The sequence below is a fragment of the Xyrauchen texanus genome, chromosome 4 (assembly GCF_025860055.1).
Source record: "Xyrauchen texanus isolate HMW12.3.18 chromosome 4, RBS_HiC_50CHRs, whole genome shotgun sequence".
NCBI classification, from domain to species: domain Eukaryota; kingdom Metazoa; phylum Chordata; class Actinopteri; order Cypriniformes; family Catostomidae; genus Xyrauchen; species Xyrauchen texanus.
In genome coordinates this window covers 35,081,239-35,369,596 of record NC_068279.1, presented here as the reverse complement: position 1 = coordinate 35,369,596, position 288,358 = coordinate 35,081,239, and the positions used below count along the sequence as shown (strand labels likewise).

General features: G+C 39.3%; 4 protein-coding genes across 4 annotated transcripts in view; 3 read left to right on the top strand and 1 right to left on the bottom strand.

The window, feature by feature from the left end:
• Window positions 1–32,148: 32,148 nt before the first annotated feature.
• LOC127638453 (arrestin domain-containing protein 3-like) lies at window positions 32,149–42,605 on the top strand. The gene is made up of 8 exons (XM_052119994.1): window positions 32,149–32,639; window positions 34,454–34,535; window positions 34,621–34,768; window positions 35,116–35,218; window positions 36,252–36,508; window positions 37,099–37,261; window positions 37,766–37,908; window positions 40,174–42,605. Exons 1-8 carry the CDS (start codon window positions 32,360–32,362, stop codon window positions 40,240–40,242), a joined length of 1,245 nt encoding a protein of 414 aa, XP_051975954.1. The 5' UTR covers window positions 32,149–32,359; the 3' UTR covers window positions 40,243–42,605.
• Window positions 42,606–70,704: 28,099 nt separating this feature from the next.
• On the bottom strand, window positions 70,705–249,223 carry adgrv1 (adhesion G protein-coupled receptor V1). Its single transcript, XM_052125837.1, has 90 exons — window positions 249,038–249,223; window positions 246,770–246,919; window positions 237,834–237,929; window positions 237,289–237,393; window positions 237,035–237,148; window positions 235,993–236,555; window positions 235,365–235,635; window positions 231,904–232,233; window positions 229,924–230,100; window positions 229,594–229,817; window positions 227,924–228,050; window positions 227,261–227,446; window positions 226,831–227,011; window positions 226,559–226,722; window positions 226,340–226,463; window positions 224,727–224,987; window positions 223,724–223,850; window positions 223,377–223,594; window positions 222,310–223,053; window positions 218,897–219,270; window positions 217,283–217,459; window positions 212,010–212,190; window positions 211,661–211,854; window positions 211,422–211,551; window positions 211,001–211,084; window positions 209,809–209,948; window positions 207,283–207,892; window positions 206,970–207,185; window positions 205,655–205,870; window positions 205,263–205,507; window positions 205,008–205,189; window positions 203,862–204,670; window positions 201,819–202,028; window positions 201,165–201,295; window positions 200,905–201,004; window positions 199,876–200,055; window positions 199,630–199,793; window positions 199,459–199,546; window positions 199,214–199,234; window positions 198,920–198,998; window positions 198,682–198,820; window positions 198,454–198,595; window positions 197,806–198,071; window positions 197,374–197,549; window positions 196,874–197,001; window positions 196,630–196,799; window positions 195,376–195,522; window positions 195,193–195,273; window positions 194,842–195,106; window positions 194,455–194,577; window positions 194,004–194,226; window positions 193,563–193,767; window positions 193,196–193,342; window positions 192,166–192,421; window positions 191,593–191,795; window positions 188,005–188,181; window positions 186,813–186,995; window positions 186,407–186,586; window positions 185,942–186,103; window positions 185,734–185,854; window positions 183,540–183,663; window positions 183,295–183,433; window positions 182,785–182,970; window positions 182,023–182,258; window positions 181,764–181,912; window positions 181,235–181,445; window positions 179,662–179,881; window positions 178,074–178,313; window positions 177,802–177,951; window positions 175,684–176,160; window positions 175,108–175,251; window positions 172,819–172,990; window positions 172,440–172,575; window positions 170,493–171,331; window positions 169,930–170,047; window positions 169,646–169,817; window positions 168,372–168,614; window positions 166,857–167,264; window positions 164,386–164,570; window positions 164,046–164,298; window positions 163,426–163,565; window positions 160,124–160,284; window positions 159,878–159,978; window positions 108,124–108,240; window positions 104,554–104,732; window positions 100,960–101,117; window positions 87,114–87,235; window positions 75,955–76,143; window positions 71,691–71,856; window positions 70,705–71,417 (listed from the first exon to the last, which is right to left on the bottom strand). Exons 1-90 carry the CDS (start codon window positions 249,221–249,223, stop codon window positions 71,299–71,301), a joined length of 18,627 nt encoding a protein of 6,208 aa, XP_051981797.1. The 3' UTR covers window positions 70,705–71,298.
• Window positions 249,224–274,270: 25,047 nt separating this feature from the next.
• LOC127642917 (lysM and putative peptidoglycan-binding domain-containing protein 3-like) lies at window positions 274,271–278,210 on the top strand. Its single transcript, XM_052125363.1, has 3 exons — window positions 274,271–274,392; window positions 275,520–275,789; window positions 276,705–278,210. Exons 2-3 carry the CDS (start codon window positions 275,526–275,528, stop codon window positions 277,353–277,355), a joined length of 915 nt encoding a protein of 304 aa, XP_051981323.1. The 5' UTR covers window positions 274,271–274,392; window positions 275,520–275,525; the 3' UTR covers window positions 277,356–278,210.
• A 4,584-nt stretch (window positions 278,211–282,794) lies between these two features.
• Window positions 282,795–288,358, top strand: part of LOC127642941 (acyl-coenzyme A thioesterase MBLAC2-like) — a 6,450-nt gene continuing 886 nt past the window's right edge. Inside the window, exons 1-2 of the mRNA XM_052125406.1 lie at window positions 282,795–283,315; window positions 284,746–288,358. The exon at window positions 284,746–288,358 is cut by the window's right edge and continues 886 nt beyond it. Coding sequence (XP_051981366.1) covers window positions 282,874–283,315; window positions 284,746–285,131 — 828 coding nt within the window. The 5' untranslated portion in view covers window positions 282,795–282,873 and the 3' untranslated portion in view covers window positions 285,132–288,358. The remainder of the gene's footprint in view (window positions 283,316–284,745) is intronic.

Here is a 288,358-nt window from a genome sequence, read left to right as displayed (position 1 = left end):
AAGTTCTGAACAAAGAGAAATCAGGATACATTCTATGAAACAAACAGAATGACTTCGATGGAATAACCAATCAATAATGATTAACAGTCTCGCTTGATGTAAATATGTTTTCTTCACTTACTAGTGTTCGTTTTTAAAGAAAAACATCATTTTGAATTTCACTTTTCCACATAAACAAAATGGTGTGACTAACACAATATAGCACATTATACAGCTCAACCTGGAAAATCTATCAAGATTACACCGGAAATAGAGTTGTTGTTGAATAATTGCTTCAATTCTCTCACTTGCACATCACATTTTCTACGAGCATCGTGAATTTGGACTGTTTACTCAGCTGGAGATTGCATCGACGAAATCACAAATAAAATAATCATCTGACCACTTACAATCAGTAAAACTGCACAAACAGAGTCTAAAAGCATTTATGAACGTCTCAAGTATCACTAATGATCGATATTGATCCATACAATACATTTTACAAACCTGTAGAAAATGATGAGAAACACACATTAGTGTCTGCAGCGTTCTGGCGCTTTCTTTTAATGACTTTGCCCTTTGACCAGAACGTCATTTCTCATCACTCTAGTGCAATGCGCCATCTACAGGCCTATTTCAGAATAACCTTAAATCTATATAACATTAGAATAACTTTTTTTAGACTCTTGTAAATACTTAAACTGAAGACAGAGAGAAAAATAATAATTTTGGGGGTACCTATTATAATTCAATACTATTTTCTTTCCCTGTAATATTTTCAGTCCAGTCACACTCTCCCCTATTTTTTTTATATGACTCCTGACATCAATACTAAGTCAGTCTATTTCCTCTCAGTCATTCATCTAACAAGTCCAGATAGGTATTGGTTGCCACCAAGGAACTGCATTAACTACCTGGTAAGTCATTGGACTTCTCGGAATCATGTAAGGATGGACTGCATTTAAATGACTTTGTCTGTAAGTCGGTTGACCTAATATGTCATAAGTCAGCATTGCTTTTGGCTTTGCTTGTCTGTTTGATCTTCGCAAAGTCTCTTGATCCCCTTCATCAACACTCTCACATTGCTCATTTTGCCTTACAGGTGATCCTTGACTTGACGGAGGTAACTCTTCTGGGCTGCACCCGACAATATCCTCTTCTTCTAGAACCTGCTCCTCGCCTTCTGCTTGATCGTCCTGTATGGTAACGGGTTCTGACAATGGAGTTGCAGAAGGGTAAAACTCTCTCGCCAACGGTCTTAACTGAGATCTCTTTTCAGTCTGGGACCTTTGTAGTAGTTCAACGTGGTCATGATTCCCTGCAGTCATTGGTAAGTAAGGATAGTACCATTGTTCATCCTCCGAGCTATCCTCTTTCTGATCCACACTCGGCTCTGTTACTTTCCTCTTATTCAGTTGTCTTTTCTTTACAGGTACCTCATGAGTATGATCTTCAACAGGTAAATCATTCACTGGTAGTAAAAGGTTTCTGTGTAATACTCGAATTGTCTTTTTACCAATTTCAGGTTGGATCTTGTACACGGGCCCCTCTTTGATCCTTTCCACTACTTTGTGCACTTCCTTCTCCCAGTAGGGACGAAGCTTGCCTGGACCTCCTCTCTCAGAAAGGTTCCTTACTAAAACCCGATCACCTGGCTGGAGAGGTACTCCTTTCACCTTCCTGTCATAGTACTTCTTTCCTTTCGCAGATGACTTTTGGCTATTTTCGGATGCAATCTTGTAAGCTTCTTGCATTCTGGATGCCCACTTCTCAGCAAACGTCAGGTGGCTTTGAGTCTCTTTTTCCGGTTTTAGATTAAACATCAGGTCAATTGGCAACCTGGGGGACCTCCCATACAGTAAAAAGAACGGTGAGTATCCAGTAGCTTCGTGTCTGGTACAGTTATACACATGAACCAGATGTGGAAGGTGTTCTTTCCAATCAGCCTTTTTCTCCTCCTCCAGAGTGCGAAGCATTTGCAACAAGGTACGGTTTAGCCTTTCAACTGGGTTACCCTGTGGGTGGTAAGGAGTAGTCCTTGAATGAGAAATCCCTGCCAGTTGTTGCAGTGTCTGGAACAAATTATTTTCGAACTCCGTCCTTGATCATGGTGTAGTCTCTCTGGATATCCGAGCGTGGTATGAAATCCTGAAATATCTTCTCTGCTGCCGTTTTCCCTGATTTATTCTTTGTTGAATATGCCTGTGCAAAGCGCGTGAAATGATCCACAAGGACAAGTATGTATTCGTGCCCTCCTCTGCTTGGCTCCAAATGCAGATAATCAATGGAGACCAATTCGAAGGGTGAACTGGTGGTAATCGAACCCATGGGTGCTCTCTCAGGAACATTCGGACGCTTCTGTTTGATACAGTTGCACTTTTTGATCACATAATCATCAATTTCCTTCTGCATGAAAGGCCAGTAATATCTATCACGTGCTAAATGGGTTACCTTGTCAGCACCAATGTGACCCATGTTGTCGTGAAGGTTCTTCAAGACCAATGGCTTCAGTTTTTCAGGCAGGACTAGTTGTTTCCGATTACCAGAGTGTCGGTACAGAATTCCTTCCTCCACTACTAGCTTGTTCCACTCCTGAACCAAACGTCTGGTTCCTCTGGTCATGACCTTTTTTCCTTTGCTATTTGGGATCCAACTGCTTTCTTTAAGCTTGATCACTTCCTTGATACTTATGTCATCCTGTTGTGCAGCTCTGATATCCACCTGGGCTATTGGAGATACCCTCTGCCCTTTCAACATTTCCTCTTCCCCAACACTTGCTGAGTAAAGAGCCAGTGAAGCCACCCACGGTACCTCTTCTTCAACGACAGCTTCACTCCCTTGCCACATGGCTGCCACAACCTCAGATGGCACAGTCTCCGTGTAATCACTCAGGTGACCTGTGATGTCTACTGGAAATCGTGAGAGTGTATCTGCGTCTGCGTTCTGTTTACCTGGTCTGTACTTTATATCGAAATGGAAATCGGACAACTCACCGACCCAACGATGACCCACAGCATTTAATCTGGCGGTACTCACGACATAAGTCAATGGATTATTGTCTGTGTACACTGTAAATGTTGGCGCATAGTACAAATAATCCCTGAATTTGTCACAGATCGCCCACTTGAGAGCTAGAAACTCAAGTTTACCTGAATGTAAATGGTAACTACGCTCTGCTGGAGTCAACGTTCTTGAGCCAAATCCGATGACACGAAGTTTACCGGCTTGTCGCTGGTAAAGTACCGCTCCTAAACCCTCATTTGATGCATCAGTGTGCAACACGTAAAGGCAAGTCAAAATCAGGGTATGCCAGAATTGGTGGATTGGTAAGAATCCCTATGAATTTTGACACAATGGCCCGATGTTCCGATGTCCACTGAATAGGGGTTCTCGATGGCATTTGTGCTTTGGTCTCCTTCCTCACCTTCTGCTTACTTTGGCTGGTCTTTGCTACTTTCAACACAGTCTTTTCCTTAGGGTTCTGCAGGAGCTCATATAGTGGCTTCGCTATCCTTGAGAAATCCTGGATGAAGGATCTGTAGTAACTTAGAAACCCTAATAGAGTTCTAACTTCCCCACTGTTTTTGGTTCCTTCTTTTCAATTGCAATACAGCCTCAAGATCCTTCGGGTCAATCTCAATGCCTTCTCCTGACACCATCCGACCAAGGTATCTGACTTGCGTCTTGAAAAGTTCACATTTCTTTGGTCGGAGTTTGATGCCATACTCACGCATTCGGCAGAGCACTTGCCTAAGGTCTTCGACATGCTCGTGAAAGGTTTTTGAATAGCAAAGAACATCATCCAGGTAAGGAGAACAGCATTTGTCTCTTATGCCCTCTAGAACACTCTCCATACACCTCTGGAAGGCTGCTGGGGCATTAGTTAATCCAAAAGGTATACGCTTCCACTCATAGAGTCCCCAGGGAGTGCTAAATGCCGTCATCTGCCTTGACTCCTCATCTACAAATCCTTGATGATATGCACTACCCTGGTCAAGAATTGAGAACCATGTGAATCCTCCTAGACTGTCCAGCAAATCTTGTATCCTCGGTAGTGGGTGTCTATCTGGAACAGTCTTCCGGTTCAACTCTCGAAAGTCAACACATAGCCGTAAGCTACTGTCCTTCTTCCGGACACAGACCACTGGTGAGGAATATGCAGAGGACGATTTCTTAATCCAGCCACGCTCGAGGAGGTTTTGTACGTACTCTTTAACTTCCTTGTATAGGGGTTTTGGAATGGAATTGTAGCATTTCTGAACTGGAGTGTCATCTTTTAAATTTATCTTCAACTTCAGATTTGGAATGCATCCTATATCTCCATCATCGTGAGCAAAGACATCGGATTCTTCAGTAAAGCATTTGCCTAACTATCTCCTGCTCTGATTTAGACAGGTGTTCCAACTCGACAGGTGGGTGCCACTTAATTGTTTTGCTTATGGGTAACTGACTTCCCTTATCCACTTGGCTCAACTGATTTACATGAACCTCACTTTCCTCCTGGTTGTTTTCTGTTCTAACACCACCACTTAGAACGAGGGGTAGGACTTCAGATACCGGAGTGATAGTACCCAACACTGTCCTTGCAGGGAGGTAAATGTCATGTTGAGTGGAATTCAGGACAGGGATCTTCACTACTTTAGACACACCATTTGGCACATCAACCACAGTAGGGAATAGTTCAAGGCCATCTTGGACTGGCCATTCTGGAAGTGGTTCGAATGGCATGACTCCTCCTTCAGGCCCCCTCTAATTCTGCATTTGACTTCGCAAAGTTCAGCTTTTTTAACTGTGAGTCCTTTCTTCCCAACTTTTACCACACAACTGTCCAACATTTCCTCTGAATCTGCTAATTGAACGACATCATTGACAATATTGTTAGCTATACTCTGCCTTACGTTCATAGCTTTACTCAGCAGAATGGTTAGATTTTCCGTGCTGTTCGGCCGGTCACTGCTTTCTCTGATCAATTCTTCAATGACATTAAAACCCAGAAGTGGATTTTCGTTACAGCAGTCGCTTACTAGCATTGGTACATGAATGGAAAAGGTTCCAGATCCACTACTTTTGAGTTCAAAGAGTACTTCAATCCATCCAACAAATGGAATCACACAGCCATTGGCAGCAGTAATGTAAAGCTGCTGGTCGGAAAGTAAGTCTTCTATAGGCTTAATAGGCACATTTGGAAGGAACTTTTCTACCCATGTCTTTCCTACCATGCTTACTTGAGCCCCCGTGTCCAACAGCATTTCAGTCAGAACCCCATTTAACCAACATGACAGCATACATTTTTTGCCAATCAGTTGTGCTGCTTGTTCTTTTTTTGACTGACGATTTTTCCAAATTAAATTTTCAGGATGGTGTGGACGGTTTACCTTTACATGGGACGGACTGCTTGATGGGGTCACTGGTTGTCCCGTACCAGTGACCGTCTCCCGCTTCCCACCTTCGTTCCTTCTTTAGGCAGCCAACCGCTCTGTGTCCTTCCTGGCCGCAGCGGAAACAATGGCAGCAGTCCTGGTTTCCTCGCTGAATGCAGTCGTCACATCTACGCTTGCTTTCAGGTTTGTCTGAAACTTTAACATTCATTAATGGTGCGGCAGTTTGGCTTTCAATTGCAACAGAGGGTCTCATCATCTTTTCAAGGTTTTTAGTGAGAGCAGAAACCTGAGCTGTCAGTTCCATTAAGGCAGTGCGATTTGCTCGAGCTTCACCTTCCACTCTCTTTTGCAATGTGTCATAGATTTTCTCAGTATCCTCTTGGGACTGAGAGGAACAAACAGTCAGCAGTTTGTGTTTATGTACAGTGCTAAGACGCTTCTGTCTCTCTGCTTCCTCATTAGCTGATTTAGTAATCTGTTCTAAGATTAAGTCATCAGTCACTGTCAAGTCAGAGATGTAAAGCTTAATGTCCATTCTGATATTACTATTTTTCTCATTTAGCCCCTGATACAGTGTATGAAGAAATACTCCCTGCACCAGACTTTTGTCATAGTTAAACTCTGACCCACCATGTTGTGATGCCGAGATAATTTTCTGTTTCAACCCCATTAGTCTATAGACAAACTGCTGTGGAGTTTCTTTATCTTGCTGCTTAGCATTGCTAAGCTCCTGAAACAATTCAGTGCTACTTCGTTCTCTCATATGCGACTTTAAGAACCGTTTCAGTTCTGCAACAGTGAGATCATCTTTGTTGGTCAACATGTCTTTAAAGTTACCTGGTTTAATCATTCTTAACACTGTGCGGATGATTTCAGCTTCAGAGAATTTTTCTTTCAAACCCTCATCAATTTGTTTGCATACAATGTTGTAACTCATGTCTGAACTAGCATCTGAAATTACACCACCATGCATTTTGAAATCTCTGCGGGGCAACAAAGCAGCAACATCAGTCAGTCTAACCAACCCAGATGCCTGTTCTGTTAGTGATGACCCACCACTAACATCTTTACCATTGTTTGCAGTGTCCATGTCTGATTCACTCTTCTTGCTGGATTTTAGATCATCAATCTTGTCTTTGATGATCAGCAACGAAGACATACCTTCATCTTCAAGCGTTCTAAGCTGATCGCTTTTCATGTAGTCCACGATGAATTCAAAAGTTCAGGTTCATTGGTACCTGTCACTTCAGGAACCTCCAAGCCTCTCTCATCTTCCAGTGACGAAGCAAGACTATACAGCTGTTCTTCACTCAGGAGATGAAGCTGTTTTTGGATATCCCATAGCAACGCATCGAAGAGGAGCTGAAGACGCCATCTTGACTGGAACCCAGAAGACTTGCACTCACAGGTGAACACACTCACAGCATTCCTTGTAGCTCAATCCAGAGGGTCACACTGGTCTCCTACGTCATCAGTCTCGCAGCTGATACCAAGATCCTAAATCCGGACGAGCCCCCAAAATGTTACCGGTCTCAAACAGGGAAGGATGAGATGTAGTAACTGTAGAAAATGATGAGAAACACACATTAGTGTCTGCAGCGTTCTGGCGCTTTCTTTTAATGACTTTTTTTTAACCTTTTCAGGTAACAGGTTAGTATAACTCATTCAAAACAGGTCATGCATACATAATTCAACTCACAGCATTTAAATGTGTCAATGGAGTCAGCTAATGTAATATATTTGACCATTTCTATTCTATATTATACTTTTACGCAACTTCAATAACATCTGGATACAACTTTACATGTTTTTTTCGTCTTGTACCATCACACTGTGTTTCCACTCAACACTTTCAAGTTTTGCTTTATCTATTTTATAGATATATTGAAGTTCTGAACAAAGAGAAATCAGGATACATTCTATGAAACAAACAGAATGACTTCGATGGAATAACCAATCAATAATGATTAACAGTCTCAGCTTGATGTAAATATGTTTTCTTCACTTACTAGTGTTCGTTTTTAAAGAAAAACATCATTTTGAATTTCACTTTTCCACATAAACAAAATGGTGTGACTAACACAATATAGCACATTATACAGCTCAACCTGGAAAATCTATCAAGATTACACGGAAATAGAGTTGTTGTTGAATAATTGCTTCAATTCTCTCACTTGCACATCACATTTTCTACGAGCATCGTGAATTTGGACTGTTTACTCAGCTGGAGATTGCATCGACGAAATCACAAATAAAATAATCATCTGACCACTTACAATCAGTAAAACTGCACAAACAGAGTCTAAAAGCATTTATGAACGTCTCAAGTATCACTAATGATCGATATTGATCCATACAATACATTTTACAAACCTGTAGAAAATGATGAGAAACACACATTAGTGTCTGCAGCGTTCTGGCGCTTTCTTTTAATGACTTTGCCCTTTGACCAGAACGTCATTTCTCATCACTCTAGTGCAATGCGCCATCTACAGGCCTATTTCAGAATAACCTTAAATCTATATAACATTAGAATAACTTTTTTTTTTAGACTCTTGTAAATACTTAAACTGAAGACAGAGAGAAAAATAATAATTTTGGGGGTACCTATTATAATTCAATACTATTTTCTTTCCCTGTAATATTTTCAGTCCGTCACAAAAGCAGTGCTTATTAAGTAATCAAGTGTGTTTGCCATGAAGGACTACTGATAAGTTCCAGCAGGAGATATATATGACCGATGATATGCCTGTGAATCAGCCACACAGGTGAATTCCACCTAAACATTATCAAGGTAGAGAGCACATTGTTAAGTTGTTACGTTAAGTTATACAGGAGAGTGTCAGTGCTTTGGCCTCGTCTGTGATGCTAGTGCACAAAAACTGATGGTGTTTAAGTTTGTGTGTGGATTACAGACAGCTCAACACCAAAACGCGGTGTAACGCATTTCAATAACCCAGAATTGATGAGAGCTTTGATGCCCTTAGGGTAGATAAGTTCTTTTCGACTGTTGATTTAGCGTCCAGGTACAATCAGATTGCGGTGAGTGACTGGGATAGGGCAAAGACAATTTTTACTACACTTTTGTCCTATTTGAATATCAGAGAATGCCATTTGAGGTATGTAATGGACCGTCGACCAACCAGCGACTCATGCAGGCCACCATGAGTGATCTGATCTTTCAAGAATTGATAGTGTACTTAAATGACATTCTTCTGTTTTCATAGACATTTGAGGAACACTTGGAAATATTAGAGTTGGTGCTGAAATGGTTGGTTGAGACTGGTTTAGCTGGGGAAAATGTAATTTCCTCCAAGGTTCAGTGAAATTCACTGAAGGGCTTCTCGAAGATAGCTGGGCCCTTGCATGACCTTGTGAATGCTTGCTTGCATAAGGGAAAGAGTACTAAGGGTAGCCTTTACTTTAGCACATGGTGGTCTGAGGAATGTCATAGCTCATTCAACCAGTTGAAGGAGAAAATTACGACAGCACCAGTACTGGGTTTACATGTCCTTTCATCCTTGAGACGGATGCGAGTCAGCATGGTTTAGGGGCTATCTTGTATCAACAGCAAGGTAATGAAAAAAGGGTCATCGCTTATGCAAGTAGGTGGTTGCAAAATGCAGAGAAGAATAACCGTAACTACAGTAGTATGAAATTGGAGCTACTGGCCCTTAAGTGGGCTGCATTGGAGACATTTTGGGGCTACTTTCTTGGGTCCAGGTTTGAGATGATTACTGATAATAATCCTCTCTGTCACTTGCAAACCACCAAGCTAGGAGTCATCGAACAGAGATGGGGGGTGCAGCTGTCTGTTTTTAATTTCGATGTGAAGTACAGACTGGGGCGGAGTAATGCTGCTGCCAATGCTCTGTCTAAGCAGGAGTTTGCAGGGGAGCTTGAGCCTTATTCTGATGCTGACTGGCTCTAATTGACTTAATTTTGTAGTGTGTTGAGCAGAGGTACAGCTTTGGAACCGGAACTCGCTTTGAGGGGTGTTGAGGCAGATATGTGCGTTGGAGACCGGTGAGGAAGCTACTGCTAACACTCAAGCTAAATGTGGCAGGGCAGAGGGCGGGGCCGGGTCGTGATCCTACACACCCGGTCCCACATTAGGCTAATCAAGCCTCCGTGAGGGATAAAGAGCAACTGCAGAGGATCGTGTGGGAGAGAGAGATAGTTTATGGACATGTCCGCCGTCATGTGTGTTTTTGTGTCTTTTAAGTTTACCAATTAAACTATTATTTATATTATCAAGCCAGTTCTCGCCTCCTCCTTTCCATTGATCCCTTTACCCTGGTGCCGGAAACCCGGGAAGGAGGAGGGATATGCCGTAGTAGAGTTCTCGCCACTACCGTCCACCCAAACGGAGCAACCGCAAGGGGAGAAGAGGTTCCTAACCGACCGCCTCAGGACCGCTGCCAGGGGCGGAGGAGTTCCCTACCAGCCGCTGAAACGAGGCAGGGTTTGAGACCGGAGAGGGCTCGCTGCCGACTGCCTGGAGCGGGAGAACCGCTGCCAGAGGGGGAGACCCCTTCTGTTCCCCGAGAACGCGGCGGGGCGTTCCGTCCGCCAGGGGCTGGATGACTGCCTCTGATCCGCCCGGAGAGGCGCGGCTGTCGTCCGATAGAGCGTGGAGGAGTGGCCGAGGAATAAGCTACGGCGCATTGGAGAACTGGCGAGTAAGAGGTTTTTTTTTTCTGTTCAAATGTATGTTTGCTATTGACACACTAAAGCTGAAGATATAAATATCCATCGTAAGACAAATGTTTTTGTGAAACATCTTAAGTTTCTAAAACATTTGGACAGTACTGTAAATGAATTGTATATCCTCCCTTTAGTAACACCTTTTTTACATCAAGAATCAGTTATCTGTGGTGTGGATAGGTTGCAATGTAGACAACTTTTGTTTTGTTTTGTTGTATCGCTCGCTTGCAGTGTGGACACAGGGTAAGAGTTTAGGAGGACTGTATGGCTATTTCGAGTGTGTGTGTGTTGGAGTGTGTGGGTGGGATTATTTGTGCTGATTGTGTTGAGTGTGCACGATGCCCATGAGGAGGCTCATCTGTTACGGCATGTCTGCATGGCTTGTGCCACTGAGGGCGGATGACAGAGTACAGCAGCAGCAGACAATGATGGATGCACCACATTCAGTAGGCAACTCGGGCAACTGGACACATTAACAAGAGGCACCTGCTTTTCTCTCCGTACAAATCAATTAAAAGATAACAGCAATGACAGATCCCACTCAACTAGTAAATGATAACTCTGTCTGCACTGTGAGGAGAGGGATTCCTGTAGTAGACCCAGACCTAATGATGACATTGCTGGTCAAACAGTGCTATCTAGTGTTTCAAATTATAAACGCACCTTTCTTGAAAGACTGATGAAGACGATTATTGTTGGGTAGGCCTAATTCAATATGGACTAATATATTTGACTACTAAGATGATATTTGGCCATTCTGAGATTTTTGGCATTGGCCGATAACTGTGCAGTTTAACAGAAGTCTGTTTAAAACAGACCTGCCAATGTATAAAATAAATATACAATTTGTTTTCAAATGTTTTTTTTTGTGTATTTAGAGCAAATATTTTGTTTAAAATATTAATTTAATATCAGAATATGGTGTTCATCTATTTTTCTGTACAATTACATCGTGTCTGCATTATCACCCTCCTCTTTATTTATCTGTATCAGCATCTTCCATGGAAAACCAATGTTGGTTAAACACTATATGAAATACCTAGAAAGATTGGTCTGCCAGACAGCCGTAGATAATTTGACCATATTCTATATAGAGTCCAAGTTCAATGAGTCATAAATGTATAAATATAACATTTCATTGTTTTGTCTTCTTTACATGCATTGTGGCAGTGTGGTTTTGGTCAGTTTGAAGTTTTAATAAAAACAGGAATAAGTCAATCAAACTTTCTGATCATACAGATTCAGCTAAACAAGCGCATACCTTTGTGTATGATGCCTATGGAAGGGTTTGAGTGGGTAAACAATATGTGTCAAGCAAGACTCAACCTGTCTCAAGAGACAAGTGTGAGACTGATGTGACAAAAGCCCTCAGGCACATTTTAATGATGGATTGAGAATCATTATCTGCTGGATGGTAATGTGAGTGGCATTTTTGTGGACATGTGGTCTCCGGTTGATGATTGGGATGATTTTTTCCTCTATGAATCTGAAAAACTAGGCTAATGGGTTTCTGGAAGTGTATTCAATCCTTTGTGCTCCTCCTGTTAATGTGGTGATCTGCTTGCTAGACAATCAGACAGTTGTTGCTTGCACTAAATAAAATGTATGAATAAGAATGAAAGGATAATAAGAAAAGATGTGTTAATTAAAAGTTATATGGCGGTTTCATCTGTATATTAACAATACTACTAGTGAAACTAGTCCATTAATTGCAGCAGATGAATAAATACATGAAGCATGGGAATATATAGAATATTATATATTTTTATATATATAAGAATAGTAAAAAAAATAAAAAAATAAAAAATCATGCACACTGCTAGCTTGTATGAAATCCAGTATTTATTAAGAAGGCCTGACGAAGTTGCCATTGCCATGATGCCATTAACAATGATGACTTTCATTTGTTTTACAGCAAAAAAAAATATATTTATATTTATTTATTTTATATATATATATATATATATATATATATATATATATATATATATATATACAGTATATACACATTATATATAACACATTGCTAAATATAAAATACAATATTGCATTTTTTATAAATTTTGTGTTAAATTGGCTACATCTTTGGCTAAATATAACATAATGTAGTTATATTTATACTTACATATTAGGATTAATCACATTAACAATAATTACTACTCTTGAACCACTAAAAACTACGTTCGTAGTTACAAAAAATATATTTGCATGTAAAATGTAACAATGTAAACAAATGTAAAAGACACAATCTCAACATGCTATATATGCTGTCAAATTTGTGGTTTCTCTTTACATTTTTTGACATTAAACAAGCAAGATTCAGCTTCATGAACTATGGTATTTCAAGTTTTTTGGGTGCTCTTTCTTATCTTATTGTCCACTGCTGCATTGCCAACCTTGTAGATCATCAGTAAATCACTATTTATTTTGGTTGTGATATAAAGACATTGTATTCCATATTAACATATTACAGCAAAGCTACTACATCTTCAAACTGTGCAGAGCATAAACATTTAAGAGACGTTGGGCCAGAGCATAGTACACACTTTTACAACTAGCAGTTTGTCAAGACACTTAAGTGTCCCCTTAACAGGATTTACAGTCATTTGAAAAGTGACAATGCACAAAACAATGGCTACTTTTCACTCACTGCTCATTTGCAGCTGACTTAAACCCTGTTATAAATCTAGCTTCATATGCAGGCAGATGGATTGTGTTGTCAGATATCACACACAGCTTTTCACCATCATTGTCTTGACAGAAATATGATGTGGAAACTGAAGTGTCACATCACTTAGTGTGGTCGCTTGGCATCATATTAATCAATCAAATTTGTCACTTTTTTACTGTAATGATCTTTTGGTAGCAGCCCAGAATTAAGAGGATGTAGACAGATTTATCTTTAGCTTGATATATGACAGTCTCCACAGATTTTGAATTGGGGCTCAGTCTTCCAGCAGAATAGCATTTCTATCAAATGGACCAGTAAGTTATGTTGTAATTCCTTTTGGCCAAATGGGAATGCCAGTTCTCACCTCCAATACAGACTTACTTCTGTAATGAAAATCTAAAAGCCTGTGACACGTTCACACACAGATATAAAAATGGCATTGTTTGTGACAAAAGCCTGCTAAAAGATGTAGAAATCAACAACCACATGTTATGAGCAAAGATCTGTATTATTTTGAGTGAATTCCTCCTGGTAAATAAATGTCACAATGTGCATTTTTTTATTATTATTATGAAGCTTCATTAAAATGCACTTTTGCCTTCTACATCAAGAACATGGGAGTAAAAATGTTGATTAGGTTATCCACCAGCTAGGCTTTAAACGAGATAATCAAATGTAGATCACATTCATTGAAAAGCCAATACAGAATCAACAGAGCTCTTAATGAACTTTGCTTCTGATGTCAAATTCATCATTATTTTTTAAGCACCATGTTTATTTCTAATTTGACCTTTATACTTATTAGACTTTGACCCTGGGAAACCAACTCAATCTCTCAGTCATGGCTAGACAAAGTTATTATTCTTTATTCACAGTGAGAGGAATATTGGAATTTTCTAAAAGAGCAAACCCATAGGTAACCTATTACAAAACTATACACAATCAATAGCTAATTTATCTGCATTGATTACTGCTTGGGTGTTTAACATGCACCATCTGGCCAGTCTCAGTGCAAGTGTGTGTGAGTCTGTTCCCCATTGGCTGTGTATTACACTCATTGATTCCATGAAGAGGACCAAAAATGCCAATTAGTTCATTAATTTTAATAATGCCTGCTCAAGACCTGAGCTGTCTCTATTTGCTCTTGGCAAGGATACAATTCATGTAGAAGGACAAACACTCTAAACAACTGTTCCAGGAGCAAAACTACAAATTTGTCAATATTATTATATTAATATCATTAATATGACACAGTATACAATACAGTGTATACAGTATACATATTATAAATGTTATTTCTTACTCAAGGTGGTGCTGATGTTTCAGTGATTGATTTACATTTGACATTGCTAGCTGACGTAAAAACAACATTGAAGTAAACAATAGCAAATCATAAGGATTTGTACGACTTTTCTTAATTTGGCTGGTTCTGTAACACATAAAGAAAATGATATGGCTATTGTATTTTGGGTGTGCTACTGAAATTGTGTAGTTGTGCATCTATTTAGACTCAGTAAGTGTCTGTGTGTCTCAACGTATGTGTAATATATGCATAACTTATGTTTATCTTATGTGTAGATTATGTGTTATGGGCTTAATATGTGTATAGTGAGTCAGACTGCTGTCTTGTAGTATTTCCCTGGTTTTGTCATTTCTGTTATATTGTGTATAATATAATTGTGTTTAACTCTAATGCGATCTGCATTATACCATGTGGAGAAGACACAGTGCTTCTGTCTGTTCTCCCTTCTCCATGGGAATTAGGTGGGGTTTGGTAGCCGATCACTGTGCATTCATGGGCTATATTAGGAATATATGTTACAGTACAAGTGTGATCCTTGTCTCAGTATTTGTATATATTGAGCCAAAAAATCGTCTAAAGAGTTTGGAAACTTTGTTCAGAGTTTTGTTCTGTTTTTATTTTATATTTTATTATATTATTTTTTGTGTGAAGTGGATCTTAGCAGGGTGATTTGTCATCAGCTCTCTCCCTCTCCTCAGCTCCTAACATACAGTATTTTCTTTTGTGTGAGTTAAACCCCTTGTTTGAGTTTGTTAGCTCTATGTCCTCTTAATGGTGGCCAGAGTTTTTGTCTTTTTGTTTTGTTGGTTTATTATGACTATTTAATTGTTAAATTGTTCTCTTTTTCTCAGGAGCTAAGGGCCCAGTGTAGCCATAAGACATAAGGTCTAATATATTCAATTATTGGCCACTAGATGGTGCAAGTCAGTTTGTGCCTTCCTTTTTGGTCAGTATTTGCTGTTCTTTTAAGTTTAACAAAATTGCAAGAATGATGTGTTTCCGAGACTATACAAATATTTTATTCATGAATGGAGTATTTTAGGAAGCTGATAATCTACTTTCTATTTGCTAATGTATTATATGTAAAATACTGCTTACTTAACTTAAATGCATGGTAATTTTCCCAAACACTCTAACATATTCTGGTCTTTGGTGTCCCGGCACTTACTGTATATCTATCAAAAATGTATAGAAATTTTCAAATTTTCAGAAATAGAAAATTTCAAATTTTCAGAAATCAAATATAATACAACAAATCAGGACAAATCTAGAACAGGATTCATGACTTTAACACTGAAATGTCATTAGATTCAACTGGCTGTCAAACACATGTAGCGGAGTGGTGTAAGGGCTCCAGTGAGTTGTCAGTTTTTTCTGTATGTTTTGTATCTTCTCTCCCTCATGTCTCACAGGCGCTATGCATGATCAGTGTCTCTATGGGAACACTGATTGTAACCAGGGAAAAACTGATCATGCCACTATTAGCATGCTAGCAGCACCTGGTTCTCCACTTGTTCACTCCCTACTTAAGCCCTTTGTGTTCTCAGTGTCTTTGCTATAGGCTCACTGGGCACCATTTTTCACTCATTTTAATTTTGACCTCTTGAATTGCCCAGGCTCTAAGAATGTAAAGCCAGACTCTTTGTCTTAAAGTTCTTTATCTCCAATTTGGGCGTTGTTCTCTGCACCTCACTTTACTTCTACGGTGGATTCCTACGAATCTACTCCTGACTTCCACAATGCTCACACTCGCCTGCAAACACACTATTCACGAATTTGCCGTTGTGCAGCCACGGCACGCATACATCCTCAAACTCCTTCCCGCATCTGCAATGTAGTTAGAAAAATAGTTAGACTAACGCCACCCTGGGAATTTCACCCAGGGAAATACTAACCCAATCACTAATACACAGGGGCGAAAATTTCATCAAAATGTTGGGGGGGACAATAAACATAACAATTCTCAAGAGTAATTTTTGAAGGGGACACCAAGGGTTTTTTTGTTGTTGCCCCGTTTGCATTTGTATTATTTTATTTCTTAAACAATTATTTTAAGAATATATCATTATATTATTTACAATACACATATTTTAATGATATTTTAGGGGGGACCCCCCCAGACCCCCCAGCGATTTCCGCCTATGCTAATACAGTAGAAAGGGCACACAGGTTCATTGTTTCAAAACAAAAGGACAAGATACATGGATACCAATGTGCAAAATGTTTTTTTTATTTTAACAGAGTCTGAAGGACACTGGACACTCATTCAGTCATTTAAAGTGATTTAAAATTGATAATGAGCACAGCAATAACTGTGTGGTTTGCAATGAGACTTAACATACGCACACACTCAAAAGAACAGAAAAGCATACACTTGCTAAACACAGAGAGCTGAGGCTTACCAGGAGCAGGTAGCCTATAAAGATACAACAACACCAGTAAGCACTGCCCAACCTAGGCCTCTACGTGAAACTGGTCACACTCAGCTGTGTGCCAAGACTGAAAAGAGTTCATATCGCAAACCAAGCAAAGTCTTTTGCCATTACATTCTGGCGTGCAACAAGCTATTTACGTTTATTTTCAGTCCGATTGATATATATATATATTTCCGATATAATAGCCAACATCTCTTAGAGGACTTTTCAAATTTAGGGACATGGGCTGTGCAGAGTGTCAACTATGAAGTGAAAAGAAGAAAAAAAGAGTCTTCCACCACTTCTGAATTTTTTGTAGGACGTCGTAAGATTTTATAATTTGGTCTGACCTATCAACACTGCCCATGCTTTTGTTATAATCGCTGATGACAGTGGTCTGGAGGGCTACTTCTTTTGTCTAGTCTCCATCATTTTTTACAAACCTAGTAATTTCGGTTTAGCCATTCGCATTGTGGAAATTGGAGAAGCATGTATGTCCTTCCACTGAATTACAAGTATATTCCCCTCAATTCTACACCACCTCATATCCCCACGAGCTGTCTTGCGTTTTCCATCTTTTGATGTCTATAAAGTCTGCAGGAAACAGTTTACGATTCACCCTGCATGTCCTACAGGCATTAGTTACCATTTCTATCAACTTAACCATAAGAGCTGTAAAAGTTGTCAAACCAAACATTGTGGCTCTGGTCTTTGAATGCCTGCAGTAATGATTTAACTACTTTGGTGGACAAGTCAGTGACATGCCTATCACAACTACCTGTGTAAACATTAAAGTCGAGAGTATACTCCAAGTCAGATTTTGCATAAATTACCCATCATTTAAAACCCCACCGAGCAGGCTTGCCCTTCATGTATTGTTTAAATCCTGACTAAGCTTTAGACATGACCATACATTCATCTATTGCGAGATTTTGGTTAGGCTAAATGAGCAGCTGGCATTTATGTTTGAGGTGGTCCATAAGATAACGCAACTTCCTAAGGCAATCCTGATTATCCTCTGTGGTAGTATCTACAACACGTAGAGCTGCTAAAAGAGTCTTGTGGTGGTCACACAACATAAATCCCCTCGCCCACGAGCCCTCAATGATGATGGGAATCAGGGAAAATTGAAAACCCCATATAAATGAGCAACCCAAGAAAGTTTTGAATTCATCGTTGGTCACCTCCATCCAAGCTCCTTGGTAGCTAGAATATGACCGACAGTTAAGTACAAGCTCCCGCCCCTGATGGTTTGAAAAGCTGCATATCTCAGCAACTACATCCTGAGTAAAAAACAACATGAAAAAGTCAATTTCTCGCAGCATCATATTGGAGGTTGACCACATAGCCTGACGCATGCTACCTAAGTCAATACCGAATGGACAGCTAGGCTTAAATGGGAGAGGTTTTGGTGCCTGTGAATCAATGTCAGTCTACGAGGGATAAGAAACAGAGTCAGGGAAGCATTTCTGCTTTCTAGCTGACTTGGGACCAGTGCAAGAATGGCTAGCTATACCCAAAATAATAAGAGTAACAGTATTAGTGTTACTGTGAGTATCAGTCATATGAGAAATCAGAACCTTCTGTCATCGCCACCAGAACCGTTAGAGTCGTTTCCTGTCCTGGGACGAGTACGCACATAATTTCATACGTGAACACTCCACCAGTGGTTATAACAAATCATTTTTTATTATATATATATATATATAGATTTGTTAGAGCACATGGATAAGGTTGCTAGTGCTGCTTGAGCGCAATATACTCTGGCCTATATATTTGAGGGAGGGGAGTTGGTACTGTTTTAGTACATAAAACAGGTCTAGCTTTTAGACTGTTTTTTAAATGGAACCTTGGTTTTATATTCACTTTAAAACACTTATTTATTTGCATATTTTGCACCTCTGATGGATTAAACATCTTTTTGTAACACCGTTTCTTCTCTCACAATATGTCATAGGGACCATAGCAGTCACAAAGAGGAGGAATGGCATTCCAAAAAGAATGTTTATTGTGTCAGAGGTGCAAAATGTGCAAATAAAATGTGCTTAAAAGCACTCATAAAAACAAGGCTACATTAAAAAAGTCTAAAAGTTAGGCCTGTTTTTGGTACTAAGAACAGTACCTACTCTCCTCCCTAAACAATGAAGGCTGGAGTAAATAAATATATATAAGACCATTAATAATTAGTAAATTATTATAAGAGACCCTCTCACCCAGGTACCACTCACCTGGAAAAATATGTACAGTATCACCCTATTAATGAACACAACCTCTGGCAAACGTGTGTGTGTTGGGGTGAGAAGTGGGTGAGATCATTTATGAATGGTTCTGTGTGTGGAAAAGATCAGAATCAGAATGAGCTTTATTGCCAAGTATGGTTCAAAATGAATTTTTCTTGGTGACAGAAGCTTCCAGTGCACAAACAATACAACAATAAGACAGAGATAGTAGTAGTAGTAATAATAATAATAATAATAATAATAGAATAAAAATAAAAAGCTAATAGAAATATAAGTATATATAGAAATACACAATAAGACAAAAATATACATATAGTATGTACAAATACAAACCTGTTATATACAGTGCAAGGTAATATAATGCAGAAGAGGTAGGATATGTTAAATAATATAACTGACTAGGCTGTGTATTGCACTTAATTATTATTGCACTTGGATATCCTGAGGGATAAAAACATTCTTGTGCCTCACGGTTCTAGTGTTCAGTGCTCTGTAGTGTCGGCCAGAAGGCAACAGTTCAAAAAGGCAGTGGAATGGGTGAGTGGGGTCCAGAGTGATTTTACCAGGCCTATTCCTCAATCTGGAAGTGTACAGTTCTTGAAGCAAGGGAAAGGGGCAACCAATAATGTGCTCAGCAGTCCTTTGTAGTCTTCTGATGTCAGATTTCATAGCTGAACCAAATCAGACAGTTAATGAAGTGCAGAGGTAAATATCTCAAAAAGTAAATATGTTTCTCCAAAACACATTTGCCACAATTATTGGCACCCCTAGAAATTCTTAGGAGTAATATATATATGAAGTGTATTCCCATTCATATTTGACATTTTGTATTGCACCTGGGTGACAAGGAACATTACATTTTTCAGCAATGACTTCACATGGGTATAAATATGGGGTAACACACAGGCCAAATTCTCTCAAAGAATAAAGTTATGATGTGCAGCAAAGGGTTGTTGAGCTTTTGGGGAAATGGGAAGTGGATATAAGAACATAGCTAAATCATTGAAAATACCCATTGCCAACATCATGGCAATAATTAAGAGGTGCAAATCAACTGGAGATGTTACAAATCATCCTGAAAGAGGACGTTTGTCTATATTGTCTCCACGCACGGTGAGGAGGATGGTTCGACTTCGAGTGGCCAAATATTCAAGATCACATCTGGAGAATTGCAGGAATTAGTTTGGTCTTGGGGTCAGAAAGTCTCCAAACCTACAATCAGACATCACCTACATCAACAGCCAAAAAGTTGTTTGGGAGGGTTTCAAGAAACAGTCCTCTGCTCTCATCCAACAACAAACTCAAGTGTTTTCAGTTTGTCAGACACTTCTGGAGGGTGCCAATAATTGTGTCACACATATATTTGTTTTTTGTTCAAACTAGTGTTGTGTTTGGAATTGTTTGATATATATCTGAAGATTTATTTTTGTGAATATTTTGAATGAAATACCAAAAGGATAAACAATAAGGATATATTTCTCACAGTCTTCTTTTCTCATATTTACCAATGGTATCAATGTTTTTGGCCACAACTGTAAAAGTATTCTGGTGGTTAAATCCATGTCTTCTGAAACTGTTTTATAGGTGTGGGTGAGAAACAGATCAATATATATGTACTTTTTCCTTCACTTTCACTTTCACTTCCACTTTCTCCTACTTCTGTTTTTGGTGATTACAATGCTTTGTGCATATCACCCTCTACTGGGCAGGGAGGATAATTTACAATTAAAAATGTACTTAAATATTGATCTGTTTCTCACCAACACTTATCATTTGGTGTCTGAACACATGGATTTAACCACTTGAGTCCTATGGACATTTATGCTCCCTTTATGTGAATTTTGGAACTTCAAAATTTTGGTGCTAATTCACTTAGATCTACAGAGCTGAAATATTCTTCAAAAAATCTTAATTTGTGTTCTGCTGAAGAAAGAAATTCATACATATTTGGATGCCAGGAGGGTGAGTAAATCCTGAGAGAATTGTCATTTTTGGGTGAACTATACCTTTAATAAATTATTAGATTTTCTCTCTCTCTCTTTAGTGTTTTTCAAACAATTATCTCCTGTTTGACAGCTCAATTAAACTATTATTTACATTATTCTCTTTCAGATGTATCTGGATCTACCTTTTGCCACACATTCAGAAATCAAATGCCCTGTGGTTATCCTTCCAGCTGTCCAACAGTGTACTCCATTGCAAGGTCCACATGGAGGATTCCAGCCATATCCCCCACTTCATCCTAACATTGTCCCCTATCCACCTGCAACTGCTGGTGTACTTCCTCCTCCTCCTCCTCCTCCTCCACCAGCTAGAGGGCTTTATCCCCCTCTGTTCAACCCAGGGTTACTGCACCTGCTGTGGCAGAATTATATCCAAATCCTAATGCCATGTCACCTGGTTTCCATCTGACTCCATCTGTCCCAGCTTTTGATCCAAATCAAAGCACTCAGGAGTTTTATCCTAATGTGCCTCATTAGTCTCCTTTACCAGCCAAACTTCTAAGTATAGCTATGCTGTTTCAATGATGACTCAATGGTTTTATGGACTTTATGCATGAATTCAAGCTCAGTGCTTATTATGGTGCTCCTAACAACCACTTACATTTTTTTATATAGGAAATGGATAAGCTGCAGTTCTTTTCTCATTTTTTTGTATTTTTTTTTTTACCTTGTTTGATGTTGACAGTACGGTTGTGTGGTGATGGGGGCGTGGCCGAGTGATTTTTGCATAGAGCGAGGCTGGGAGAGAGACAGATCGGTAAGGGTAATTACCTGTGGGAAATCACCTCTTACAGCGGTTTTGTGTTTGCAGTGAGAGTGGAGAGGGATAAATGGGCAATCCAGACCACTGTAGGGGAGAGAGATGCATGCAGCAGTCGAGTGTGTGTGTGTGTGTGTGTGTGTGTTCATTGGTGTGCTGAAAATAAATCCTCTGTGTGTTAGAAAGAGAAAGTGTGTAAAATAAAGATTTACAAGGACCGATTACCTGGCCTCCACTTCCTCCTTCAAGACTAAGCAAGAGACCTTGTCACAGTGGTGCCAAAACCCGGAAACAAGGAGGAAGAAATACCATCATGAAGGTCTCGCTGTTGGCCTAAGTAATCAAGACCCTTGCTGGCAGCCACCAAACCCAACATCAGGCTCTACAGAGGACCAGCACATGCTATAGAGCTTTGTACACCAGTAGGGGTTTTCAGCCATGTCTCTGGACCCACCCATGGCCATGCCCGTCACACTGACAAAGATGGGATTGCAGTATGACCCGGAGGCTTTTATCGAGCTCTTTGAGTAAACAGCTAAACATGGAAGTGGCCGAGCAACCAGTGGGCGGTCCGCCTACTGCCGCTGTTGACTTGAGGAAGGCCATCTTGCATTGGTATTCCGCAGCCAGAATAACATTTGCAACACTTCCGCTCACAGATGCTTGGCGAGCACAGTCACTCATTCGCATTCACCCAACATCTCCATAACACCTGCCAAAGGTGGCTGCTGGCTTAAGAATTTGGCGCCATGGAAGTGCTCGATCTCATGGTACTGGAACAGTTCATTGTCCGGCTACCAGAAGGAACTGCGGAGTGGGTCCAGTGCCACTGCCCAGCGTCACTGGATGAGGCGGTCCAGCTGGCTGAGGACCATATGGTGGCGTAATCAGGGGGCAGCGAGCCTTCTCTCTCTCCTCCCTACAACTCTCCTTCCTGTCATCCTGTTCCTGTTCCCTGGAAATGGGGAATTCCTACACCAAAACCAGTACCCCGATCCCATGGGCCATTCAACCCTAACCCTTGCCATTCTCCCACAATGGCTGGTGAATCTGCTACTTCGGGTTTTGGCGTGAAATCTGGGTCGATCTTTTGGAGCTGCGGGGAACCTGGGCATTTCCAGGACCGATGCCCCACAATGGAGGTGGAGACATATGTCTGGGTCCCCCATGCACCACAGGCTGCCCCCGATTGAGCAGGAGCGTATTGGATACCTGTGAGTATTAAGATGGTACGCATAAAGCCGTGGTGGATTCAGGTTGTAATCAAATCTCCATTCACCAAAGCTTGGTTCAGTCAGAGGCTTTGGATACAAGCTGGTAGGTGAAGGTAAAGTATGTGCATGGGGATATACAAAATTACATTGTAGTGATGGTTACTATTCAATTTCAGGGACAAAAACATAGAAGGCTGCAGTTAATTCCCACCTCACCCATCCACTAATCTTGGGAGTGAATTGGCTGGCATTTACTACATTATTAAGGGGAATGTGTGTGGATGAGCTTTACTAATTTAAAGCACTAACCATACTAAACATAAATAACTATAATTGCATTATATTCATTCATTTTCTGTTATAGCTTAATTTCCTGTACAGCTGATTTGAAACGACATCTGTTGTGAAAGCACTATACAAATATTGTAAATTTCACTTGACTTGAATTTGTAATGTGCTAAGTAAGACATTATGCCTAACTTAAGTGAAATATACTAACACTTTTACTGTGTGATGGGTTTCAGACATTTATAATGCTTGCATATGTATAATTTCTAACACATCAGCAGGAAACATTATCTTGTTTTTTCCTAACTGTAGCGGCTGTAGACAACGCAAAAACAAAAGTTGCAGCCGCGAGGGACTAAACACTGAGAGACTGAAAACACTGCGACGCGCAAAAACTCATTTCCACTCAACTGTCTGACTTCCAGCATTTATTTCACTTCAACACTTAAAGGTACAACGTCATGAAGATTGCTGTGAAAGTGCTTGAGTCGCGGTCAACAGAAAGTGTTCAGCTCCCAGGCTCACTCCCTCTCTCTGTCAAAGCCCCATTGTCCTCAGGTGCACAGGTGAAGCAAACAAATAGACCACTATCACTTCCGCCCAAGCCCCGGTGGACACGCCCACCACCTACAATCCGAGTGCAGTGAATATTATGAATGAAACCATAAACATAGAACACATGGGAGACTTACAGGTGGCTCTTACATTCCGGCCCCTAATTATTTTAACACAATAATTATACAACTGCACATTATGTAGGAGATCAACAATATATCTTTTTTTTCTTTTCTTCAGGATAAGACAGTCTTTTTGAAAGTATCCTTTCTTCTTTAGACCAAACAAAAGAAAGAGACAGAGTCCTTTGTCTTTGTAAAGAGTGATCTTCACAATCACTTAGTCAGTCATGTAAAGAAAAAAGGTCCGTATAACAGTGTCAAGGTTAAAGTCAAAGTCTAAGAAGTTCAAAGGTCAGCTGGATATCCTCATGACTCCTCTGCTTCCTGTAGAAGGCAAATCTTGGTAATAGGCCTGTCCAAATAACTGGTCTTCGTCCTAATTCAGCACTTGATCGAACAAGTCCTCTTCTGTCAGAGATAGTTTGCACAATCCTTCCTGTAAGCCATGAGTTACGAGGTGCTGAGTCGTCAACTATGAGTACAATATCTCCAGTAAGGAAGTTGCGCTTGACACCAGACCACTTCTGACGCTCCTGAAGAAGAGGCAAGTATTCCTTAATCCAACGTTTCCAAAACAAGTCAGATATATACTGAACTTGTTTCCATCTGCGACGAGCGTAGATGTCCTCCTTTTGAACTGACCCGGTGGCAAAGATGGCATAATCTTAAGCAGCAACAGATGGTTAGGGGTTAGTGGTTCCAAGTCATTGGGATCAGTGGATGCCTTGGTAATAGGACGGCTGTTGATAATAGCTTCTGCTTCACAGAGAACTGTGTGAAGACTCTCCTCATCAAGGGTCTGCAACTTCAGGGTGGAATTCAAGACCTTCCTCACAGACCTTATCAACCTTTCCCAAACCCCTCCATGATGTGATCCTGTGGGGGGATTGAAAACCCACTTAATTCCTTTCTGAAGGAGGGTGCTGTTAATTAGAGCATGATTCCAACCTTCCATTGCCTCTCTCAATTCTCTCTCTGCACCGACAAAGTTGGTTCCATTGTCTGAGCGCAGTTCCAATACTTGTCCACGTCTTGCTGTAAAGCGTCGAAGAGCATTAATAAAAGAATCTGTGTCCAAGGACGATGCAACTCGATGTGGATCGCTCTTATGGAGAGGCATGTGAAGAGAACCCCATACCTCTTCAATGTACTCCTTCCTCGCTTAACTTCAAAAGGTCCAAGTAATCAACTCCAACCCGAGTGAATGGAGGTTCATCTGGAGAAACTCTGTCCTGAGGTAAATCTGCCATCTGCTGTTGGCCTGAAGCAGCATGCAGTCGTCGACAGACAATACATTTAGACAGGGTTTTCCTTATAGCCACACTAACCCCAGGGATCCAATATCTTTGGCGCAGGCTAGCTAGCATGTGGTTACGACCACTGTGCCCCACCTCTTGATGTATGTGCTGAAGAATTATGTCAGAAATGTGTAAATCTTTTGCCAATATGGCAGGATGCTTAGCTTCTTCCGGCATAGCTGCTCTGCTTAGTCGTCCTCCAACTCTCAGAATACCATCTTCAAGTATTGGGTTGAGTTTGTGAATGTGACTAGTCCTTTTCACACTTTCGCCCTTTCGCAAACTGCTGAATTCTCCAGGAAACCTCCTTCTCTGACAAAATTTAATAATCTCCATCTCAGCTTTTCTAAGTTCCTCAACTGAAAGAAGACCACTGCAAGTCTTAGCCTTGATACTCTGCATCTCCTTTTCTATTTCTTTTCCCTGTTGGTCCTTATCCAAGCCAGAATGAGCAAGAGTCACACTCAGTTGCTTCCTCTTCTGACTGAAGTACAGTAGTAGACTCTTCAGCTTAAGGATCCAACCAACCATCTTCTTCAGACGGATCCAAGAGGAGAAGTAGTTAATCAAGCAGTGACTGCATCGATCCTCTCTTCAGCCTGCACAGCATTCACAATCAAGCCCATCTTGACCTCAGGGTCATCTGGTGGAATTCTCACAGAGCCATCGGGGTTTTAGGCCACCCCTCTTCAGGCCCAACAAGGAACTGAGGTCCAGACACCCATATATTATCTCTCAGGAGTGATGTAACCTTTACTCCCCTGGAGGCTAAATCAGCAGGATTGCTTGTGGTGTTAACATACCTCCACTGAGATGGATTTGATACACTCAATATCTTTGAAACCCGATTGGCTACAAAGGTACGAAACCTTGAGGTCTCATTGCTGATGTACTTCAGAACGGAAGTACTATCAGTCCAAAAATTGAGTCCTGAAGTTGCATCTGCAGCTCCTTCCTCCACAGCTCATCCATTCGACCTGCAACCATGGCAGCCGTCAACTCCATCACGAGGGATGGTGATTGGTTTTAATGGAGCCACTCTGGCTTTACCCATTATGAAAGCACAGTGAACTTTTCTGTCTATGTTGTTTAATAAAAGGTAAGTCACTGTTCCATAACCGCTCTCACATGCATCCGCAAAATGATGTAACTGAGCAGAAATCACTTCCCCAAAATCCATTGGTTTTAGGCATCTGTCAACTTCAAACTTTTCAAGCTGCCAGAGCTCTTTCAGCCAACTTCTCCACTCCTGTGCGGACAAGTCTGGTATAATGTCATCCCAACCAAGGTCCTTTCTGCACAAGTCTTGAAGGATCTTTTTGGCAGATAAGACCACAGGTGCCAATATTCCTAAGGGGTCATAGATTGAACTGACCGTGGAGAGGATCCCTCTTCTGGTTAAGGGTCGATCTTTGATGAGGACTTTGAACTTAAAAGTGTCGGACTGAACACACCACTGTATGCCCAATGCTATTTCTACAGGAAGTGTGTCATTGTCCAAATCCAAATCCTTAACCTCTTTTGCTCTCTCTGTTGCAGGTATAGCTGCCAGCACTGCACGTCTGTTGCTGATCCACTTCATTAGTTGAAAGCCCCCTTTCGAACAAAGGGCACAAAGGTCTTGGTAGAGTGCTATCGCCTCCTCCTCTGAAGCCACTGATGTAAGGCAATCATCTACATAGAAATTGTGCAGGACTGTTTCGATTACTTTGGAGCTGAATTGTTCCCGATTATCTTCCGCACACTTTCTGAGAGCAAAGCTTGCACAACTTGGCGAAGATGTGGCTCCGAACAGATGCGCAACCATTCTGTGCTCCACTAGGCTCTGCTTATGGTCACCATCCGGCCACCAGAGAAACCTCAACAGATCTGAATCCTCAGCTGGTACTCTGACTTGGTGAAACATAGCCTCGATGTCTGCCATGAGTACAACAGGCTCCTTTCTGAATCTGGTCATGACTCCAATTAGCATGCTGGTAAGATCGGGTCCCTGTAGGAGCTGAACGTTCAAAGATGTTCCCTGGAATGTAGCTCTACAGTCAAATACGACCCTGATCTTTCCTTTCTTCGGGTGATATACACCATGGTGTGGTATATACCATACCCTGCCGTCGCTCCGATCCAGATTCTCGGTTGGTACCTTCTCTGCATAGCCCTTGGAGATCATGTCATTCATAAATGCCGTGTAATCAGCATGAAATGGAGCATCCTTTTCAAACCTCCTTGTGAGGCTCATAGCACGCTGTTCGGCAACTTTTCTATTGTTTGGCATGTTTACATCCTTTTTTCTTAAAGGTAAGCCAATACTATAATGGCCATCCACCAATTTAGCAGATTTTGTAACATACTCCATGAACTGACAGTCTTCTCTTGATAACCCCATCTGCTCATCCTGACTACATTCAGGAAAATCTACCTTCAGCTGCTGCTTCCACAGATCGTTGAGGTTTGCAATAGAGATCCTATTGACAGTGACATCTAACTGTCCACAAATAGTTTCTCTACTTTCATCGCCTATAAGAGGTCCATTTACAGTCCAGCCCAGCATCGTTTTGACTGCGTATGGGCCCCCCTCCTTGCTTCGAATAACTTGCCATGGCTCCAGTGCTCTGGGGACGTTGGTTCCTATCAGCAGGTCAATATCTGAATCAATCTCCCTTATCTGGACATGTTTCAGATGTGGCCATCGTTGGAGGTCTTTCTGACGAGGAATGTTGCCTCGATGAACTGGCATGTTTTTCTGCGTGTAAATATCAGGTAGTTCACAAAAACAATCACTGTCTAATTCAGCCACTTCCAAATCTGAAACAATATGGCTTCCAACGACCTTCTCCTGACCCATAGTCCGAAGGAGAATACCAGTTCTTTGTCCCCTGACATTCAGCTTGTTCATCAGCCGCTCTGTGCAGAATGACGCTGAGCTCCCAGGATCCAGGAAGGCATAGGTAATCAACACCTTATGCCCTTTCCTAGGTTTCACTTGAACTGGAACTATGGAGAGTGTACAGTCTGGGTCACCGGCCCCAGTGAGACCACTGGATTGAACAGAGATCAGAGCACTACCCACTGCGGTCTCAGATTCTCCTTTGGTTTGCATCAAATTAATTTCTTTCTCTTTTGGATAAATGTGGAGTACAGTAGGGTGCTTCAAACTGCATACTTTGCATGAGAGGCGCTTCCTACAGTCTCGGCTCATGTGCCCAATGCACAAACAGCCAAAACACACACCATGTTCCTTTAAGAAAGTAATCTTCTCATTATGCACCCTCTTGTCCAACTGGCGGCACAGATCCAATGTGTGCTCACCTCCACAAAACATACAAGCCTTCATACCAGCTGACCTTCCCTCTTTTAAATTTGTTCCATATTCAACTTTCCTTTCCACTGTTGCAATGGTGGTAGCAAAGCTACTCCCCTTGGCTCTAGAACGAGGCTCAAACCTAGACTTCCTTAGCGTCCTTGATTGCTGTTGTTGATGGTGTATCCTGTATATCCCCGAATAGCGGATCACTTGCAATCTTCACTTGTCTTTCAACGAAGCCGACAATATCTGTAAATGTGGCTCTCCGGCCTCTCCTTTCCTGCAACTCACAAGCCACAGTTCTCCATCTGTCCCTATATTTGTAGGGCAACTTTTTACTGATGGTCAGCATAGTGGTAGGCATGTTCAACTCTTCCATATATTCAACATCTTCCATGGCGTTACAACACCCTCGTAGAAAAAGACTGTATGCCTGTAAAGATTTCACATCTTCAGATTTTATTGGTGTCCATGAAAGAGCCTTATCCATGTAGGCTGAAGTAATTTTCTGTGCATTACCAAAATGCTCTTGTAGCAAAGCCTTAGCCTTGGCATATCCTCTATCATGTGCCATATGTTGACAGCTTCTGACAAGATCCCTTGGCTGCCCCTGGTGTACTGTTCAAGGAAGTACAAGCAGTCTTTAGGATTGTCAGCCTTCTCTTCGATGCTGTGTTCAAAAGCCCTCTTGAAGGTGTGATATTGCAAAGGATCACCATCAAAAACCTGAATGTCTCTTTTAGGCAGAAATGAAAGAGATTGTTGCTGAACCAATAAAGCAGTTATTTCATTTTGTTTTTCCAAAACCGTAATTATTTGACTTTGATCACTGCTGCTTGTCACCTGTGTTGCCAATTGATGACTCCTGTGCTGAAACAGTGGACGTGATTGTACTGTATCTTGATGTCCCGTGACTTCTGGACATCTAGACGATGTGGGTTGAGGTTGTGATGGTTGAATAACATTTTCCACTTGAGTTTTTGTACCCAAAAAATGTGGATTGGGCTGTCCAAGTATTGGAATATTCGTTTCAGGCACAAATGCTTTTGCCTCAGCATTAAGTGTTTTGGTTTTCTTTGTCCCCTTTCTAGATAAGAATTCATGCCATTAGACTTCACAGATGGATGACTTGAAGCACGAGACCCTCCTGAGCCTCTCAGCACATTCACTTTGGCCACTGATGCGGCTATTTCCACTTCAAGTTCAAACTCTTCCCGTTTTTTCCTTAGCTGCTCCTCTTGTTCTTCTAATGCATGTTTGTCCTTCAATAATCTTTGTCTTACAATGAGAGCAGCCATATCTGCCTCTGCTTTAATGCGTGCTGATGATGTTATTGAGACACTGGACCTTTTTCCAGCCGAGCTCTGCTTAATATTCGAACATTTACTTCCTATGTTTGACACACTATCACTTGGTTTAATTTCATCTTGTATAACAGAGGCTTGAACATTTTGCCCAGAGTGATTTGAAACATCAGACTCATTATCATTATGAGGTTCGTCCAACTTGTGCATTGATTCCTTTTGCGATACAAATATGGGAGCATCATTTGTGACAACATGAGCAACAGTACGGCTTGTTTGTCTCCCCATTTCAGAAAGCCATCCTTTTGCATCCTCCATAAATCCATTGTGGCATTTTAGTACATTCACAAACCATTCCTTTTGTTTTTCTTGTTCCTCTTCAGGAAGCATGGGAATCACAGACTCATGTAACATAGTAGTTTCGATCCACCATTTGACTCATTTTCTCAAGATGGGATCGCACTTGTGGGGCATTGTCATCTTTTGCATGAGATCCTTTATTGTCTGTATTAGACTTTTAATTTTATGAACATTTTTTCTACGTTCCTTTTGTAGTGTTTCAATTTTATTCACCAAGGCCTTGGCAGTGAGTTTGATTTCTCTCTTTTGTTCATCCATCTCTGAACCATTGACGTCTGAATTTTATTTTGATCCACTTGTTGATCAAATCATCCAAGAATCCACACCGTTCAGTACATCAATCCATCAATCAATCAACCGCTGCGTCATAAACCACATCCAAAGACCAACAATAAACACCAGCAAGCAACAATGCGTCCCCTATGGACGAGCGGCAGTAACCTATTTACACTGTGTTCAGACAAACAACTTGCACAGCTTAAATGGAAAAGTTACATACCGCTTCCGTTGCTGTATCAATCGCGGCCGGGTCTTTATCCGCGGTCCAAATCCGAGCGGTAATGAATAAACTGCCATCCAATACAGCGGTGCCACAAATATTTCCGTGTTTCCTCTGATATCCAAAGCGTCCCGTTGCGATCCGTGGAATCCTTGTTGAACAGCTCGTTTCCGTAGAACAACACTCTGGTTTAAAACCTTTCTGTTGACTAATTTTAGCGGCTGTAGACAACGCAAAAACAAAAGTTGCAGCTGCGAGGGACTAAACACTGAGAGACTGAAAACACTGCGACGCGCAAAAACTCATTTCCACTCAACTGTCTGACTTCCAGCATTTATTTCACTTCAACACTTAAAGGTACAACGTCATGAAGATTGCTGTGAAAGTGCGCGAGTGCGGTCAACAGAAAGTGTTCGCTCCCAGGCTCACACCCTCTCTCTGTCAAAACCCCATTGTCTTCAGGTGCACAGGTGAAGCAAACAAATAGACCACTATCACTTCCGCCCAAGCCCCGGTGGACACGCCCACCACCTACAATCCGAGTGCAGTGAATATTATGAATGAAACCATAAACATAGAACACATGGGAGACTTACAGGTGGCTCTTACACTAACCCTGATATGAGGCATTCTGTGGCAAGCAGACAAACCAAAATGCTCATTTACAATCACATTTTTGGACTAAATCTACTTTACAAAATAATTTACATTGCATAATTTTCTATGTATTATCTGTCTGTCTGTCTGTCTGTCCTAAATATTTTATGTCATTAATAAGTTTTCTGACTGAATAAAAGCTATAAAAAATACTCTAGAAGGAGCATTGGCAACCATGTTAATCATGCAATGGGTACAATTGGAACTGTGCATCTGTCCCTTGCTGATCATGTTTGCCTGATTTAATCTGTGACCTTACATCCTAGGATGTCCCATAATACATTAAAACTGATGTTCTCTAATAATATCTAATCAATGTGGACTATGTTCTTCAAGTTTTCCACACAGAGAGTGAGGATGCTATGAAGAAAAAAGATATAAAGCTTTTCATGGCAACAGATTTCTTATTGCCGTTATTCAACACCACTAGATGGTAGCAGAATACAACAATAACGCCTTCACGCGTTTGTAGCCGTGGAACCATCAAAACGTTCTCATAACCACTGGGTGGCGCACCAGTTCTCAAAATGACAACCAAATACTGTTGTAAGTAAAACTTTATTTTGAGGGGCTTTTAAAATGGTGTTTGAAAGTGCATTGCATAAAAAAATAAACATAAAATTCATACACAGAACGTTGGCCTACAGCAGATGAACCTACAATTGCTGTAATGTAAATCCAACCTCAATCTTCATAATGATCCTTTAGCTTCCCCCATTACCATGCTATATTACAACCTATGTCAAAAAACGGTCCAAAAATAATAAATGTATACTCCTTTAATTTCTGCAAAAATGCATTAAAAATGTGCTGTTGTGCATTCATCAGGAGTAGCTAGAGCCCGTGTTGCTCTGTAACCAAACTGTTAAAACGTTAGTGTGGAACTCTGCCTAAAAGTGTGAAAAATCTCTAGACTTCCACGTATTATTTTACTACATTGCTCAGCTGTTCAGTTTTATTTGTCTCCTGTGTCTCGGTGTCAAAGAACTGCACAAAAAGCGGAAGGGGGGGGGTGGCGTCGGATAGAAGTGCTGCGCATGCGCTGTACCTTGTTTTTCCCACAAGAACAGCGCTTAAAGAGAGTCGGCTGGCGGAATATCGCTGTCTTTCAATGCAGACCGTCAAGTCTTCGGCTGAGACACGTTAACAGCATAATTTGCTGTTATTCAGGTCTCTCACCTCAATGACACTATTCAGTGTTATGTCTTGCATTTTTCATGCGAGATTGTTTTCATAGACTTTGCGGAGTGTGTGTTGGGTTTTTTTTTCTACATAAATTTGTACATTTTATTTTCTTGCCACCATGGTGCTAGGAAAGGTAAAGAGCTTCATTGTAAGCTATGACTGTCTAAATGACAGCAATGTCCCTGTTTTCTCAAGCGGGGACTCCGTCTCAGGAAGAGTTATTATCGAAGTCACCGGCGAGATTCGCGTCAAGTCCCTTAAAATTCACGCCAAAGGATTTGCGAAAGTTCGTTGGACAGAATCGCGAAATGCTGGATCCAACACTGCCTACACGCAAAATTATACAGAAGAAGTGGAATATCTGAATCATAGAGACATCCTTATTGGCCATGAACGAGGTAAGCATGCAGAATAACTGCTTTCAGTGTAGATTTTGAAGAACAGGATTGAATAGGATGCTCAGTGGTCCAGGATGAAATGACTTTGGATACTTTGGAGGCTGCACTTGGATACTTGTTGACCAGTGGACCTGTAGACGCTATTATGTGTGTGCAGATAGCTTTCTTTTCTTTTTCATTGTATTTATGTATTCATTTGTTGGATTGAATGAGCTTAGTGGTAAAATCATATAATGCACCACCATACGTATGGCAGCCTAAATATGGCATTGAAAATAAAGGATTTCGGCAATAAATAAAGATCATCCCTTTAGATCACCATATTCACATTCAGCACATTTGTTTTTATTTTATTTTCCGAGCTACGCATAAGCATTCTTTCAGGTGTCAGTGAAGTAGCTTGAAAGAATTGTGGTGGCAATACTTTGGTCATCTTATACTATAGCCATGTTACAATACTAGCTTCTTCTGTGCTCTTTAACACAGTTCGAATAAGTAAAATAAATGGAGACTTCTGTACATTTTATTTGATAACATGCGTTTAAAAAATAGAAGTGATGACAAGAATTTCGGCATAATATCTTAAGTTTTCACCTATTGTTAGAAGCGGTTCCATCCTGTTTTGATGCAGTGGCTAGCTGTTCTTGTCTCTGATTGGTGGACGCGTCAACGTGTCTCCTGTGACATCAAGCTTTTGCGGAAAGTGAGAAAAACAGCAGCAACTTTTGCAAAAGTGTGTGCTCATATTTATGCACACACATTTTTTATGCACTATTTTGACTAAACCTATATGCATTATGTAGTCCACCATTTCCACTGAAGTTTTCCCCATAGGTCGCTTCAAACCTTAATATTTTTGCATACACTGATTCATGCATCCAAACAAACTGTATAATGACTTATTCATAATCAGTCGCTATTCTTTGTCTGGAGCTTTTTGTTAGTCCCTATGAGCTTCTGGTACTGGAGACAAACTAGTCAATTCTTGCCTTGTATTGACTCTATATACAAATCAAGTAGTGCATGTTATGACTGTTAGTTGCATGAGTATTGTAATTTCAAAGACAATGATTCCTCTGTAAAATTCTAATCTGTCTAATTATGATGTCATTTTGCTGCTTTTTGGTTACAATAAAGAAATCGATGATGGAAATTGGTCGTTTTTCTGTCGTTTGTGATTGCTGGTGTGTCTCTTTTTTGTCATATTTCTCTCACGTGTAATACTGAATGGGAGAATACTCATAAGTGCGCGCCGCAGTACACGAGTAGATTCAATGGGGGCTCGTGCGCTGAATGCGTAATGCGCGAGCTGGCACAGGGAGGCAGCTGGCTCCGGTTTAGGCCGGTCTTCTCTTGCTGGAGTCTGCCTTTGATTGACAGCTCTGCGCGCTTGTTTACCACAGCTCTGCTAAGCTTGATGGAGTGCTGCTGAGCTGGCGAAACAGAAACCTTTTAAAACAAGTAGTGTAACATTTGGGGTTTACCTCGCATTTATCTTATTTTGTAAGCGAACTGAAGCGCATTTTAAGAGCATTTTCCCATTCAGAATAAATACAGAACCTGAACACACACAATACACATGTACACCAAGTGCTATTTCATACGTGTAAAAAAAAAAAAAACATTTAGAATTCAAAGTGAAATACGATGTAATGATATGGTGGAGATTTTTTAAACAGAATTTTTTTTTTATTGTTGAATGTTTTGTCTAGGTTTGCTTATGACTTTTGAATAAATTAGATGTATTAAACAAGAAGGTACTCAATGCTTTACCAGGTAAGGTATATTTGGAATATTGTTCTCTTCTGTTTCAGAGGATGATAACTCTGAGGAGGGACTTACCACTATTCATTCAGGAAGACATGAGTATGCATTCAGCTTTGAGCTTCCACAAACGTGAGTGTCGGGCCCATACCGAATCATTATTCACCTGTATGTTTCATTCTTTCTCATGTAATTTTTCTCCATTTTCCACATTCAGACCTCTGGCTACCTCGTTCGAAGGGAAGCATGGCAGCGTGCGCTACTGGGTGAAGACTGAGCTGCACAGGCCGTGGCTTCTGCCCATGAAGACTAAGAAAGAGTTCACAGTCTTTGAACACATCGACATCAACACTCCTCTCCTGCTGGTGAGTCTTGCAATCAATGCATTGTTGAAAAATACCCAACATTGTCAGAAGAATTTGCAAAAAGTTTACCTTTAGAGGTACAAGAGCTTGTCACTGGAGCAGTACCCTCAACGGTACACACACTGTACCTTCTTTACACCTTAAGATAAGACATAATAGATAAGACACAAAAGATAAGACAATTATGGTACAAATATACCCTTCCGGGACAGTTAAGGTACAAATATGTGTACCTTTGAGGGTACTGCCCCAGTGACAAGCTGTTGTACCCCTAAATGTGCAATTATTGCTAATTTTTCTGACAGGCTTTTTTATGTAAGCGTATTTATTTTTTCTCTTTTCCACAGTCCCCACAGGCAGGCACTAAAGAAAAAACACTTTGCTGCTGGTTTTGCACCTCAGGTCCAATCTCCTTAAGTGCCAAAATTGAACGGAAGGGTTATACTCCAGGTAACTCTTCTTTTCTACTAGTAATTGATAGGGTTGTGAATTGACACAAACCTCCCAATTTGATATGACATTTAGTTGACTATTCGATGTACTGTATATTGCAATTCGATGTTACATATTTAGCCGTGTTGACTACTTTTTTTCTCAGAAAGAAAAAAAAGATTCATGAGCTCTCAATTTTTTTATTCGATTAGCACATCCATGTGTGATTAGAATTAAATGTTTTTATTTATTTATTTTTTTAACAACTGTCTGTAAAGAATAGAAAAAGTATTAAACCCTTTAACCCAAATGTATTATTCAATACATATGGATTGTTTGGATCTTGTCTTTTACTCTCAACACACAGTGAAAGGATCTCGAAAGTTAACTGGCCAGTGGCTAATCACAGACATTTTTATTCGCTTACCGCAAAATTTGGTTGCACATGTGAGTGATTTATTATAGAGGGTTGCCACATAGAGTAAAAGATTGATCTTGAGATTTAAAAATCGATGGTTCAAACGAAGATTACGTTGCATTGGGAAATCAATATATTGATTCGTTTTTTACTACTAAACAATTTATTAAGACAGTGTATACTCTCCACAACACCTCACAAATGAACCTGTTGATTAAGCATAATAACAGGAACATTGAACACAACAAAAATGTAACATCTGACAGTGAATAAGCGGCGCATTGATGGCTGTACGTAGTAGCGGTGCAGGACTAAATGTAAAGAATTAAAGAGACAAAACTACTCATAGACAAATCCTGTTCATATGGAACTCAGCAAAACTATAGCTTCCTACATCTGTCTGCCATTGTATTAACATATTGAGCTAATGTGTAATTTTTATGATTTGATCAAAAATCGATTATTCATCAGGGATACGATTTTAAAATGGTCTCAAAAATTGTGGTTTGTAATAAAATATTTTTTCCCCCACCCCTTGTAACTAACTTTGAAAATGTACATTGCATTCACTTTTTGGGACTCTTGCACTTGTGGAACTATTACATCAAGTGAAATTTTCATTTGCTCACACAGGAGAGTCCATTCAGATCTTTGCTGAGGTTGAAAACTGCTCCTCCCGTATGGTTGTGCCAAAGGCTGCCATCTACCAAACGCAGAACTTCTATGCCAAAGGGAAGATTAAGGAGATCAAGCAATTGGTGGCCAACATCCGAGGAGAGTCGCTTTCTTCTGGCAAGACGGAGACATGGAATGGGAAGATGTTGAAAATTCCCCCTGTGTCCCCATCCATCTTAGACTGCAGTATCATCAGAGTGGAGTATTCACTCATGGTAAGTGATGTGCTTTTAGTGTTTTATTGTTTGTTTAGTTTTAGATTTTAAAGTCTTGATAACCAGTCAACTTTACAAGTGCTGGTCATTCCTATATCTTAAAAATGCATCTAATAAAATAATTGGTAAAACCACAAGAGCTTTTCATATAATCAGAGCTGTTGAAGGATTAGGTCCTTGAAATTCATCTTTCTCCAACAAATGGAGCACTATGCATGATCATGTGATTATTCCAATTGCTCTCAGCACAGACTGATAAGAAGATCAGACAAAAATATGTTAATATATGTTAATGACATATTAACCCCTCAAACCCACAAACTAATCTGTCTGTGCTTCACTTGTGTAAGTCAACTTCTGATTATGAGGATATACTTCTTCTGTTCTTCACTGAGAACCATATTAGATATATCAGTAGCAGCATTGCTAATTTATTGTGTGGATATGTTGTTAATAGGCTGTGAGCACTTCAATAATGCAACCGAATCTTTACCTTCTACAAGTTTGTTAGTTATTTCCCATTTGGCCGAAGCTCTTCATCTAAAGTGAATTAAGTATTGACCCAGTATGTCTGATTATTTTATCTGCAGGTATATGTGGACATCCCAGGAGCCATGAACCTTTCTATTAACCTGCCTCTGGTGATTGGCACCATCCCCCTCCACCCCTTCGGTAGCCGTACCTCCTCTGTCAGTAGCCAGTGCAGCATGACCATGAGTTGGTTAGGCATTGCCCTCCCCGAGAGGCCTGAAGGTAAAGAACTTTACATGATACCACCTGGTCATCTGCTAGGTTGTCAGTAAGTGCCACTTGTTTTGATGTATCTTGAAATGTTTTTAATTCACCCCAAATTGGTTGTTGAAAAGTTTTCTCCCAAACCAATATGACTTTCTTATTTGTGTGGAACACAAAAGGAGATTTTAGGCAGAAGACAGATTCAGTCACCACTTAATGATTATTGAGTCCTTAACAATCTCCCTAACAGAACAAGAAAAAAGTAATATTGGTTTGAAGTGAGTAAATGATGATTATAATTTTTAGGTGAACAATGAGTCAAGAGTCTACGTAAATGGAGATCATGTGAAGACCGCTGAATCAGATTGTAGAGGAAGCAGAAACTTTAGTGTTGCTTAGTATACCTTTGATTTAGACACCCAAAGAGGAAGTTTAGTTCAGCAGATTACATTGTGTGCTGAAAAGAACCAGATAAGGCTGTTGGCATGGTACCAGTGTTAACATTTATTGTGTTGTTTGCAGCTCCTCCAGCCTATGCAGAGGTGGTTACAGAAGAACAGCGGCACAGCTGTCTGGAAGTGCCCTCAGGGCGGGAGAACTTTGATGGCCCTTTATTCGCCTACATCCAGGAGTTTAGATTTCGGCCCCCTCCACCCTACTCTGAGGTAAGATTTTAGTGTTTACGAGTTCACTGGTTCATATAGTCCTGGAGATCATTAAACGTATTTGGTGTGCTGTCCATAATAGAGGAGCTCAAGCACAGGACTGGGCTTGAGCTCTGAGATCCACCCCCTCCCAGTCTATCTCTTATCAGTTTTTAATAATAAATGGTTTAGGATTTTAAAATATAAAGCTGGAGATGTTGAGGTTGAGGGAAACTGGAAGAATTATCACCGGTATGAAGGCACAGTCACACATACCTTCGAATGATGAAATTCTGTGGAAGATTGCGTTGGCGGATGTTGAGCACATGTGAAATAAGCAAAAAAATGAACTGCCAAGCAGCTTCTTTCTAATGCTGCACTTTAGACTCTGGGAGGGTGAAGTTAAAAAGAAGCTCACTGCTAAAGGCTTCACCATTTTGAATATTTAGTGTCGCTGTGTATGGAGAACCGCCCACACAGAGGTCACTGCCAAACTAAGAAACAACCTATTTTGTCAACGCAACGAATTCGCCTGTCAAATTTAACCAAAATTTTACTCCTCCGAACTTCAACATGAAATCCACGATGGGAAATTCTTCACCACAAATTAATGATCACGTGGATTCCCATTTAGATGACTGTATTTCGCCCGTGAAATTGTGGCATGCAAAAGGTATGTGTGACCGTGCCTTGAGGGAAGCAGCTGTGTATATATCCTCGGGATATGATTGGCAGACCTAGTTGAAGAAGCTTCTCCCTATCTTACATTTGGAACTTAATTTAATGAATATAACATTAATAATTATATCACGAGACTGTCAATGTTGAATTTCTCAGTAGTGTCATATGAATAGGGCTGGGCGATAAAACGATATCAATATTTATCGCGATAAAAAAAACTCGAAAGGCTTTTGAGTAATTTACGATATTTAGCCTGTGTTCTACATCTAGACATGAGTGTTGCTTAAAAACACTAGCAGTTTGGCTTTCTTGTCGTATGTTTCCACTGGCTCATAGTGAGGGAATGTGAGCGAGCGCTTTCAATTCCTTCCTTTGGAAGCCGAGTGTCAAGCTCGCAAGGTGGATTGTAAAATTGACAGCAGCATGGGGCAAGCAGTTCCCCACCGTTGGGAGTGACTTTGTGTGGATTTCTTCCGCTTCAGTGGAAAGGCAGCTTCAGACTGTATGAAGTTGCTATTGCCCTCGCTATGCAGGTGACCGCGTTCCGGACCCCAGATTGATTTCATCTTGATTGCAAGACATCATGACGATGGTTACGCCCTCTCATCGTCTCTAGTAAGCAGTGCGCCAAACAACAGTGCCGGGTACATCATATCTGATCTTTCTGCGCTGTATTCTTGAATATTTTTCTCTAGCACTGAAACACGCTTCACTGACGCCCTGACCCATTCCACACCTGCTTCCTCTTTTCCCCACATGTGTGTAAACGTGAGATGCGTGTTTCTAGAGCGCCTTTAGACCATAAAGTTTTTTTTTTCTAAACTTAGTTTTATTAATCAGCATGTTCTAAGCCTTTAATAATAAACAAATAGATTTCAGTTCTAATTTTGTGAAATTATTCAGATGTCATCATCTCTGACTAGGATGAAAGACAAAACAATTACTAGTTTGTTGCCTAGTCTTTCTCACTTTAATGAAAATAGAAAAATGGTCCATTCAGACTTTTACATTTTCAAAAGTTTCTCTCTAGAGATACCCCTGAACACCCATACAGTATCATTCCTCAGTCACAAGGGCTTCTATGCAGATACTTGGATATCTGTTTGTAAATAAATAGAAAAATAATTTTAATGTAAAATATATATATATACACACTGTCATTATGATTCAAAATGAACAGATCATCTTATAATATTCATATCCAACTGCACTCAATTGATAAACTCTGTAAAATATTGTAATATTTTCATAGAAGATACCTCAGACACCACTGCATTGGCTGTGTCTGGGCCCCAATGCAGTTTTGTAAAGACTTTTTTGACTTTTTAGGATTTTGTTTTGTCTTCTTTTTTTGGAAATTCAAAAAAATTAGCAATTTGCAAATGTGATTGAATATCATGATAAATATCGATATCCAATTATATGAAAAAGAATATCATGATAAGATTGTTTTGCTATATCGTCCAGCCCTACATATGACATGCATCAAACTTTGTGGACGATTATACTGTATTTGTTGTTGTATATAGCTTGTATATTTAAACTAATATACCAAAATTAGTTTGTCTAACTTCAGCTGTTTCTTTGTGTTTCCCTCTTTTTCAGATTGATCCACATCCAGATCAATCCACATCAACCATGGAGCAGAGACTCGATATCTGCCCATCACGCTGAGAAATGCATGGCACAAGTCCAAAGCAGTTGGACTTTAGGAGCTTTCGGTTTTGTTTATCTCCTGGTGACAACGATTGTTCACTATGCTGTCACCACTGAGAGAAAACATGTATGGGGAAAATCCAGAAGTAAGGGTGCAGGAAGTAACTCAAAATACTTCACTTCCAACCCGGAGAGTCACAGTCACAAAGTCTTGTCTGTGTCGAAGCCCAAGAATGGATGCACCCTTGTTGGACAGCAGAGCTTTGTCAAACTAGTTACTTTGCTCTAGCTTTTCTGTTAAGGCTGACAAAGAACTTGCAGACCTTTTCAGAGACCCAAAGAGAGGCAAACACTACAACCATAGCCATTCACAGTACAACTGAGAGAAACCTATCATTCCCTTGCCTCAGTTTTGATTTTTGCACATTTCTGTTTTCTTTGCTTGAGTTGTGTGACTCAGTTTTATAATCACGGATTGTTTTATTTTTAGTTCTCAGCCTCTTGCTACGTTCGACTAAGTGATTGTAGGCTTAAAACATAGTCGTGTTTATCTGCACAATGTATGAACAATGCAGAGAACAGATTTGGAGGAAAAACAGACTGGAAGGACTGATGTAATGCACTGATCTTTTTTAAGCTCTATTTAGGGCGTTTGTTTTTTTCATTAATTTTGTTTCCTTACAGACACACACAGTAATCTGTGCTTGGTAACATGTTGTCTGAAAGCTATTTGTAATGTTGCCTCGTAACCCGAGTATAGATTTTGCTTTATTTTCTGCTGTTCACAAGGATATTATTTTAGATTTTTAATGTTGAATGCCTTTAAACCAATCATCATGGTTTGCTTGGTGTTAAAAGTGTTGCACACATTTCTTGGTAGATGAGCAACAGTCCAGCTCTTGCCACTCGTGTGTGCTCAAGAGTGAAGAGATAAAACAGGGTGGGGCCCAGCCAGGCTGCCTGAAGTGTTTGTTGCCTTTCTGTTTAATGTCTATAGCCTTGTAGGCTTCTATATAGCTCTACCTGAAAAAAGCACTCAGTCTCAGGTGATCGCTTCGTTTGCCAAATAATGTAAACAAGAAATGGTGTAGAGTATTTTTCAATTGAACTTTTTAAGAAAGTAGACTATTGAAGAAAATCAGATTCAATATTAAAAAAAAAACATTCAATAAGATATGCATAAAGATACAAGGCAGCTTTCAAAGACTTAATGGCGTTCCCTTTTTGTCCTGCTGCACGTGAACCGACCAGTGTAGCTAGATATGACAGAGCAGCTGAATGAGAAATTGAAAGCACAATGTCACAAAAGCTTTAAAAGCCAAGCTGCAAAGAAAGAAGAGGATTCTGGATTTTGACTCAAGTCATGTCCAGAGATATCCGTATCCAGTTGAAATGAGTCATACATTTGTTTTAAAAACTCATTCAACTACAAAGTTAGTCAGAGCCTGTATGGCCTTACAAAGCACTTTTTACTTAAGTGAAACTTAAGTGAAAAATTTGCTTTTATCTGGTTGAGGTCTGGAAAAATGTTGGCATTCAACCATTTACCAACATAGATGTTTCCAGCAGTGTTTGACTTGTTGAGTGAGTCATATCAAGTGAGGGAGTTGATGATTCAGCAAGTTTGTGGAGCACTGCACTTTGGGCATTAACAAAGTGAAGTGGTCTTAACATAGTTGCCTTGATTAAGAACTGACATTAACATGCTTTATCATCTATTTTAGCCTCACTAATCATAATTGTATTGTCTTTTAGTCTTAGCATATTTAGTTGAGGACAAAAGGGTAAACCAAAACGTCCTTCAAAGCGAGGGTTGATCATTTGACATGCCACTTTTGATTTTAATGGGTAAAACTCTGTTCAAATATTGGATCTGATGATGGATATGGTCATTTAGTGTTTATTTTACAGACAAACAAGCTAAAACAGTTCTGGTCATCTTGTCTCAATTATTATGGGAACAATAGCTGTAGCACACCTCTAGAGAAATGGGTAGTCCATGTACTGAAGAGATAATTAAACAAAAAGAAAACAAGCTGCTTCTCATTAGTATTTATAGTTTGAAATTGAACCAACTGATGAAAGGATAAGCTTAAACACAAAAAGGACAAGTGCTTCTTTTTGTGCATGGCCAATTCCATTGTACTATCAATGCTTGGCCTTCTGTGTAGTCCAGTGTTAAAGCTAAACTCTTGACTCTGTCAAGAAAGACCTGTAGTCTGAATATGGTATGTTTTAGTGCAATATTTCTTGTTTTAGTTTATTTTGTTTCAATGTTTTTTTATTGTCCTTTTTATTTCAGTGATCATTATGAATTAATGTTCATAATGGTTTTAACTATTGTCTTAGTTCTTTCTTTGAAATAAATAAACCTCCCAGAAATTCTATAATTTGCTGTGTTGTATTTATGCACTTTTCGACAGCAAAGCTATAATAATAATTATATTTGTCGTCTTTATTTAAACTGCAAACCATTGTTACATATTTGAGGCATCAACAATTTTAAAATGCAGTTGAATAACTGTAGTAAATAACTGAAGCAAACAGGCTGCTCAATTTAAAAGAGCATCAAGACCTGTAGCATTAAATGTGGACAAATTGCAGTGTTGGTACCTCACTATCTGATGTTCAACAAATGCAACAATGCTCCCATAGGACTTTCAAGAATGTTAATTTCTGTCCAGCAGTTACATAAAAGGATTCAATATAAACAGTTTTAGACAACACTGCTCCACATGATGCTGCCCAATAAATTTTAGGCAGCTCGAAAGTAAAAAAGTTACTGCAGTATGCAAATACTTTGTGAATATCAAACAGATTTATAATATATATAGTATGATCATTTATATATACAGATAATATCAAAATAACCACTCTGTGCAATTGTGGTGAGAAGTATATCTTCTCTGAATGCTATTCTGAGATGCGGGTTGGCACTGTTTTGGTGACACGAGGGGGGACCTACACAATATTAAGCAGGTGGTTTTACTGTTGTGACTGATCGCTGTAGACGATAATTTAAAAGTACTCTGCCTTACTATTGTTTTAGGGTCCGGATCAGATAAAGATAAGGTTTAAATTGCTTTAAGGAGTTGGACTCAAAGACGCCTGCTTGGTTTATAGGTGCTAACCTTATGACCTCAGCTTATCGGGTGCACTGGGGTCATAAAGTGACCTTGGGGTCAAGTGAGGTCACAAACATTGGCTTAGAGGGCGGGTTGGAAATGTATACAACCTAAAGTTAGTGTTAGAACAGTCCAGGACCACAAGGGATTGTTTGGCCCAGGCAATTTAAGTAATGCTGAATGACGTTTGTTCTGTTTCTTCTTGCCAGATTTTATTTAGCATAATCTTGCCCTTAGGCTATGTTGCATTTAATAAATTTTTTTATTAAGTATAATACTTTTTGGAACATAAGGTTTAACATCACATATGTACTATGTACATATGGACTAACTTTCAACATTAACAATATTGTAGTAATTTTCAGCTTTTAATTTTTTTTTATTGGTGATCCTTCTATGTGAGATGAAATATGTTACATATTGTGTCTAATTCTGACCACAAACTCAATACTGAATTGCAACTCAGTCATGACGTATTTAGAAAATCCATGGTTGTTATGTCATTCTTGACCATAGGTTCAGGATGCAGGTCAGCACGCACAGGATAGAGGCTCAGGGGTCAGTCAACAAGTCAACAAATGTGCCCATAAAAATTACTTTTGCAGGTTTAACCTAATGTATTTAGGTTCATTCAGTGATGTTAAATAGTTTGTCTTGAATAAAAACAGTTAATTTTGAACATGACAAAATCTTTTATAGTGTACTGAAAAATGTTAACCTAAAAAATTTGCTTCCTGTGGCAGCATCTAAATTATCTGGTTTTACTTAAGTCAAAACTATTTACATTATATAACATATATAATTAAGCAGCGTTAATTCATTAGGTTACACCAACAACACTAATTCTAACCGTGCGTTCACACCAGAGGCGGCGAGAGCGTCAAATCGACCGGAAGTCATTCATTTTCAATGACAGCCATCGTCTCTCGGCGGCGAGAAGCGGTAAGGTAATATGAACGTACGGTAAGGGTTAGATCAGGTAGAAATAGCTCCTAAAGGTAACAATTGAAGGTTATCACTTTTTACAGCATGTATTAAAAACTGTTTGGATATATATCTGCCAACTTTGCACACATAGAGGCAGGAATGTTTAGTCAATCTTCCTTACAGAATTACTCAGCCTTAGTCAAACCACCTTGTGAATGTTAATGGACAGCCTTCTTCAAGTTGTTCAAAGATTTCAATAGAATTTAGGTCAGCGTTTTGACTAGGCCAAACAAGGACACATGCCAGTCTGTCTGCCTATGTTAGTGTGCTTAAGGCTACTATCATATTCAAATGTTATCATTCTTTAAAATGCCTTTAAAGCTAACTTCATATAAGAGAATAAGATGACATGAGGCACTGAAATGTGCCTTTTGAATAGCTTCATCCTTCCCATGCCCGGACAGCTAGCCAGATTGAAGGCAGTTAGCAAGTGTATTACATTATTCTACCATAGCTTTGTCTTCTCTCTGCATGCTGTCAAGTGCTGACTCTAGGCTCTATGTTGAGTCAGCTTTGACCACGCATTTTATTCTGTCCTGCTAGGCCCCTGTTTCATTGAATCTCGCAGGTCAGGCCCTTTGTACTTGGCTGACCCTGGACCCCGGCACAAAGAGTGGTGGGATTACCAGCCAATGGAAGCTGCTGATTTAGTCCATGTTGAAGCTACACAGGTCTTAGCTCTTTCCAATGACTTCCAAATCCTACTACTGTGCCTCCTTATGAGGAACCTCACACTCGCACAGTATATCCAGATGAAGCTAATCCATGGACAAAGTTTCCAGTTGGTCTCATTTGGCAGGCCAGAGATGTCCTAAATTGTGAAGATATGAGGAACATATTGCTCTTTTCTCTAATTTCATGACATAATTTAATAACATATTATCTGCTAAATGACTAAATTGTTTTAGAAGGATTTGACAGTGTACCCATTATTTCAGCATTTAATGTTGGCATAGCAACACTTTGTATTTTGAATATACCCCAATATGATTTAAAATGAACATACAATAAAGGACCAAAAAGTACTTTGGTAATACCATTTTTTGGAAATGGACCATAGTAGTACAATTACATTTTTTAAGTACCTCAGAGTACTATGTAAATACTATAGTACATCATGAATAGTATACCTGTAAATCACTAACTAATATGGTCTTACAATTTGATTTCATTATTGCACAATGGTACTGCTATAATATGTTTTTGTATAGGTTGTAAAAGGCTCATAATTGTCAGCCACAAAACTGTCTCTCACATGCCGTGGACAATTTGATACCAAGATAAACATTTTTATGGCCGACAAAACAATAATTTAGTTTTCACATCAAAATCAGTTTAAATGTTTCTTAGAACAAATAGTGTGATTACATTTTTTAAGCTTATAGCCCATTCTACATTCTGAATCAAACAGAGATAAAAATAAATAAATAAAAAAGTTAACGCACTACTAATGTAAGTGACACATGGTTCTGATATTTTATTCAAACTGTTAGTTTTGTGAGTGCATGAAGCAACAGCAAGAAGAAGGCTCTTGATATAATTCCCTGTTCTCTTCGGGTATACATTTTAAATTTACATTAACCTTCATGTTTTTTTTTAATTCAGTTTACATTATTTCTGTCTGGGGTATCCAATGCTGCACACTATGTTGAAAACATTAATGAGACTAAAATTAGAATTGTCCTATGTGGAGGAATGAGCGAGAGATAGACAGTGGATGTGGCATCAGACCTCAGAGAGGCATTTATTGGAAATAATAATATTCAGAAAATGTCCAAACATGGGGTAAAAATTGTGTCCAAGGAGAAAAGTGTCCAAAATAAAGGAGGATCTGGCACCCTTGTAGTGAATGGTGTAGGTGTAGGCAGGGGTAGAGTCCATAGCGTGGTCCAGGACATGGGCAAGGTCTGATGACTGCACATGCTACCCTCCTTCCGGAACATGAGGGAACACGTTGGCCGTAATGCATCTAAATTGCACTGGAGGTCCAGGGAGTGGGTCCGGCAATGCATCTATCTTGGCCGGCACCCTCCCCGCTCTGCTCCTGAACCTGAACTGTACTGAACCTGAACTTGCGAGGACGCCAGTGAACATACAGCGAAGAAGCCGGACTCCCCGAGAAGAGGCGTGCTCTGTGTCCTTATGACAGCGGTGATGAGGCTCTATTAACATCAGGTGCGCCTCAACATCCACAGTCCCTGCCTACACCTACCCCATTCACCGATTATCAATTTGGACATTTCCTCTCTGCCACCCACTCCCGTTGTGAGCCTGGCTGAAGGACAGCCCTAAGAGTTGGTTTGGGGGGGCAGGTCATTCCACCACACCTGTCCTTTTCCTAATCAAAAAAAGTTTATAAATAAATACATTTATCCAGATATTCTTTAACATGAATACCTAATAGATTCTATAGAATAGATTTGTTCATCCTCTGGTTAGGCAAAAAAAAAAAAAAAAAAGGAACATTTGGTGTAAAAATGTTTTTTTTAGAATAAAATAAATCAAAGTAAACAACTTGCAGAAGCTCACTGTTACAACCAGAACAGGAGGCTTAAACTTCCCAGTTTTCATCCCAGATGTCTGTCAAAATGTAATATGTAGGCTACCATACAGTAAAACCCCAAACGTTCACACCCATCTGTGACCATGGCAACAATGCAAACACAACTAGTTAAAGGAACAGCTGCGATCTCTCAGGGTTATTGGCATGCAACGGCCAGTTGCTTCAGCCTGTTTTGCAATATTGCCTTCGTTTTCTAAGGGTGCCCAGGATAGACTGCACAGCTATCAGAGGTGGTTGTCCACACTTCACCTATAGGGGCAAAGGTTCACGTTCCTGACAGATAAGTGCAGTGTTATTACTTAAAATAGTGTCAGGATAGTAAGCAGCATTTATTTCTGCAATTCGGCAGTTAAAACTCAACACATAAACCAGATTTTGTGTTTAATAATAATGGCAGTGGATTTATTTCTTTGGAATTAAGTCTTTGTGGGATTTTTTTTTCTCCACTTTGAGTCTGGAAGCTTGATGTGTCAATTACAGACAGCTCTAGGACTGACAATTTCCATTCTCATTTTTGCTCTGTGACTGAGCTCTTGCAAAAGATCAGTATTGAACAGAGGAGCACCTGTGTCACTTTCATTACTGTATATGACTGAGCAGATGCTAAGTAAGTGTAGGACATGTGTTAGTGTAAACTGACACAATGTATGCAATGCAGGGACATTTATATCTGTCCTGCTTCCCATCATTCTCACTGGCTGGGGTTCATTTCATCATTTGTTATATGGATACAGGGGCTTTGTGCTGTACTAAGTGTTGACAATTCACAAAATGACACATATAGCTGTCACTGGAACTAAGATTAATAGGACACTAACTGGGGTTTGTGACTGCAGAGGTTTGAGGCAACATCTATAGGCCTGTAAATACATATACATATTAGTCTTGCACAGTTTCTTCTTCTTCTTCTTCTTCTTCTTCTTCTTCTTGCACAGGTTATATGCAGGATCCCCATCCTGACATAACCTCCAGTGACTGAGGGACTCTATATTCTGGCACAGTTTACATACATCAAATTGTTGAACAAATGCTGAACGAATATAGGTAGTTGACATATACAGTATAATGTCAAAAAGATTTGAGGTTAAAATGTATATGAATGTATATGGGAAATTGTATATCTTGTTCTGTATGTCTTGTATCTGGTCACATTTATTTTTCATAAATTGTGTTCATTAACCAGGTGGGATGGCAGGCAAACTCTGTGATTCTTTCTGTTTTTGTTGTTTAAATGTACCTTATTTGCACATGGTACCGAACCATATAGCCTACAGTATTTAAAAGTGCATTCTGTAATTTTTTGTTTACAGTATGTCATCTCGGACTTTCAGTGACACCTATAGGGACATGGATGCAGCATTATTCAAATGCAATAGATTTCAGTTACAGATACCATTAAAGAAATTCACTATTCACAGTCAGCTTGTTTATTTTGAGTTAACATGTCCAAAAACAAAGCAATTACTGAGATTAAGCCTGTAGTATTCAGCTGGTCATGTGATACTAACATGGCATCCATGTACAATCAGCTTTTAAAAGGTTACTGATATGCCTAGAGTCTTCATTTCATGTGGGTAGTCATGATTTTACACAAATATTGTGAGTGCCCCCTTAAATTTGACCTTATGTCTGTGAAAGGTATGTATTATTACATTTTACGTCAAAACACTTTCTTGAATCACAACATAATACGCAGAGACAACTATGAGTTAGCCATTCATAGGCTGATTCCACCGAAAAAGTGTAACACTGTGGCATCAAAACATTGCTCTGTTTGTTTGAGCATCTCAACTAGCTCAATAAAGCAATATCGGCTCAACCAATGGAATGAGTTTGAGGACTATGTGTGTTCCCGCCAATAGCAGATGGAGAACATCTTTTCGAAAATAGTTATTATTTTTGCAGTTACATTTGGTACACATCTCATATACCCTCTTTTTTCTCCTCTGCTCCTTAGTTATGATGCGCCTTGACCACTCCTTCAGCTCAGAGCTGCAAAACAGCAGGTGCAGCAGGAGCCCAGAGCTCTCAGAACTCCCCCCCACTACCACCTAAACACCATACACATACAATCACATTTTGGATATGTTGGGCAGGTGTGCCTCAGGGTCCTTTTACATGCCTATTAAACTTTGCTCTCCATGCTGCTGCCTCATGGAGGTATGTGAAAGTAAAATGCAGTTTGCAGTATGCCTTGTTCAGAATGCATGTGTTTAAACTGGGTTGATTTGTTTTAGCAGCAGTACTGAGAAGAGCAAACATGAGGCAGATGTTGCCAGGGTGAAATGAAATGAACCACTAACCCAGTTTTCTCTGTCCACCCTGCTTGATATTCCTAAGTCTGCAAACACTATTCCATGCAATCACTTAAACCAGTTGCTGTAATATTTATGATTAAGAATATTTAACAGGTTAATAAACACCATATTTTGCACTAATTTAAAGGTAATGGGTGCCATTTTTATGTGCAAATACTTTCAAATTGAAAATCTCAGGTGCAGAAGACGAAGATAAATCACAAAGAGTGTAAACATTGTGTCTTTGTGGACGCTTCAAAAAACATGGCTCTTTTTGCTTGAGTGTTTTGACATAGTGAAGACTTCCTCGGTTTGTTATTTACACAACAGTCGCAGGGAAATTATGTTGCTGTTGAGAAAGCTGCTTACTGACCGAGCCGCATGTATCCAGGATAAAAAGTAAGCCTCATATAGTGCATTTAAAATGGAATGCTGTTTTCGTGTAATAGCTTAGAGGTTAGGGCATCTGCTGCCTGCCAAGAACAAACCGTGGCCCTTTTGTCCAATGGACAAATAACAAACGTATGTGATTTTCCTCCTGTACTTCCAGAAATACTGAATTCTTTCCTCAGTTCTGACTTTTTGTTGGTCTCCATCCTATGACATTTGTTATCCCGGTCCCGGTGCACTCTTCAGACAACCATCAAAACATTGCTAATGTGTTTACTGTGCATGGCCACATTAAGCTGATTCTCCGAGAGAAACCTAGGTGTGTTAAAAAGCTTTTTATTAATTCTTTAAATGACTTCGGCAGTACAAAATGTACAGTGTTGAGGGGGCCTCCGAGACTGGTTTGAGAACCACTACTAGTTGATGCACTTACAGGTGATTTTAGTTTCAATTAGGTGTGATTTTAATCTTAACCTTAATTTAATACATTTTATGTGGCTATACTAAATGGACATCAGTGTCAAGTTGGTACTGTTTCTAATAAGGTTTAGTTAAGTGTGTTTTTCAGGCTTGTGTTAACTTCACAGGTAAGAGCAAAAAAGTGTAGAAAAGTATCTAGAGTTCTGAAACTCAAAGTTTTACTAATGTTACTCACCTACCTAAACGTTTTGAGAAGTTGGGGAATGGATATGCCTACCACTTGTAATTCGAACACTTGTGGTCATAGGATACAAATATGTTTATTTTTCTCTGCAAGAATTCTGCAGATACTTGTTCTTCTCTGTAATTTATTTTCATGCTGTTGTAAGCATGTATGAGACCAGACAACTACAACGCTCCTTTTCTCTCCCCTCTGGATCTGTCCTGCTCATCTCCCCAGTCGATGACTTCATCCCATCTGTTCCAAGAGCCCCAGTATGCATTGTCATCCCAAGTGACACTAGACTGTGGCCACAGCCTGGACTCTAGACACAGCAGAAGAAATAGAAGATTCTTCTGCCAGCAATCCTGAAGAGCAGCACGTAAAGTGCTATATCTATGCACACTGGAAGTACCTTGGCACTCGTCATGGGGAACTGGCCTTTGTGAACACATTCTTTTCTTCAGGGAGAGGGGCATGAATATTCCCTCAGCCATAGAGGAAGTGCCACTCACTCCTTCAATGTAAACTGGAACAGTGATGCCTTGCTGCTCTCTCTCCATTCCCTTTATATCTTGTGAGGCCTGTCAGAGCCCTGACCAGCAGATGGGCTTTTCCTGCTGGCAAAGAGGAATGGTGCAAATCCACTTGGAATATGGGGCACCCACATATCCCTGATATTCACAATGCCAGACCAATAAAGGTTCTTGATCAGTTGTCCACTCCTCTGCATTTCTGTGAAACCTGAATTCTTCTCCTGCAGGTTCTTTTTGAAAGCAGCAGTATCAGGGATTTCATTTTTAAGGAATTGTTTTTCCTCTTCTCCCCAGTTTATAATCTCATCCCAGAGATTCCAGCTGTTCCAGTGGTCATCATCATCCCAAGAGTAGGGCCCAGCTTCTCTTGAGGTGTACGGTTCCCAACTGTCTTTGCCTTTCAGGGAACCACTGTCCATCAAAGCAGACAAAGAGCTGCTCAGAGCGCCCAAAGCTCTGCGTGCGATCCAAATAGATGCGCAAAGCACGCACCGGACACAGCAACGATAAGGCTGGGTCTGTCTCCTCCAGAGGCAGCACTTGAAGGCTCTTCACTTGATCCCTGAATGGGGTAGTGGGAACCTTGGCACATAGCCCGGTTGGGGTCTCAGGATCACACCGAACTCTAGCTTCGCTGACAGAGAACGCTTGCAGGTCCCCAACCCTCTTGATGGAAGTGAGTGCAGTCAGGGGGGCAGTCTTCAGAGAGATTGCCTTTAACTCAACTGACTCGAGGGTCTGGAAGGGGGCTCTCCGTAGGCCTGAGAGCACCTTGGCCTGATGTACTTGTAGAAGGGCCATGGCGTGCAGGGCGGATGCGTAAAGATGCACTGTAAGAAATTATTTTGGTTTAACTTAAATAATGTAAACTTAAAATTTTGAATTAATAATAAAAAACAATTTGATAATTAAATAAAATAAATGCATAATAATTTTAATAAAATGTATAGTATATAACAATTAGTGGATTTTTTTATTTTACATTACATCAGTGCATTGCCATTGTGCAATTAGTTTACTCACTAAAAACACAAATTATTATGTTATCTGAACAAATTAGTGAATCTACATTGATTTGGCAAAAAATCTAAAGATAGCAAATTATGGAAATAATTTTTATGGTGTGTTAAGCTCTATTGACTCATGCTCTATTGACTCATCCGTCCTTTTCATTGAAAAAAAAAGCAAGAATCAAGGTTACAATGAGGCACTTACAGTGGAAGTATATGTGGTCAATTTTTAGATGCTATAAAGGCAGAAATGTGAAGCTTATAATTTTATAAAAGCACTTACATTAATTCTTCTTCTAAAATGCATGTATTATGTGAGCTGTAAAGTATTTAAATTGGCATTTTTACAGTCATTTTAAGGTTTGTTTGACATATATTATCATGGCAATGAAGTTGTAAAACTGGCTATAAATTTACATAGAAAAGTTACTGTAAGTAAGTGATTTTATCACTAAAACAATGTGAACATGCATATTGTTTAAGTCTGTTAGCCATACTTTTGAAAAAGTGAGTATTTTAATGTTCAAAAATTGGCCCCATTCACTTCTATTGTAAGTGCCTCACTGTAACCTTGATTTTTGCTCTCTTTTTTATGAAAAGAAGGGACAAGTAAAAAAAACAAATTGTGATAATCAGCATTATGCCACAAATACTGTTGATTGAGCTTAATTTGTATTGAACCCGGAATAGTCCTTTAAATTCATATAAGGGCCTAATAAGCATGATGTAGCCAAGTAAAAGTACAAAATGTTATCCACCATGTCCAAATGTTAAGGAGGATTTCAAAAACCAAAGATGGGAATTTGTTTTTTTTATTAATTTATTATTATTATTATTATTATTATTGGTAGGATGTTTTTGCAAAAGCATTGGATGTGGTGAAATCCTCAGGTCACATGACCAGGAAGCTGTATGGATTTGAAAATGTCAAAAATTAAAAAAATAAATACTATATAAATATACTATATATACTATATAAATACTAATACCATATTTCCAAAATCCAAGTCATGTATGATGTGTTTTAGGTGTTTGTTAATATATTACAGGTGGTGTGACATCATCAAGTCACATGACCAGGAAGTTATATTGATTTGAATATTTAAAAATGCATAAAGAAAACCACACAAAATCATATTTCCAAAATCCAAGCCATGTAAGATGTGTGCCAGGTGTGTGTGAATGCATTGCAGGTGGTCTGACATCAGTAGGTCACATGTATAGGAAATAAATTAAGATAAAAAAAGAATTACAAAATAAAGCGATAAAGTTACTATTCCAAAATGTGTGGTGGAAAGGTGTTGTGTATACATGTACTATATCAGGTTTGACATGTATCTGTTTCTGTTAGCTATAAGTTAAATGTAATTTCAGTTACATTACATTGTTATAATGTCATTATCTATTCTTGGAAATAAGCCCTTTATGGTTTTAAATATTAAATCTTCCATCATTTACTCTCATGCCATCCCAGATGTGTATGACTTTCTATCTTCTGCACAACACAATTTAAGATTTTAGAAGAATATTTCAGCTCTTTAGGTTCATTTTAAAGTAAATAGGTGCCACAATTTTGAAGCTCCAAAAGCCACATAAGGGATATAAAAGTACTCCAGATGACGGTGGTTAAATCCATATCTTCTAAAGTGATATGAAAGGTGTAGATGAGAAAGATAGATATTTAAGTCCTTTTTACTGAATTTCCCTTACTCCTGTTTTTGGTGATTCACATTCTTACATTTTGCCCCCTGTTGGGCAGGGAGGAGAATTTATGATAAGAAAATCTGTTTCTCACCCATACCATATTGCTTTAAAAGTTAGGGATTTAATCACTGGAGTCTGGATTACTTTTATGCTCTGTTTATGTGGATTTTGGGGCTTTAAATATTTGCCACCCATTCACTTGCATTGAATGGACATACAGAGCAGAAATATTCTTCTAAAATTCTTTGTTTGTGTTTTGAATAATAAATAAAGTCATACATATCTGGGATGTCATAAGTGTGAGTAAATGATGAAAGAATAAAAAAAATTGTGTGAACCGTTCCTTTAACGTTTACAACATAACTGTTTGGGAAACCTATTATTTCTTCTGTTTGGTGCCACTAGTGGCAAAGAAATTACACACATTCCTTTATACTACAGTGTTTACTACACACTGTTCATTCACTTCAAGTACATTCAAAGTTGAAGCCATTTTCTATTGTGTATTCTTAGTTCCCCCGTCTGTCACTCACTTCGACGTTGTGTTGAGTGAAGCGACACTTGGGGACTTTTTTGAAGGCCACTTTACCTCTGAACTTAAGAAAAGGCCAATGAGAATTTGGCAGACATAATTTGCATGTCCCTCCCCCGGACATCTGGGTATAATGGGAGGGAATCATGCCTCTGTACATTCAGATTTCTTCTTCAGCCCTCGCTCACTGTGGCCCGGGCAAGCATTGCAGACATCTCCACGTCAGGCTCAGACTGGACGAGAAGACCCGAAGGTGGCAGCCCAGTCGAGTCATCAGCATCAGACGCCCCTATGCCGCTCTCCGATGCAGTGGTGAAATCATCTTCCAGCTCGCAGGGTCCGAGAGAGTAAACAGACTGGCCGTGAGGCAAGCCGCTCGCACCTCGAGCCCGAACTGAAGCAAACGAACATGCTGGGGGGGGCGGGTGGTTCATGGGGATTTACGGTTCCTTTCTTCCCGGAGGAGCATGACGAGTTGACAAAGCCGTAGAGGGCACCTTTCACTGCCCGAAACCGGCTTCCTTGCTCCTCTGCTCTCACTACCTTCGATGGCGGAGCTGCCCCAAGTGGTCTCTGCCCTGCATACCATGGCCCCCCTGCAAATCCACCAGGCCAAGACACTTAAATATCTGCACTTGGGTAGTCCTGTTCCTGATGTGCTGTAGGAACTGCACTCGACGACTGACTAAGGGAAGTGGGCATCTGCGTACTTGACTTCCTCAATGACTGGCTGATTCTAGCTCACTAACGAGAGTCTCTAAGATCTAAGTGTCCTACCACCTGCGGTTGTAGACATGATCAACCAAGACAGAGCTCCCTCTACCAGGCTACTTTACGCCCTAAAGTAGCGCTTGTTTGCAAATTGGGGTTCTTCCCGATCTGAAGACCTGCAGAGATGCGCAGACGGGTCAGTGCTCTTGTTTCTACAAGAGAGGGTGAGGGGAGGCTGTCCCCCTCCACCTTGAAGGTCTATGAAGCTGCCATATCGGCTCACCACAACGCAGTGGATGGAAAGTCCCTAGGGAAGCACAATCTGATTATCAGGTTACTTAGAGGCTGAAACCTCCCAGTCTATGCCTGTTCCCCTCATGGGATCTCTCAGTGGTCCTTTCAGGCCTTCAGAGACCCCCTTCAAGCCACTAGAATCAGTCGAGCTCAAAGACCTCTCCTTGAAGACGGCCCTCCTGATCGTGCTCGCTTCCATCAAGAGGGTTGGGGACCTGCAAGCGTTCTCTGTCAGCGACACCTGCCTGGAGTTCGGTCCAGCACATACTCCCGTTATCCTGAGGTCGCGACTGGGCTACGTGCCCATGGTTCCTACGAACCCCTTCAGGGACCAGATAGTGAACCTGCAAGCGAAGCTGCCCCGGGAGGAGGCAGACCCAGAGTTTTTGTTGCTATGTCCGGTGCTTGCTTTGCGTACCTATGTGGACCACATGCAGAGCTTTAGATGTTCTGAGCAGCTATTTGTCTGATTTGGTGGACAGCGTAAAGTGAACGCCATCTCCAAACAGAGGCTTTCCCAGTGGGTCCTTGACGCCATTGCCTTGGCCTATCACACCTAGGCCGCGCCCGCCCCTTGCAGGTTCGAGCACATTCAACGAGAATTGCGGCATCCTTGTGGATACTGGCCAACGGCACCTCCCTAGCAGACAGCTGCAGAGCAGTGGGCTGGGCAACTCCCAATACTTTTACGAGATTTTACAATCGGTCTCGTCCAGTGTTCTCTCAGGTCCAAGCATGTAGAACTCGGGAATGCGGAACGGCTGACTGGGTGTTCCGCTTGCATATATTGCCTTTCCCCTCCACTGAGGTGATCACGTGCACTCCTTTCCCCCAGGAGAGTCCACTAGATTTGCCTTCCCTGGATGTTCTTCATCACTAGCCCTCTGGTCCGTGAATTGAGCGGAGGAATTCCCCGACCAGACCCACTACGGGTTCTAAAATTAATATGTACCGGAATAGGTGCTCCACAGGATGGAACCTTGTGGATTAATCCCCCTGTGTGTATTTTCCACAGTACGGTCCCCCTGTGGGCGAACCCGCATCTCCCATGGGCAGAGTTTGTAGTAACTCCTTGCAGCCGGTAGGATCTACCACCGCTCCATTTCCGCGTGTGGCCTGAAAACCCATGTGACGTATTTCACCACTCATTACCTCCCCCGGTGGTGGTCTCCGCGGGGCCTTTTCCCCCTGAAAGTATAGCAGTTTGAAAAGAACGCCTTCCCCGATGTGTGTGATAGCGTTAAGATGGCCCCAGCCGCTTTATGCGAGAACCATAGAGAGAGAAAAGTGGCGGTTGGTGCAGCCTGCTCCCATGCTTGGCACGTCGATTTGATTTCTTGAGACTATTATAACTGACATAGCAAGCTCTCTTGAATGTAATGACTTGAGGTTTCAATCCCCTAGCTGGCTTTGTTGTGCTAATTTGTGTTTTGTCCTGATTGCTGTAAATCACTAAAGTCAACATATTTAACATGTTCTTATTATTGCAACTTACTGATCTTGTAAATCCTAAATTCCTCACATTTTAGATCTGTACCTGGTTGATTTGAGTCAAAACTAACTTCTATGTTGCCTGGGTAGCTCAGCGAGTAAAGATGCTGACTATCACCCCTGGAGTCGCGAGTTTGAATCCAGAGCATGCTGAGCGACCAAATTGGCCCAGTTGCTAGAGAGGGTAGAGTCACATGGGGTAACCTCCTCGTAGTTGCTATAATGTGGTTTGCTCTCAGTGGGGCGCGTGGTGAGTTGTGTTTGGATGCCGCAGAGAAAAGCGTGAAGCATTCGCATGTGCAATGTTTCCGTGGTAATGCACTCAACAAGGAACGTGATAAGATGCATTGATTGACCGCCTCAGACACGGAGGCAACTGAGATTCATCCTCCGTCACCCAGATTGAGGCGAGTCACAACGCCACCATGAGGACTTACAGCGCATTGGGAACTGGGCATTCCAAATTGGGGAGAAATAGGGGAGAAAAAAAAGAAATAACTGCTAACAATGACACTGAACAGTGCAGCAAAAATCTATCAGAGGAGCTATGCCATGGCCTCTTAATATGAAATAGAACATTGCATCATTGACACTCTAAGTAAAGTAAACATTTAAATAAGTTGCAGGAAAAGAACCATGAATTCCCTTCCATCACTTCCCGTTTATTTTAGTGAAAACAAATGTATTATTATTTTGTTTTAGAACCTACCAGCACAGAAAGTCATGGCAGGAAACTTGCTCAAGTATCCATTTCCTGTTCTGATGAAATGATGAATAGGATTTTGGCTTGATTTAATTTTCCACAACATCTGACACCCTTACTTAGTGTCTAGAATTGGAAAGTGAAATACAAGTTACACAAGGAGGTCAACATGAGTCCAGCAAACATCTCTGCCGAGCAACTTTAAAATAACTTCTGCTTTAGAATGAAAATGACCTCAACATTGCATAGTCTCCATGGCTGATGTTAGCCAATTAGCTGTCTGGGTTTAGCGTGCAATTTTCATGCTAAATGCTAATTGGGATACACTTGTAGTTGTACAGATGATCTGCAGATATTCATATGATAACAAATGGGTATGTAATGAAAGGACTGTTTGTTCTCCAGAACTGCAGTTGCGTGCCTCCTCATACCTCGGTTGAGCTACAGCTGTGGAAAGCTCAGTAAGTCCATTACCTTAAATTCCCAGAAATATAGTGGCTCTATAGTTGCCTCTATTTTTGCCCCAGACAGGACCACCGTCAGAGTTGTGTGTATGTGTGTTTGAGAAAAAGAGGGAGAGAGAGAGAGAGAGAGAGAGAGAGAGATGGCACAGCAGATTCAAATCCCTGTAAATGTAACACTTTATTCTTAAAGGGATTATATTATATTCCATGAGGTTCTTTAAACTAGGTAGAATGTTACATTTTATTGAATGTGTTTCCATGTACTCCAATATGCTGATGATAACTACCAAAAAACAGCTTATTAAAAAATCTAACAACCCAGGGAAACCATGTTTACATGAGACATTATGATTGGGTTGATTTTCAAATGTAACCGGGCATGCACATCACACTTGCTCACATTGGATAAATCAGTAAGAACGCCAGTAAAAGTTTTTACATGCAATGCAAAATCAGAGTAATGGGCAAAAATCTAACTGTTTTGCTTTAAATTGTGTATGATCATGCACCGATAAAGAAAAGTAATTGAAGACCGACCCTTTTAAATCTTTAGTGTCTATAGTTACATGTGTGAATTTAGTAGTTGTATATTAATTCTGCTGACTTCTCCCACCCAAATGCCTCCAGTGCTCCAGGCCAGAGGTATAACAATTGTAGACTTGCCAGAGAGTGAATTTTCTCTCTTGCAGAACAGCCACTATCCACATAACGAATGTTCAAATTAATTCCAGGAAGTGTGAGAATGGTGGTATAGGAGAAACATTACATCCATAATATCCTGGAATTAATTTACACCTGTCCTAAACATCCCATCTGCACTGAAAATATAGCAATTGTTTAGCATCTATTTTTGATGTTGAAAGACAATAGAGAGAAATATAGATCTAATTGCAAGGCTACATTTTGCTGTGAAAATTTAAAGTAAATTTTAAATGAATTAATCCTAGTCAAGTGTGAGAACAGTAAGGGAGCTTATAAACAACCGTGCCATAGAAAGATGGCTTGGAACAGCTTTGTTGCAGTGGTTTGTGGCTTTCTGGGCAATCATAAGGCTGAAAACTATGATAAGCTGGTTGAGACTCTGGTGAAGAACTATGGCACAATGGGCTGTAGGATGTCCCTCAAAGTCCATATCCTTGATGCTCATTGTGATAAATTTAAGGAGATCTTAATTGGAGCATACTCGGAGGAGCAAGGCAAACACTTCCATCAGGATGTACTGGACTTTGAACGCAGCTACCAAGGACAGTATAACGAGCACATGATGAGAGACTATGTTTGGGGCTGATTTATGAAAGTGAATTAGAGTATAATCGTAAATATAAAAAAAACTACTCACTTCTAAATCTTTTGTAGACATTTTTGTATTACTTTCAAATAAATACATGTTCATTTGGATTCATATATTGTTTTTTCTGACTTTATGTGAATGAAAAGATACAAATTCACCCATTTTCTCATTGGAAATTGGTCAATTTCCAAATATCACTGTCCTAGTCACAAAAGCAAAGTTTGTGGGGAATAATAGCCATTTTCTATACATTTGAGGCATAAGCAATTAGGAAATAACACTTACTACTCAGGAACCTAAAAAAATTAATACATTTGTTACACAGCTGTTTGTCTCTAGGCAAATCTTCACTCTATGTCCTCCTCTGTTGTTACATGTTTTTAATGTGTTATTTCCTTTTAAAAGACTCCTCGTTCAGACATCAGAGTCATGCGGGGTAAAAGAGCAATAATTCACTGACTCATTTGTTTAAAGTCAGTCACTGTAAGACCTGTCAAATGAAAAATTCCCACTTACCCTATGACTGAAGTTCAATTGTTCACATCCTGCGAGTCAGAGAGCGATTGCAACAGGTTGAGTTAGCAATGAGAGTTGTGTGAAAGGAATGCATTACACACATCTGTTACTCTCAGCTATGGACTTTCCCAACTGCATACCAGCACACTAAACTCCCAGTCCTTTCTACAATTTGAATTTACAGACTTGTATCTTTAGTACAAAACAACATCATTAAAGGAATAGTTTGCCTAAAAAGAACATTTATGACATTAATACTCAACTTCCTGTGGTTTCAAAACTGTATGTCTTTGCTTTGTACTGTATGTGAAACCCAAAAGGAGGAATTTCGAAAGGATGTCCCATTGGCTGATTTTAAGTAGTTCATGTGACTCTTGCATCACATTCCAAGATTTCTGAAGGTATTCGATAAGTTTTGATGAGAAACATACTGAAATTAGAGTTATTTTAAAGTGCAGAGCATCTCTCATTCAGTCATGAATGCACAAAAGAGAGCTATGTCGACAGTCAAGATTTTCACTGTAAAATAATGTAAATTTAAGCTTGTTTCTCAGTATCGCTTTCAGAGGACTTGAATATGATGTATGCAATGGATGGACTACTTTTATGATACTTTTAATGGGTTATTTCACCCAAAAATGAAAATTCTCTCATTGTTTACTCACGCTTATGCCATTTCAGATGTGTGCGATGTCTTTCTTTGGCATAACACAAATTACGATTTTTAGAAGAAGTTCTCAGCTCTTTTGGTCCATACAATGCAAGTGAATGGGACCAAGCAACATTTTGAAGCTCCAGAAATCACACAAGTCAGCACAAACGTAATACATAGAACTTCAGTGGTTAAATCAATGTCTCAAGAAGTGATTTGATAGGTGTAGGTGAGAAACAGATTCATATTAATGTCCATTTTTACTATAAATGTTTCTCCCTGCTAAGTCAGACTGCACTTTCACATTCTTCTTCTTGTGTTTTTGGTTATTCACATTCTTCATGCATACGCCCTCTACTGGGCAGGGGGGAGAATTTCAAGCAAATATGGACTTTGATATGTCCATATTGATATGGACATATCAAATATTGATATGTTTCTCACCCACACCTATAGCACTTTAGAAGACATGGATTTAACCACTGTAGTCATGTGGATTACTTTTATGCTGCCCTAAATTTGGCACCCATTCACTTGTATTATATGGACCAACAAAGCTGAAATATTCTTCTAAAAACCTTAATTTGTGTGCTGCAGAAGAAATAAAGTCATACACATCTGGGATGACATGAGGGTGAGTAAATGATGAGAGAATTACAATTTTTCTCAAAACAGAAAAGGCCTCTTCTGCAACAATGTGGGAGCTACAGAATGCAATACAACCACAATCCAGTTTCAGCTGGTGTTTCTCTGTTGTGGGCAGTGGTTTATTAAACATTTGTATGAATTCATATTTGTGGAATGTGGATTTCATGGTAGTGTTTTCCCAATGCGAAAAGGTTAAGAGAATGACCTTTTATAATTTAACAACAACTATGCACAAACCAATAATGGGAGGTTAGTGTAGTCTCTACTTTAACAGACACATGAAATGGTGATAATTTGATGGCAAAAACTGAGTAGGAGTAAAACAGCAGAGTGTTGCATAACTATGTAAAGTGCAGAATCAACACAAAATGGTTACATCCATTGTCTCATTGCAGAGCATATTACATAGTGGTAATCACATTTGTATGTACAGTGTAATGTCTTCATGGTATAGTATGTGGTCCCTGCTAGATCTCTGTTGTGGAGTGTTGTTTGTACAATGAGACAACAGGTGACTGCACTATTACAAATTGTCTGACCCAGCTGGTATGAAGTGTATTAAAAGATGCCACAGGGTAAAATGGAGAGCAGCTAACAATTCCAGGCATTGGATTTACTAGAACTCTCTCTGTGTTCCTGTTACTCTTGGACTGACAACACAATTATTTAGTTTAGTTTGTGGGAAGAGGCAGTAAAAGCATTTTTTGCTTAACTATTATTGGAAATATGCAATATAATAGGTCGGATGTTGAAATGACTACCAGTTATTCAAGGTACTGTACATTTTTTAACCATTCAAACTGGGGATATGGTTTAATCATTGAGCTCAGAATGCTTTTTGTTTTTGTCTGAGTCAAAGTAAATACCTCATGAGACCACAGAAGGTAATGATTTTTTGTTCAAATTAAGCTTTCATAACTTTAATAAGTTAGCAGCCTCTTTTATTTGCAGTTCAAGGTCAAGCTCACTATTGCTCTGTGTAAACAAGGTCTCCATCTTCTACACTGCAGGCCACTTAGGCCCTGTCCCAAATCATGCACTTCTTGTGGACATTTAGTCTTGTGGCCTCGGCTCATACATCCATAAAATCAATTTCCTCTGTGGAACACAAAAGGATGTTAGGCAGCATGACAGCCTCAGTCACCATTCACATTCACTGCATCTTTTTTTCCTTACAGTGAGAGTGAATGCTGACTGAGGCTAAAAATCTGTCTTACATTGTGTTCCATGTAACAAAGAAAGTCATATGAGTTTAGGCCGATATAAGGGCGTGTAAAATAATTTTCATTTTTGAGTGAACTTTCCATTTGTGGTAATAACTTTTGTATTCATGGTCAAAAATGACCGGCCCTCTAAAACTGCTTATAAATCTCTTATAATGCAAATGTTATCTCAAGATATTGTGTTAGCTCTTTTGGTCAACTTCATTTCTAGTAATTATGAGAGGCACGTCTTGCACCTCTTTTTGGAATTATTTTTATTGACACACATTGAACTGAGCTTATGCTGGGCTAGTGGGGAGCACTCCCTGTGAAAAAACAAACAGAAAAACAACAACAATGACAACAACTAATGCTTGCTTGACTGCTTGATTGTTTTATTCACAGACTAAATTACAGTTTTGAGTGTGTAAAATCCACACAAATACACATGTATGTAACAAACAGATTTAGGCTTTTTGTCATATTTTGGCTTATTACTTTATGAAGTAAATGTAATATGGAAAATGGCATATTATAAATAACAACACATTTTAATCCAATTGGATGAAACAAACCAATGTTTTCAGAGAAAATTAAAATTAGTCGAGTCAGAATGACTGGAACACTACAGGAGGGTACCTGCAGGAGAAGTTTAACCATGATTTAGGACAAGCATCCTGTACCAATGCCTTACTCTGACCCACTTAAAGATAAACTTCAATGTGGTTCAAGATAAGAGAGCAAAGGGTAGCCCCAAACCAACTGTGTAATCGTACATTAGCCAACACTCTTGGCTTGACTAATAACTTATGCTACCTGCAAGAGGAGCTTTGCCAAAGATTTCCTTTGATGTGTTGTTTTGCAAGGGTTTCCTGACCTCCAAGTCTTTCCTTCACTTTGGTTTGGTCCAGCAAACACCATTACATTTCTCATGGCAAAAGTTTACATATAGATTTAAAATAGATACATATAAGTGGCTGTTTTTATTGTTTTTGTTAGTTATAGAGTCACGCAAATGTATTTTAGTTTAGCTTCCGTTTTCAAATTTTGTTAGAAACTGCAAGCTGTCACGGTTCATTTATGGTGACCTGGTGCACACATTTGACCCTTTGGGCCTCAATAAAAGTGGACAAGTAGTCTTTGGTACTGGGTTGAATGTAGTTTGATTGTCTCTGTAAAGTATGCTGACTTCACATGAGTCACACAAGATCTGCAGAGGAGAACAAATTATAAATAAAACTGGTTTGGACTGGTTGAGCAACTTAGACAGTGTGGGAAGGCAAAGAAAAAGAGAGAGAGGGAAAGAAAGAAAAAATGATGATGGAACAACTGGGCAATGGGACGATATAAGCTGCTCTTTGTCTATGATGGAGTACGGCCCGCTGGCTTCATACCAAAGCTGAAGCTGAAATGCCTTATCAGGGTTGTTGCATTTCATCTTCTGGCACCACATAGAAAGCTACTTAAAGGCAAAGCAATTGCTGGATGTACTCCAAAGCTTTTTAATGTATTATCAAGCTACAATATAGCATATTTACCAATACACTCACTGCATTTGTAGCCTGTCATTGCTCTGTACATTTAACAATAGCAATATGATAACTTAGCAAAAAAATGTGTCTAAGATTTGTGTAACTTGTTGTACAGGTTACACTCAAAGATAAGCTAAATATAGCAGAGAATTCAGAGAGTGCTGACCGGTATGCCAGAGTAGTTTGAGCCTCAACAACTGACTGACTTTCACTAATTGAGGTCAATGTCTGGAACAAAACAGGAAGGCTGCCTTCAAACCCCAGATCTATTTATTCTTTGAAGAGGTGCTAAAGTATAAACAGAAAGTCGATGTTCTTGACCTCAGCATGCAGCACACTGGGTGGCCAGACAATCTGAATTAGCTGCAGTTTCACACAGCATTAACATGTTTTCTGCATGCCAGAGTTGGAGTCAAGGCAAGACCCTCCAAGAACCCGACCAGTACCAGACCCTCTTATACCAAGACCAAGACTAGATTTCTTGAGACCAAGATCCAGAACAAGGCCTAACCTCATAGAACCAGGCTGTTCATTTTACAGGAATATTATGGGTTCAGTACAAGTTGTGTCATGACTCTCAGAAAGATTTAGCATGTTAATGTGGGGATGACATATTGATAGGATACACTGCAGCTGCAGAGCAAGTACGGAGACTTGCTACTGCTAGAACATACACACAGATGCTAAATTAATCATGAGGTCATACTGCTGCTGCTATATAATTAAACAAACACAAGACATGTTACTGTATAGTTAGACATGAATACAACCCTCTCTTGTGTACTGCTTCTGCTCCGAAGAGCCTTAATCACCGACTGTATGCTAGCTAAGTGTGCCTGGCCAGCTTAGTCAAATGGATTAACTGACTAGAGACCTGACTCAAAATGTGTACTTGGACCAGGATAGCCCAAATCCCATTTAACTAATGACTTAGCTTAGCTATGTGTGGAATTATTGAATCTAATGAACTGAGATAGCGATGTGTGCAAGTGCACGATTTGGCTATGCTTACCTTGAAAAAGACGTGCTTCTATCTGTATGGCCAAAAGCATACCTTTATGTGCAAGCTGATGGAAGAAAAAGCCCCAACAACCTACTCAGCAAATAGTATTTTCAGACAAAGCACTGTGCTGGAGTGAAAAGGGCTTACTTGCAAACTGAGCAAATTTAAATTTTAGACAAAGAGAGAGTACGCAAGTGGATTGGCTGGCAAATACATGTCAAAGCTTACACCATGCAAGCTGATTGGCTTAAAATATCACATGTTAAACTGCTTTGCCATGAGAATGTTATGCTGTAAAACCTAAACCTGTAAAAACAACTATTTAAACAAATCTACAGCTTAAATAATACAAGAGCCTTAACAGAAAAAATAATGTAAGTGCTTTTATAAAATTGTAAGCTTCATATTTCTGCCTTTAAACCCTCCAAAAAACCCTCTTTATTTTTAAAGAAAAGGAGGGATGAGTCAAAAGAAATTGTGTGGAAATCAACCATATGTCACAAATGCTGTTGATTGAGCTTAACTTGTATTGAACCTGGAATATTCCTTTAATTGGGAGAAAATGCAGAATATATTGTAGCATTCATCAAAGTTTTTGTCGTAAATCCGAAGGGGCAAACACTGGTAGCACAGGGGCTGGTGTCTCCTCCTCCTGAGTCATAATCTAGCAACAGTGGTAAACAATTTTTTTAGAGCAAGCATTGTGGTACTTTCTGTATGTTGATGATTCAAACATATCATGGTTTAGACCCAAATAACACACTGAGGTAAGGGACCTGAGAGGGCAGGGGAAGAGGGTGAAATGAAAGTGGGGTTCAAATGATGCGATCAAACCAAATGTGACATCAACCTACGTTTTAAATCCCAAAACTAGACTTCAAGTAATGAGACTAAGTCGCACATGGACGCGTCTGGCGGATGATATGTTGCGTCCTAAAATTGAAACCTTTGTTTTCTATGAATTTATGATCATTGCCGCTACTCCTTAGCTGCTGCTTCTGTGTGTGGTACCTGTGTCTTGTCCTATTTGCAACAAGGTGGGGTATGACACTTCTAGCTCATTATTTGACCAGCTTAAGGCCAGGAATAAGCAAACTGATCAAACTGTGAATTCGGTAACAGGAGGTTGAAAGTTTTGAGGCCAAAATCAGTCTGTGCTAACTGAAATTAGAACCACTGCCCCAAGTGGCCAAAGCTGGAAGTATTGTTGAGGTGAAATGTCCAATTGGGGGCACCAAAGTTGTATTTTAGTTGTAAATTCTGTTATACAGTCAAAAGGAATGCATATGTTTTTGGCGCTACTTCTTTACTTATTTTAAAATAAGTGTCGGTGGAGTAAAAAGTAATTTTAGACGGAAACTGCAACTTGAATCAAGCTCACCATTTTGTGAATGTCATTACTTCCTGGTTTCTAAGCAACCAGAACCTGTGTTTTGGACATAAGTAGCACCCAAGGTAAAGGTGAACATGTTTGACTTGATTAAAAAATGTCTGATGGAGAATGGCGCAGTAATTTGGCACAATGAGGTTAATTTCTGGGTACATGAACATGTTCTTATGTGATCATGTTGGTTTATGTGTTCATGAGGGGTCATAAAAACAAACAAAAAAACTCAAACTCTGATGCATGCAACTCATTTGTATTCAGATGTTTAATTTTTTTGTACAAAGTCTTCACTTGGTGCAAGTGCTAAGGGGGTCTGGAAATCTAGGGCATAGCAAACGTCTGGACATCTTGGCAAGCCAAGCCATCTGAAAACAATATCAATTTCCTTCTTAATATCAAAATATCATCAGGACCAAAAGGTATGGGCTCTTCACTAAGGCATCGTGTAGCATTACATCTACATGCCTACATACCAGACTGGCCTATCATGTCTCATCTTACTTGTTCTTACATAAACAGTCTAGTCTTGCTTGCATTCAGATTTTGAGAATGCTTCAACTCCACTGATATGTTTAAGTGAATCTCAAACTGTAAAAACTGTAGCTGCACAATTAGTAGTATGCTCTGCGTTGTTAGATGAAGTTTTTTGGCTGTGTTTAACTATAACTCGCCAGTCATCCACATATTTAACTTTATTTAAAGAGATAGTTCACCAAAAAAACAAAATCTGTAATTATTTTCTCACCCTCATGTAATTCCATACCCGTATGGCATTCTTTCTTCCATGGAACAAAAAAGGAGATGTTAAGCAGAATGGCAGACTCATTCGCCTTTCATTTCCATTAAATGGAAAAAGATGCACATGAAAATGAATGGTGACTGATGCTAACATTCTGCCTTGCATCTTGTTTTGTGAAGCAATAAAAAAAAAGGCTTATGAGTTTGGACTGACATGAGGGTGAGTAAATGATGACAGAATTAGTTATTATTGTGTGAATGATTCCTTAAAAACTACAAATACAAAACTAGAAGAAAGCATTAAAACAGGATATTTTTGGTCTTCAAATTTTTTATTTTATTTTTTTAATTTAGAGTGCTTGTTAACAGTACATGTGAATCTGTGTGAACAACAAAAATGACTCTTAATCCCCTAGAGACATCTGCACATCTTGCAGTGTCCCGTGCTTTAAATGCCACAAGCTCAATGAGAATATAAAACATGGTTTCAGCTCTATTGAGAAAATTCTTTACACATTGCAAAAGTAATCAGACTCTAAGGACCCCAAGTGGAAAAACTGCCACATGTCACTTCAATCACATGGCCACTGGTCTTCATAGGGCCACATTTCCCTCCATCCTACTGCTACACCAGTTTTATACAAAGTGTTGCCTCACGTCTGTGATGTTGACACAACTCCACTGTGGGAAGACCTTTTTGGTTTTGATTCCTTACTGTGTAAAATGTTCTATGACATGTTTTAAGGGGGAATAAAACAAATCAAAAGGGAATAAAACTATATTGGCAAATTTTGGAACACAGAGCAAGATTCCACAGTTCTACTTTCCATCACAGATGAGTCCGAGCCCAGAAAAGTCAACTGTTACTGACAAGGTTTAACAAAGTATTGCCGAACCCATGTCATGATATCCATAACAGAAGTATGTTGTTTTTAAGACAGTGACATCTGAGGGATCGGAGACCACTCACATTCAGAAGGGGTTTTCGATCTTGCACTTTACGAGATTTGACTGGATTCCTTGAATCTTTTGACTATATTGTGTACTGTAGAGGGTGAAACACCCAAAATCCTTCTTATTTGTCTTTTGGGAAAAACTTTTCAAAGTGCTGGAAAATTTATTGACGCATCTTTTGGCAAACTGGTGAGCATCTACCCATATTTGCTCTTGAAGAACTAGGCTTTTTTTGGTGGCACATTATGTACTCTAACACGATTGCCTCAACTGTTTTGGATTGGACATGCAGAGTTCCTAGAGTGCTGATATTTCATATATCAACTTAGGAATGTTTCACTTGTTAGACGCTTTTTCACCATCCATCTTAACGGTTAATGTTGCAGAACTTTTTAGTTCTGTACCGATCCAGGCTTGTTGGCATGGTTACGGCTTCTTATTCCATTGTGGTGCTGCAAAATCAGGATTAGAATGTACTTACTGGGCAAGTGACCAGTCTTGAGTGACCACATCACTACAAGCGTACCATCAGCACAGTTCTTGTCATAAGTACATTTAGTTCACTGAAAAATCCTTGTGGGGAACAGTTTGGAATCATAAGATTTCTAACCATGTTCTAATAGAAATTCTATTAGTAGCTATCGCTCAGAACCATTATTCCTGATGGTTTCGGCCCAGTTATTTGGTAAAATGTAATCAAAGTATTTTTTAGGCAGAGCTAAAATAAACTAAAAAGTTGGCTACATTGTCAGTTACTCAATATTAACTTCCTATTTAAAGAACTATCATATAAAATGAATATCACATTATGCTATTGAACGTTGACTATTGTATTAGCATGGTTGTGATTACCTGCAGTCTTGTGCCTACAGCCGAATCACAACCAAGATTTATAAGAGTTATAAAGCTTGTGAACAACATTTAAATTCTTGTTTTTGCTCAATGTATTCAGAACACCTGCTTAATTGCTCAGCTGTTTATGGTTCTACTTTTGGCCCATGGCTCGCTCTAGCAGAGACTTACGCTCCACATTCCAATAGTAAATATACTACTGCATGTGCAGAGCTACTCACACTGTGTCCCAGTGACCACTACAGATGTAAATCAGTTGGTAAGACAGGCCATATGGTGGAGTTTATCTGTCCCCGCTGACAAAGTAAACTAATCTGGAACTGATCCCACTCTGACTATGCATAATCTTAGAGGTTACAACCCTCTGACCTCAAAGATGATCTGTTAGTTTTGAAGTTGTTGCTAGAAGGACTGGGACCTGGGAGAATTTTAGTTGAGGAAGATGGGATGATGTGGGGAAAAGTTCCAAAAAAGGGGTTGTGTGATTTGAAGAGGGCAGATATATTTAAAGGGTAGAAACAGGAGAGATAAGCTGATGTCAAAGTAGTTCACTAGATACAAATAATTTATCTACTATGGTGTATTTTATGCCACTCATCTAGATGCTGTGCACATATGTAGAACAAAGATAAAATAAATATTCCTAATTAGATAAAAACTCACATTTGAACAGACAAACACAACAAAATATAACCTTGTGTGATGATAAAATTGAATTTGTGTGAGCAGAATGTCTAGTGCCTACTCGTGAAGTGGGTGAATTGTCCATCTGGTTTTATTATGTAGCAAGTGGAGTAAATTCATGTAATTTTACTCTGGTCATATATTGGACATGGCCGTTTAAGAGTTTTGCGACGGCCGCTGTTTTACACGCATGTGTTTTGGTTAGAACATGAGAGCATACGTTAGGCAAGAGAGTTGATCATTTACATGTTACACAAAATGCTCATAAATTGCATTAAATGTGTGTTCAGAAGAGTTGTAAGTTGATGTTGAGTGTTTGTTGTGGGTTATTATCAAAGGGTGCGTATGAATTGCATGTGTGGAGTTTGAACACGTTTGGTGCACACGTGTGAGAGCTGGGTATGTAAATTTACAATTTATCATATCTCATTTAATGATATTGGTATCAGACTAGAGCGATAAGGCAAGAAACCAAGATTAGTCATGAAAGATATTGTGGTTGACCATAAGAGACGAGTATACATGTATCAAATTATCTTTGCTTGTTATTTTTTCTCTTTTGAGCAAGCTTGACTCTAAAAGCATGAACGAATCAGGCCACACCACTGAGAAAAATATGCGACTATGACTCACTCAGACAGAGGTCTTTTGACTGGCACCCACATTTAGAAAATACAGATTTACTTTGCGTTCAAGTGCCAAGGCAAGGCCAGAAATTTGACTCTGAGAGGGAATTTATTAAAAATGAATTTCAGCTGACTCCAGCCTGTAATGAAGACTCAGGTAAGTTGGGATCCATAAGCAGTTTTAATGATGAATACACAGGTCATACAGGCAGGGTCGAGCAACAGGCAGACAGGGTTAACGTATGCAGGCAGAGTCAAGGTCAGAGCAGGCAGAAGATCAGGGCAGGCAGCAAACAGTGATAATCGGTAGACAAGCAAGTGTATAAACTAGGCAGGTGGCAAACAAACGTGGTCGGAAAATGCTGTCCTTAAATAATCAGATTTATTTTAGACATTGAGACATCCATTGAACCAGGTCAAATAAACCGACAAGATCAAGGTAAAATTTATTCTAAATATACTGTTTTATAATTATTTTAAACAGACCTCTAAAATAAGTAAAGGCCTAACTGATTATTATCTTGTAAATATGTTTTAAAGAGGTCAGAAAACATTTTTCAAGGATGACTTTAGGAATATGTTAAAATAAAACTATTACTACTATATTAATTGTGAAAGTGCATAAAAAGACTGTTGTTATATCTAAATATAGGAAATTAGCAATTATAAAAATGAAATGTTTGGCATATAATCAGCTTGTTTACTTGTATTTCTGTAGAGACAATGAAACTGTTTACTTAGCATGATTCAACTAATATCAAAACTGAAATTAGCTTTTATTTTTTCTCAGATAAATATTTTGCAGAGCATTTGAAATGAGCTATTTCAAAATTTATTTTAATGACAAATGTTATATGATATATAATTTTTAAAATTAAAATGTATTTACTGTATTAATTCGTATTATATCGAACATTTATGAAATGAAGTGCTGATATTTGTGTGGGATTTTCAAACATTTTAAAATCACTGATTATGGCAGTGTTTTTGTCAGTCTTTGTGTTTCATGCTGGTATGTGCTATTGATCAATAGTTTCTCCAAAGACATAAACAACTTAGCAAAGTATGTAGAATTGGTTTATGTTCTCAAGTGGTATGAGCATGCAGACACAACTTTAAGGTTTAAACCTAAATTAGAAAATGTATTATTATTCTGCTACCAGGAAGGTCATTTTTATTGTTCAATATTATTTATACATTAGTGGGGATATACTGTTGATTCACTCTGAGACAACGCAAATAAAATAGTGGATGAATCATTTATTAATGGTGTTACACGAACAAAGCAGCACATTTTCGGGGCTCACTGATCCAACTGCTACTCAATCTACATTATATTTCCATTCAAAACAATGTTAAAAACTTCACAAATTAATTTTGTGATAATTATATTCACATATGTATACATTTAAAAAACATTTTCAGCAATTTCCACATATAAAAAAGACAACTTCAAAACTAATAAGATTTAGTGCAAAGGCAGAAACAGTAAAAAACAACTACTGTTTTTATTTTACAATATTCAGTACAAAAACAGTGAGGTTAGAGGTGCGTATCTGCAATTGGAATCCGTCTGAGTTCTACGATCTGTGAGTTAGCAACACCCCCACTGTCATGACTACCGTGGATAGACTCGTTGTCACTCACGTTAAGGCCAGAACCTGCATGTATAACAAGTAGAATAAATGATTATTGTAAAATATCTAAATAGTAAAAATATCTACACACCGTTAAAACAAGAACGCCTCACTATATTTGGTTATGTGTATATTGGGTTATTAAATGTTTTTATTATTTCCAGATATATTATATCTCATAACATTTTGCTTCTCAAGTACATTTATTTGGTTTTAAAGCTATTTTCACTGGAAGACAAAACAAAAACACTGAATCAGAAAATGATTTTTGTAGTGTGTTTTGGGAGAGGGACTTACCAGTTTTTAAGGCAAATATAAGATCATCAAATTCCTGTGATTCCTCATCTTGTCCCAGACTAGTGTTGATGAATCCCCCTTCTGTGATGAAGGTCTCATCCTGAGGAGTCTGTTTGAAAACACTGCTGGGCTGCCTTAGAGAAGCTCTCTCCCAGTCTGCAGAGATCTGAACACAAATGCAAATGCAAACATTTGAACACAGACACATTTAAAATAGCACAAAGATTACAAAAATGTCAGTTTAGGTTTTAGAGGGCTGAAAGAAATGTAAATATCATTAAATCTTTAAAAGAATTCATGAGTGTCTAGCGCTTGGGTCATTCAGAGGTTACGAGGGCTTAGATGTATAAAGAGTTTTATTAGTATGGGTTTGAACGGTGAACGAGAGTCCTATTGAATTCAGACATTGCAGGGATGAAATTTATATGTGAGGGTCCGCTGTATGACAACAAGTATGTGGTGGGCAAACTTAGATAAATTATGAACTACACCTGTGATTAGAGGTCTGCATTCCTGCAGAACTCCCGCAGGAGCCGCGGGAAATGATTAGATGATAAAATTTCAGTTTAATTTGATTAAAATTTGAGTTGAAAGCGGGAGTGAACAGTACTTCCATGAGTGGTTTGCAGGAGCGGGAGGTCAGAGAAGAGCCTGAAAAAAAATCAGATGTGGATACCTTTTTTATATTATTAATTTATGAATTAAAAATTTAAATTTTTATTTTAGGTAATTAAATTTTTATAACAATAAACAGAAGATATGAAGTAAAAATGTGCACACAGTATGTGCATTAAATTATAAAATGTTTAGAGCAGGCTATGCAGGTAGTCAAAGGAGCTTTAAAAGAATGGCAGACTAAAGCGTGAACATCAAAATAAGTGAAACTAGGACTGGAAAATGGTCAGTTTAGAGTTAGGAAATGATTAGGCAAGTTAGATGGGCAATTTAGAAGCAAGTTACATGGGCAATATGTCACACAATATGTCACATCTGATAATAGCATTAAAATAAAAAATAATAAGAATTTTGTACACTTCTTGTCTATTTGTATGGCTTTTGCACAATATAGAAAACACATGCAGGGTTGTGGGAACAGGACTCAGATCTCTGTGGGCAGAGAGTGTGTGAACAATGGAACAAAATTCAGCGGAGCGTTTGGGATAAGAAAAAAAAGAAAACATTTTATATATATATATATATATATATATATATATATATATATATATATATATATATATTTAAAAACACTGTCCCAGCATAGACCTCTACCTGTGATTACTATGCCAGGACACCTGTGTGAACTTGAGGAAAACTGACTTCATACATTTTACATTTATGCATTTGGCAGACGCTTTTATACAAAGCGACTTACAGTGCACTTATTACAGGGACAATCCCCCCCGGAGCAACCTGGAGTTAAGTGTCTTGCTCAAGGACACAATGGTGGTGGCCGTGGGGATCAAATCAGCAACCTTCTGATTAACAGTTATATGTTTTAGCCCACTACGCCACCACAACTCCACTAAAAATCACCTTGAAATTAGTTGGTTAATGGTAATTGAAAAAATAGATAGAAAAGAGTTAGTTAGTTCCGAGGAAAGTTTTTGTAAATGCCACTTAGTTTAACATTTGATCTAATTTGCTATTCATACACTTTTGAAAGTGGCTTACTGTAAGTGTCCAAATACTTTTTGGGGCACTGTACATTAAGTGCTTATTGTATTTGAGCATCATCATATTGTATCAGGATCAACTATATATAAATTAGTACACAAAGATAGATGTGAGACCTATTGTACAGTTTAATGGAATTGCCCATTCCAAATAGTACACATAGAAACACAATACCCACAACCGACTGAAAGACAAATCTGTCATGTCATTGCCTTTAAGCATACTGGGTAAAAATATCTCAATGTTATATGTGCACAGACTCCATCAATCTCAACTTTCCTCTCCATCCATCACCTCATAACTTTACAGCTTGATCAATAAAGGTACATCCACTTTTCTCATAAAGCAGCAGCACAGAATACTAATCATGCCAACCTTATGACTCCATCCTGGGACATAAATTTCCTCAAAGTATAGAACAATACCCAATTAAAAAAACACTGAAACAATACAATCCTAATTATCATCTTGCACAAATCTTGCCCTCCCTCTATGTGCTTTCTAATAACAATAGCTTCATTTCCTTTGACTGGATGAACTGTACACCACAATGCTTTTCCCAGGAGAATGAAGGGAGAGGCCACCCCAGGCACCTCATTCTGGTACAATAGCCTATCAACAGGCTTGTGATCAGAACAAAATGTATGAGCTGGGTGAATTAGGCACCACCAGGCACCTTGTCGTGTCTTTCTGAAGAGCTTGAGGAGACGGCCACCCCTCCAGACCTCTCTTTCCTTTCCCCTCTCCACCAATCACCTCCCCCCACCGTCTGCCTCTTGTCTCAAGGCCACATGTGACAACTTTAAGCCAAAAGTCAGTGCTCTCATGAATAAAAGAGGATTACTGCAGTTTTCTGGGGTCAATGTAATTAATAATGTCCATATAGTCTAGAGTCCTGCTCTAGTATCATAGACATACTCAGCACTGAGTGGACAAATTCATGATCAGAGATGTAGATTTGCAAATTATTGGGAATCTATAGGCGTTTAAGGGTTCAACTGCCAAATAAGCAGAGAGGGCTTTGGGACATATAGTGATATTTTTGGGGAAATAAATGAGATTTAGCTAAATAAGTATGTCACAAACAATTTCATGCCATTTCCCAATACATTTATGCATGGTTTTTGGACCATAATAATTCCATGGTATTCCTTGATGTACCTTGAAGTACCGTTTACATGAATATGCTAATCATTTTAGTATATTTTAAATTTAGCATCTATCAAAGTGACATAGTATTACCATCTGAGACAGTCGCTGTACTATGGGGTTACTATTGCCACAATACTTTTTGTAAGGAAGCCTACTGGAGTGATTGTAAGGAAGGAATCTACTCTGTTCAACTGCTATCATTTTTGATGTTTAAACTTTAGTTTCATTGAAATCATAGTTGCTTTCAAGAACCTTCACTACTGGTGGTGGAATGAACATCCTACCTCCACCTGATTTTATAAGACCATCACAACCTTCAAGAAAGAGCTGATACCATTCTCTATTAGCACTAAACCCAACTCAAAATCATAAACAAAAGTTTAAATTGAAATGAAAGAAGTAGTAAATTGAAAGATAAACTGCTTTTGATCTTCCTAATTTTTAAGTCACTTTGGATAAAAGCATCTGCAGAATGATTACATGTAAATTTCACAAATAAAATAACAGAGCAGAATCATAAGGACAGCTTAGCATACGTTTTGCAGTTAAGATGGTGAATTACAGAAACTGAGATATTTATTTAGTAAATATCTCATCTGAAAGTCTTTCTTGATCTCTGCCCATATTTCCCAGACAGCCTGTATTTCCAGAGTCCCCACCTCTTCCCTCCTTACCTCCCCGTACACTCTCTTACTGGATCTGTGTATAGTTTACACTGAGGCCTCAGTGGAATGTAGGCTTCTACATCAGGCCCCTTACATAACAGTTTTTACTGTCTGTGTATGTGTGTGTGCATGAGCTGACTCAGTGAACAAACAGAGCTCTCAGAGTCCTCTGGCTGAGCCAGAGAATGATAAATAGGTAGTTATGCAAACACACATACATACAGCTAAGGGCTACTAAAATAATGTTCGTACTAGGACTATGAATTTGATGAATGAATTGAGTACAATTAGTACATATAGTATTATAGCACTTTAGACACCACTTTCTTCTCAATTGCAAAATGGATTTCTGACTGTATATGTCAGTGACTTTAGGTCAGTGATAGTCATACTAATCTGAAAATAAAAATAATAATATCAGCTATTGATTTTTAAAGCACACTTTTTGTAAAGTCTTCTCAATGAACCTGTCTGCTACATTAATGTCTTAAATTATCTTTATTTGGTGGGTTGTCTGAAAATATTGATATAATAGCAATTTATTTGATGAACTAATAACCATAAGCACAATATTTTATGCTTATTTGATTACAAATGTTTTATCTATTGTACTAGTTCATACTCAAATACAAGTACATGTGTGGTATGAAATCTTGCATGGATTTCAATACTGATCAGATGCTGCTGCATCATGAAGTGGTGTTGTTGACAGTGTAAAGCAATATAGCAACATTTTCTGATAATCATTTCTCAAAACTGAGTAACAGACGCACCTCTTCCATGGCACTGATAAGGTTCTGTGTGGACTTGCTAATCTCTCCTCCCCCAACTGTATTAGCTCCGCCACTCTGGTACATAGAGTCAGGGCTGCCGTGACCATTCATCTCCACGGTGTAGGTCGCCTTAGCTGGCCAGAAAAGCTGATTACGCATGATAAAGTAAACAGAAAACACGTACAGACCCTGAAAAAGACAAATCACAAGTCAGAAGTGCTCATTTTATGCTGTCACATCAGGCCTACAAAAATTACTTTATAATGTGATCCTACACAACTGGGATTTTTTAAGGTACGAAAGGTCATGCCATATGGTCAATCTAGCTACCCTCACAGAATTTGCAGCCTATTTATTTATTTTTTGTTCTGATTTTTGGGGGGAAATTATACATTTGGGAAAAATTCTTTAGAATGAATTCAAACAAGGGCAAAATATGTGGAATGGAAATTACAGTACCATAAAGAAGATCCTGAAAAATGCTGAATGTAAAAATCACGGACATTTCAGGAAGTAATCTAATGATTCCATTTGTTTGACATTCCAAATGTGTTTACAACAAAACAAAAAGAACAACCATCTCCAGTAACTCATTAGGTCACAAATTTCACATGTGATTATGTGACCTCATGACATCATTCCTTTCCATTTACATCATTGTCAGTAAGGTTCTGGCCAATAGTAAATTATTTTGCAAATCAGCACCCAACTGAATGTTGCTGTACACACAGAGATGACAAATATCTCATGAACACCAGACATCTCGTAACAAAGGTGAAACAGAGAGGAGTGATGAAAAAGAAAAAAGTGCTGACGTCATGAGAACATAAGGGATGTTAATAAATGAAGCGTGCTACTGGGTCTTACGAATAGTCAATAGCTGTGATATAAGCACTTTCATTAATTAACCCTTCGCTAAGCTCCACCCCTCTTGGTTATTGGTTACCGTTGCTTGCTTTAACAAGCTCTGCAGAACTCCCATTGTAATAAATAGGAGACTGCCGTGAACAATGTGGTTGTTGGCAAAATATTCTCATAAATGGAATGGGTTTATTTAAAAATCGTGTCACTATTACAAATGATCCCGTAACAAATATATTGTTATATATATATATATATATATATATATATATATATATATATATATATATATATATATATATATTTATATTTATTTTGATAAAATCCCTCTTAAAAGTCCTCAAACACACATTACATCCATAGGCTATCGTTGGAAAATAGCAAAAGCATGTCAGAGTAATGGCGGCAGGGCAACAGTATCTAAGACAGGATTGGTCAGAATCACTTTTAAGGCGGGGCTTAGCAAAGGGTCAATTACATGATTTAAATGGTGTGTAAATCAGAAGGGATATGAAAATAACCCTCACAGTTTTGAAGCTTTCTGCTATCGTCAAACTCATATTAACACTCTCAAGCTTGCTTTCCTGAAATAATGCTATGATACTCATTACAATTAATATTTATAAAATTGCACTGGATCCCATAAAATTATTAGTATTTTGGAGAAGCATGAAAGAATAACTGCAGAATTAAACAACTTTCTTTCTAGAATGGAAACATTTTCATCTATAATGCACCACCAACAAAGGCATAACCATGTTTTTGTTTTGTTTTTTGGTACATTACTGTGGTAATACCAGGGTTATTGGACAAGTATCATGGTAATGCCAAGGTATTTTTAATGTACCATGGAGTACCATGTAAATTCCATAACATATGAATATAGTAATACTTTTGAACTATGTTATAAATCAAAATATCACTTGACATTATTAATAAAGTTGTTGATTTAATGTGTCAATTGAGTGTGATTAATTATATGAAAAATAACATGTACAAAAATTAATTCAATTAATCATGCCCCTGACCTGTATGTCAATTCTGTAATCAAGAATGCCCCTACTATAAGAGCAATTCAAGACTGATGTGTCCCACTGATGCAGTAGGGGGCAGTCAGCACTCCTGCAGTACAGGCAACTGGCCCCATCAAACCAACAAGCAGCCATCATAGCCTTCCTAAGACATGCTTATGTGCTTAATGAAAGCTGGACCGAGCTGGGATCTCGAGAAGGTGTAGCAGATCAGACAGATTTTTCAAAGTTATAAACTACATTTAAATTGGCACATTGTCCTAAACACACAGTGCTAAGGACTAGAGGCACTGAAAACTAGTGAAACCAGTAGTGGGTGGGTGTGAGCCAAGAAAAATGATCTGAATTGAGATCTGAAAACTTTTCTTTATTTAATTTTCATATTTGTTTAGTTTTTAATGTTTAGCTAATTTTTCCTGCCTTGGGCATATATAGGACATTTAGCTACAAAAGTTGTCTATTTTAAGAATATTTAAAGGTCAATCAACAATATGTTTGAGTACATTCAGAATTTATTTTATTTTACATGTGCAAAATATGAAATGTTAGGAGGCCTTGTGGCTGAGAACAGAAATTTAGTATTATACAGGAATTCAGGGGATGTAAAAAATTTTGTGACATGATAAGAAATTTTTTTGAAGGTTTCTCCTTCTCTGCACACCAGTGCAGCCTTTGCCCCTGGGCACTTCGACAGCGCTTCTGAAAGAGTATATTTTACTCACAAAAGAGTATAATTTCTCTAAAAGGGCACACACAGCAGGCGTTGAATGTCCTTTTCAGGGCGTGTCTTTTTAAAGATGCCCTTCCGCCTCTGTGTAGTTCCTGGATGCAGTCGATATCCCTCTGCTGCTGACGGTCATAGACACTGCCTCGTGTGTCTGGGCCGCGATTACACTGAGGCGGCATTTGTGGATGGTTCTTGTACTCACTGCAAGAATGTAACCATGGCAACTTTGCGATTGCGGCTTTCCTTCCTGAAAAGGAATGCTACTCCAGCCGCCCCCCACGTCGCTCCATCTTCCCATGGGATTGAGGACTACCCGACTGGTGATGGAGGTGATTTGGGGATGGCAGTGGGCTAAATTTTGCCAGGTAAATCCCCACGAACCACCCAACCACTGGCATGCTCATTGACTTCCGTCCGGGCTCAAGGTGAGAGCGGTTTACCTCACGGACAATCTGACTACTCCTGGATGACGAATTCGCCTCTGCATCAGACTGACTGTCGCCTTCAGGTCGGCCCGCCCAGTCTGCGGCTGACACCCAGATGGCCGACATGCTTGCCCGGGTCGTCATGAGCGTGGGGTTGGACTGGAACACACTGTCCTCACAGCTTGATGATTGGTTCCTCGGGTCCGGGCACCACTCACAGCCACGTCGTCACTAACCGCAAAAGCCTAAAGAGCCACCAGACACCCCCATCTCCCAGCTCGGCCTATTCGGCGACACGGTCGACGACTTTGCCCAGCAGTTTTTGTCGGTGAAGAAACAGACGGAGTCCATCTCCTACATAATGCCTCGCTGCCGTTCCAGCGCGAGCCATGCTCTGTCTGCTTGCCGAGGCCATCCCCCTGCGGCCTCTAAACGTCAGGCAGCTCTGATTCAACCTGGGCCCAGCTCTCAGCCCTTGCGTTCAGTGCCCCGCAGGAAATGCATTGCCCTGTCTCTTGGACATTCTCGAGGACCCGGAAGGCTCCCAATCGTTCCTGAGATGGACGACCCAGTGAACAAGAGGTTTTCTCCGGAGCTGGTAAGCAGCCACTCCATCCCCCAGTGGAGGGCCGGGAGGAGAATCCCAATTTGCCTTTATTTCTTTTGCTGCACTTGAACGCATGGCTTTCACTTCCTAACCCATTGCATTGGTTGGCCAGGACCATCCGACTCAGCTAAATGATTCAGTTTGCCAGGCCCCCACCCCTTTCAGCTGTATCCGCTTCACCTCGGGCACTTGAGAAAACAGCAGCACCCTACGTGCGGAGAGTGCGACTCTTTTACTCAAAGACGCGATAGAGCCTGACCCTCCAGCCAAGATGAAGGGTTTATACAGCCCTTACTTCATCGTACCCAAAAAAGGCGGTGGCTTGTGACTGATCATGGACATGCAAGTTCTCAACCGGGCCTTGCACAAACTCCCATTCAAGTTGCTCACGCAGAAACACATTCTAACATGTGTCCGGCATCAGGATTGGTTCACAGAGGTAGACCTGAAGGACGCGAACTTCCATGTCTCTATCTTACCATGACATCGACCCTTCCTACGGTTCGCATTCGATGGCTAGGCATATCAGTATTAGGTCCTCCCCTTCGACCTGTCCCTGTACCCTTGCGTCTTTAAGAAGGTAGCAGAGGCAGCCCTTGCCCCGCTAAGGGAAGTGGGAATCCGCATTCTCAACTACCTCGATGACTGGCTAATCCTAGCCCACTTTCGAGAGTTACTGTGCACCCACGGGGACCAGGTACTCAGGCACCTCAGCCATCTAGGGCTTTAGGTCAACTGGGAAAAGACCAAGCTTGCCCCGGTTCAGAGCATCTCTTTTCTCGGCATGGAGTTAGACTCAGTCTCAATGACAGCAGGCCTCACCAACGAGTGCGCGCAGTCGTGCTGAAATGCCTCACCTTGTTCAAATTATGCACAGCGGTTCCTCTAAAAACAGGTGTCCTGACCTGTTCTGCCTGGAGTTGATGGCTGTATTTCTTGCCCTGAGGAGGTTTCTCCTGCTAATTTGGGGCAAGCACATCTTGATGCTTTCAGACAGCACCACCACTATAGCATACATAAATCGCCACGGCGGCATAAGCTCGTCACATGTTGCAACTTGCCCGCCATCTCCTCCTTTGGAGTCAGCAGCGACTCAGGTTGCTGCGCGCCACCCATATCCTGGGCAGCCTCAACATGGCAGGGTACGCAGGGCATGCTCAGCGGAACGTGGAGTCTCCACCCCCAGGTGGTCCAACTGATTTTGGAGCAGTTCTGTAAAGCAGAGGTAGATCTTTTTGCTTCCCAAGAGACCTCCCACTGCCCGCTCTGGTACTCCCTAGCAGAGGCTCCCCTCGGGACAGATGTGCTGGCACACAGCTGGCCATGGGGACTGCGCAAGTACGCATTTCCCCAAGTGAGCCTACTTGTACAGGTGCTATGCAAGGTCAGGGAGAATGAGGAACAAGTCACTCTTGTGGCCCCCTATTGGTTTGGTTCTTGGATCTCACGCTCCTTGCAACAGCACCTCCCTGGCAAATTTCCCTGAGGAAGGACCTTCTTTCTCAGGAACGGGGCACCCTCTAGCATCCGCACCCAGACCTCTGGAAACTCCACGTCTGGCCCCTGGACAGGACTAGACACGATCAACCAAACCAGAATTTATTTGCGAATTGGTGTTCTTACCGATCTGAAGACCCGCAGAGATGCCCAGTCAGGTCAGTGCTCTCATTTCTGCAGGAGAGACTGGAGGGGAGGCTGTCCCCCTCCACCTTCAAGTTTATGTAGACGATATATCGGCTCACCACGACACAGTGGACGGTAAGTCCTTAAGGAAGCACGACCTGATCATCAGGTTCCTTAGAGGCTCCCGGAGGCTGTATTGGAATAGGTGCTCCATAGGGTTTGGCCATCACCTGTGGCTATGCCAGTGAGTAAAACGTGATGCAACCAAATTGAGACGCTCTAAAAACGTAAATCTGACGCATGAGAACATAGACCAACAATTAAAAGTAGCGCATAGAGGTGTTTACCAATAATAAGTTTCTCAGCTCGCTGATCGCACAACCGCTCGGCTCCAAAGAAAAATCAGAATGGACAGACGGACATGCAAATTCTGTCTGCCAATTTCTCATTGGCCATTTCTCAAGTTCAGAGGTAACCGAAGCCTTCAAGAAAGACCCCTAGTGTCGCTTCATTCGACACAACGTCGAGTGAGCGGCAGAAGGGCAACTGCTATTCGTTGCATCAAAAGCAGCTTGTGATGGCATAAGCTCCTCTCAAGTAAATTATTTTGGATAAAATATTCTCACAAATAAAACAAACTATATTTTGACACTTTTTGTATTTTCTAAATGTTTACTTGTCTGTTGATACAATCGATCTGTCCAAGGCTTTTGATTCGGTTAATCACCGTGTTCTTATTGGCCGACTCAATAGCCTGGGCTTTTCCCATGACTGCCTCGCCTGGTTCTCCAACTATCTCTCCGACAGGGTCCAGCGTGTTAAATCGGAGGGCCTTTTGTCGGGACCCATGCCTGTCTCTATGGGGGTGCCACAGGGCTCGATTCTCGGGCCGACTCTATTTTCCCTCTACATCAACGATGTGGCTCTCGCTGCTGGTGACTCTCAGATCCATCTTTATGCAGATGATACCATCCTGTACACGTCAGGCTCTTCGTTAGATACTGTGCTCAAAAATCTCCAGGAGAATTTCAATGACATTCAACATTCCTTCAGTTATTACTAAATTCTGGTAAAACTAAGAGTATGCTTTTCAAGCGATCACTGCCAACACCTGCCTGTCTACCTAGCATTACCATGCTGGATGGGTCTGAACTAGAGTATGTTGATACATATAAATATCTAGGTGTCTTGTTAGACAGCTCTCTCTCCTTCCAGCCGCACATTAACAAATTAAGATCTAAAATTAATTCTAGAATCGGCTTCCTCTTCCGCAATAGGGCCTCCTTCACTCATGCTGCCAAACTTGCTTTGGCAAAAATGACTATCATTCCAATGTTCGACTTTGGCGATGTCATTTATAGAACTGCCTCAAACTTTCTGCTGAAAAAACTGGACGTGATTTATCATAGCGTCTTACGTTTTGTTACAAATGCCCATTACAACACCCACCACGGCAAGCTCTATGCTTTAGTCGGTTGGCCGTCTTTAACTACTCAGCATTTAACTCACTGGTACCAACTTATTTATAAGTCTCTGCTTGGCAAAGTTCCCCTTTACTTAAGCTGTCTAGTTACCATCGCTCTACCTACTCGCAGTTTACGATCTAGTAGGTATATCGCCTTAGTCACTCCGAAAGCCTGCACAACATTCGGCCGTCAATCCTTCCAGTTTGCAGCCGCCAATGACTGGAATGAACTACAAAAAAACCTAAAACTTGAAACACTTATATCACCAGCTGCCTTTAAACTACTCCTTTCTGAACAATTGTCCGATCTATGTACCTGCTAACTGTCTTCAACTTTTCTACCTTATCCTATGCCCGTATTGCACAGTGGGCCTCTTTCACCAGCATTATTGTCATATCTGCTGACTTTCTTGTACTACTCTTGTTGCTCAGATATTTCTCAAATGCTCTTTTCCATAATCGTGGTCACATAATTCATGCACTCAAATGATCTACCTACTAGACACACTTTAATACTGGAATATCCAGTAAAATGTTATATACACTCACCTAAAGGATTATTAGGAACACCATACTAATACTGTGTTTGACCCCCTTTCGCCTTCAGAACTGCCTTAATTCTACGTGGCATTGATTCAACAAGGTGCTGAAAGCATTCTTTAGAAATGTTGGCCCATATTGATAGGATAGCATCTTGCAGTTGATGGAGATTTTTGGGATGCACATCCAGGGCACGAAGCTCCCATTCCACCACATCCCAAAGATGCTCTATTGGGTTGAGATCTGGTGACTGTGGGGGCCATTTTAGTACAGTGAACTCATTGTCATGTTCAAGAAACCAATTTGAAATGATTCGAGCTTTGTGACATGGTGCATTATCCTGCTGGAAGTAGCCATCAGAGGATGGGTACATGGTGTCATAAAGGGATGGACATGGTCAGAAACAATGCTCAGGTAGGTCGTGGCATTTAAACGATGCCCAATTGGCACTAAGGGGCCTAAAGTGTGCCAAGAAAACATCCCCCACACCATTACACCACCACCACCAGCCTGCACAGTGGTAACAAGGCATGATGGATCCATGTTCTCATTCTGTTTACGCCAAATTCTGACTCTACCATCTGAATGTCTCAACAGAAATCGAGACTCATCAGACCAGGCAACATTTTTCCAGTCTTCAACTGTCCAATTTTGGTGAGCTCTTGCAAATTGTAGCCTCTTTTTCCTATTTGTAGTGGAGATGAGTGGTACCCGGTGGGGTCCTCTGCTGTTGTAGCCCATCCGCCTCAAGGTTGTGCGTGTTGTGGCTTCACAAATGCTTTGCTGCATACCCCGGTTGTAACGAGTGGTTATTTCAGGCAAAGTTGCTCTTCTATCAGCTTGAATCAGTCGACCCATTCTCCTCTGACCTCTAGCATCAACAAGGCATTTTTGCATACTGGATGTTTTTCCCTTTTCACACCATTCTTTGCAAACCCTAGAAATGGTTGTGCGTGAAAATCCCAGTAACTGAGCAGATTGTGAAATACTCAGACTGGCTCGTCTGGCACCAACAACCATGCCACGCTCAAAATTGCTTAAATCACCTTTCTTTCCCATTCTGACATTCAGTTTGGAGTTCAGGAGATTGTCTTGACCAGGACCACACCCCTAAATGCATTGAAGCAACTGCCATGTGATTGGTTGATTAGATAATTGCATTAATGAGAAATTGAACAGGTGTTCCTAATAATCCTTTAGGTGAGTGTATATATTTTGTACTTTATATTTTTAAAATTGTAAAATATTTTAAAATATATTCGCTAGTGCCTTAGCTATGCTGCTCAACAGAATTCACTTATACCTTATCCTGCTTTTTTGACCCTGTATTGCCGTATTGTGTTTTACTGTAATTAGTAATTTGCACTTCTGTGTTCTGTGTACTTATTATGTATGTTGTCTTGCACATTTATTCGCCTTATCTTGGCCAGGTCGCCGTTGTAAATGAGAATTTGTTCTCAATCGGCCTACCTGGTAAAATAAAGGTTAAATAAAAAATAAAATAAAAATGTATGTGATGTAATGTATATGAATTGTCTGAAATATTATATTTATTATATATTTATAATTATTTTAATGATTATATTCTAAATTACCTTTATCACAATAAAAATAAATATGTGAATAATTGTGATTAATTGAGATTATCGGCACATCATGCAATTAATACATTTCAATTGATTGACAGTCCTAATTATTACTGTACCATGGTACCACCACATTACTTTTTGATGAGGGACTGTAGTCATTTTCTTTAAACTTAAACAAAATATTTAGAAATTGAATGGCATCCAAATGAAACGATTATCCAATGCTCAATGAAGCTACTTTGGCTCACCATCAATTGTAAAGTAAATAATGGACGTCAGCACACACATAGCTCTCACAAAAATAGAGTATTGATTTCAGGCCTAATTTATAGGCTTTGAGTGGGCAGTCTGTGCTTCACTGAGCAGCTTTATCACTGCTATCTAAAAGAAACACAAAAGTCCAGAGGCCAGAGCAGCATGCTCAATTACTTCTGATATTTACATAACTGTCCTCAGCTCAGACCAAAGAAGTGCCATTTTTACTATCTGAGATATGAGGAAAATGGGTTGACACAATAAATCTTTTGAGAAATGGAGTGGAATAAAGAGACAAAAAAGAGCCAGAAGAATGGCCTTTTCCAGTATTTCTATCTGTGAAGCATTAGAATAAAATCAAGTGCTCATTCTCTCCACAAAATATTTTTTTTTCTGGTTTTTATTTATCTTTAATCTTGCCAATTTTGGTCAGAATTGTGGTATTCTCCACACCCTTACATCAGTCATTATGACAAAGGATCTATTTAAAGAGCTTTGGATTATTCAGGAAGTGTGGGGTAAATTGGATTGTGGTAAATATGGTAAGTGTGTTTCATTCTTCAAAGCTGTCCCATCATCACATAATAGAGCTACGTCATATACCTGTAAAAGACCATAGCATCTGGCAAAATAAATAATTGCAACTGCAGTTTAAGCAGGATTACCCCCAAAATATTCCTAATGATGTGTTCAAGAGTATCACGAGATGGGTGTATTCTTTGACACCACTCTCTCTTTCTTTATTAAACAGTCTCACATCCTGAAATCAATCAACTGAAGCTAATATTAAGCTGTTTACAGCACTTACTGATCAGGCAAATAGTAGCACCATTTAAATTATATCAGTGCATTGTAATTACATTTACTGCAACAGCCAAGGAGACAAAAACAGGACTGAAAGTTAGCATCATAGAAAAACAGCTCCAGTGAAAACAGGTATTTCGGGCTTGATTGTTGCAGACAGATAGACTGGAAAATAATTTCACAAAAACATATTTTAAGTTAATTTGTTGCAAAATAATTCCAAAAACAATGAAAGAACGAGTTGTATCAACCTTATACCAACAATGCTACTGTCAGTGAGCTCTTTCATTGTCTGTATGGGCCTCCCACATGTTTGTGCAAATGTGCACTTGGAGGAGGTCATGTTTTGCTGTAGGCACTGTTGACATTTTCAAGTGGGCATTGGGAGTTTCAGTCAAATGGAGTCAAAACAAGATTTTGGTGCTATTTTTTGGTGCTCTTTCTAGTTGAAGGGCAACATTTCCCACTCAGAACTGTGGCATGTTTAGGCTGTGTCAGAAAGAATAACAGCTTATTTGACCCACTAGTAAGTCGAACGTCAGGACAAGCCGTACACAAACAGAACAAAATACGTTTTTCTGTTTAATCATGTGCTTTTTTGCTGGGCTTATTTGTTGTTTACCTAATCCTAACACTAAAATAAAATAAATATGGGCAGGAAAGCACTGATGTTGGTATTTTTATCTAGTCTGCTTTTGGAAAGGGTTTCTAGTCTTGTTTTGCAGAAAATTACTCACATTTCTGACCAACTGAACAACAATCCCATGCTGTTCTTGGTGTTGCAGATTCAGTGGCACAATGGCAACATGCCTTTTAAGACAGATTTAGCTGTTTAGAGATATTAAGAGTAAATTGCAGGACAACCCTCTGCTTTAGAAAGTTACTGTATCAGTACCGTTTTAATGCTATGTGTTGTTCTTTTACAGAGATATGTTATAACACTGTAAAAAGTGAACGTTGAACAGTTTCTGCTAAGGATGTGCACGGATAGTCCACATTCGGTTAACCTTCAATGCGCCACTATTCGTATATATCAGAATCACTATTCGGTTATCCTAGACGTGCAATAGTTTTTTTTACACTTTATTCATGTCATGCTGTAGTGACTAAAATATACTATCTTGTATAACTGTATTTTCCATTTGGCTGAAGAAGAATTGATATTTTAAGAAAGATCACTGGCTATGAAATCAGCAGTTACTTCATGTCACATCTGTACTGTGCGTTCTTACCAGAAAGATGTTGAAGATGACTAGGAGGATCAGCATCCACAGGTATCTATAGGCCATATGCAGTCCAGCCCACAAACACACCAGTGTCACCAGAGCAAACAGGTACAGCAAAATAGGAACCTCTGAAGAGCAATATGATGTCAGTTAGTTTCGGTTTGAATTCAGTTTGCATGAACAAACACAAAAAGTGCACAAACACACTTATCAAGCAAAACATTTCACAAATAGAAGTTAGTTAGTTTTACAATTATGAAACAATAGACAGATTGTTCAAAATGAAGAAAAACATATTTGGACACTTTGTGGAACATGTCCAAAGTTAATGTGATGAGGACACCTGTGTGAACTTGAGGAGAACTGACAACCTACATATACTAAAAAAAAACCTTTATACCATTTGGTTAAAAGTCATTACAAAAAAGGCTCAGAGAGTGAAACAAATGAATTAGAGAAAAGCTCTAGCATTCTTTGTTTGCAGATTTCACTTGCTTTGATATTTTTTTTATTTAATGCAACATTTTTAAGTGGAACTTTTGCGTCCAAATACTTTTTGGGGCCACTGTATTTCTAGAATATTCATCCGTTTTCATATGGATAGATGCTGACTGGGCTGTTTTATCTTTCTGCTTGATGTACTAGTGCCAGCCCTGAGCTAAGCATCGGTGCTGTTTTCAGTTATAAAGTGAGCTGGCCTGGCACACAACACTGCTTCAGTTTTTCCATAGCTCAGGACAAGGCTTTCGCATGCAGCCAGAACCCTTTAAAAAGCTTTTGCTTTGACACAAGAGTCATGTGGGCATGTTTATTGACCCAGGGCAAAAGTCCAAGATGTGCTGTTATAAAGTGAAAACAGAGAGAGAGAGAGAGAGAGAGCAATTAATATGAGCTGTCTAATTAAGCAGGTTTTAGTCCAGTGACTGGGCTGAGGTGAATGAAAGCAGCCATGGGTGCAAAGTGCCTGGCCAGAGAGTGGCCTTTATGGGCAAACAATGCAGCCCAGTGCCAAGAGTCTCTGAAGCATATTAGCACAAGGACCTTAACCAGACTGAGTGTTTTATTTGAACACTGACTAAGACTTTAACTGCTGAAACATCTTGTGATTGTGGGGCAAATAATGTGTGTTGCATACACTCTTTACTTACACGTACACTTTGGTAGTTCATAATCTGCCAAGAATAATCTCATATCCAAATTGGCACACTGTTAGCAGTCCTCACCACTGTGTGCAACCTCCTAATACAACAGTTTACTCAAAGACATGGCATCATGAAGTATTTGGACTTTTGACTAGTTAAGCCAAACCCTAATTTATTTGCATTTGTTTAAAAAAAAAAAAAACATCAACCAAATGATGCTAGACATTTTCTTAGAACTAAATACCGTATTATTAAACATTTAGCAATTAATTTTAACGAGTTTTTCTCATATTCCCACAGGTGTCCAAGCAGAGTACCTGCAGGTATAGTACATCACATTAACTATGAACATGTTCCACTTGGTTTGACAGCCAGAAAGTGTCCAAATACTTCTTTTGTAATTTTGAACAATACATCTAATGCTTTATAATTTTAAACCTTTAGTGATCTTTCTTTTAAGATTGTCCAAATTATAAATACCCTAATAGCTTGACATTTTCTTTGTATAATCCGATGATCAATAGTCACAATTGCATGCACATTCATACACCAATTATGCTTGATAAGCCAATATGAAAAGGCATTAAACTGTTTTAGTAAAAAACGATTGGCGCACACAGATTTTTATCTATGTTACTTCAATTTCGCTCTGCACGAAGCCTAAACACTTTTACCAGTACTGGCTTGTCCAAAGTGTTTTGTGCATGCCTGTTTACATGTTGTGCATGCCCGTTTACAATAACGCAGGTTTCCATTTTTATGTTTTTAGTTATTTATTTATATTTGTTGCTTTTTTTTTATTTTTTTTATAAGATTTGCCTACACTAACAACTTTTGCCCAACCCCAGTGCGATAATGATGTCCATGTAACACTCAAAGTACACAGTCAGGCAGAGCTGTTGCTGATAATTAATGGAGTGGGAGCCTGTGCCATTGTTTCTTTTCAGAAGGCCTTATTTGCATCCACTCACCTCATCAACCTCCTGAAAACCCCATTATAGCACAGCTCCTGAATGGAGAACAGGCTGACTCACCTATCATGTTCCCCTTTTAATACAACAACAGGGACATGAGCCCAGCTGGGCACTTCAATGTTCCAAACAATGGGAAAAGTACAGACCTGCATCACTCTTTTTAAAAAGAGTGATGCAGCCTTTATTTGATTTGGAACTCGTTCCCTACATCCATTTGCCCATGATTGTTCACAGCGAGGACTGGTATATTCAGGGAATTCACAAATGGCATTAGAATATTAACATCATTCTTTGATGGCAGCACTGTACTGGACTGGACTATTAGAGGCAACAGGGCAACAGGTGCTCTGCCAATTATTGTTTCATTTCAAACAAATTTTGTGAAAAAATTAAAACAAAATTAAATTAAAAACTGCTCTATCCAACAAAGGGATAATTTACCCCAAAAATTAAATTCTGTCATTAATTACTTGCATAAATTCACCCTTGTTATCATCAACAAAATATTCAATAATGACTTAATGGCTTTGAAATGTAAGCGTCATAAATTTGTAAGTATATAGATAAGGACACGCTGGAGAATTAATCGCCATTGGCTAGTACATTTTTGTTTTTACTCTCCAGACATTTGACAAGATTAAACTGAAAAAGATATTAAGAAAACCGAGAACGGGGAATCATCATAGTTATATCTATCTATCTATCTATCTATCTATCTATCTATCTATCTATCTATCTATATATATATATATATATATATATATATATATATAAATAATAATAATGATTATGATCTGGGGTTGCTTCAGTTGGTAAGGTCAGGCATAAAAATTAAGTCATCTGATTACCTGAATGTACTGAATGACCAGGTTATCCATCAATGGAATTTTTCTTTCCTGACGGCACAGGCATATTCCAGGACGAAAATGCCAAGATTCATCGGGCTCAAATTGTGAAAGAGAGTTTCAGGGAGCATGAGGAATAATTTTCGAACATGAATTGGCCACCTCAGTGTCCTGACCTTAACTCCATTGAAAGTCTTTGGGAAGTGCTGGAGAAGACTTTACAGAGTACAATGAATCTTGGCATTGTTGTCCTGGAATATGCCTGTGCCGTCAGGGAAGAAAAATTCTATTGATGGGATAACCTGGTCATTTAGTACATTCAGGTAGTCAGATTACTTAATTTTTTTGCCTGACCTGACCAACTGAAGCAACCCCAGATTATAATCATTATTATTATAAGAGTTCTCATTCAGGTAGTCAGCTGACAAAACGTTGCTGAGTCTAGACTTGACCAATTGAAGCAACCTCTGATCATAACCATTATTTAAATCCAAATAGCATTTTATTTTTGGCCAGACAGTGTGTATATATATATATATATATATATATATATATATATATATATATATTGTACATACACTGGTGGATGTCATACAATTGGAATAATGTACAGATTTTGCTCTTATGGAAAGAAATGGGTACTTTTATTCACCAAAGTGGCATTGAACTGATCACAATGTATCAGGACATTAATAATGTGGAAAATTACTATTACAATTTAAAAAATATATATATATATATGTTCAGAACATCTTGAACTACTTCAAAGAGTTCTCATCAAAAAATCCTCCATGTGTAGCAATGACAGCTTTACAGATTGTTGGCATTGTAGTCAGTTTGTCCAGATACTTTCTGTAGCACTTGCCATAGATGTGGCTGTCTTGTCGGGCAATTCTCACACACCTTACAGTCTATCTGATCCCACAAAAGCTCAATGGGGTTAAAATCCATAACACTCTTTTCCAATTATCTGTTGTCCAATGTCTGTGTTTCTTTGCCCACTCTGACCTTTTTTTTTTTTTTATTTTCTGTTTCAAAAGTGGCTTTTTATTTGCAATTCTTCTCATGAGGCCTGCACCCCTGAGTCTTCTCTTTACTGTTGTACATGAAACTGGTGTTAAGCAGGTAGAATTCAATGAAGCTGTCAGCTGAGGACATGTAAGGTGTCTATTTTTTTAGAGCCATTTGTCCTTTGTCTTTGAAGACTGTAGTGTACACCTTTGTATGAAATCTTCAGTTTTTTGGCAAGCATTGTATAGCCTTCATTCTTCAAAACAATGATTGACTGATGAGTTTTTGCCATTTTTGACCTTATATTTACCTTAAGACACTGTATAATGTGGCAACTCAAAAACAAACACAAAGACAATGTTAAGCTTCATTTAATGAACCAAATAGCTTTCAGCTGTGTTTGATAGCAATTTAGCACGATTACTCAAGGATAATGTGTTGGATTGTTGACTGCTGGAAATGGGGCCTGTCTAGATTTGATAAAAAATTACTTGCTGTTTTTTACATCAGTAAAAACCTTTTTGATCCTTTAAATCACATTTTAGCTTGTGTACAAATGTACAAATTTCACATTCTATCAATGAATATGAAGTCATGAATTTGCATTTTTAATAATGATACAAGCTGTTGTCACTGTTTGAAATTTCATACAAATTAAAATGTTGGGGAAAAGGTTGGAACTTAATGAAAATAGAATAAGTATATTATATAAATAATAATTTAAGTGCTACTACTTCAAAACTACTATGCACAAAAAAATAGCCTAGCATAAATAGCATAGGTTTGTTAAAGATTTGTGTTTGTTAAATTCTTTCATATTTACAGTGTTTTGTGAAGTTAAAATATTTAATAATGTATGATTGGAGTGGTGGTGGCGTAGTGGCTAAAGCACAGGGCTGTTAATCAGAAGATCGTTGGTTCGAACCCCACGGCCACCACCATTGTGCCCTTGAGCAAGGCACTTAAATCCAGGTTGTTCCAGGGGGATTGTCCCTGTAATCATTGCACTGTAAGTCGCTTTGGATAAAAGTGTCTGCCAAATGCATAAATGTAAATGTAATGCAAATGATTGTGCCTTTTAAATATATTTACACATTTACACATTTATTACACTTACTAAATTACTACATTTTATAACATGTTTATATGCACTTGTGTGATTTACATTGATATACATTTATACTGTCTGTTTAAGAAACTTACTGCTCCGCAAGCAAGTGGTTACGGTTGAATGAGCGCAGCACAGATTAAAGAGAGAGAAGCTGCACAGTTGTTTTTCCCTCATCGCAATGTATGATTAAAAATAATGTTTATTTTTATCTTTAAGATCACCAAATGACTGTAAATAACAGAAAGAATTTTAAAAGAGACATGAAAATGGGGTGCATGAGTCTCGTCTTTTGATACAAAATACAATGAATGAAGCAAAAGGAAACTTTAACTTGTATAATATGTATGACTAGCTTGTAGAAATATTTATTGTATTTCTCAAATTCAAATCTACAAGCTCTCTAGTTTTGCAAAACTTTTTCCTTCTAACAGTTGTCCAACAGGCATGTTGCTAGTCTGTATCCATGCTTTAAATCTAAGAATTTTGTGAAAACAGTCAGTGGAAAAGTTTAATCAAAGTCATAGTTGACGTTGTTAAATGAAATGTCAGTGACATTTCAAGGCTCAACTAAAGTGATGGAGACAGCGCAATCACGACACCTTAAGACCCACTTACTTTATTTTTCCTTTCACAAAAATAAAGTAATTTTCCTTTAGGGTGCACGCTTACGAGACAACATGCTGTAAAAGACGAGGCTGAATCCAGCTTCCTAATTGCTGGCTTCTTATTCAGTAAAAGTATTGCAATGCTAAAGTTCTTCTTTGCCACTACACAACTCAAGCTCTGGCGAGTAAAATCTGAATTTCACCAGTAACTTATAAAAAGCATGAAATGTTATCGCATTTGTGAGTGATTAACTCGCTATTTAGAGGGATGTTATAAATGTTATTATATGCCAGGTTTATTATAAAACATTGAAGTTTATACCGTATGCAACATTTGCTCTCTGCTCCATCTATGTTAACTATGGGGTCCATGGACAGAAAAACATTGAAGAGATTGAACATTGATTGGAGTGCATCACATGTTACACAAGATATGGATCGGGAGAATATTTATCAGTTTAACCTCCACAATACAGAACTTCCCTCGGTTACACTTACTGAATCCCTGATGACGGCAAACAATCAGACAAGCACCTGTGGCCTTGTTTGTGCATGCAGCCTCCTAATCAAATTAAGCCAAGCAAACACCCTGCAAGTTCATAAGAGATTTCAAGTAAATTCTCAAATTCTCAAAGCGTCATTTGATAGGCATGCAAACACAACAACAACAACAACAACAAAAACAGCAAATGTGATTTTAATTGGCTTTCATTAGACTGAACGAGTGTGAAGAGAATCAGTCCAATCCAATAATGGGCTTCCTTTAGGGACAATGCTTGCTGTATAGAACATTCTGTTCTGAGCCTTCAGCTGCAGCACTGTCCCATTGCATTTCACCATCAAAGCTAATGCACAACATTAACATCTGTTCTGTTGGCTAGTACATGGCTGGTTGGGGGTTCATTGATGTTAATGTGGATCAGATAACACCACTGAGCACAAAGACAAGCACACGCATGACTGAAATGTCTTTGTGGCGCGCCAGTGCAGGACTTGCCAGTTTAACCAGGAAAATGTTATGACAGACTTGGCAAAGAAAGGAAGGCCACAAATTCCTCATTAGAATGACAACGCATGGCAAAGAGCCAAAGTTTAAAAATGTAAATTAAAGTGCCATGGCCATCTAAGATTTACTTTTGTGATTTTCAAGTTGCTATTTGTTTTACTGACACAATTACTAAAGAAAATAAAATGACTAAAGAGGTGATCCTTTTCTTTTCATCATTATACCATATAACATACGTGCAGGGCCGTAACAATCTTAAACACTGTTGGGGAAATGTCTCCCACAATTTTCAATAAGCCTCTTCAAAAGTTCAGATAAACCACTGCAGCAAATTTGACATGCATTATTTTCACATGAAATTGAGCTTTGCGGCAAACTCTTCATTGTTGCTACAAGTTTGCCACAGAGGTGTTTGCCAGCAACTGCAAATCCTCTACTGTTGCTACAGGTTCACCTCTATGGGTGAAAAGCAGCAAACTTCTGGCAAAACCCGCAAGCTCATTTTCATGTGAAAATAATGAGTGGTGAGTTTGCCAGAACTCTAGATTTTTTATAACAGTGGTTAACCAATAGGGAGTTTTCATGGATGAATGGAAGGTCAAGGACTAGCATACAACTACTGAGTATAATAAATGAACAACATGTACTTGATGTGTAATTATTTTGCAGAGATACCTGTAAAGACACTGTTTTGTAAGTTGTATTAGTGTTGTATTTAAAGTTGGATCGCTATTGTAACTAGATAAGCAAAGTTTGTCCAGATAAATGTTGATATTGTCTTGATAAATCTTGGCCTGGCAGGAATTTTGAATAAAAAAAATATTTTTTTTTGACAGTAGTATTTTAAATATTCTTGGTTCATTTCAACATTCTTTCAATGTAAGTCTATGGGATATTTGACAGTTAGCTATGGGAAAACTTTAAGTCAGATCAGTTTGAAGGTCTGGTGGATCAAATTTGGTGGATGTAGCTTGAAAGCTGTAGGATTAGTTTAAGGATTAAAAAACAAAAACAGAAAAAGTTAAAAGTATACAACAGTATGTTGGCTTTTTCAAGCTAACATAATGAAAGACCACATTGAAGAGTGCAGTTTTCTTTCCTGTGTTGACATATCCTGCTGAACAAGGAGTTGAATTTGAAGGTGGGACATATCAAAGAGCTTGTTGTCTCTCTCTCTCTCTCTCTCTCTCTCTCTCTCTCTCTCTCTCTTTTTTAATAGCCAATAGTCTTTAGTTTACATTACTGGTATTAGGGGAGGGGGATTCTCATTCTAGAGAAGGACAAAAATATGGATATGCCCGTGATTCAAGATGACTCATCAACATTTTATATTGGTTTACCAAAAGATAAAGACTATACTTTTAAATGCATAAATCTGCTAAAAGTTAGTTTAGAGGTAAACTTGGGCAAAGATAATCTCAAAGCTAACAGACATTGACTACATCTACAACATTAGCTACAAATCTTTGATTTCAATTTCATGTTGTCTTACAGTTTCTGTACATGTGTATGGGCACTAAGAGAGCAAAAGTGCAACCAAAACTGTTTGTCCTCTCATTTGCTCTTTCTGTCTCAGAATGTTTTCTTTCACATATCAAAAACCTTCCAATTTCATTATTATTTCCCAATTCTTCCCTCAACAAACTCCTCACTTCCTGTACCTTTTGTTGTCCTGAATATCAGCCTCCTTTCAGTACGTGCTGTTCTCTCTCCCTCCTCTCCCTGATTGCCTTTGCTTTCCATCTCTGTAAGCACATTCCAGGCTGTGGTCTGAATCTGGCTGCCTCAGAAGCTGCAGGTTCCCAAACTCAGGGAACTCAAACTCAATTGAACTGACTAGAGCTCTTCTTCTTTCAGTTAAAACCATGATCTTGTGAGGCCATGGCTACACCCTTTCCACATAGTGAAAGTTTTTTTATTATTTTGTGTAAATATACAGCATTATACTTTGTATTATATTACACTAGAATAAGTTTGAAAAAAAAAAAAAAAATACACAGCTGTGATGAGGTATCTAATACAGCTGCTGAGGGAGTGTCAGAAAAATTCTATCATTCTATCTTCTGACTGCTGCTCTTTTTTATTTTAGAAAGTTTTTTTTATTGTTGGAGAAAACAGGTAAGTAAAAATGTATTTGCTGTGGTCTCCCATTCACTGCTGTACAAGTTTACCTTGCTGTCGTTTAATTTCACATTCCAAGACTGGATAAGTGATAAACAGTAATGCAGTAAACAAACCAGAAACTACTTCAGAGATGTGCAATTATAGAAAATGTATCAACAACCATGGCACACGTGTCAACCACTCATAATCAAGAATTAAAAAATGCTGATGTTAAGGAGGCACTCAGTAATTTTTCCCTTGTTAAAATATGACCCCTATAGAAATGAATAGCGCTTTTAAAATATATGGGGATTCCATGTTGAGATCACAGAACCAGCCATATACTACTCACTTTATCTTGGTAACCACCCTATTATAAGACACGTTTGCTCTCAAATAAATTAAAGCTGACCGCAAACAACAGTGAATTTCTACATTGCCATAATATAAGTCCAAAATGACTGCCATATTGGTCAGTGCAACAAAAACACTTTTTGTTATTATAGTCAAATTATAGTTGTACAGAAAGTACAGAAGCAGAACAATTAAGGTGAAGTCATGACAAATTCAATGCCAACATATCTGTTAATATATACTAGTATATATATATATATATATATATATATATATATATATATATATATATATATATATATATATATATATCATCCAAATTATAATGCAATTCCTAAGCTCATAAACAGAAATTGGAGTGAGGAGTAAAAAGTGCCTCTTGTTTATTAATAAAAAGAAGTCCCACAGCATGAGAATGCAAGCACTAAGGATCTCTGGGGACAGACAGCAGGGCCCTAATGTGAAACAGCTCTCTGGCTCCTGTTTAAGATGCCAAACCAGCTGCCACAACAGTCAGCCATAGTTCAGCTCAGAGGAAGAAAGGCCTTCCTCTGTCTCCCTCTTGAGTGAGCTAACATCTGTCTGGCCAACAGCTTCAATGATAAGAAAAAAAGACCAAATGTTGCAACTGGAAAAGACATGGGTGGTTAAGGAAGAGAATCTTGGTAGAGAGATGAAAGGCAGAGAGAGCGGGAAGAATAAAGATCTTCCAGTAAGTGATATGGAGGAACACCAGAAGAGTCCAGTAAGTTTGAGAGAACAAAACAAACAAAGATCTCAAGATGGGAATACATACTAGATCAACTGACTCTGAAAACCAAACATTGGCTATCATTTTGTGTGTACGTGTGCGTGTGGGTGACATTTGTACATTCTGCTCTGTCCTCTGAACTGTGGGAGTGGGGGGCATAGCGGGAGACACGCCAGGGTTCCATACAACATGTTCTCGGAGAACTGGAGCCTCTCTAGGGAAAACTAGTGTTGATTCAAGTTCTAAGTATAAAGAAAGAGGTTGAACAAAATCTAAAGCTGTTCCAGAAACCAGCAACACCTAATTAAGGATCTGTTGCAGGCTAATCTAATGTTAATGTTTTGTGAAATACACACACACATACATGTTTTTGTATAACACATGCAAAGCTGATGATGCATCAAATATTTATAGTTTTGGAGCTGGTCGTGAAATAAAACATTTAAAATAATATCATTAAAATAAGTAAATACTACAATAGAAATACAAACAGAATTAAGTTATTTATATATTACTTTATCTTTTCTTTTTGTTTCAAAAGTGTTTTTTTTTGTGCAATTCTTCCCATAAGACTGCACCCCTGAGTCTTCTCTTTACTGTTGTACATGAAACAGCGGGTAGAATTCAATGAAGCTGTCAGCTGAGGACATGTGAGGAATATATTTCTCAAACTAGAGGCTCTGATGTACTTATCCTCTTGTTTAGTTGTACACCTGGCCTTCCACATCTCTTTCTGTCCTTGTGAGAGCCAGTTATCCTTTGTCTTTGAAGACTGTAATGTACACCTTTTATGAAATCTTCCATCTTTTGGCAGTTTCAAGTATTGTATAGCCTTCATTCCTCAAAACAATGACTGACTGACGAGTTTCAAGATAAATCTTTTTTTTTTGTTGCCATTTTGGACCTAATATTGACCTCAACACATGTCAGTCTATTGCATAATGTGGCAACTCAAAAACAAACACCTAGACAATGTTAAGCTTCATGGACCAAATAGCTTTCAACTGTGTTTGATATAATGGCAAGTGATTTTACAATTATTTGAGAAAGTGCAGATTTTTTTTTTCTTATACACATGCATCTCTCATTTAGTTTTTCTCATTTACACCTCATTCACCCCTCAAAAACAGGTCCAAAACACTTCTTTAGGATATACAGCTTAAAATGCACAGTAGGTCAGGCTCAACTCAAAAGGGCATTATGTAACAGGTGTGTTAGTGATAAAAGCATAAGCAAGGACATGAAAATATGAGATGCAGGAGAGCAAAGTAGACAGCATAAAGCAGCAGCTGATTTGGATGACAGTGTTTTATACAGTGTTTGTAGACTGCTCTGAGCTGTAAAGATATTTTGCAATCTGAAAGTTGTATGGAAGCATGACCTATAGAAATTGCAAGCAGTTGTTTAAATTGAAGTCATTGCAAAGAGTAATTAAAGAAAATAAAGCCGTCTGAACATTTTCAATCAGGTTAAAATTTTCTTAATTCTTCCCTTAACTTCTGAAGAGTAGCAAAACATGTGTATAGATCATTTTTACAATTTCCTTAAAAGATACATTTGTTGTGAAGTGGTTGTAATTTTTATTATTTACAACAACAGATAACTAACACCATCTGTAAACTGTACTGTAAGACCTAGTTTAAAACTAGTTCAAAGTACAGGTGAAAGGCTCATAAAAAGCTTTAGTGTGTTCAATCGCTTTGTTTACTATCAAAACATGCTCTCTGAATCATATAGTACTAGTCTAGTCTGATCTGGCAAACACAAATGGCAGCTAATTCAAGGAATCATATTGACTATATGCTTGTTTTTTTGCATGCAGTTATATCAGAATATGCAATGCATTACAGACTGTGATTGTGAATAATAGAATTATTTAGAATATTTTTTGAAAAGTTTTTGTTACTACACTATAAAAAAATTATAATAATTTGCCAGGTAACTGCAGAATGTGCCTCACGTCATTACATCCAAATGGTATATTCAGGTCAAAAGTATTATTTAATATGACTGAATCAACTTCCGATTGGTTTACACCAAGAAATGGCATTTTAAGAGCCAGAGCAGGCAGAAATATCTAACAACTACATATGTTCACTTTTTTACAGTATATGGTTGTTTAGTAGCTGGGTTAAATATTAACTAGTAACAGTATTTTGAACCCTAGCACTCATTGCTTGCTAAAAAGCAATCGGATGTTCATTGATGCGAGAGTTTACGCAAGTCAACTACTAGTTTTTGTATGAGGCACGCAACAAGCATGACATCTGTTCAGTTTTTAGGCTCAACTTCACAGTTATGGCAAATGAAGGGCCCAAACTTAATATTAGTAAACAAAAAAAACAACCAGCCAACCAACCAACTGAAATTTAAGACTTTATAGAATACAGTTGTAACTCTAGTTAATAACCAAACTGAGTCTGAACTACTCTAAACAGGACTGACAACCGCATTCTGCAGCTTTGTGAACGTGGTGTGTGAACGCAGCCTTTATGGAGCACCTAATATCTCAAGGGCATTTTTGACCAATGTTCGCTCTAAGCTATGTGTGCATGAATGGTCAAATGCGGTTTGTGATCATAATGCTGTTCTTCATGTATTTAATGTAAACACAGCCAGTTATGTATTATGTGAATGCAAACATGTGCAATAGAATATGTTAACACTTATAAAACAACAAACCGAAAGCAACCCACTTCTCTTAATCCTTTGTTATTTTCTATTAATGATCTTTTTTTATACATTTTCTTTATTATTATGTCTATTTAAGTAGAATTAATATCTACTAATAATATCTACTAAAACAAGAAACAATGTTAACTTGAAGAAATACTTGAAGGTAACATGCCATTTTTTTTACTTCATATTAATATTTACATTAATATGTAACTTTTAATAAAAGAGTGTTCAATAGGTTGTTCAGGAAGTGGTCATCTTCAGCTGCACGATTGACATGAGGTGTCATTTCTCAGGATGGCATTGCATGGAAAAGGGACTAAACACTGATTTATGATAGATAAAAGAAAAGTGTTTCAGGTTCCTTAGAACTGTATTTGTCTGACTATGCTTCTTGGGAATACCTCTGTCAAAACGGAACAAGTTTTCTGCAGAATGTTATTGCTTACATTAGTGTGTGCTGCAATACAGTTCGTAAAGGCACAAGTGGGAGTTCTACAGTGAGGTCGTTGTGTTTGCGAGTGAAGGGTGGGCTGACTGTGCAGCCCTCTGTAATAAAGTTGAGTGGTTTAGGATCAGCTTTGCACACAAAGAGGAAAGCTAACATTGCACATGGCAAACATTGCTGACCATCCACACGCACACTGTACAATTCCTCCATTTAAAGACCCAGAACAGCAGTTAAATGTAAACAATGAAACCATCACAGTGATTAACAAGAGAAAGGGCTTGTTTAACATGCTAATTGTACAAACATAGGCAAGAAGGTGCTGATATTACATTTTAAACAGTACCTTTAAATCTAAATGTGAAGGTTTGGGTTGCAAACATTAAATAGCTAATTAGCTAATTAAGGTGTTTGATCCATAAACTTGTAATTCAATCTGAAAACATGATTGAAAACACATACTTTATGAGCGGATGTGGCACAGCAATTACTCTAGATTTAATTCAATGGTCTACCATCTACACAAAACTGCCGAAGGCAATTTTAATTTGGAAAGAACCTGATGGTAAAAAGGACATGGAGCAATATGATGATTGCTTTGCAACAAGAGACTTTCCATGGGAAAGCACCTTCTCTTAGTTTACTTTCAGTTTCTCCTACATTATTATCAGGTGTTTCCTTTTAAAGCACTGTTTTAGTGTAACACATTCATTGTTGGGCAAGGACCTTTTGCTTTTGAAATGGCAGGATACCGTGAGGGTAATTATTAGCCAACTTTTGTAAATTGTAAAAAATTACATTGTAAAAAAAACACAAGCATACACACCTGAGCTGTTTGTCCGGCCTCGGTAAACGTCATCATAAGCCTTCCACTGCTGAGTGACCTGGTACGCATGGATGAAGATCACCAGCACCCCCACCAAACAAATGAGAGGAACCAGGGTGGCCGTACAAAGAGCAGCATACACATTTGGGATGAAGCACCTTTATAGAAAGGAGACAATAATTGTTTTTGTAATTGTAGCTAAACAATAAAAAGTATTGGAACTCATATTGTTTCATCTGTATTCTGTGTGTGTGTGTGTGTGTTATTTCCCATTTGTAAAATGAAATGTGGACAAACAATGTCAAGCTCCAAAATGACCAAAAACTTTTTCATACAACTTGTGTGCTATATTCCAAGTTTATTCAAGCATTCAAAATTGGTGCAACATAACGTGCAACTTTTGAATATATGCTAATCAGATTTGAGATTTTTACTAATAACGACCTCTGTCTGTTCCCGATACAAAGCTATTGTATAGCTTCAGGATGGCACTCGAGTCAGATGGGCTACTTTTGTGGTACTTCAATAATGCTTTTTTCTGTCTCCATTCACTCTTATTGAATGGAAAAGAGCAGCATGAACATTTTGCCAAACATTTCCTGTAGTGTTCCATAGAAGAAAGTCCTCCAGAATTGTAGCAACATAAGGGGGAGTAAAAAAATGACATTTTTTTAGTGAACACTCTTTAAATCAACTTAGAACAGATAAGTGCAATCTAGTTTGTTATTGAATGCCTAGATTTCTTAATGTGCTTAAAGACACACAGAAGGCATGAATCTCCTGACATTCTTTCTCACTGTCTTTCTCTGACACTATTTTTCTCCCTTTATCTGAAGTATTTCTTCCAATCGGCATTTGCTTTTCTCCTGTATACAGCTATAAAGTATTTGGCTAGTATTTCCAATGGGAAATCTTTGAGAAACTCTTGTTATGGCATGATCTGTATCAAAACAATCAGCAGTTGCATTCTGTTCACAGGCCAGGCATCTTTCTGACCAGCCAAACAGTATGGACAAATGCCCACACGCATTTCACAGCAGAGAAATGGCACAGTGTAGCCATAATAGAATTTAAAGCATGTGAAAAGTATTTAGGCAAAAAAACAGACCGGCCATTTTCCACTTGACATCATCTGATTGTAACTTTGAAACACTGGCTTGTGTATCAAGATGTACATATCTTTACTGTGTTGGTGTTTTACTGAGTGGGCAACCTCTCATATATTCCACACAGAAAAACACATATTCTTGAAATCAGAAATAAGAATGTAGCTCTTTTTCTATGAACAAATCAACTATTTATGTTACGAAAGAAAGAGATTGTGACCCTAATTTCTCAACTTTTTCTTCTAAACAGTAATAAGATTCAATGGAGAGCAAATAAAACATTTTACTTCCCTACTTCTCTGATTTTTCTCCTGAGAAAATATCTTAGTAATTGTACATAACTGTTTCATCTAGAGTTTCAGAAGAGATCTCAGTAATGTCAAAAACTGCACCCAGATTTTATAAGGTACTTCACGAAAGTTTGAAAAATGTAATTATCTGAGCTGTGGAAGCCATATTAAGTTTAGAAAAGTTTCATTTTATATCTATTTTTAATCCTAAATAATTTTTTTAGGAGAAACATCTGACAAAGTTGATACTAAAATGAAACTCAAATTTATCTTCAAAATGATCAAAGAGCATCACAATTTAGCGTATAGGCACCGTATCAGTATATCTCTCCTGTGCTGATGTAATGCTAAGGATTAACAATACGGATGTATGGAAATACATACATGGAGTGACCAAAGGAAAATATTAATAATTATTAATTTAATAATCAATATTAATAATAATAAAATCAGAGAAAAATCATAAAATCCAGAAAGATAAGTTTATATATGGGGATGAGTCATCTAGGACGTATTTAGAGCAAAGTATTTTTAAAACAGTGCAAGAGAGCAAACAAAACAGTCTTTAATGACACTGGTTGAGTGTTTTGGGATAGACATACAGCATATACAAAATCGAGCTTGTGAAATTTAAGGAATTCAAAGCACTTTGAAATACTGTATCTGTGAGTATATAAAATGCATCACTTTGCATTGGTCAATACTTTACATGAAGGGAGTACATTCAATGCATGTGACAATAGGAAGAATATGGTGAATATTTGGGTCTGCTTATTCTAATAATAAAAGGCTTGATCCTTTACAACTCAATAATGATACCTGCAGAGTAACCATAGCAACTGAAACAGTGCATCCTCTCCAATTAAGCAGCATCTCTGGCAGTTCTAAATCAAAGGATTATCAGGAGGTCTAATGGACCACTGACAGACCCGAGCGGAACAACCAATTAAAATGAATCAATGGGGCTAATCAGAGAGACTAAGTACGGAAAAGCCTGGAGTTTAAGGCAATAATACAGTAGATTATATCTGAAGAAGTTTGGGTGGTGTTTTCCTAAGGTTTACTGCTTAATGTGTAGTACATTTGACTTGGTAGTTACACTAACAATTAGTCACAGTTTCTTGCACCAAACACAATCATGTAGTTTGTCATGACCATTTTTTGGCCTCTCTGACCCTAAAAACAGCTGTTCCTTTGATACTTTTTTTTAAAATGCACTCTGATGTGATAGGCCAGTTTTTTGTACAGAATGGTTAAATGTGTGTTTAAAATGGCCCTATAAATGAATGTGTTACTATTAATAGTAACTTCCCCCACTGAAGCAATAATATGAGTAAAGGCGAGAACTGCGGTGTGCCCTGTGAGGTGACCTAATTTGTTTGTCCCGTGGAGAGAGGGTTGTTTGCCATGCATGAGCCAAATGGGAGTTAACTTGTTGAGTGTAGCTTTGAGACAGGGTGGAGAGGAGTCTTCTGTTATCACTACAGGCATGGCTGGGCCGAAACTGAACACAGTCACAGCTTGTGACCTCATAAGCACAGAGGAGCTAAAAATATCAGCTCTGCCCAACTTACAAATAAACTCCCTAGACCATACACACTCAATGGAAATAGGGCAAAGGAGAGAGTGTGAGAGAAAAAAAAAACATTATATACAATAACACAGGAAAGGAGCGGCTATAAATCTGACAGAGGGACAAAAATGTGTGCAAGGTTTTGTATGAAGTGTTTGCGTAAAAAAAAAAAATTTCAGCCAGAGCACTTCCATGTATGGGCACTTCCATGTATGGCACAATAATGTGTTGAATAATAATGTAAATCTATATAAATCACATGGCCGTATCAAACGACAGGACATTTAGTCGATTGCATGGATTTTATTCACATGTAACCAGAGCTTTGACTAAACGGCAAAAGGTCTGGACCACACTGCAGCTTAATCTGGCCAAAAACTTAGAGATGAACAAACCATCTGACCAACACCAAACCGTTGAACATTTTGGTAACGATGGAACTTGCAATCATAATTGGCCAGCAATGCTTTTGGGAAACGCACCACTGATTGGCTGTTATTGTCCCATTGCACGCAACATTTTCACTTTCAGCGTGGACAGACACTTTACGTTTCTCTGGAATCTTGTTGCATTATGCCTGGTTAGGATGCAGTGTGAATGTGTGCAAGCATTTTCACAAACTTACAAATCTCCATGCACCAGGCCATAGACACTATGAATACTCCATCCATAACCTCCCAGCAGGACTACGACCAGGATGATAATGACCAGAGCAGGAAGTCCCCAGCTGAGCAGGAAGTAGAGGAGATAGCGTCTCTCTGTGTGCTCGTCATTCATCACTAAAATCTGCCAGAAGTTTATAGCCTAGGAAAGACAAGATGGATGTTACTGAAAGTGGAAACATGATGACTGGGGTGCAAAAAGGTAGATTCATAAAAAGTGTGGCTTATTAGTGTTTTGAAGATCTTGCTCAAAAGACCATCAAAACTGGTCACCACTAGGTTTCTTAAAGGGATAGTTCACACAAAAATGTAAATTCTGTCATCATTTACTCACCACATGTTGTTCCAAACCCTTATTAGTTTCTTTCTTCTGTGGTGTTAGGCAGAATGTTAGCCTCAGTCACAATTTACTTTCATTGCATCTATTTTCTATATAATAATAGAGACAGACTGAGGTCAACATTCTGCCTAATATCACTTTTTGTACCCAGAAAACAACACTCACAAAAAAAAAAAAAAAAAAACAGGACAGAAAAGAAGGACTTCCTTGATTTTACCAGCTTCACTAGAACCACCATGCTGGTTGACCAGTTTTACCAGCTAAGTTTTGCCAAACAATTATAAACCAGGCTTGACCAGCATGGAATTGATAATGGTCTCCAAACATGTAAAGTGACCAATCACAGATTGATTTGTTTTTACTTGCCATTTAGGGTTGGCTTATCTGCAATTGAGAATACCATCAAATGTATTAATTCACATAATGACAAAGCAGTCTGTCTTTTCAGAGGGGAGGACAAGGCTACAAGCATCAACCGCTAAAAATAATGGACATCTGTTAGTGATAGACCTCAGCTAATTAATTTTTCTTTTGTTGCATCAGGTATTAGTGAACATATTATACCAAAAACGTTCTACCTTATTTAGAATACTTTATTTTAGGTGGTGAAGTATTAAAACAGAGAGTTCAAAAACAACATCAAAGATAAAACCCTGAGGTGGCACTTTCATCCATCAGTATTTGCTCCATAAATGGACAGGAATTGCCACAGCTCTATTTTGCTGTGCTGGGAACTTGGAAAACAGATGAAGAGAAAAGAGAAAAGCTGGCAGGATGCTGTGTGTTAGCTTTTGGGTGGCCACTCCACAATCCCTCTCGGTTTCTTTGTAATTATGGAAAGAGCTGGCACCAGGCCATATTGATTCCCCAGTCTCTTCACTTCCATTGATCTGAGGCTTTAACCATGCCAATATAGGGATTCTCTGGCATCTATTGGATAGCTTTTTTAGCACAGGCTGATACACAAGTTCCTGTGTGAAAAACAAACTCTGAGATCAACAGTTTTAATTGATAAAATTTTAGAATAGGGAGAGGGACCAGATCTCTTCACTACACCAATTGAGGTGAGAAGTAGAAAGACAAAACTCAATGTATAAGACAAGGAGAGAAACGATTATTCAACTACATTGTCTGAAAAAAATTTGAGTAGTGGTTGCCTGTGTAAAACTTGCAACCACAATGCAAGGGTGTTGTGTGGCCAACCGATAGTGGATTTTGCCAATACCAAAAACTAAGGTAGAGGGAAAATGCAGATAACTGATTAATCGACCGATCATTTTTAAAAATCCATTTATAGCATGTAAAAAAATTATTTGTAGTCTTTCTTTACTACAATGGGCATAGACATGAATACGATGGGCTACAATAGTCCAAAATTAATCAAACTGTAGTTCGCTGTTCAACCAAAATGTGCATCCCTATATTGACCAGGAAAAAATATATATATTTGGTGAATATTGCAGGATTTTTAGCATTGTAATGCATTGCAATGCTACCTAACAATGCATTATATGTAAGCATTAGGCAAAATAAGCTTTTTATAGCTACATACAACACATGTCAATAATGACAGATTAAATCCCCACACAACGCAAGAGGTCTTCTTGGGTCCTAAGAGCTGTACCCGACACGAATTGACCCAAAAAACGTCTAACATGAACTCGACATGCATAAATTAATAAAAAAAGAAAAAGAAAAACCCGACCCGAGACAAACCCGATAAAATTAGACCTGAGTCCGACTCCATGGCAATTTATTTAGAACCCGACTGGATCTGAATGTAAAAGGCAGCGACGTCTGTACAGCCTGAACGCACCAGTATCCAGGAGGGTTTGGTAATTTAACATAGAAGTGCGGATTGACAGAGAAAAAGAGAGATAAAATCATTGTCATAGAATTATTCAATATGTATTTACAGGTCCAAGCTAAAGGACTTCCAAGTCGCTATGATATTCTGGTCTCTAGACATGGCTCAGTTCCCTCCTTCAATGTAAGTCTATGGGATTTTTTTTCACTTGTTTTATCATCTGCCAGTCTGATTGCTTCAATAAGTATTAGCACATCACTACTCAACAATTTAAAAAATATGCCCATCATATAAATGGACCATGGCACGTTTTACACTACAATTGAATGCTTCTGGTTAGACGTTTATTCTAAGACAACTTTTTAATAGTGATGCTTTCATTATTGTAAATGTGTAAATGAAGCAACAATTATTTCTTGTCTAATAATGGATCTAAATTAAGTTGTATTTAAAAGCATTATTTGCCACCTTAGACTGTTTTTAGATAAATACAAGCATGTGTTCAAATCATTCTCTCCAGGATACAAATACTTTCCAGACTGAATCATGATTTACCTTTCTTACCAAAACAAAACTTCTGTGATTGGTTCCATGTGTGTTTTCACAAACTCACACCCACCTCTGCATCAGACACTTGTATGCAAGTTATTATGACCTAATCGCTTATGCTTTTGTCCCATAATCAAAATTCAAGAATGTTTAATAGCATTGCCTTTTCCTGGATCCACAACTCTATCCTCATAAAACCCATTTTGTTAATTGGTGGTCAGCGTATTTCATGTTCTTTCGTGCTATATTTCAACGTCATTACATCAAGCATCAATAGAGATTACATCCTATGTAAACAGCTAAGCCCCTAGTGTTTTTTTTGTTGTTATTTTTTTGCAGTCATTGAAATAAACAAAACAAGATAATCCCACTACGAGAAGAAAACAACATTTGATTTCAAGAAGTACAATTTAGGTGACAGTTATTTCCTGGTTCAGTGCTCAGTTCAGTGGCATTTCAAACTGAAAAGAAAAATCCCTATACTACATGTGCCCAGATGTTCGTGTTCTGTGTGTCTTTAAGGGATTAAAAATATACTTGAAATTATTTCATTATTAACTCACCCTGATGTACTGTAGTTTGAAACCCATATATTTTTTTTTCTTTTTTTTCGTGGAACACAAGACAAGACATTTTGAAGACTCTTTCTAACGTCTACTGGAAGAACTTTCTTCCATGGCAGAACGTAAGCCATGTGGGTTCAGAAACATTATGAGGGTGAGTAAAAGTTGGCATCATTTCCCTTTAAGGATCAAATGTACAGTTGTATTATGGAATTATGAATTGAGGAAGCTGAAGTGAATTTCATTTCTGATAATAAAAATGCCAAACAATTACCTGTATGAGCATCCAGCTGAACTGGCTGAGGTGGAAATAATGGAAGAAAAGTCCAAGGGTAGCACAGCTGTCCTCTGAGAACATCCGTCCCCGGAAAGCAGAAACCAGGAAACAAACCTGAGAAACACAGAATGACAAAAACATCAACAACCCTGGGCTCCTTATACATTCAGTACACACTCAGCAGAAAACACACTCTCAGATGACGCAGACATACTTGTTCAGCATAAATTTCTACCTCTCTCACAGCATCTCAGAAGTCTGAGGCGATTCCTGAATTATGTAGGTTCAAAATTCTTTTCATGCATGTTTAAAGAGCTGACACTGTCAGATCCATCTCCACCAGATGTCTGGGGACAGTTACATCCCACTGTGGAATGAAGAGCCCAAGAATGGCAACAGCTGAAAAATCTGTGTATGTGTGTGTGTACAGGTTTGTGAGAGCCATATTCTTGAAAATGCCCTCACTATAGAGAAACTTGTTGAAAACCCACTATTGAGGACATTTTAGATGGTCCTCACTAATAAAAAAAGCCCAAAAATCAGCCAAATCATGTTTAGCTTTAAATCTACAGATGTGCGCAGGTTTCTGTGAGGGATAGGTACAGAATACAGAAAATATCATTAGCCTGCTATGAAATCAATGGAAGTCTATGAGGTGTCCTCACATATATAGAGAAACAAACCTGTGTGTGTGTGCATGTGTGTTTGAGCATTTTTGGGTGGTTTACAAGGACTTTTATTTTAGGTTACAAACTGGTAATTACAAGGGTAATATGTTATAAATATGGTTTATGAGGTCATTTCTATTGTCCCCATAATTCAAATAAAAAAAAATAGTTTATTATGTTTTAATAAACTATTTTATTTGAAAATGTAAAAATGCAGAATGTTTTTTGTGGATAGAATCTATATTTTGTTCAATATGAACTCATTTTGTCTGTGGAGAGTCCTCATAAGGATAACCACACCAACATGTGTGTGTGTCCATTTAGTAACATTCAAGGACATCATCAGTTGGAAAATTGATTACTAAATAAATAAAATAATGCTAACCAAAGTAAATGTTGATACTTTACACACACTAAAATACATTCTTATACTGACAGTAATATAATAATGTCATAAAAGTGTATCTCTATTGATTAACCCTGGTCCCTGCCCTGCCTTACACCTGTGATACATAACAATAGGCATGAAACCAATGTCCTGGGAACAACAAGTAGAAAACACGAAGCAAAGAGCAGAAGAAAAGAAGAGAAAGAGAGAAGGTTGAGAGTCAAACCTGTTTTTCTTCTTATACATTGTATATTTTATATTCATTTTAATCCAACCAACCATATTTACAAAAAAGTATTTGCCAAACTATATATATTCACTTTTCAAAGAACTTTATCAACTTCATTTCTGTATATGAAAGAGCAACCATCTTTAACCCATGAGCTGGGAGCATTTGACACCTCTCAGCTCACATCATAAAATATTATGCAACTGACATCTTGGTATTTACCAGCCTAAGTATTTGCATGTCTAGTCAAAATGTTCATGTCGTTTTATTCCTTTTACCATGCTGGGGATAATGGTTACAGGTAGCACACATTACATAATCAGATTAAGTAAAGTAACACATTATTTTTTGTTACTTTTTGAATTTAAACATAAATACCAGTTAACTAAAGGACATTTTTTTCCACTTATTTAATGTTTACTAACAAATTCAATTGTAAACCTCTCCACACCACGTAGTCACACAGTCCTACACAGCGCACTCGCCACATCTACACTGCACAAAAAGCATGTTCCAATAATTGCAATGTACACAATGCAACGTTACTTATAAAAATAACAGTGTGAGCTCATAAAAATGACGTGACTGTTGTCATATTTCTGTACAATTACATTATGTGGTTCAATACACATATCACAGTAAAACGTCCACAGTGTGGCACTAAAAGCGAGTTACATTTTCTCTCCTAAACTGAGCAAATGAGCAAATGAGCTGAAGCAACAATGTAATTTTGTGGTGCTCTATGACACTTTCAGCTAACGCTTCGACTAGCGTATCATGCTCTTCATGACTCATGCACCGGTCCTTTTCATCGCAAGTGCATTGCTCTATCAATTGAGCTACTATGTAATTTTATCACACTTAAACAAGCTTGTAAATTATGAAATGTATTTCCTTACAAGTCATACACTATAGTAAAAGAGGCAACACTTTACAATAAGGTTCCAAACATTACCATTAGTTAATGCATTAGGTATCATACACTAATAATGATAGCAGGTTTTAATCTTTAAATTGTAAATTGTAAAAATACAATTGTTCACTGTTAGTTCATAGTGCATTAACTAATGTTAACAAATACAACTTTTGTAAAATGTATTAGCATATGCTGAAATTAAAGCTCAAGTATGTAATTTCTGTGTAATTTACTTCATCTTATTGTAAAGTGTTACCGTAAAAGTTTTAAGGTCATAAGATAGCATTGTGTGAGGAACAGGGTGAAAAGTAAGTGTTTAAATACAATTATTATTAAATTACTTATTTTTATACACAATTCACAATCACATTTAATCAAACTACACAATGATGACTCTAATACTTTATAGATATTAATTACATTTTCTGTTAATGCACGATTTTCTGTAAAGCTGCTTTGAAACAATGTGTGTTGTGAAAGGCAACATACAAATAAAAATGTCTTGACTATGATCTGATAATCTGCATAATTTGTGTGAAAGTGAATAAAGGTAATTGTTGTGGCGCCTAGTGCTGATTTCACTAGGAAAACGCTGCGATATGTACAACAATGCCCATAAAAATCATATTGCAAAAATGCAGGTATAGTTACAAGAGTCTATGTGACCAGGTGGAAAAGCAACGTTCGTCAAAATATTTTTCAAATTGATACGACAGTGAAGTGTCGAGAGAGAGGGGTTTGTGGGATAGAGACATCACACAATCCAGCCTCAAACATGCACCCCCATAAGAGCACTACAACACTTATATGTCTTGAGCATGTGCACAACAGTGCAAAAGTTATGACAAATTACATCAAATTAAAAATGACACTACAACAAATTATTTCAGTGTGAGCCATTGAGTCATTTTCTGGTGCTGATGTTCAACGTGTTTCCATCACAGACCACCAGACAAACAGACAACCTCCACAAATGTGTAGTTCCAAATGAAAAAGAAAATGGGGCTGTGTACAGCAGTAACAGCTGACCTTGGTCCTGCTGACCATATGCTAATATCGGTCTGCTTCTAGAATCTAATAGCTGCTTTTGTTTACAGCTAACCAACTGTATGATATCAAGGGCCAATGTACACTTCAGGAAGATTGCATATCAAACTCAAACTAAATCTTAAAGAAAACCTTAAAAAAACTAAAAACAACCGGGTAGTCTAACCGCGCCTATGACCTCACAACCCTGTATTTGTGGAAACAAAAAATTGGCAGCATTGCCAGCTCTTCTCAGCAGTGCAAAGCTCTCATGTGGAGGGCACTAGGAAACAGTCTGTGAACATTGTTTCTCAACCAAACTGAGAGTCCCTTTCGGAAAACACAACTGAAAGGGTTTTTAAGGAAACAGTGCCTTTGGAAATTCCGCCCTTCCGGCTGTACAAAAGATTACAAATCATTACAAATTGGATGGTACTAAACAGGTTTCTGTTGGTACACACGTCATGAGGGCAGTGGATGGTGTGAGGGCGAGGGGACAGGGAAGGAAGGAAAAGAGGGCAGCAACATCCGCAATGTGAGGTGTCCACAAGGTGCATGCTGGGAAACGTCTGTATGTTTGCTGGGAAAAGTTTGCTGGGAAAACCTGCTTGTCTGATCGATAAGGTCATCACATGGAATTTCTAAAGGTTCATTTTGAGGTAATTTGATGTAAAATGTAATGACTACACTGTAGAAAAAACAAATGACAGTTTTTAATAAGAACTTTTACATTATTACGCTGTATTTCAAAATGACAGCAACAAGAATATACTGTTTATCGAAATGTGTCACGTGATTTAACAAACAAATTCTGTATAAATGGAATGAATAATTGAATGAATAAATGACAAATTTAACAAAACCGTAAAAAATATGCTTTATTGACAAATGTAGCATAATTTTGTCTAAATGTACAAAAATTAGACAAAATAATAATAAAAATAATATTTCAGTTCTGTAGGTCCATACAATTCAAGTAAATGATAGTTGATAAAAGTAATCCATTTGACTTGAATGCTTTAATCAAAGTCGTCTGAGGTGATCAAGGTTAGTTTTGGGTGAGAACAGACCAAATATAAATAAAAACCCCTTTTTCACTATACATCTTGCCATTGCAATCTCTAAGCACAATCATGATTTCACACTTGATTACATTTTCTGGTGCTTAATGCATTTGTACAGCGCTAGATGGCACTATAGGAAGTGTAATCGAGATTGAAAAAGTGATCGCCAAGGAGATTTATAGTGAACAAACAATTCATTATATTTTGATCTATTCTCACCTACAATAAAACCAAGTGGACCACTTCAAAATATATAGATTTAACTACTGGAGTCATGTGGATGACCTTTTATGTTGTCTTTATGTGCTTTTTGGTGCTTAGGTTTTGGTTCCCATTCACTTGCATTGAATGAACCAACAGAGCTGAGATATTCTTCTAAAAATCGTTGTTTGTGTTCAGCAGAAGAAAGTCATACACATCTGGGATGGCATGAGAGTGAGTAAATTATGAGATCATTTTCCTTTTTTGGGTAAACTCCCTTTAATTGTGAGTGTACTGAAAAGTTGTTTTCACCTGTTATGTTAGATCATGTTTGTTATATGCCCAGAAAAATCAGTGCCTGCAGAAAACTCAGAAAACATTTCTCATTTCTTAATTGTTCTACAAATTCGCCATCACTTGCATGTTGTTTGTGATATAGTTTGACTAATTGTGTGATGCTTTTAGCAACCATTAAGAGTACAGTACTCTCAGGTTCATTTAACACATTTTACCATGTTTAAATCCAATCCACAAAAATAGATTTTCCCAAAACATCTGCTTGTAAAGAGCCAAAAATGTCTACAGATTCTATTTGGGCCTAAGCCTTCCTATCTTCAGACAATTGTGAAGGTTACAAAATATATGAATTTGGGTTGGGAACTGAAGGGTTTTAGATAATTCACAATGTTTAGGCTGAATAACCCATTCAACATATTCAACATTTAACACTAGATTAAAAATGAACTTTCAGGATCAACATAGTGTCCACACAAGACAAACCACTGTACTTCATGCACTTCCTCAGCTGCTGAGAGAAGACGCCTCAAGATTCTTCAAAACATGGAGGGTAAATTACTTTATTCACACATTTCTAAATCATTTAACCATTTTTGAAACTTAAAGGAGTACCTCACCCAAAAATGAAAATGATTTCATTATTTCCTTACACTCATGCCATCCCAGATGTGTATGACTTTAATCTGCAGATCACAAACAAATATGTATAAGAGTATTTCAGCTCTGTTAGGCCATACAATGCAAGTGAATGGGTGTCAGAAATTTGAAGCTCCAAAAAGCAGTTAAACAGAGCATAAAAGTAATCCATATGAATCCAGTTGTTAAATGCATATCTTCTGAAGTTATATATTTTGTGTGGGTGAGAAACCAATCAATATATAAGTCTTTATTACTATAAATCTCCACTTTCATATCTGAAAGCCTGTTTAATCTCACTTTCACATCTGAAAGTGAAAATGGAGATTTGTAATAAAAAAATATTTAAATATTTATTAGTTTATTGTATCTGAAGATATGGATTTAACCACTAGTCATATGGATTACCTTTATTCTGCCTTTTGTGCTTTTTGTAGTTTCAAAGATCTGGTCACCATTCACTTGCATTGTATGGACCTATAGAGCTGAGATATTTTTCTAAAATCTTCATTTGTGTTCTACAGAAGAAAGAAAGTCCAGCACCCAACCAGCACTAACCATCATAAACCAGCCTAGATCAGCATAGGAACTGCATGCTTGTTCAGCTGGTCTTTGTAGCAGGGAATGAGAAAAACATACTTATTTTTAATTTTCAGTTTTGTTGAAGCTGCAATGTACAATAAATTATAGTATTTGGGGTAAAATACCCCTTTATTGCAGATCCCACACCCATATAAACACACACACAGACAAACACACTGTAGTGAGAATCACCCTGACACCAAATGCAATGAACTGGGCCTCACACAGACACCAATGTATGTGGTGATTTTTGATCACACTTCACTAAAGATGAATGTGTGTGTGATTATTAATATCAGACATTAATACTAATATAATAAAATTAGCTTTATTTACAAAAAGACAAAGAAGAATAACAAGCTAAACCTTTTCGCTGTAGTTATCTTCCTGGTATTACGATTCCGAACTTGCCGTTGCAATAGTCTCTTGTAGTAAGACTCAGTACTTGATCGATCTTCTATCACTCAGATGGATACTAAGAACGTTGGTGATCTGTTATCCTCTCTCTCTCTGTGTGTGAATTGGAGACATAGCATATTGGATGGTTTGTATTATGTAACATCTCTTAGTTAGTGTGGCTATCCTTATGAGGATTCTTCATAGACACAATGATTATTATACAGTACGATCTATAGATTATATCCCCTCCCTAACCCTACCCCTAAACCTAACCCTCACAAAAAACTTTCTGCATGTTTACATAAACAATGTTTTTTTTATTGTTTATGGTTTTTAAGCGATTTAATTACGGGGACACTAGAAATGTCCTAATTAACCACATTTATAGCATAAAAAACGTGTAAATACCAGTTTGTAACCTAAAAAAAAAGTATTTATAAACCACCCAAAAATGCCCCCCACACACTAACACACACACCAAAACACAAACCTTTAAGTGGGGGGAACTCATTTTTTAGGAAGAATGTTCAAAGTGGGCTTACACTGACTGATCAAATAACAATGGTGAATCGTTTGTATACAGAATACATGAGAGATGTTTTATGAAATGCCAAATGTGACTGAATTTAACAAGAAAGTGTAGAAAGCATTTTCTTAAGTGGTTATTTTGAAGAAGCATCATTTTAATTTGTTCCTCAATAAAATAATTTTGCTGTCTTTACAGTATTTGCATAAGTTGAAAAATGTTGTACTATAACTACTGAGATCTTTTTTTTCCTTGTGGGTACTGTAAAAAGCAACAACAACAAAAAACAGCCAAATTAAAAAAATACCAAATTCAAACAAGAAACTAGTACTCTTCAGTGACACCTCCATTTAGGCACACTAAAGCAAAGCCACGTGTTTTTGCCTAGGGCGCACATCTAAGTGAGTAAACAGGGAGGGGATCTCTGATCAGGTTTCCAGTCTGCTCACACACACCAATTCAAATGATCACATCAGTAACACTAGATGCTGTTTGTCACCATCTCCCTTCCCCTATAACATTTCTAGTCGACTCTCTCTCCCGCTGGCTTGTGTAAAAAGGGAGACATTAGTAACTATTTTTAAAACAAGCATACTTCTCTTCATACTGTACTTTATCAGCCTAAATTGGGCTTATCACTGGCCCCCAGCTGATCATTTGGCCTGCAGCACTGTATATAGATACAGGCAAGTGGGGCTCCTGCTTACTTCCTAATTAATAATACATCAGCACCCCTGTCATGTGAAGTGTGTGTGTTTGATGACATAACTAAAGCTGGTTGGAGGAATTGTGGGTCATCCAGGAGGTTTGAGATTGGGGGATGTGTGATCGAGGGGCAGTGTGGAGATTAGAGGGCTCTGCGTCTGGGACTGTCTGGCCCGGAGATGGCCCTCAGGACCAGATGCACTTGATGATAATATTCTGTGGATCTGTTTAGTCTGTAATTCAGTCAAGCCCTTAACAGGGAGTTGCTGAGAATAGACTGAAAATCTGATATGCATAGTGTTTATAGGACGGATGTACTGCACCGCACTGTACCATAAACAACATTGGTGTAAACAGAACATATTTGCACAAACAGCTTATATCATTGCAACTTCAAAAATAAAAACTCCCCCTGTTCAAACCATTTCCAAACTGACATTGTTTAATACCCAACATGATTCATGTAGTAATTATACTGTATGTTAACTCTGCAAAGTCATAACTGTAAAAAATAAATAAAATAAATTTAGAGAAGAATACATTTAAGAATACATTTAAATACATTTTATGCTTAAAGGAAGTCAAATATCTGCCAATAGAACAACACAATGTTCACTAATATTCAACATATGGACTCTGGAAACAAGTCTTACTATCCTATGCTTAATAATAACTTTAATATTTTTATATATAACTTTTATAATCTCAATATCTTAATATGTAACTTAATATGTAATATGCTTAAAATATATACAGTACTGTGCAAACGTTTTAGGCACTTGTAAAAAAAATTGTATAGTGAGGATGTCTTCAAAAATAGTGGGTGAGGGCAATGTGAAACATCTTAAGTGCCTAAAACTTTTGCACAGTAGTGTATACCATAGCCAGCTATGAGGTCACCGAGGTCCGGACCTCTGTCATTTTTTCATATTCAAAACTAAATATTGATGCTATGTACAACTGAATAAAAAAAATAAGCTGTTGATATCTCCATTGAGTGTCTGCATGCATGTATATTTTAGATTAGACAGTTGGATGTAATATTTAGTGTCTGCAAATACTACAAGAGTGTGACAAAATGGTGCTACATGAAGCTGCGCAGCACATTTACCGGGCAGAGCAAAGTAAAAGCAGGACCGGACTCACAAATCTGACGAACCTGCTCTGCGCTTGCGGAATGCAGTCCCGAGGTTAACAGTCAAGTGCGACCAATTTGAATTTGACACAGAATTCTCTGTTATATACCCATCTGATACAAGACACTTAGGGGGCTTTCACACTTGGTTCGATTGCCTGTTCCGAACCCGAGTTCGATTGCTCCCCCCTCCCCCCTGCCCCCGACGGACTGTGTTCACATTATATATTTGTATCCGAACCGCGGTACGCTTGCGTCATGAAGCTGCAGCTGGTGCGTAATCGTGTTGCTTGATAACCGCGAAATGAAAAGGCGTCAAAATTCAATGAATAGACTTGCTCGGTTCACATTTGTTCTTCTTTTTTTTAACCTTTGGTTTTGTTTTCAACATCAAGATACAGAAACACACTTGCGTCTGTCTGCCGCAAAAATACTGAAATCGTTCAAAAGACAGCGGGCTGTCCGCCGAAGACAATTTTTGCGAAGGCAAGCAGAAATCATCTCTCTGTTTGCAGCGCGTGTGGGTCAATCCCGCTTTTCGTCAAGGTAAGTGTATTTGCACGCACGCACGCACGAAAGTAAACCCTTTCCGCTCATTTTGAAAGTGACGCGTGTGAGACTGACGACCACATTATACGTCATCAATAGCGGTTCACTTCCGCGGTTTGGTTCGATTGCGTTCATGTCAGCAGCGAACCGTACTGGAGTTCACATGAACCGTACCCCAGACCACCTTTTTAAGCGGACTCGAGTACGGTTCACGGGTGCGCACCCGAGTTCGGAAGACAGCGTTCACATCATCCAAACGAACCGAACTCTGACGTCATTCGAACCGGGGTGCGCACCAAAAGTGCTAGCGTGAAAGCCCCCTCAAAGGCTCTTTTTTTGCCAGAGGTATTTTGCCAGAAATAGTGTATATATTTGTAATAAATGTTAATAATATTAGCCTACAAAAATATGAAATATTGTATATTAGGGCAATAAAAGTCACTTTTATGGGAGGTTGTTTTTATTATTTTTAAATGTGTTTAGGATATTGGTATTCATAAAAAATTCCATAGATCATTTTAATTTGTGAGGGTAGGAAGGTAGATCGAGAGCTTTGTCTTTCAGCTCAGCTCTCTTTTCGTGACAATGGTGGGATAGAGCGAATGCAATACCACCCCCGCTGCCCCGATTCTCCGGCCAACCTCCCGCTCCATTGTCTTCTCACTCGTGAACAAGACCCAGAGGTACTTGAACTCCTTCACTTGGGGCAAAACCTCATTCTTTGTTCCTACCCTCACCTATGGTCATGAAGGTTGGGTCATGACCGAAAGAACTAGGCTTCTCCCTTAGAGATAGGGTGAGGAGCTCAGTCATCCGTGAGGAGCTCGGAGTAGAGCCGCTGCTCCTTTGCGTCGAAAGGAGTCAGTTGAGGTGGTTTGGGCATCTGGTAAGGATGCCCCCTGGCCGCCTCCCTAGGGAGGTGTTTCAGGCGCGTCCAGCTGGGAGGAGGCCTCGGGGAAGACCCAGGATTAGGTTGAGAGATCTCCACACTGGCCTGGGAACGCCTCGGGGTCCCCCAGTCAGAGCTGGTTAATGTGGCTCGGGATAGGGAAGTTTGGGGCCCCCTGCTGGAGCAGCTGCCCCCGCGACCCGACTTCGGATAGGTTGAAGATGGATGGATGGATGGATGAATTTTAATTTGTATTATTATTATTTTTGTACAAATTATTACATACAATAATTACAATAATCTAACCACGGTGATCTTTTTTTTTTTTTACCTGTGATTAACATGATCTTACTAATATCATAGTTAAACTCTGGATACAAGGCGTGCCAATTATAAATTGTCATAAATGCAACTACAAAGCAGAATTTAACAAAAAAACTTTAAAGCCTGGACACTCATGAATTAAGTATGGAGTTTTTCTCCTTTGTAAATAAGTTTAGTTCTAATGAACTTTAATTGAAAAAAGGTGACTTAAAGGTAGCGACACTCAGTAACTCTTTGTTCATGTCATCTTGGACTTACAGTGACACCTAGTGGTGTGGATGCAGCATCAATCAAAATCAGCGGTTTTCAGATACAGATCTAATTTTAGAAATTCACAATCAATCATGATTAATTTAATAAATGAGTTAAAGTGTCCAATAACAAGATGGTTACTGAGATTAAGCCAGTGGTATTCAGCTCGTCATGTGATTCTCAAATGGCAGCCCCCTGATGGCACCCCTGCCCCATATAGAATAAATCAGTTTTTATAAGGATACTGTGATATGACTACAGATATGAGTTCATCTCATGTGATTGGTCATGATTTTATAAATATGTTTCAAAATTAAAATTAATTTCTTCAGGAATACAATTTTTTTTTTAAAAGGGAAAAAAATTACTGAGTGCACCTTTAAATAATGAAGAGCCTGGCTAAAAGGAAAACAATTGATTGTTTTGGATAATATTAATATGTAAAATAAGAGTTAACATAGCCCTAGATAAATTATTTGTTAATTAACTTTTGCTATTTTTCTGTAGTCAATTTTGATGCCCAACTCAAAATCAATGCTTTATTTCCAAATGTGCATTTCTATGTTTCAAAAAATCAGTATTAATATTGTTAACCGCATATGTGATGAAAAAAATATCTCAGTATTGTTATTGGTTTCTGTCTTTTAATTTTTATATTTAATTTGGATGTATAGAATATGTTGCATTTGTAGGTGTAATTTTGGTAAAAGTCTTCACCTCACCGTGAACCTCACTATTTTTCAAAACCTGGCTATGTCCCTGACTGTGTGTGTATATATATATATATATATATATATATATATATATATATATATATATATTTATACACACACATACACAGACACACACACAAAAGTTTGGAATAATGTACAGATTTTGCTCTTATGGAAATAAATTGGTTCACAATGTGGCATTCAACTGATCACAATGTATAGTCAGGACATTAATAACATGAAAAATTACAATAAAAAAAAAATAAAAAAAATTCTGAACTTCTTAAACTATTTCAAAGAGTTCTCATCCAAAATTTCTCCCTGTGCAGCAATGACAGCTTTGCAGATCCTTGGCATTCTAACTTGTCAGTTTGTCCAGATACTCAGGTGACATTTCACCCCACACTTCCTGTAGCACTTGCCATAGATGCCATAACCTTTTCTTTTAGTTTTTCTGTGGCTTTTTCTTTGGCCTTAAGACATGCCAGTCTATTGCACACTGTGGCAACTCAAAACAAACACAAATACAAAGTTAAGCTTAATTTAATGAATCAAACAGCTTTCAACTGTGTTTGATGGCTGCTGGAAATCGGGCATGTCTAGATTTGATCAAAAATGACTTTTTTCAAATAGTGATGGTGCTGTTTTTTACATCAGTAATGTCCTGACTATATTTTGTGATCAGTTGAATGTCACTTTGGTAATTAAAGTACCAATTTCCTTCCAAAACTGCAAAATCTGCACATTACTCTAAACTTTTGGCCGCCAGTGTATATATATATATATATATAAACTTAATTCCAAATACATTCTCTTAAATTATGTCATATGTTTTATTGTCTCAAACATTTTTGCTTTTCAATTAGATGTATCTTTAAAGAAGTTTACATATTTTCAATGGAAAACAAGTAAGAAAATTATAATTATTTTAAATATTATGTTATGTTATTATTGCAAGTTATAGAAAAACAAATATGCCATAATATTCAGCATTTGTAAATCAACAGTCAAGTACTGTCATTTCAAATGGCCAGATTGAATGCAGGAATACATATCAAAATGTTCTTTAAGGTCAATTGGTTCACGATGACCCTCTGAGAGACGACTCATTCACAGCATTATCAGCTTTCTAATGACAGCACTAGATTAGTTCCAGGCTGTCTAACAAAGCCACCATCTTATCTGACCAAATGCCCAAGCAGAAAGGCTTTAGCTACAGAATTTGTTTGGCACTTTGTTTTTCCCAACTGGTTTGGAGACAAGACATTTGATTTGTTGTTTCTTCTAGTTGTTCCTGTGAAGTTGTGAGAAGATACTGGTGAAAATGACACTGACACTGGTTTTGGAACAGTTTGTCTGGCTTATGAACATTTGTATTTGACTTATCCAGTCTCCTATGCAGCCCCTTTACACCAACAAAACAGTACCAAGGGATGTTTTTTGACATGTAGCATGGTAATACCATGCATATGGTATCATGTCAAAGTACCATAGTATTAACATCTGATACCATCAATATACCATGACAGTGCTATTGTCATTTTTTGCAAGGGTAGGTAATTGTCACTAACACAATGTACATATACTGTAAATGTAAACAATCCACCTAACAGCTGACTGGGAGTCTCCATACTGCAGATATGTGCTGTTTGGAAGGGGAGTAGATACCAAGCTTAAAATAGCCATATTCCACGCATTGAGAACATTACGTCTTGACTGAGAGGCAGATGACTGGGCAACCGAGCATGTTTAAGTGAGTATGACAGCCCAGCCAAAAGCAAGAGATTTAAGGTCTTTGCACACTAAAGGCAACAGCAATTTGGAGGCCATGTCAACACCTTGAACTCTGTGTCATGTTCCTGAAACCATTTCTGAACAATTATTGCAGTGTGGCAGGGCGCATTATCCTGTTGAAAGTGGCCACTGCCATCAGGGAATTCCGTTGCCATGAAGTGGTGTACATGGTCTGCAACAATTTTTAGGTAGGTGGTACATGTCAAAATAACATCCACATGAATGCCAGGGCCCAAGGTATCCCAGCAGAACATTGCAGAGAGCATCACACTGCCTCTGCCAGCCACACTTCTTCCCATGGTGCATCCTGCTGCCATCTCTTCCGCAGGTAAATGACGCACACGCACTCGGCCGTCCACATGGTCTAAAAAGAAAACATGATTCATCAGACCAGGCCACCTTCTCCCATTGGTCCATGGTCCAGTTCTAACACTCATGTGCCCATTGCAGACATTTTATGCATGGGCACTCTGCGGCTACGCAGCCCCATATACAGCAAGCTGCGATGCACTGTGTATTCTGACACCTTTCTATAATGGACAGCATTAAATTTTTCAGCAATTTGTGCTACATTAGCTCTTCTGTGGGAACAGACCAGATGGGCAAGCCTTCGCTCCCTATGCACATCAATGTGCCTTGAGCGCCCGTGAACCTGTCGCAAACCCGCAGTTTTGGAAATGCTCTGACCCAGTCATCCAGCCATCACAATTTTTATTCATTTCACTTGTCAGTGGTTTTAATATTGCTGCAGATCAGAATATATATATATATATATATAATTTTTGTGTGTAATAAAAGCCAGTTCAGTTGACGTGAAGTGAGTCAGCGTCAGTCAGTGTTTTCATTCATCAGCACTACGTGATCGCTCTGATTACAACTACACTACTAAAACTAGGAAATAGATTTAAACAGCTTTAAACTAAAAACTTCAGCAATAAGGCTCATCACAGCTGAGAGACACAACAGACTGATTAATTACACAAACTCAAGGCACTTATCTCGGAGAGGATACTGTTCAAAATGGCAGAGGACATTGCGGTTTCTATAGTAGTAAATGACTTGCACACCGGCTACAATCTGGCACCAACAATCATCCATGCAATTATCTAATCAGCCAATGGTGTGGCAGCAGTGCATAAAATCATGTAGATATGGTTCAGGATCTTCAGTTAATTTCACATCAACCATCCAAATGGGGACAAAATGTGATCTCAGATATTTGGACCATGGCATGATTGTTGGTGCCAGAAGGGCTGTTTTGAGTATTTCTGTAGCTGCTGATCTTCTGGGATTTTCACACACAACAGTCTCTAGATTTTACTCAGAATGGAGCCAAAAACAGAAAAACATCCAGTGAGTGGCAGTTCTGTGGATGGAAATGCCTTGTTGATGAGAGAGGTCAACAGAGAATGGCCAGACTGCTTCGAACTAACAAAGTCTACGGAAACTCAGATAACCGCAATTGAGTTGAGAAGAACATAATCTCAGAATAGTATTATGAGATACAGGAAGGTGCTGTTTTGTTGGCATGAGGTGGACCTACACAATGTTAGGCAGAATTGTGGCTGAACGGTACATGTAGTCAGAGTTGGTAGGGTAACTTTTGACATGTATTCCACTACAGATTACAGAATACATGCTGTAAAATGTAATTTGTAATGTATTCTGTTAGATTACTCAAGGTCAGTAACGTATTCTAAATACTTAAGATTACTTCTTCAGCACTGGTAGATTTTGACTATAAAAACTGCCAGTACAGCAAGACAAAATACACATGTTAAAAATACATTCTCTGAAACACCTAAATATCATATGCAATGTTGTTTCTAAAACAAGATAAATCAAATTAATTTTGTATGAAGGGTTTTTAGATATTTTTACAGGAAAAATTATTATCAAGAATATGATTTTTGCCCTAATAGCAAAGGTTTTATTAGAAAAAATAAATTATGATCCAACGTGAATTTTCTTGGTAAAAAAATATGATGGTGACTGGTAACGTGCATGTAAAATGGCAAGAAATTGCATTTTAGCTTAGCGTAACGCTGACAATTTACACGAGGTTTATTTCTATTTCTTCTGCTCCAAACTTACTTCAGACTTACTTCTCTGTCTGCTCGTATGAATGTAACATTCAACAAGTGTTTCACAGCTGTTCAAATGCACTTCGAATCGGATCATTTCTATGTATAATGTTTTCCATCTAAATATTAAATGAAACAAATTACAATAAAATGCAATATAATCCCTTCAGTAATCAAAATACTTTTTGAATGTAACTGTATTCTAATTACCAATAAGTTAAATTGTACCTGTAGTGGAATACAGTTACTAATATTTTGTATTTTAAATACGTAATCCAGTTACATGTATTACGTTACTCCCCAACCCTGCATATAAGTGCACTGAAAGTCACAGCAATAGAATTAATATGATTAATATTTTGTCGAGAACACTTAAGATCATTATAATTGTTTATTAAAAAAGGCAAATACTAAGGCAAACATGCCCTGATATATCTTATATTAGATATAAAGCTCACATTAGATTACATACAAAGGCAAAAATAGCAGCAATATAGATTACATTACGAAGACAATCCATGTAAGATCAGAGAGTTTTTTAAAGGCAATGCAAAGCAATGATGCAGCAATATCGTTTACATGTTAAGAGAACCCATATGAGAAAAATAAATGTCAGTTTTTAAGGCATTTGATGCAAATTAACTACACATCCACATTGCTGGTTCAGGATTTCTTCTTCGAGTTTCTTCAGTATTTAATGTCGGTGGTCAAAACAGCTTTCTGTGCATTATTGCCACCTGTTTTGCTGGTTTTGGTAACTGCAGCAGCTCCTGATACATGATCCAAAGCTAATATTTTATTGGTCAGGGAATTTCATAGGCGGCAAATAATTTTTTTGACACAATAACAGTAAAAAATATTTGCTTGGTCGCAGCGTGATTCGGCACAAATGTTCATTCCAGGTGAGAATTGCTTGTTAGTAATTCATTGTTTTGATTTAAAACGTTAATTGTGATGAGAAATCACAGTGAAGATTCACATTTGGTGTACAAAAGCCTTAAAAGCAAATGTACTGTGTGAAGGAAGTTGCTTTGGATAAAATCAATATAAATCACCACAAGTGATTCTGTGATATACCTGATATACCTATGTATCTAACTGCTTTGTATGTGTCCTTGGTCTTGAGATATCTTGGGGAATCATTATGTACAGAAGTCTTTTTTTACTCCATATTTGTATTTTGTATTGTACTGAATAAAATAGTATTCTTAGAAAACATGTTTGTCTTGTTTTCAGGTACAAATATCTAAACGTCCTTAAAGATGAAGTGCGTAACTTCTGCACCACTATTGTGATAAAACCGAATTGCAAAAATATTTTATTCCACAAACAAATAAATGGCAATCCCACCCCAAACTCATGCCATTGGCTGAGCCAATGTTGCTATGACAGGCTGGTCAGGATGCTCAAACAAACAGAACAATGTTTTGAATATGAACAGAGAAGTCAGAAATCAGAATCAGAAATTGGCTTTCTTGTAGTTGTAACAGCAGATTAAGCTGAGATAGAAGAGTGAATACGATATTAAACACATCACCTTTAGAGCAAGATACATTTACTTAAAATTGCATAAGATATTGAGGCTTGTGCATTTTGTCTTGTTCCACTGGAATAATTTTCACTTGTTTTAAGCGTAAACCTCACTAAATGTGTATTCTTATTTTCTAACAGCCATTTTAGCAGTATGTTCTTGCTTTGCTGAGCTTGCTTTACTCTGAACTGTTCCAGCCATTCACTCCATACACTACACTGTGCCATACTAAATATAGATATTCTGTTAGTCACACATGCACCTCCCCCCTTTTCGCAGCACAAACTACTGTATAAAGCAGTCAAGCAGTCTGTAACCTCAGGCTGATTTCCACACACATCAGTCAGACAGGTAAACCACAGTGACACCCCTGTGGGCATCCGTACTGTATTGAACAAACGTGTGAAAACAACAATCTAGAATATCAATTTCAATTTCAATTTAAAGTACTTTGGCATGATTGTGTTTACATACAATATTGCCAAAGCATTAATACACAAAACAGATAATGACAAGATGAATAATAATAATAAAATAGTAACAAATAACAAGACAAATAGAATTAAAATAAGGAGCCAGATAATTAATAAAATAAAATAAAAACTACAATAACAAGGCAGTGATTGCTTTCTGAGGGTATGCATCTAAAAAATGAATTTAGCTACAACTGATTTATGATTGTCCTCCCCCAGTAATACCTGCATTTGATCCGTTTCTGCTGAACTGGAAAACTGTGGCTTAAGGTTTGAAAGTTTGTGGAGGTATTTCTCTCTCACCTAAATTTCTCACAGTGAAGGAGAAAGTGTGTCTCTCTTGACCTCACCAGTGTCACTTCCTTTGGAAGCCATGTTTGTCTGTGTCGGCCTTTTTCTATGGCCAGACTGTGATCACTGAGTCTGTATTCAGTGAGGATCCGTCTCTGTTTTGGATCTCTTACAGTGTGGAGATATTCTCATTTGCTGTATATCACTGATAATCTCAATGATAGACTTGTGTACAAAACAAATCACTCAAATTATGAAGATTCTCTTGCTGTCAAATTCAAGAGAATGAATGGGCTTCATTTTTTTTGCTAGCAAAACTGTGCTCAATAGCAGAGCTGCAGTTACAGTAGCCAGTCTCTGGTCCATAACTATCATCACCAGCTGAGGGTAAATTGCGCCATTGCCTTCATATCCAGGGTGCTGTGAAGGAAAAGAATTGCAGGGTAATAACAGACCAGATCTGTCTGCCTTCCCCCTCAGAAGGGAGAGAGACGGCTCGGTTGTTTCCTATCTGGAGGATGCATATGTGTTTGTCATCAAGCAACAAGGAAAAAAACATTTGGCTTAAAGGTACAGTTCACCCAAAACAATAAATAATAAAAGTCTCAAACTCGTATGACTTTCTTTCTTCTGCAGAACACCAACAAAGGTATTATGATGGGGATATGATGTGAATTACATCTAGTTGCGCTTGACGCTTACGCAGTGTCTCACATGCCTTGTGAACGATTGCAACATGACAGATTTTGTTTGTCTTTTTCAAAGACATACATGTTTTTCATATTGGTTCGTTTTGAGCAGAAAGAGTAACAACATAAAATAACTGTTAATAAAATTTATTTTTAAAATGACAGGACTCTGTAAAAAGAGTGTGTGATATACTGTACCAGTTGCAGCGATGCCAGATCTCGAAAGAGAAACAAGCGATCTGTTCTGGAAAAATAAGCTCAAAACAAGGGAAAATAAGCAATCTGTTTTTTCCCTGTGTGGGACATTGATCAGCATTAAAATCATAACAGGCATAGTAATGAGTGGCCAATTTAAAATAATGTATTTTCAATAAATATATCCTTAATATTAAATATATCTTCAAAAGTAATTACCCACAGGGAGTGCATGCACAGACCATGTTCTTCTGGAGCTAATAAAGTCCTGAATCAACTTTATACTGATATAACAACCAACATGGGACAAAACAGAAGAGAGCACACACACATTTTCTTGGCTCATTTGCTGTAATCAGACCGAACATCATCATAAAGTAATCCTAAAAAAATATAATAATAATAATAAATATATTGATAATTTAATTTAATAGACTTGGAAATAACTAAGAAATTCAGTTTTTACCTCTAATATTTTTTCTTGCATCTTTGCTTTCATGAAAGATAATTTCATTTCCATTTTTGTACGAACTTTTAACGTTATTAACAGGTGACAGCATTAAAAATAACGTTTTCAAATTGGAACAATTGAAATGAACTTATAGAATGTAACCGAAAACAGGAACTAATTGTTTTTTTGTTAGTTTTCGCTTTTTGTTTTCATTTCTTCAAGTGTTTCTAGTGATCTTTTTCAGAGAAGTGATTAGTGCAAGATTTTTTTTAGTGATGGACTGTTTAAATTCCACTCTACATCTCACTGAAAGCTATTGCATGCTATCAGGGCACTCTGAATGCAGCACGTTTTCATTTTGACTATTTTTGTACTTTTGCTTTATGAAACAAATTATTGACATATATATATATATATATATATATATATATATATATACACACACACACACACACACACACACACACAATAATTTGTATGTAAATGTATGTAATATAGTAATGATTTATGTCCTACGCAATATATCAAGTATAAAGTGATTCTAAAAATAAATCAGTACCATGGTATTGTCACAATAATTTTTCTGTTAGTGTGGGAACTGGATAAATAAAAAAAGAACAAGAAAACGATGAAAAAAAATCTCCCCTTAAAATCCTCCCTAATAGCACAATATTTCCTTACAGACTAGATCTACAATCATAAAGGACAGTTCAAATTGATTAATTACTGAACATCTCAGAGGGTCAATATGCTCCTCTCAGTGATGTACTCGTCTGCTGATGATGTTGCCTTGGCACACAGAGCTAACTATAGCACTGGCCAATAAGATTACATCACTGGCAGAGCATGAGAGATGAGTCACGTTAACCAGATGGTCCATCTCTCCGAAGTGTCATTCAAAACACTATCCTGGTGCTCAATCTCTCTTTTTCTTTCATTTTCACCCCCCACTTCCCTTCCCACCCCCTCCTCTAACAGCTACCGGCCTGAACTAGCTGATTCCAGACTCTGCAGCATCGTGGGTGTTTCCTCAGCTGCTTTTGTTCAGTGCGAGAAACCGAGTGGGCTCCAGAGGCACGCAAAGCTTCCAAAATCCACCTTCATCTTTGTTATTATTTCATCTTTCTCCCTGCATTCCCATATGGCAGCAAAATCCCCACAAAGCTCATGAAACAGTTCACTGTTTTCAGTGGGCTTTACCCTAACCTTCAGGTTTAATTGGAATCTTTACTGCAAAAAAAACTTTTTCTTAATATATTTGTCTTGTTTTACAGTAGAATTAAAGCAAAATTATTTAAAATAAAACTACATTTACTTGAGAAGAAAAATGGCATAAAATATTAAGGCTTGTTTTTAGAGAATATGGTATTTATTTATTAGATTAGATTTAGTTTTCGTACAATTGTGGGTATTTGTTATGGTCTAAGCCTATGTGCACGTGTTCTGTGTATGCCACAAAGGGATGCCTCAGGAAAAGGTGTCATATGTAAATGGCTGTGAGAGGCAGTTAGTGGGTCAGGGTGGGAAGGCTACATCTGAATCTTGATATGTGTCTAATATCTACACGTGACATGCATGCTCAGCAATGAAGAAATATCAAGCACATTAGATGCGTGGGTGACTTCTCATAAGGAAATCTAAACCAAACATCCTTTGCGGCCTTTTCAAAAAAGGAAAAAAAAAATTAAATGGGAAGGACTGTTTATGTGAGATGTTGATCAATGTTTTATCCTGCTCTGTGTCTTTAAAGTTTCATTATCATTATCAACAATTTATATCTCAGACCTTTTTTGAATGGAAGCAGAGCTATGATTAAAAAAAAAAAAAAAAAAGATAAATCTCAATGTATTTAGGAATTATAATCTCAACATTAAGATCATCAGGCGTCCATTTGTGTCCCAAAACTGAAAATTCTCTCATCATTTACTTGCACACATTCCATCCCAGATGTGTATGACTTCTCCTGAACACAAATTAATATTTTTAGCAGAATATCTCACCCCTGCAGGTCCGTACAATGCAAGTGAAGCTCCAAAAAGCAAATAAAGGCAGCATAATAGTAATCCATTAGACTCCTGTGTTTTAATAAATGTCTTCTGAAGCTCACAAAGCAGTTTTGAGTGAGAACAGACTAATGTATAACTGCTTTTCCACCGTATTAGTTATATTTTGCTCTATTCTAATCCAAAACCGATTGGATCATTTCAGAAGACATAGAATAAACCACTTTTACTAATCACTAATTACTTTTAGCTGCCTTCATGTGCTTCTTGGAGCTTCAAAGTTCTGGCCACCATTCACTTGCATTGTATGGACCTACAGAGCTGAGATATTCTTCTAAAAGACTCGCAGACTTGGTAAAGTTGATGTAACATTTATATGATTAAATGATAGTGAATCAGAAAAGATGTTATTTTATATGTTATTATGTTATGTTATCAATATACATATTGCTTTCAACTTAAAATCTATGGTTTTGATGACATATGTATGCATTCAGTTGTACATGTGTTCTCAAAATAAAAAGTCCATTGCATGGCAAACCTCCATAAAAAAAGTCAATCTGCATTTGCACAATACTGCTACTATGAAATAGAGCAATTCAAGAGAAACATACAGAGCCACACTCTTGATACCTGACCACATAGTACCCTTTCATGTATATATTTGCGTATACAGTTTAATCATGACCACAAAGCACGTGTAAAAAAAAAAAAAACACTTATTTGAATGGCTTTACAACTTTCAGTCATGCTCTTCAAAACAGCTTTAACTAGATAAACTCCTTGAAGTCTCTGACTGTGACAAAACCAAACAAGCTTTACAGAACATGCAAAGTCACAGACACTCAGTACTGCTTTATCCAAATCTCTTAGCTGCCTAATACTGCTCTCCTCTTCACATCAGCATATGCTAGCATCTATCATGTGCCAGACAATGTTGAAAAGAAGAGTTGGCCTCAGTGTTGGCTATCATATTGACATGCCATTCACCCAAAAATAGCAAATTCTGTCATAATTACCTCAAACTTATGTTATTCCAAAACTTTGAGATTTTAATGAAAATTCTGGTCTGTCTTTTTAAATGCAATGGCAGTTGATAGCATTTTTTCACTCACATAAATACTTGCATTTCAGGTTGTGTCTCAAATAAACCTATAGTATACCTTCAAAAAACTTGGATTATGATATACTTGTCACATGGACTACTATTATGACAGTTCTGGGTCATTTTTAAGCTATAGAGTGAGTCATAATCCACTGCCATTGTATTGCAAGGATGGACCGGGATATTCATTCAAATTATGTTCTGCATAAGACAAGAAGTAAAATGCATAAGTAAGTAATATGGGTTTGGAACAACATAAGGGCGAGTGCATTTTCACAGAACTAACACTTTTGAGTGAACTACAGAATGATGAGTGACACATCAGAAAAAGTAGATCATTGCTTGAAAATTGCTTAGTGCAACAACAAATGACCCGACACTGGGAGACTCCATTTAGACAGCTTAAATCATGGCAATTTATCAGGCAATGGCATAGCATGATAATAATTAATCTTACAACATTCTCTTTAATTTCAAACTGGAGATGTTTTTCAATCATTTGCTATTCACCCGAGACAAACAGTGAATCGACAATGAGAGACAGAACACACAGATCCATATTTACATAAAAAAAAAATTTATAAAGCAGACACTTTTATCCAAAGTGACTTACAAATGAGGAATAAAGCAAAAGCAACGAATGACTGAAATCATAACAGTACATGGGAGTGTAACTTTAAAACAATAATCAATACAATAAACTTAGCCCTCCCCAAGAAACTGGATTTACAGCTCTATGCCATCACAATAGTATCTTGTGCTGGGAAAATGTCATATTTCAACCATAGTTCAACAGTTTTGCAGTGTGTTTTAGGTGGTGTTGTTTTATAAGGTTGTTTGCTTGTAGTTTCTATTTTATTTTATTTTTTTTCAGTTGAAAGAGACTATTGGCTCATTGCTGAGATATATTGGCTATTTGACTGTTCACACTGGACCTTGATTATATTTCCATCTTCTTGATCATGTCTTTTAAGGCCCCTGTTGTAGTGTTCAATACCTGTAGTAAAATTGTTACATAAATAGTCAAGTATTAAACCTGTTATGAAAATACTTCGCTATTCTCGGATGTTGCCCTCAATGTCTTAATGTATCTGAAGCTGATAATAAATATTTATATTTAAATGAAAACATGCATATGACACATTTACATATCGAGTTGCTGTGGGTTTTTACTAGCAAGTTCTAATATCTAGAAGGTGTGTTGGGTTTGGTCATGGAGCTACAGTGACCCCTACAGATATATCAATACAACAGTAGGAAGACCAGTGGCTCACAGTTTCTGCAATGCATTAAAAACTATGCTAAATTTACATACATTTTTAGACAGTATTATTAGACTGTTGGAAAATTGTTTTTGGCCACATCACAATGCAGACTGCACAGAGTCACGCACGCGGTCAAAGAGCACTAACAAAAGAACACGAAATAACCCTGAAGTTTAATGGAATAGCTGTTGATGGTTTCCTTCCTCGCTTATCTGGCAGCACATCCTGAAGCTTCTTGGAAATGTGACAGAAGCCTGGTCACTCTGTCTATTCTGGAATATTCACAATGGTCTTTGGCTGTTTTGTTCAGAGCTCTGGGTTCTGCCCTTGTGCTCTGTACACAATTTTCACTGTGTGGAAAGAACAGGTTTGTAAACTAGACCAGGGTCAACTTCAATGTTGGGTGTAATGCATCATCGTTGTTGATTCCCTCAAGGTGAAATTTAGTTCCAATACTAATCCTTGCACCAGCGAGAAAGTACTACAATGCGGATAAACAAAGTTGAATTGGAAGATAGTTCTCATCCTGGTTTTAATGCATGAGTTATAGGGAATTGTTTAGAATAGTCACTTTTTACTCTCATGTTGTACCAAACCTGTATGCTGTTTCATTAAAATTAGTTAATTTTGGCCATGTTGGTCAAGCGCCAAAAAGATAGTAGTCCATATGACTTGTTCAACATATTCAAAGTTCTTCAAAGCCATATGGTAGCTTAATGTGAGAAACAGATTTGAGTAATTATTCATTGATAATCATTTGCTCCAGCTGCAACAGGTCATTGAGTCATTGAGTTAAATTTGACAACAGGATCAGTCTGATGTGAATGAATAGTTCATTTAAATTTGTGAACCTGATCAACTAGACCAGCAAAAAAAGTATTATTTTTTTTTGTTACACAGACATTTTCATTTCTATGAACTGTCATTGTATGGAAAATAGGTGCAGGGAGACTATATAAAAAAATAAAAAAAAATAAATACATTTTGTGTTTCATATAAACTGCATACAGGTTTGGAATGACAACGGTAAGTAATGATATAAATGTAATTGTAATTTTTTTGTGAACTACTACATTTACAGAAAATAAGGCAAGGGATAGAATAATGTAATGACTTAATGTTATCTACTGACAAATAAAGAATCAGACATGGCCGAGCGACTAAGTGAATAGCTGTCCCAATGCTGACCCTCATTCTATCGAATGTCAATAAACAAACAGAGGGATAGATCATCAGGTGAAGCTAGGGCTTTTCTCTGTCTCACCTTCCAAAGTTCAGCCTACGTGAACCACAAATACTTTCTAGGTGACCAAAAATAGAGCAGGGAGGCTCTCCGAGTCCAGAGATTATCCAGATGCTGCACTAAAAGACCTGGCTGCTATTGCAGAGTTAGAAGCTGGTTTGACTGACAGGACCGGTGACAACACTAATGACAATTTTGAGTTTACTTACTGTATGGAAAATAAGTAAAGCTGGTATTAAAGCCAAAACAGGCCGGTGTGTACAGGCAAGTGTTCATGCAAAAAGATAAGAACACTATGTCAAATTAGGTATGCAAAATTGGTGTTTTATAGTGCTCAATGTGACACTTTTAAAGGTCCAGTACTAACAGCACTGTGACAGTATCATAGTACAGTGACTGTATCAGATGGTAATACAATGGAACTTTGAAATACTATACATGTATACCATGATACAGAATGATTATCATAGTCATACAGTACAACATTGTACATTTACATTGTACCTGTATACCATAAATCCCATGGTAAATGTCCAAAAACTATGGTATTTCCATGGTACTTTTTTGTTAGTGGTGGGCCACATACAGAATTGTGCTAAAGGCCAAGCCAACCCGATGCCTCTGTTTACATAGCTTTTTTTGGAAAGACATAAGGTGTTCAAGGCCTAATGTGGGTCAGTTTGGGTTCATCACTGTGTAGCCAAACCCAGTGCTGGGTGGGTGAAAGTGCCTGACATGGTCCAATGGTTCCAGGAGGGCACAGTTTAAGCACACGCACAAACTAAACTACAAACCAAATGATGACATATCAAAACATGCAGTATTTGTTCTCAAACAAATGCTCCCTGGAAAAACAACAGAGAGTGGTGTGAGCTCTGTGAAGGTAAAACTGTGTTCAGATCCTCATGAACAGTACATCACAGCTCACATTTGCAGAATCAATAGTGACAGGAATAAAAATGGGATTTAAGCTGTTAAAGGTGTTACATTTATTATAATTTTTTAGTTAAGAATGTCTCATTATGTTACGGTCTCATTCTCTTCCTGATGCAGATTATTGATTTCAACACATAATATATGGACTTTACCCCTAGTTCTTCAAACAGAACCCACTAAAAAGCCCAATTTCATCATCCTAATTATGTTAAAGGTCTATTTTTGAAGATTTTGTTTGTCTGTGACAAAAGCAATAAAATATCTTAAAATTCCTAATGTGGTCAAAGTAGCAAAGATGAAAGTTACACAACACATAAAAAAGTAAAAAAAAATATTATTATTTTGTTCAAGCTGTTTTGCAACATATCTATTGACAAATAAAATCAAGCAAATGGTGACTATCCTATTGGAACCCAGTTAGAACCTGTATATCTAGGGACCAAAATATTATACTTGGGGTTAGGCTGTTTGAACGTGGGCCAGTAAGCAATCACCAAGCAACCACACAAGACACTAGAGCAGTCTAGCGTCATCCTAGCAACTCACATCTGAGGCTGGATTCACAAAAATGTCTTAAGAAAATTCTTCTTTACCATTTTCTTCTTAATTTCTAACTTAAGAAAAAACATAAGCATTAAAATTCACACAAACATGTTCTTAAAAATCATCGTAAATAACATCTTAAAGTTAGGATAACCTCACAGTTGTCTTAAATCCTAAAAGGTAAAATGTTTAATGAATTTACTGGGTTGTTTTAAATGTGATGCGTTCTATCACGTTGAGTCTGAAGTTGCAATGCAGGGTTCCAGACTGTGACTAAAATGGTCGCGAATGTGACCAAAAATAATTGATTGCGACAACAATTTCAAATCTAGTCGCCACTGGCGACAGTTGGGTCGTGTGCGGTTTCGTCAGATATCATCTTGTGAGAAATTGAATAAATCTTTAAAGCGTGCACAAGTGTGTCTTGTGCCACATTTCACCCGTTCCCTTTCTGACGAGCTCTCTGCACCGCACACAACAACAAACCCAGTGCAAGAGAGTTGTGAGCAAATGATTCTTTTGAACTGGATCTTTTTCATGAATCACCCGAAAATAATGAATCATTTCTTTTAATGAAATTTTACCTTATCGTATATCAGAGACCCCAGTTATTGAGCTAATTTAAATTCACCAAGAAAACACTTGGTGAAAACATAAACACATCCTTTTATTACTTTCTGCTATCAAAGAAACTACAAGATTTTTTTCTCTCTTCCAAATACATGTTTTCATGTATAAGCACGTCTGAAAAAATAAATAAATGTTTTCAAATGATTGTGCACACCTCCCGTTTTTTTACGTGGCAAACTCGTAAAATCGCCCTTCTGTGACACTTTCTGCAACTCTTGTCATGTGGAGGGCAATGCGGCACTTGACGCTAGCGTTGAAAGGAGCATTGACGCCTCGACTTAACTCATGTGAAATGCGCTTTACAATGACGAAAGTTTATTACTATTTCTCTATTATTGTGGTCTTTTCTGATAAAAGCCATGCTCAGCAGTTTAAATAGGCTACTAATAATAAAGAAGAATATAGAAAGCTTTGTTCTTTTAATGCTTAAACACTATAAAGTCTCTTGGCAGATTTCGGTCATGAACGACTCAAAATGATTCACCGACTCACTCATGGCATATAAGACGCTCATTTGTCACCACCTAGTGACATTTACAGAAGGGGACACTGAACTAATCAGTTAATAACATTGAACAAATGTGTGAAACAGAATCAAGCCTCATCAAAATACTCTTTATTTTGCACAATTGTAAACTTGAATAAACTTGAATCACTAACATAGGTGGAATTAATGCTTTTAGCTTATTCTTTAAAAAAAATGTCTTGGACCAGTGATTGTCTTACCTTTTTCGCCTCTCATGAGTTTGCATCCCTGTAATTTGTTGTGGCATTCCTAGAACAAATCTACAAATTAGAAAAGAAGCAAATTTGTTGTTTATTCATGACTCATTTAGCGCTCTTGCCACCTGTGACCTCACTGAGTGTAGCCCACCTATGTGACTTTTTTTTTTTTTCATAGCCTAATTCCAAACATTCTACACAAGCAAACATGCTACTAGGACGGACAGAAAGCATGGACAAGTTCTTGAAATGGAAAAATATTGAGGATGGTTAGCCTATGTGGGATAGTGGTGTGCCGTAGAATATTTTTGTCGTAAAAAGTGTGCAGTGGAAAACACTGAACTAGTTGTCAGTGTCAGTGCATTGCTAAAGTGTTGCTAAAATGATATTCTGGTCCGTAGATATGGCTGGGTTCCTCCTTTAATGTCTAAAAATCTTACGTTCTCTATTGTAGTACTGTACATGTTTCCTCAACAAGCCATGTGTTAGGAATTCCTTGTCTTGTTTCACTGTTGCCCTTTGTCTGCCACCTTTGCATTCCTTAGTTTTCACTTTTGTCTTTTGGTTAGCCTTCGTGTTCACTTGTCATTGTTTAGAACTACACTTCTCAGAATCCACCTGCCATCTTCACTGCCATTTTGTTCATTATTTTCACCTGTATCTCATTCAGTCATCACTCACTGCGTATTTAAGCCCTGCTTTTTGTTCACCCCTTGTCGTTCGTTGAATGTTGTTGTTAGCCTGGTATGTGTTCCCTGCCCGTGTTTTCTAGTTTTATGTTTTATTTCCCCATTGAGGGTTTTTCCTTTGTTCCCGTGTTTTGTGTTTTTCCTGTTTGTTTACTTAATAAAGTTGAACTGCGATTGGATCCGCATCTCCTCGTCTGCTTCGCTGCCTCCAGTCATAACAGAACGAACGACCAAACATGGATCCAGCGGTTCGAAAAGCGAGCTGTCAGCTGCTCAGCCTTAGTCAGGGAAATCGTCCGGTGGAGGACCACATCCGCGATTTCCTCGCGATTGCGAGTGCCACCGAATTCCCTGACTCCGACCTGGTGGGGTTTTTACGGGCGAGCCTGAACAGTGCGCTCAAGGAGCGGTTGCCACAGGCAACGCGCGTCTGGATGCTCCACGCGTTCGTGGAGAAGACTCTGCTGGCCTGCGGTTCACCGTTTACTGTGGGCGTCATCGAGGAGAACCCTGCCACTCCTCCCGCAGTGGGAACTCTCCCTTCGCCCGTGGTTCGTCCCTTCACGCCTACCACGGCCAACGAGCCAGCGTTGCTAGCTTCGTCCGCCCGGCGGAGGAGGAGAAGAGGAAAGGCTTCTGCTCCCCAGTCTCCGCCTGCCACGGTCAGCAAGCCAGAGCCCACGCCTGCCCCGGTCTGCGAGCCAGAGCCCTCGTCAGCTACGGTCAGCGAGCCAGAGCCCTCGCCTGCCCCGGTCAGCGAGCCAGAGCCCTCGTCAGCTACGGTCAGCGAGCCAGAGCCCTCGCCTGCCCCGGTCTGCGAGCCAGAGCCCTCGTCAGCTACGGTCAGCGAGCCAGAACCCTCGCCTGCCCCGGTCTGCGAGCCAGAGTCCTCGTCAGCCATGGTCAGCGAACCCAAGCCAGCGCATACCACAGTCACCCAGCCAGAGCCTGTCGCCTCAGAGGTCAGTGAGCCAGTACCTGTTGCCTCAGAGGTCAGTGAGCCAGTACCTGTCGCCTCAGAGGTCAGTGAGCCAGTACCTGTCGCTTCAGAAGTCAGTGAGCCAGCGCATACCACAGTCAGTGAGCCAGTGCCTGTCACCTCAGAGGTCAGTGAGCCAGTGCCTGTCGCCTTGGTCGTCCTTGAGCCAGCGGCTGTAGCCTCGACCGTCCCTGAGCCAGCGCCTGTAGCCTCGACCGTCCCTGAGCCAGCGCCTGTAGCCTCGACCGTCCCTGAGCCAGCGCCTGTAGCCTCGACCGTCCCTGAGCCAGCGCCTGTAGCCTCGACCGTTCCCGGACTAATGCCAATAGCCTGGACTGACCAAAAGCCAGCGCCAATGGTCATGCCCGTCCTAGAGCCTGCGCCCCTCGAGCCTCACTGAGCTTTCCAGAGCTCCGCCTCCCGAGCTTTCCAGAGCTCCGCCTTCCGAGCCTCCCGAGCTTTCCAGAGCTCCGCCACCCGAGCTTTCCAGAGCTCTGCCTTCTGAGCTTCCTGAGCTTTCCAGAGCTCCGCCTTCTGAGCTTCCTGAGCTTTCCAGAGCTCCGCCTCCCGAGCTTTCCAGAGCTCCGCCTCCCGAGCTTTCCAGAGCTCCGCCTCCCGAGACTCCCAGGGCTCCGCCTCCCGAGCCTCCCAGGGCTCCGCCTCTCGAGCCTCCCAGGGCTCCGCCTCTCAAGCCTCTCGAGCCTCCCAGGGCTCCGCCTCTCGAGTCTTCCAGGGCTCCTCTTGAGCCTCCCAGGGCTCCGCCTCTCAAGTCTCCCGAGCCTCCCAGGGCTCCGCCTCTCAAGTCTCCCGAGCCTCCCAGGGCTCCTCTCGAACCTCCCAGTGCTCCGCCTCTCAAGCCTCTTGAGCCTCCCAGGGCTCCACCCCTCAAGTCTCTTGAGACTCCCAGGGCTCCACCCCTCAAGTCTCTTGAGCCTTCCAGGGCTCCGCCTCTCAAGCCTCTCGAGCCTCCCAGGGCTCCTCCTCCCAAGCCTCCTAGGGCTCCGCCTCCCAGGGCTCCATCTCTCAAGTCTCTCGAGTCTGCCAGGGCTCCTCCTCCCGAGATTCCCAGGGCTCCGCCTCTCGAGCCTCCCTCTGCTCTGCCTCCTGAGCTTCCCGAGCTTTCCATGGTTCCTCCTCCCTCAGCTCTGCCTCCTGAGCCTCCCACGGCTCCGCCCCTGAGGCCTCTGAGCCTCCAGAGCCTCCCTCAGCTGAGCCTCCCGAGCCTCCTAACGGCTCCGCCTCCCGAGCCTCCTGCGGCTCCGCCCCCTGAGCCTCCCAAGCTTTCCATGGTTCCTCCTCCCTCGGCTCTGCCTCCTGAGCCTCCCACGGCTCCGCCCCCTGAGGCCTCTGAGCCTCCAGAGCCTCCCTCAGCTCCGCCTCCAGAGCCTCCCTCAGCTGAGCCTCCCTCAGCTCTGCCTCCCGAGCCTCCTACGGCTTCACCGCCAGAGCCTTCCAGGTCACCGCCTTTGTGGCCTCCTCCCAGACCTCCTGACCCAGTCCCTGTCCTGTGGCCTCCTCCCAGGCCTCCTGACCCAGTCCCTGTCCTGTGGCCTCCTCCCAGGCCTCCTGACCCAGTCCCTGTCCTGTGGCCTCCTCCCAGGCCTCCTGACCCTGTTCCCGTCCTGTGGCCTCTTCCCAGGCCCCCTGACCCAGTCCCTGTCCTGTGGCCTCCTCCCAGGCCTCCTGACCCTGTTCCCGTCCTGTGGCCTCCTCCCAGGCCCCCAGACCCAGTCCCTGTCCTGTGGCCTCCTCCCAGGCCTCCTGACCCAGTCCCTGTCCAGTGGCCTCCTCCCAGGTTCCCCAAACCTGTCCTTGCCCGGTGGCCAGCTCCCAGACCACCTGAACCTGTCCTTGCCCTTTGTGCCCCCTTGAACTTCCTGCCTGCCATCTGTGCCCCCTTGGACTTCCTGCCTGCCATCTGTGCCCCCTTGGACTTCCTGCCTGCCCTTTGTGCCCCCTTGGACTTCCTGTCTGCCCGTCGTTGCCCCCCTTGGTCTGTCTGCCCACCACAAGCTCCTCCCCCAGTCAACGGACATTTTTTGTTTTATGTTGATCGTCTGGAATCCGATCCTTGAGGGGGGGCTATGTTAGGAATTCCTTGTCTTGTTTCACTGTTGCCCTTTGTCTGCCACCTTTGCATTCCTTAGTTTTCACTTTTGTCTTTTGGTTAGCCTTCGTGTTCACTTGTCATTGTTTAGAACTACACTTCCCAGAATCCACCTGCCATCTTCACTGCCATTTTGTTCATTGTTTTCACCTGTATCTCATTCAGTCATCACTCACTGCGTATTTAAGCCCTGCTTTTTGTTCACCCCTTGTCGTTCGTTGAATGTTGTTGTTAGCCTGGTATGTGTTCCCTGCCCGTGTTTTCTAGTTTTCTGTTTTATTTCCCCATTGAGGGTTTTTCCTTTGTTCCCGTGTTTTGTGTTTTGCCTGTTTGTTTACTTAATAAAGTTGAACTGCGATTGGATCCGCATCTCCTCGTCTGCTTCGCTGCCTCCAGTCGTAACACCATGTCTTTTGAGGTATTCTTCATTACCATGGCACAAACGAAGGATGAGTTGTATGTCCAAGTTTTACTTTAACTATTTAGTCTGAAGAATAGCAATAACAATGCTTGCCTTAGCAAGCACCAATAATTCACCAGCAATTAGGTCTAGCAAGTCTGAGGGAGATTGCGACCTTTTGCAAATGAAACACTACACTGAATGCATCCAATTATCTTTGTACACAGGAGCACACACAGACCTCAGTCCAGTTTGAGCCAGACTTGTTGAAAGAGGTGCACTGTTTCTCTGAATAAGCATGTTCTTTCAAGCAATCCGAGTGAATTAAAAGACATGGGCATAATTAGAGAGAGAGAGAGAGAGAGAGAGAGAGAGAGAGAGAGAGAGAGAGAGAGAACTCTGCCCTCCCAAACACTCCCTCTGCCATACTTTTATAATCAGGTTGCATCGTGGGACCACCACATTGTTTAGATACATTAAGCAGTGAGAGCACGTGTGTTTATAAATCAGTGTGTATCCCAGTATTTGTTAAGAACACACCCTAAAAACTTAAGGAAGGGTGTAGAGGGGAGGTTTGAGAGGGCCAGAGATTTGCTTCCTTTTGCTGGACTTTCTCACAGGCACTGTTGTATTCTCCCAGGCATGCAGACCATAAGTGCCACTTTCCCGTTTACTGGTTTACACTGAATGGACATTCCCTGTCTCAAATGCAGCTCCCAGGACTAGCTAAAAGTAAACTCACAAACACTTAAATATATATGTCAGTTACATTCACAAAACTCTTCCTTTGGGAGGCGTATAACCTCCATTGACATGTACACATTGTTGAACACAGTCAAGAACACACAATGGGTACACCACACAGTGCTGTATCTTGGGCTTCACCAAGGACGTCCTTGGACCCAGCTCACCAAGGAGCTGGTTGGTTTGTTTCATGGTTTAGAACACTTTCAAGAAGGTTTTTATGAAATTCCTATGGGCAAAATGAATGGGAAAAACAGGTTCAGAAACAAGATGTCTGAAAAAGAGGGTGGGCACTGTTACACTCAATGAAGAGAAAATGTAATATCTAATAATAAAATGGTCCTTCAAAGAGAACTTATGAGGAAATACAAGTAGTTTGCAAAGTTAATTTCATCAAATATTGATGTTTAAGATTTGATTATAATTTTTAGTTATAGGTTAATGTTTTATATTCAGTATATATATATATATATTTTATAGTCAGGAGCACACTGGTAAATGCTTTGTTCTCATAAGTTATCTCTGATTTCAGATTGATCAACTCCTAAAAAAAATTATTTTTCACTTTTTCCTTTCAAAATAAAGTATGTTCATGTTTTGTTTTAACATAAAATGACAACAGTCCTCTTCCAAACGTGAGTGCTAATAATCTGTATACTACCTGTCAACAGTGGACTACTCCTTGGAAAAAAACAGTGCAGTACCTTTTCAAGCAAAGAACAAAATGTCATGAGTCATGAAACATCTTTCCACCTGGATTCATGTAACAAATAAAAAGGCTCTGAAAGGACATCCTGGGAATTTCAAAACATTACCTCACTACCCTGTAATCATGCAGACATTAATGCATCTCCAACAATTATTGCCAGTGTAGCTTCATACATAATTCATGTCAAACTCAATTCAGCCTTTTGCCACGTTTGCTTCTGACAAGTGAGATCAGAACAAATGTCAACAGGAAAATGTGTTCTTTTAGTGGAAGTACATACTACATATCACAGGAAGACTTTATACCAAGACATCCAAATATGCATCAGCTGTTTAATCAGAATCTTTCCAATTCACATTCAAAGAGGGTGTTTACATAGAAGTCTTAAAAGGTACAATAGCTAAAAAACAGTTTGTTTAATAAACAGATAGAGAGAGGGTTAAAAAAAAATTAAGATTTTGTAGAAATCTTCGAAGAGTATGATCGCTATGGATACACCTTCCGGGTGTCACATGGATGCATGTGGCATAAAAGCAAGCTAAATCGTCTAAATAAAATGAATTATGAACTTACTCCTGTTCCAACAAAGAGAACCTCGGAAGCAGGAGTCAAATCCTCGTCAAGATTATAAACTCTAACAAAATGTATGCAGAGAGGACCACCCTGCCCTTCTTCAGAGATCTATTAGGTATGTTCATGGTTATTATAGGGATATTGATATCATACAATTTGTTGGTCCATTGGGTCAGCTTGCATTCTCCCCACAAGCGAACCAATCCAAAGTTAATTTGAAATCAGACAGAGACTGTCAGGCAGTTAGACAAGGACCCAAGTTGCAGAAGTGAAGTGATGAGTTAATTGATGAAAATGCACATAACAGGTGACGGAGTCAAATGTCCATAAACAAACTGTTGAACAGAGCAGACAGGAACTGAAGATGAGATCTGGAGATGATGGGGAACACGGGATAATAAAACGCATGTGAAGACAATCAGCTGTGAGTGGCACGAATTAGCATTTCCCAGGAAAAGTAAACAGTGTCGCCCTTGTGGCAGAGCGAAGACACAAGGGAAACAAACAAACAACACGTAGACACAGGAATGCCGAGTGATTTCACCGACTGTAACAGAGACTACCTAATCCAGGTGATCTCGGGCCAATTGTTTTGTGGTGGATCCGTGTGCAGTTGCCATGTTTTTATATACTGTACCTAAACTAATTCAACTAAGGGAGAAAATGCACCAGGTTCCGAAAAACAAATGCACCAAACAATCCAGACGTGAAAACACCTAAAATGAGTGTAACTGATACTTGAAAAACGTCTGTGTAAGATTACCATCACGACTGTGACTTCAAACGCAGAATTAAGAAAGATATATATACACTCACCTAAAGGATTATTAGGAACACCTGTTCAATTTCTCATTAATGCAATTATCTAATCAACCAATCACATGGCAGTTGCTTCAATGCATTTAGGGGTGTGGTCCTGGTCAAGACAATCTCCTGAACTCCAAACTGAATGTCAGAATGGGAAAGAAAGGTGATTTAAGCAATTTGGAGCGTGGCATGGTTGTTGGTGCCAGACGGGCTGTTCTGAGTATTTCACAGTCTGCTCAGTTACTGGGATTTTCACACACAACCATTTCTAGGGTTTACAAAGAATGGTGTGAAAAGGGAAAAACATCCAGTATGCAGCAGTCCTGTGGGCAAAAATGCCTTGTTGATGCTAGAGGTCAGAGGAGAATGGGCCGACTGATTCAAGCTGATAGAAGAGTAACTTTGCCTGAAATAACCACTCGTTACAACTGAGGTATGCAGCAAAGCATTTGTGAAGCCACAACACGCACATCCTTGAGGCGGATGGGCTACAACAGCAGAAGACCCCACCGGGTACCACTCTTCTCCACTACAAATAGGAAAAAGAGGCTACAATTTGCAAGAGCTCACCAAAATTGGACAGTTGAAGACTGGAAAAATGTTGCCTGGTCTGATGAGTCGATTTCTGTTGAGACATTCAGATGGTAGAGTCAGAATTTGGCGTAAACAGAATGAGAACATGGATCCATCATGCCTTGTTACCACTGTGCAGGCTGGTGGTGGTGGTGTAATGGTGTGGGGGATGTTTTCTTGGCACACTTTATGCCCCTTAGTGCCAATTGGGCATCGTTTAAATGCCACGGCCTACCTGAGCATTGTTTCTGACCATGTCCATCCCTTTATGGCCACCATGTACCCATCCTCTGATGGCTACTTCCAGCAGGATAATGCACCATGTCACAAAGCTCGAATCATTTCAAATGGGTTTCTTGAACATGACAACGAGTTCACTGTCACCAGATCTCAACCCAATAGAGCATCTTTGGGATGTGGTGGAACGGGAGCTTTGTGCCCTGGATGTGCATCCCACAAATCTCCATCAACTGCAAGATGCTATCCTATCAATATGGACCAACATTTCTAAAGAATGCTTTCAGCACCTTGTTGAATCAATGCCACGTAGTATTAAGGCAGTTCTGAAGGCGAAAGGGGGTCAAACACGGTATTAGTATGGTGTTCCTAATAATCATTTAGGTGAGTGTATGTATACATATTAAGATTCTCTTTTATTACTGTATTGTTTGATTTAAAGACCACCTTCCCGACAAGCCTTTTATGCCAGTGGCTCGCTAGTTAATTACACCCACTAAATGTGTGTTATTGCTGCTCATAAGAACAACCCTATCTGCACCGACATATTGGCATAGGTGAGATAGCCTGGGTAAATTTCCACTAACTCCTTCCACATCGTCCTGTCTCATCTCCAAGCTCTCACTCAGCTGGTTATGAGACAAGGGGAATGGCTGTTGGAAGATAAATATTGTTAAAGGTGAGAAATGCTTTTAGAGGACCAATAATTTTAATTTTTCATCACATTTATTTTCTTTTGCAATTTATATTTATTTATTTATTTATTTATTTATTTTGCACAATGTGGAAAAACTAAATTTCTGATTTAAAAGCACACTTCATGAAGTACGAAATTCTAAAACCTTAAAGTCTTCTAAAAGGTAATTCAAGCGAAGCGCTGGAGAACACCCAATATGAGTTTCTCTCTTTCTCTCTCTCTACATAGAAAGCAATCAGGTTTAGTGCCAGTCAACTGATTGCATATACAATAAAGTACAAATGAATAGGGGTGTGTCATACAGGACTGATGGCTGGAAAAGGCTTTAATGGATTATGGGCCAAATGCAACATTTAAAAATTTCACTTTTCAAATTCATTGTAAGGAAAACAAGATGAAGTTAAAGTGTATGTTGACTGAGGCCTATAGATTGACTGATCAGTATATAACATTTTGCTTAACATCTCCTTTTGTGTTCCATGGACGATAGAAAGTAGTACTAGTCTGGAACAACATGAGGGTGGGCAAATGATGACAGAATTTTATTTTTGGGGTGAACTATCCCTTTAAAATTAGTTACTAATTAAAACACTACAATTACTACCATATACTGAATCCAATTCTACAGATTATGCTAAAATTAAGATATCGTTGTATGGTTTTAACTGAAAGTTAAGATGTGAGATACGAAGGGCCAAAATCACCAAATGAATTGTGTGATTCAGACGTTTGATGTTTAAAACGATCTATTTTTGTGCATTCTATATTAGATAATAGTTTATCTAGCATATCTACTGTAATAGTTCTCACAATAAAAACACAGAAATTGTTCTTTATAAAAAGTAATAAAACACCAAAGTGCACCAAATCCATGAAATGTCCCAAAGACTTTTTAACGGGAAGTACAGAATCGACTTTGAGCATCTTTTCTAAAGTCTACAGGGTATTTATCTCATTAACCTTTTAATTCTTTGATAAAACATAAGCCCAGCTGTTGTCGGTACCAAACCTGCATGACACATGACTTCTTAGGATGTCCAGACTGGAATTTTCCATTGTACACCATCCAGGTAAAGAAAAGAAAAACAATTAACGGATGACAGAATGCGACCAGGTTTTCTGAGCCCTGTTAAGTAGGGCCATGTTTGTTCTCTTCTGTTTCTATATGAGATCAGGACCAGTGGAAAATTCCCACTCCGGTCCACAGGTATCAGGCCACTGGCTAAATAGCCCCCTCTTCTTATTAGAGGGAAGGGCACATGGGGATATTTCAGTTGTCAGGGCACAACATTGTAGCCCATTTGGACGTGTTCGTCCCAGCTGTAATTACACATTCCTTATTAAATGTTATCTGTCCGCCACCAATGCAGATGAGTACACAATGTATGCATCTGAATCTAAAGGTTCTTGGATTTCTTGATGTGCTTGGTCTGACAGGGATACGTGCAAAAATACACCTTCACCATCTGCCTATTTGGGCAAAACTAATCTGAACCCAAGTTATCAATTTTATATCTCCATTTTCACTTTTAAAGAAGGAACGGTTCATCCAAAAATGAAAATGTTGTCATTATTTACTCACCCTCATGTTGTTCCAAATCTGTTTGACTTCCTTTCTTATGTGGAACCCAAAAGGAGATGTTAGGCAGATTGACAGCCTTAGTCACATTCACTTTCATTGTATGGAAAAAATATGTAACAAAAGTGAATAGTGACTTAGGCTATCAGTACCTAACATTCTGTCTATCATCTCCTTGTGTGTTCCACAGAAGAAAGTCATGCAGGTTTTGAACAACATGAGGGTGGGTAAATCATAACATAATTTTCATTTGTGGGCGAACTATCCCTTTAGAAATAGTTTCTAATACCATCTTAGTAAATTGAGGTTACAGTACATTTTCACTACAGGAAAAGACAAAGAAAGCAATATAATACACCATCATACTGTACCTTTGCATGATGAACTCAACATCTCATTCAAGTGTGCACAAAACATATATTTTACCTTCAGCTCTTCCTTAAGTTAACACAACTCTTGGGACTAAACAATGTCATTCTGTACCTTGAACTGGCTAAACGACCAGTCGAATGTCCTCTCAGTTAACTAGGCCATTTTACGCAGCAAAAAGCATCATGTTGACGTCACAGCTGTATCACATTTCCCTGGAGCTGCGTCCTAAATCCTGATACTGATTCCTAACCATGATTAATGTGAGCACATCAGACTTGGCCTCGGTGTACACTATTCAAACATCATGAGTAGCTATACGGAACTTATTTAATACACAGTGCAAGAACTCTATGCTAGTCTCTAGTTACTGTTCATCGCTGTTGGAGCTTGTGACTGTTAGATGCAGACCTTTTTATCTACCACGGGAATTCACCACTGTTTGCATAACCGGAGTTTACATTCCCCAAGCTAACGCTAAGGAAGCTCTGTGAACTGTATGGGGCTATGAGCGAACTGCAGAACGCTCACCCCGACGGACTGTTTATTGTCGCCGGAGATTTCAACCATGCAAATCTCAAGACAGTGCTCCCTAAATTCCATCAGTATGTGGACTTTGCAACGAGAGGGGTGAACGCGCTTGATCTTGTTTACACAAACATCCCAGGCACGTATCGGGCGGAGCCCCGCCCCCACCTCGGCTACTCAGACCACATCTCTGTTATGTTAATTCCAGCATACAGACCGCTCGTCAGACGCACAAAACCGCTTCAGAAGCAGGTGAAAACCTGGCCAGCAGGAGCCATCTCTGCTCTTCAGGACTGTTTTGAGTGTACTGACTGGCACATGTTCAGGAGGCTGCAATATATGGCGATTCTACCAACTTGGAGGAATACACAGCATCAGTGACCAGCTACATCAGCAAGTGCATTGATGATGTCACTTTCTCCAAGACCATCACCACACGCTCCAACCAGAAGCCGTGGATGACTGCGGAGGTGCGCACGCTGCTGAGGTCCCGAGACTCCGCCTTCAGAGCAGGCGATAAGGCAGCCCTAAGAACAGCTAGGGCCAAACTGTCACGGGCAATCAGAGAGGCAAAGCGCGCACACGCCCAGAGAATCCACAGTCACTTCCAGGACAGCGGTGACACGCGGCACATGTGGCAGGGCATCCAGGCCATCACCAACTACAGGACAACATCAGTTGCCTGTGACAAAGATGCCTCCCTTCCAGATGCGCTGAACGACTTCTACGCTCGGTTTGAAGTGCAGAACGACGTGATGGCGAGGAAGTCCACCTCTCCTCCCAACGACCAGGTGCTCTGTCTTACCACGGCAGATGTGAGGAAAACTCTACGTAGAGTCAACCCACGGAAGGCTGCTGGACCAGACAACATTCCTGGCAGAGTGCTCAGAGGATGTGCAGACCAGCTAGCAGATGTTCTTACCGACATCTTCAAAATCTCTCTGAGCAGCGCCGTCGTTCCAACGTGCTTCAAGGCCACCACCATCATCCCCATGCCAAAGAAGTCTTCAGTGTCCTGCCTCAACGACTACCGTCCCGTCACACTTACACCCATCATCATGAAGTGCTTCGAGAGGCTCGTCATGAGGCAGATTAAGACCCAGCTGCCCCCCTCACTAGACCCACTGCAGTTTGCGTATCGTTCAAACCGTTCAACGGACGATGTCATCACCACAACCCTCCATCTGGCCCTCACCCACCTAGACAATAAGGACTCATACGTTCGAATGCTGTTCATAGATTTCAGCTCAGCATTCAACACAATCATTCCCCAGCACCTGATTGGAAAGCTGAACCTGCTGGGCCTGGACACCTCCCTCTGCAACTGGATCCTGGACTTCCTGACTGGGAGACCTCAGTCAGTCCGGATCGGGAACAGCATCTCCACCACCACCACACTGAGCACTGGGGCCCCCAGGGCTGTGTGCTCAGTCCACTGCTGTTCACTCTGCTGACTCACGACTGTGCAGCATTGCACAGCTCGAATCACATCATCAAGTTCGCCGATGACACGACCGTGGTGGGTCTCATCAGCAAGAACAACGAGTCAGCATACAGAGAGGAGGTGCAGCGGCTGACGAACTGGTGTAGAGCCAACAACCTGTCCCTGAATGTCGACAAAACAAAAGAGATGGTTGTTGACTTTAGGAGAGCACAAGGTGAACACACTCCGCTGAACATCGACGGCTCCTCTGTGGAGATCGTCAAGAGCACCAAATTCCTCGGTGTTCACCTGGCGGAGAACCTCACCTGGTCCCTCAACACCAGCTCTATCACCAAGAAAGCCCAGCAGCGTCTCTACTTTCTTCGAAGGCTGAGGAAAGCACATCTCCCAACCCCCATCCTCACTACATTCTATAGAGGGACTATTAATAGCATCCTGAGCAGCTGCATCACTGCCTGGTTTGGGACTTGCACCGTTTCGGACCGCAAAGCCCTGCAGAGGATAGTGAGGACAGCTGAGAAGATCATTGGGGTCTCTCTTCCCTCCATTAAAGACATTTACAAAAAACTCTGTATCCGCAAAGCAACCAGCATTGTGGACGACCCCACACACCCCTCACACAAACTCTTTACCCTCCTCCTGTCTGGCAAGAGGTACCGAAGCATTCGGGCCCTCACGGCCAGACTGTGTAACAGCTTCTTCCCCAAGCCATCAGACTTCTCAATACTCAGAGACTGGTTTGACACACACGTGTCCTGAGTTGCACTTTAATAACTGTCACTTTATAACTGTCTGCTACCTCAATAACTGCTATGTGCATAGAACACTATCTCATAGTATGTTATGTTTACATTTTAGAAACTGTCATCTTTTTGCACTACTGAGTACTGGTCGGCGCTGCACTGTCTATTGTCCTGTTCATTGTCAGTAATTTGTTGTACTGTCCTGTACTTTTTGCACATGTTTGCACGTGCACTTTATATAGGTATATATAGGTAGTTTATATAGGTATTTTATTTCGTTGTGTAGTCTCATGTGGTCCTATGTTGGTCCTTTGTTGTTTTTATGTAGCACGTTGTCTCGTTTTGCTGTGTACTGTACTAACTGTATATGGTTGAAACGACAATAAAAACCACTTGACTTGACTTGACACACTGGCCCAGGCAACAGATATTTTCTGTGATTAACATTTTTTATTGATTAATACAGTAAATAAAGCAAAACACATATACATATACATAAAATCAACATTTAACCACCACTATTACCCCTCCCAATCCCCCCCTGCCCCTTAACAAAATATATAACACACATTTACCCCTATACCTCCCTCTCCACTGCCCCTCTCCTAGAGCCCTCCAAAAACTCAAAATATTTGCCCCAATTCCCAACAAACAAATCCAATTTACCCAGTCTTCTAAATGACACTTCCTCAAAAGCCGCCACCCTCCCCATCTCCATGCGCCACTCCTATAATCGGGGCGCTCCATCCCCTTAAAACAATTTGTTTGGTGATCATTACACTGGACAGAACCCACATTTTTATGTGATTATTCCCCACATTGAGTCTGGGGCAAAACAAAACCAGAGTGCCCAATACGTCACACATAAATCTCTGAACCTTCAACCAAAATTATTGGATCCTAACACACCACCAAAAAACAGCAGGTGGGTGTGTCTTTAAGACCAAGCCTATACAGTCTAGAGGGGGTCCAATAGAATCTATGTAAAATCTTGAATTGAATAAGGCCCTTGCATCTCTAGAAGCACTTTTTTTTTTAATCCTAGCCCACACTCCCTCCTCCAATACAAAGCTTAAATCTTTCTCCCATAATCTCTTGATAGAAGTTAAAGCTCCATCCTCCAGACTAAGCTACTCCCTAAAATAGTACAGAGCAGGTGGCACAGCTGTAAATACCTAAAAAACTGAGATCTAGGAATCCCAAAATGTTGAACCAAATTTTCAAAAGATCTCAAAACTCCACTCTCATATAGGTCACCAAGTGTATTCACCTCTCTCACAATCTGCTCTAACCAGCAGAAAGGGGACTTAATACATAATTTTGGGCTCAGCCATATGTTCGAGGCAACATTTAAATAAATGTCAGAATTAAACACTCTGGACACTTTTGTCCATACCGAGTGCAAATCCAATATAACAGGGTGTAACTTAACTTCTACGATTAGTTTGATAGAACGGTTTGTAACATAATTTATCTGGTTAGTTAAATGGAAAGGCTTTGCAATGGTGAAATAGGGGCAAGTACTTCTGTTCAATTCAAAACCAGAGAGGGGCTCATTCAGATGGGAGTGACCAATGAGCCAAATATCTGAGATAGAATGCATAATAATAAAACAAAATCTTGGGTAGGCCTAGCCCAACTTTGTCAATCAGCCAATGCAACTTACTGAACTGAAATCTTGGATGTTTACCATTCCAAATTAAGGACTTCGCTATTGTGAGAGATCAACCAGGCTTGATTCCACCCTCCACTCAACGATCACTCTCCCCGGATTACTAATCTAACACACCTGTTCACTATTAACAACCTCATCAACACGTACTATAAATCACTCACCATAACCCCAGTTCAGCGTCAAGCCTCCAACAGGAACAGACTCTCACAGTGATCTTCTGAATCCCTGAAGCATCCCGATTGCTGAAAAGTAACGTTAACTTACTTAAATACCTCTAACTTCTGTGTCCTCATTCTGTTGTCTCCAGGACTCCTGTTTACATTTCCTATCGCCGTGCACCTGTATCCCTCCGATTCACCAGTGAGTCTTCTGAACCCGTTTTCAAGTATCTGCTTCTAAAAAGAGTGGATTTGTATCACTGTACTGTGACTACTTGATTCCCACATTCCCGAAGTGGTTGTGCTTACCTGTTGCCTGTCCGGCACCGAGTGATCTTCACCGTATCTGCACCTGAACTGCCAAATTACTCACCTAACACTCTTGCCACCTAAAATAAAGCTGTGTTTGGATTCACTTACCTCTGCCTCCTTGTTTATATCCTGACAGAAGGCTTGAACCAACACCGTCATGGATCCTACACAGCCCGAAGACGGCACTTCTGCAAACCCCGCTTCTTCTCTGGTGTACGTCGCCAACTCTGTCTCCCGACCAGCGCCCTTCTCAGGTCGGGCGGAGGATTGCAACGGTTTCTTGCTGCAATGCTCGCTCGCCCTTGAACAACAACCTCAATTGTATCCTACAGAAAGATCAAAGATCTCCTTCATTATCCAGCAATTATCCGGGACAGCGTTAAGGTGGGCTGAGACTTTGTGGTTTCAAGGGACTTCGGTAACATCTTCACTGCAGAGTTTCATAACTCACTTCAAGGAAGTGTTTGGACGCCCGGCAGAAGACTCGTCTGTCAGCGAGCAGCTGTTACGGTTACGTCAAGGTAAAAGATCCGTCTCTGATTACTCTCTGGAATTCCGAACTCTAGCATCAGCAAGTGGGTGGGACGAAAAGGCTCTTCTTGCTGTTTTTCGAAGAGGACTGAACCCCATGCTTCGTCTCCAGCTAGCCATTTACGACGACTCTCTAGGACTTGAAAAGTTTATGCAGCAGACTCTGAGTTCATCAAAGATCTCAGAACTGCTATCTAGATATCCAACAACCAGCCCCCGTACTTCATCAAGCTCCACCTGAATTCTACTCAGAGCCAAGGTTGGAAAAGATGCAAGTGGAAACCCAACGACTGTCTCAAGCCGAACGCAATCGCCGCCAAGAATTAAGATTATGCCTATACTGTGGGATTGAGGGTCATTTCCTCCGTGCATGCCCATCACGCCCCCCTCATCGACTCGTAAGTTCAGTTCTTCACCACCCTGTAGTCTCAACACCGTTAACTATATCAGTAACCCTGAAATCTCCAAATTTTCATACTTCAGTCACGGCCATCGTGGACTCCGGGTCGGCCGGCGATTTCATATCAGGAAGTCTCTGCAAAAAACTCAAACTTCAGAGATCCAACACAGCCAAACCATACTCCATCCATGCCGTGACTGGTGAAGTCATCAACAAAGGGTACGTAACATCTCACATAAACCCCATTACATTATGTGTTGAGAACACTCATCAAGAGTCATTTGAACCACTCATTCTCGAGAATAGCCAAACTGACATAATCCTTGGGCGTCCATGGCTCATCTGCCATCAACCTACCATTAATTGGAGATCTGGCAAGATTCTGAATTGGGGTTGCAACTGCCTTCCGACTAACCTTGCATCCCCCGTATCCCCATCCATCAAGGCCCCAGAGTCAGTTTCAGTGAGTTCAACTTCCGTCGAAAGCCCGACAGAAAACCTGTCAGTGACCATTCCTCCAATGTACTCTTCGTTTGCGGATGTGTTCAATCCGGTGGCAGCTTCCAGGTTGCCTCCACTCCGACGATGGGACTGTGCCATTGACTTGACTCCAGGGGAACCCATTCCCAGGGGTCGGGTATACGCCTTGTCCATTCCTGAACAAACAGCTATGCAGAAGTACATCGAGAAAGCCCTACACCAGGGGTATATCAGACCATCCACCTCACCTGCTGCCGCCAGTTTCGTCTTTGTCCCCAAGAAAGATGGAGGGTTAAGGCCATGCATAGATTACAGAAAGCTCAATAAGATCACAGTCAAATTTAGTTACCCACTCCCTCTTGTCCCATCCGCCCTCGAACAACTTCGAGAAACCAAGATATTCACTAAACTCGACCTAAGAAGTGCATACAACCTGATTAGGATACGAGATGGGGATGAGTGGAAGACAGCATTCATTACCCCCGCAGGGCACAACGAATACCTTGTGATGCCGTATGGCCTGGTAAACGCCCCCTCCGTTTTTCAAAGTTTTATGGATGAAGTTCTCCAAGACTTCCTGAACCACTTTGTGTTAGTCTACATCGACGACATTCTAATCTACTCGAAAGACCCAGTTGAACACCAACGTCACGTCTCCCTAGTGCTCCAACGGCTCCGAGATTTCTCTCTGTTCTTGAAGGCAGAAAAGTGCCTGTTCCATCAGACCACTGTCGAATTCCTGGGTTATCACCTTAGTGAACGAGGAGTTGAGATGGATGACCACAACACCAGGGTCATCACCTCCTGGCCCACTCCGCAGTCGGTAAAGGAACTGCAAAGATTCCTGGGTTTCTCAAATTTCTATCGACGGTTCATTAATAATTATAGTATGTTAACAGCTCCACTAACCTCCCTCCTGAAGGGAAAACCAAAGACCCTTTCTTGGAACCATGATGCCGAACACGCCTTTCAGTCTCTCAAGATTGCATTCACCAGTGCGCCCCTGCTCCGTCACCCAGATCCTGAGAGGGTTTTCCTCGTCGAGGTAGATGCCTCTGATACCGGGGTAGGAGCAATCCTCTCACAGTGCTCAGAACACGCTTCCAAACCCATGCCCTGTGCATTCTTCTCACGTAAGCTATCCACCGCGGAGAGCAATTATGACATCGGCAACAGAGAACTCCTGGCCGTTAAACTCGCCCTAGAGGAGTGGAGACACTGGTTGGAGGGGGCCAAGCACCAGTTCATCGTCCTTACTGACCACAAGAATCTTCAGTATTTGAAGGAAGCCAAAAGACTCAACCCCCGTCAAGCCAGATGGGCCCTGTTCTTTACTCGGTTTCACTTCCACATATCTTATCGTCCAGGCTCAAAGAACATTCGAGCGGACGCCTTGTCGCGTCTCCATGCCCCCGAAGCACCCCAGGAAGAGCCCGAAGCCATCCTGCCTGAAAAATTATTTGTTCACCCCATCCAGTGGGATCTCGACGAACAACTCCTCGAAATGTCACAACGCGTCCCTAGTCCCCCAGAATGTCCCGTTGGAAAGGTCTATGTGCCCGAAGATTTCCGCACGTCTCTCATCTCCTCTGCCCATTCGTCTGTTGGAACAGGCCACCCAGGTATCAGTAAGACTCACTCGACTCTCCAACACAAATACTGGTGGCCAAATATGCAAAGGGACATTACGTCATTTATTCAGGGATGCGCTCTCTGCGCCATGACAAAAGTTCCTCGTCATCTACCTACTGGAAAATTGCTACCACTGCCCATCCCACACCGGCCCTGGTCCCATATTGGGGTAGATTATGTCACAGACCTTCCCGCCTCTGATGGCCATACCTGCAACCTTGTGGCCATAGATCGATTCTCTAAAGCCTGCAAGTTAATCCCCCTAAAGAAACTGCCCACAGCCTTTAACACTGCAGAATTACTTATGGAGCATGTCTTTCGTAATTTCGGCATTCCAGAAGATATCGTGTCCGACAGGGGGCCCCAGATCATCTCCAGGGTGTGGCGAGCTTTCTTTACCCTATTGAACGTAACGGTAAGCCTAACATCAGGCTATCACCCACAGTCTAATGGCCAAACCGAACGAAAGATCCAGGATGTCAGCCGTTTCCTCCGTACACTCTGCCATTCCAACCAGCACACCTGGAATCGATATTTGATCTGGGCGGAGTATGCCCAAAACTCCCTCCGGTAGACGTCCACGAACCTAACCCCTTTCCAGTGTGTTCTGGGTTACCAGCCACCACTATTCCCCTGGTCTGGTGAGCCCTCCGAGGTACCCGCGGTCAACACATGGTTCCAAGACAGTGAGAGAGAATGGAATCAGGCACATCATCATCTTCAGCAAGCTATTAATCGCCAGCAGCACTTTGCAGACACCCGTCGCCGTCAGGCTCCCAATTACCAACCCGGGCAACTAGTATGGCTTTCCACACGGGATATCCGTCTAAAACAACCCTGTCGTAAGCTGAGCCCTAAATACATTGGTCCATTCCCCGTCGAAAGACAAGTCAACCTAGTCACCTACCAACTTCGCCTGCCTGCTCAGTACCGCATCCACCCCACATTTCACGTCTCCCTCCTGAAACCCCATCACTCACCTGTACCTGCTTCCTCTGCAGATCCTGTCCCTGAGGATAACCCCCCAATACCGCCCATTGAAACCGAGCCCATCTACACGGTAAGGGAGATATTGGACTCCCGACGTCGAGGTGGCCGACTCGAATACCTGGTGGATTGGGAAGATTACGGAAAGGAGGAGAGATGTTGGGTACCCCGTAATGATATCCTCGACCCCAATCTACTCACCGAGTTTCATGCTCAGCATCCTGGGAGACCAGCACCACGACCTCGAGGTAGGCCCCCACGACGTCGGGGTCCAAGGTCCGCTGGCACGGACTCTGGAGGGGGGGGTACTGTGAGAGATCAACCAGGCTTGATTCCACCCTCCACTCAACGATCACTCTCCCCGGATTACTAATCTAACACACCTGTTCACTATTAACAACCTCATCAACACGTACTATAAATCACTCACCATAACCCCAGTTCAGCGTCAAGCCTCCAACAGGAACAGACTCTCACCGTGATCTTCTGAATCCCTGAAGCATCCCGATTGCTGAAAAGTAACGTTAACTTACCTGAATACCTCTAACTTCTGTGTCCTCATTCTGTTGTCTCCAGGACTCCTGTTTACATTTCCTATCGCCAGTGCACCTGTATCCCTCCGATTCAGCCAGTGAGTCTTCTGAACCCGTTGTCAAGTATCTGCTTCTAAAAAGAGAGGATTTGTATCACTGTACTGTGACTACTTGATTCCCACATTCCCAAAGTGGTTGTGCTTACCTGTTGCCTGTCCGGCACCGAGTGATCTTCACCGTATCTGCACCTGAACTGCCAAATTACTCACCTAACACTCTTGCCACCTAAAATAAAGCTGTGTTTGGATTCACTTACCTCTGCCTCCTTGTTTATATCCTGACAGCTATGCTATCAAATTGCTTGAAATAACAAAGGGGATGTCTATAGGGAGAGACTATAGCAGGAAGTTGAATATTGGAATACAATTCATTTTAATAACATTAACCTTCCCAATTATAGATAAATGTATTGAAGTCCATCTGCACACATTGCTCAAAAATATTTTTTATTAAAGGGTCAAAATGAACTATCTATATCACACAAATTAGCTGGGAATAAAATACCCAAATACCACACAAATTAGCTGGGAATAAAATACCCAAAAACTTAATGCCCTGTCTGGGCCACTGGAAGGTGACCGGCTGAAAAGCCATTACCGGGCAGTATGCTGTAAGAGCATAAGCTTCAGATTTAGGACCAATTAAATCTGTATCCTGAGAAATTAGAAAAGGAATGAATAAATCTGTGGAGGCAAGGCATAGATCTAGTAGGGTCAGAAACAAATAATAAAATATAATCTGTGTAAAGCTAAAGCTTATGCGCCACACCACCCTCCACCAACCCTGAAAATCATCCTCCTTTCTTATCAGAGCTGCTAATGGTTCCAGGGCAAGACAAAACAATAATAGGAAAAGAGGGCAACCCTGCTGGGTGCCACTATCCAGAGTAAAATAATCTGTTTTAAAATTAATCCATTCGTTTGTACTGCCGCTACCGGGAGAACAGGTGTGTTAGATTAGTCTATGAAGTAACTTAATCCAACCAATAAAAGTATTCTCAAACCCATACATTTACAATATATTAAAAAGATAATCCCATTCTACCATATCAAATGCCTTTTCGGCATCAAGCAAGATGGCAGAGACTGGAGTCTGATGATTTGCCACTGACCACATGATATTGATGAAATGCCTAATGTTAACAGAAGAGCTACGGGCGCGATTCAACTCAAACTATTCTATATGTATAAGAGGTGTCATAACATTACTTGAGCCAGAATTTATGACAATCTTTTTATGTCTAGCTGGATCAGGGAAATTAGAGGGTAACTCTTACACTCGCTTGGATCTTTGTCCTTTTTAAGAATCAGACTGATCCGGGCTTGCATCATGGTTGGCGGAAGCTTTCCATTCTTTAATAATTCTGTATAAACTTCTAGCAAAAGTGTAGCCAATTCTGTAGCATAAGAGAACAGAAAACTCAGCAGCAAAGCCATCTGGCCCAGGAGTCTCAATTGCCTCACTAAGCTCCTCCAAGATTATCTCAGAAACAAGAGAATTTTTATGCTCAGCCATCAGTTTAGGAAGTTCTAATGGTGCCATAAAGTTTCTAATATGTTCATCAGTATACGAAGACCTATAGAGATCAAGATAATATTCTTTAAAAGCATTATTCATATCAATGGCTGAGGTAAATATTTTACCACCAGCAGATTTTACTGAGGGAATTGCAGAAAAAGACTCTCTCTGTTTTATATATTTAGCCAGAAGTTTTCCTGCCTTGTCTCTCGACTAAAAGTTTGACTGTCTTGCCCTGAATAGCCAAAACTCCACCTTCCACAAAACAATTGTGTTATATCTGTATTTAAATCAGGTCAGTACTCTGAGGCCATCAGACAACAATCAGTGCTTGAGATCTGCACCGGCATTTTTAATGTTCCCTTCCAACTCCAGTTCTCGTGCTTTGGATTTTTTGGTGAATGAGGCACACTGTATGATCCGGCCCCTAAGGACCTATTTAAGTGCCTCACAAGCCATGCCCACAGAGGCTACCGAGGACCAGTTGGTCTCCATATAACATTGATTTCAGCCTTTAACATTTGTTGGAATTCAGGATTTTGCAAAAGGGATACATATACCAACTATACAAGTTCCTTTTCTCCATATGTGGCAGCACCTCTAAACTTACCAGGGTGTGATCTGAGACTAACATTTTTCCAAATGAGCAATCAAGAACAGATGAAATGAGGGACTTAGATATTTAAAAAAAAATCTATTCTAGAATAAATGGACTGATGAAAACTATTTCATAGTCGCAACCCGATGGGTTCAAAAGACTCCAAATATCTGTAAGACCAAGATTTTTTACACATCCTGTTAGGCGTCAATGTTACTCTATGGTGCTTGCACACAAGTCTCCTCCCAATATTATCATAAGTGATACCAGCAGCTTGCAGCATCCCTTCCGGATCTATAAAAAAGCCCTGATCATCAACATTGCGTGTGTAAATATTAGCCAAAATAAGACTTTGCACCTGAATTTCCGCTAAAATAATAATTACTCTTCTTAATTTTTCTTTAATCTGTTTGAGATATTTGAATTGTAGATTCAGTGTAATGAATCCCCTGCTCTTACTTGAGCCAGCACTAAAGAAAACATGTCCACCCCATATCTTCCCAAATTTGTCAGCTTCCTGCGGAGAAAGATGCATTTCCTGATGAAACACAATATCATATTTATTACGCTTAAGAGAAATAACCTTCCTTCTTTTTATGGGGTGCCCCAACACATTCACATTCCAGAGGAGAGAGAAAAACCACTCATATTAACATTTTGACATATGCGGAAAAGATAGATTGTGTCAAAAACGAAATTATAGACCACATCCAAAATTAGTGCAATCACACCCCGAACTTCCCCCAGAGCCAAACAAACAGAAAAAAAATATATATGCACATTAACCCCGTACACGAAATGCCAACTGGTGTCCATTCCTCTAAACTGCTGCCAGGATTCTGAGCAGAACCAGAAAATATGAACATATCACACCAGTCCTCAAGTCTTTACACTGGCTCCAAGTTACATTTAGGATTGATTTTAAAGTATTATTACTGGTATATAAATCACTCAATGGGCTAGGACCTCAATATATTGCAGATATGCTCACTGAATATAAACCCAACAGATCACTCAGATCACATCAGCTAGAAATACCAAGGGTTCACTCTAAGCAAGGAGAGTCTGCTTTTAGCTTTTATGCCAGCCGCAGCTGGAACCAGCTTCCAGAAGAGATCAGATGTGCTCCTACAGTAGTCACATTCAAATCCAGACTCAAAACATCTGTTCAGCTGTGCATTTACTGAATGAGCACTGTGCCACTGTGTGTCCGACTGTTTGTACTGTATTTTATTTTATTCTAAACTGTTTCAATTATTCTTATTTTTTTATTCTTATTTTAATCTCTTCTATGTAAAGCACTTTGAATTACCATTGTGTATGAAATGTGCTATATAAATAAACTTGCCTTGCCTTGCCTTGCCTTGCCTTGCCTAAACTCAAACAGTCCATGCATGCCTACGAGAGGCCCCGGGACAACTTTGCCGTTGGATTGCTCAAGTCTGGTGTTTCTATACAAATTTGTGAGACAGTTACAAAACAACAGATAATCTATAAAACAAATTCTAGCCAATGGGTGAAATAAACACAAAGAACGTGTAAATCCATCCACATAACTGTCCCAAAAGGCTTTATTCCACAAAACAAACTCCAGCCACTAGGAGGAACCAGCACAAAAAAAACAAAGGGGTGCTCAGTTTCCTTGGACAGTCAAACGAATGTTCAGTAAGCCGGCCCATTTGGCTGCAACATGAGTGCAACAAATTACCTAATCACTCCAATGTCTTTTAAGAAATACTCCACAAAACAAACTCCAGCCAATAGGAGGCATAAGCACAAATAACGTGCAGATTCATCCACTCAACAGTCCCGAAGGATTGTTACTCCATAAAACTAATCTCACCGGATTATTTCATTAAAAGTGCTAAAACTAGCAAAGTGCGCAGAGCTCGCCATTCACACGTCTGAACCTTGCATGGCGTCACGTGACCTCCAGGCTAGTGTTTTATACATTATACATACAATACGAGACTCCAGTGAACAATTACGATGTCCCTGAGGATGTCCACTGAAGAAATTACAAAGAAACACAAAGAATTAGGCTAGAATTATTTTCCATGCTGGTCCAGGCTAGTTGATGATGGTCAGTATTTGTTTGCCATGCTTACCAGCCCAAGATAGCTTGTGAAGATAGTTGACTAACAAAGTCTTTCTGGTACATCTAAAACACAACATATGCTGATGACCAACTATGTTGGTCTTTTTTAAGAGAGGTTATATATCTGAAATCTTACCTGAGTCCCTAAGCAGGCCACCATCATGTGTGTGAGGAGTTTGGCAGCGAACATCAGGAATCTAGCGCACAGCAAATGGGATACAATGGCCAAGGCAAATCCTTTGGGCCGGAAAGAGACACAAATTGTATGCATTTCAGGTATCATACCTTATCACATCAAACTGGGATTGTGTCATCACAAGTATACTGTATAGAAATTGAATTTTTCTATAAGTATTTTAGACAAAACCAGGCCTGATCTTACCTGAGATACATATGAAACCTGCAGCATAGAAGCCTTCGTTGAATGAAGCGAAACTTCCGGTTTCTGCATACGCTGTATAAACAGACAGATGTGTACACGCACACTCCACGAAATTCTGACTGTCATCCACCACGCGACATAACTGACCATCAGACAGCCAGCTGGAGAGAAATCATTCCAAAATGATCATGACAAGTCACTTACGTTGCTAGGTGAACATAACATTTTGCTATATTTATAAAGGTTAAGTGTGTAACTTCTGTCACAGGTGACAGCAAATGGAATTGCATAAAATACTGCCCCGCCCTTATCTTCCACTGGTTGTTCAAACAGGTAGTCCCATCCCAAACTCACACCATAAGTTGAGTCAGAAGTTGACATGTTTCAAATGTTTTGAAAGCGCCACAGAGCCAAAGCATTTACACGTTTCTAGAAAGTGAACCTTCAAATGGCTTACTTTTGGTTGCATCTGCATATTTAATTGGGACAGAACTATTTTAACATTGAAAAAATTACACACTTTAACGTCATTATGTATTTATCACTTAATAAAATACTTTAATAAACATTACATTTCAAGTTGAACATGAAGGCTCAGTACGCTGTGACTAAGTGGTTGTGAAAAGAGAATCTGGTTAGAGGATTTTATCAGTCTTTCTCAGCTTAACCTATTAAAGCATAATTTCAGAATGAGAGATTTCACCCCTTGGGGGGGAAAATAAATGAAGGCAGGGCTTAAATTCAACTTTACTGTCTGCTAATTCAAATTAAACTTACGTAAAACACCAAATTACGATTCCAAACTGTCTCTCATTTGTCAGAATTTCAGCTACTTCAGTTGTCTGAAGGAATAACTTAAATGCTCTGTGGTGTCTTAGACGCCAGTCAAAAATCCATTATTGGATAAGCAATGGTTATGAGGGTGAAAAAAAGTTCCTGGAATTTAACAGAAAACTATTTATAATATCTGTTATCTAAAAGTATGACCCTAGGAGGGCTGTTTTACATAAAACCTGGAGAGAATTTGGGAACAAACAGTACATCCAATAGTCTACTCTAGAATGTCCTCAAGAATGACTTCCTGGCCAAGAACACACAGAAAGTTCTCTGTCACACACAGACACACACACACACACACACACACATGTCCTAGAGAATGTGTGAGACAGGTATTAAAGGGGTTCGTCATGATAGGTCATGAGTCCTGACCCTAACACTCCACTGTACACACTGTCTGTCTAACTGATGAGTGCTAATTTTACACGAATGCAGGCCAGATGAGGTCAGAGCTTTCCACATAGATGGTCTGTCAAGTTCAGAATAATTTTCTGTAATGTTGAAGTTTAGGGGGTTGCCACTGTGGTGAAGAGTATAGCTTGAGCTTGCGCTTATAAACTAAATACTAAATCTTAACATTGCTAGCACATACACTTACTAATCTGAATGTGCTGAACATGGTTAATGGGGAAAACCTAGGCTCTTATGGTACAAAAAACTCTTGTGTGGTGCAGTATTTTCAGAGAAACAAAAAAATGTGGACATTGCCAATATATATATATATATATTTTTAAGTAATATTGCATAAAATTCCAAGTGGAATCAGTCTAAAAACTGGTTGCAAAAATTATGCACTTTATTTTTAGCTAAATCCACACGTGATTTTTTTGTGTTAAACTTAAATATACAGGTCCTTCTCAAAAAATTAGCATATTGTGATAAAGTTCATTATTTTCCATAATGTAATGATAAAAATTAAACTTTCATATATTTTAGATTCATTGCACACCAACTGAAATATTTCAGGTCTTTTATTGTTTTAATACTGATGATTTTGGCATACAGCTCATGAAAACCCAAAATTCCTATCTCAAAAAATTAGCATATTTCATCCGACCAATAAAAGAAGTGTTTTTAATACAAAAAAAAGTCAACCTTCAAATAATTATGTTCAGTTATGCACTCAATACTTGGTCGGGAATCCTTTTGCAGAAATGACTGCTTCAATGCGGCGTGGCATGGAGGCAATCAGCCTGTGGCACTGCTGAGGTGTTATGGAGGCCCAGGATGCTTCGATAGCGGCCTTAAGCTCATCCAGAGTGTTGGGTCTTACGTCTCTCATCTTTCTCTTCACAATATCCCACAGATTCTCTATGGGGTTCAGGTCAGGAGAGTTGGCAGGCCAATTGAGCACAGTAATACCATGGTCAGTAAACCATTTACCAGTGGTTTTGGCACTGTGAGCAGGTGCCAGGTCGTGCTGAAAAATCAAATCTTCATCTCCATAAAGCTTTTCAGCAGATGGAAGCATGAAGTGCTCCAAAATCTCCTGATAGCTAGCTGCATTGACCCTGCCCTTGATAAAACACAGTGGACCAACACCAGCAGCTGACATGGCACCCCAGACCATCTCTGACTGTGGGTACTTGACACTGGACTTCAGGCATTTTGGCATTTCCTTCTCCCCAGTCTTCCTCCAGACTCTGGCACCTTGATTTCGAATGACATGCAAAATTTGCTTTCATCCGAAAAAGTACTTTGGACCACTGAGCAACAGTCCAGTGCTGCTTCTCTGTAGTCCAGGTCAGGCGCTTCTGCCGCTGTTTCTGGTGCCTGTGCACAGTGGCTCTGGATGTTTCTACTCCAGACTCAGTCCACTGCTTCCGAAGGTCCCCAAGGTCTGGAATCGGTCCTTCTCCACAATCTTCCTCAGGGTCCGGTCACCTCTTCTCATTGTGCAGCGTTTTTGCCACACTTTTTCCTTCCCACAGACTTCCCACTGAGGTGCCTTGATACAGCACTCTGGGAACAGCCTATTTATTCAGAAATTTCTTTCTGTGTCTTACCCTCTTGATTGAGGGTGTCAATGATGGCCTTCTGGACAGCAGTCAGGTCGGCAGTCTTACCCATGATTGCGGTTTTGAGTAATGAAACAGGCTGGGAGTTTTTAAAAGCCTCAGGAATCTTTTGCAGGTGTTTAGAATTAATTAGTTGATTCAGATGATTAGGTTAATAGATCGTTTAGAGACCCTTTTCATGATATGCAAATTTTTTGAGACAGGAATTTTGGGTTTTCATGAGCTGTATGCCAAAATCATCAGTATTAAAACAATAAAAGACCTGAAATATTTCAGTTGGTGTGCAATGAATCTAAAATATATGAAAGTTTTATTTTTATCATTACATTATGGAAAATAATGAACTTTATCACAATATTCTAATTTTTTGAGAAGGACCTGTATACGGTTGCGTCATGCAGCACTAAAGTGTGCTGCATGGCGTATGTTTCAGTTAGGGACAATTACCTCTCTGCAGCCTGGTTCCACAACAGGCACAGAGACTGGCGAGGTTTCCCACGTCGGTCTGGAGTGTGTATGCGGTAAACTATTTCTTGACCATCAGCGAGAGGTTTAGATCCTCTACCTTGCAGGCTGACAGACAAAACCTGCAGAAACATACATATCAGAATGGATTCAATTCAACCAGACAAAAGCACAAAACACTCAAGTACAACTTGAGTACAACTCAAAATCTTCAACTCAATAGTGTCATCTGCTGGACATGTGAAAGCCTGAATTCATTTTAACTGATTATTCAAACTAATTCTCATCTGACATGCTAATTTATCTTATTACATAATTAATTTACACAACCCAATAAAGGACCAGCTACTGTAGCACAAATTAAAACATCTTCCACAAAAGTTACTAATGAGTAATTAATCTTCTTTCCAAATTTGTATCCCTGTTAAAGGTCCGCATGGAAATTAGATACTGTGACCCAACCAAACCAGTACCCCATGCCCATGGATCTTCGCACCCTATATTGGTAGAGCACAGTGATATTTTTCATATACAATGAATACAGAAATAATAGAAGACATAGTGTTGAGTATTAATGGTTTCTGCGCTCAGAGACACCTCACCTTGTCATTTAAGGCGCTGGCTTTAGTGTTGGTAAGGAACCAGTGTTCAGTGCTATACTCTGTAAAGTGCACTTTACGGCAAGCGGACAGGACCATGCTGCCCATGGGTGGGGCTGGTACCTCCAGCAGGGTTTCAGGCAGGGTGAAGGTGTCTGCGTTCTTGCCTGTAAATGTGTGGCCATTGATCTGAGTGGGGTACCAGTGATGAGCAGCTATAGAGAAATATGGACAAGTGTCCAGTATGGTTGTGCCTCTGAAAAGAGAGAAAATCAAAGCAGAAAACAATCAGCAGTAATAAAGAAACAAATAAAACCCATGACTGACAATAGATAGACCTCACCTCTTTCCTTCTGCTCCACACTCTGTGTCCGTGACCAATGTAAAGGCAAAGCGCTCCGCCACTTCAGCCAGCTGGCTCAGGCCCCGGGTATCCCCTCGGCTGGGGTTCGCCATGGCACACAGGAGGTCATAGGTCAAGCTGCGGCTGCTGTCTTTTAGTGGAGTCTGCTCAGCATAATTCAGAATCTGAGAAAGAGAATCAATAAAGTATAAATAGAAATAACAAGTAAGGAAACTATATTATTACATTATAATACTAGACTTGTCCATGCAAAATTCACTGCTGCAATGCTAGTGTGTTCTAAGTGGTTGTTTCTAGGTAGTTGTAGTATCTATTATATTCTGAAGTGTCTACGATATTCTGTCCCTAATAATTGCTTGGGTCTGTCCTCCAATATTAGTCTATGCCAGGACTCTTCAATTATTTTCTTGAGGTGGACTGAAAACTTGAGGGGGGCCAAATATTTTTTTATATTCATCTTAGCAAGCACTTTAATTGTCAGTAACATGTTAACATTAAGGGGGGGGGGGGGGGTGGACTAAACACCATTAATACTGTGTTTTACATTAACATATATTCATGGTAGTCAATAAAAAATTAAGGTCTGTCCATAAGTTCCTTCTTAAGATCTGGCTGGAAAAATCTAAACAAAAAAAACGACTTAACCTTCACTAACAAATACATTTTGATCAACTTTACTTTAAAAATAAAAACATAAATAATTTCAACATATCAGGGCTATTGTTTTACAAACTATGAAAAAGAAGAGGAACATTAAGATCTGTTAAAGCCCATATCTTTGACTATAGAGTACAACCCCCTGATTTGTTGGATATTTTCACTAGTACAGCCGTGGTCAAAAGTATTGGCAGTGACATAAATGTTGTGTTTCGCAAAGTTTTCTGCTTCAGTTGTTGTGGTGTTGATTCACATTGTTTCTAGATTATTGTGCAGAGTGTTCAGATGCATTTTAAATAATTGCAAAAAGCTCCATTGGCCAAAAAAACTTTTTATTTTTCTTTATTATCAAAATTTGAAGGGCAGCAAAGAAGCCACTTCTCTCCAAGAAAAACATCATGGACAGGCTGAAATTCTGCAGGAAGTACAAGGATTGGATAGTAGAAGACTGGTGCAAAGTTATTTTCTCTGATGAAGCCCCCTTCTGACTGTTTGGGACATCTGGAAAATCGATAGTCCGAAGAAGAAAAGGTGAACGCTACCATGAGTCCGGTGTTGTGCCAACAGTGAAGCATCCTGAGACCATCCATGTGAGGGGTTGCTTCATCCAAGGGAGTGGGCTCTCTCACATTTCTGCCCAAAAACACTGCCATGAATAAAGTCAAAGTTTTGATGGTATCAAAACGTCCTGCTAGAGCAACTTCTCCCAACGATCCAGGAGCAATTTGGTGATGATCTGTGCAATTTCCAGCATGATGGAGCACCATGTCACAAGGCAAGAGTGATAATGAAGTGGCACGGAGATCATTACATTGAAATTTTGGATCCATGGCCAGGCAACTCCCCGGATCTTAATCCCATAGAAAACCTGTGGTCAATCCTCAAAAGGCGAGTGGACAAGCAGAAGCCCACAAATTGTGATCAACTACGAGCACTAAAAAGTCTTTATGTCAAGAATGGATCGCCATCAGTCAGGATTTGGCCCAGAAGTGGATATCCAGCATGCCAGAGTGAATTGCAGAGGTTATAAAGAAGAAGGGTCAACACTGTAAATATTGACTCTTTGCATATTTTGAATGTTTTTGCCAATAAAAGCCTTTCAAACTTATGAAATGCTTATCAATGTGAAAAAAATATCTACAAATACTGAAGCAGCAAATTTTGCAAAACACAAAATTGATGTCACTGCCAATACTTTTGGCCATGGCTGTAGTGCAAACTAGTGGAGCACTATTTCCAGTAACCAGCTACAACAGAATAACTGAAAAACAATGCTTTTTGCCAAGATAAAAAATAAAATGTTATGCATTGGAGCCTTGTGGCTGGACATTTGAGCTTTGTAGTCCCTAGATAAGAGATATCCAAGAACTTCAGTAAAAAATCATTGTAAGGAAAGTTGTCTTTTTGCTCTCTTGGGGTCAACATGTGGCCCTTCATTGTTCTTAAAAATGAGCATTGACCTACCGTTTCCTTTACTACCATATTCAAAATTATGCAAGATCCGGCTATTAGTAAGTTGCAATATTGAAAAAGACATTCAAGACTTTCTTACATAAGACAACATTGTTTATCATTCACTTTCACACACAAGCACTTTCTTATTATGATTAATTTAAGACTTTAGGGTTTCTCTAGAAACCTATTTCAGAGATATCTGCCTGGTAGTAGGGATGTTGTATGTGTGGTATTTAAAAAATATAAAAAATCCCTTTTTGACACATCACCAAATGCCTTTTTTATATTGGGCTAACCTTTGGGGAAACTGTTCTGCTGTTACAAACACCTTCACTTACCTTACTCATTCCGTCTAACACTGCCGTCAGCTGCTCTTGGGTGATGTCTTTACTGACTTTATTGATAAGCCCCTGCACGACTCTGTTAATGATGGTCTCATCCAGAGGCTGATGCAGCTGATCCAGCAGGGCCCACACAGCCTGAGACTCTGAGTCTGAAACCAGAGTCACGTTGGCCAGACCAAATTCTGGGTGAACCCGAGCGCCACCGGTCGCATCGTAGAGAACCACACGGAATCGTTTAGGTGTTGGGTTGGAGGAACCAGAAGCTGGCGTGAGGGCCACATTCAGGCCAGCACTACTCTGTCCCAACTCAAAGGTAAGTGTGCCCTGTGCCATGACAAAGTCTTGCCCCGCTACAGCAGGCCAGATCAGAGTGGAGCCAGTAGATTCTGCTTTCTGAAGCTCCTATGGGAGCAGATAACACAGATTACAGAATGTTTAGAGCAATCTCAAATTTCAAACTTAGTTCTTTCTTCCTTTACATGTTGTATACATTCATTTGAATTGTAATATCAAAGATACAGGCAAATAATAGTATCAATGGATGGCATATGCCACGATCATACCAATAAACAAATATATACATACAGCATACTATTAAAACCTAGGAAATCAAAAGCCTGAGGACAAAAAGTGAAATGTTAGGGAAGAAAAAGTGAGAGATGGTGGAAAGGAAAAGAAACCCTGCTGAAAATAACAGCTATGCTGGTCACCAGCTCATGTTGTGTTTTGGGTGCTGGCCTCCCAGCAAAGGACGCTGGTATACTTGTAACCCTGCCAGGCTTTTAAAAAAGCTTAACCAGCTTCATATGAAAAACCATGCTGGTCAACCAGCTTAATCAGCTAGGTTTTGCTGGTGAAAAGCATGGCTATGCTGGTCCACCAGCTAGACCAGCACTAACCAGTGTAAACCAGCATAGGAAATGCATGTTGGGTAAGCTAGTCTTTGAAGCAAGGAAGGGTGTGCTAGAGGGACAAAAACGGCAGGAAAGTAAAAAAAGCTGGCATGTGAAAGCATTCGCTCAGGCCACTGTATTTTGGGCATAAAACCGTATTCAACATGTCAAATCCCACTTTGGGATTTTTAGTATATTGCCTTGGAAACTCTGCTATGAATTCAGTGGTCTAATTGCTCACCGCTCTTATGTTCTTTACATTCTTCATCTCAGCTCATGAATTTGACATCATCTCAGGCCTGTCATAACTAATGAGGTCACATTATGTAATGGGGTCAGCATAGGTAATGCACGCTAGACACATAGCTACCCACTGATTACAGCTAATGGGTAATACATTGGAGTATCCACAATTTCAGCAAGAAACTACCAGTAAGTAATACAGGATATGCTCTAAACTTGTATTTTTTTATTTTGTTAAAATCACATGCAAAAATATATGTATTACCTGTGCCTCCTTGTCTCCTTATCTTGTATATTATTTTGAGAACTTTTTTTTTCTGTGCATAATCTAGTTTTTGCTTGGAATCAACTTCACCAGTCAAATTAATCTCACCTCCATGCGGTACTTTACAGAGATTGTTGATGCTGTACTGGCGTCCCTGTAGACCTGAAGACTGACACTCGTGGCTCGGAGTGTGACCACAGGTAGTCTGGATCCCTGAGCAAAGTACACCAGCCCCCGAGGGTCATCACTCTCCAGCATGGTGACATTGGCAAAGCGTGCGGTCTGGTTTATGGCAGCACCCTCACCCACTTTATAGACCTCCACCAGAAACCACACCTGGTACTCTGGGTCCTAAAATTGCACAAACCAAAAACAATCAATGTGATGATCAAAGAAGAAAAGAACAGAACTAAACAAAATACAAGAAGCTCTTATGTAAGAGCAAGGCACTTGTAAAATGTGCTGTAGAAAACAGGGAAGAAGCTGATCTGGAAGCAGAGATATTGATTAATGTGGAGAGATCAGGAGATGCTTGTCAGCAAAGCCAAAAGCCCAAGGCGAGAAAGACATCAAGAGCAGAACAAATTCAGTGTTCGAGATTAAAGTTTGTCCTCGCTTCATCTGTTAACATTTTTAATGCATATTCATATGGCCATTTTTTATGTAACAGCAGTATTGATGTGTATTCTTGAAGGTGAGTTAGTGATGACAGAATTTTCATTTTTGTGATCACTTTGTTGTTGCAAACTTGTAGGCCTATGCATTTTTCTTCCATGGAATTCAAAAGTAGTTTTGAATTCCATGGAAGAAGTCAGCTGCTGTGATATTTAGGTGAGATTTGTTTTTATTTTTTTGTATTATGTACATTTTTTTAGTTTAGAGTTGCTATTAGGTTGGGCATGAGTCATAAATTTAGAAAACATTTAACAGAAAACATGACCAGTGAATGACCAATTTACTTGACAGGCACATGAAAAAACTTAATGTCAAGCCATAAAATATGAGTGGAGAATGATGAATGGGAAGATAGCAAAAGGAAAACAGTATGATCTGCAATCCTTTAGTCTAATTTGTTTTGTTTGAAAATGCATATTTTTCTCAATGTTTTGGCCTTCAGTCTGAGCAGACTGTCCGTCTGTGCGCATTGTTGCCGCATTGTTGATGAGACTGCCATTCACTGTACTAAAAGAGTATCACAAAGCAGTCGCAGTGTACTTGCGTCGAACATGTTCGTATTTTTTTGCGGTCAAAAGAGTATACTTTGAAAGGCTGAGCGCTCAGCCATATGGGAGGCCACCCAGAATACAAAAAAAACACAGTATACCAGAGCCTTAAGACTCCAGTCTATACAATGATGCACCATGTACCCTATTTGAATGTACCTGATCTGGCCGGACCTCCAACCTAAGGGCACAAAGAGTTTCTCCTTTCCTGCAGAGTGCTGAGCCTGAGGTCTGCTGCAGCTCTCTGGTCAGATTTACCCCATAACTGAACACCGAGTGAGCAGTAGTGTTGAACGTCACCCGCCAAAACACAAACACATCCTCAAATGCTCTGGAAGAATAGATTATGTGCACACACACAGGAAAAGTACTGTAAAAACTGCCTTTCTGGCATGACAATTAACACTGTTTTGCAATAGTAAAAGCACAAACAAACATAACACCTGTTTTCTTGTCTTTGCAGAAAAAGTGTAGCTGTCCTGTTCACGGAGTCCTCATCCAAGATCTGACCTGACTGAGAGCTCAAACTGAAGCCAACTATACCATTCTGAAGATCACTCCCTGTGGATGAGAAACAATCATTAGTGAGCTCAAATATGGGATAAATGTACAGTCAGTTAGCCATTATTGTAAAACAAACCAAAACAGGGTGATTTGGACTTCTTGAAGGGGTTTATTTGGCAATAATGATTGGCTGTCTGTACATTATTGTGCTTCTAATAAGACTACTTACAAAATAATTAAATTAATGGACATAAAATGTTGATTTCAGTTGAAATTACTTTGTGAGAAGAAATAAAATGCAGAGTGCTACGAGAGACATGGAACTAGCAGAGTGTAGGAGATCAGTTGCCTAGGAAAACGGTTAAATATAAAGTTCAGCAGTCCATATACAAAAATATTTTACAGTAGAATGTCGCAGTTGACTAGTTAGAATCAGGTATTCCATAGAGCTGTGCAATGAAGACCAATGAATAAAAATAAACAAAATTATTTCCGTACTTACCCAGAATAATGATTTTGGCAAAGGAAATGAACCCCAGTTCATCTGGCACACTGACAATCTCTGCTCCGCCTTCTGCCTCGCTGAGGTAGATAAAGAACGCCTCCTGCCCTTCCGGCTCTTGATCATTTAGTACAAGTACACTGACCTCCACTTCACTCTGCCCCTCTAACAATACGACAGACTGGGTCTCCAAAGCAAAGTCCTCTCCTTCCAGTGCCCACGTCCCATTATGCTCCCGATGAAACTGGGCTATGTCCAACTCTGCTGTTTTCAGTCCTCCATAAGCTTTTACTTTGACACTCACCACTCCTGTGAGGCCTACTGTCCTACGAACCCTTAGGGAAATCTTCTGTTGAGGTGCCCCATCATGGCTGTCTTCGGAAATGCGCATCAGCGCTGGCCCTAGACTCAAAAACCCGCTAATCACATCGTTAGCAAGAATGGTAATTGTAGCAACACTATGTTCAGATATAATACGAGGCTCAGCTTCGACTGAAGGCAAACCGGCACTAAGAACACGTACGTTGGTCAAGTTTACGAAAAAATTCTCATCTGGTTCAGTTAAGGTATCATCTATGATGGACAGGTGAATGGCAGCAGAAGTTTGGTGTGAATCAAACACAAGCTGGCCATCAGATACCAGAGCAAAGTCCTTGTCTGGATGGGCATTACCAGGCCATGTCTCATAGGAGATTCTGGAGCGGTTGCTACGGAAGCCATAGAGGCGTTGGACATACAGGGTGATGGTCTGTACGTCCTCCTCAATCACCAGCTGCCGAGAATCAGGATGAAACTGATACAATCCCAAAGGCTCCACCTCGGCTACTGTATAACCAGTCCTGAACACACAGCATTTCACCAACAGAGAGAGTGAAAGGAACACATGTAGTACCAAATTTCATCAACTACATTCATCATAACACATGTTATGAAGTGGCCCTAAAACATTTGGACACTTATGCCACATTTAAAAATAAATACATAAATATCAAACCAGGTGGTCTCAGCAAATAAACAACTGCCTTTTTTGCAGTTTCTTCAACCAGCTGGTCCAAAGTTTAATTTTAGTGGATGTATGGAGTAAATTGGACATATTTCACCTATGTCTGACAAACATTAAAAAAAAAATATATATATATATATATATATATATATATATATATATATATATATATATATACTTTATAAATGCTTAAAGGAAAAGTAAAAAAAAGTTCCCAAAAATGATAATTCTCGATGATAAAATGATTTACTCACCCTCATGTTGTCTCAAACTTGTATGACTTTCTTTCTTCCAGGAAACACACAGATATTTTAATGGAGATATGATATATGTTTGTCCATACAACGCAAGTGAATGGTAACCAAATGTTTAAGCTCCAAACTAAGGTAATATATATAAGACTCCAGTGGTTTCATCCATGTCTTCTGAAGCGATCCAATCAGTTTTGAGTTACAACATCCAAAATGTAACTCCTTTTTGGATGTCCTTTTTGGAGCAAGACAATTTGGTTACCATTCACTTGCATTGTATAGACAAACAGACACCATATTCAATTCTGTTCTGTGGAAGAAAGTAAGTAATAGAAGTCTGAGATGAACTAAGGGTGAGTAAATGATGAGAGAATATTAATATGGGTTGAACTATTCCTTTAACAGTATGCCAGTATATCAATTGTTATATGATTTTAAAACTAGTAAACTTCTTTTGTGAATGCTTTGCTTAAAATAAATAAATAAATAAAAATGTGTGCTTAGAGAATCTTTCTGTAGAATAAATGCTGTTTGACATTGTAACAGATATCATCTATTGCAATGACATTCATACATGTTAAAATGGCATAAGTGTGTACAAATATTTTCTGGGGCCCACTTAGAAAGTATAAATTCAAACCAAAGAGAATCGCTAAGATAAAGGTTAATTTGCTTTCTTTAAGACATTGTTACCTGAGTCTGGCACCACCAGGTAAATCTGACTCTACTGACGTCAGATAAATGGCATGCGCTGCGACATCCGAGACATTATTAACAGCACTAAGAGATATCAGCTCACTCCTCTGGCCATGGGCAAGCATTACCGCACCTTCGTATAAAGAGAGAGAGATCACAAGATAAAAGACAAGAACAGCAGGTATCTTCTTTCAAGTCAATACATTTGAACACAATATTTTGGGATGTTTATGTATGATTCATGTAATTGTGATTCACGTATAAACAGAACAACCCTGTTTTAATAAATAACACTGTGACATTTAATAATTTCAAAATTTAAATATATTCACAGATGACAAGATAGCATTTCCTCTGTCCATGAATGAAGGCTTACCTGATCTTGGTGAGATGTCCCCTGGTTGGTAGCCTGCTGGAGTTTGGCCTGGAGGGAACCCAGCGCTCCATCGGACGGTTATGTTCCCGTACAAGCCTCTCCGTCTAACCAGCGCCTCACAGTGGCCACTCCCTATATCTGAGACCCGCAAGGCCAAAGATGCAAATTCAACCTATACCACACAGAGACAAAAAGTGATAAAACTAAGTTACAACAAAGCTTACTAATAAAAGCATTATTGGGTGAATCTTTGAAAACCTTTCAAGAACATGTCGGTGTCATTGTGGAAGTGGGGGCATGGTCGGGCGATCATCTGATGGAGAGAGAAAGCAGTAAGGATCTACACCTGGGGCGAATTATTGCTAATAACATGTTCTGGGTTCGCAGTGAGAGACGGAGGAGATTTTAAAAAAAAAGGCAGACGAGAGAGTACAGAGTGACATGCGTCTGAGTTCTGGCTGTGTCTGAATAATATTTGAGTAGGTGTTTGCAAGCTGGAAAGCATCTTTTGTTTGTTAATAAAAATCTGACGTTGGAGTCAACCAGATCCGGCCTCCTCTTTTACATGACTGAATGGACCTGTTACAGTCATATTTACCCAAAACCAAACAAAGAAGCAATTACATTTTGATATAAACAAATGAAACTTATTTTTAGAACAATTACAATTCTTTGAGTTGTCATTTTCAAAATTATTTAATACTAAATTGATTATAATTATAATTATTAATTTACATTGTAACATATTTAAAAATCACAGTAGTATTTATTGTACTGCCTTAAATTTATGCTGATTTACATAAATATATCAGGAAAACAGGCACATGGGAATAGGCTTTTGGGTTTAATAGTGAACTGGACATGTTTTCATGAGGTTCTCATCCAAAAATCTCAGCAAAATACATTAACGGCATCCATTTATACATGTACAGGGTGCACCATGGGACCACGCAGCCATCATACCACTCAGGAAGGAGACTCATTCTGTTGATGCAGATGAATGTAGTTTGGCACGAAAAGACCAACAGCAAACAGGTAGACAAGTATCTATATCCACAGTAAAACAAGTCCTATATAGACATAACCTGAAAGGCTGCTCAGCAAGGGTGAATCCACTGCTCCAAAACCACCATAAAAAAGCCAGACTTAAGTTTGCAAGTGCACATGGGGACATAAATCTTACTTTTTGGAGTAATTTTATCTCCTATAAATAATTTTATCTCCTTTATCTCTTTATTATAACTTTTTTTGCCATAATGACCATTGTTATGTTTGGATGTAAAAGGGGGAGGCTTGCAAGCCAAAGAACACCACCCCAACCGTGAAGCATGGGGGTGGCAGCATCATGTTGTGGGGTGTTTTGCTGCAGGAGGGACTGGTGCACTTCACAAAATAGATGGCATCACGAGGAATGAAAATTATGTAGATATACTGAAGCAATGTCACAAGACATCAGCCAGGAAGTTAAAGCTCGGTCGCAAATGGGTCTTCCAAATGGACAATGACCCCAAGCATACCTCCAAAGTTGTGGTAAAATGGTAACAAGGTCAAGGTATTTGAGTGGCCATCGCAAACCCCTGATTTCAATCTTACTGAAGATTTGTGAGCAGAACTGAAAAAGCATGTGCGAGCAAGGAGGCCTACAAATCTCACTTGGTTACACCAGTTCTGTCTGGAGGAATGGGCCAAAATTCCAGCAACTTATTGTGAGAAGCTTGTGGAAGTCTACCCAAACCGTTTGACCCAAGTTAAACCATTTAAAGCCAATGCCAACAAATATTAACAAATTGTATGTAAACTTCTGACCCACTGGGAATATGATGAAAGAAAGAAAAGTTGAAATAAATAATTGTCTCTACTATTATTCTGACATTCCACATTATTAAAATAGCGATCCTAACTGACCTAAAACAGGGAATGAGTTCTAGGAAAACATTTCAGGAACTGTAAAAAAAAAAAAAAAGAGTTTAAATGTATTTGGTTAAGGTGTATGTAAACTTCTGACTTCAACTGTATCGATCTCTTTACATTAAATATTGTGGCATTACATATCTTAGCCAGCAGGTGGAGGCAAAAGACCGTTTTTTGTGTGTAATAAAAGCCAGTTCAGGTGATGAGAAGTGAGTCAGTCATTCAGTGTATGCATTCAACAGCACTCCTTGATCACTAATATATATATAGTAATACAACAGCAAATGTAATATTTCTGGATTAGGCAATGCACATCAGCCATTATTCTGAGATGCCTGGTGGTTAAAAGAGAGAATAGTATTCCATGCAGTATTTGACCTCAGCATTAGCTGCCACTTCAGGGACAGAGACAATGGCAAGCTTTGACTCCTGTTGAATTCTGGGAGGGGTGCCGAGCAGAGGAACAATCAGAGTCACATCTGTCAGCTCCACGCTAAAGTTAAAGCCTGTCACAAAGAACATCTGTAGAGGACAAAATCAACATTTCAATTAATATAACTTATTAGACTCCACAAGCATTTTAAGGTCAAATCAGAGAAATGTGGGTAACACTTTACAGTAAAGTTGTATACATTAAAATTAGCTAATCGTTGGTATCATAAACTAACAATGAACATTTAATTTTTTTTTAAGCATTTATTACTCTGGATGTTCAATGTAAGCTTCTGTTTAATGGTATATTCAAACTTTTATTGTTAAAAATGTATTAGTATATGTCAAATTAACATTAACCGAGCATTAATAAATTCTGTAAAATCATTGGTCTTTCTAAGTTCATTTTAACTATTGCATTAACTCTGGTTAACTCATACAACCTGAGTGTAAAGTGTTACCAAAATGTGTTTTCAATTTAAACATAAACAAAAAATAAATAAATACAATGAAATCACGCACCTGGCTAATTAGTGGCACTTTAACACTGGCCTCACTTTCTCCATCCTTCACTAGTATATTCCCAGTTATTGTGTCCTTTGTAAAACTCTGCCCAGGGGTGGTAAAACTGACTCTATAACCCACACTGGCATTGCCAAATGCCCCTGACAGCCTGTTCACACTGATAACGAGGTGCCTACTTCGATCTGCCACATTCACAATTATTGACTGGTTTTGAGGATAAAGGACAAACACCCCATGGGGTTCATCATTGGCTCTGACTTTCAAACGGGTACTGCTTCGGTTGGCGTCCAGTTCTGCACCACCCTCCACATAAGTTAGACGGAGGTAGTAGATTTCCTCCAGCTCAGGAACAGAGTCAGGCAGCAGATTGAGGACTATCTCTGCCACACGCTGCCCTGCCAGGATGATGGTAAAACCCTTTATGGTGGCAAAGTCTCCTGTTGTGTCTGCATCACTGATGATCTCCCAGAAAACCTGTGTAAAAATAACAATTATTAGCCTTGAAAGCAACATATTTAAAATTCAGTTAGATTGTTATTGAATACTAATTAAATATCTACCTTTAAATGTTAAAAAGAAAGTGACTTGTAATGCTTTTGTGCAATTGTGGTTTAATAATCTTAATCTAAAACACAGTCTGTGTAATGCTGGAGATAGGACACAAAATATTTGTGACTTCAATCACAGCCAGGTCCAAGCAATTCAAGTGAATGGTCACCAGAACTCAGTATGTCCAATAAGGACATAAAGGCAGCATAAAAGTAATCCGTAAAACTCCAGTGGATAAATCCATATAATCTGAAGCAATATGATAGGTGTGGGTGAGAAACAGATCAATACTTAAGTCCTTTTTTACTACCAAGCTAGACCTATCAGGACTCCTGGCTGATCAGCCCAGTTTTATCTATGTCTGTCCTTGTGCTTCCCCTGCCTCATGTGATCACTGGGTTTCCTCGCAGGGGCGATCTCTGAGATAGCTTGTCAGAATGATTAACCACACCTGTTCCCCATTCCCCTTAACTAGTTTGCTCCCTATTTATTCCTCCTGTGTGTACTGGTCTGTGCCAGGTTGTCGTTTCCCTCACGCTATCAACGTCCAGCCTGCATACCTGTCCAGGTCTTGTCAGTGTGTCCTCTGTCTCCTGTTGGCTCCTGAATTCTTGGCCTGTTGGTCTACCCTCTCTGCCTGTCCCTGCCTGCTTTTGTCAGCCTGATCTCCAGTCCTCCTGGCCTTTGACCTCCTGGCCTGTGTCTGGCTTTGAGTTTGCTTTGCTTTTGCCTGGATCTATTATCCTGTCTGCCTGGTTCTCTGGTCTTTCCGGGAATCAATCTTTGCCTGGCCCACTAACAAGCTGCCTGTTTTCTCTGTCTGTTCTACCTGCCCTTCTGGTTTTGATCTCAGCCTGCCATGACCTTGATCCTTGCCTGCCCCTGTTCCCCATGCTTCACATGCCTGCTGATTGTTGATCTTGCCTAGCTGTTGGACTGTTCCTGTACTCACCCTACAGGGTTGCTTTGAGTTCTGCCTGTTTTTGCCTTTGGGTCCTCTCTCCTTCACTGTTCTTGACACCACCTTTGACCAACCCCAGAATGTGGAAGTGAAAGTATAGATTTTCAGAAAAGGACTTGTATTAATCTGTTTCTCATCCACACCTATCGTATCACTTCAGAAGACATGAGCCGCATTTCCACCAATGGGCCAAACAGTTCTCATCGCAAAACCGAGTCCCGAACCGGGCCAGTTGGCACGGTTATAGTTTGTTTCCACAGAGGTGCGTTGAAATCATGAGACCGTTCATAACAGATCCATCTGTTGGCGATGGTATGAGAGGTAAATATTGGAGCGAGTGCAGTGCACTATAGAGGATGATGCTCTATTAGATTATTTATTTTTGTATTTATTTTTTTACCCGTGTTGATCTCTGCCAGCAAACCGTAAAGACATGGAGCATGTCACAAAAAGGAAAGGAAAGACAAAAATGCGAGAGGTTGGCTGAGGTCTTGTGTTTGCCACCGGACACGAACGTGCAGAAAGGTAAAAGTTCCAAGACTAGCTACAAAGGATATTTATTGCCGAAAATGACATAACAAATGGCTCAACAATAATTTTCTTACCGTGATGTTGCCCATGACACCCTCTCTTCGTGTGATAAGAACTGAAATGTTGAGTGGCCCTTCTCTGTCAGAAGGCTCAGTGTAGATGCGCTCTTTCAGGTCCTGCTCTGTGAACTGCACTATGCCATTGGGGTCGCCAAACTTCTCAATCTAGAGAGAAAACGCATTCAGACACAGTGCACCATTAATTAAATGATTGATTGAAAAGTTTGTCCTCAAACTACCATAAACTAAGAAGTTTACACTTGATCATGTTTGTCATCAGGACCTACCGTGAGTGTGACAGATCCAGCTCTGGGGTCAATGTCCATCTCTCCTGAAAGGATACTGAGCTCAACAATGAATTTCTCTGTCACCTCCACCTCACCGTGTGGCAGAATCTTCAGCTCTATGCTGCGCATACCTCCCTCCCCATCTCTGAATCTAAATGATCCATTCACTGGTTCCCCAAAGTCTGTGTTTTCTGATGGTAAAACCTCATTTGAGTTTGGACCTAGAATCTTCCATGTTACCTGAGCGAGTGAGCAGAAGAAAAAGGGACACGTGTCATAAAAGAAAGGACATTCAAATCAAAAGACATACTTGGAAAAAAAAAGACAAATGTCTTGTTTATACTATAATCCTGACAACATTTTTGTTATTATAAACAAAGTCTTGAAAGTCACAGTCTCCTTAACGCTAATGTTCTATTGAGATTTACTGTTATTATGTTTGAGGTCCCAGAGATGGATGTATAAAATTAACCTCTTTTTTTAACTTCAAATTCTTTGTATATGTTCCTCTGACCTACTCAAAACCCATATTACTGAAGCTTTATCCCTTGATTTTATCACAGAGTAGACATGCACTTGTCAGAAATGTGACTGGTATTCATTCTAGAAACATTTGACACCAGCAAATACACAGTGAAGAACAATACAAAAAGATAAATCATATAAAATGAATAAACAATGAGAGTATATTTCTATGGTGTTCTACACCAAACAGAGAATCTTAGCATATGGCAATTCAATGCATTTATTCAGGTTTTATATCTAGGGCCACAAAGACACCAAGCACTTTACAATAAGGTTCTATAAATTAAAATGTGTTAATGCATTATCAATCATGATCAAACAATGAACATTATCTATGTAATGCTAGTTAATGAAAATACAATTGTTCAATGTTAGTTCATAGTGCATTAACTAATGTTAACAAATAAAACTTTTGAAATAAAAAGTTTTATAAGGACATGCTGAAATTAACATTAACCAAGAATAATACATTCTGTTGAAGTATTGTTTATTGTTAGCTCATGTTAAATAATGTTGTTAAAGCTGAAGTATGTAATTTCTGTGCCACTTGCGCCAACAAACGGAATTGCAAAAATAAACTGCTATATAATAATTGCTTTCAAAACAGCTTTCTGAATATGGCCCCTGTCTGCTGTTGGTCAAACAAATAGATAGTCCCGCCCCCAACTCACACCATTGGTTAAGAAAATTTGTTGGGGCAGGTCTAAGCGGGTTGTACCAAACAAAAACAATTATAGCGCCACGGAGACAAAATGTTTAAAGTTTTCAAGAAAATAAACCTGAGTATGGCTTACTTTTAGTTGTCTCTGTATATTAAGTATTTTTACACTGAAACAGTTACTTCAGCTTTTACTAATGTTATTAAATGGAACCTTATTGTAATGTTACCACATTAGTGATGTAATATTTTTCATGGAGGCTGTTTCACGTATGTTATCAAGTTGAAATTGTGTTTATAACTAGTTCTCATAAGATAAAAAAAAGTTATGAATTATCAAAAATATGCTTTATTCTGGGCATATGGAGAGTAGAAGTTTGAGGTCATAGTCTAGACAGGGCTCACCGTGGCATCTCCAAGCACTCCGTGTGCTCTCTCAATGAAAAGAGCCAGTCTGAGGGTACTGTTGGGGTTTGGGATGGTAACGGCGCTTTGGTTGATGAATCGTACAACACCATTTTGCGAGTCACTCTTGGCAATTGTAATCCATGCAATTAGGTGTGCTCCTAGTATGGCACCTCCTGTGGCACCGGTAAGTTGCATCTCAAATATCTCATTAAATTCACTGGAAAATATATATATAAATAAATAAACAAATCTTCAATGAAACAGCCTAATATCCCAAAACACTGGAACACTCAACTGACAATTGTCAACCATTCCAATTGCAGTGTATAAAGTAGCTCCAAAAAGTATTTGACTTGTATGACAATACATTAGGTAACAAAATATCAAACCAAATGGTATTTCCCCTCAAATTCACACAGGTGTCTTAGCAGAGTTACCACAGTTGTAGTTCATCACTATTGACATGTTCTGGTCAGTTGAACCAGAGATTGTCCAAATACTTTTTTATGTCTTCATTTAGAATGGTATTGTTTTATAATTAACTTCTTTTTGAAAATTGTCCAGTTTAAAAAGTGTAGTTGTGCCATCTTTCTTTAAAAGAAATGTAACTTTTGACATCTAATGCAATGACATTCACAAATTTTTATGTTTGGCTTAAAAGCCCCTGCATACTCGTGGGGAAGTGTTTTTTTGCTCAGGGCCAAAAATAATTTTTAAACAGCTGAACAAGTATACTGTTTGAGAACATCAGACAATGGCCATGCTGCTGTTAGAGGCATTTAGGGGAGCATTTAAATATGAGGACACACAAGACTATTATCAATTAGGTAGTTATCAATGACTGCATGCCCTAGAATTCACATGAGTTCAGTAAAACAGGGTGTTTTAACCACTCAATGATTATTTAATGCAACATAGTATATGCATTAGATAATGTGTAATTTGTGTTATTAAAATTCTGCATTATGTTAACACGCTATAAACAGCCAAAATATGTACCAGTTACCCTCTGTTATTCTATTATATGATGGCACTGATACAACAGCAAAGATGTTTGTATAAAAGAGTGTTAATGGTCAGAATACAGACAAAATAATGATTATATGAGAGGCATATATCACTTTGGGCAGATGTGTGAATGGCTTTCAGCTGCAGTTAGCACGGCAGTTTGGCCCAGATCGCTAATAATTCTGCACGCTGATGTGTTTGTGCTGACTGATCTCCAGGTCACACCTACCGATATCAACGGCCAACAGTAAGAAGGTGTTTTTAGCAGCCAGTACATAGTTTTCCAGAGAGTTCGTCCTGGCGAGCTGTTACAAACCACCAAATCAAACTAAAAAAATGTATTGTTTTGGCCAGATTTTGTTCTAAATGACATCCCACCCATTTGCTCTTTGATTTTGTATGAATTATGTTGGGTCTTTAAGTGTCCAAATGCTGTTTGGGCACAATGTATATTAAGTGTGTAAGCAAACTGAATAACCTGCCATAGAAATAGCTTTTTGGCAAAATCCATTGCAAAATCACAAGAAAATGGCCTTATGAATTGATACGACCCCTTCCTTACCTCTCCATATCATCCATTATGGAAACATTGATGTACTGATGTGTCTGGCCATGCTGAAAGGTGACGGACCCATTTATGGACCCATTGAAAAGGATGTAATCTGAATAAGGTTGAGCAGTCAAACCTCTGGAGATAAACTCTGCTGTGACCTGCCCATAGGATCCAATACGCCTCAGTACAAGGATGGATACAATTCCTACATCCTCCTCAACTGTGATGCAAAACAATCAGTGAGAGACTGACAAAAAATATATTGAGTGTATTGTTCACATTCACATACTGTACATATACATACTACTTACTGCAACATACTGTCTTTATTCACATTATTTAAAGGTTAGATGTGAAATTCTTTTGAAGTTTAAAACATTTCTCCCATACCAGCTTAATATGCATAGACTAATATAAGCAAACCATTTATAGGTTGAGCCTCTGTCGCAATTTACAAATATTTCTCTTTGTCTTCTTTATTAATAATATGGGGAAAATATAATAAAAGAGCAGTGAATAAATAAGCATGTAAGAGTACCAGTGATGTTGGCATATTTTGGATCAAACTCCACGATGCCTTCAGCGTTGTCATTTTTCTGTATAATCACCATGATGGAAGAAAGATTGCCAATAGCAGGAGGCTGGTCAATCTGAAGGCCATACTCTCGCACTGTAAAATCCATGGAACTATGCACAAGAGAAAATAAATAAATTACATTCACATCATGCACAGCAACCAATGCTAGCTAGCTTTGAATCCATGTGATTTAGATTTAAGAGTGAAGACTAAACTATACCTGCTGTTCAGAAGCTCCACTAGAGTAATGTTGAGGAAGAAATCCTCTGGGCCTTCTGGAAGATCATCATCTAGTATAGTCAGTGTGATGACCCTTGACGTCTCCCCAGGTTTGAATAGCACTCGACCAGAGGATTGTACAAAATCCTGTCCACTGATTGCAGTTCTGCCTTCTGTGTGGTAACTGACCCACACACTGCCAAACAGGCCCATGGACCGAACAATGGTCACATTTCCCTGGTAAGAGATTAGACACTGTGTAACACACTGTACTCAAGCCACAAGTTGAAGGTATTACTGTAACTTTCCCGACAACCATTCTGTGTATTTGTCAAAAATAGAGTGATCTATCTTGATTTTTGGATTGAAAATTAGGGATGCAAATTATTATCTACATCCCCATCTCCAGTTTCCAGGAATCTTGATTTTAGGAAAATTCCAACATTCTAAACTTAGCATGTAAGTTATAAATTACTTAATTGGCCCACTATTTAATCAAATATTTCTAACCTCCACTAAATTGCTCCATTATAACATAAACACGAAAATAGACATTGTTAAATCGTGGGTTCACCAATCTTGACACAAGTTCAGATTCTTTTCTCCCATATAAAACTTTCCATGAGTCAAGGGATCATAGTGGCTAGGCGATTGTTTTATTAAAACATCTTCAATGACTTTCCCAGTCAATGGGGAAAAGCAGTAACACATAACCTGGTGATTGTGGTTAGTATATCATCAGTTTTAATGTATTGGGCCTCACAGCTTTGTCTTCTTCTGTGGCACGTAAAGAAGGTTGGGAAAAAGAGAAGAGGCCAAAGGGAAGGTCACTGGCAGCCATAGTGATGGTGGCGTGTTGTCTGTCCATGCTGATTGCAGATCCAGGAGTAAGAGAGCTCAGTCTGAGCTGATATTCATATTTTTCTTCTGGGATCTCATCCTTTAGCGCCTGCAGCAATAAAGAGGGAATTTATTTTACATCAGTTAGTCAATGCTCTAAGGTTTCATTTTTATAGTTTAAAAGGGATAAACTTTTTATTAAAGTGAGAAAAAAATTATGCTTGTTCAAAACAGGGACCCATGGGACAGGTTTGATCATTAGGCATTTCCCATACCTTACAGAGATTGGAACATTACACTAAGATCATGAGTTAAGGTATTCCCAAAGGTTTTTTTTAGAATGTATGCAGGCTCCATGTCAATGGTTGTTTTGAAATATGGAGGTTGAAAGATGCAAAGTGGCACATATGTTAAAGAGACTCAAAAGGTTTACCTTTAGCTGAATCGTAGCAGCAGATTGACGGTCTTTCATGACAACCTTCCCTGAGGTTTCCTCAAACTGTGTTTTTGCAGCTGGGGTAATGTTCCAGTAGATCTCAATCTCACCAAAGATGCCAGGACCTCTTACAAGACTGCCATTGATGAGACACTATTGATCTTTAGAAACTTAAATGCCAACATGATTCATGAATTAATGATATAGCCAACTCTGTTGGTTGGAAGAGGAGAGATGTTTACCTGACCAGAGCTGTGCCATTGTAATTGCTCCTTGGCTCTCCAATCAGAACATTCCTGCTGGAATCAGCTATCCCTACAGTTCCTAGGGCACCCATGTCAGCTTGAATAACAAAAGTAGCAGCACCTGATGGAAAGAAATGAACAGAAAATACATTTTGCAAATAGAAGTTCTCTTTCTAACATTCGTTTGATTTCTCACTAAGGGATCAATAACGGAAGAACCGACTGACAACATCTGTCAGAATGACAGATCAATCACTGTAACAGTGATGGAGTCCCACCTCCCTTGTATATATAGATCGATGCAGCTCACTGCTGCACAATTCTCACTCTCTTCTCTGAAAGGTTTGTGGAAGCTGCACTCATCAGATGCATAATTGTAGTTTGTAGCTCAACAGATTGCAGACAAAGCTGCAACGTATCGTTGCAAATGCGATAGCTTATATCTTGCGCTTTGCTTGGTGTTTAATTTTTGAGAGTGTAAAACGACCTTGTCAAGTCGAGATTTCATTCTTGTGAATTATATCTCTTTTCGCTCTCATCTATGCCGAAATGCCGAAATTATTTTTTATGCAATTTAGTTTGTATCAAAAGAAAAAGTAGGAGTTTATTAGCTGAGAGTGCTGTCTGATACTAGTGCTGTCTGACACTGCTCCATGGTTGTAAGCTTGCACGTTGTGGTGGAGTTAACAGAATGAAGAGAGTGAAGGACATGGTGTTATGGCCGCAGCTAAAATACCAGAGCACAGGGGGAAATGATGGACCCCCCGACCCCACCACCCTGCCAAACCCCCTATACACCCACCAAGCGTAGGTGTACTCACAGATATCAGTGAAGGAGTCATAATCTTGCTGCTTATCTTGTTTGGGAGTGACGCATGCCCAAGCTGCTTTATCAAACCCAGAGTATTGCCAAATATGAGCCTATTTCTCCGCCAAAACGAAAGGAGGCATCGGGATGCAGTAGCAGATAACAAAGACCCAGTCCAAGGAGGAGATGGCAAAGGAGAAACAAGAGCTCTGCAGCTGGGGTGTCACGATGGACAGGATGTCCTCCAACCTCCTTCCCCCTCATTGGGGAAGGATGTGGATGACGATGAGCTGTCCCACCCCCACTCATAGGTGACGAGGAGAAGGAGGATGATGCTATTCTCCCGCCAAATTCATCTCACCCCACAAGCCAGCAGAGTGGGGAACCACCCTGTATGGTTCCCGCCCAAGAAATAAATGATCTTGGTTGACCTCAGTTGTTTTGTGCATTTCTGTCAAAGGAACGCATCTAGTAAATTCACAACTGTACCTCCCTTTTTCAGAGAGTGAGATCTGTTATTCCAAGGATGTGTCTTTGGCTACTGGGTTTGATGGCATCAACAGTAGCAGTTATTCCCCTGGGGCTGTTACGAATTAGGGAATTTAATTACTTTACAGCGACACTGCCAGCTCAGTCGGAGAATAATAATTTCCAAGGAGTGCTTGTATGGGCTCTACATCCCTGAAGAGCTCCGTCTCTTCTCTGGCCAGGGACCCCTTCAGGCACGGTTATTCTAAGCAAGGTAGTGATGATGGACATGCCACTCACAGGCTGAGGCCCAGTGTTCTAAGGCAGAACAGTGCAATGGGATAGGTTTTATGTGTGTAATGGTAGCTAAAGCTAAAGTTATGTTGGCTGCCTTTTTATTATTCGGATGTTGTGTCTGTCTCGTACAGCATATCTGCAATACAGGAGTTGTCTATATCCCTTGGTGAGATACCGAACAAATGTTCGAAAGAGAACATCAGGTTACTTTGTAACCCTGGTTCACTGATAACAGAAGTGAGGTAACCCACCCTCCTTTCAAACTGGCATTATATATACTGTAGCTATGCTGAGAATAGCACAGCAGCAAGCTGCAGTTGTCTATATACGTTTCAGTGATTGGTCTGTCATTCTGAAAGACATTTTCAATTGGATCTTCCTCATTAGGCCATGCCTTAGATGTTCCCTTAGTGAAATATCTCACTTCTGTTATCTGAGTTACAAAAATAACCTAACATCTTAACTAGTCAAATATACCCTACAGGATGATAAAGAATTGAAGCGTACACAATAGTTTTTATAAATAAGCACCAGGACAAACCAATAGTGATATTTTCAATGACCTGAAGCATTAACCGATTTCCAAATGTTATAAATGGAGATAATGTGACCGCAAACCTCTAACTGGATCAATGACTGGCTCATTCTTTGGAGACAGAAGCTGGACAGTGAATCTCTCTTCTCCCTCCAGGACAGCATCAGCCAAAGCCTGAATCATCAGGGTCTTCTTTGACTCGGTCTACAAAACAGTAAAGCAGTTAATAGTGACATAGTAAAAATGTTGTTCAATCAATTAATCAATTAAAACAGTTAGTCCCAAACCTACCCCATTAAATATAAGTGTTCCATTACGAGGGCTTAGATCATCTTTGCCCTCTTCCTGCAAAAGCCAGATCAAATGGACCACTCCTTCACCTGAGCTACGCACTACAGTCAGTGTAGCTATGGAAGCAGGGTCATTCACAAACCGAGGCTCAGACACAGAGATCTGGAACAAAAGCCCATTAGTTGGTAATAGAAAAGGAAAAAAAAAAATACTTGTCAAGGCTAAGGCTAATCTTCCCAATCCACACCAGATTTTCCCAATCCACACCAGAAATTTCCACAAAAGTTATCACAGCACTAATGCAAAATTGCTACAGTATGCTTTAAATGAAACCTAAAGTATCACAAAGCAATTCAGCTCAAATATAAATAAATAATTGTTGACAATCAAGACAAATATGACATTTGGGCAAGCTGCAGAAAGATAATATAAAACTAATATCCAGAGTTATTATTAAAATGTTACCATTAGCTCCTCAAACCCAAACCGGCCAAGGGGAGAATCATTGGCCGGGATGCTGATTATTAGAGATGTCTCATCCCCCAACCTCGCACCTCCTATGACTCGTACCAGTTTCACAATAAAAGTCTCCATAGACTCCACAATTATGTCATCAATGATGGTGATCTCAATACTGGCCACTGCCTGCAAAAAAGTCCAATATCAAATTCTGCGAAGTAGAAATTAGAATTTTTTAACAAGATTAGGTAAAATAATTATATAAAAAAATTTTTTACAGTTAATATTCAAGCAAAATTTGGCACCATTCACTGCATAATGTCTAAATAAATTATTCAAAACATTGAGTTATTTATAATGTTAAAAATAAGTAAATAATTAAACAATAGAGATTTCTACTGTTGATCTTTACCTGTCCCTCTAGAAATGTGAGGTTTCCTGAGGAAGGACTGAAGTCCTCAGTGCTCGCCGTGACCGCTTGGGCTTCCCAGTAAAGCACAACCCTACCAGTTGTACCAGCCATTCTCATGACTGCCAGACGAAGGATATTTCCAGGTGTGGGTACCTCATTGGCCAACACTGCCCCAGAAACATCCTACACAAAAATACATTTCAGAAAAGTTTGCTAGTTCTTTATTAATAGTAAAGACACAATGATAAACATGAATGATAAATGTATATTAGGTGAGTGATAAATCATAAATATTTGGGATAAAAAGTAACTACAGAGATGCTTTCCCCCACGATGTAAGGGTGTTGTTGGTGTTTTGAGAGGTTTTTTTATGCGTCGCTATGCGGTTGCTAGGATGTTCTGGGTGATTTCTTACAAAAGAGCTCATCGCCAAACAAATCACTGGTGTTGAGTGAGGAAAATTCAATGAAGCTGTCAGCTGATGATATAAGAGGCATCTATTTCTTAAACTAGAGACTCTGATGTACTTATCCTCTTGTTTAGTTGTACATCTGGCCTTCCACATTTCTTTCTGTCCTTGTTAGAGTCAGTTGTCCTTTGTCTTTGAAGACTGTAGTGTACACCTTTGTATGAAATCTTCAGTTTTTTGGCAATTTCAAGCATTGTATAGACTTCATTCCACAAAACAATGATTTTCTAGTACCAAATAAACAATATAGCATGATTACTCAAGTATAAGGTGTTGGAGCGATGGCTGCTGGGAATCGGGCGTGTCTAGATTTTATAAAAAATTACTTTTTTCAAATAATGATTGTGCTGTTTTTTACATCAGTAATGTCCTGTCTACACTTTGTGAACAGTTGAATGCCACTTTGGTGAATTAAAGTACCAATTTCCTTACAAAATAGCAAAATCTGTACATTATTCCAAACTTTTGGCCACCAGTGTATAACTTCTTTAAACAATTCAACATTTTTTAAAAAGTACACATCTTCTCAACAAACCACAGGATTTGAGGTATCTTTCACGTAAGTAGCACAAACGCAGGACAAGTTACTTGTTGAATATAATTTATTCCTGACTTTAAATATGATTCATAGTAAGTGATGTTTTAGCTATTAAACAGAATAGATAATAAACACAATACAAACTATTGAATAGAATATGTAAGAGAGTAAACTTGTAAACAAACCTTTGAGACATTAAAGCGGAGGACTCCTCTTGGATCATCATTCTCTTGGATGGTGATCTCGGCTACCTCCAGATCAGGTCTCCTTATGCTTGGCTGACCTGCTTCTGTGTCTCCACCCAATAGTTCAACACTTGTGATGTGTATAAGGAATGTTTCAGCCAGTTCAGGAATATCATCCTATGAAGAACACACACATATAAATACACTCATCACAATGACACATACTGTCTTAATTAAAAACTCTAAGAAACCCCATGTGGCTCAACAGGAGGTACAGTTTTAACCAGCAGTGATTATGACTAACATCCAAGCAGTTTCTGTAAAATAATTTTCTTAGAACCTGCTGATTTATGTCAGTAGTTTGAGTCATAATAAAAAAAAATTCAGCCCAAACAAATTCAACATGTGGTTTTTGAGGCTGCAAAATGTGCAAAAATATCTAACAACCACTGCAATTTGCTGGCAGTGAGCTATTTAAAAAAAAATCTAAAAAATCCAGGGTTTCAGTGGTGGTCATAGGAAGTGGTTTCTGGCTTGTTCTGTAAGCAGCAGGAGGCCAATCTCGCTCCTCAATAACTCCAGCACAGTGCTTTGTTAAGTTCTCCTCAGTCTCAGTGTCCTGAGATGAACTCTGAAGGAAGTGTGCTTAAGAGGAAGTGAAGCCTTATATAAGTAACCTTACTTACACTGAAAAATTAGACAAATAATTGAATATAGTAAATATAGTAACACTTTACAATAGGGCTGTATTTGTTAAGAAAGGAATAATGTACAGTCAGCCAGTTGTTCAACAGGGTGATCAGGACCCTGATGCAAAGTTTTTGCGATAACATCCGGCTGACTGTGCATTATCCTGCTTATTACATGGCTACTAACCTAATAAATAAATAAATGGACATAAACTATTGACTTGCTTTTAAATTACGTAAATATGTGAGAAGACAGAAATCACTGAACAGCTGAAATCTACCTCATCTGAGTTCTGTTAGTGTTTATTTTGTAATCAGTTACAGTCATTGACTGTTCATTATCCCACTTATTAAAAGAGTACTTGCCAAATAAATAAATACTGCAAATACACATGAAACATTGATTTGAGATAAATTGTTTTATTAGTTTACTTGTAGTAATCACATAGTGATCCGAAATTAGTGATCCGTAGTAAAGATGGCTTGCAATTAGTAATGTTTAGATTGTGAATGAATCTGTCTTTTTGAATGAATCTTTTAAGCAAATTAATTGTTCTCCTTCACCTCCATACACGGACTCATATTTCTTGTTCACTGAAGTCGCTCCCTTTTGAAGCCAATGAGCTCGAGTTTGAAGCACGAGACTGCTTTTAGAGGCTTTTAAAAATGTATTATATCACGAGCCAATTGCATTTAAGTGCAGGCTGTGTATGGATATCATTAGTTTGACCCACTGAATGAAAACGGCTCTTCACTGAAACAGTCGGTTGTTTGAGTCTGAACGAGATGAGATGACTCATTCATGAATGAACTGAATGCACTGGTAAATTTGTTTGCAAACTAAATGAATGACTCTCTCAGTCACCTCATTTGTGAATAAGGATCTGCTGACCAACTGAAAGAAAGGAGGCATGTCATTTTTTCAGTTCGGAATGTGAGTCAATCAGTCACATTCAACAAGAAGAGAAAGGGGTGAAATGGACTAAAACAAGTTTATAGGTATATATGCCAAAACATAATCCCCAAATTATGAATATGTAAAAAATGACTGAAGAGCATACAATTAAAATGACATGAATTATGGATGAAAAATAAAAGTGTAAGATATTTAGGCATTTCTTAAACTTCTATGCCTTGGTAAAAGCTAAGCCCAGCATTTGACAAAATATGGAACATAAGACCTGCCATTTATGATGAAAATGTTTATTGTGTTTAAATGTCGATTTTAAAGTGTGTATGAATATCATTAGTTTGACCCACTGAATGAAAACGGCTCGTCACTGAACCAATCGAGTCGGTTGTTTGAGTCTGAACGAGATGAGATGACTCGTTCAACGTCAGTAAAACCAAGGAGCTTGTAGTGGACTTCAGGAGGAAAGACAGAAAACCCAGCCCCATCACCATTAATGGAGCACCGGTGGAGAGAGTCAGCAGCTTCAAGTTCCTCAGTGTCCACATCACTGAGGAACTCACATGGTCCGGCCACACTGAGGCCATTGTGAAGAAGGCTCACAAGCGCCTCTTCTTCCTGAGATGGCTGAGGAAGTTTGGAATGAACCACCACATCCTCACACGGTTCTACACCAGTACTGTAGAGAGCACCTTGACTGGATGCATCACAGCCTGGTACAGCAATAGCACCGCCCACAACCACCAAGGTGGTGCGAACTGCCAGACACATCATCGGAGGTCAGCTTCCCTCCCTCCAGGACATCTATAACAGGCAGTGTGTGAAAAAAAGCTTGGAGGATCATCAGAGACTCCAGCCACCCGAGTCATGGGCTGCTCTCACTGCTACCATCAGGCAGGCGGTATCGCAGCATCAGAACCCGCACCAGCAAACTATATGACAGCTTGTTCCTCCAAGCAATCAGAATTTTTAACACTTGATCTCTCACGATCAATATACACCAGCACTGCACTTTATTAATCTTATATCTCACAATGGAATGTCATAATTATATTCTCCACAATACAACTACTGTATATACACATATATATATATATATATATATATATATATATATATATATATATATATATATATATATATATATTATATACTTTTTATTTTTTATTTGTATTGTATGTGTATTCTATATTGTGTGTATTGTCTTCTGTATATTGTATATTTTATTGTGTTGTGTAATTATGTGTACATTTGTTGTTTATTGTAAATTGATGTGGCTCCTAACAAAATTAACTTATCATGTAAATATTTAGCTCAAAATGTATTTCGTAACTAAACTAACTAACTTTGTATCAGTGGCTTACAGTGCACTAATTACAGGGACAGTCCACCTGGAGCAACCTGGGGCTAAACACCTTGCACAAAGAATTCAGAAGTGAACAGAAAACATCTCTGTATTCTATCAAATACAGAAATGCTGCTACAGTGTCATACTGCATCCTATTTAACTAGTTTATTTATTGTTGCTCTACAAGTAAACATCACATGTGACTTTGCTGCACTTTCACTATCTGCTACAGAATTCACTTACTATTTCTTGCAATGTAACACCTCAGTTCACAGAGTTCCTCAGTGCTTCTGTACAATGATGAATGTATCATTTTACATATAGAATATTTGTATTTGCTTTAAACTTTTTACAGTATATTTACTATTTACTAATATAATGTTTTTAGAATAACAAATAACTTGTACTATAGCTATAGATATTATATAATTACCTTTGCAACAATATAATATTTTAATTATTAAAATTCGAATTATATTTTACAAACTCTGTCTGGATTCCAAACTGGATTGGCTGTACTGTCAATGTCCCACAATCTGAGCCTTGTCTTAAACGTTTCAATGCCCATTAAACCCTGTGTTAAGCTGTGTTAATGACAAATAAAAACAATTTGACCTTGCGCTTCTCAGCAGAGTACTTACTGGAAGGATGGTAATCGTCACCAAAACAACCGTGGCATTCTCCATCATGATGACTGTGGCCTCTTTGGCCACATAGTCCATCCCCTCAGAAGCCTGACTGACAGGTGGAAGGTGGAGGGCCGCTATAGTTTTGTAGTGAACTAATACATCCCTTGATGCTCCTTGATCTCTCACAATACTTAGTGTGATATTGCTTGGACTCTCTGGAGCAAAAACATAAAAATTAATTTAAATTACTTCACAGTCATTTTCTAATGAATAAGGCCATTATGCACACACACACACACACACACACACACACACACACACACACACACACACACACAAACAAACAAACAAAAACAGGATAAATGTGAACTCATCTGCCTATGAGTTTCAAACGATTTAAAGACTAAGTATATGATTGGAAGATATCTACAGCACATAATTCCCAGTAAACAGTTCATTTGGATTACAGGAAATGTTGACTTAAAATTTTAGCTGTACACCACAGTCATTCAAACTCATTTCATTATATTGTTGTTCTGGAGTTCAAATGAGACAAAGTTAAACAAAGTTCAGTGGATGGATTACTTTGAGGTTCTGGCGTGATGAAGTACTGGGAGTCAAGGTGCCAACCAATTACTCCGTAAGGAGAACCGTTGGCCCCAATGGTGAGGTTTGCTTGGCCACGCAGAGGGTCAATCACAGCACCTTTGGATGAATCTGTTATGCCAACCGTTGTGACCTTGGTCAGGACTATGGTAATTGTTTCTGCTAGCTCTGGAAAATCATCTGCTAATATATTCAGGGTAATAGTAGCAACAGCCTGACTCCCAGAAAATGTCACCTACAAGGGAACAAATGAAGAAGGTGTAAAAGGGACTGCAATTCATTGTGTTTTGACGCAATATGTCATAGGTTTAAATAGTATAAATAATCTTTAAATAGAGCACTGTTTTAAATGTGGCTGCTTGCTGCAGTTGAAATTTTGGATTATATTAATAGCATGGAATTAAAGTAATAGTTCACCCAAAAATGAAAATGCTCTCATCATTATTTCAACCTCATGCCATCTCAGACTTGTATGACTTTTTTCTTCTGCTGAACACAAACAAAGATTTTTAGAGAAATTGTTCAGCTCTGTTGGTCCATACTGTATTAAGAATACTGTATATTGAGAAACAGATCAATATTTAAGTATTTTTTTTACTATCAATCTCCATTTTCACTTTCTTCTTTTATTATTCACATTCTCCATTCTAGGTAGTAGAATTTATAGTAAAAAGGACTGTTTTCTTACCCGCATCTTTCATATCACTTCAGAAGGTATGGATTTAACCACTGGAATCTAATGGATTAATTTTATGTTGCCTTTATTTGCTTTTTTGAAGCTTCAACATTTTGGTACCCATTAACTTGCATTGTATGGACCTACAGTGCTAAAATGTTCTTCTAAAAATCTTTGTTTGTGTTCTGCAGGAAAAAGGAAGTCATACACATCTGGAATGGCACAAGGGTCAGAAAATGATTAGAATTTTTGGGTGAACTATTCCATTTACAAAATGCTACATCAAATATACAGGTAAGGCATTGATCATTAGTAAATCAACTAAATTCTCACCACTCCAGAAGTGGGAAAAATGTCATCAAGACTTCCATAGGCACTCCAGTGTACTGTCAGTCTGCCAAACCTGCCTCTCCTCCTCTCAATACTCAGAGACACAGGGTTGTCATTCTCTAGCTCATCCACCTCACGAACTAAAGAGTCCTGTAAAGAAAACCAAAAAATAAATATGTTGATGTTTTTTAATGCACAGATGTGTTAGCTTTTTTTTTAGCTTCAATGAGGCTTTTAGACATTGAAAGCAATGTGATGGACAAAAAAAAATTATAAAATTCAGACATAGTACTGTAAGAAATGTATTATAGCAAGTGCACAACCAGATAACAGCATGTGTAAAGCACACAATAGATTTAGATCCTGGTACCTTTGCAAAGCCTATAATCCCATGAGCATCATCGTTTGCTGGAATAATCAAGGTCACTTGACTGCGGAAGCCAATCTCTGCTCCTCCTTTGGGGTTCTTGAGGCTAACTCTAAAGTGTTCTTCTTCCTCAGGAACATTGTCATCGATTACATTCACTGCTATTTCCAGCTCGCTCACACCAGGCTGGAAAAACAGCTCTCCTGAACTGAATAGTATTCGAAAAGTGACAAATGACACAAGAAAAAGAACACATAAAAATAGTACTTAGAGATTGATGAACAAGGATTCAAGAAGAAGGTGGTTATCGTATTCCGTAGATGTGTTTATTGTATTTCATAATTCATGACATTATCATAACAATAAAATATAGAAAATCAGACAGACAGATCAGTGTGTACATTCCATGTGTATTACTACGATCATACTCAACATAGTACATACTTGGAGATGAAGTCAGACTGGTTGGACACTGATGTCAGTTCATATACGACAGAGTTTGACTCTCCAGTGGCTATGATGAGACTCTTGGTGGAATTGAAAGATGGAACAGGGAGATACAGGAACTCTCGCGCAGAAGGAGACTTCATTACTTCAGCAAACTGCCTCAGATCTGACCTCCACAAGTATAGGACTGAACCATTTAAACCCGCAAGCAATAGGTGAACTAAGAAACAGGGTAAATGGTCAGTCTAAGTTCTCAATCTAAACAATGGTTTGCTGTGAATGACAATGCAATACACATTATTCTAAATTTAAATGTTGATACACTAGGCTATATTATTTTTTTAAATAAGAAATATGGATAAGATGGATAAACTAGGCTTAATGACATTGGAAACACTAAAAAGTTGATATTATTTTACAGATTGAAATAAACGGTCTAGTTACTTACCTATTCCAGAAGGAGGGGTAAAGGGGTGAACCGAAAAGAGGCCTATAAATGGGATAGAGTGTGCGTGCTGGAAGAAGCTTTGCTGAAAACCCCATAAAAACACTTCACATGCTGGGTTTGGACCTTATGATGAGGAATAATAAACACAATGCCAATGTGAACTACGTATAAACACCAGCAAGAATAAAATCTTGCTTTCAAGACCACAAGCAGTGTTACCTAAAAGAGTGTTGGACAGAAAATCTCTACCAGAGTGGAATTATAAAGCTCCTGTATGGATGTGGTTGTGCTGATAAACCAGCCATTTACAGTACTAAACACATAAACACCATTGGAGAAATTCATTAAATATCTTAAATTAGAAAAAGAAGAAGGCTACTATGTTACCTTCAGTAACTATGAGGAGGAATGTGTCTCCCCCCATATGAAAGGACTCCACTTGTTTGACTGTAGCATTTATTATTAGAGGTCGAGGGTTCTGGAAACGTCCATTACTCCACTGGTAGGTAAGACACGTATCTGAGGTTCTGTTCCTGCACACAGCCAGGTGTTGGAGGTTGCTACTGCCTCGTCTGAAGGGCATGACTGTGGTAATATCTTGTAACTCTAGATTTTGATGGAGGGTGAATGAGCCTCCAGTCCACACAAAGATCTGAGGGCACAGAGTGAATGAACTGCATACTGCATATATGCATTTTAATACATATTTTTCGTTTGAACATATCAGGTTGTGTTTACCTCACTGGAAGCTATCAGATATTGCTGAGATTCAGAAGAGAATTGTTTAACACCAATGCCACTCACAGTAAGAGTCTGCTCCTACAAAAGCGGAAAGAGATATTGACCACAACATGAATGTTACCGCTATAGATAATATACAATACACAGAAAATATAAAAATGACTACACTTGAGTACTCACTTGAGTGAGGTTAAGGTCTGCCTGAAGGCGAAATAAGCTGATTGTGGCAGTTAATGGCACAGTGCTGTCTGTATGAGACACTGCCACATAGCTGGTACTGCCTACTGTAAAACCAACACAAGAGCTGGGATTCTGGATGCTGACAAACTATAGGAACAAAAGTGAGAATGTGAGGAAAGAAAGAAGTTGGAGGGCAAAACATAAGAAAAATAAGAATCAAAATTTTCAAGTCAAAAATACTTTAAATACACCCAAAAATTCATACTCTCACCATTTACTCACCCTCAGGCCGTCCCAGATGAACAAATTATGATTTTTAGAAATATATCTCGGTACATTCAAAGCAAGTGAATGGTGTCCAAAGCTTTGATGCTCCAAAAAGCACATAAAAGCAGTCTAAAAGTAATCCATACAACTCCATTTTTTTAATCAATGGCTTCTGAAATAATTTAACAAATTCTGGGTGAGAACAGACCAAAATGTAACTCCTTTTTCACTGTACATCTTTCTATTGCAGATTCTATGCAAGATCAAGATTTCAAGCTTCATTACACTTCCTAGTGCTTGACACATGCACAGAGAACTAGATGTCGCTATGAAGTGCAATCGAGCTTGAAATCAGGAGACTGCTGATGTGAAGACTTATAGAAAAAAGGATTTTGGGTCTTTTCTCACCCAAAATTGAATGGATCGCTTCAGAAGACATGGATTAAACCACTGGATTACATTTTATGTGGCCTTTATGTGCTTTTTGGAGCTTTAAAATTTTGTTCACCATTCACTTGCATTGTATGGACCAACAGAGCTGAGATATTGTTCTCAAAATATTTGTTTGTGATCTGGAGAAGAAAAAAAAGCCATACACAGCTCCAAGGTATGCGGTTGAACACATGATGAGATAATTTAATTTTTGGGTGAACTATTCCTTTAATAAAGCCAGTAAATACATGCAATAGTTGCCCCAAACAGAACTGCAAAAATAATGGCTTCTTTCAAACCAGTTCCAAACTTGCTCAGGTAAACAGGTAGTCCTGCTCCAAACTCACAACATTGGTTGAGCAAATTTTGTTAAGTCCAACCCAGTCAGGTCTCAGATTGCAATACCGTTTGATGCCACTAGTGGCGCTGATATTAGACACTTAATTGAAAGCTTTTTCCAACATTCAAAATGTAATGAGCTTTTAATCAAATCAAGAGCATAATTTCCACCAAACCTTGCTTGACACTAAATTAAGAGGTTAATGCACTTCATACCTCCACAGGCACAAAGATGCCCTGCCACTTGTAGAGCACAGTCTGATTCTGAGCTGAATCTCTAAGGAGCCTCAAAACTAGAGCAGAGTCTTCATGAGGCACTAGACACCAGACTGAGGCCAGGCTGTCCCTAAAAGACTGGTACACAGCCAGCACTTGTTGCTCTCCCCCTGAAATAAATGATTCAAATGTTGGTCAATCAGTTAATCAGAATTTATTAAATTAACTTGTTGCATTTTCTTACTCAGGCCAAATGCTGTTCCTGATCGGGTCTCCCATTCCACACTGACAGCTGACTCCAGTCCATTACTACGAGATACAGTCAGGTATACAGTACCAGTACGCTCCTCTACTGTCATAGTGTCCAAAGTCCTTAAAATCACACACACGCAGATAGACATACAACAGCTCAGCATCTCCTCCGATTAGAGAGCACACTAACTGTAGTTGATAGGAAATACTTTTGGAAAGTTTCCAGAGGTGTGGCATGCTATACTATATTCTTTTTATTATGTATGCAGCTTTTAATGTGGTTATCTGAAATATATTTGTAATATTTGTAAAAATTAATTTGCCACACCACTCAACCATTTACTGTACAATGCACAATTAGTGAAGGCAAAAGGCGATGACAAAAAATAGTGACCATATCCCTTCTACGTTCATTCGCATTTTAAAATGAAATCTTAATGCTGCTAAATTAAAAACACATGGACACATTATATGTCAACTACACATGTGAACCTGTTAGTTGATGATGATATTCTGAAGAGCCCAAGTGGAGCCTGGTTCTGCAGTACTGTGATGAAAGTCTGCAGTGAGTCTCCCAGTCGAGCACCTCCAGTTGGGTTGGAAAGAGTAACTGTGAATGTCTCGTTCATCTCTGGTTCAGCATCCAGAACAGCCCAGATTTCCAAGGTCTAGAAACCAGTGCAATGACACTATGAAAAGCTGGCAAAACACTGGTTCCTATATTCATCTTTTCACCCTTACTGAGTCTAACATACTACCTAAAATTTCCTTTTGTATTTCACAGTAGAAAGTAAGTGATATGGGTTTTAATGGGAGTAAATGATGACCAAATTTTCATGTTTGAGTGGGATTTGCCTTTAAATCTCCTAAATATATGTAAAGAAATATAAGTTCTTATTGGTTGATCAGAGTTTTGTAACATACCTTGAATCTATCCCCATCCTCAAGCACCACAAATCCATAAGAAGGTGTGAGATCATCAGTATAGAGGGATCCATTGGCATCAGTGATGGTAAACTGGACTGTCACGGTGCCAAATGTGCCCTGAGGAGGGTCTCGTTTGATGTAGAGTGTGGCCACACTCTCCCCCAGGCCTGACATAGAGGTGGGCTCCCTCAACAGAAAATGCTCACTGTTGTTGAAGGATATGATTCCATGGCCATCATCATTAGCGAGAATAGTGACAGTAGCTACAGAAACAAATGAGGTACAGATTAGAGCACACAAGTTTTATTATCATGAAGAAAAACTAAAATGAATACTGAATGAATACATTTTCGACAACTGAAATAAAAATGAACATGATTGGAAAAAACTGAAACTAAATAAAAGTACATTGTTAAGACTCCAAAATTAAGTAAACTAAGACAGAATTACCAGAAAATAATTTCAGTCTAAGTTTGTTATACACACTGTTATACAACTCACTATCATTTAGTCACTAACACTTTCACTTTCAATTAAGGACAAATTGAAAATAAAACAAATCCTGGTTGACACTTCAGAGTCAGCAACAATGTATTTAATGGAAAGTCATAAATGTTTTCCAGTACATTACCCAGAATTACAGACCTGTAGTGTTTTCTCCCAGTTCCAGTCCTGCTGATGGGTTGGCTAGGATTAACTGGAATGTCTCATCCCCTTCAGGAAAGGCATCGTCTAAAATGTACACTGCAATAAACTTGTGCCGTTCTCCATCCGCAAAGTGGATCATCTGCATAATGCACATATTCAGTTAATGTAAAGACCAAATACTAATTATGACATCCAGAAACAAGTAAGGTGGCTTTTTTAACTTACCGATGGTGTGGCATTGAAATCCAGACCCAACTGAGCCTCTAGATTCTGAGCATAGAAGAACAGGGAAACATTTCCATATGTCCCAGCATCACGGTAAGCAACCAGAGTTAACACTCCGAATGTCTCATTCACCACATAGCTGAAGAGAAAATCATTTTTCATGAATATTAATGCATCTGTCAAAAATCTTGTGGTTAACATACAATATATGGGAAAGTGGTTCAAGGGATGCTCATACTCTATGTTTTGCCAGGCGACAATCCCTTGAATTCCATCATTAGCATCAATGCTGATCTCTGCTACAAGACCTTCAGTATCTGTAAAGGCAGGGATATAGTCAGCCACTGCATTGCAACCAATAAACACAATAAAAACAGCATGAAAATGCTTTGGATTTGAGTCTAGAGGAAGCCCACAGTTTAAGTTCCAATACTTTCTGATAAATCTAAGTCATCTACATTCACAAAGCACTGACAAAAATCACAAAGCACTCTATGGCATATCAAGCACAGAGGCAAGTACATTCTATTACCTTTCAATGTATAGTAAATCTCTACGAAAGGATGTGAAAGGATGTGAAAGGATGTGAAAAGGATTGAAAGTTAAAGATTAAGCAAAAGAATAACAGAATTGAAGAACAACAAAGACTCTGTTAATATTGAGATACATTTCAAATAATATATGACACATGATAAGGAATATGACCTTATCAAATGTTAAACTTCCAACAATGGAAAGTGAATAGTTCATTCGATAAGCTAATCATTATGATCTTACCCAGTTTAGGTGCAGTTGGGAGAATGGTAATGAGGACAGCCGATGTTATATTGACTAAGAAAAACTCTTTCAACTCAGGGATGTCATCCTGTTGAAAAATTCAAACAATTAAAGTGTCTCTAAAAATAATTGTATTTATTTATACTCAATATTAGACCAGTGGCATCATACATCTATGATTTTGATGGGGATAGACACAGATGTCTGTCCATCCTGCATGATCACAGAGCTTGAGACATATTTGAAATCCTGGCCTGGTTCAGCTAGAGCTCCCTCTGTCTGTTTGAGGTCCTGCAGAGAGCCCCTCACTGTCTCATAGCTTATATTCACAGCACCTGAGGGGAACAGGATAGCATTCTGTTTAGGGGCATTAGTTTATGAGCATTCTGATTCATTGTTGTCTCCAGCATAACTAACCTGATGCACCAAACTCTCTGTTTATGTAGATCCTGACGATGATGTCCTTCTCTACTGTAGTCACTCTCTGGGAGGTGGGGGCGATACTGAGCATGCCAAAAGGCTCATCGCTAGCCTCCACACTCACCACTGCTTCCTGACCATGAACGCTCAGAGCTGCCCGGCCAGTCTCAATGACCCCTAAGAGATGGCAAAATTCAAACATTAATATTACAAAAGACTCTAATGATAAATACACAACACCCGAGTTACATATTGCCAATACAATATCCAACCTGAGACGTAAATGTAAGCAAATATCTAGAGACGTCAATAAAATAGTAACTGGGTCGAGTGTCTAACAAGTTCGATAATAGGACAACCAATAATGATAAAGATACATTCTGTACTTATCATTTAACAAATTATAATTAGAAAAAATAATAATAATAATAATAATTATAATTATTTACTTGAAGGCGCACTCAGTATTTTTTTCCCCATTAAAAAAGTTTACAATTAAAGAAATTTATTTGAAACATATGTATAAAATCATGACCGCTCACTTGAGGTCATATCAGTAACCTTATAAATAAGTTTCATTCTACATGAGTGAGGGGCACCTTCATGGGGGCTGCCATTTTAGAATCACATGACGAGCTGAATACTACTCGCATAATCTCAGTAACCGCCCTGTTATTGTACACTTTCACTCTTGGATTAAATTAATAATAGCTGATTGGGAATTTCTACAATGGCATCTGTAACTGAAAACTCTTGATTTGAATGATGCTGCATCCACACCACTAGGTGTCAATGCAAGTCAAAGATGACACAAACAAAAGGTTACTGAGTGCACCTTTAATGTTCATTTGTTAATTTATTTAAACATAATTTATATAAATTATACATTATATATAAATGATAATTTATATACTCTGAGTTAATGGCAAATTACAAAGAGTGGCTTGTAAACATGGCTACTTTAACATTATTATTAGTAATATATATGGAACTAGGAACTAATTTCAGTGTGTTACTTATACATACCTTTGGTTTGTATGTTTGATAGGATAACACTGTACTCCTGTCTTTCTTCTGGTGTGGTATCCTCAAGTAGCTTCAAGATTATAGTATTATTTAGCACACCCTAAAACACAGAAGGTGATACTGAATATTAAATCAAAACCTAATGGTCAATAGATTCAGGTAGTAGACAAATACATATGTAGGTAATTGTGATGTTAAAACAAAAGGCCGCAATGTACAACAGCATGATCCTCAAGAATGACTATTCTTTTTTTCAATACCTCAGAGAAATAGAGAACTCCTGAGGTGTCTACAAAAGTCATTGAGACTTGAGGGCCTTCAATCTTCCACTCCACTGTGACATTTCCAATAGCAGGAGCTGTTCTCTCCACCAGCAGTGGCAAACTCTCACCTGTTGAAGGTAATAATCATTTAACCTGAGTGTATTAGTTATTTATAATACTGGTTTTCAAAATCAAATGGAATCTGGCTGCCCATCGACATTAGAGATCCATCAAAGAATTTGAGGATTCGAAATACTTCCTCTTTGCTGACTAAATGAATTAGTTCTCTAGCAAAGACAATTGGATATACTAGGGATAGACTTCACATATCTTATCATGCATTCATTATGAGTCAAACCAACTCCTGCAATGTAGCAGGATCTTTGCACTACGTATGTTACTAGATACTCAAACTAAAGCTTATTTTTCCTATTACAATATGCATTTCCAAAGCCTCCACACCTGAGCATACCACTAGTAGAAACTAAATCAAGTCATTCCCCTGCCAGTAGGGCAAATTACATAAATAAATGCGGTATGTTGGTGAAGTGATGCAAGTCTGGTATAATAATATTGCTTGCCCAAAGACTGGACTACACAGAGGATTAAAAAGGTAATCATTTAAGTTGTAAGTAAAAGAAAATCACTAACCCTCTCTGACGATGACTGATTGTGAAGCTGAATGGAAGCCCACCACCCCAGCCGCATTGTCATTTGCCAGGATGAGTATGGTTACTGTGTCTGAACTGGGCAGGATACGGCTGCCACCCTCAGTCCTCACTAACCCAATCTGTAAGGTCTCGTTGTCCTCAGGTTCCATATCATCTGTGATGAAAAACTCAAGGGTCTTCTTCACATCACCTTAATAGAAAAGAAAGTGTAAATAAAATGAAAACTGGCCTTCAATTAGCAATTTCAATTAGCTTTAACTTCAAGAAAGATCTCTTTTTTATATATACTGTATGTGTTTTTTTATGTAATTTCTATTTAAAACAGGAAGTTTAAGCATGACTTATTAAAGGGCTCAACATAAGCCAATAGCCTTGAATTGACATCACAGCCATGAATCATGACTTGCTCCTTGCTATTGCTAGTCAGATGTAGGTGGTATTAGGGGGAGGGACATTCTCATTTTAGAGGGAATATTTTATGGACACAATATTAAATAATATTAGAGTCAATATTTTGGGTCTAAAAGTTAATTTAGTAAACTTTTAGACGAGCACTATCATATACTGTAAAAGGTTTTAAAGCTAAAAGCATGGTCTAAAAGCCACAAAACAAAATAAAGATTTTCATTTAAAGGAGTATTCTCTGCTCTATAGTAGTTAAGCTCAATAGAAAGCATTTGTGGCATTACAATGGCATTTTAGTGCCACGTAAAAAAACACAATTTTCATAATATTTTGACAATAAAGTCAACATTTTGAGAATAAAGTCATTTTGAATTGTCATTAGTATTATGAAATTGAAGTTATAATACTTTGAGAATAAAGACAAAATTACGAGACTAAAAAATATTTTGAGAATACATCATGAGGAAAGTAACATAAAAAAGGCGCAAACACGCCTCCTTTCTATGTAAATTAGACTCATTGCTTCATTCACAAATAAAATGCCTGGTGCTATTACCACAAATAAATGTATTAAAAATTAGTACATAAGTGAATTTTATTTAAAAGAGATTCTTGTGTTCATTTTCAACCCATCATAGCAGCAGTAATTCATCAAACAATAATGATGAAAGAGAGCATTATAGCTTGGCATATATCCAGATGCACTGTGTAGACAAGCACACTTTTTTGCAGTTATTGAATTTATTCAGGGAAAGGCTACAAGTTCACAGTGCCTAGAAATGAAACCAGATTATCTATTCATATTTACATAGGTCTATAGTTCATTACTGATATTCGTAATTTTAATCATCTTCTTTGTGCATCTATTCAGGTCTCAGCCAAAGAAACAAAACTTTAGGCTATGTGAGAGCCTACATTGTGTGCATTCATGTTTTAAATATTTATCTATTTCTTACACACACATAGCATTTAGCTTCAGAAGACATTAATTGATCCGCTGGAGTAGTACGGATTACTTTTATGATAGCAATATGTGCTTTTTGGAGCTTCAAAAAGTTGGCACCATTCACTTTCATTTATGGACCTACAGAGCTGAAACATTCTTCTAAAAATCATAATTTCAGTTCAGTAGAAGAAAGAAAGGCATACACACCTGGAATGGCATGAGGGTGAGTAAATTATAAAAGAATTTTCATTTTTGGGTGAACTAATCCTTTATGGTTAGTAAGTGATTTTTAATACTGAAATCATACAGTATTAGCATGCATATTGTTTACTTCTTGTGGCTATACTTTTGAAACAGTTAGTATTTTAACTTTTACGGACTGGCTCCATTCACTACCATTGAAAGTGCCTCACGATTACACAGAATTTTGAATTATTATTTTTTTTTTTAAAGAAAAGGAGAGACAAGTCTAAATACATTTTTGTGGTAATAATTTTTCCACAAATGGTATTGATTAATATTAACTTGTACTGAACCTGGACTATTCACTCAATGGGGTCTTTAAAGTGCCAGAAATATACAGTGTGAATTACTCAGCCAGGGTATGAAGTCTGTACAGTGAGAAACACGTTGACAATACCACCAAAAAAACAAAGAGCAGAGCAACATTACCTTCTGCAAAGATGAGGCTCTCCCCTGTCCCATTAAAGTCAGCATTGGGTGTGGCGCTGCCCCCAACATATTTCCACTCCACTGTCACCTGTCCCAGACTACCTCCTTTCCTCTCAATGACCAGCAGAACTGTCGTTTTAGGTTCCTCTCTCACCTCCAGATACAGCCCATCTTCAGTAGCATTGGGGCTAATGCTATAGAGCAGAAATATTCCAAACGCATCTCCATTCATTCCTATAGTCACTAAAGCTGTGTCAGGCTGCTGTATTGTTGGCAAGTTTTTAGTAGTTGCAGTCATGTTGGCCAAACTAACCCTCAGGATTTTAATCATGAAACTCTCATCCACCTCTGGCAAAGAGTCAGTCAAGATCGGTACAGTGAGGTTAACAACCACTGATCGGTCGATCATGGTTGCCGTCTGGGCTGTCACGGTGATGTAGTCACTCCCAGCAACAGCCTGCGAGCTAAACAGCGAGGTAGTCGCTGTGGCATTTTTTAAATAGGTGAAGGTTTGTGGGGAAGGGCTCAGCTGGCCGGCCCCAGATGTTATCCAAAAGCAACTCGCTCTTGAGGCATTGGTGAAGCTGAATGCTTGACAAGCTCGTTCCCGAAGGCAGAACGCTGCACAGAAATTCAGAACGTTTGTGACTGAGGTGATGTTGATGGTTCTGCGGAGGGCATTAGCAGGCGCTCCGGCCAATGGAGAATCATAGTAAATGAGAAAATCACGGCCCTCCCTCAGAGCATTGCTCACAACGTCAATCTCAGAGGTGCTGTACAGGATCTCAAGCAAGCCAAAGTTACCACCACTGGAGTAAAGGCAAACATAAGGCACACATAAAAATACATGAACGTTACTGCCTTAGATAACTAAATATAAAACAAGTGTAATTTATTTTAAAGAAAGCACAAGCATGTTTTTAATCTGAAACATTTCACAAGAGAAGAAGTCTGTTAGGCTGAACTGACTTCAGTCATGCATTAAAAATGACCCTGAGGTTAATTGCGAAAAAAATTCTGTTAGTTCTGAGAAAAGGTTAAATTTAACTTTATTATAGACTTAAATGTATAATACTGTTTGGGGCAACTGTATAAGTTATATTCCAAAATAAAATTATTTGAAAACATAGGAAAAAGTTGACATACCTCCTTCGAACTGTAATGTTGGCATTAAAGACCCCTTCCAGTGGTTCCTGGATGCGGTATACCGCTTGCTCAAAGTACACGGTTCCATGAGGGTTGTCATTAGCAGGAACAATGATGTCAACCACTTTCTCGGCTCCAATGTTTCCACCATTGGTGGCACTTATGAGTTGGACCTTTATAATCTAAATGAAACAGACTTGATTTCAGTAAACAGTTTTCACGCTCTATTAACGAAGCCAAGAATACCACACTCACCTCTTCAATTTCAGGTACATCATCAGGCAAAACCTCCACTTTCAGTGTCTTTAATGTTTCTCCAGGAGCAAATCTGACCTCACCAGACACAGGTCTAAGATCACCAGTAGCAGGTCTTCCATTGACAGTGGCTACCCATTGGACAGCCACATCACCAATAGTTCCAGCATTTCTCACTATGGGTAGAGAGACCTCAAAAGCACTCATTGCTGGCTCCTCTATTGTGATAGGTGCAGCCTGAAAAACTAACCACCAAATTATATGTTATATATCATCGAAACATTGTTACCACAGTTAAATTAGTCACATGTAACATGCTGCATTTAAACCAGCTGAAAGCTTTATGTTCATCTTAACAACATCATGCATGTCACAGTTGTCACTAAACTAACCAAAAGATCCATATGGATCATCAGAGGGTAGGATGGTAATAACTGCATGTGTGAGAGTGCCCAGGAGAGCACCCCCAGTGGTCTGGTTGAGAAGCTCAATTCGGAAGGTCTCCTCCAGCTCAGGCACCACATCATTGATGATAAGGATGGGAACAGCCTTGCTGCTCTCTCCCTCCAGTAGAACCACATCAGAGGAAGCCACACTGTAGTCCTCTCCTACATGTTATAACATCCAGATACATAAGCAATGTATATTTAACATTTCTACAAGAGTGAATGTGTGAGGGTGGGGACCAAAAGTCTGAGACTACAAGAGAAATGCTTCTATTTTGTATTTTTTCAAATGGAATAAAAAACAAATAAATACATGAATAAAAATCAATAAAAGTTATATCATCAACTTAACAATTTGAGTGATAATGGAACTGAAAAAATAACATGAATATTTATATTTATTTTGGTAACACTTTAAACATAAGGTTTTGTTAACATTAGTTAACAACATTAGTTAACACGAACTAACAATGATCAATACATATACAGCATTTAGTAATCTTTGTTAATATTACTTTCAGCATATTGGTTTTTCAAATTAAAAGTTGTATTTGTTAACATTAGTTAATGCATTATAAACTGACATGAAATAAAATTGAACAATTGTATTTATATTTACTAACATTAACTAAGATTAATAAATGCTCTGATATTAAATTAATCAATTGTTAGATAATAAAACCAAATGCATTAATTATGTTACAAATGGAACCTTATTGTAAAGGGTTAACAGAAGTTCTTAGTATTTGGTATGAAAGTGGTTGCTGTAATGACAGCATGCACTCGAGCTGGCATGGATTACACAAATTTATGCAAAACCTGATGATCCTTGTTTTCCCAGTATGACTTAAAAATGTTCCAAAGAGTATGTTGTGTGCTTCAGTAGAAAACATGACCTTTTGTCATAAAGTTTTAGCCAATGTAACAAATTTGCTCATTTGATTGTACATTTGTTTTGCTGAAACAATTATATGATTTAAATTCAAAATCCTACACTTCATTTTCAGGTTTAAATTCAATTTCTAAATACCAGATTTTAAATGTGGTCTCAGAAATTTGGGCCATCCAATTGCATATGTGAATTGTGATTGGCAGAAAAATACACAAACAAAAGAACAAAAAACAAGAAGAAAAAAAAAGTTAAAAATCCTATTATAAACAAAATGTGGTTTCACTAACTATGGGAAAGGCTTTTTAGCCAGCTACAAATGTGATTACAATGTCTGATATTGGTTGAGATACATTTGTCATTATCACTCACCGACTCTAGCAGTCATCGGTACTGCTCTGAACTTGACTGACACATCAGCAAAAATCCCTCCAGTACGTGTCACATTGATAATAGGCCCGGTATAGTACTCCGGCACGCTCACTGCAGGGGAAGACAGCTGTATCACCCCAAAAGCATCATCACTGGCCTCTATAATGACTTGAGCAACTGTAAGGTTCCGTGTGCCGAGACGAGGTGAAAGAGCAACTGGAGAAACCAACAAGAAACAATTATTCATGGAGCATATCAAATTATTGTTAAATAAATTACTAAGAACATTTTATAGATAACAATTAGAGACTACCTGGCCTGTTTTGTAGGCCTTCAACCAATGTGACATTGACAAGTTCCAAAAACATGGCCTCCGCTCTCTCTGGTTCCTCATCATCAAGCACCGTTATTGTCACATTTACTTCACTTTGATTGGCTGAAAAAATCACTGACTTCATGACAAGCACAAAATCATTGCCTGCACTGGCCCGACCCACTCCTGATGTGCTATATGGAGCTGCATCAATGTCTCTCAATGTTCTGTACGTCACCCGCACCATTCCCATCAAGCCCTTTCTCCTCTGTATGGTCAGCGTGATGACTGAGTTAGCTTCTGCCACACGGACCAGTCTGCTGCTTTCAGAGAATACAAACAGTCCATAAGGGTCGTCGCTGGCCAGAACAGTTAATATGGCAGTAGTCTCCTTCCCAAGTCGACCATAAGAAACATTTGAGATGCGGACATTGAAGCTCTTATCAAGTTCTGGGATGTCATCTTGGGAAATTAGTAGATAGATGTTCCCAATGGTTTGGCCCACCTCAAATGTCACATTACCAGATCTAAAAACAAGTTCTCCCTCAGAACTAGCATCTGCCTCCCAGTACACTGTCACACTGGAGAGTGCGCCAAAGGTACGATTCACCTGAAAAACATAGGGAACTTATTCAAACTCAAAATTTTTCACTCTTCATTAAGGAATAGTTCAGCCTCGTGTTTTTAAAAACCAATATGCTGCTAATATTTTGTGGTGCACATAAAGACACATTTTGATGAAAGAGCTCTCCATACAACGCCAGTTCATAGTGGTCAGGAAAAATTGTGTCACATTTGGTTAATACACAAGCGAGAATCAGTGGCTTTTTGGCATCAATGATGTTGACATGCCATTACTGAATTTGGATGTGGTGGAGGTGAAGATTCTCAATAAATTATGACAAAATGTTTCAGTCTCATCACATGAACATAACCTAAACCTGGCAACATTTTAGAAAAACTAAATTCAAGTGTTCTGTATAGGGCTTAATCCCATGTCAATTTTGTAGAGCTGTCATTGATTTGAGTATATGGTTCAACTGTGACATCTAGTGGTGCAAAATGTTACTGCACCTGTTTATAGAACTGAAACAGGAAGTCTGTATAAACGTTATCTGTCTGTGTTCTGGTGCACATCGTCGTTTTCAACGGTCCAATCCTTGGAGTAGATACGACCGTAAGTTATAATCGTTGTGTTTAAACAAGTGTAGCGCTCTTATGTACAAGTTTACTTGAAAGCTGAACCTTTAGTGAAATGTTAATTGATCGATGGTCTGTTAAGAAAGTTTGGACTAGCTAATGTGTAGCATTTCTGAGAAGGTTTTTGTAATCTTTTCTTTATGCAAATGCATATTGTTAAATTCAAATCAAAGTAAATAATGACGAGTTGTTTGTTCAGTTATTCAAATGTGTACATGAATGCACGTGAATGTGAAAATATTTAAATTTGTGAATTACTCTGTAATTTGTGTTTTTGTTTATGTTTCTTTCAGTTTTACAAGAAAAGATATAGTGAAGTGGAGTGCATTAAAGTGTTCATTGCATCAATACAAACAAAGACGTGTCACGAAGCTTCATTCCTGTTAACTATCTGTCAGAGCTTTGTAAAGAACACAACTGCCAGGACAGAATATAAAGCCTTGTTACATGTTGTACTAGTCCAGTGAAATGTCCAGTGGGGGGGCACCAAAAGTGAGTGAAATGGTATTGTGGTCTGACAAGGTTTTTAAGGTGAATATTAAATATTTTAATGGGTAAAACGACATAGAACGTTAAGCTAAACCTAACCAATAGTGATCTAAAATTAAATGAGAGATAAAAAAAAAAACATCCTTACACTACACCATTTAATCCTTGGATAGTATCCAATAGCAAAATGCAAAATGAAAAGCACATTTTCTGAAGCAACCACGTCATCTTGTGTTGCTTCTATGACACTTTAGTCTCAAGTGTCAGCTTGCGTGCTTGGTTGGATTCGAACTGGGCTTCTGTGTCTAAAGTCCAAAACGCTATGAGATAAGCTATCACTGGAGCTAATCACATTGGAATATGTGTGTAAATGAGTTTGTAATACAAGTGTTAAAATATATAATTTTTCACAATGGTGTAAAAGGTGTTTCAATATCATAACATAGCAGTGTGTGAGAAATACTTATTACAAAATCATAATAAGCCATTGTAGTCGTGATTTGTATAAAAGTGAATAAAGCACACAATTATTGTAGCGCCTCATTTCATCAGGAAACTGTGACGAAACGTAGAATTTAGCACAAAAAAAATCAGTTTTTTTATAGTAAAGTTCATTCTATGAGACTAGGTTGAAAACTTAAGTCTGTCCCTTGCACAAAGCGATTTTAGAGGACTTGACATATAGCACAGAAACCATAATGACTACATAATGGCGCATTTATGGCACCAGTTTTTGTCCTTTTTGGAAAATGGTAGCCCCTGCTTACAACATAAAGGTTTGGAATGACATGTGAGTAAATAATGACCATTTTTGGGTGAGCTAGAATTAGTACAGACCTGCAATATCACAGTACTTCTGCCCTCTTCAGACTCTGTTCCATTGACATTCAGAGAGTCAGCACTGAACTGGAAGACACCATGTGCCTCATCAGAGGCAGCGATGGTCACAGTGATACGAGCAGCAGCACCAAGGTTGGCTTCAGAACAAATAGAAATATTTGTAAGTGTTGTCATAAAATTAGCAGACCTGTGGAAACCAAAAAAAATCTTGAACCAGCCTAAATTAGTTTGCTGGTCTTAGCTAGACTCCAGTCCTAGACGGGCTGGTTTGTTTGCTGGTTTTGGAGGGGCTGTAGCGCTTTTCAGCTGGAACAGCCAGCTAGACCAACTGAAGACCAGCTTGGCCAGGCTGGGAAACCAGCTACACCATCTTAAACCAGGTAAGCCCAACAAATTATGGTAGATTTGTCTCATTTAAGCTGTTTTTTTTTTTTTTTTTGAGAAAGAGAGAAAATAATGTAAAAAAAAAAATCTATACTTTGTACACAGAATGTACTGTCTACAGAGGACACAAAATGACTGACATTTTCAATAAAGTATTTAACACTACTGCCCCACCCCCTAAATATATAGGCTATTTGCTTTTCCCACGTCTCTTCCATTATGGTTTGCAGGGCTTAAAACTGTGTAAACAGCTTGGCAGAAATCAGAGTGAAATGTGGTGCAAGTCTAAAGTCCAGACAAGAGTCTAGGGAATTTTTATTTGACCGTTAAGGACAATAGCTCTTAAACTTTACAACTTTAATCAAGGACTTACAAAATAAAGCATCTGTTAGGGGTGACCTCAATTGCACAATAAATCAACACAAGAAAGAAAAACAAAAGCACACTAAGCATTGACTTAGCATCAGTTAACACCAAGTTAAGTTAAAAAGAGGTTTTCACTGCATTTCAAGCATGCCAATTTAACTGCCAAAGCAAGTTTATAAGCACAAATGACATATAATGGGGCATGAAGTGCCTCTAAAAGCCACAGCAGTAGAAATTCAAGGAGTTGGTAAACTATAAAAATAAAACGACCAAAAGGGAACTTGTTTATTACTATGAACTGTTTTCTCAAACACATTTTTTATATTGGTGCTTTTAACATTCTCACATCTTCTTGGTATTACAGCCAATAATGGGAAGGAGGTAAGAGTAAACCATGAGAGACTTCTGAAGAACCTTCATGCAGGCTTGAGAATCTTACCATGATGATAGTGAAAAGATGGGAGAAAGAAGTCAGTGTCAGTCTCTCCACTTCCACTGCCCTCACTTGCAAAAAACTCATCCACTTAAGGAGCACACAGGAGCCAGAGAAGAGCAGGACAGGAGCACACAGGATTCACACCAGAGGTAACAGGAATCACATACAGAACATATTGAAATCACACAGAACTGTCCATGATCATGCCATGGACAGCATGAATGGAACCCAATGCATGCAGACATCATAAGGGCAAAACCATGGAGGTAAAGAGAGGACAAATTCTTTCGATTCAAAGTTTGAGTAATATAATGTCCAGATGGAGCTATTTCCAGTCCAATGCATCCTATAATACAATTTTTATCTGACAATGGCAGGATAACTAAATTTCACCTTGTGCACATTAAAATATGAGTTTTCTTACCTCCTCCATTTGGATTATAGAGTTCCACTCTGAAGACTTTATCCAACTCTGGCACCAAGTTATCTATAATGGTCACATTAATGTACTTGAGTCTCTCACCAGGGAGGAAGTCTAGAAATCCCTCTGTGTCCTGTCAAAAGCATGAAAGTAATTGTTCTGTTCACAATTTACAAAAGGCAATTCCTTAGGGAATCGGCAACATATATTCAAAATGTTCTGTAAAGTGAAGTTGTTGATACCTCATAGTCCTCTGAGCCGACAGCTGACAGTGGAGATGTGCAATACCCCACCATCACCATTCCGCGCAGTCCTTGTGCTCTGGCCACCAGCAGACTGACCACACCAGCTTCCTCTTGAACAGTAATGTGGGCCTCTGTCACTGCTGGCCTGATCATACCCACAGGGACTGGGTCAGTTTGAAACTGCAGCAGGCCTGAAATTGTGTGGTGAAATTAATACCAAATAAATCTAATTTATATTTAGAAAGCATATCCTTAACTATAACCTGTCTATTATGTCTGTCAAATGTAAATTGTAGAATGTAGCCCACATGTGTTAAAATTTTTAAATAGCAATATTCCAGTGTACCATATGGATGGTCGCTTGCTTTGATGGTAATATTGTTGATGGCATTGTGAGAATCAATGCTGGCTCCACTGGTTGGAGTGGAACCTGGTTTCCCATCTCCGGACTTAGCTGACACCAGCCTAACCAGGAAATTCTCATCGACCTCAGGTAGATCATCATTTAGAGCCAGCAGATTTAAGACCTAAGAGATACAAGAGATCAAATATGAATACAAATACTGTTTGAACAAAGTCTTTGCTAATATTACAGACCTACGTGTATATTATTTAGCCATTGAGCACTGTCAGTAAAACAAAGATGAATAAATCCCCACTAGATGGAGCCATAAGTTAATATTTTTGCTGTAATACCACATTAACGCTTCACATTGACAAATCACATTAACTGCATTGTCATAATGTAAAATTTTTAAATATATAATTTGTACAATTAATAATTGTATAATTAATTACATACAATTTATATAATTATTAATTTATATTTATTAATTTATAATTATTAAGAATTATAGAATATTTATTTATTATAAATGCAAATATTAAAATAATAATAAGGTTCAACACAATTTAAGCTCAATCGGCATTTGTTACATAATGTTAATTACAATGAAATAAAATTTGACACGTCCCTCCTTTTCTGTAAAACAAGCAAAAATCAAGGTTACAGGGAGAAAGTGGAAGTGAATGGGGCCAAATTTTGGAGGGTATAAATGTGAAGCCTATTTTAGAAAAGCACTTACATTAATTGTTCTGTTAAAGCTCATGTATTATTTGAGCTTTAAAATTGTTTAAATGATAATTTTTACATTCGTTTTAGGGTTTGTTGACATTACATCGCCATGGTAACAATGTTGTCTATAACATTTCACAGAAAAGGTTAGTAAGTGATTTTATCACACTGAAATCATGTTTACATGCATATTGTTTACATCTTGTGGCTATACTTTTGAAAAAGTTTGTATTTTTAACATTCAAAAATTGGCCCCGTTCACTTCCATTGTATGTACCTCACAGTAACACAGATTTTTGTAATTTGACTATGGAAGTAAATTCATGACTAAAGTCTTTGAAGTATAAAAGCATGCTGAATCGAACAAATAAATGTATTGTATTATCAGTGCTTGCATTTAAATTCACTGAATGTACAGTGATGGCATTTTGGGAGGCTGAAATTTTACATTGTTGTATTTTTAAGCATTGAATATTTAATAAAAAAATATTTCACACAAAATGTAATTATTAAAAATTCAACAATAAATATTCACCTTCCAGTTCCTTTACAAAATATTCAGTTCATTTGAAAATACAATCTAGATTTTTCGACAGGTAAAATTCAGCCGTTCCATTTAACTTAAAAAAGGTTAAGGTTAAATTTTTCAGTGGTTCAAATTTGGTTGAAAATGTAACCTTCTCCATCTGGTAAACTGCAGGAAAAGCAGCAGAGTTCCAATGCAAAATCTCCAAATTATGTCATTAGTTCTCACCAGTAGGTGGTGCAATCGGGTGTTGACTGCTGAACACCAAAGCTACTGATAGAACAGTACGAGTATGTTTTGATAGTTTGTTTATCAAAATTGTTAGAGGGTAGAAAATAGATAAATATTTGATTTGCACATGTGGGTGGCCATGAAACGCACCTTTCCACTGATTTGTCAACCTGTGTCATCATCAGTTCCTCAATGCCGTGCAACAGAATAATTATCCACCACTGCTCAACATTTATAGCAAGTACATATTATCTCTCTCTCATCAAACAACCAAACTAAGGAACACCTGTGACACAAACAGTACTAGTCAGGGAAGGGTTTAGACAAGACTCTGTGCCAACTTTCTTCTGTGTAGGCATGGGTTCGGCAACCTATGTGTACCAGAGAAATATCTGTTCCCTATTGATACAGTTCACGAGACTCATCCATGGGGAAATTCCTTTTCCACAACCTAGCTGAAGCCTTTGTATCATTACACCAATCTTATGATTGGCAATGGTGTTTGAGCCCCGCCCTTTTAGGCATGTGCTCTATTATAAGCGGGCGCTCACCACCATTTCTTCAGAATTTAGTTTCCTTCAAGACTAAAATCATCTTGCCTTGACTACACTCCTAAATCAGCCCTCTCTTCACTTGTATAGCGCGTGTACATCGTAGTGGCTGCTCGACGTGTGCTGAAGGCTGAAAAAGCTTTTTCTTCCTCTCCAACCAAGCTCAATCGGCGTGATAACCGTGAGTGATTGGTGTCTATTAGCTGGCTCGAGCCTTTACACTATTAGCGCTGTACATGGATTATTGACGTGCTGAGTGACAAGCTACCGTCTGATAAGTGGCAGCTATCTGTGCCCCTTTTCCGCACCCACTCGTGTGTTTCGCGGCGAAACTCAGCGCTCACCATGCATTGCGCGGTCACATGGTGCACGTTACAGAGCATTTCTCAGTGTGTTAAAAAAACTGTAGAGTGTGGTTATACATTCACACTTTACTTAGAGGCATGGTCTCTTCATGGGCATGGAGAAATGGTATAGCTCTACAGGATTTATGCTTTGCAGCAGGATGGTCTTTGCAAAACAGGTTTTTGAGGTTTTATAAGCTAGACATGGTGTCCATCGCTTCACGAGTCCTCTCTGTCTAGAGAACTAACTATTCCAACACCAGGCGGGTGAGCCCGAGCCCCTTATCATGGACGAGCCACCTTTTGTATTTTAATACAGTTACCTGTGTAGGCTGCTACCTAGTTTACAGAGCATTTCTCAGTGTGTTAAAAATAACAGTAGTGTGTGGTTATACATTCCATTTCACAACGCGGCCGGCTCGTTTCAACAGCGTTCTATCCTCCACTTTACAGTGCAGGAAACGCCCATTCTGCACTCCGATGTAGCAAATCTCCTAGTGGTAGTTCACCATACCAAGCACAGAAAGAATGTCACAGCTGTTATTTTCTCACCAAATGCAGAAAGGTGGTGGCCTCCAGCCTATCAGCACCAGTGACAGTTGACATTTGAGTTCTGATCATAATGATCACATACAAAAAATTATCTCTCTTTTGTTTACACACTCATAAATCATACCTTAGTGTACTTATTAACTTTTTAAACATTTTTCATTCTTGAGAATTTCCTTGCTTCCTCATTTCACACACTGCACAACCGCTTCCCAATGGTGAGTGGCTCACTATCACAATTAGTGTCAAATATAAAGTGCCCGCTACCCTGTTATGTTAACGTGTGGCGGGCGCTCACAGGCATGTCAGATTGAGTGCTAAAAATAATTGAACATGGGTATTTGATCCAATTCACATGCAGACAGCAAATTATAAATTACCTTGACTATTGGCTATTACTGGCCCAGTCAGAGGCTCTTCTATGTGAGCACAGGGACATTATACTTAACCATTTGAACTGCCTGGGTATCATTGTCAACTGGGCGAAAAGCACACTTTCCCCCAGCCAACAAATCTTCTTTTTGGGGGTTCGACTCCATGAGTATGCATGCGCACATTAAGAGGGAGCACATCCAGACCATTCACCAGTGTCTTTCTCAGTTCAAACTGGGACGCATGTGCACCACTGTGACGTGCTGCTGTCTGGCTGATCTAGCACCATGGACAGCTCCAAACGTTTATCAGCAGGGTGTGATGTTGGGTCAGGTTTTCAGACAAAAAGTGGTGACCACGGGTTGGAACATGGGTTGGGTCGCACTGTGCACTGGCTTTCTTTTTTGGCACATCACTTATTCGTTCTGATTCGTTCAGACATTATGTCAGTTTAGTGTACATAAATTGCCAGGGTGGCACTCGATCGCTACAAATGTTGAGCCCGGTGTAATGCCTGCTCTTGTGGAGCACGCGCCATCTCCTCTCCCTGAACACAACTTATGTCCCGGCCCGTTTGAACTGCAGAGTGGACAGGCTGTCATGCCAGGGGCTGATGGCAAGGGAATGGAGACTTCATCCTCAAATGTTATGAGGATTTGGAAAGTGTTCGGCAAAGCAACCTATTTAACTCCACAGAGACAGCCCACTGCCCTCTTTCCTATTCCGAGAGGACAAGGAAATTATTATATCGGTTATGCCAAAATGGCCCAACCAACTAAGGTTTCAGGAAATTATGGAGATATTAGGCAGCCCTCCATGGGAAATACCATTGAGGAGGGATCTAATCTCTCCAGTACAGGGCATGATTAGGCATCCCCAGCTGGAGCTGTGGAACCTACACATATGGCTCCTGAACGGAGTGCAACGAATGAGCCAGAATTGAAAGGCTGGCTCCTCTATAGGCAGGCACAATATAATCATAAAGTTCCTTAGGGGAGCGAGGTGCTTGAACCCCCCTTGCCCTGCTACGGTTCCAACAAGAGACTTGAATCTGGTGCTGAGGGCACTCACGAGCTCCGCTTTCAAACCTTTGGAATACGTTGAGTTAAGTGTGAAGAGAAACGTTGAGAAATCTCCTAGTGGTAGTTCCCTGAATATTTTGGAAATGAACTTTGGAAGGTGAATATTTATTGTTGAATTTTTTATAATTTTAATAATGAAATTAGTTGTGAAATGTTTTCAAACTAAATATTCAATGCTTAAAAATACAACGTTTTAACATTCCCAAAATGCATTCACTGTAAATGCAACATATTTAAATGCAAGCACTGATAATACAATGTATTTATTTGTTTGATTAGAGCAATTCAGCATGATTTTATACTTCAAAGAATTTAGTCATGAATTTGCTTCCATAATCAGTTGTATGCCACAAATGCTGTTGATTATGCTTAACATGTATTGAACCCGGAAAATTCCTTTAAAAATACCAGTATGAAAAAAAACATAACACATTTTGTTTCGGATTTAAATAAGTGTGTTTTTATATACATTTTATAACTTAATGCCACTGTAAAATGTGTAAATGTTAAGACTTTAAGATAATTTTACTTGTGTTGAAGAGAAAACAAGTCTGTATTCTAGAAAATTGGTTAAGCTTTGGTCTCCCATTATAGGAGCAAATGACTGCAAACCAGCATATGATCTTATTTTCATCTGCATAACGACATCAAATAATAGTGATACACAAATGTTTATAAAAATTTTTTGCAAATCTAACCACAGCTGATTTACATGTAACTGCAGTGTCACCAGCACTTTTCTGGTTAAATTAGATCCCACCAAAAAAGGAGGGGTGTAGGAACAATTTTAAAAGTGGAGAGACACATTTAAGTGCATAGACTAATCATGTTCTTCATCAATGAGAAGTCTTATGGTCATTAATAATAACTGAAAGGTCAATCCTGTTACCTCAGAGCGCTGGAGAGGCAGGAAATGAATGGTGCCTGTAGCGTTGGCAAAATCTGATGCATTTGATGAGTCTGCAGGTGAATCAACCTGAGTAACGGTGTAGTTTATATAGACGTGGTCCAGAGCACCCCGTGTACGCTCCACTACACATGAGATTGTGGAGCCCTCTTCAGATATCTGATAAGAGGGGAGAAAGGATACGCATTGTGGAACAAAATTAACTTCAGCACATTTTAACTGAATTTACATTAATTTCCATACATCTAATAAATATAGTAATATGTTTAAAACATACATACACACACACACACACACACACACACACACACACACACACACACACAGTATATATAGATGTTCATGTATGTAAAAAGTCTATTTTAGTGTAATTTAGTATATTTTAAAATACTACAAAAATAAATTTTATACAGGTAATATATGTTATAGTGGAATTTCGATATGTACATACAGTATATGCACACATATATGAACAATCATTTTATAAAGTATTCAGGTATGGCAACATACTGTCAGATGTCCTCATGAGTTTAACCCTTTTTAAACAGTTTTATTTTTTGTATTATTTTTTAAATTCATACAAGGAGACACAGAGGTGATATATATTCTGTATAACTGTATTTTTCATACCAGGTCACACTGTTAAGACAGAGCTAAATAACCTATGTAGAGTACATATATAGTTATATTTTTGAAAGAAAATAATTTAAACGTTAATATAGTGTAACATTGCTGAGACTTATAATAAAATAAAAATTTAATTAAACATTGAAGTACAAAGAGAAATGCATTTTCATTTATCATTATCTTTTGACTGTTATGTGAAATCGACAGCCCAAATTAGTCTCTAAATATTCCCTTTACTTTTTGTCTGCTTAGTCATGTTTCAACTTGCTGATAGCAAAAGTGAAGGCACATGTCACTGTGTCTCTTCTGTCACTAGTTTAGAGGTCTTCCTCTAAAGGAATTCACTGACCATCTGTCCTGTTAATCGAACAAGCCATCAGAGATGCCATGCATCCAATCTCCTTGAAGAGAAGAATGCACGCTCCATCCAACCAGGCGTGAATACAAATTAAATATACATGGAGACATGCTCTCACAACCAGGGGTCACGTTACATGCTTTCAGAGGACAGCTAAACCAAACACTGACAAAGCAGCCACTTGGGTATTTAATCAAATATTATGGTTAAATATTAAATAATTAGGTGTTTGATAGTTCTGTTTAAAAGGCTACATGTGAAGCACCATTACAGAATATACAAGATTTCCCACTGGATATTTCCTGGAGTCTAAATAAAATGTACTTTACCATGATCTTTTATAACCATGGTTCACTGTACTATGTAAAAATACATTAACTTTCAAGTTAAGAAGTAAAAGATAAAAATATAATACTAATATATAATAATACAATATATAGTATATTTATATATCTTTTGGTATATTCAAATAATATAATATAAATGTTAAATGAATATACTGTTATAATCTTATTGGCCATAACAATTATCCATGATAAATCTCAAAATCAGTTTTCATACGGACCCAAAATTAGCTAGAAAATTATACCAAATAATCTTTTTGGACCTACATCAGGTATACAGGCACCGGTAAAGCCAAACAATCCATTGGCATTATCACTCTTCATCACTCTGAGGATGGCATTAGGTCTGGGCATGGGTAGACGGGCTCCACCTTGAACGGCCACCAACTGCAGGTAGAACATCTCCTCTCCCTCTTCTTCCTGATCATCTCGTACCTCTACCACAAATGACTTCTGTTTCTCCTCCTGCCTGTAGGTCAGGTATCCTGACACATTGTGGAGATCGGTCTTGGCAGGTTGGCTGTGGAGCTCATGAATCTCTGAGCGGTTGAGTCGGCTGGTGTACAGACGCAGGTCTTGTAGAAGACCCGTGAAGCGCTGTTCACCATCTGGGTTGGAACCGATTCTAATAGGAGCAACATCTGCAGGAAGAAGTTAGATGTAAGATGTTAGGATGGATGGTTTGGCTTGGTGGTTAAACGTCTGAGGTGGTAACCCAAAAGTTTGTATGTTTAGATTTGATTCATAATCTCATAACCACCCCCTTCAGCAAGAAACATAACCCCAAGATGCTCCAGGTAGATGGTCCTAACAGTGAAAATTTACATAGATTGAAATGGCCCTTTTACATGATCCACATCAGGGCTTCAACCCACCACTCAGCGCAAGTGTCATGTGCCGCTTTGACCACCACATTAAAGCATTGAAAATGGCTTCATTGAAGGGTGATTTTCTGTCATTGCTTGTTGAGAAAAAGGGAAGCATACACAGTAAACATTGAAAACATGCATGCAAGACTCGTTGAACATTTAGGGACGCTCGAGGTGAATTTAAATTACAGTAGTTCAACTAATTTAAGGGGGTCTTAGGATGCTCGGAAACAATATTTATATAAATAAATAAATTACAATTATGTGTGACAGTTTTAAAATATGTCTTGTTGCTTTACTCTTAAAGACATCTGGTGTAAAGTTGGACCTAGACTTTGTGCACATCATGCAACATGTGTGGTAATCATTGGCAAATCATATGTAATCATTACTTCGTAAGATCAGCAGCAACACGTTCAAAGTGGATATAGTTTGAACTCTGAGCATGCATAACAACTTGATACAAACATTTGGGGGTATTTCGGAAGCTGACGCTTCACTCCATAGGGTTCAGTACTTGGGGCAATGCTGAGGCGGTCATAAAAAAGCACCTTGGTTTACTTTGGATGGGAAAGTTTTGCTAATGATGAAGAATCTGAGACATTAGGACAATAAAAAAGTTATAAGCATCTGCAACAAACCATAGAGTGAATGAATGAATGTATCTGGGTTAGACCGTCGTGAGACAGGTTAGTTTTACCCTACTGATGATGTGTTGTTGCAATAGTATTCCTGCTCAGTACGAGAGGAACTGCAGAGTCAGACATTTGGTGTGTGTGTGTGCTTGGTTGAGGAGCCACTGGTGCGAAGCTACAATCTGTGGGATTATGACTGAATGTCTCTAAGTCAGAATCCCTCCTAAATACACGATACCGCAGTGCCGCGGGACTCCGATTAGCCCAGGATAGCCAGCCCGTGAGGGCCTGGTGAGGAGAGCTGTTTGTGACAGGCCCGGGGTGAGGCTGGATGAGTGCAATCCCTATCACGCACCGCACATTTGTGGAGAACCTGGTGCTAAATGACTCATAGACGATCTGATACATTCTGGTCCCTAGATATGGCATGGGTCCCTCCTTCAGTGCAAGTCTATGGGATTTTTTTCCACTGTTTTATCATCTTCTGGGTCAAAATCATAAGCATCTCTACAGAACAAGCCACACAATAATAGTTTTCATTGATGTCCACTCAAACAAGTTGCACTGAAAAGGACATGTTCCTTCAAATCCTCACAGCTCCAGCCTTCCTATTAGTCCATGACAGATCATGTCATGAGCAGGTGGCCAAGAATATGGGTGCCAAAAAAAAAAAAAAGCACTTTCTATGATGTGACAGCAGTGAAATTAGGAGAGAAAGGGTAGAGTTCATCCTCATTGGTTACACCAGCTTAAAGCGGTAACCCCCTGACCACCAGAGAGACATTCAAATGCACACAACTGTACAAATTGAGGAAATACGCTTCACGGATACCAGACAAGAGCATTCAACAAAGGCCATTACCACCAGTCAAGCTAATAATAAGAGACAATCTCATATGTTATTGCAGTTTGTGTACATTCCCTTGACTAAAGATGCCAAGAAAGTCTTGGCAGGGGGCTCCATTGTTTTCAATTTGAGAAAGAGAGGGCTGGCTGCCTATATGTGCTTCAAACAATGTGCAGCAGTGACCAAGGGCTCACTCAAGCATATCTTCCTGTGATATTCAAACAATGGCGCAGGGCTCTCACCAGATGTGGGCCACAATAATGGGAATGGGGATGAGGAACCGCATCTCATCGCTTGACCCAAACAATCAAGTGAATAAAAAAATATGGCAGAGGTGGGTTCCCAATTTGTAATATTGTTAATTCTAAATACAAAGGGGGATAAAATATGGTAAAATATGGGCGAATTAGCATTGTCCTGAATACCATTGCTAGCAATAAATAAATAAATAAATAAAAGGTGTTTAAGTTTGAGCAAAGCTTAGGTATTAGGCTGTCAGATCAAAACTGCCATTGCCATTGTCATGATACCCGGCGCATGTCTTGCTTTATGTATGAAAATCAATAAATAATGTCTAGAGATTAGTTAAAGGGATAGTTCACCAAATATGGAAATTCTGTCATAATTTTCTGACACTGTTGTTGCTCCAAACCCACTATTTTATTTTTTTCTTTCATGGAATACAGTAGGAGATGTAAGGCAGAAAGACAGTCACCTCATTCAGTCAAAGTCACCAACATTTTATTTAATTGTATGGGAAAAAAATGCAATGTAAATGAATGGTGGCTGAGGCTATTATTCTGACTAACGTTTCCTTCTCTGTCCCACAGAAAAAAGAAAATCATAAAGAGACTGATCAAAATTCATTATGAGAAAATACTGATTATTTCCTTGATATTGCAACTGCGATTAATTTTGATCAATAGACAGAAATCTTTTGTCTGGGGCATCTGAATACCATATTCTTTATGTAGGCTACTACTATTCAAAGAGTTACTGGTATTCAAATTGTGACACAATTAGACATAAATTGAGCAATAGAAATGCCTGTAATTGGGTAGTCCTCCACTGCTGTACTTTTTTATTATTTTTTTTTGTGCAAGAGGAGTACACCTCAACAAATTGCTGTAATTGATTATTTTCATGATATGTCAACTGCGGAAGCTCTAATTGTAATCCTGATTTATTCGATTAATTGTGCAAGGGTAGCACCATATCATTCATTCATTCATGCATCGGAACACCCAAACACAAGCATATTATCTCAGCATTTCACAACATTCACATTCAAAATTAACACTGATTTAGAAAAATACAACTTTGACTCACCATTTATAATTGCTTCTCCTTTTAGACTCTTAATTCCCCCGGATATTGGGCTCCCGTCCAGATAAAACTCAATAATTCCATCTTCCACAGCAATGATGACTTGAACCCATGAATTATCCTCTAAAAATTTAGCTGTAGTAGCTTGTGCTACCTGTGTGCTGTTAGATCCAATAGTTGTGTAATGAAGCCTAACAGTAACATGGGACGCATTGGTCTGGACCTGAACTGCATAATATATAGTTCCATTCCCATTGCCTTTTGAAACAACAAACCCATCTGTACTGGGCCTGGGCATCATCCACACCGAGAGAGTGAAGTTAGCCAAGATCTGAGGAACCTGCAGATGGGTTTCTGAACTGATAGACCCATAAGCTCCTGGAAGTCCAGAGAAGTAGTATGCATCGGTGCCTGCATGGTGCCTCCTGGCATGTGGTCGGAGCTCTACAGCTTGAGGAAATGAGGCCATAAGTATCAGGTCCTCCATGTGTGGTAGACCATCTGGGAAAGCACTAGATAGGATTTCCCAGGCCACACGCACATCTCGGAAGGTGCCTTGCTGGCGAAGTATGGTGAAGGACGTGACACCCAACATGTCATCGACTGATAAGACGTCCTCTGCTACCTCACGTTCTAGCGTACTAGGATCAATGGCAAAGACTCCAAATGGGTCGTCATTGAAGGGAATGAAAACAGATGCATTGAGGTTTTTCTTTGCCAGTATTCCACCTTCACCAGGATAACCACCTACAAATGATAAGATGTAAGATTGCTAATGTGCCATGAAATTGAAAGGAATAGTTTACCCAAAAATAAAGATGTTAAATCTCATGTATTCAAAATTATTAAAATATTTCTTCCATGAAGCACAAAAATAGATTTTAGATAGAATGTTAGGAACCATTCACTTTCAGATGCAATGAAAGTGAATGATGACCTAAGCAACATATCATTTTGACATCTAGAAAAGAAAGTCATATGGATTTAGAATAAATAATGGAAGAAATTTCATTTTTGGAAGAACTATCCCTTTAAAAATGATTTACATAACCATTGACCTATAGCTCTACCTGAGACGTTAATGAGTCTGAGCTCATAGAACTCAGAGAACTCTGGGAGATTGTCAGAAATGGCTTCAAGAACAATAGGATTTGTCTTCTCTCCAGTACGAAATACTATTGAACCATATGTGTTCAGGAATTCTTGGTGAGGTTCAAGGGGGATGTCATTGGCAAACAACTGCCAGTATATTGTGACATTGCCAAAGTGACCTCTGTCTCTAAGAACACTGGGGACACAAAAAGAAATATGCGTTTATAGGAAATGATCATTCAAATGCTTCTATTGAGACAGTTTTAAATGCAAAGTGCTGTACTTTTAAATCACTTCTCATTCAAGTGTATAACAGGTGACTCACTAAAATCCATTGGCTCTTCCCTCTTCTACTGGCTTCTGAGTGGGATCCAAAGAGAATATTCCATTGGTGTCATCATTGGCCTCAATTACCACTGTAACAGTGTCACGACCATACACCACAGCATCACCTATTATGACCCATACACACACATAGATAAACAGAACATAGTTATACTCTCACACTCTCTTACATTTACAGTCAGCATAATCTTCATCACTTATCCAAGGCATTGTGTCACAAATGGTTTAAAAAATTGTCATTAGCATCCGCATTTGATGCAAAACACTGATATAAATTCTGTTTAAGTAACAGTGATGGGGATACATCTTATGGTAGACAACTTTATCCACTGGAATTTGGATTCTGGTAAAATCCTTTTTTTAGAGTATTTGATAATAGAAATTATATTTACATTGAATATAATGTAGCCTAATAATTTTTTTTATTGTTTTTAGTGAAATAAACCTGCAACCAATATCAGAGCAAAGTTTAGAATCAACCTGCATTACAATTACATATTAAACCATCACATTGTATGAAATGCAAAAACATGGTCTTCTGAAAAACTTTCAGGCATGAATCCAAACAGGATGCAACCAGTTTTGCTTTGTAATGTGAGGATGGATGGTTATTATCTCTTTTCATGAATGTTTGTGTGTGTGTTCCACAATGCAGGGATCCAAGAGGGCTTTTGAGAGTCAAGGCCAAGCATCAGAGCTCTTTGTGAATCAAAATAAATGTTTAAAGGGGAGCGTTTATTGACTATACAGAGCAGAGCTGAAGAGCAGTATTTATCTCTCAGAGTGGCATTTTATCTAAGCTAATTGGGCAATACGGACAATGCATTTTGGATTTGAAGGACTGGCATTAAAATAACCCAACACAAACCAAATGCCAATACAAATTGAAAAACAACCTGAAGTTTTCAACATGCAATGCACTGTCTGGGTAATTAAAACTTCCAAGTGAACTGAACATCAATAACACAGAGAACATTACAAACCTGTGGCATTGAAGAGAATTATGTAAAATGGTTCATCTGTCTCAGGTATGTCATCATCTACCACAGCAACTGATAAGTTCTTGATCCACTCTCCAACTTCAAAGACCAAGACAGAGTTGTTGTTCAGAGGAATGAAGTCTCCTGGGGATGTGTCACCATACTCAAACCGATACTTCACTGTGGTCATATAATTGGCCAGTCCAGCTCGCAGGATGGTGAAATAGGCCATGCCCCCTTCTTTCACCCTCTGAACCTCAGGTTCTGGAGAAAATAATGATAATAAAATGCCATATTTATACTGCAATAACCTGTGAGTATACCACACATAACATACCATGCCACATAATGTACATAGTATAAAGTACCACTGCATGACCTGGATTGGGAAAGGGGTCTAAGACACTGACTGCTTAAGCCACAAAATGTATGAAAGTCACTGCATTAGGTAACAGAATATCAAACCAAGAGGCATTTGTTTAAAAAATGTCACAAGCACACTTATCAAGCAAAACTTTTCAAGTTTTTAATGATTAAACAATCACCTTGAGAAAAGTGAAAATAGTTCTGAGAAAAGGTATTGCATAATTTGTTTGCCTCTTGGTTTGATATTGCGTTGCCTAATGAAGTAACATTCACACATTTTTGAGTGTGTCTTAAGCATTCAAACACTTTTTGCTGTTCATCCATTTTTAAAGGTATAGTTCACCCAAATCTCATTATTTACTCACCCTCATGATATACCAGGTGTGTATGACTTTCTTATTTACCAGAACACATTGTAAGAAAATTTGAAAAATATCTTAGCTCAGTAGGTCCTTAAAATGCAAGTGGATGGTAATCCGATTTTTAAGGCTCCAAATATCACAGACAGTCAGCATATTCGTCATTGACACGACTCCAGCGGTTAAGTTAATGTCTTTTAAAATGATAATAAAGTGATACAGACATAATCTCACATTCTCCTCTCGGTTGAGACATCCAGGATAAGCACACAAACACACCATTGTGAATAAAGAAACAGATAAAAACAGATCTAAATTAAAACCAATGAAGTTTCTGTACAGCATTCCTCCTATTCACTTGTAAACAGTGCTGTTCCTCCGGCTGTGACTTATGTGTGTCAGTTCTCGTGTGTTTCAAATGCTATGTCACACACGCCTACTGCTGCAGAACAGAAGCATGATTTAGAAATTAATAAATCCTTAAATATTTATCTTTTTCATACCAAAACCAATAGAGTTGCTTATAAAGACATTCATTTAACAGCTGGAGGTGTATGAATGACGTTTATGCTGAAGGCAAAAATCTGAACACCATTAAGTTGCATTTTAATTACCTACTGAGCTAAGATATTTTTCTAATTTTCTTTCAATGTTTACTAGTGAAGAAAGAAAGACATGCACACCTGGGATATCATGAAGTTGACTAGATTTCATGAATTTTCATTTTTGGGTGAACTATCACTTTAAGTGTGGTTTAAGTGTCCATATATTCTGGGGTGCCATTGTTTTTAATATCAGAAGTACATTTTCTTAAATCAAAATTATTACATCACCACTATAATCGTTTGGACAATAATAGAATGCCGATGTAGAAATTAATATTAAACATACCAGCAAAGTATATTGGATCATCATTCTCACGAATCCTTAGGCTTGCATTCAGAATGATGCCAAGTCTTGCTCCACCCCGTGTATTGAGAAGGGTGATGGTAAAATTTTCAGCTTTCTCTGGGATCTGCAAGAATCAATTCAAAAAATGTGTAATATAAATATGGTTCTGTTTCACAAACAGAAGCACCTACTCAAGTATTATGAACTGAGGAAGGTTACCTCATCTGGCACAGAAAATAGAGTCAGGTTCTTCAGGTTCTCCCCTTCAGCAAAGGTGATCTCACCCTGTACTGGGCTAATGTCTCCAAAATGGCTGGGCTCCAGGAGCCAGAAGACTGACACGTTCCCATATGTACCTTTGCTTCTCAAAATTGGGTAAGATGCTATTATAGAACATTTTGAGAGGTTATTTTAGATGACCTGAATGAAATGAACAGAGCACAAAATGTCAAGAAAAGTGACTCACAGTTTTAGTTAAAAGGACTATGTACCTGAATGAGGCTCCATGGCTTTACTCTCATTGATGGTGAAGTCCAGGGCAGGACGAATGAACTCAATGACCCCAAACGGGTCATCACTCTTACGCACGGTAATGTTGACCTGTCTTCGGTTGCCAAGGCCACTAGCTGGTGTGCTGTGGCTACTAAGGACCACTGAATATGTCTCATCTAGCTAAAGAAAAAACATCAGGCATTCTTTTAAAACACTAGCCTTTTTAGAATAAATTTTGAGTATTCAGAATACATTTTGAATCCCTATTCTACTAATAGGTAATAATAGGTAATAAAGTAATCTTGGCATTATAGTTCATCACTTTGCTAAGGGAAATGTACAGAACTTCCTAGATATTCTTGCTTTACCAAACAAGGGGTTGGATATGCTAATTGCAGGACAAACAAAGTTCCCAATATGAACTATTACCTCTGGAATTCCATCAGGCTTGGCTACCAGGGCCACCATCACTTCCCTTTCCCCTGGCTGGAACTCTAGAATCCCTGTGGCCCCATAAAACTGAGCATTTCCAGACGGTACCACTGTGTATCTTATAAGCTGGTTCAGCAGCTTGCCCTGCTCTCTGATCACCCTCAGTTCAACGGTCTCCCCCTCCTGCACATCCAACAAATAATAAGAACATGTGATATTTGTATGTAATTAGTATGTAATGTAATCATGATGATGAAAAAGTCAATGTAGCACATAATTAGAACTAGCAAGTTCATAGTTAGTTGACAAGAAATACTTTTGGTGAGTTGATATGTCCTGTGGTGTGAAATGTTATATTATATCTAAAACAATTTTAAAAAGCATTATGCTAATTATTTTCAAATAATTGTGCACTTTTTTAATAAAATATGAATTAAGAGACTACATGGAATTTTTTCGTATTTAAATATCGTCACACCATAGGACCATTTACAGTAAAAGGCTAATATGTGTTCAGTTACAGGACATAAGACACACTCTCTCTTCTGCATTCATATAAACTTGATCTTAAAATCTTGTTTTTCATCATTTAAAATTATGTTGCAACTACACACATATCGGATATATCTAAAAGCATGTTTGTGTTGTTGTTTGACATACATTGATAAACCAAGGTCCTTTAGAAACTGGGGAAAACTCAAAGAGTCCTCCGGGGTCATCGTTTTCCAGAATGACAATTTCTCGGCTGGTGAAACCTGGTTTCAGGATTTGGTTGTCCACATTAGTCCTGAACAATGATATGTTGATAATAAGCAAAATTGTAACATGATACAAATATAATGTAGAAATAGTGTTATGTATAATGCACAATAACATTCTGTTTCATGCAAAAGAAGTGGATTTATAACACACAGAATTTACATAATAACAGGTATAATGATTTCAAGCGTTCCATGCCAATCCATTTGCCACATTTATACTTTGTATGTATATGATTGTGATACTGCTGGAATTTTAAAGCATTTTGTAAATGCTTGGCCTGAGGCCTCTTGGTTATGCTGATTTGGCAAGTCATGTTTTGGAGCAATCCACTATCCTCCCTTCTCAGCAGGGGTTCTGTGTGTTAACCGAGCTTGGCTTGGTCTTAGCAGACATTGAAAGCTCCAGATAATTAGTAAAATGGCTGACAAAGAGCTTGCAGGGAGAAGTGTTCCAAACAAATGCATTCAGAGGATGTGCTGAATGCATACAAAGACTGACGTTCTTACAGAAAAGAATAAAGGAACTCAGTAAATTAGGTGCTAAATGAGAGCAAATGGCGGCCGTCTGCATCCAACTGCTTTAAAGCCCAACATATACACACACATTCTTGCTATTCATTTCACACACCAAGATAAAAGAGACATCCCCATCGAAACATTAAGACAAAGCCCCTGAAAGTTCAGAGTGGATGCTTTTCCAAATAAAGAGTTGATTCACAGCACACAATAAGGCAGAGTCTCTCTAGTATGCACTTACCCAAAGTACACTACAAAGCGAGCAGTCTCTACCCTGTGAAGGGAGAGTGGAGGAGCATTCCAATGCATTGATTATGAGAAAATTCACAGATTAGAGGAGAGAACATCTGAAGGGAATTGTATTACTACTGTACGAATCACAACTTTATAGTGGAATCAACGCTTTGATTTAAACAAATCTGCACAAATCCAACAAAATATATCAAAGCAGAAATTGATTGTGCTAATGCGGAACATTTTGACACTACCAGTCAAAACTCAGACACACTTGACCAAATAGATGTCTCTCATGATCTTAAAAGCCTTTAAGTTTTTAACTTGATGGAAAAGCTTATGCTTAAATGCTTGAAATTCATTTAGTAGAAATGTATAAATTAAGCCTATATAATTTTCCAAACAAAATTAACAGTCAAATAAATATTGAAGGAAAAGCAGCCAACAAGTGTTCAACATACATAAGACCAACATATTCCTTCAAAACGGTTTAAAAAGCATCCCAGGTACCTAATGAAGTTGGTTGAGAGAACCAGTGTTCAAAGCTGTAATCTAGGCAAAGGGTAACTTTTTGTCACTACATACTGTACAGTAATTACCATACTTCTGTTTGTGTTATTTAAAAGTTATGATGACTTGTGATTACTATTATTCTAATCTAAAATATAGAAAAAAGTAATAATAAAGAATGAGTAGGTGTGTCTAAACTTTTGATTTGTAGTGTATGTAAATATATGTACAATGAAACACAAAGGAACAGGAAACTGACAAGGAAAAAGAAAATGTTGGCTAATCAAATGATAGGTAGATAAACAGCACCTGTCTAGTGTAAGGATGACAGTCTCATTAATCTCTGGAATGTTATCAGCCTTTACGGTGATGTTAACCTCTGCTTCACTTTGTCCTGAGAGGAACTTGACTGATCCGACAAAAGGTGAAATGTCACCCTCAGTGACGTCGTCTCTGTTTTCGCCAGTGGGCCGCAGACTCCAGAAGACCACCGCCTGACCGTCAGTCCCATCTCGTCTCAGCTGAAGAGTTATCTAGTGGCAGATAAGTTATTTTAAGTGTGTGGTATGAGATTTATTTAAACTTTAATGGACCTATTAACCAATAAAACACAACACTGGACATAAGAGTGCTGTATACCAAGCTTGAATTGGAATCCTCTGGTTCCAGTGCGACCACAGTCTGATTACTGGTGAAACCAATCTCTCCATTTGCGATATCAGGTGTGATGACGAGTGAGATGTTCAAAGCTCCTCCAAAGTGAGGACTAATAGATGGAATTAGTGGGGTGATGTCCACCAACTGCACACTGTCCAACTAAATATGAATCAATTAAATGATTACATATCATTAACATTTCATAAAAAATTAATCAATAACCCATTTAACCTATTCTATTGTCTACTCAAATGTTTGACTAAAACTGAAAATGATGTCTATATTTTATCACCATTATGTTGTTTCAAATCAGTATGACTTTATGGGTCTGTTCCAAAACTGTGAGCAGCCTTGCTGTCTCCTACCTACATAGGCATCTGTCCTCTATGGCAGCATCCTTACTGAAATGATGCCTCTTAAGAGATCGATTTGGAATGCTCTACATAGGTGGCAGCTCTGCGCATCGTTCAAATAGCACTCCTCACCTGAAGTGCACGGGACACTCGACTGATTTCAATACAGGTGATGCAAGAGAAATTACGTGATTCTCTAATAAGCATAAATATGCACAACAATCACAGACAAATGTTGGGTAAATTTGGTTTTGTGTCATCTTAAATTGTCATGTATCGATACTTTTCAGTATTGAATGGATTATAAGTAAATGTATAATATACATTTCTCTTACTTCATCCGCCATCTTGGATTTATTTTTCATGGTGCATTCTGGGATCGCCTATATAGGGAAGGATGCATGCAATGCTACCTTAAAATTTGGCTAAAATAAGATATCTTAAGAGGCAGCATAATTAAAATTACCTTTTGGAACAGCCTTCACTTCAGAAGCGCACATATGATGTTTTAAAATGCTGCCTCTGGAGGATGCTCACTAGGATTTGGAACAGACCCTTTATGTCTTCCGTGGAGCACAAAAGGAGATGTTAGGCAGAATGTTAGCCTCAGTCACCATTCACTTTCATTGCATCTTTTTTTCATACATTGAAAGGGAATGGTGACTGAGAGTGCCAACATTGTATCTAATATCTACTTTTATGTTCCACAGAAGAAATTTACAGGCTTTACATTTCCCTGACAGATTAAGTGGCATACGCTTTTATACATAACTTCACTCATAGAACTTAGCCAATCAGAAAAACGATTTGCCTGTGAATTATTTTGAGCTTCTGGTTTTGCCAACAAGTTTTGGAAGGCATGTTTTGCAGAGAGAGTGTCTGGTTGAAAGAATGAGGTGGTGTAGTCCTACTGTACATTAATACTGTGTCACATGAAGTAATGTTAAGGTAAACGTTGAATTCTCTTTAGCCATGTTCATGACACTAAGGGGGTCCTTCAGACTAAACATGTTCTTGCACTACAATAAAACTAGACCCAGTGAACTAGAACAGAACTTGAGACACATTTTTAAAAGTTCTCAACTTGACACGGCATGTCAAGTTGACAAAAAAACACTGCTTGAGACACTGAAAAACAGCGGGATATGGCGCAACGGTCAAAGACATCCCTCAAGTGCATATTTACAAAGAAAAACAATTGAAAAACAGCACAGAAGGAAGCAATAATACATTCCGTGTGAACGACCCCTTAGAAAGAAAAACAATTAATATAACAGTGAAACCCACTGCCTGTGAAACAAGCACTTCACGTGATTGGCCATACTCTTCTGAGATGCTATTATAGCATATCTGCTCATCTTCAAGGGCCCTTGAGCATTAGACTAAAGGAGTTCTAACATTTTGTGTATTGTTTGTCAACATTGCTTGATCATAAAGCCATATCCCTAAAAACATCACAGATTAAGATAACTCATTAACAACCATCTAATGGAGATAATGTTGTATCAAGAAAGAAACAGCAAAACATTTTAAACAGTTACATAATAAAGAAATATAATCACTCCAAACTGAATAAATCAACAAAGCACCTTTCAACTAAGTATCTGACCTGTATGAGGAAATGAGCCCCGTTCTGTAGGAAGGCATCATTGCGAATTGGCAGGATGAGTTGAGCCTGTGACTGATCCGACTTGAACAGAACACTATTGACACTGGTACCGTTCAGCACACCATCTCTAGCTCGTGAGGGGTCCAGAGGTCTGGCAGGTATGTAGAGGGCAGTCAGGGTAAGTCGCACCTCTCCCAAGGTACCACCTTCCCGGAGGAAGCTAAGCGAGAGGAATCGCCCCTCTGGCTGACTCTGAATACTCTGGTTCTCTTTCGGATGAAAGACAAATTGACCATAGACATCATCACTGTCCTGAATGTAGAACACCATCTGTAAAGAAATAAAAGTTTTAGGTGAAGGTGAAGTGAGTATTTTTTTTTTTTCAATGTTAAAATACTCTCTCTTATCCCAACTTTAAGCAATTCATTTGTAGGTTGATTCCTTGGAAAAGTGTACACTATGGTGTTTTCAAAACATTTCTTGGTATGTTTAAACATCACGACCAACCCATGAATGCCGAGGGTTTGGGGGCAGGAGTCTCTGTTTACACAACCAATGGAAGACACGGATAATTTTCAATCACTGCTTTCATGTGTCTTGGCATGCTCTCTACCAGTCTTTCACATTGCTGTTGGGTGACTAAATCATTAGTATTGTGTTGTTTAAAAATGAATATGAATTTGCTTTCTTTGCATTATTCAAGGTCTGAAGAATTGGGAGAAATGTTGTCAGAACTTCATAAATAAAACTAAAATTTTCATTTTACTCAAATGATACCTAAATCCAGAGAAATTGATAATTTTGCAGTGGTCTCTTAATTTTTTTCCATATATATATATATATATATATATATATATATATATATACATAATCAGGAAAACCTAACATGCTGCAATAAACAAATGTAACCATCCATTACAGTGAATGAAACACAAGGCCATCTGTTTAAAGACTTGCAGTGAACTCATTTTAGAAAGTCCTCCTCTTTCATTAGACCTCACAAGAGCATAAAAATAGCATTCATGAGGTAGTTTTTTACACTGTAATTCACCCAAGCCTCATCAGACCAAGGCACAAGACCAATATTTGCAACCTGAATAGCAGTTTTGGACATTTTCAATTAATTAAGGGACAGTTTACAATTAGTAGCATGTCATGTTGTAGAGTCAGTTCCCTTTTAACAGGAATAGTTTGCCCCAAAATTTTTATTCTCGCATCATTTACTCACCCTCATACTACCCCAGATATGTATGACTTTCTTTCTTCTGCTGAACACAAACAAAGATTTTTAGATATTAGAATATTTCAGCTCTTTAGGTCCATACATTGCAAGTCAACAGGGTCTAAATATTTGAAGCTCAAAAAGCATATAAAGGCAGCATAAAAATACTCCAGTGGTTAAATCCATATCAATCATTTTTTTTACAATAATTCTCCACTTTAAAAAAGCCCTCATAAGCGCTTTGGTCTCTAAAGGGTTCTTCTTCTTTTGTATATGCCGATTAGCATTATTTGTGCATATCGCCACCTACCGGGCAGGGAGGAGAATTTATAGGAAAAAAGGATTTAAATACTGATCTGTTTCTCACCCCCAACCATAATATTGCTTCTGAAGGTTTAAGCACTGTAGAAGAATGGAATACTTTTATGCTGCCTTTATGTGCTTGTTGGAGCTTAAAAGTTCTGGTCACTATGCACTTACATTGTATGGAGCTGAACAGAGCTGAGACATTCTTCTAAAAATCTGTGTTTGTGATCAGCAGAAGAAAGAAAGTTATACACCTCTGGGATGGCATGAGGGTGAGTAAATTATGAGGGTATTTACATTTTTGGTGAACAATTCCTTTAAAGGGAAAGTTCACCCAAAAAAGAACATTCTGTCATTATTTTACTCACCATCATGCTGTTCCAGCCACATTACCTTTTCTTTTTTTCTCATTGAAACACAAAAGGTCATGTAGAATGACAATCTCAGTCACGATTCAGATGCAATGAAAGTGGATGGTGACTGGCACTAACATGCAGCCTAACATCACCTTTTGTGTTACACAGAAGACAGAAAGTCTTACAGGTTTGGAATGGCAGGAGGATGATTATATTTCACTTTTAGTTGAAAAATCCCATCAAACATATGCACAACAGCACTCCCATTGAGATCTCTAAAAGCAAGCTTTCACCCTCATGCCCACACTTATGAGTAATTGGTGCATTTCAACATAAACAAGGGGTTGAGTTTATACACTCCTTTCACACATCATGAAATGTGCAACAAAAAAGATATAACGAGAACACACACCCATCCACAAGCTCTGGTGTGCTATATTTTATGTTGGGATCACATGAAGGGAACACCCAAGTGACACTCAGTGTAACCGGCAGCCTGTGATACTGCTATGCCAGAAAGACACATGTGTCTCATTTTACGCCACATCCTTTAAACTGACTAGGTGCTGCCCAGATGGTAACTAAGAACCAGCTCTGATCTGTGAACTTCCTTCTTGAGCCAGAGTAAAATTAAGAAGAACTGCTCTGCAAGAGAACCTCCCTGGATGTTTCACCACAAACCTCCCACTGAGGTCCAAAAAGGAGCAGCTATCATGGCTCTTACAGTAGTGTGAAATTAAGCATAAAGGTCTAGAATATCCTCAAAGATGGAAATATTTCAACATGTACGAAAAAAAGCCCTGGGTTACATTATGAATAATAACTTTTCGTTGCAAAAATTAAAGGGGAGCTCTAGAGTGCTTTAAGTTGTCATCAATGTCAAATGGCGCCATCCTTCATAACTAAATCCTCCTCAGAATTGAGCCACCACCAGTCTATAATTTGCTATCCCCCAAAAAATAGACAAAATACTTTAAAGACATAGCTGAAGAAAAATAAAATCAGTCTTAATTTACCCACCCTCATGTTGTTCTTAACCAATATATCTTTCTTTCTTTTGTGGTAGACAAAGAAATGTATGGCAGCATGGTACGTGATAGCTTTGCGGTATGTGTAAACCTCACTCCCCTGGCCTCAAGAGGAGCACTAGCGACTGACGCTAGAGACTTTAGCCTTTAGCCTCATTGTTAGCATGCCTGCCTCCATGCTGGTTGACACCGGTTTGAATCCAGCTTGGAGCGGGTTGAGCAGTATCAGATACAATGGTGCCGTGACCCAGATCTGAGTGAATTTTAGGGGGGTGAGTGTAAAAAGAGCCAGATGGTACATGATAGCTGTGCAGTATGCGTAAACGGGTCAAGCAGGTCTGGTGCCATTAGTCTCAGTCACCATTCACTTGAATTGCATCTTTTTTCCACACAATGGAAGTGACTGAGGCTGACATTTTGCCTAAATCTCCTGAGAAGAAAGTCAAACAGGTTTGGAACAACATAAGGGTAGGTAAATTTTGACAGAATTTTTATTTTAGGGTGAACTTTTCCAGTCACTAAATCAGAAGACTAATGTCAACCACTTACTTCCATAGGTTCATCCACTTCAGCCCCTCCTTGTACAGATCCTGGGATCAGTCTGAGGAGGAAGGCCTCCGCTTCTTCAGGAAGGTTGTCCTGAGTGATGTTTAAAGGCAGAACAGCACTCATCTGCCCCACAGCAAACCTCAGTGTACCTGAGGTAGGGTTCAGGTCTGCGGAGACAGGAGTACTGTCTGTGGAGTTTCTCGTAATATTCCATCTAACCGAAACCGCCCCATGAGTTCCCCCGTTCCTCACAATGGTTATGCCTTCATATCTGAGACAGACAAACATAGGGTGTGTTCAATACAACACAGAAGTTTCAGGATTGCACTGCACCCTACTGACTTACTCTTGAATACCACAATGACCAAAACGAATCTGTGATGTACGTTTGTTTATTTGCAAATCCCAGGAGGTAAAACTAGCAGGTGCAACACAATACGTTTCTAGCATCAAGTTTTTTTTCTCTCCAGCACAAAGAGATCAATATTAATGAAGCTAATTGTTACATATCTGATGTTTCATATGTGGAGCATTTTATACTACCCAGCAAAACACAACTACACTGGCAAAATGTCTTGTCACTGTTGTGGCTGGTAAGGACAAAAACTCAAAATGCGATCATACTCACTCTTGGGTCAGGTCTTCATTAATGATGAGAGGATGTATTGGGGAAGGACTGATTGACAGCACTCCATAAGGCTTATCGTTGGGCTCAATGGTCACTTGCACTACACTTGGAGACAATAGCACTGCATCACCCAATAGCGTCTCTTCCAGAAGAAACACCTGGAAAGACTCTGCAATTTCTGGAATGTTGTCATCTGTGATGCTGAAGCGGAGCTGTGTTTCATGAACACCTGGAAGGAAAACAACCATCCTCTCTTTCTCTAAATCCACAAAGTCTACCAACGGGGTAGCACTGGCTGCCCCGTTGCCCGTTACGACTGCATAGGCCACAGATACAGCTCTATCATCTGAACCAATAAGAAAACCATCCTCAGTTCTGCCACGAGTAACAGTGAGAGAGATGACACCGATGTTCTCTGGCACAACAAGAGTGGGCTTGGAGAAGCGGACAGGAGCATCATTACGGGAGATCTTGATCTGCACTCTGCTTCTGTTAGGATTGAGCAAAGCTCCTCCAGCTGCTTCTGTCAACAGCACTGTGAAGGTCTCATCATCTTCCGGAAGCTTAGTGGAGATATGAGTTAAAAGACAAGTCTTTAATGAGAATACCTAATTGTTCATAGACAAAGTTCCCAAACATACTAAATGTAAGTACGTGAACGCAATGAATGCTGAATGATTCTATGGTACGTTTTTTTTCTTCTCTACTGTCATGGCGAAGCAACAGTTTGAAGAGACCCTTGCTTAGCATGTTAGAGCTTATAAACATATTTCCTTTTTTCCCCATCTGAATAATATTATACCTGGTTCTATGGCACAGACATTTGATTCTGTCTAGTACAGTAGTTTGGTACCTCCAAATTAACAAAACTATTAAGTTCAGTTGATTCACAATGCTGGCCAAGCACAACATCTGTATTGGTGTACTTGCATAAACTATGTTTGTGGCCTAAAAAGATTATCCTAATGTAGATGTCATGTTCCATGCCGTCATTATACATGTGCTTTTTATAATGTCAATGTAAAGTAACAAAAAACAGTACCTTGTCATCTTGTATCATGATGCTGAAAACAACAACAGAACGACCTGGAGGAATGGTAATATTCCCAATGTCTGGACTAAGATCCTCACTTGCAGGGTTTGGACCTCCAAAAATCTATGAATTAAAAAAGTAAACACTAAATTTTCACAGTAAATTTGTCATGAGATACTCCAAAGACTTTTCCTCACATCCAAAGTGTTCTGTTGAAAAAAAAATTTGAGTTACTACTGTAATTTGCTAGTTATGTTGCTTACCTCAAAGTTTACGGTCACAGTGCCATAGGTTCCCTTCTCTCGAAGGAGAGTCAGAGGCAAATACTGGCTTCTACCTCTTGGCTCCTCCACAGTAATAAGGGAGGTCTAAACAGTAAAAAACAAACATTATTCATTGGTTTGAAAACAGAGAGTATAACATCATAGGGCTTCAATACCTTATTTTCTGAATGTAGTGGCAGAATTATAAAATAGGTATATCAAGAACAGTTTTACGATACAAATATTAAAACTCAGCCTGTCAGTTTGATAGCTTGAACACAGTCGGTCTCCATGACAACATATAATTGTACATAATTAACAAGTTAATCCATTAGGTAAACTGACTTTCTTGTTTTCTCCAAGTCCTTAGCAACTCAGTAGTTTCTCAGCAAATCCCTGAGTTTCTCAGCAAATCACCCCCCACCCCACCCAAAACACACACAAAACAAGTGAAAATAACTTATAGTCACCCCTGTAACCTCCCCAGTGTGTTCTAAACAGCCTCTCCCCAGTGATTATTGAGGAAATGATGGAGAAAGTCTTACTGAGTTGAAGGAAATGATTCCAAAGGCATTGTCATTGGACAGGATGGTGATGGTGGCAGTATTTGGAGTTCCCAGTGTCACCCCATTTGAGGAGCTCTGAAAAAAAATAAATCATCCTATAAGTGAATCTGACCTCGAACTAAAGTACTGCATGCATTTTCAGTTTGTGATTCTGAGTTTAAGGTTAAATTTAAAGGTGACGGGTGTAATTTGTGCACCACCAGCTTCACCAAATGGAATTACATAGTTTTCAAACAAGTCATCACTCCCCCTGTTTGTCATTTATTAACAAAAAAATTGTCCCGCCTCAAACTCACACAAAGTGTTGAGCCAGTACTGTCTTAAAAATGACTGACGTTGTTTAACCAAATAATGATAAAATATTTTTAACCTAATAATTCAATAATTTAGTGAATAATAAAAACATTTTTTTGACTCAAATAAAACCAGATAATTTAGATGTTACCACTAGGGATGGGTGATACCACTTATTTTATTTTTGATCCGATACCAAGGCCAACATTGCAAATTATTGATACCAATACCAATACATTCATTTTTTTGCTAATTCTTGAGACAAAATGGGCTATTTTTTTACTAAAATTTAAAAAAAGTTTTAGTTATACATTTATAGGTTTTAACTGAATATCATTAGACTTCTGTTTTATCATTTATTAACAAAAAATACTTATTCCTTTATTTATTTATTTTTACAGTGAGTGTTGCATTGTTAAGCTAGTCAAGATGCTCAAACACATTACAGTAATGTTTTGATAACACCTATGTGTTTACACTTTTCAGAATCTATCAATGAATAGGTAAATTATATTGTCTCTGCAAACTTAGTGTGAACTAAGTGTGTATGAGTGTGTGTGATAAAGATAACAAAAAGAGACAGGGACAGAAGATAAAACGAGCAAGACCACATAAGAACTTAAATCCAACGCAGACCCTGTTTTCAGCAGTCCATTTAAATGAGCTTCTCCCAGCTGTAACAGAGCTTTCTTTCAGAAGCAGAGCTCTTGTTGCAGTGGCAACACAGACATGGAATACACACGCTCGGACAATTCTCTGTGCTAGCAGTGACTGAGGCCAAGCTCGGTACCACAGCACCCCAACACTCTCGTCCTAGCAGAGAACTGCTAAAGCAATAAAGGGCATTTAGATTTGCTTGAAGACATTTCCATGAAAAATATAATGGGTCTTGGTCAGTGACATAATGGTGAGGGGCAGAATGTATAGAAATAAAAAAAGATAAACAGAAAACAATAACAATTTAAAGAATCAAACTACATTCAGGTATATTTTCCACATAATCTCAATTTGTCCATCATTTTTTTTTTACTTTAACGTGTCCTTCAGTTCAGTACTTTCAGATCTGTTTCATGTCAATTATTCTTAAGGACTGTCTAGCTTTTGTTTTAAACTTTCTGCTTGGATTTAATTTAGCCAGTTGTCCTTTGTCAACCTTAAGTTGCCCCATTCTGCCAGCCTTGGGTTCATTTGTTAAACAGTGGACAAGTAGACAGTGGAGCCATGACCTGTTGTCATTAATCACTCACTGTCAACAGCCTGGGACACCAAAGTAAATTGGGGCCCTAAAATGTGACTCAAATACTTGAATATCTCTTTCTGTGCAATTACTTTTCCTTATATGATCCTTATATGATCTTTTTTCCTGGCAAAATGTGCATTGATAATAAAGCCATTTGTATATTGGCTTTAGAACGTAAACACTGTAGAGCTTTAAAAAAAAAAAAGGGCTGACATGTGAACTATTGGCTCAACCAACGGTGTGGTTTTGGGGTGGGGCTAACTGTTTGTTCAAAACTATGGCAGAGCGGGTGGAAGTTACAGTAAGAGTGTTTAAAAAAAACCTATTAATTGTTCAATTCTGTTTGGAAAATAGAAATTATACCCTTCCCCTTTAAGCTCCTAGGAAGTTAGACCATTTCCCTTTTCCACAGATTGAAAACTTGAGAGCTCAACAACAGTTGCGTGTTATACTTTAGGAAACTTATTTCCAGTCCTGTGCTTTCCTTAGTTATTAGCTTTGCATAATGGCTCTTTAATCTTAAAATAGTGACAGTTGTGGCTGTCACAGTTCTTTATTTTGCTTGAATGTGACTTGTGCATTAACAGCATTTCCTGGCCCTTTATTAGTGGAAGGCATCAAAGAATATGCAGGGCTGTGAGCCATTGAGCTGAGGCTGAAGAGTTCACAAGCTTTAAGTGCTGTTCTACTCAAGCAATAATTTGAACCAGTCTGTGATTGCCTCTCTTGAGACCAAACACTCAGTAATATTACAGTTAAGGGATAGTTCACTGAATAATGGACATTCTGTCATCATTCACTCACCCTCATTTTGTTCATGTTTGTTGAATTTCCATCTTCTGTGGAACTCAAAAGTTGTGCCGTATGTTTGCCTCACATTCGCAATTAAATGAAACTGAAAGCAATGAAAGTGAACAGTGACTGAGGCTAACATCTCCTAGGAGATTGTGCTCCACAGATGAAAGAAAGCCATATGGGTTTGGAACAACATGAGAGTGAGTAAATACTATCCCTTTCAAAAAAGGACTGGAAAAAACGTTTGGTTACGTATGTAACCTCCGTTCCCCGAGGGAGGGAACGACACGTTGTGTCGGAGAAGCGACACTAGGGGTCTCTCTTGAGCGCTGATATCCACCTCTGATCTATGAAAAAAGGCCAATGAGAGTTGGCAGCCAGTATTTACATGTCCCGCCCCCGGACATACGGGTATTTACGCGGCGCAAATACGGGAGTTCATTCAGGATTTTTCTGAGGAGCCGGAAATGGTCCGGCCACAACAGTGGCTCGGTTCAGCGACATGGCGGAGGAAAGACACAACGTGTCGTTCCCTCCCTCGGGGAACGGAGGTTACATACGTAACCAAACGTTCCCCTTCTGTCGCTCTCTCCACGTTGTGTCGGAAAAGCGACACTAGGGGACCCATTCCAATCTTGCCATGTGCTGAACCGTGTACGTGAACTGCCGATACAGAGGCGGGCAGGGATTCATCTAGTGCCACACATCGTCTGTACCCGGCTACACGTACCCTTCCCCAATGCCCCATACGAACATCGGGATCCTTCTAGTTACCCTGAGAGGGGAACAAGGCGATGTCTGCCAACATGGGAACGGGCCAGCCTGGCTGGGCCTCTTTTCTCTCTATGTTTCTCGCATAGAGCAATCACGGCCGGGGCCCTTACACGCATATAGGGAAGGGGGTCTTACCCAGACCCTGCGGAGACCACACCTGCCCTTTTTCTTGGGGAGGAAAAGTGGTAGGCACGTCACACGGCCGTCTTAGGGCTCGTGTGGAAAGTATGGTGCGGTGGTAGATCCAGCCTCGAAAGGGGGGAGTTGCTACAGCACGGCGACCGGGGCAGCTGTAACTGCCTAAGGGAGACACGGGGTCCGCTCAGTAGGGGACAGAACCGTGGAAATACACACAGGGGAGTCCGAGCAGGAGGCCTTACCTGTGGAGCACCTATACCAGTACAGGGTAGCCATCAGGGTACCCGCAGTGGCTTGGGTCGGCGAGTTCCTCCGCTGAACCGCTGGACCCGGAGGGCTGGGGAGGAATCGACCAGGGTCCCGACTTCGGAGTGGAGGCCCTGGGAAAAAGGCGCACTACTTAACCTTGACGTCAGGAAAAGGCGCTGGGCGCAAGCGATCCACCCGGCCGGTCGGTCTCACGTGTTACCGAGTTCTCACGGGCTCGGACCTGACAAAACACGAGACGCTAACCGACTCAACGCGGAGGTTGTAAAACCTCGTGAAGGTGTTGGGTGTTGCCCAACCCGCGGCTCTACAGATGTCTGCTAGGGAGGTGCCCTTGGCCAGTGCCCACGAGGATGCAACACCCCTTGTTGAGTGAGCTCGGACCCGCAAGGGTAGGGGCACGGCCTGGGTGTGATAAGCCAGTGTGATGGCGTCGACAACCCAGTGGGCGAGCCTCTGTTTGGAGACGGCATTCCCTTTCTGCCGTCCCCCAAAGCAGACAAAGAGCTGCTCAGAGCGTCTGGTGCTCTGTGTGCGGTCCAGGTCAATGCGCAGGGCGCGCACTGGACGTAGCAACGAAAGGGCTGGGTCTGCCTCCTCCCGGGGCAGCGCTTGCAGGTTCACTACCTGATCTCGGAATGGTGTGGTAGGAACCTTGGGCACATAGCCCGGTCGCGGTCTTAGGATCACAGACGTATCTGCCGGACCGAACTCCAGGCAAGTGTCGCTGACAGAGAACGCTTGCAGGTCCCCGACCCTCTTGATAGAGGCGAGCGTGATCAGCAGGGCCGTCTTAAGAGAGAGGGCCCTGAGTCCAATTGATTCAAGTGGCTCGAAGGGGGGTCTCTGGAGTCCTGCCAAGACTACCGAGAGATCCCAGGAGGGAACTAGGCCTGGCCAGGAGGGATTCAACCTCCGGGCGCCTCTCAGGAACCTGAGGATCAGGTCGTGCTTACCCAAAGACTTGCTGTCTACAGGATCGTGGTGGGCGGCAAAGGCGGCAACATACACCTTGAGGGTGGACGGGGACAGCCTCCTGTCCAGCCTCTCCTGTAGGAAAAGGAGCACTGACCTAATCGCGCATCTCTGTGGGTCTTCAGTTTGGGAAGAACACCAATCTGCAAACAAGCGGCACTTTAGGGCGTAAAGGTGCCTGGTAGAGGGGGCTCTGGCTTGGTTAATTGTATTCTAGCGATCGGCCGGTAAGCCGGCTAGCTCTTCCGCATCCCGTCCAGGGACCAGGCGTGGAGGTTCCAGAGGTCTGGGCGCAGGTGCCAGAGCGTGCCCGTCCCTGAGAGAGGAGGTCCTTTCTCAGGGGAATTCGCCAGGGAGGAGCTGTCGCGAGAAGTCTGAGTTCCGAGAACCAAGTCCGAGTGGGCCAGTAGGGGGCCACTAGCGTGACTCACTCCTCATCCTCCCTGACCTTGCACAGCACCGGTGCAAGAAGGCTCACTGGGGAAATGCATGCTAGCGCAGCCCGAGGGCCAGCTGTGTGCCAGCGCGTCTGTCCCAAGAGGAGCCTCTGTTAGGGCGTACCAGAGCGGGCAGTGGGAGGTTTCCTGGGAGGCAAACAGGTCTACCTGGGCCTTGCCAAACCGTTCCCAAATCAGCTGGACCGACTGGGGGTGAAGCCTCCACTCCCCGCCGGGCAGGCGTTGTCGTGATAGCGCGTCCGCTACGACGTTGAGCTTTCCGGGGATGTGAGTGGCACGCAGCGACCTGAGTCGCTGCTGGCTCCATAGGAGGAGACGGCGGGCGAGTTGTGACATGTGGCGGGAGCGTACGCCACCTTGGCGATTTATGTACGCCACCACCGTGGCATGTCGGAGTGTTTTGAGGCAGGCGGGGGTGATCCTTACCCGATGCGTGCCGTGGTGCCATGCTTGTCTCGGGACTCGAGTCTGGAGCCAGTGCTGGAGTGGTCTCATATGCATCAACCCCAGCGGCGCGACCGCCGCGGAGGACGCCATATGCCCCAGGAGCCTCTGGAAAAGTTTTAGAGGGACCACTGTGCCTGGCTTGAAGGAAGCGAAGCAATCCAGCACCGACTGAGCACGCTCGCTCGTGAGACGTGCTGTCATTGAGACTGAGTCTAACTCCAACCCGAGAAAAGAGATGCTCTGAACCGGAGTGAGCTTGCTCTTTTCCCAGTTGACCTGAAGCCCCAAGCGGCTGAGGTGCCGGAGCACCTGGTCTCTGTGTGTGCATAGTAACTCTCGAGATTGTGCTAGGATAAGCCAGTCGTCGAGGTAGTTGAGAATGCGGATGCCGGCTACTCGTAGCGGGGCAAGAGCCGCCTCTGCGACCTTCGTGAAGACGCGAGGGACAGAGACAGGCCGAAGGGGAGGACTTTGTACTGAAACGCCTGGCCGTCGAACGCGAACCGTAAGAAGGGTCGGTGTCGTGGCAGAATTGAGACGTGGAAGTACGCGTCCTTCAGGTCTACCGCTGCGAACCAATCTAGATGCTGAACGCCAGCCAGAATATTTCTCTGCATGAGCATTTTGAACGGGAGTTTTAACAAGGCCCGATTGAAAACTTCGCGAGGTCCAGGATTGGTCGTAAGCCACCGCCTTTCTTGGGTACAATGAAGTAAGGGCTGTAGAAACCCTTCCTCATTTCGGTTGGAGGGACGGGCTCTACACGCCCTTGGCTAAGAGGGTCGCGATTTCGTGTGCAGGGAACTGGCATGCTCGCCGTGTACTGCGGAAAGCGGACGCTCCTGAAGGGGGCGGAGCCGGGCAAACTGAATTGTGTAACCGAGTCGAATGGTCCGGTGCAGCCAGCGTGATGCGTTGGGAAGCGAAAACCACGCTTCCCAGCTCTGCGCTAGGGGCACCAAAGGGACGAGTATTTTGGACGTACCCGGCGGGGCCTCGCAGCAGGGCGGAACAGGTAATGCAGCGTCGGGCATCTTCGTTGCGGCCTGAGGCTGGGGTGCTGAGAATAGACTCAAAGCACTTACCTTGCTCCGCGCACCCGGAAGGGGGCAGGTTCGTGACTGAGGAGGAGGTCTGCTGGTGTCCTCTGGACTCGTCTGACCCGGCCGGCCGGGGGGCAGGCGTAGGCAGGCGGAAGGCGGGATCGCCGCGTCCGGTGTACCGGGACTGTCGTAATCTGAAAGCAGATTGCCGTGAGAACGGCATTTGCGGGCCAGGTGACCCAGAGGCAAAGGAAATAGCTCTTTTATTGAAAATGTGGGTACCACAGCCCCCGTCAGGGGGTGTGGCAAATGAAAAAACAAAGGATTCTCCTCCCGGCCCTCCACCGGGGACGGAGCGGTCTTACCACCTCGGAGCTAGCGTCTTGGGCTCTGGGTCGGCTGTCTCAGGAGCGGCTTGGGAGCCTTCTGGGTCCTAGAGGGGTTCGTGAGACAGGGGCGTCGCGCCGCCTGCGGGGTGCTTCGACGCTGGGGCTGAGAGCTGGGCCCGGGTTGAGGCAGAGTAGGAGCTGGTTTCTTCACAGGGGGACGCCCTCGGCGGGCAGACGGGCAGGGCCCGTAGCGGCAGGTGTCGCGGCGGGCATGATGTGAGAGATGGCCTCCGTCTGCTTCTTCACCGCTGAGAACTGTTGGGCGAAGTCCTCGGCGGTGTCGCCGAAAAGGCCAATCTGGGAGACAGGTGCGTCTAGGAAGCGGTTCTTGTCGGCCTCACGCATCTCGACCAGATTGAGCCAGAGATGGCGTTCCTGGACCACTAGGGTGGCCATCGCCTGTCCGAGTGCCTGCGCTGTGGCCTTCGTCAGCTCTCAGGGCGAGGTCGGTCGCTGGCGCAGTTCCTGCAGCACATCAGGATCAGGTCCACCCCGTACATGTTTCTGAGTGCTTTGGCCTTGTGGACTTGCAGGAGGGCCATCGCATGCAGAGGCGGAGGCAGCGCGTCCAGCCGCACTGTAGGCCTTGCGTTGAGCGAGGATGTTGTCCTACAGGGCTTGGATGGGAGTAAAGGGCGGCCACGCCAGGAGGTAGAGCTACCGGGGCATAGATGGTACGCAACTGCCCTATCGACCTGGGGAATCGGCCCGTATCCGTGGCTCTCCGCCGTCGAGGGTGGTGAGAGTGGAGCGGGTGGCACCTAGACGGCGGAGAGCGGGGCTCTCCACGTAGACATCAGCTCGTCATGCACCTCCGGGAAAAGCGGGACCGGGGGATGCGTGGCCGTGAACGGCGCTGCCCCCAGGAACCAGTCATCCAACCGTGAAGGCTGTGGGGAGGATGGAGGGTTCCAATCCAACCCCACGCTCATGGCGGCCCGGAAAGCATGTCAGACATCTGGCGTCAGCCTCAGCCTGGGCCTGCTGGCCCGAAGGCGGCAGTCCAGGGAGTCCTCGGCATCAGACATCACACTCTCCGATGCAGCGGCGAGCTCATCTGCTTCGGGCTCAGGAGGATAGACAGCCAGGCCGTGAGGCGAGCCGCTATCGCCGCTGGCGTAGAGCGGGGACCAGCGAGCGTGTCGGGAGCAGGAGGTTCGCGGGGGCTACCCGGCGAAACTGCACCCGCTGCCGCCCCAAATCGCCCCAAGCCCCCAGGGAAGAAGGAGCAATGCGGGGTGCAGCTGGGGTAGCTGCTCTGTTGAAAGCAAGCCGCGACCGCTAGCGTGGTCATGGTCATGTTCTCGCAGTGAGAACATGAGCCATCCACAACGCCGCCTCGGTGTGATCGCGGCCCAAACACACGAGACAGCGCCTGTGGCCGTCTGAAGCGGAGAGCACTCTACCGCATCCAGGAACAACACAGGGGCGGAAGGGAATCTTGAACGTCCTGAAAAGGACGTTCAACGCCGCTGTGTTTTGCTCTTTTAGAGAAATTCACTCTTTTAAGGAAATAACTCTTTTAATACACAGTATGTGTGTGTGTCTGCGCTGTCGAGCGCTCAGGGGCAACAATGCACACCGTGCAATGCGAAGGAGAAAGCCGCTGTTGTGCGCCGTCAAGATCCAACAGCATGCAGATCGTCAGAGGAAACAGGAACGTTAGTGGTGTGTAACTCGCAGCAAACTGCAGACAGACCATCGGCTCCGAAGAAATTTTCTGAATGAACTCCCGTATTTGCGGCGCTTAAATACCCGTATGTCCGGGGGCGAGACATGCAAATACAGGCTGCCAACTCTCATTGGCCTTTTTTCATAGATCAGAGGTGGATATTGGCGCTCAAGAGAGACCCCTAGTGTCGCTTCTCCGACACAACGTGGAGAGAGCGACAGAAGGGGAACAGAGGTTTAAGAAGGGAAAGAATGTCCTTCATTCCCTTTCTGTCTCTTTTCATCACACACATGCATCTGAAAAAAATCACTGATTAATGCAGTTGAAAAAGGCAAAAAAATAAAACAAGAATCTGTTTGAACATCATTAGTATTGAAGCTTCATTTCATGGTACCAAAGTTAAGACTCAAGTTCAAGCATTACCTGTAGGCTGAGGTTGAATACAAAGGTCTCATCAGCCTCAGGTAAATCATCATCCCTAACAGCGATAAAGATGGTTTTGCTGCTTTCAGAAGACAGGAGGAAAGCAGCAGCAGTTGTGGCCTCAAAGTCACCAGTGTCCTCTCCCTGCAGCTGGATAACAAACATATTCATGTATTGAGAGGCATGAACATGTAAAAAAAAATTAATACATCTAAAAGATGAGAAATATATTTATTGTGTTTTTATGTGCAGTGTAGAAAGTTACATTTATGCTTCTCATGATTTTGACAACCGTTTGATCTAAAGTTGCATGCGTAAATGCCTGAAATTGTATAAACTTAAAGTATACATAGGCTACTGTATATACATATACATTTTAATGGATGTGTTGTACTATATGGTGAAGGAATAAAAACTGCCCAGTATATATGGATATTCATTTAATACTGTTCAGACATAATTACTGTCATTAGCACTTTATTTTACTGTACTGCTCTACATTTACATACTATATAATTACAACAACAACAATAATTACTAGGTACTAAAAGTAAACCTAACCCCAAACCTAACCTTAACCCATATTAAGCACATATACAATAGTTACCCAATATTACTCAGTACTTTATTGGTTAAGTACACTGTAAGTATACTGAAAGTACACGTACTGTAAAATAAATTGCAACCTTACTGTCCCAACATAATTGATCTATCTATCTGCATATATATATATATATATATATATATATATATATATATATATATATATATATATATATATATTTTACTATTACTTAAAAAAGTGGAAAATAAATACTTTTTATTTTATTTTTTTACTAAGATTTTGTAGTGGTAATGTATTTTGGAAGATATTAAGAATAGCATCAATATAAAACGGTTTTATTTGAAACATCAAAATGTGTAGAAAAAAGTACATGGGAAATCCCTGACCTCTCCTAAAGGCACCATCTGGTTGACAACTGCCACCTCTAGCACAAGCTTTGATGCCACCCACTGCAAGCCACTACAAAACGGCTTTTAGATCCTTCCTTCTGCTGTGAATTGATGGAAGCCATTCAATGAACTGGCAACACTTGCAAACTGTTTGGCACTGCTGTTTTGACACTAGCCATATTTGTGTTTCTATGTTAATTATGGCCATGTGTACTGTGCTTTAATTTAACAGACAGATGTTTGGGTGTGGAGACCCAACCAGCTGTTAAATCATTAACACACCAGGCAGTACGGAAGCTCTTAGCTCAACAGAGTCAAGTTACTTACTATATGTGGGGCCAAAATCAAATGCATGTCACTCAGCTTCCAACAAATTTCAAAGGAAAGGGATAAGTTATTTAACCTTAATTTATAAGGAGAGGTAAAATTATTGTTGTTCCTGTGATTATTCCTTATTCCATATTCATCATGCTTTTGTATGTGGGCTACTCTAAAGAAACAGTGCCATTTGTGTGCTACAGGTATGTGTGTCCCCAAAAATAACTACTGATATAATTAATAGGATGCTGAATCGGACGATTTGTTTGCCCCCCTTTAACACCATTAGATTTAGAATAATAGTTATATAGACTAAGGCAAATTGAATTTTTGTTGAAACTTAAATATCAATCTTGCACTATGTATTTTTTTAAATAATTTTTCCATAAAAAAACCCAAAACAAATAAGAAAAATGCAGTATTTATCTTTGACCCTGCACTTTCTGTTCAACCCTGTATACTGTGAAATTTCTACCTTTTAAAAGTAATCATAACAAAATAATTGTCTGAACTTTCTGACATCATATTGAAGATAATATTAATAATAATTTTATCAGTATATCATCATGATTTACACTCATCAAGCTGAATAATTATTAGTTTTAAACAGTAAAAATATTGTTCTTGGCACAAAGCAAAAACGTACTGAATGCAAATAATGTGGAGTGGTGCAATAATTTTTATATTTTTGCACTGAACTTCAGGTTTTCAACTAAAACATTCAACTCTAAAACATTTACAATTGTGACAGGGTTGAAATAATAATGATTTAAAAATAACTATATGTGCTTCTCAAGGCTGTAAACTCAAACCGATGTGTGGGGTAATCAACCATTTATATCCCATATTTGTTGACATTAATCTGAATATTGAGGGGGATGAATTCCCCAAGGATGTCTACTTTGCCACTGAGATACATTTGGCCTGAGGTTGGAAAACTGTTATTAGGTAGTGGCAAGTTTTAACCATGCATGCAGCCTGCTCTTCTAAACTTACCAGAATTAGAGCAGTGACATTAACTGGATCTCCTACTCGTTCGACCAGCAGACGCACTATGGCCCTGCTGCTCTCGTTCACAACAAACTGAGTCTGGCCCTGGAACCTCAGCTCTGCCGACTCAGACCTGACACTTGTGGTGAGCAGCATCAGAACCAAGCCAGCTAGAGCGAGAACAGCTGTCATTCCTAAAGAGAAAATGAACACATGCAGGTCAGTGATGACTTATCTGGACAGAGAATTATCACTCGACATAAATCCAGATTAAGCCAATGAGAAATACAATTATAAGTCTCCATTCAAGCTGCTTTTATACTCTCTATCATTTAGATCTGACCGAGTGGTGCATGGCATTTGTATTTATGAATGGTTACTGTTCCTATATTTAAATCTAAGTGGAAAACTACATGTATAATGACCTTTTTTTGTACAAGCACAAAGATAAAATATTTCACACTTTCAAGGCAAGCCTTTATGCTATAAAAATAGTTAAATTATACTGTATACCTAAAGGTTGCATTTACAGTTTAAGGCAGAGGAATTGGTAGTACTTGACATAGAGTAGGGGTTTAGCAGCATTAGATCAAATATAATCAAGAAGTACCTGTATGGTACAATTTGCAGCTAATTTAGTAATATCACTAAATTAGCTAGTCAAAAACATGTGTAGACGCATGTCCCTCAAACACAATTCAAAAAGTATTTGAAAGATTTCATGCCAGAATGGGGTCTCATAAAAACCGGAGAACCTTGACTCACAGAAACTGCATAAAGCCAGCCAATCAGAATGAAGCTAGTGATTTTGTATAGCTCTTGGTTTGTGATCAATACCTCTCAAACATTCCATGGGCATGCCATCTGAGGATGAATCACATAAAGCTAAAACATTACAAAAACTGAATTTCAATATGAAGGAGAACAATAAATCTGGCAAACCCTGAGCTCAACTTAGCATCAAGACAAGTTTTAATCATATTCAAAATGAATCAGACATGCCATTCTGAATTTATTGAAGGAATAGTTAATCCAGAAATGCAAATCAACTCAAAAACAGAATTTTTGAAGAATCTTCACACAGCTCTTTTTCATGTTTATTGTGACCACATTTGTCAAGCTCCAAAAAAGCACCATAAAGCACAATTAAGTAGTTCATATATGACTAATGTCAAGTCTTCCGAAACTATACGTTAGCTTTGTATTGTAAAACATAATATCACTGTTTTCACAACCCTTTTCCTTGAAGTTTCTGACTTTAAGGTCAGAGGTCAGTGCTTGTCACATCCATTTGAAGACAGTTAAGACATTTATTGTAGTCATCTCTTTTGAAGAGAAAGAGACAAACATCAAGCTTTACTGCAGGTCTCAGACAATGACAGTGACTCTTTTTCTCCGAGGAGAAATGGCTAACAAAATAGAAAACATGAAAAGTACATGGATTTAAGTCAACATTTGGGCATCTATTTAGTCATGTACTACTTTAAAGTGTGTGCAACTTTTTATGTTGCACTAAATCATATGTTAAATAAACTTCAGATGAAGTCATCTCGCTTTACTGTTTTTCTAAGAATGGGTAATTGCCTAGGAAAGTTGGATATTGGATAAAATCAACTCTTCATATGTTCCATTTCTGCTACATCATGAGGTTATTTTTGAACACAAGGTTTTTGGGAGTGGGGTGTTTTCATCGATCAAAGTGCCACGTTAGATTACTGCAGAGCTCCTTTGTATTTAATTAATGAGGATTTTGCATAAGGTTTGAGAGAACTGAATGCAACCATACGCATTTTGGTGCAATTCTGTTTCACCAAAGTGTGTGCGTGTATGTGCATCTAAATCAAAGGCGAGTGTGAATGCTGTGTCTTGATGACAAGAGGCGGGCAGGCAGACAGGCAGGGCAGCACGGTGGGGGGGTGGGGGTGGCTGTGAATGCTATCAAAACTGGATTAGCGGCTGCTGGCAGGCTGAGGCCTGGGGTGAGAGTACAAAGCTGGGACAGAAGAGGGGAAAGCCTGGTATTCAGCACTGCTTCTCCCCCAGAGCTGGGAACTTCCTGACTTGTTCTGACTGACTATACAACAGATACACAACTGTAACCACACCAGCACTTCTCTGTAGATGTTTTGTTAGTCCACATTATAAATTGTAAAATGATACTTAAAGCTAGAATACATATGTAACTTCCCACCCCTTAAATGCATACAGTATGTGAGTCAAAAAAGGCCCAGGTGAAGTTTATGTAGCTATATTTGTAGTTTGGAGAAGTGAGGCGTACAGAAAAAAGTTGCAGGTTCAAACACACTATGACCATTTTGCCCTTGCTGTGAACAAGGCATCTAACCTCAGGTTGCTCCATGAGGACTGTCTCTGTGTAATGTCAAGCACTTTGTATATAAGCATTGGCTGAATGACAACTTCCTATGCTTAAATATAAATATAATATACACATAAATATAAACGTGAACATGGTATTTAACATGTATTTAATTACATAACAAATGGAAACTGAAAGCAATCGCCATATTACAAAAATTATACCAGTGTAAAATGCATTGAATACCATAGGAAACATACAGTACATGTGTTAAATGGGACCCATATGCCTTCTAGGTGTAGGGATACAAATTCTCTTATAATAAAAAAATAAATAAAAATCCAATTAAATGTTTAAAAAGTCACTTCACATGACAGAAGAAATCTTATTTGAGGAATGCCTGGAGTGGCTGATCGAAAGACCACTTTATGTAAATAGTGTCCTAAAAAGATACGAGGACATTTTTGAACCACATATGCATTCTAGGGTTCATATCTAATTTCTACTTAAAATAGACCTTTAAAATCAAATTACAATCATGAAACTGTGCTTACTTCAAAGAAAAATTACTGCAATGTCTGCACCAGTTAATCCAAGTATATTCAAATGGATATGTATCGAATAACATATGACAACTCTGTATATTCAGTTTTTTGTTTTAAATACTGTACACTTTAACAAAAAATTTAGATTTCTGATACATTTTTACTCCAGGTTATCTTACAGTTCTGAAAACCATTATACGTTTCTTACAATGTTGTAGACATCATTTTTTTTTTTTTTTCTTATGTAATGAAATGTTTAATTACTTAACACTTTTATTGGTACCTGTTTGGTGACGAAACAAAGTTAAATGCATATATTAAGGAGGATCTGATCAAAGGCCACTTTAAGGACAATAAAGTATTTTAAAAAGTACTTTAAGAAGTAATACTTTTTTTTTTAATTAAAATCACCTGATAATGAAACGTTTGTTAGCTGGACCCCACTTAGGTTATCCATAGGCCAATACCATTGGGCCCTTGAGCCAGGTACACTAGGTCTAGGCATATTGTCTAGGTGTATTGTCATAGCCTACTTTGACCAAAAGCATCTGCTAAATTACTACCTGCTTTCTTACCGAATAAATAAATTGCAAGCGAGCAAGCAACCTAAAAGTTTGACCAAAAATAAAAATGCCATCATCATTTACTCAACCTCAATTTGTTCCAAATGTAAATCTAGTAAATGAGACCACATACAGATATTTTAGGCGAAAGGGTCTTTATTCACTTTCACTACATCTTTTTCTATGTAACAAAAGTGAATGATGACTGAGCCCACGTACACACTACAGCTAAATTCGGTTGTCAGTTCACCTTTTAGTGCTTAATCCTTTTCTGTACACACATGGTTCAGTAAAATATGCGAGTGACAAGAGCACTCTACAACCAAATTATCTCCCGAAACTTTCAGGGAGTGGCAACCGCAATTTCAAAACTTCCATGCAGTGTGTACAGAACCGAGCTGGTTGTTAATGGCGTGATTAATGGCAAGTGTGAGATGTGTCTTCTCCTGGTGCAAATAACACAAACAGAGGTATGTCTTCATTCATTCATATATTCCAATCTGTCTCTCTCATCTGCAGTTTCTCTCATCAGCTCTGCGGTCTCGGGGTAACCTGTATATTACGGTCCAGAGTGCATATACAAAACAGCATTTCTGTTGACGGCAGCTAACTAAACATTGTCCGATGATAATACATCTGTGATGGATAATTTCGTTGCTCAAAAAAGGGTTAAACTGGTGGCATTCATGTTTCAAAGGCACGAGACGCTGCAGCGTTGCTATGGCTACACATGTCAGTCATTGCAATAGTGGGAGTCAGTTCTGTATTCCATACACACATGGAACAATAATTTAGGGGATTCATTCCCGCATTTAAATGCAGTTGTCACTCCCAAAACTTTGTAGTGTGTATATGGCTTAACAGTCTGCCTCACATCTCATTTTGTGTTACACAGAAGAAAGAAATACGGGTTTGAAACAACAAGAGGATGAGTAATTGGGTGAACTATCCCTTTAACGAAGACAAATCATGACATCATATTGTCATTTTAGACATAATGATCATAATGCATTACACATCTTTGGTTATTTGTTCCTGTTTATTTAGAAGTTCTGCATGCCATGGGCAAGTAATTCAGGGAGATGTTCAGGCCATCAGTCAATCCTGAGGTTACCACTTTGGCTACATCTCTTGACATTGATAAAGACAGTCGCTGTGAGATGCTACACACCCTCTGCCAGATCACCACAGGATATGCTGGCCTGAAGAACATCAAATGATTTATCAATGGCCAGGAGGCCACCGAGCTGCCAAGAAAGTGGTGTTTTGGCTCTTAGACTGACCCCAGGACAGTCTATTGTGGAGATGTCTCATTTACAAAGATAAAATGGCCTGGGATGGTTTTGGCAGTGAAGGAGGTCAAGATACTCTCTTTTTCCTCAAGGGCACAGGAGGTGATCATTAGAAGTCATTTGCCATTCAGTAAACTGTGCATTTCAACAGAGATGGTCCAAACTGGCAAAGAAATGTCAAAAAGATAGAAGAGGGCAAGAATTTTGCTTGAATATTCAGTAGAACGCCGCTCCCAGTGGGAGATACATACGCCTTTCTGCACTTTGGAGTGTGCTGTTAAGTCAATATAGTGCCGCAGGTGGTCTCCCTCTCATTCTCCATGCTTATCTCCGTGCAGTCAACCAAATCTTTATTAGCATACTTCAGCTTCTCTACTTTCTCCATCTAAATCATTTGGGTTATTTGGGTAATTCTTACGAAACCTGTAAAGCCTTGAGATTATATCTTGCACGAAAAAAAAAACTAATCTGTATTTAGGACCATTAAAACATTGTTCTAGGTTCAGTGCAGGTTAAGCTCAGTCAACAGCATTTCTAGCATGATGTTGTTTACCAAAGTAAACAATCTCAACCACTCAATTGAATTATATATATATATATATATATATATATATATAAGGATTTATATTGTCATGGCAACAAAGTTGTTGTATTGCATAAAACTCATAAGGTCAGTAAATAGTTTTATCATCAGCATCACATAATCAAATTAACCTAAATAATGTTTGCGTCTTGTTATAGCTTACTAAACTTTAGAAACAATGTGTTTTTTGGACAACATTTATGGACTAGCCAAAAAACGTAAAGATTTTTAAAAGATTTGTTTTCATTGTGAAAAACATTTACCATTACCGTGATGTGTCCAGACATTTTACTTTTACTATTTCAATTTTTTTCATTGAAGATTCTCATTACAGTAACACAGTATTACAGTATATAATGTATCATTCTTTTTTATAATTGCAGTAATGAGAATATCATTATGACCATTTTTTTTCACATTGCGGTAATGCGATTTGAGGGTAAAACGTGGAAAATAATATCAGAATTCAAAATCTCATAATTTTCTATGTGCAAAATCATTGCCTTAACTTTCACTTTCAATTATTTTGTGATTGTGTACTAAAATAGGACCAGGACATTTTCTAGACTATCAACAGATCAAAAATCTGTTTTTTGCTTTATAGGGTATGGAGCGTAGATTGATGTGAAAAAATTATAATTATTTAAAGCATCTTAGCATAATGCTGCAACATAACAAAATGTGAAAAAAAAATGAAGGGGTCTGAATACTTTCTTAATGCACTGTACATCGTCTCATTGGTTTTCAACAACAGCATTTTGGAATTACTCCTTACAAAAAAAAAAAAAAAACTAAAAAAAAAGAAACGCTTCCATGTCCTTGCCAGGAAACTTGATTACTATAGACTCTGTTATTCTTTGTTGATATTGAATGAGCTACTTAATTCAGGCTAGCTGATAAAATAAATGTGGGATATTTGTTTAATCTGGGCAACTCTGGAGGTTTCATTTACTATAAACTTGAAACTTGGTCTCCCTAATATTTTGGAAAATTAAGTCCAAAAGCAGTTTGACCCCATCACCTCATGCAAAGGGTTCACATGGCAGCCATGCTTCTTAAAGTAACTGAGACTTGAGCAATTACACTGGATCTCCTGGCTGAGGATGTGATAAAGTGTACAGTTACGGATCTACACTGCTGGCCCATCAGTTGCCTCTAGGGTTACCCCTGCCCGGTTGCAGGATCCATAAACTTAACATCAATTATTCAATTAGCAAGACTTCACAGCCAGTACTAAGCAATGAGAAGAGTGCAGTGTGTGTGTTATGCAGTACTATGAGCTCTGCCTTCAGTGAGGTCACACACCTTGAATCCATGTGCCAAAACAAAGTCAGTGTGGTGTACTACATGCAGTGTTTTCAAACTTTTATGTAGCATTCATAATTACTATTTTCAAGACAAAATAGCATCCATTTTTCTATACTTTAACCATTTTTGCATAGATACCAAAATAATAACAGCATTTGCTGAATCCAAATTACAGGCTTGATTCATGGTCTGTATATGAATGGTTAGTCAGCTTTAGTAGCATGCAGTCACATACAGTATCACAGCACATGGTATCAGAAGTAAACATAACTTGTCTCTTGTGGCTCATGGTAAAGCTATATGTAGGGCAGTCACAATTGCAAATTGTTTTAAATTAATAGATTAAAAAAATTCCTCGACAAAATTCAAATCAACAAATTGAAAATAAGGCAGACATGACGCAGTCAACAGACAAGGATGCGAACACATGACAAGAGGTGTCCGTTGTGTGAAATTCAGTTTTCATGAACCTGCCGGACACACACATGGTAGCTCATCTGCATGTGATTGCGGCACTGCGTGTCCAGATGCACAAGAGAAGTTGAGCCCTAAATCGCCACGCAGGACATGCTGAATTCAGCAAAAAACACATTGGAATAAACTCTAAACCTATTTATCTGCACAATCGTTTTGCAAAACAGACCTTTATGAAGCAACATAAAATAATGTCATAAAAAAGATGTCAGTCAGACCTGATGAAAGGTACACATGCATTTACGGATGAACAAACACATGTTGTTCAATAAATCTGGCTGAATACAGATGAAGAAAGTGATTTTCAGAAAATTATCATTTGATTTCTGTTCTGTGTAAATCAAATGGAGTTTCATTAACAAAGTTTGTGAGGAGCAATTTAATTTAACCTGACCATTCACACTGCCAGAGTAAGCGTATACAAACAGCTTTTTACCTCTATGTGGCATTGAGCATTCCAGCATCCCTCCCTCCACCTCCCCATCTCCACCTATCAATTTCATCAATAACTAATCTATGTCCAGGGGGATATTCGAGCTCAGGTAAAGTCTCAAGCCTCGAGCCCTTCGCCCAGGACAGCAAGCCAAACACATTTACACTATCCTCAATGCAGGATTACATTAACTTGCAAACTACTGAATTACCATTTGAATGTAAACGTGATATGTCCCCTCATGTAAATTATATTTCATGATGATTATATTTAAAAAAAATAGATTGCAATGCCCCACTTCCAATGAATATTTGATTTGATGAATATTTGAGTTTATGGCCACTAATCCAGAGGCCTTTTTTTAATGAATAAAAACGCATGTCTGTCTGTATGCTGTCAGTAAAGCTCAACGTGAGTCCACAGCACGTCGCACCCCACAGACGCAATATAAAAAATATCTCTGCATGTGAAATTATTACGTTTTTACTCAGTAAGGAACTGAATGCAGATGCCTAAGGACATTTTACACAGTATGTGAAAAGTGACAACATTTTGCAATCTGCAGTTGTAACACAAGCGCAACAAAACTGCTGCAGCTCAAAGCAAAAGTGAAAAAATGCATTTCACGCGGTTACTGTGAATATTGTTTTATGCTTTGCATGCAAGTGATAGTTAAAAAACAACAAACAAATAAATAGTTTTTTATATCTCTGTAAAATTGTTTAATCACATATAATCCTCAATAAACAAGATTGATGTGCACTGAGCTATATCCTGCATTTAAAAAGTTGGGCACACCTGGAGAAGCCAACTTCTGCCAGCTTCAATATACAGTGCATTCAGAAAGTATTCAGATCCCTTTATTTGACATGATTTATAAAGGCACACACCTGTTATTACAGCTGAAATGCATATCAGAGCAAAAACCAAGCCGTGAGGTCAAAGGAACTGCCAGCAGAGCTCAGAGACATGATTGTGTCAAGGCACAGATCTTGGGAATGCTACAAGCATTTTTGGGCTGCATTAAAGGTTCCCAAGAGTGCATGGAAGAAGTTTGGAAAAACCAGGACTCTTCCTAAAGCTGTCCGCCAGTCCAAACTGAGCAATCGGGGAGAAGGGCCTTGATAAGAGAGGTGACCAAGAACATGATTGTCACTCTGGTTGAGCTCCAGAGATCATGTGTGGAGATGGGAGAAACTTGCAGAAGAAAAACCATCTCTGCAACACTCCACCGATCTGGGCTTTATGGCAGAGTGGCCATACAGAAGCCTCTCCGCAAGACACATGAAAGCCCACTTGGAATTTGCTAAAAAAGCACCTAAAGGTCTCTCAGACCATGAGAAACAAGAATCTCTGGCCTGATGAAACAAAGATTGAAAAGTTTGGCCTCAATTCCAAGCATCATGTCTGGAGGAAACCAGGCACTGCTCATCACCTGCACAATACCATCCCAACGGTGAAGCATGGTGGTGATAACATCATGCTGTGGGGGTGTTTTTCAGTGGCAGTGACTGTGGGACTAGTCAGGGTTGAAAGAAAGCTGAATGCAGCAAATTACATTGATGTCCTTAACGAAAACCTGGTCCAGAGTGCTCAGGACCACAGACAGGGCCGAAGGTTCACCTTCCAACAAGACAATGACCCTAAGCGCACAGCCAAGACAATACAAGAGTGGCTTAGGGACAACTCTGTGAATGTCCTAGAGTGGCCCAGCCAGAGACTTGACAGCTGATAGTGGCCCAGACTTTAAATCAGTCAAACATCTCTGTAGGTTAACAACTATATGAGGTTCCATTTCAGTAAGGATGATGCCTTAGGCCAAGTCCACATGAATCCACTTTCACTTAAAATATTTCTAGTATGAATGAGAGGCATAGACATTGCAAAATGTAAACCAAAACTATATTAGTGTTCATGTGGCCTTAGACTGTATCTGCCTATGAAGGAAGCAGAGAGCAAGGCAGCTTACTACGGTTTGGATCAGTCCTAATATAAATTTAGCATTATTATTAACATTATTTCCATGCATGTCATTGCAATGAACACTGTACATTTAAGCTAGGTAAAGCTTGGTCTATCTTAAGCTTTGCTCAAGGTCATTTGGGGTAATGTTGGTCAAAGCTGATTGCTTATGACTCAGCAACCTGGCTGACTGATCTTATTGTTTCTGTAAAACCAATAGCTCAGCCAAAGCTTCAGTAACTGATGAAGGATACAGCTTCCTACAACCTGACAGTGGTTACATCTGACACTGACCGGATCATGTATTCATTCAATTGAAAATTGAACCAAAACAACCAAAGTCCTAAAACATCCCATCCATTTTGATGCAAAGGTCCATATGTGAATGATAAACTTAATTTATCCCCATGTGTGTGGTAATATTACACTGATTTGTAGTAACAGTAATATATATAATATAGATAAAATTAAGTATAGGAAAACATTACAAGACAAATATTGGCTTTCTCTTCAAGGTCAGACACCAAAAGTCTGAGCTAGACACTCATCTCCATAACATGCTCTGTTACCTCAGAAACCAGACTCATTCAGAAAGTTCTGGGAACTTTCAATGCTCCCATATATGGAGAGCTCAGAAGCCAATAATTGCCACTTGTGTTGTAGACCCTCAAGTATTTTTAGATGTCCCGATATCCTGAACATCACGAGGTTGGGAAACTTAAAACATTTAATAACTAAGTCTGGTTTAAACATACATCATTAAATCCAAGGAGAGGATCTGATGACCACAGCTTTTCGTTGGCTAGACACTAATTTGGTGAGCGTTGCCCAAAATGTTGCTGTTTATTTTGAAAGATACAGGGAACCTAGAATTAGAGCACAATTGCAGGGAAAGTGTGTATGAGTGGGTGCTGAGAAGTTTGAGTACGAGCAGATGCCATTCCGTCTGAGGAATGAAAGAAAGCAAGAGAAAATATCCCTGAGAATAACAAGAATACCCAAAAGCTCTATATCGGTATTGTCATATGTTACTTTTCAACCCGACATTAGCGTCTGCTCAAGAGACTAAATGCCAATCAAGTCCACACTGGCTAGAGAGCAAATATAAAGAAAAGAAGAAAAAAAAATCTCTTAAATGTATTGTCCCGGCTGTTGTCTGACCCTTTCAACTCGAGCCAACTGTGTCCTGCGTCCTTATTTAAAAAAACACAATAACTTTTTTCCCCTCTCAATACATGGGTAGAGGACCAGAGAAAAGCTCCCATTGAATTTCACATGGTGAATGTTTCAGAGGCCGCAGAACTCCATGACCGATGGGCTACTGCAGCAAACAATGGATAAGAGTGAAGAGAAATGCACTTTCAAGGGATTAAACAAGGAAAAGCCCCTCAATGGCAGCAGAGAGAAGAAAAGCAAATTATAAAGCTTATTGCTTCATCGCATGTAGCCAGTCGGACTTCGGCTGAAATGCTAATTGCCTTTCTTTTCAGCCTCACACACTGAATCGGGGGTGTGTGCGTTTGAGAGAGGCAGGGCACTCATGATTCACACATCGACAAACACACTGAAGATTTTAGGAGGCTCAATGTTGTCCTCTTTTTTTTCTTTTCTTTTTGCAACATTGTTTTCTCTCGTTCTTCTCTTTTCCCACTCTTTTTTAAAAGCAGGCACTTCAGCCTTCCAGTAGACCGAATCAAACCCCTATTCTGACAGATAGTTTTCTTTCTCTCTCAGTTTTCCCTCCTATACCTTGTTTAACGAGCAAGAGATGTGGGAAATTTCTGTCCCGGCCTCTTCAATCTGCTGAGTTTGGCAGCCACAAGACAGCTGGCTGGACTGAGGACAGAGCAAATCCCTGATCAAGTGTACAGTACAGTAGCTCACTCACTGACTCTGAATCAGTAGTGGTGGATAAAGTTTGTGTTCCCACATGATTGTATAATTTATCATCTCAAATTTTACACCAGCTCAAGTTAAAGGTAAGGTGTGTATTTTTTTTTAATGTTCAAATATTTCCTCCTATCCTATTTAAATTTGCAGAATCAACTGTTAATACGCCATTAGAAGGTTGATTTCCCAAAAATGGTAAATACTGTGGCTTTGTGGCACTTTCAAATCATTGCTCTGTTTGTTTAAGCATCCCGACTAGACCAGCAGAGCAGCAATGGCACAATCAATGCCGTGAGTTTGGGGTGGGACTTTCTGTTTTTAAGACCAATGGCAGATTGGGGGAGTGTTTTGGAAACCTGTTTTGAAACAACATTAATTTTTTCAATTCAGTTTTGCGTCAGATATTATGCACTTTGGCTTTAAAGGGACATTTTATCCATAAATGAAAATTCTGTCATCATTTACTCATCCTCATGTTTTTCCAAACCTGGAGATGGAGATATTACACCCAAACTATACTTTAGTTATGACGTGAACACTCAATGTCTAAGTACAATGTCTGAGTACAGTTTAAAGTTGCTACCTTATGGAGCCACTAATTAGTGCAAATAATTCTAGGCGTATACACAAACTATGTGTTTAGAGTAAGCGCAGTTAGAAAAATAGGGTTCAGTGCTCGAGCGCTCTGCTATGATGAAATCATTAAATCTTTTTTTGGTGAACTAGCCCTTTAAGTATCGCCTTTCAATCAGCCAATTACAATTACATTTCTTTTTTTAAATATTTATACTCAGAGAGGGAATGGATCCTGATCAACAGGTGGGAAGTGGGAGCCAAACATGATCCCAGTTCAATTCCTCCACTTCAGAAATTCCTTCACCATGACGAACCACAATGGGGTAAATACTTGCAAGCAAAGAGAGAGAGAAAGAAGGCGAGAGTCTGAAGCGAGGGGACTGAAAGGGGGCATGGGGGAAGACACAGATGGGGGAGTGAGGTTCAGCAGGAGATCTCGCCTTAGGCCTACAGCAGTTAACAGCGGTCCTGCCTTTAAACTGCATTCACTCCTGTGAACCAAGAAACAGCTTTATTTATGAATACCTTACATTAATGCATGCCAAATTCATTGAATGGGGTTGAGGATAGATGAGTAGTCATTTGAAAGGTAAAAATGTATCCCAGACCATCCTGCATTGTGTCAGAGCAAACTCTTTCCCTCTAGCATTGGCAAATTAAGGGAGGAAGAGCAGGGGAGAGCAACAGGGCTCTATAGATATGTGGCCCCCTGGGTAGTAGGATAAACACTAAAGGGATAAACGGCCAGGAGGAGGCTCCTTATTGCCACAACCACAGTCCACGGGTCAGTGCATCAGGACAAGATGCCAATAAATGAATATCCCAAGAGAAACCAAAGCAGTCCAAAATGATTTAAAGGGATAGTTCACCCTAAAATGAAAATTCTGCCATTATTTACTCTGTCTCAAGTTGCTCCAAACCCATATGATTTTATTTTTGTGGATCACTAAATGAGAAACCAATATATATATATATATATATATATATATATATATATATATATATATATATATATATATATATATATATATCATATACATATCATATCATATGTATATCATAATTTACTCACCCTCATTTAAATAATATCTCAGCTCTGTTGCAAGTGAATGGTGGTCAGAATTTGAAGCTACAAAAAGCACATAAAGGCAGCATAAAATAAATCGACTAGAGTGGTTAAATCCATGTCTTCAAAAGCGATATGATAGGTGTTGGTGAGAAACAGATCAATATTTACTCCCTTTATTACTTTGAATTCTCCTCCCTGCCCAGTAGGAGGAGATATGCACAAAGAATGTGAATCACCAAAAACTAAAAAGAAGAATGTGGAAGTGAAAGTGAAAAAATGTATAGTAAACAAAGGACTTATTGATATATTGAAATATTGATCTGTTTCTCACCCACACCTATTATATTGCATCTGTAGACTTGGATTTAACCACTAGAATGACTATTATGCTGCCTTTATGTGCTTCTTGGAGCTTCACAGTTCTGGACACCATGAATGGCATGAGGGTGAGTAAATGATAGGTCTTGGTCACCATTTACATTCACTGTATGGAAAAAAGATGCAGTGAATGTGAATGGTGAATGAGACTAACAATCTGCCTAACATCTTGGGTGTTCCGCGGAAGAAAGAACATCATACAGATTTGGAGGGTGAGTAAACGATGACAGAATTTAAATTTTTGGGTGAACTATCCCTTTAAGAAAAAGGACCTTATTCATGAACAGGAGCAAAACAAATTTCTTTGTAAATTGTTCAGAAATCCATTCATAAATTGTTGCGACCTACTCAATGGGAAAATTTACATATGACAGTTTTCACACAATTTACAAAGAAATCTGTTTTGCTCATTGTTTATGAATTAGGTCCAATGATTCAGAAAATAAGGACTTCTAGCACAAGTTTAAACTTAAGCAAAATATTTTTGCAAAGACTTTTCTTTTTGGTCAAGGATTTAAAAGTGAATTGTGTAATTTTTTATAATTTAAATTTATATCCATCTTATATCCAAGATTAATGTTCGGAGAGAACTGCAAATAAAGTCCAAAGTATACATTGGTTTTCTGTGTGTTGCTACATATTGCACACAGTACACGTGCCTGTCGCTGACTGTACTAAAGGGTATCACAAAACAGTTGTAGTGCACATCCGTCAAATGCGCATAAAAAGATAATACTTTGAAAGTCTAGAACAGTAATAACATGAGTAAAAATATTATATACCCTAGCTTTAAGACATTCACATGCTGACTTCCCAAAATGCAAACAGAGTACTTTCAAAACATTGCTCTGTTTGTTTGAGCAGTCCGACATGTCAGTTTTTGGCTCCACTAATAGCATGAGTTTGGGGTGTGACAACATGTTTGCCCAGAAAAATGGAAGGTGGGATAGAAGGGACACTAGATACAGACGGACACACAGGATAGTAGGAGTGTTTAGGAAACTATTTCTATTTTTGCCATTTTTGTTGCTGCTACAATAATTAAACATGTCATGTTTAAGCAAACAAGTCAAGCTTAATTTTTAAAATAAAACAAAACATATGACAAATATATCCATGAAATGAGAGGTACAGTTTTCATTTAAAAATGTACTTTTAATTTGAAAGAGTGAAGACAGGGGCAACTTTTTAATTCCAAACGTGATAGATTACACCATCTGACTTGTTTTGGAGAGATCTCCATGCTCTGTGAGGTCTCATATTACCACCAAAATCAATCAAAATTAAACCTTGGATGTGTGAGTTTATTTCTGTTTATATCTACTCTGCGGACAACTGGACCAAAAACATCATTCATAGGGATCATTCATCAACCAGAAATCTTGGAAAAGTTCTCCAGAATTGCTTGTGGTATGGATCAATGCCCCATGTATCCGTTTGGAATAAATCACAGCTGAAAAGAAGTGAGCGCTCAAACCCTGAGGGGAGAACAGTGTGTTCATGCGTTAGAGGGCACAGCTTGACTCCATGGACTGACAGTGTAGGTCACAGTTCAAGTTCAATACCCCACAGAAAAAGTATAAAGCTTCTCTTTTGATGCTTGAAGTTGTTCTATAGAATCTCTTGGAATAGAGAGTGGGTATGTAAGAGAGAGAGAGAGAGAGAGAGAGAGAGAGAGAGAGAGAGAGAGAGAGAAATAGAATTAAGGATTCCGTTATGAATTGATCACAAAAGAAACGTGTTTGCAATGCCAACACAAGGATATTGTTGATGACAATAATTAACATGCTCAAAATATTTAGGAACAAGCATCAGCAAATCAAGATCTCTTTCATATCTCCTTTGTTTCTGCAATGAGGAGATCAAATGTTTATCCTTACATTTGCTTCTCACATTTTTCTTCTGAGAAATAGGCCCTATGCCTAAGTGTGCTCAGTTGTGCCAAGATACCAAAAATCAAAAATCAGAGATTTCAATACGAACACAGACATTTCTCATCAAATTACAGATTACAAAGCCAAATTGCCAGAGTGAGGGAGAATGAACTGCATGGACTCATACAAGTATGTATTCCATTCCAGGAAGGCCAAAGAGGAGTGAATGGTCTGTTGACCAAGAACATACTTCTTGGTACAATTGTGGCAGACCATGACAAATAAAGAGACCTCAAGATTGCTGCTGGATTTGACCAATGCTTAAGAATATCATACCCTACTTCCATTTTAAGCTCCAGAACATAAAGCCACTAAAATACACAGCAATGTGCTAGTGTAGTGTTTCACACAAAGCAGATTCACATACAAAAAAGGTCAATGTCTGCTTTTTCGAGAACATGTCTTGAGTCATGCCATTATAGATTTGAAGGTAGACAATTTGTGGGAAAGTATGTCAATGATTCTCCACCTGCAGCATGAGATAACATACTCTCCAGTGTTATTATATTCACCTTACGGAAGGGAAACCCAATGCTAAAGCAATTCAATATAGTGCTGTCAATATAGTTCACCCAAAAAGGAAAATTCTGACATTTACTCACCCTCATGATGTTCCAAATGCATGACTTTTATATTCTTTTTTTTATTTTGTTGGACGTATAAGAAAATGTCAGCCTCAGTCACCATTGACTTTCATTGTTTGGAAAAAAAGATGCAATCAAATTAAATAGTGACTGAGGCTAATACTCTGCGTGTCTAAGAAGCACGCGCGTGTGTGTGTGTGTGTGTGTGTGTGTGTGTGTGTGTGTGTGTGTGTGTGTGTGTGTGTGTGTGTGTGTGCGTGTGCTCAAGGTAAGAAAGAAAGTCAGATGACAGAATTTTAATTTTAACATGACCCCATGTTAATTTGCACAGCACATGTGATATAAAAGTGACAGACGTGGGATGCCTTTTTTTTGTAAGATACTTTGGTAAGAAGGATTCTGCTAAGGACGTGTACATAAAGTAAATGTAAAAGACAATTGCGTCTTTGCATAATACAACAACAAATTAACACAGAGCATAAATTCTTGAATAGAAATTCCAAACAACAAATACATTTAAGAAGATTAATGGTTTCTCACCGAGAGTAAGATTAAGTATGACTTGTTTGATTAAAACTCTCACATGAATAACAATGACAGATTGTTACGAGTCAAGCGGTTCACATTTATCAAAATTCAACTTGTATTTAGCCCTGCCTGTGTGTGACATACCAACGCACTCATCGCAAACCAGTGATGTATTGCCACTGTGTTTTTTTCCTGTTTTGAGTCTGGGGTCTTTGTGTGGCATTTACAGAAGTGAATTCAGTTTCTCCCCATGCTCGGTGACATGCGTGGGGGATTTTGTTTTAGCTGAGGCCCCAGGCTGGTGGGAACCCTGCTAATTCTGCTAAGAAGGTGTGAAATTATCAAATAGATTCAAAGTGATGTAAATCTGAAAAAATGCTACGGTTTTAACAAGTGTTTATTTCTAAATAGAATTTTTTAATTATATTAAATGGACAGAACAGGCTTTAAATAAACTATTTAACTGCAGCCAACTTATCCAGCACTTTGGTTTTACATAATTAAAAAAAAATTACATTTAAAACTAACAGTTGATGTCTTCTCTTCTTTGTCATAGAGAAATGAATATCTTTCAGCTCGTTACATCCATTCATGTTACAAATTAGAAATACTTTAATAACTAAACTTCACTACTTAAAATCATTCTGTGTCCAGTTAGAATTGAACTGTCTTAGGTTTTAAAAAACATATTGCATATTGATTGTTTCATGTATACATGAATAACAAAAATGTAAATGTAGACGCCACATACTGCCGTTAGTACTGTCTTAGCTCAAACAATGAGCAAGGCATGATTTCACTAATCACTCCTTACCATTTAGCTACTCACAGCAATCCTGAGCAATTATTTGAAGAACACCTTAAAACTTTAAGGTAATTTTGAAAAATCATACTGCAATACAAAATATTATTTAGACTGACATAATTTCCAACTTGTCCTATTAAAAACAACATTCAGGGTTCAATACATTTAAGCTCAATCAACAACATTTGTGGCATATTACTGATTAACATAAAATTGATTTTGACTTGCCCCTAAAAATAAAAGCAAAAATCTTATTTTCAGTGAGGCACTTACAGTGGAAGTGAATGGGGGCCAGTTTTTGAATGTTAAAATACACACTGTTTCAAAATTATAGACACAATACATAAACAATATGTGTGAATACATGATTTCAATGTGGTAAAATCACTTACTAACCTTTTCTGTGTAAAGTTATAGCCAATTTTACAACTTCGTTGCCATGACGATGTAATAACAACAAAACCTAAAACCCTAAAATGACTGTAAAACTTACGATTTAAACAACTTTACAGCTCAAATAATACAAGAATTTTACAAAAGACTTAATGTACGTGATTTTATACAATTATAAGCTTCACATTTCTGCCTTTAAATCCTCCAAAACATTGGCACCATTCACTTCCATTGAAAGTGCCTCAGTGTAACCTTGATTTTATTTTTTAAGAAAAGATGTCAAAATAAATTTTTGTGGAAATCAATATTATACCACAAATACTGTCAATATTCCTTAACTTGTATTGAACCCAGAATATTCCTTTACAAAAAAAAAAATATTTTCTGTTAAAAAGTTAAATTGATCCATGTTTTGAATATTTCACAACATGATTTTAAATCACACCAAGGGCCTGTAATAACAAAATAACACAATTTATTATAATCAAACCTTTTCCAAAAACACAAGGTTATTCAAATAAAACATTGAGAAGATTTATCCAAGATTATTTATATATATATATATATATATATATATATATATATATATATATATATATATATATATATACAGTATAAAATATGTTCATCTTCTGACAATATGTTTTTGATATATTTACTGTATTTGAATGTCCCTGCAGACTCTCTCCTTGCAGCTCCATTATTAAGTCTTGTTCTCTTTGCACTCGACATCTTTACAGTACATCTGTCTCAAGCTTTAAAAGACGTAAGATGTAAGCACTGTATATTTTAGTGGTATTTTTTTTAAGGAGATATACCCAATAATATATATACATTTAGCATACACTTTAATATCCAAAGCATCTTACAGAACATTTGCTATATAGGGACAGTCCCCGAGACTTTGATCAAGGTCCCAGTAATCCTACACGAATCACCCCACAGGGTTTGCACAGGCAGCCAACAGATTACTAGCTTGGATCTTTAAGAAAAATACCTCTAACTTACATGGCCTTACTGATATCCGCTCGCATCCTATCACACCTAATGCAACATGGCAACAACTCTTTTAATGTACCAAATGATGAAAACATTCGAAGGTTATTGCTTTTATGTGCGACACCATATGGCAAATAATAAATAAAGAAATTAATATGCCATTTAATGAAATATTGTTCTGATATCCTTCAGAGATGCTCTCTGATCTTTAAGGGTTTCACCACAATATCCAGATTGTACTGTATAAAATTAAAATGCAACAAAATGGTGTCCCCATATGCTATTAAACCCTATATTGTACACTTCAGAATTTATACTATTGCTAAAAAAATATGTTTGTATAATTTATTCTACTGAAAATTCACATTTGATTAACAATATACAGTATGTATTTTAAGATAATTTACAATTTCTCTGTATGAGACCCTCAACACAAAGATGCATGTCATGTTAACCGATATGCAACAGAACATTAACTGTCACTCGTCCATGTCTAAACAAAATATTTTCAACACAATTCTGCTTTAAACATATGGAAGAGGCGGCTTCTGTTATTTATAATCAGATTCAGTATGTCAAGAACAAAGGGAGAATGTAGGAAGAGCAATTGAGAAGAGAATTACCAAGACCAAAAGATAGTTTAATAAAACTAAGCACAACTAAACCCAGATTATCTACCACAGGATAGAAGGCAACTTCAACAACAGTTATTCCCAGAACTCATGCCTTGCCTTGGATGAGTCTTATCCCTCAGCTTTCATCCTTCACAACTCTTTCTTTTGTCATAAGTCCACCTGCCCCAGCAGCTCCATCACATTCGACCCTGTGTGGTCCGTTTATCCTTGTGACATCAATCAGAGAGCTCCATCTGTGAGCAGGAGCTTCACACATCTCAATGGATTTACTGTTTATATCACATCCTCTCTGTTTACTCAACATGTAAAACACTGTTTAAGGGAAGGTACAAAAACAGGGGCGACCACAGCAAATGTAACACCCAGCCGTGAATCACATGCACTGAATGATGCTGAACTGAAGCTCTATTAAGGGGGGTGCAGAAAGATCATTCAATCCATTGAGTCCACAGTGTGTCTATTCAGAAAAGGGTGCCCCTAATGAATTGCACAAGAAACAGTATAAAACACACCACCGAAGGCATCAGCCAATGCAATAAACATTAAAAAAGACGGGACAAGACCATGTTAAATGTGTCTAGTTTGCCAAAGTAGGCCTATAATATTGTATGACTGGCATCATGACTTAAAGGCCCCATGTAGGGTGTTACGTAGGCTACATGCAACGCTGCAGGGACCCCAAAGTGAGAAATTGCCCTCTTGAAATCTTTAGTTGAAGGGTGCGTGCGCATCTGACATCACCTGAATTTGCCAAGCTTGTATGCGTAAAGACGAGTGAAATCACCGTTTGAGTTGTGGTTAACAGGGGGCTTTGCAAGCGCGTCCCATCTCAAGCCACTGTGTAAGGAGGAGCCCCACCGACTGTTGTTTTATTTCAATGGAAGCGGGAAGAGACACAAAGCGCACTGTCCCCACTGAAGATCCTCATCGTAACCATGGAAGCGCAATGGCCTCTCATCCACAACCAATTCAATTCGTTTCACGTTAACATATTTAATAACAACTATAGTAGTTACATTACTTTCCAATGATGCATTTATTATCGTGAGAGAAAGAAAAAAAAAAAAATCAGGAAGGAGCCGTTCAGACCGAACGCGTTCTTACGCGTAAAAAACTAGACGCAACGCATAAGCAGAACGCAGGTGTCTCAAAAAGTTGATGTTCTTTTTAAAAAAAGGAAAAGCGGCGCTCCTGCGCGAGACGCTGAAAAAACAGCTAGTCGCAGCGCAAAGGTCAAAGGCGTCCATCTAGAGCATGTTTACATAGAAACATAATGGGAAAAGAGCGCATGCAGACGGGCACAAAAACGCTTCGGTGTGAACGGCCCTTTATACCGATAGACAATTTTCAATGAATTGTCCGCAACACGCGCTGGAGTCTAGAGCAACCTGTCATGAGTAAAACATATGAACATAACACTATACCACAACTAATAGATGTGAAATTGGACAATTGACGTTTCCAAGATAATTATATTAAATGCTTTGAGAGAGAACGCCTCTTGTTATTCAATTTGTCTGTTATGGTGAAGGGATAACCTGTTGTTACGCCAATCAGTGTCAAGAAAAAACAAAAAAGGGGGAAAAAAAGGGTGAAACAAAAATATCTCCTGCAGCTTGAACTACGATAAACGTATTAGCCTACAATAGGCTATAACTATTTCGCCAGGCAAATTTTCACATAAACTGTTTAGAAACACGTTATGGATATGTAATGTGATGTATAAGTTACTTACCTAACACTTTATTATAATAACACTCCAAGGCAAACGACAAAAGGTCCGGGATAAAATGAACCGGTCAGCGCTGCTTTCATGTGTCCGTCAATAGGATGATAAATGCATTGTCACTAACGCGTTGCGTCTCGCTTCCACTGTTCCTGCAGGGACAACGGAGCTCCCCAAATAAGTTGCACTAAATACGCAGCAGCTCAAAGTGTTTGAATAAGAGTGAGTTTTCCTTTAGGACGCTGCCTGAATTCTCCGGTCCACGCGATAGCTGATGAGTGTGGATGCGCTTGAAGCTTGATACTCTGCCATGCAGTCCGTTAAGCGCTTGTTCCGTCTCAGCTACTAGACTTGGGGGGAGAGAGAGGCTTGTCTTAGCAGGGATGTGCTAATCTCATTAACCTCTCCAGGCAGGCTTGACAGATCGAGGGAACAGCTCCACCCAGCGATCTTATAATATTGATGAAGATAAGCAGAGAGAGAGGCATAAAACCAGTCCCCTTTGTCAACTGGCTCTGAAACTCACAAACCCACTAACAAACACCAGTTTCAGATCAGCACTGAAAAACCAAATCAGAATAAACCAAATCATAAAAGAAAGCAAAAATTCATATTTGGACCATTGGGAAAATGAAAGTAAAAACCAAAGCAAACTGGAACGTTATCAGGCCCTAAACAGAACAAATAATCTCGCAGAATATCTGCACACTGTAAGAGATCCAAAACAGAGACGGATCCTTACCAAATACAGACTCAGTGATCACAGTCTGGCCATAGAAAAAGGCAGACACAGACAAACATGGCTTCCAAAGGAAGAACGAGTCTGTGCTCACTGTGACACGGGTGAGGTCGAGACAGAGACACACTTTCTCCTTCACTGTGAGAAATGTACAGAGGTGAGAGAGACATACCTCCACAAACTCTCAAACCTCATGCCACAGTTTTCCAGTTTGGCAGAAACCGCTCAGATGCTGGTGTTACTGGGGGAGGACCATCATGCATCAGTTGCAACTAAACTCATTTTTAAGTTGCACACCCTCAGAAACCAATTACTGCCTTAATGTAATTTATTCACAGTACTTTTATTCTCTTATGTTCATAATGTCCTGTTAAATGCATATTTTATTTTATGTTGTATAGTGTATATTGTTATAATAGTTTTTTTTTTTTTATTTGATTCATTACCTGGCACCTTTTTTTATTCTATCTTATCATTATTATTTGTCTTGTCATTATCTGTTTTGTGTATTAATGTTTTGGCAATATTGTACGTAAACACAATCATGCCAATAAATTGAAAAATTGAAGAGAGAGAGAGAGAGAGAGAGAGAGAGAGAGAGAGAGATTAATAACACTTTACAAAAATTTTGTATTTCAAACAGAAACACATGCATTACGTATCTTTAACAAGTACTGAACAATATAATTTTACAGCATTTGTTAAAGGACTAGGCTAGTTCACCCAAAAATGAAAATGATCTTATCATTTACTTACCCTCATGCCATCCCAGATGTGTATGACTTTCTTTCTTCTGCAGAACACAAATTAAGGTTTGGAAAAGAATATCTCCGCTCGGTAGCTCCATACAATACAAGTGAATGGTGACCAGAACTTTGAATCTCCCAAGTACTTAAAGGCACCATAAAAGTAATCCATAAAACTCCAGTGGTTAAATATATACAGGGGTGGACCAGCCATAGGGAGAACTGGGATTTCCCTGTGGTCCGGCCACGAAACAGGGCCGAATGGGGCCGCAAAACAGCGCCGTGATATGCACCACTACATATTTATGTGGACTATTTAGGGGACTACCTACTCTTCTTCCAGCCTGACTGCAGTATGGATCAATCAGTCATGCTGTTTCCACATTGGTGGATTCTGGAGCCATAGGGAACTTTCTGGACATTGAAAGTGGCAAGTTCACGTGGTCCAGTTGTACGAACCTATCCCAGCCCATACCATCAGCGGCACACCCCTCACATCGTCACCCATTCCACCAAGCCAGTTACCTTTGTCTCCGACAGTCATTCGGAACAGTATTCCGTCTACCTGGTCCAATCTCCATTAGTGCTGGGGAATCCTTGGTTGGTCACACACAACCCACACATAGACTTGTCAACCACTACTGTTCTTGCTTGGAGTTCGTACTGTTTGTCTCACTGTCTTAACTCTGCTGTCTCCACTGTCCAGTCTTGTGTTTCATTTCAGGATGAATCGGCAGATTTATCCTGAGTACCAATTGCATATCGTGACTTGAGGGCGGTGTCCAGCCGGTCCCGCGCCTCGACCCTTCCTCCTCATCGCCTGTAGAACTGTGTTATTGATTTGCTCTCTGGCACTTCTCCTCCACAAGGATGGCGGTTTTCGCTCACTGCTCCTGAGAGGAAGGCCATGAACAGGTACATCAATGATTATCTGGCAGCTGATCTCATTTTCCCCCGCTTTCCGACAGGTGCGGGGTTCTTCTTCGTGGAGAAGAAGGATGGCTCGCTTAGACCTTGCATTGAATATAAGGGGCTGACTGATATCACAGTGAAGAATCATTATCCTTTGCAGCTGATGTCTTCAGCATTCGAACTCTTGCTGGGATCGTCCATCTTTACGAATTTAGACTTACATAATGCTTATCACCTTGATCAGAGAAGGGGATGATTGGAAGATGGCTTTTAACACCCATAGGGGGCACTTCAAATATTTGGTTATGCCTTTCGGATTGGTCAACACCCCAGCCGTCTTCCAGGGGCTCGTGAATGACATGCTCAGAGACATAGTCGACCATTTTGTGTTTGTCTCTAGATTATATTCTGATATTCTCCCAGAATATTCAGGACCATGTCCAGCACATCAGGAAGGTACTTCAGCGACTGCTAGAGAATCGGTTGTTTATTAAAGCAGAGAAGTGCACTTTTCAATCACAGTCAGTTCAATTACTGGGGTTCATTGTTTCGTCTGAGGGAGTGCGCATGGGCACTGTTTTTCACCAGGTTTGACTTTGTTCTCTCGTATCATTCAGGCTCTAAGAACGTTAAATCCGATTTGTTATCTCAATACTTCAAAGTCGAGACCTCTACCATCCCACCAGATACCATTCTGCCCGCCACTCAGGCGGTGGGCATGGAATCCTGGGATGTGGATGCCAAAGTCTGTGCTGTGCTACGTGACACCACTCCTCCCGCTAAATGCCCAATGATTCTGTTATGTTCCACGATCAGTGGAGCCACTCATCCAATGTCGCTTGTCATCCAGGGGTGGCTCACACCCAGGTGCACCGGTTTGTAGCACTTGCTCCATTTATGCTTCAAATAAATCCTCCAGTCAACCTAACCCTAACCTTAACCTCTTGCTTTATATATTTTTGACCCTACAAATCTAAGGGTGTGCTCACACTTGTCGATCGGTTCTCTTGGTCCGGACCAAAAAAAGAAATGAAACATTTAGTCCTGGTTCGCTTAGTGCTCACACTGGCATTTTTAACATCGAACCTAAAGATACAAAACAAGAAGCATAAGGATAAAGTCACAACCTGTATGGACAGCTTTTATGATGTATATTTTTTGACGGTACTTGCCGAACATCCAGAACAATGCTGGATGCTGGGTTAAATGTAAAATCTGGGACGATTGCTCTTCCCAGTCCAGCCCTGGTGGAACCGCACCAGAGTTCATTTGTAAGTGGACCCCGCTTGTTTGGTGTGCACCACGGTTCGGATGGCAGCATTCACACTTGTTTAAATGAACTAACAGAGCAATCACACCAGAGTTCGTTTTAATCAAATCAAAACTGCCAAGTGTGAACACCCTAAATGTGTTACTGTGTCCAGTCCACAAATCCGCCATGAAATGGACATAAAACTTTTTAAATCCAACATTAAATAAATTCACAGATCTATTACCAATGACATAAACTTAGACAATTTAACCATAAAACTGTTCAGATCGAATAAATCTCAGAAGTGTTGATATTCAGATTAAAAATCAAGATAAATAAGAGCATAGCCGTTCAATAAATGCATTGAGATCAAATGTAGTTGCATCTATGGTCAAGAGGAAAATTAAGCATCTTCCACCATCTTCCCCTATTTATTGACAGGCCAGATGATTAGAGACAGAGATGATGATACTAATTATTAGAGAGAAAGCGATAGAGTTTACAGAGACAGAGGAAGCGTGGGTTGTGACGTAAGACTTCAGAGACAGGCAGAGATGCTCATGATATCATCGCGTGAGTGCGTCACTGCGTCCTCACGCAGGCTCAATGTTGACGTGGCGTCTCTCTCAGTAATCCAGCAGCTGAGCTAATGAAGCACATAGAGGAAACTGGAGAATGGCCTGATCACTAAAGACAAGCGGACCAGTAGATTTCTCAGGTAAACCGCAGCTTCCTAAAAAAAAAAAATGTTTTATTTGAAAGCCAGCTTGCTGAAGCTTGTTCGCTTGTTGATACAAAGTTTGGTTAGCATAAATAGCACAATATTAGCTAATGAAGATGTTGAATGTTATAGCGATACATATTTTTAGAAATTGCTATATTAGGATGTAAAGACACTCATTTGTTTTTCAAGCCGGTGATATTTTAGTTGACGAAATGTGTAACCCTGTCTCAAAAGACATCTAAGCTAATAATTAGCTTCCACACTACACCATTATAATTTTTTTTCTTCTTCTTCTTCTTCCCACCTCTGTTCAGTGTTTATTATGCGTCACTGTAACTATTTGGTCAGATGTATGTTTATTTTGTTGTCTTTAAGTATAAACTTTCTTGTTTACGTCATGTTTACATGCTAATTAGCGCTACCTGCCCGTGTTTCAGTTCCAGAAAAATAAAATATATCCCCCAAAAAGCTTCTGTTAGCGGCCAAGGGTCTGTGTTTTATCGTATCAGTAGCTGTAATACATATGAGCCGAGCATATTTTGAATGGCTACTGTACTAAAAAATATACTAGAGTCTAGTACTGTACTTTAGCCATTCAACATTGTAATATACACATGAATAGTTGACGAATCATGTCAATTTTATTTCCTAATATATATATATATATATAATATATTGGAATAATATATATTATCCCAATGCATTATTAATGTGGGTGAATGGAAAATGTACATTTTAGGCGCTGTGACTGGTTACCATTTTTAATCACATTTTTACCTTCACTAGTTTAAATGGTCCTGCAGTGTGACAACTACATTTTTATGTTCAAATATTCATTGTAGATTCTTAATTAATATAAGGTCATGCAACTGCATGAATAATAATTTAAAAAGAATGAGCTTCATATTCCGAATAGAATTTCACACTGCAGGTCAAGTCAACCTCCCAAAAATATTTTGTGTCAAATACTCCCATAAACATTTTACTAGCCTTTGATTTCTGCATATTTTTGTTTAATCTGCTGAAGAGAAAAATAACCATATAGGCCTAGCCTAAATTTTTTAAAGTACACTTCTGTAAAATAAACACAACTCATCTATTTCCTATTGTTCTTTTTGAAGTGAAAAATGACTGGAAGGAACCAGCACAATGGTTTCCAGTTTGCAACCACAGTGCAGCAACCCACGGGTGGTTATATGTACACATATGGGAACAACTCGGAGACTGAATGCTCAGAGGAAGATGGCGAGACTTTTGAACTGCGTTCCAGAGGCAAGGAGAGGTATCGAAAGAGCACATCCACAGATCGCAAGGATGATATTGTCTTCTTGATACGGGATATAAAAGAGGGAGATACCCTCAACAGTATTTCTCTGCAATATATCTGCACTGTAAGTCTGGGTTTCCTCGTTGTTCCTTTTCAACATTTCTTGGTGGGCAGTATGACAAATCTTGTTACGTTATGCATCATTTTCTGTCATGGTAACATATAGAGGTAGACCAATATATCGGTTTTAAAGATGAATAAGTACCATAGATTTATCTGCAAATATCGATGGCGATAGTTGCCAGTTCTTTCATCATTTTAAAATAAGAGTTCCTGTTGGGCTTGTTATACTTCCATTTTGGTTAGTTTTTTTGCACTAAAATTGTTTATTTTTTGGATTTTGGCTGAACAATAAACTCCATCTGGGGTTTCATTCATTTAGGACTCTTTGTCTATGCCCTTCATATTAAGGAAAGAATAATAACTTTTTTCTTGACATTCTATAAATCAATTTTAAAAACTATCGGCCGATTAATCTGTTATTGGCCTTTCCCACCACCTTAGTTATCTGCATTTGGCAAAATCCATGATAGAAACATGCATAACATTGGAGTTAAAAACAGAATGCTAACATTAGTCAAACTGATTCTAAATTCTGATTGGATGAGCCACATTCAAAGCTGTTACAATATATAATGGCTGTACATCAGTTGAATTATATATTTATTTGGCAAGTTGAGACATTGCTTAGAAAATGTAAACTAAACCCTGCTTTGTGTTACACCTAGACTTGACTTGTTGCATCCCAGTCAGCATTTTTGCATTATTCCGTGTTTCTTTGCTCTCACATGCAAATAATGTAAAGCCCATAAGCCCTGCCCGCTAACATCTGTGCAAATATTTCTACCACGGTATAGCAAAATCTTTATCAGTTGACACATTTCTACCATTGCACTGTATGTACCGTCATACCACTCAGCCCTAATGTATGGTGGATATCTGTTAAATCAAGCACTGATGTTTTTCATGTTTGCCTCAGGTTGCAGACATCAAGCGAGCCAATAATCTTCTGACCGAGCAGGACTTTTTTGCGCTGCGGTGCATAAGGATCCCTGTGAGAAAGTTTAGCTCTTTCACAGAAACCCATAATACTGCTCCTTTCAAAACCAGCTCGCCCGGTGGCACTCGCAGAATCGCTAAGATCCCAATTTCCGGAACTTCCTTGGACTCTTCATCCTCTTCCTCATCTGTCGACAGCGTGGAGTGCTTTTTGCAGGAGAAGGACAAGGACATTGAACTTCTTGTCAAGTCCTCTGACCCCTCCAGAAGCAGCCTGAGCGAGGTAGTCTCCTCATTGGAGCAGCCGCTTTTAGGTGACCCCAAGCGCCGGTCAGTCCAAAAGAAAGACCCGTACCATGGGGCTGACTGGGGAATGAGATGGTGGACTGCAGTAGCCATTATGCTGGTCGTGGGCATTATTACACCTGTTTTTTACCTGTTGTACTATGAGGTTCTGATGAAAGCCGATGTTAGCCACCACACAACCATAGACTCTATCAGGCCTGGACCCACACAGCCAGCCATCGTCGAGCCTCTTGTTTTACATCAGGCCAATGCTGCCCCTCACATAGACTCTCACCTACAGCCTGTTCTTGATCGACCTAACGTGAAGCATGATGAAGAACCGTAGGGGCATCATGGGGACAAGCACCAAGGGATTAATTAAAAGCAACCTTAAAGAAAGTTACTATATGTGAAAACACATTTTAATAATGAAAATTGAACCTAAACAGCAGAGAAATGATTGAGTTAGGATTCCAATCCTGTTTGCAATTTTCCTTAATGCATTTTGCACAGTTGGATACTTGTTTTGTTGTGTCACTCATGAGCCAGTGTATAGCTCTGTACCTCTGTTAAGCTCAAAGTTTGCTTTAATGGCAAACAGATGATATATTGTTCAAGAAATTTGCTGCCACTGTCTGGTTGTCAGGGAAATAAACAGTGATTTATTTTAGGAAAAGTAGAATCCAGAATCAGCATTGCAATGGATGGTAACAATGTTGCTGGACTGCAGTGATTTGTGAATGTTCTCACACGTGTTCAATTCAAGTCCAGTAGCGGAGCTTGTAAACATTTATATAAAACATGGAGTAAAGTGATTACTTTTGAACAGTATGTGCCTTCATCCTGTAGACTGTAGATGCAGGTTGAAAATAAAAGGAATTATATTTTAGTATCTGAATCTCTGAATTATTTTGATGAACTTGAGCATCGTCTAAGCGTGTTTAGCAATCAAGCCTAAATTATCTTTTGAAATCCATAAAACATTGTGCATTTGAGGTGTATGAAGTGTTTCTATAATACATAACTATGACACCCATTTATTTTCTGATAGGATAGAGAACTGGTTTTTAATGAGCTGAATGAAACTTTTATTTTTTTTCCCAGATTACTAGTAAGTGGCTTCAACCATGTTGTCATCACTTTCTGCTCCAAAATCATCACCATATTCCAAGTAGCTTGCTATGTAGTCGTTTCCTGTATAAAGAATTTGATTGTGTATTAAGGGTAATCCACCTCTGATATTCAGAGAATTCCTTCTCTGATATTTACATGCCAGTGGCTGTAAGAACATTCATTGTTGTCCAAACATCATCGGTATGCTGAAATTGAGACCATAAATATACAGTACTTGTATGCAAGCAAATACTGGGCTGTACACGTTAATAATTTCAGACTTAAAAAGGAATGTTCTGGGTTAAATATAACTTCTGTTGCATGCTGTTAATAACCACAGTAAATAATTTTTCTTGTCTCTCAGTTCCTATTTTGAGAAAATGTGAGAACAGTAATGTTCTTATGCACAATGGATATTGCCGTCATTTACAGGTGGTCATGGCCGTCTGTGGAGCAATTGCACCAGAAGTTTCAGAAAGCAAAAATGCGAAGCCCTTTTTTTTTTGTTAGAGCATTTTCTTGGTATAAATAATAATAATTGTTTAGTTTATCTGTAAAGATAGGACTATAAAGTTTCAACATAAGTTTGGTGGGAGTTTTGCACCATTAGAAAAGTGCTTTGCCAATAGATATTTACATTTCCTGTCAATAAAACATTGCCAGTTTTACAGGCTTTAGTTGTGGCATAAGTAGAAAGGGTAACACTTTCTATGAAGTCCATATTTATAATGCATTATACTGCATTCATAATGTCTCATAATACACCTTACAATAACCTATAACTTCTTATAACTTCTCATAAATAATTAAATCTACAGTTATAATACATAAGACTAACCCTTTTCATAGTTATACTTGATAAATGTAATTGCATTTGTGCTGTCATTCAAAAGCAGCATAGTGTAAACCGTCAAAAGGCTTTCTGACATGATCATATTATAAGTGATCTTTGCCTGCTTTAAGTAAATTACAAAAGCAATATCTTCACAGCCGTAACATAAACTTGTAAAATAAAATACAAGTCAAACTTGTACAATGGAAGTAAAGTTATAATCAATAGATCCCAGTGTAGTTTGATATTTGTTTTATTATCGGGTGTGTTAACACTCAAGAAGACTGGCTACATGTATGATCAACAAACATTCATAGAGTTTCTGATATATTTCATCCTGAAGTGGACACAGATTAACTTCATGTCACCAAACTGTATTACACACAAAAATAATCTTTTGAAACTACCTGCTGGCTAACACATGTAATGTCAACAACAACAAAAAAAGACAAACCATAGCTCTTCACAGATCTGCACTTCTCTTGCACTTTAGTTTAGAACGGCATGAACTCAAGCGTAGTAATATACACAGTGAAGCGTCCGAGTGCTGATGGTGTCAGACCTTAAGTGCTCATGCAACATCTCTCGTCCAATCAGATTCGAGGACTGGAACTAACTGTTATATATATATATATATATATATATAGGGGCTGTCGATTTAATGTGTTAATTCTGTGCGATTAATTTGATAAAAAAGAACGCATTAAAAAAATTTACGCAATTAATCACAATGCCCCTGGTTCGTAATAAGGAAGATTTCTGAGAAATACAAGCTTGTAGTACCACATGTTTACTCCAGGGGACAGTAAGTGAAACTTCAGCTGTATGGGCAACACAGAGTTTATACAGTGAAAAAAACAACCCATCAGCAGACAGCACAACACAAACATGCTTTATGTTCTTACGTTCAAAACACTTGATGGAGCGCATATTCGAAAGAGATCTCAAGATGTGTTTAAAGATTGAGTATTAAACTACATTTAACTTGACACAGTGACCTAAAAATTTATGTTTACGATGCAACGCACCCGAGATGCTACACAAGCATGTCTGAAGGTTTACATTGACAGGTCCTTAAACAAGCCCTCATAATAAATCTCCAACTGATTGCTAATTTCACTTGTGAATGGATTGCTGTGAACTGTATGCCAATGATTGACTTATGATCAATAATATGGTAGTAAATAATACATTGTATTCTAAAGCTGTTTTTGTATTGTCTTATCAATGATTAACTCTTCTGCCACAAGAATGGAATTGCATTTTAATTATCTGAATATATATATATATATATATATATATATATATATATATATATATATATATATATGATAACTATGTATAATTATTTCATCATTATACCTGTATATTGAATTATTGTTATACTGAGGGGCTTTCTCAGCAAATATTTGTATATGCAATTAAATGTGATTAATCCCAATTAAATAATCGTGACACCATGTATTTAATCGATTGACAGCCCTAATATATATATATATATATATATATATATATATATATATATATATATATATATATATATACACACATACATACATACATACACTACCTGTCAAATGTTTTTAAACACATACTCATTCTTTATTATAATTTTTTTTTTTTTCACATTTTTGAATAATAGTAATCAAAACAATGGAATAATATAAGTAGAACTAAGGGAATTATGTGACTAAACAAAATCCAAAATAAATCAAAACTGTGTAATATTTTAGTATCTTCAACATGTACTCTTGACATTTTCTTAACCAACTTCTTGAGGTATCACCCTGGGTTGTTTTTAAACAATATTGAAGGAGTTCCCATCTATCGTGGGCATTTATTGGCTGCTTTTCTTTATTATTTGGTCCCAATCATCAATTGCAAAACTTTTTTTTTATTTTATTTTTCCACTTATATAGCTGATCTTCAGAAAGCTGACAGCATCTCTACTTGAGTGTGACAACAGGTGATCTCACACGCTCCATCTCTCTCTCTCTCTCTCTCTCTCTCTCTCTCTCTCACACACACACACACACACACACTCACATCCATCCTTGTTTATCCAATAACTTAGAAACAGCAAAAGCCGTGATACTATTTCTGAAGTGATATTTTTGAATTACTAACGGAGGCTTGGACGCATCATTAACCAGCAACGGCAGATTCTGATCCATCGCGTAAGAAAGTAGTTCCATGCACAAATGGGGTTTTATGACTGTACTCAGTTTTTCCAAATTTTCAAAACTGTACTTGTTCATTGATCTGTTGTATATAAGCATTATCACACTCTCAATCGTGCTATATGGCCCTCTTACGGCACTCACAGAATCACAGCAGTGCTGATGTAGGGCCATATCGCATGCAGTGCTCACCACTTAAATTCATTTTATAACTGCATTCGCAAGCCATTGAAGTCAAGTCTATTATTCGTGTACATGGTATATCGAATTTCCACAAGGAAGTTAAAACCAGCCTCCTTAACCTGTGATACCATTTCACTTAAACTTGGCCTCATACATTTAATGCCTTTTGGGCACCATCAAACACATCATTGCCCCCAGTTCTCTTAATCTTTCTCATCTAATTTTACAATGTGAGTAATCTAAAGACCCCTAGTAGGAAGTAATAGCATATTATGTGTTACTTAAATTAAATAAAGGCATTCGCCACCCTTTCCAGAGTGGGGCTTAATGTTGAAAGGGATATCTTTCATTTGACCTCTCATCTCTTGTTTCATAGCTTTCATATAGTCTTCATCTTCTCCAGCTTTCAGAGGCCCTGGTTTATATTCAGTTTGATTGAACAGAGCATAAAATTATGTTGTATGTGGCAATGCCTGAAATTTCCAAAAATGTGCAAGAATGTTGGGACTCATAGATAATCAATCACAATTTAAGCTTATTGATGCAGATTTGAAAGTGCAAATAAACATGCAAGTAACATCCATTTGATTAAAATAGAGAGAGAGAGAGAGAGAGAGAGAGACCTTTTTTGTATACTGTGGGGCATACAAACATTTAAAGAGACTGGACAGAGGAGCAATGAGTGAGTGGTCCAAATCTCTGAGAAAAATAACTGAAAATGCAAATGTAAACCGATAACGCTCTACAATAATGTCCTCTTTGTTAACATTACTTTTACAGCATTTATTAATATTGGTTACTGTTCATTTCAACAAAGTAATACAATATTAACATTAGCTAATGCACTATGACCTAGCATGAACTAACAATGAACAGTTGTATTTTTATTAACTAACATTAAAAAAAATAAAAGCTATATTTTGAGGAAAAACAAGAAAACTTACATGAGCCCAAATGTGTTGGATAATAGCAATGCATTAATTTTATGGTATATTTATGTTCTGTAAAGGTTTAAAATGCATAACTGGCTAGTTGCTAAATAGCTAAACAATTAAATACAGTTCATTATGATTTAGCGCATTTGCTTACCTTTTTTGAGACCGCATTTACTCAATACAAATGAGCACCTGTAAGTCATTTGTGTATTTCTATATATACTTTTTATATTTTTTTTTATTTTAATTTTATTATTTTGTTATTATTATTATCTCTGTCTTGTTGCTGTATTGTTTGTGCACTGGAAGCTTCTGTCACCAAGACAAATTCCTTCGATGTGGAAGCATACTTGGCAATAAAGTTCATTCTGATTCTGATTTTAAATGGACTAACTTGATACTATTAATATGCATTAGGTGGGCGGTAAATATTTCCATGTTGACCAATAGTATTGCGAGTCTTTTGACACGTCACGACGTTACGTTCGGCGCTTGCGGAACGGAGTGGAAACGTCCTTTCTGTGGCTGATGCAGCAGCTAGATTTGAAACCAAATTTATAGGTGAACAACAGCCATACTTTTTTCCTTATTTGCAATAAAAACAACCTGAATGTATTTGGGATGTCTGCGACTGACTGGTACGCGCATAAATCGCTGGAAAACGACGTGTTTTGGATCCAGGAGCGCTTTTATGATTCGGGGAACAGGGCGAATATTTGGCTCATACGCGGGTCCCATCAGGACGTCGTCATAGATACCGGGCTGGGGTTACGCAGCCTGCCGGAATACATCAACACCAAAGGGCTGTTAGGGGACGATTCGAAGCGAAAGAACCCTCTGTTAGCTATCGGCACGCATGTGCATTTCGACCATTCGGGTGGGCTGCATCAGTTTCAACAGGTGGGCGTGCACAAGGCGGAGGTGGATGCTCTGGCTAACGGAGATAACTTCGAGACCGTGACATGGCTATCTGACCGCGAGATCGTGGAGAACCCAGCACCTGGCTGGAGAGCGAGACAGTACCGAGTGAAGGCCGTCACGCCCACCCACATATTACAAGAAGGTAGGATCTGAGACTGCTTGCATTGAATGTGCAGTGCAGCAGGAGGAGTATTAATCTGTGTATTCATTGTGCATTTAATATTATGTACCCCAAAAAGTCCATTGAATTGCATGGCTACATCCTGAGCAGCTTTACATAATATCTTTTGATGAGATCTAGAGAGAGATCGAAACAAATCAAATCATGATGGACTCACCAGAGGCGTGTTGGATTTTCGAAAAAACATTGTTTAGTATGTTTAATAAGCCATTTCCCTCAAGGGGACCGCTGGCTGGGCCCCACAATAGGTGATCTCAGGTTTTACAATCCTTATGGGGACATTTGCTCCCCTCAATGTAGTATAAACACGTATAGACTATTATGAAGTGAGTTGCAGTGTATACAAAACTTTTCACTTCAGATCTATGTATCTGAAATGAATATTCCAGGTTTAATACCAGTTAAGCTCAACTGACAGTGGCATAATATTGATTACCGCAAAAATAAATTTTGACTTCGTACCTCATTTTCTTATTATTTTATAAAAGCACTTACATTAATTCTTCTGTTAAAACTTGTGTATTATTTGAGCTGTAAAGTTGTTTAAATCATTGTTTAATTACACCATTACATCATCATGGCAGCTAAATCTTTAAATGTGTGGGCGGCACTTACAATGGAAGCAAATGGGGCTAGTCTGTAAGTTAAAATATTCAGTTTTAAATAATATGCATGTTGCATGTAACATGATTGTAGTGTGATGATAAAATCACTTACTAACCTTTTCTGTACAACGTTATATCAGATTTTGTTTTTATTTTGTTGCCATGTTGATGTAACGCCATAAGCTCTTGAAATGATGATTTAAACATTGTGACAGCTCAAATAGGTAATAAACAAGTTTTAACAGAAGAATTAATGTAAGTGCTTTTATAAAATGTAAAAACATTTCTGCTTTTAAACCCAACAATTGGCCCCATTCACTTCCATTGTAATTTTATAAGCTAGAAGTTGACCTTTATGAGTGTAATCTCTATTACATTTCTTTTTAAACATCCTTATCCACTTATCATAAAAGTCATGTAAATTAATTGCTCAAAATGTGTAGGAGCCTTAATTTATCTGTTATAATTCAACCATGTTTGTGACTTTTGTTTTTTTCTCTTTTTTTATGTCTCTTTGTAGATGCCTGTTTAGCAGTATCAGCAGATATAAGTCATTGCATGTTACAATTATCAGCTAATCTCCAAAAGACTTTGAACACATTGATTTGCCCAATAACACAACATATTTGCTTGGGTCAAGTTTGAATGAGTACATTTAAACTGTTATAATACCTGCCCATTACATACCTCACTGAAATCCCTCTGTTTTATAATATGCAACTGCTGTCAGCAGTGACAATATACAGTTCTATAGTTTCCTTTTCCTCCTCTTCCTTATGTTCCCAGGTGATGTCATCAACCTCGGGGACCGCCAGCTTACTGTTCTCCACATGCCAGGTCATTCCAGAGGAAGCATCTGTCTCCATGACAAGGAGAGTAAGATGCTCTTCAGTGGTGACGTGGTCTATGATGGATCCATGATTGATTGGCTGCCCTTCAGTAGGATCAGCGACTACGTGCATAGCTGCGAAAGGCTGGTGGAGATGGTTGATAAAGAGGAGATTGAACTGGTCATGCCTGGTCATTTTAACACTTTCGGGAGTAAACGGCTTCACCGGTTAGCTTCCAACTACATCGCTAGTGCCGGTACTTGCCACAGAGCTTCCACCTGTGTGGTGAAGTCCATCGCCAGTCTTGCACTTCGAGCCTCCAACTCACGAAGTGCCTGTTAGTAGTTATGAAAAAGACTACTATGCAACAGTATCTAACAAACCTCAAAAATCACAGAGCAATACAGTGTGATAAAAATAAACAGGAACTTTAGTATATAGTTCTGTTAAGACAAGCGCATGCCACAAGACTGAAGCTTGTTGCCCTTTCAGGTTATTAAGTCTGCGACTACCATGCCACATATGCGCACACTTGAACCAGTTGGAGGGGAGAATGATCTTGCATTGACACACCTACTCTGCGATTATTTGCATAAAGTGGGCTCCAAAATAATAAGAAACTTGATATTAGTATCATCAAGCAGAACTGCAAAAATAATGGCTGTTTTCAGACAGATTGCAGAATACTCTAGTTCCATTTGGTTGTGTAAACCGATAGTCCTGCCTCAAACCCATACCATTGGTTGAGGCAATGTTGCTGTGTCTGGATGGGCAACTCAAACAAACAAGGAAACTGATAGTGCCACAGAGCCACAGTATTACACTTTTAGGTGAAATCAGCCTACAAATGGCTTACTTATAGTTGACTACATATGAAGTGGGTATTTGAGAAATACATTTAACTTAGAAAAAACTCAACGAATGCCATGCCGTCAGTCTTGTAGTGTGCGCTTGGCATTTCAATCTGTGACTAGTTTTTGTGTTGGTGAGGGTATCACATGGTGAGAGAAACTATTTTGCATGCGTACACTTAAGTCATCATAAAGTCAAGAATAATATTGCCATATTTTAATTAATAATTTTGAATGTTAAAGGAATATTTCAGGTTTAATACACAACAGCACCAGTGGTATGCTGTCAGTTACCATAGAAAAATGTTTTTACAATGTAAGTCTGTGGGGTAAATATACAACAATGACAGGAAAGTCTACTTCTGTTATCACATTTTTGTTTTTGTCATTCAGATGCTGTCAATAGAGTCTTAACTTGTGTTTAACCTGGAATATTCCAATTGACCTTATTCACGCTAGTGCCATCTTTGATTTTTAATGAGAATGACAACGGGCTCTTTCAATGGGCTGTACTGCAGTTTAAAGTGTTTTTGGATTGTTCTGCAGACAAAAAATGTATGAAATATTTGTCCAAGAACATTCAGTATTTCAAAAACTCCAGACAACACGAGTTGTGGAAAATCAGATGTGATATAGGTGCTTTATACCGTTCATGCCATTGAAGAGATGGTAAGTCTGTCCCTCAAAGCCTTGTTGTCATTCCCATTAAAGATAAAAGATGGCGCTAGTGTGAATAAGGTAGGAAAACCTAAACAGTTTGAGTGTATGCTGTAATCAGGGGTGTTATTTGTGGTTTACTGAACTTACTGAAAGACCATGTCTTTTCAATAGCATGTCTTTTAGATCTCCAAAGCACATATAGCGTTGAGTGAATAAGTTTGCACCCCTTTGCATCTGCAAGATATGTATCATTTAAAAAAAATATGAGAGATCATAATAATTGCATTTTTTTATTTAGCAATGCCCTAATGAAGCTATTTGACACAACCAATATTTACATACAGTATGTTCCACAATACAAAGTAATGACTGAATTTACACAATCCTGTTCAAAAGTTTACACCCCCTTGGTTCTTAAAATGTTGTTGGTGTATTGCTTCCTTGATGATCAATAACTGATTGTGTCTTGTGTGATAGTAATTAGAGCATGAGTCTCTGCTTTGTCCTGAGATGTGAACCTGCCCATTGTTTTAAAGGAAAAGCCTCCTTGTACTGCATGTTCTGCATACTTGTGTTCTTCCCAAAAGTGTTGACATCCAGCTTTTGACACTTAGGGATTTGACAAGTAAGGGACTTCTACACATCTAATACAGAAGGTGCAAACATTTAATGATGGTCAGGAAGGAAACACACTACATTAAAGGGATAGTTCACCCAGAAATTAATTCTATAAATATTTACTCACCCTCATGCCATCCCAGATGTGTATGACTTCCTTTCTTCAGCAAAATACTAAATAAGATTTTTAAGAAGAATATTTCAGCTATAATATTTCATAATGCAATTGAATGGGTGCCAAAATTTTGAAGCTCAAAAATCCACATAAAGGGAGCATAAAAGTAATCCATATAACTCCAGTGGTTAAATCCAGGTGTTCAGACATTATATGATAGGTTTGGGTGAGATTAAACAGATCAATATTTAAGTAATTTATTATCATACATTCTCCTCACTGCCCAGTAGGGGGCAATATGCATGAAGAATGTGAATCACCAAAAACAGAAAAAAGAGAATCTAAAAGTGAAAATTAAGTGGAGATTGACTGAGCAGGGAGGATCATTTATAGTAAAAGGGATTTAAATATTGATCTGTTTCTCACCCACACCTATCATATCACTTCAGAAGATATGGATTTAACCAGTCAGGTGGAGTACTTTTATATTGCCCTTATGGGATTTTGGAGCTTCAACATTTTGGCACCAATTCACTTGAATTGTATGGACGTACAGAGCTGAGAAATTCTTCTAAAAATATTAATTTGTGTTCAGCATGAGGGTGAGTAAATTATGAGAGAATTTTCATTTTTGGGTGAACCAATACTTTAATAAACAAGGGGATAGAAACTTTTAAACAGCATGATTTATATTGAATGACTAATATTTTGTCTTGTGGAATAGATGTAAATGGAAGCGCAGCGTAGTTCTAGCGGGAAGACTAGCAGCTGTACAGAATCACATCATTAGCTGGGTAATTCATAGCCAATCACATGTAAGCCATTGCTTTATAAGTCTGCTCACAATCTATCACAATGCTGGTTCGGTGTGCTAACACTGCAACCTCCACCACCACCAGTTGAGCCCTGTCCCGCACGGGGGTAGGCTCCTCGCCCCTGCCCCCTGCCCCCTGCCCCCTGCCCCCTGCCCCCTGCCCCCTGCCTCCTATCTCCGGCAGGACATGACGGTTCCGGGTACAACTCCTTCGGACCGCCGGACGGGGCCTACGCCAAAGAGAGAGACATTACTTTCTGTTTTACATCTATCAAATAAATGGCATGTTAAACTTCACTCAAGCCTGCATGTCTTCCCGATAGAAATGTCTGTTATGTAGTTTCTGAAGGGCGGAAAGGGGTGTGTATAATTATGAGACAAAAGATGGATGCAAACTTATGCACTAAACTGTGTCAATGTAGCTGACATAAATATTACCCATTTACACTCGTAATCACATAAAAATATCATACATTGCAAGTGAATTGTCTTTGAAGAGACAGCTATTTGT

Bases quoted from the DNA above. Each gene is read 5' to 3' on its own strand.
- LOC127638453 (XM_052119994.1), top strand. From the start codon at position 32,360: ATGGTGCTAGGAAAGGTAAAGAGCTTCATTGTAAGCTATGACTGTCTA. The intron at 32,640-34,453 runs GTAAGCATGCAG...CTTCTGTTTCAG, and splicing joins CCTTATTGGCCATGAACGAG to AGGATGATAACTCTGAGGAG. The intron at 34,536-34,620 runs GTGAGTGTCGGG...TTCCACATTCAG, and splicing joins AGCTTTGAGCTTCCACAAAC to ACCTCTGGCTACCTCGTTCG.
- adgrv1 (XM_052125837.1), bottom strand. From the start codon at position 249,223: ATGACAGCTGTTCTCGCTCTAGCTGGCTTGGTTCTGATGCTGCTCACC. The intron at 232,234-235,364 runs GTAAGTGGTTGA...ATTTCTTTACAG, and splicing joins AAGTGGATGAACCTATGGAA to ATGGTGTTCTACATTCAGGA. The intron at 205,871-206,969 runs GTGAGTGATAAT...TATAACATGTAG, and splicing joins ACCGATGACTGCTAGAGTCG to GAGAGGACTACAGTGTGGCT.
- LOC127642917 (XM_052125363.1), top strand. From the start codon at position 275,526: ATGACTGGAAGGAACCAGCACAATGGTTTCCAGTTTGCAACCACAGTG. The intron at 275,790-276,704 runs GTAAGTCTGGGT...TGTTTGCCTCAG, and splicing joins CTCTGCAATATATCTGCACT to GTTGCAGACATCAAGCGAGC.